This window comes from Mytilus californianus, unplaced genomic scaffold (assembly GCF_021869535.1).
Source record: "Mytilus californianus isolate M0D057914Y unplaced genomic scaffold, xbMytCali1.0.p SCAF_5, whole genome shotgun sequence".
NCBI classification, from domain to species: Eukaryota; Metazoa; Mollusca; class Bivalvia; order Mytilida; family Mytilidae; genus Mytilus; species Mytilus californianus.
The window spans coordinates 6,207,159-6,416,578 of NW_026262701.1; the positions used below are offsets into that span (position 1 = coordinate 6,207,159).

The 209,420-nt window shown below is 31.9% G+C and overlaps 1 protein-coding gene across 1 annotated transcript; it reads right to left on the reverse strand.

Moving 5' to 3' along the window:
* Nucleotides 1-546: 546 nt before the first annotated feature.
* On the reverse strand, nt 547-196,133 carry LOC127701800 (E3 ubiquitin-protein ligase RNF213-like). The gene is made up of 43 exons (XM_052205765.1): nt 196,068-196,133; nt 142,030-142,183; nt 141,186-141,406; nt 139,293-139,445; nt 137,717-137,881; nt 134,756-135,260; nt 131,928-132,060; nt 120,295-120,463; nt 118,835-118,962; nt 117,191-117,388; nt 116,233-116,355; nt 114,787-114,907; nt 112,703-112,941; nt 111,896-111,978; nt 108,966-109,099; nt 104,239-104,331; nt 102,816-102,995; nt 102,155-102,312; nt 100,942-101,164; nt 97,400-97,570; nt 94,275-94,337; nt 93,392-93,501; nt 92,751-92,888; nt 87,488-87,644; nt 84,307-84,383; nt 83,952-84,084; nt 83,178-83,285; nt 82,880-82,965; nt 82,379-82,576; nt 81,476-81,602; nt 75,563-75,928; nt 14,303-14,395; nt 13,518-13,575; nt 12,898-13,088; nt 12,400-12,541; nt 10,960-11,043; nt 9,840-10,035; nt 5,687-5,906; nt 4,810-4,884; nt 4,301-4,498; nt 3,751-3,840; nt 2,858-3,057; nt 547-2,089 (listed from the first exon to the last, which is right to left on the reverse strand). Exons 1-43 carry the CDS (start codon nt 196,131-196,133, stop codon nt 1,900-1,902), a joined length of 6,717 nt encoding a protein of 2,238 aa, XP_052061725.1. The 3' UTR covers nt 547-1,899.
* Between the last annotated feature and the right edge of the window lie 13,287 nt (nt 196,134-209,420).

Consider the following 209,420-nt stretch of genomic DNA (forward strand, 5'->3'; position numbering starts at 1 on the left):
GCCCAATCCACTATCAATAAATATGTTTTAAATAAATATATTTCTCCCCAAGTACAGACAAATTGAAAATCTAATTTACAGTGCCGAGATCCATGAACAGCGCCTTCTTTCCGTGGTACTGGAACAGCACATTTGACGTAGTTAAAATCCTTTTTTCAAAATACTCATCTCTATTCATTTTGATAAATGTTTATGATTGTCAAGAATTTCAATTCAAATCACCATGTGTTCATATGATAGTTGATTGAGATTTCTCCTCGATATTTGTCTTTATATTTTGAACAAAATTAATTCTTTCAATTTGCATTATATCTTGTACATTGTTATTCTATGTTATTTTATATGGAGAAAATCGCTTTCTGAATAGAAACTGAACGCATACTTCAGACCAAAACACATGAAGTGAGGCAGCGAGTAAATAAATCAAACAAATAATGTGAAACAAAAACCAACAAATATCTTTTGATGGTATAATTAGTTTGAAAATTGTTTAAATACTAAATATCTCAATACAAAAAAGACTTGAATAAAATATTTATAGGCAAAACATATATTAATTTAAAACAGATATACAAAAATATGTTCCTAGTGAATGAAAAAGAACAAAAAAGTAAAATCACAAAAATACTGAACTCACAGGAAAATTCAAAACGGAAAGTCCCTAACAAATTGGCAAAATCAAAAGCTCAAACACATCAAACGAATGGATAACAACTGTCATATTCCTGACTTAGGTTCAGGCATTTTCTTATATAGAAACTGGTGGATTAAACCTGGTTTTATAGCTAGCTAAACCTCTCACTTGTATGACAGTCGCATCAAATTCCATTATATTGACAACCATGTGTGAACAAAACAAATAGACACAATAGGCAAAAATGTCAAAAATAGAGGTACAGCAGCCAACACTGTGTTATAATCCCAATCACTATATAAAAAAACAAAAATGTAACAAAGAAGCACAAAAAGGCATACAGACAAAGCACATTAGCAAAAATTAAAGACAAGAATACAAAAATGTTCCATAGCACAATAACACAATGGCGGGATGTATAAGTACAGAGCCACGTCATATGTAACAAAGAAACAGAAAAAGGCATATAGACAAACAAAAAGCAAAATTAAAGACAGGAGTACAAAATGTTTTACAATACCACAATAACACAATGATGGGATATACAGAGTACAGAGCCACGTCATATGTATCAAAGAATCAAACACAATCACAGATTTTAATTGTAAAAAAAAATTTCTCAAAATGTGTTAATTCAATTTTTAAAAAAAGGCATCACATCAGGATAGCAGCAGAATACTCACAAACATTTCATTTCAATGTGTTATATGATAGGCATGATGTTTTCATTTAACGTTTTCCCAGTTTTAAAAATAAAAATATATTTGAATGAAATATGGAATAATAACAAAATCGAGAGGAGAACATAATCAGAGATAAGAATATATGCATGACTTTTAAGACGTTGTAGTTGAATATTTGCTTTAACTTCACAATTTGTTTTAATTGTTTTGATTGATTAGTTGTCAGGCATCAGACCAACCTCGATCTATGCAAAAGGTGAATTACATGTAAATAAATGTTCTTATCATCGCACATGCTTCTTTGCCTTAATTATAGCTTCTCGTTTTTGGTAAATTTATTTTTAAAAGAATTATTCAAAAGTATATTTAAAAACTAAACATATTTGTTTCTTCTTAAAAAAAGGTTTTAATGAAATGAACTATTAACTAAAAAAAACAAATTTTTAAATTATTTACAAAAAGTCCGATATAAACATTCAACTATATAATTGGACAATTAAAGAAGGAATCTAGTTATACTTCTGTTAAATTTTATGCGCACTATACAGTACTTTCCCAATACACACTTGAATAATAACCGAATTAACGCATTTTCTTCTGTCTACATCTGTTGACCACATGCCAAAAATCAACTGACTGTGCTGTAAGAATCCTTAGTTGGTCATCCATGTCTGATGGCATTTGACCAATTACTACCATTAATGAATCATCAATCTGTAAGTCTTCTTCAAACGGTGATGTATCAATATATCCACATAACTGATCACGGAAACTGAAAAATTAGAAATATTGGTCTATACCTTTAGGGTAAAAATAATTCAACAACTCATGGAGAAGAGCTTATCCGTTACAAAGTTTGAAAGTTCTCATTGACCTAACAAATAGCCAATGTAAATGTCGGAATTTCGTTTCACACTGTAGATATGCGAATCATATTAATATATTTTACGTACCCGTTATTCTGCAATGTGAAATAGAGAAAAAGTTCCAATCAGAGCTTAAGATAACTTAATTATAGCGATCTCTTTTGTTAGTGTATCTTGATTTTTTCAGCAATCATATTGTCTGAGTACATCAAACATGCGTTCCGTATACAAAAGACTAATCAGTAAAGCCCGAATAAAAAAAATATAAAAACACACAAAAAAAGTACGAAGTTAAAGAGAACAAGAGATTAGTCTCCGTTTACAAACTGCTATGACTACACATACATTTATCAAATGATATGAAAACGAAATGATAAGGGGTTGCAGTCGAAGTTACCTATGCTTACAACAGTTATAAATCATAAATAAATGGACTAAGACAGTCATTTAAAATGCACCATGCATATGTAATGGGCCAAACCTTCATAATTACAATGTTATATGCCAAAAAAGAAGTTATTTTCAATAACTAGATATACAACATCTATTTCTATATAACACTTGTTGGACTTTCTAGTTAAAAACACACATATAAAACAAATTATAGCCCTTTGAGTATGGTACTGCTCTATAGTCATATGAAAAGAAAGGAACATAGTTCTGAAAACATTTACCTTATTTGTGAAATATCAATGTAATCTTCATCATTGATATTCTGGGGTACATCTATCTTGAATACGATACATTCAAATATTAGCTCTAGCAATGTATTAATCTGTTCTGCTGGTGATCTTGCTAACATTTCTTCAACTTCGTGTATTTGTTCCATTGTTAAATCCATTTTGAAGGACTCCGAAACTCCTTCGAAAGCTTTCTAAAAAAAGATGATAAAAAAATCATATTTTTTTTGTTCATGAAATTTGAAGTATGACAATTTACACTTATATTCATTTCATGTTCACCAATCGTGCTGAGATAGCTAGAATTAGGAAGATTTTACTGTTCTCAAAGGGAGGTGAAAATGTAAAACAAAGTACAAAAATATCTAAAGTAATCTAAAAGTAACTTCTAACTTAAATCCAGTATATTGAAACAAATGTAAAAAATATTCTTAACAGCCTGGAAGTGACCATAGAATACTTCATTTCAATAATGACAAAGTCTTATGCAGGCGAGAAAAGATAATATCTTCAATTAAACACAACATAAGATAAAGGAATTAGTAATATACAGCTGCTCAATAGTCACAAATAGATTCAACTGAAACAAATCCGGGTCACAAACTAAAACAGAGTGAAACACATCAACTATAAGAGAAAAACAACGGAACAACAGAAACACTGAACTACTTCAAAAAAAAAAAAACAAACTCCGACATATATAGAAACGGACTATTTGATAAAAACTGCTATATTCTTGACTTGGTACTGGACATTGTAAGGCAAAATGGTGGGTTGAACCTGGTTTTATGGCTATCCAAACCTCCCGCTTATAAAGCATGGTTAGAAATGCCATAAAATAACAACATTACGGGATAGGAGTACATTTAGTAAAAAAAAATACCTACTCTGTCATACTTAGCTAGCTGTTTAGCTCTTTCCAGTGCAAACGATATCCACAGGGACATGGCATGTTTACATTTGCTAGCAGTTTTTGCCTGAAATAGTTTCATGATCATTCAGATTGTGAGAAAACATTAAGTTGTACATTTTTTTAATGGATAAGAAATTCCTTGTATTACACAATTCCGTACTTCCTTTATGAAAGATAAAAGAAGTAATTTTGGCTTTGTAGAAAGTAATACGGCTTGCATTATTTAGATAAACAACATAGAACACAGGCACATTTCCTGAAATTCGGATTTCATAGTGACATAATACTGCTAAATAATACGAATATGCTTGTTATTGTGTTTTTACTGTTTAAAGATTAGTTCAGATAAAATATTAAATCAAGTTTAAAAAATATTAAGTTGTGTCATCCATCAAGGCCTTTGCACATCATTTTGTCGATTTATTGTTAATACTTTAGAAATTCTACGATTTGCGTTTTTTTCCTCTCAACATCATAACTAATGAACAAATGTTGGTATGTAGCCTTCCAATATAATACTATACCTTTGTACTTATTAAAGGCTTGTCTATCTTTAAAGTGTTCTCCATGAAATCACTAAGTGACATGTTCGGGTTCGATCCAACAGACTTGAGAAAACTGATGGTTATATCTAAATTATCTAGACTATCACATAGTTCAGGCAAGTTTCTCATGTGTACCTCTCCACAGATTTGACTTCGTACGGCCGGATTTAATCTTTCCTTTAAAGAAAAATTGAAGTGAAAATTAAAGGTAGGTCAATGTAAAATGATCAAACAGCATAATGACTTGCTGATCAAGGTACAAATTTAAAAATGCACTTTGCAATGGTCCATCAACGTAGATATTTATTCCAGGTTAAAATGCAGTACAATTTCTTGTCCAATCAGAGTTTGGAATTTGTGCTTAGGACTGAAATATGAAAACAATTGGAAGTTTAATTTTAACAAATTAAGGATACATTAAGGCCGCAAATGTTGGTCTCCTTTTTAAATCGGAAATTCATAGGTTTAATTTAAATTAGTTTTCTCACCTGTTTGACTTTTTCACAGAGTTCCAAGAAAACTACAGCATTTGTGGATTCCGATCTGTAAGTGATGGTTTCAATCTAAAGTTCAAGTTAAATAAATTTGTGAAGTAATATTATCCGAATTTGGAAATTTCCATGCTAGTAAAAAGAATAAGTCAAGGCCTGTTTACAAGGGAACGAAGTTTTTAATAACAGTCAAATAAATCAGTCAAATAAAAAAATCAATAAAACTAAAAATCGTTATTTTTTTTTCTAACGTTTTTTTTCAGTTTTCCGCATTTGCGCAGAAATTCTTTCGGGTACCGTTTCTCTCTTCTGGTATCGTTTGTTTCTGGATTTTGCATTAAATATATATATAAAAAAAAAGAAACTTCACATGATTTCCTGATAATTTGTTGTATCTGATTACCAAATGAATATTGACTTTTAAACAATGAAAACAAAACTCTATATCATTTTAATATAAGTCTATAATTGTAGTGCTATTTTATAGCAAACAAAATGAGTTACAATGTATCTGTAGAAACTCACATGATCAATATTGTTCAGTCCTTTTTGAAACCAATGATGAGGCCTATGATAATCCAAAATTTACGGATTTTTTTTAGATGATAGTGATTTGTGGTATTTTGTTATTGTATTAAATTGTCAACTACAAAACTTATTGATGGCCTTGGTACATTTGATTGTAGTTTACAAAAATCAGTTTTTGATGAATAATGTATACGCACTCGTCTTCTCTCATATGTAACACCTACCTATATTATTATTTATTTTTGTTCCACTAGCTTTGAAAAAAATCTTTCATCAATGGCATTAAAGTCATATAAAAACTTACAAAATAAATAATATAGTGCTCAATGAAGAAGATGACATATACCTCTTCTAAACCTGTTACAATTGACTTTGAGAAAAGGAATCTGTCCGTCAACTGCCTCTCCAGGTTAGTAAAATTGTATTCTATTCTGGTTCCCTGTCCCACTTCAAATGAATAGTTACAATTAGCAAACACCATGGGTAACAGATCTTTGTCTGGATGGTAACTGATCAAATGTGCTGATGATATGTCTTTCACATTGACAGTGGGAAGACGGTCTATTCTGCAAAATTGACCCAAGCTATATTTTAAAAAGAACCATTACACAAATGGCAAAACTTCATTTAGCAGAGTATTCATTGATATAACATTTATATTCAGATTTTTTTATTCGATCTTAATGTTTGTGATTGTTTCTGTCATATATGCGTATATGAAACAGTTGTCATTTCGGAATATGTCAAAAAAGAATTGAGTGTTATAGAAAATCGTTCTGCAAACACTTGTTCACTCTTTGTTACGTTGAAGGGACGTGTTTTTCATCCTACGATCGGAGTTCCAATTAACTACTTCCTTTGCTTGGCGACTTTTATTGGGAGGAAAAGGGGCTTTTCTAGGAAAATGAAAAGAAGCATCACAGATACAAGTATTATAATTTTGCGCGCGTTTCAAACCATAATTGATACCAATTTAGCAATTGTGAACTTTTTATTTCTTTGAAGCACCCTTTACAGCAGCGCATGCGAATGGAGTAAAAGAGGGACTAAAGATACCAGAGGGACAGTCAAACTCATAAATCGAAAACAAACTGACAACGACATGGCCAAAAATAAAAAGACAAACAGACAAATAATAGTACAGATGACACAACATAGAAAACTAAAAACTAAGCAACACGAACCCCACCAAAAACTGGGGGTGATCTCAGGTGCTCCGGAAGGGTAAGCAAATCGTGCTCCACATGTGGCACCCGTCGTGTTGCTTATGTTATTACAAATCCGGTAAATAGTCTAATTCGGTAGATCACATTCGTGAAAAGGAGTAAACTTGTCCTTATGATACGATATTCCACGGCTTACGTTTCCTACTATGATTTCCTTGACTAACTCCTTACCAGTAAAAAAATACATCAAAGGTTCAAAACTATAAAACTGAAGACATTTATATGGAAGATTCAAGGACGCTATCAAGTTTTGATGGGACTATATGAAAGATTGTTTGTCTAAGATGACCACATTAACAACAAAAAGTTATGTTATGTTACTGTTAATAGTCTTTTTATATGTTTTTGGCCATATTTTGTCTGTTCCTTTTTTACTACTAATTTGAACATCAGTACTTCTGTTGCCTTTAATCTAGATGACTTCAATAAAAACCGAACTCCGAGGAAAATTCAAAACGGAAAGTCCCTAAACAAATGGCGAAATCGAAAGCTCATACACATCAAACGAATGGGTAACAACTGTCATATTCCTGAATCTGGTTTTATAGCACAATTACGTGGTATGTCTACGACTGCTTAGGGGGTCGGTCGTAAAAACAAAAAGCATAAGGTTGAAACGTCGTAAATGCATGAAAGGTGAAAGAGGCATAATCATAATCACTAAAAAAACAAACAAATATGTAACAAAGAAGCACAAAATGGCATATAGACCAAGCATATTAGCAACTGTCATATTCATGATAGAGACATTTTCTCATATGGGAAAAAGTACATTAAAATATTCAACTCTGCAGGATATATATAAGTGATGGCATTTAAGGCAAACAAATTGACAAGGGTATTTATCACCACAACTCTGCGCGAACTTGATGGTGTAGAAATTTTATTTAATAGCCGGAGTGAGACCTTTCCAATATGCTCACACCACAATTACTATTCATGCTTTATAACAATCTGTTTAATTTGACTCCTTCATAGATGTCAAACACATTATATGTTTGCATTGGTCTTTTATCAACTAAATCCCCAAAATGCTTCGAACGCATTATATATAGTTGAACCACCTCCACTATGTGTTTTTGTTAGATGTATTTCTATTTGCATCAATCTGATGATTTAAGGATGTTCGCTTGTCATGTTTTGGAATTTTTGTCAGATTTTCGGAATCCTGAGGTTTTATCCATTTGAATGCCTGAAAAAAATTTGCCCATTGACCCCCATTTTTATTTTTATAAATCTTTTACCTGTATAATTATAAGCCATCTGTAAAAGTCTTATAAAATTTTTGTTTTTTTTTTAATAGTTTTTTAGAACTTAAACTCGTCAATGATAAACTATGAAAAATCAAGAGAGAACATTTTCCCGCCAAAATTTCAATGGCAAATATCTCGAAAACAAACACATTAACCTATATTTTATTTTTGCTCTTTTGGTTTCTTTATTAATCCCCTATCAATATATACCATATGTTCTCTCACTAAATAATACAAAATTTGGTGACTATGTTGAACTATCCCATCGAACTAGAGATAAAGGATACTACATATACAGTTAAGTCTGCCTCATATCTTGACTTACGTCTAGAAATTGACAATGAGGGTCGGTTGAAAACAAAACTTTACGACAAAAGAGATGATTTCAGCTTCCCAATTGTGAACTGTGAACTTTCCATTTCTGTGTAGCAACATTCCAGAAGCGCCAACATACGGAGTATATATCTTCACATTGATACGATATTCCCGGGCTTGTATTTCCTAACATGATTTCCTTGATAGTGGATTGCTGCTCACAAGGAAACTATTAAACCAAGAGTTCCAAATGGTGAAGTTGAAATCATCCCTTCGTAAATTTTACGGACGCCATCACGAGTTGGTTGACCGTTATGCAATAACCGTTTCACAGATGATATCGGATATCTTCCTTATGTCGTAACTACAATACCTTTCCCTTTTCAGGAATGTGACCTACCGAATTAGACAATTTGCCGGATTTGTAATAACATAAGCAACACGACGGGTGCCACATGTGGAGCAGGATCTGCTTACCCTTCCGGAGCACCTGAGATCACCCCCAGTTTTTGGTGGGGTTCGTGTTGCTTAGTCTTTAGTTTTCTATGTTTTGTCATCTGTACTATTATTTGTTTATTTGTCTTTTTATTTTTGGCCATGACGTTGTCAGTTTGTTTTCGATCTATGAATTTGACTGTCCCTCTGGTATCTTTTGTCCCTCTTTCATATACTAGTGTCATAAAAAGCTTGTAATTTTGAAACAGAGTAGCGAACTTCCTTAATCCTTTTCCAACTGAATTTTATAGTTTGTTCTGATGTTGTACTGTAACACAACTATCAGGTATTAATGGGAGGGTTGAGCGCTAACAAACATGTTTAACCCCCCCCCCCCCCCCTTTTCCCACATTCTTCAGTGACTTGTTTCATAATTTTTAAAGCGGTTCCTTTTATAGCCGACCATACGCAGTGGGTTTTCTCATTGTTGGAGCCCGTACGGTTGCCTATAATTGCTTATATCCAGTTCATTTAAACTCATACCACATCTTCCTTTTTTTATAAGATTTAATTTATTTTTTTATTTTTTCATCCATTTTTTATCCAATGTAACAAAGGAGTAGAGCCAGGAACCGCAAAAGACGGCCCTGTAGAAGTTTATTTCAATAAACTTTCATTAATAATGTTTCTCTAATATGTATTTATTGCTAAATGTAAGATACTTGAAAGTATAGTAAAACACTTATTGTATATCTGCTTCATATTTATATAGAAATTTTCAACTTTTTCAACCTTGTTTAATGAATATATGTAGTACCACCTCTCACCCATTGAAGTTTTTATTGCAAAATGAAGAGTATGGTATAAAAAGAATATTTCATCAAAAGAAATTGTGGGCGAAGGGTGGCGCAGTAAACTGTCATATATTTTGCAGAATTCAGCAAAAAATCAATATTTTACGAATTCACCTACATAATGACGTCACATATAAGTCGCTAATGTCGACATAATTTATGAGAATCGTTTTTATCTGCAAAACTATTGGGCATTTTAGCATATGTTTTTATCAAATTTTCAATACATTTCCGTAGTTAAAAAAAATCAGATTTTTAGGGCCATATTATTCATATAGCTCCTACAGCATTCAAGTCTTTACTCATTATTGTTGTGTTCCTTGCGAATGTACACAAAAATGCACCAAATTTTCATTTTCAAAAACCATTAAAAAAAACCAGATGGTTATAGACATACTTGTTTAGTTCATACTTACGGAATGTTGGTTCTTGAGGAAATGTTTTGTAAGAACAAGTTATGATGCTTTATTAGGAAAAATAATAAGATGTAAGAACAAAGGCCAGCATCTCTATATGATGGTATGAGATAGGAAACTTTAGTTGCGTTATCAGCAATCTCTGATCTAAGATAAGTTTCGTCGACAACCACTAGTTTTCCGTCTACAGGACAAACTGCATAAAAGAAACAAAAAGTTGAATAATTAAAATTGGTGCATGTCATTCATATAAAAAAAAAAAAAAAGACCGGCATGAATATTTAACATAAATTTATTTTCATATACTAGATGTATCAAAAAAGTGAAAACAAGCTTAACTCAAAAAAGGAGACGCCCATAAAAAACTAAATCAAACGGTAAACTTTATTAAACAAAGATATTTATGTAAAGATAAGTACACATCTAATCCTTCTGTAATCTTTGACATACAATCAAACTTGCTGTCATCCTATCTATACATATTATCAAATTTAAATTGGAAATATGTCTACTTATCATAGGAAAATGATCTTTAATTAAATATATCCAATAAAAATAAATGCCGACTTATGCATATGGCAGAACGGTAAATTGTAATGTCCTTGTCGATGACGATGCCGAATTATCACTTGCAAAAGAGATTGGTTTTATGCACAACCATTGTCATTAATGAATATCTATATATGCGAAATAAAAAACGGGAAATTATCTAACGTCATTTAATATGTATTACAGGAATGTTTATTCAACAATTGTAAGGCATGTTAAACAGAAATATGAATTATGTTTTCGATTTTGAGTAGAAGTCGTTTGTAAAACTATATTAGTATTTCTGACATAGCCTGTTTACTGTGCTGAAATCCTCAAGTTGACAACAAGAATCTTATTTTCAATACGATTCCATGTCAGGAGATGTCATCAAATCGTATTCCCGACATATCTATCGAAAATTATCTAATGACAAGGATAGGAATGGCATTCAAATGTTTGACACTCTGTACAACGTATAATATAATTTGTATTTGTAGAATATTTTTCATCCGTTATCAATGATCATTTGAAAAGGATATACATATAACCATTTAAGATACTTACTCACTGGTACTTAAATATAACCTACCCCAATTCTTCAGTAAATCTTTAACACACGTCCACGCCATTTCAAATTCTTTCAAAAGTTGCTCAAAATCTTCACATCTTCCATCTGTTCATATAAAACAGTTCTATTTTGTATATGTTAAGAGTTCGCCAATGCCAATAAAATGAAAACAAGTTACTGTGTGCATTTACTTAGAAAAAAAACATACTTGAGATTTTCCGCCATTTTGATAGCAAATAAACGTTTAACTTATTCTAATTTGTAAATCCTCCTTCCATCATTAGTTAATTGGTTGAATTATTGCAGTTCTATCATCAATCGTTAAGAAGCCGCCTCGGTGGTTATCTCTGGGCACTCCGGCTTCCTCCACCATTAAATCTGACCACCACAAAATAGTCTCACTAGTGTTCAAAGCGGCGTTCAACACCTATCAGTCATTCAATCAAAAATAATTTGTTTAATTTAGAATATCGCCTGATATGTAAGAAATTGAAAATCATATTCAAAAAGTTTTGTTTATTGCTTTTAACAAAAATTTAAGGAAAAAAAACATTCAATGTGGGATTTGTCGCAGATTTTTGTAAATTTTGCTTACAACTAAATTTGGGACTGAAATTCAAAAACAATAATTTAAAGTTTGAAAAAAATCCTAATCTATTTCTTGGCCTATTCACTGTAACTAGACTTTAAAATATTTGTGTCTTTTCTTGGAAGGAGTTTGCTATTTATAAATGTTTGTTAATTTCGCATTAATAAGATTTTTAATTCGAAGTATTCCTACAACCGCTATTGCGTATCGGATTAAACTCTAAATTTGTCAACTATAAGGGAGTTTTTGACTCTTTTTTTATATCTGATTTCGAATATTTGAAAAATTTAGTTTTGAAAACCAATTTACCAATCAAAAAGAAGCGGATGATACAAAAAAGATTTTGTTCATCAGTTGCTTGCAGTCGTTTTGACGTCTATCACACATTTTTGTATAATTCCATAAATGTTTTAATAGGTAAAATCACAAAAATACCAAACTCCAAGGAACATTCAAGACGGAATATGCTTAATCATTTGGCAAAATCAAATATAGCACATTATTTATATGCCTTGTTTTCATATCTCAAAAATAAAATCTTGCATCGGTGGATAACAATGATGGGAAAATAAAACAAACATTTAATTCACAGACCAATTGATATTTGACTACCCCTTGTTCGATACCATTGAAAATCACAAATAGTAATATAAGTTTTTTTCTGATACCTCTCTAACAAAATAAAATAAAAAGAATTGCCCTCCCCAACCATTACGCTGTGCACGATTACGCTAGGTCAATTTTTCAACTTTTACATTATACGGAACTTAACTTAAACAATATCCTAGAGAATGGTACCACTAGTATCTGACAATCTGTTATCAAGAAATATATATTATAATAGACAAATGTTTTGATAGTATTTACTTCACCTTCTTTCATTTCTCTTTTGACATCGCGGATAGTTAAAGCGGCTATCTCAGTTCTGTCAAGTTTTCTGTTGTATTTCTGTATTAGCATTCTCTGTAACCTCATTATACTTGGTATAAATCTTATAGCTCTTAAATGATAATCCTACAAAGGTTTATATAAGATGTACTTTCAAAGACCGACATGTGGAAATTTTTCGGTCGTTATAATGTCTCGTTGCCAGTATAATAATTAAGGATAATAGTGATAATAATGTTAATACATTTTTTTTATTTCTAGAGGTGACTCAATAACAAATGCTCTCTACTTGTATTTTAATACATGCAATGACTTCACGTCTACTTATGCTGTTTTTTTTATTCAAACAAAATGTTATAACAACGCTAATAAATTGTATTGTCGAACAGGCAATGTAACTCCAATCGGGTATATTTTTTTAATTTTTGGATGAACGTATTTCCTTCTGTTCTCATCATTTACAATATCTGAATAATATATACCTCCTGCAGAAAGAGTCGGAGTACAGGTACTGGCATTGTTCTTTCTGTTCCTTCTAGATTCTGCATGAGATGTTTGATTGTTATCAGTTCTCTATAACGCCACATTGCAGGTATTTCCTGCAAATTTTGAATGTCCTTTCTATGCGGATACTTGTCTGTTTCATAAAGTATCTGCATAAGGATATCTGTACCTAAAAATAAAGATCAAAATAAACACAAGAGGATGTGAAAATAAAAAAATCCAAATTTGCTTTCTAAACTAGATAACAAATCAATCGGTTGAACAAATGTGAGACTGAGACTAGTGAAAGTCATCAGATATGTGTTAACGATTCACTATAAAATTGAAGCCAGAATGAAATTTACTAAACATATATTCTTGCACATTTTTTTTTATTGCAGGATGAAAATTTTAAAATTTGCAGATAAAGTAATTCACATAAATAGACCGTAGATAACAACTCCAATTTCGATTTATGACTTTTGAACACCGGTATACGACTGTTACCTTTATATTCATGGCTTGGCACAGGAAATTTTAAAAAAAATGGAGGTTAAATACACCGGCAGATATATTTTACCTCATCAAGTCGCTAAAAGAAAGTGGTCAATCAACTTACCAAGTCTTTGATCATCTAATAACATTTGGTTGCAGGCACTTAATTTTGGTTTTACATCCTATAAAAAACATAAATGAATTAAAAGCAATTACGAAATATTTATTAGTGCAGAGGTTCATAATATTCAACACAGCAAAATATTTTTGGGGTAAATATAACAGCTTTTGTCTTTTTCGGGATAGAAAAAATAAATTAAAAACGATTTGGTTAAATTGCATTTTGTATGTGCATCATCAGTATTGAAAACAATGTTTGGAAAATATAATAATGAATTGGTTTTATAGCAAAGAAAAATCATTCTGACACATCTTCCTTTTTGTTCATAAGTTATGCTGCTTCAACATTCTGCTATATTGGGAGCAGGGTTGTAAACATGTTTAAACTCGTCATATATTTTATGCGTCTAATAGAGTCGTGAAAACTGATATTATGTGTTGTCATTTGCTACTTTGTGCAATATTGTTCTTTGAATTTATTGTATAACCATTGAAACAACAAATAAGAGGGGTACAGTAAACAAGCTGCAAGAGATTCATCATATAATAAGAAAATGAACTTTAACAAAATGTGTTTTTCCGAGAAGATATTTCTGATAATTGGTTCTCGAACAAATATTAAAAACTCAAAAATATCAAGCGTTAATGAGAAAATGAAATGAAAAAAAAAACGTTTACCAAAAGCAATCCTACTTTGTTAGGTTAAATAGTAAAAAGGTTCATATCGTATACACCTCATACATTTAAAGTCAGAAAGCTTTTTTGGAACAAAATGCACACATTTAATACCTGTAGAAAAGGTTCAATGTATCTCTTTGCAAACTGCTCCTCCCATTTAGATCGAGATTCTTTGCTCAATAATCCACTAATATCTCGTGGCAGCGTTTATTCTAAAAAAAAATTCAATCAAACGACAACACTTTTATTCATACTGGTGCATGAAACATACCATAGAGTTGAAGATCCTGATACAGATAAACGAGAGATAATACCAAAGTTATGTTTAACAAAAGTCAATAAAAGTAACTAATAAATTGAACAATAATTAGAAAGAATTTGTGCCATTTAAACCAAGTTCTAAAAATAACAAAAAACTTTACATCTTTTAACTTTTTTTGTATTCGCACGTCACTGTTGAGTCTTTTATAAACGAAACTCGCGTTTAGCTCAAATAAAATGTTTCAAACCTGGTATCTATGATAAGTTTATTACATTTGACGACTGATTGCGAGGTTTTGGGATCGGTCCTTATAAAAATATGACTTGAGACAACTGTCCGCCAAAGTTGAAATGAGGTCGAAGTAACGATTATTAGCAACCATAAGGCCTTCAACAATGAGATATATCAATACCGTACGATCGGCTTCAAAAAAGTTCAAACATGAAATTCATGAAACAATTCGATTGAGAAAACTGACGGCCTAATTTTAAACGAATTAATTTACAAAAACAAATATGACAGACATCAACCAATGACAACAACTGGACTACAGACCCCTGACTTGGGACAGGCAAATAAAAATAGCACATGAACATTCAATTAAAATTTAAAATAATTAACACAAAGAAAAGGTATAATAAATAAAAATTTCAAAATCGCAAGGTAGAAAAATATTTTATATGCTATATATATAAGAATTTAAACACCATGGCAAAAACAAACGTACAAAAAAACCACAGTTGACCAATTACCACAAAATGTTACTGAGGAGCACAAATTCTACAAAATTTGTGGCAAACTAAAGGGATAAGCATTTCCTTCGAATCTGGTAACTCATTGTTTTCAACTTGAATTACCATTCTTATGCAGGTAAAACGATTATACGCATATCTTTTTGATATATAACAAGATATCAAACAAACCTTTCTATCTATATTTAACATGTTTTTACTGGATTATATGACAATCGGCAGTTTTTGAAGGTATTTTGATAGATAACTGATTAGCGTTTATCCAAAAATCACACAAGAATCTGAAGCATTATTTATTGTTTGTTTTGTGAAGTTTTGTAGTTCGGACATACGTTTTAGCATGTTACAAATCAGGTATAAAAATTGGAGTCAAAACGTTTGGACATGCATTTTACAGCTAATGCCCCTTTGAAACATCAACAAGGAAAGTAGCTGATACTGTCTCGTGGACGTGTTTAGCTATTGTTTAACCATGAAGAATAAAAAGAAGTACATCTATTGTTATTGCGCTATTATACACATCTACTCTCCTATACTGTCTGAACTGAATTGTTTAAACAGCATAGGCAGTTTCATTTTTAACTTCCTAAATTTTAAGCCTATTCTGAAAAAGAAAAGAAAAAATTTGACTACATGTGCCTTTACTACTCATTGTAATATAGAGGTTTTCTGTATGTCTGTCAATCCATCAAACGTGTCAAGATTAAACATAGATCACTAGAGTCACGGATTAAGTGTGAAGACATTATGCGCAGTTAAAAAAAAACATAAAAGTATCGACAGGTGATAGAACAAAACGTGTTTTAACTACATTGATATAATCTAATTAAACGCTTAATAAACTTTAAAGAGTAATTTCAATGTTAATACTGATAAGGACACTATTAACAGAACTAGTTTGAAAATGCTACATTGTTCACAACAATCAGTTTGGTCAATTAAATATTCAGTATTAGATTCATATTTTATTAAAAGGGTTTTAAGGCATGGACCGTTTGAATGTCGGGGAGGCAATTTTATTTTTGTCATGCAAACCGAGCAAGAGTATTTTTTTCAGTCAATCCAACTGTTTTTTGCAAAGTTTTTGGAATATAAGACATGTGTTCTCTGATTTTAAAGTCTCAATGTATTGAATTTATTCTGGTATTCAATGTCAATGTCCTATGTGGACATGTAAGAGGTACTGAGTTTTTTTTCCATTTACATGTTTGTTCAAACCATTCCTCTTAATAAGACAAGTAATACATATATATCATTAATGTATAGAATGGGGTATGGTGAATAAGATCCTGACACAAAGTCAAACATGTACACTCTTTTTTGCTGTTCTTCATCTTGAAAATTACAGTGAAATCATTCTAGTCTAAATGTGTAACAAAACATTTATTTTATTAAGACAAGTACATGTAATGCATACATATCCATTTTGAGTAGAAAGGGATATGGTGAACAAGATCCTGACAAAAAATCAAAGCATGTACATAATGCATTTGCAGCAATGAAACAGCGCATTTGTTGCTGTTCTTCATCATGAAAATTACAGTGAGATCTTCAACACAGAGAAATCATTCTCGCCTCAATGAAAGTTTCAAGACAGCCTCTAGCACCGGTTTGAGCAGATTTCTTTGCTAAAGTCAATATTGTCATAAGTGTACCATTGAAGATGCACAGATGCGAGGCAATATGAACAATTTAATATGAATAGCTGGCAAAAAAATCTTAACAAATACTGTCATAGATTCCCCGACAATTTTACTTATTCATTAATATAAAACGAGACAAATATAAAGTGAAACACAGGGTAAGTTACTAAATTTGGTACATATAAACAGTGAAGGTATAATTTGTACCCCTCACAAATGAAGTTATAGGGGGGGGGGGGTATATCGGATTAACTAAGTTTGTCCTGTCCTGTCTGTCGGTTTGTCCATAGATCTTGAAAGTGAGGTACTAGTACACTACAAAGTGTGGATAATCTTTTTAGCGAGCGAAGCGTGCGAAGAATCAAAATACATCATACATGTCATACTTGGTGAAGATGAAGCCAGAATATATTTTAAGCAACTGAATAGGACAGATTATTGTCAAAATAAAGAGCATTATTTAAAAAAAAACCTTTCACCAGGTGATATCAAAGTTATCAAATTTACCAAACTTATAATTTGATACGCATGACGCGCGTTTCTTCTACATAAGACTCATCAGTGACGCTCAGATCAAAATAATTTTACACCCAAACAAGTTTAAAGTTGAAGAGCATAGATGACTCAAAATTCCAAAACGTTGTGTCAAATACGGCTAGGTAATCTATGCCTGGGATAAGAAAATCCTTATTATTTCGAATGTTTCATACTTTTGCAAACAATTAATTTATAAAAATGACCAAATAACTGATATTCATGTCAACACCGAAGTGCTAAATACTAGGCTGGTGATACCTTCGGGGATAAAACGTCCACCAGCAGTCAGTGATAGATATTATATTATCATTATAATTTGTATACACATACCTTTTAGTGTATCCATTATTTTTACAAGGAGGAAGTGTAGAAATAAGACAGCATCATCTCTGTTTATGCCAAGAATGGTTTGAATTGAGGTCAGATCTAGGTTGAGGTGTAGAAGTAAATACTCATAAACATCACCTGGTTCAATTGCTGGCTTAATTGTCTGACAAATTGCCTGTAAAAATGGAAATATGTAGTATGGACACTTTAAGACACAATAAAAACTAAATGAAGAAAAAACTGAATATATGAATATAGATAAAAAAAAAGATAATTTCCTTACATTTGGTTATAACCTCACTTAAAATACACCTGTGACGTAAATATATTGTTCATATTCTCCATTATATTTTTCAGGAATGGGGAGTTATTTTCTGTTGTTCGTCTTCATTCATCCGGACGTTTTGCCCTTAGGATATTTCCATGGGCACTTTCTGAAAATGTATTTACCCATTAAAATAAAGGACGTAACGCGATATTGAATGAAGATGAAACCTTACTAAAGCGACTGATACTGGATTTTTAAAAATTGGGATCATAGTAATACAATGAACACTAAATATCTCATTATTAACAAACAGCTGTTATTTGCGAGTCGTAATTCCATCGTGTAAACTATAGTATCGTATTCACTAAAATTCAACAATATAATCCACAATTTGTTTTCTGATGCAAATCTTGGCAGAATTTTGTCACGGATAGTATCCAAGTGGGTAAAAACGAATATTTTCCATTGAATCCCATTCCTCTTCTGTGCATCTACAAAATATCAAATGTGTTAACTGTGGTATGAGTTAGTGAATTCTATTGTTATATTGAGCACAATAACAGTATTCAATAACGAAAGTAAAGAGAATAAACTGTTAACACAGAGATTTGTCTCGCCTTTTTGTAGTTTTGATAATGCAAATATTGAAATTAAAATAGCAATACTTTAACATGTAAGTTATGAAAATATTCAAAGTCAATGAACCATGACAGAAGGTACATGGCTAAACAATCTAAATAGAAATGGAATGTGCCAATGCTAATACAACTGCATACCAAATACCATTGACTTATCATAAGTCGTTCCCTTTAAACAAACCTAAACATAAACATTAACTTGTAAACTATGTAAAAGTTTCAAAGTCAATGAGCCATGATGAGGGAGTGGGACTATATAATCTCAATGGAAACGAGACATGTACAACAGCATACAAAATATCATTGACTTATCACTAGTGGTTCCCCATAAACTGACCTAATCACAAACTAATACATGAAAACTAAGCAAAAGTTTCAAAGTCAATAGACCATGACTGAGACGGCGGGACCAAATAATCTCCTTGGAAATGAGATATACCGATGCTTATACAACTGTATAACAAATATCATTAACTTACCACTAGTGGTTCCCCATAAACTGTCCTAATCACAAACTAATACATGTAAACTAAGCAAAGTTTCAAAGTCATTAGACCATAACTGAGGGGGGCGGGGCCAAATAATTTCCATGGTAATGAGATGTGCCAATGCTAATACAACTGCATACCAAATAGCATTGACCTACCACTAGTTGTTCACCATAAACTAGACCTAATCACAAACTAATACATTGTTGACGCTGCCGCCGACGCCGGTAACAGCATACCTATATCTCGCTTTTTGACTCCGTCAAGGCGAGACAAAAATATATTGCACATAAAGATTTGATTTTAATATTACCGTTTAAGATATCAATTCCTTGAAATATTATGATTTTGTACAGCAAAAATCGTTTGTTGCATTTATATATATATATATAAGTTAAAAACACAAAAATTGCTCGGATAGTTTCTACAATAATATTAATGTGGTTTAATAGAATAAATAGTCCAAGAAACTGAAATGGTCAAAATGGCGTATTCGGTATTTTATTTGATTGTTCGTTGTTATGATTTAAATGTTGTACTAATGAATACAATTTGAAGGGGTATGTATAACATTTGAATAAAGCTTGTGTTAAATATTGGGTGGGGTTTTTATTCAATTTTCAACAGAAACACGTAACATAATCGAATTCATTCACTGTTGTTATATGTCCAGTGGCAAATTAGTTATATCGGCAGTGCAAATAAACGGCGTTAATCTTTTAATAATTAATTAAATGAAATTAAAAGGTAGTTGTCCATGCGGATTTTTTTTTCTAAAACTTTTTTGCCTCCTTTCAGATAATAGGGAAGAATGAAAAATACTTTCATTGTATTGATATTTAAAAAAAATGCATAAAAGTTTTGTTCGTTGTAATTAGCAAATGGAAAGACAAAATGTTGGATTGGGCATGAAATACTGTTTTCTTGTTTCATTTTATTTCATCGAATAAAATGGTTTGAAATATAGAATCACATTTTGTTTTCGATATGACGTAAACTCGAATACATCGTTATTAGTTAAATAACCTATACTAGAGTGTAACATACCTGGAAATTCATTCTAGTTGTACCATTTCATTTTTCACACACGATTCTACATCCAATATTTATTAAACGAAAAACACACATAAACCCTTAACATATATGCATAAATACTAGTTTTTTACTCCCCGAAATACTACTTAAAGACACAAATAAATATCCTTTCAATCCCACTACAAAAAAAAGACGTGCGTATCCAATGACTTCAAACATAAATCTGAATGAACTTTATTCAAGATCTTTTTATAGTTCTTATTCTACTGTTCATAAATACTTCGTAAATTGAGTAGATAGTCAGCTTGATCTTAAATTTTGCTTGCGGGTACAACACGGGGAAAATGAAAAGAAAACCATTACAAAATTAAAATAAAATTCTTTAAAATGTTATCATGGTTATAATCTAAAGATTCTTTTCTAATATTTAAGGTGTATTTTAAGTTAGCGAAAGTCCAAATAACTGTCCATTCCTGGGAAATAATGGGCGTCGGCCCTACGGGCCTCCGCTCCATTACTTCCCATGAATGGACAGTTGTTTGGACTTTCTCTATAACATCATGTACATATATACAACAGAGGCTGCGTGTTTAAACATACAAAATGAGTAGCAGTTTGATTATAGCAGGGCTCTATTCATTTATGATGTACAAGTACACAGTCACGTTTTATGACTTAACCTTTTCGAACAAAAAACATTAAAACCATTATCAAACCGCTGTTCTAATACGCGGCTTTTGTTGTAATTACTTTCTTTATCGTTGTCAAATGTTAGTGCTGTTCATTAGGAATGAATTTCCATGCAGTCGTTGTTGTAACTGACCTTTCAAATTTTAAAGTTGTAATAGTTTATACGTGTTATATTGTTCTTTCATTTGTCTTTGTTCTATTATTAATATTACTTTTACTGTTTGGTTTGATTTCTGTGATATCCATTTGACGTGGCTAGGTACTTATACATCCCGTTAATGTGTTTGTATTATCTTTCATTTTTGCTGGTGTGTTTTGTATATGCGTCTTTTTGTGTTTCTGTGGTTCTTATAACGTGACTCTGTACTTTAAAAGATCCCGTCATTATGTTATTATTCTATTATGTGTCATTATGTTATTGTTCTATTATAAATTTGAAAATACTTTGAACGACAAATTTATTTTACTCGCGTATTGGTAATAACCATATGTGGATTCTTAAAAATTCTAAAGAACTTCTGGACAATTTTAAATCTCGGTCTATTTCTGAAATTAATTCTAACATAACTTTTGATTTTTTAACCCTGTATACCAACATTCCCCATGTGAAATTATAAAATTGTTTTGAATAAACATTGAATGACAAAATTTCTTCTTATGTGACGTTTACATTTTCTGACGTCAGACACGCTAAGCAATGAATGTGGTTTTTAATTTGATAGATGCTTTTGTGCTTTTTTGTAAATAATTGTTTGTTTTGATATTTTAACACAGTGATGACTGCTGTACCCATATTTTGACTATTTTATTTATAATGTCTGTTTTGTTCACGCATCGTTGTAAATATAACGGAATTTGATGAGACTGTCGTACAAGTAAGAGGTTTAGCGCTATAAAACCAGATTCAATCCACCATTTTCTACATTTGAAAATGCCTGTACCAAGTCAGGAATATGACAGTTGTTGTCAATTCGTTTGATGCGTTTTGTCATTTGATTTTGCCATATGATTAAGGACTTTCCGATTGAATTTTCCTCGGAGTTCAGTATTTTTGTGATTTTACTTTTTATATCGCACATTACTATATTTATTTGAAGCATATCTATGCATTCTTTGTTGTAAATAGCTATACTGTAACGTTTTCTTAAGTTACGACTTGATAGAGTTTCTTAACTATTTTTATCTGACGATAGACACAAGTAAGGTACAAGACGTATCTCTTAAATCCTTCAAATTCAATGAAGGTATAAATGACATTAAAGCGTTATGAAAATGAACTATTTATTTTAACAGTAAAAATTTAATTTATGTAACAAATATTCAATAGACAATACTTTTAAACAATCTTACGCAAGCAAATAATACAGTAGAGATAACTCGATTTCGATTGTGAATTTTAATATTTGGTATTACATCTATCCTGGTGAGGGAAAATGAACAATAAAAAGTTGAGACACATTTACAGAGATTTAAAAGACTTTAATATACCTGTATATTGGTGTTTGTTCCTATGTACATGGACATGTGTGTTAACAATCTTAGAATAGCAACTGAAGCTTTGCTTAATTTTCTATAAAGCGCATCTACAGGTTTCAGATTAATCGCACTTCCTAGAACATGCCCTTTCTGGGTTCCGTCTTCACTACAACATATCAAATGTTATCTATTAATCCATTACAAAATAACACCAAAACAGATACATTGTAAGAGTTTTGTTTGCATTTTGTATTCACGTACATTTATAAATTAAACATGCCGGTCTTCTTAATTAAAAAATCTTTTATTGCCCTGAGTGTGAACTTTTACATCTATATGCAGTACTTGTTTATGGACTCATGTCCCATCAATACGATATTCAAAAGGCTACATTTCTTACATAAATGCTTGATAGAGGAATTTGTACTTAGTAACATGTACGATAGGTTTTGTATGTGGAGCATGTTCTGATAAATGTATTTTAGCACTCGAGATCATCCAAGGGTTTCGTGTTGCCTACATGTTCCCAGTCCTTAGGTTTCGATGTAGTGTTTTGTTGAATGTTATTTGTCTTCGGTTGTTTTCGCCTTTTTTGCCATGTTGTTGTCTGTTTAACTTATGAATATTGATTGTCACTTTGATATCTTTAGCCTCTTTTTTTATAAAACTGTATTGTGAACTTTAACTAAATTTTGCTAATGACAAACCAACGTATGACTATTTATATATAAAGCATCAAAACTCTGAAAATAATTCAAAAAAAGATTGCAACGAAATAGTCATTTCTCTAGACTGACTCATTATCAACGTTATGTTCGATGTTGCTAATGTTAATTTAAGTGTTGTGTTTCTGTTGTGTCGTTGTTCTCCTCTTATATTTTTGATGTGTTCCCTCAGTTTTAGTTTGTAACCCGGATTTGTTTTTTTCTCAATCGATTTATGAATTTCGAAGAGCGGTATACTACCGATGCCTTTATTTAACAAAAAAATCGATTTGCCCTTCACAGAAATGCAATAACGACAGCAGTTTTATTGCGGACTTTCCTGGTAACATACATCTTCACGGAGGAATAATGAGTTATTTTATTGTTTGTAAATATATTTTATAAATGTGTAGGCTTTATTTAAACATCTATGTCGTTTGTCTGCTAAGTACCAAATTAAACATCTTTGTCGTCTGTCTGCTAAGTACCAAATTAATCATCTATGTCGTCTGTCTGGTATGTACCGGATGTGACCTATTACCGAATATGACTGTTATACCGATTGTGAATTTGCATTGCTATGTGACGTGTCTCGGTATTTTGTACATTCAACATTGATGTATATATCTTTTATGTTTCTGTTATGGTTTCGGTTGAATAATGTGTTATGTATTATTGTTTGTGCTCTATTTCTGTCAAGTAGTTTTTTCATTTTAGCGATACATTTTTGAACATTGTCATAAAGCAGGAGGTTCGGCTAGCAATTAAACTAGGTTCAACCCACCATTTTTTCTTGAAAGATCCTGTACCAAGTTAGGAATATGGCAGTTGCTATTAAATAGTTCGTTTCTATGTATTTTGACGTTTTGGTTTTCTGTTACACTTCAGTGTTCCTGTTGTTCCTTTGTTTTCCTCTTATAGTTGAAGTGTTTCCCTCGATTTAAGCTTGCAATCCGGATTTGTTTTCTCTCAATAAATTTATGACTTTTAAACACCGGTATACTTCTGTTGCCTTTTTTTAAAGGTAAAAGATTAATATTTACAAATATACTTTTGACATTCTAACACCATATATAAAATGGAATCAAATTTTAACCAAACCCTGTATCGTTTATATTGTCAGCATTTAGTCGATGGCACTGGCCACCTATCTCTGCGCCACATTCTTGACAGGTACCAAGAGTATAAGCCCTTCCACACTAAAAATATAAGCAGTACTTTTCTTGCACTGAGGAATGCAGAAAAAACGTATCATGTTTTGATACATTCTAACATCAAAGTTATTCAGAAAGACATTTACACAAAAACAAGTAAACAAACACTGAACGAATAAGTTTGATTTATGACACAATACAAATGCAATTATAATAAAAAAAGATGTAGGACAGTGTCAAAAGGACAACTCTAACCTGGGACAAAATAGCATTAAATCGTTTACTCACACAGGTAGATTTAAATATGAGAACTTTGTTGTAAGAATACTGAAGTAAACATTTTTTTTTATGAAAAAAAATAAATGTGTTGTTCACGGTACAAAAACATTTGTTGTCAAACTAAATAATCATCAAAGGTGGTATATAGTATATATAGTGAGACGAGATATAACACAAAATAAGTAAACATTGATTTACAGAAATGTTATACAAATTGTGTCAACAGATCAAATTAATAAGAAAGTACGAATTGAGAGTACTTGCAGTTACTGAAAGCTAGTTAAAAGCAAACAAAAATAAAAAAAATAGGCATCAGAGACTAAAATCAACAAAAACCCATCCCAGGGATGTATTATTGTCACGTCATGGACAGTCAAAGAAGACATGACTTGTGCAATGCCAGCAGGATCGTTAGGATTTAGCCTCATAATACATATGTATCAGGTTATGAATAGATAAAGCAATGTTTAAATAGAAAAAAAAACGTTGGTGTTTATTTATACATCCAAAAAACTATTCGAAAAGAATACAAATTCAATCCACCATTTTCTACATAAGAAAATACATTTACAAAGTCAGGAATATGACAGTTTTTCTACATCAGAAAATACCTGTACAAAGTCAAGAATATGACAGTTTTTCTACATTAGAAAATACCTGTACAAAGTCAGGAATATGACGGTTTTTCTACATAAGAAATACCTGTACAAAGTCAGGAATATAACAGTTTTTGTACATCAGAAAATACCTGTACAAAGTCAGGAATATGACAGTTTTTCTACATCAGAAAATACCTGTACAAAGTCAGGAATATGACAGTTGATTTCCATTCGTTTGATGTGTTTCAGCTTTTGCATTTGCCTTTTGATTAGAGACTTTCCGTTTTCAATTTTCCTCGGAGGTCGTTTTTTTGTTATTTTTCGTTATAGTTATTTTTTATTTCCTTTATAACAAAACCCAATGAAACAATATTCAAAGATCTTATAACAATATTGAGTTTCCGGGAATCACATTTTTACAGGAACAGCCAAATTAAACAGTTAAATCTTTATCTATGAAAGAATTTGGAAAATGTTTTCATAAATTTATGGCAACGAAATCCCTGACGTAACAATGCAACAGTAATGGATTGATTACGTTCTTTAAAATCTTTGACACCACTATACACAAGGGCATACCATACGAGCTAGGATACTTCTGATAACTTATATAAACTCAAGTACAATAGTAACAATATTTCTTTACTTGGGAATAAACAGTGCACACATTTACAACACATGTATTCAAACACACAAAGTTAAAAAGCTTTAAAAACGTTTCTTTGTTTTCTCTATTCTTTATATCAAGATCAAACAAGAGGCTCTCAAGAGCCTGAGTCGCTCACCTGTATTTCAGAGGAGAAGATTTTTAAATGTAAGCAAACTTGCTGAATAAATTGTGTAAAATTGTCTTTAAAGGGCAATAACTCCTTAAGGGGTCAATTGACAATTTTGGTCATATTAACTTTTTTGTAGATCTTACTTTGCTAAACATTATTGCTGCTTACAGTTTATATATATCTATAATACTATTCAAAATAATAACAAAAAAATGCAAAATTTTGTTAAAACTACCAATTCGGTGGCAGCAACCCAACAATGGGTTGTTTAATTCGTCTGAAAATTTCATGGCCGATAGATCTTAACCAATTAAACAATTTTACCCCACGTCACATTTGCTCTAAAAGATTTAGTTTTTGAGATATAAGCCAAAAACTGCATTTGACCCTTATGTTCTATTTTTAGCCATGGCGGCCATGTTTGTCGATGGATACAAACTTCGGATACTATTTATAAACAAGATACCCTAAGAAACATTTGGTTAAAGTTTGAAGGTAATTGGCTCAGTAGTTTCAGAGGAGAAGATTTTTAAATGTTAGCAAACTTGATGAACAAATTGTGTAAAATTGTCTTTAAAGGGCAATTACTCCTTCAGGGGTCAATTGACAATTATGGTCGTATTAACTTTTTTGTAGATCTTACTATGCTGAACATTATTGCTGCTTACAGTTTATATATATCTATAATAATATTCAAAATAATAACAAAAAACTGCAAAATTTTGTTATAACTACCAATTTGGTGGCAGCAACCAAACAATGGGTTGTTTGATTCGTCTGAAAATTTCAGAGCTGATAGATCTTGACCAATTGAACAATTTTACACCAGTCAGATTTGCTCTAAAAGCTTTAGTTTTTGAGAAATAAGCCAAAAACTGCATTTGACCCCTATGTTCTATTTTTAGCCATGGCGGCCATGTTTGTCGATGGATCAAAACTTCGGATACAATTTATAAACTAGATACCCTAAGGAACATTAAGTTAACGTTTGAAGGTATTTGGCCCAGTAGTTTCAGAGGAGAAGTTTTTTGAAATAGTTTACGACGACAGACGACGACAGACGACGACGACGACAGACGACGACGACAGACGACGGACGACGACGGACGCCAAGTGATGGCATAAGCTCACATGGGGCCCTTCGGTCCCCGGTGAGCTAAAAAGTAAATATTTTTCTTTGATGCAGATATAAAGTTTTTCAATATGGAGATGTTATGAAAAAAATAGTAAAACAAAACGTATTCATCAGATTTTGATATAAAATTTTATGCATGTCTTGAATACATTTACAACATACTAGTCTTTATTCAAACATAGCATTTTGTTAGGGTCATACAATAGAAACCAGCTTGAACCCACTGATTCCCTGTTTTTAAGTCCATCAGCTGTATCAATTGACAATTTCATATCTGTTCGATAAGCAGTTAAACAGTATTCCATTTGTGATGGACAAGGTTTGTTTTAAATATGAATGTTCTGGAAAAAGTCTATGTGAACAAAATAAGTGTGTCTGTCGAAGAGCACAGCAAGTGTGTAACAGTTGATGCATGTCACCCAAATTTATCATGCAAATATAAGTAAATTGTAGTCTTAATATCAGTTCATATTCCTATTACTTATAATCAATGTACAATAGTTTTAACTAGTATTTTTTATTAAAAAAAATCATTTCACAATCATTGGTTTGTTTATTTTGAATTGAGAAAAACACATTTCTAATATCAAGTTTAAACTTGTAATCAGCGATTTTGTAAAATCCCTGGCAATATTTCCAGTGATTTTGTAAAATCCCCGGCAATATTTCCAGTGATTTTGTAAAATCCCTGAATTCAATGTTTTAAAAATCACTGAAACTGTTAGTGATTTTACAAAATCACTAATTATTCCAGGGATTTTATAAAATCCCTGATTTTACAAATTCACTGTAACATGAAAACACATGTACAGTTAAAGGAACATCGCCGTTTAAAAAAAAAATTGAAAAGAGAATGAAAAATCGTCTGTGTAAGATTTATTTAAAGTAAGTTCCTTTTGATAGATTTCGGAAGTTTATTTTGAGAACTCTAGATTATATAGCTAACAAATATAATCAAGATATTGTTCACATATTCATAGCATTTACACCACACTTCCCTATTGTATATTGGGGACCTGAAGCATGTATGATCATGAACACAGATTTCAATGATTATTAGTGGCATTTAAATATACTGTTCTTATAAAACAGTACAACCAGCATTATGTTGGTATTGCATATGCAATACAATGTCTCCCGTCACCAGTTACAGTGGATATTTTGAAAGCATCCGGTTGTTGTAAGAAAGGTCTTATTATTTAACAATTAACATTATAGTTAAGTGATTGATGTTGTTGCAAATTCCCGTATTACTAGTATACTAATATGGTTAGAATATTAATCTTAAATATAATTGTTTTTTACAACTGTCTGCCCATTCTATCAAAGAAATTATTTTCCTGAAAACTGATATCATCATAAAATCTAAAAACAAAAATACTGAACGGTCACATTGATGACATTGAACAGGCCCTTTCCAACGAAAATGGTGGAGTTATCCAGGTCTTGTAGCTAAATTTACCTAATGTAAGACAGCTGTGTATACTTCCGATATATTGGAACATTTGTGTGAACAACACAACTAAAAAATACTCAAGAAATTGTGTATGTCCAAAGACAAATAGCTCCCCGAAATTGAACTCAATTAGAATATACATTCAATTTTAACAGAAATAATTGTCTTTCAGTAAAATATACGGTATCTGATGCTGTCAGCTTTATATTCAATTTACAAATATTTAAAACACACATGGGAATAATTTTTGAAATATTGATCGTGAAGCTTTTGATTACTTCCATTGTTTTATAATATCTTTATCTTTTTTATATATTTTCCAATATCAACAAAGGACTTAGATATAAGTATATATATATGACTTAAGAATTCAAATCACTTAAAATAAGCCGAATCTGTTTTCTTCATGCTTAAATATTTACGCATTATTTTTATTAAAACGTAAAAGTGTGCTCTACAACCTTTTTTTTCTCTCTCTTAAATTATTGATTGTGAAAATTGCATATCAGACTTTTTCCCATAGTGATTTGTTTTAGTAGCATATCATTAAAACTTAACGCATTCAATCAAGATTTTTCATTTGAAGGATTTTACACTAATCACACTGTTTTTTTGTTTCCTATTCTGACATCGGACTCGGACTTCTCTTAAACTGAGTTTTACTGTGCGTACTGTTGTACGTTTGTTTTTTCTGCATTGGCTAGAGGTATAGGGGGAGGGTTGGGATCTCAAAAAACATGTTTAACCCCGCCGCATTTTTGCGCCTGTCCCAAGTCAGGAGCCTCTGGCCTTTGTAAGTCTTGTATCATTTTTAATTTTAGTTTCTTGTGTATAATTTGGAGTTTAGTATGACGTCCATTATCACTGAACTAGTATACATATGTGTTTAGGGGCCAGCTGAAGGACGCCTCCGGGTGCGGGAGTTTCTCGCTGCATTGAAGACCTATTGGTGGCCTTCGGCTGTTGTCTGCTCTATGGTCTGGTTGTTGTCTCTTTGACACATTCTCCATTTCCATTCTCAATTTTATGTTTAATGTTACTTTTAAATTTTGTGACGGATGATGCCTACAAAACAGAACATGCTTACCTTTTCGATGTAGTAGCCGATCCCGCTAAGGATTCTTGCGTTTTCAAATATTTTCATTTGAATGTAAGACGGTTTCATATATAACAATATAGAATACGTACGTATAATCAATACGTGGTATTAGAGGTTTCTCAACATCTTAAGAACGGACGGAACTCTACGAACGTATCGTTAGGGAGCAGTAATTTTGTTCAGTAACAAATTTCTACCGATATTGCAGTGTGTTTAAAGGCAACAGTAAGCAGTTTGATATTTGTTTGCAACCTTGTATTTCATAATTGTGGTTTAATAAACATTAGTGTTCCAATGTATTTTGTGTTGTTGAATGTTGCGTAATCTTACGTTGAGGTCCGTTTGTTTACATGTCGTATACATGGTATATGCGTTCGATTTATCTCCCTTATCCATTAAAAAAAGAACATTGTTTTTGTAATGTCGTTGTTAAAATAAAATTCCGCGCATCTGGTTTGCATTTGATTGATTGGTTGATGGATGTTTAACGTTCAGTGGCAAGTATTCCATGCATATCACGACGAGGTTAGCATTTGATAAAGGATTGAAAAGTAATTGAGATGACACAACTTTGATATGTTTCATTTATTATATCCACACGTCATTTTGATAACCCAGCACAAAAGTTCTACAACACAAGAAAATTGCCATCTTGGGTGACGGTACAACGAACCAATGACTCTAAATGTTTTCAATTCTTTTATTACATGTTCTACGTACACACGCCTGCTCTTGTGCAGTCTGTTAATTTTTTCCATGCGCCTTTTTTCCTTTGCATCTGCCCGAAAATCTCGGCGGCCTTAAATGGAACGATTAGAGGAAGAGTGTTTGGGTAAATGATTTTTCGGGCAGAAGCACTATACATCTCCAGCGCTTGACTTTAAATCTACAGCGCTAGACTTTACATCCCAGCGCGCATGACTTTAAAAAAACACAACTCTATATTTGCATGAGACCATCAGGACTCTGCATTAAAGAGATATAGACTAAGTATTCTGTCAGTGAACACAACTTTGAGAGTGAGGTAGATCATGAAAAGTTATTTTATGTTAGTATTATTAAAGATAAAAATCTCAGTAAAATATAAGTCACAGCTATGAGTTTAAGGATGTTCCATTTAAAGTTGTTAACTACATTTATTCAAGTATTACTGCAAAGGTAATGCGTGAATTTATAGGCCAAGCAAGACTAATATATCAGCAGTGCACATGATATTAGCTAGTTCTGAAAGTTCAAACAAAGTAGAGTAATCTTATCCTATCCGATTTTGTGGACGAATAACAAAAATTAAATTTTGAAAGTCACAAATAAATGACATTTTGTAACTTCATAACCAAAGGTAGTAAGAACGGTCTAATACAAACACTCGTTAACCATAACAATTTTTTCATATTTACTGATTCAGGTTAATACATGTATAAGTGTAAGCAAAGCAACTTTGATAAAAAAAATATATTAATAAAAACGGGTAAAGAGATAAGATGTCGTTTAAGACATTTTAATTTCTTTATTCATCCCCACATTTATTCGATAGTATTCAATAATAAATTTTAGGAACCACTCCTAACAGTAAGATAAGACGGCATGTTTTATGCTTTCTTGGATATACATATGTCGTTAACACCGCTATTTATTTATTTTTTTTTTGAATATTTTTTGGGAATCAGTTACAGAAATATAAAGGTGCACTCGATCTATCGTAAAGTAGTAGAGTTTTGTGTATTCTAATTAAAAGTATTAGTGCCACAGCACCAACAAAAAACACTGATAATCACGTAGTCATTAAAAGGTACATTTATTAAAAAATCATATGCCTAAAATAGATAGAAACAAATAGGAAATGTAAAAACAGAAAAAAATATAAACAATATGCCATAAAAGCTCAACGAAAACAATGAACAAGAAAACAAATCAAATTATATTTATACTAATATGTGTACGATAATAAAAGCATACACAAAAAGAATAAGAAAGGCAATGAAAACAAAACAAACCAAATACTGTACTTACATGTAGTCTAAATATTTCATATTCTTCGGCAAAACTCATTGTTAAATTAGATTTACTACTGTTTTGGTTGAATCGTTAATTGTATATTATATATTATATATATCAAGTTAATATAATATGTCTACAACTCAAAATGGTTTAAAAAAACCTGCATGTATATTTTTATGTAAAAGACATTTCTATGGGAAGTGCATAGCCGATAGTCCAATAGTATTAAATAAATGAATGTTCCCTCTTTTCTCGTGACGGCAAGTTACGTCAAGTTAGGGCGATTTTTGTTCGTTCGTAAGATGTTGAGAAACCTCTATTAAAGCGGATTAATAACTTGTATTGCTATCAATCTTTCTCCTTTAGAATATAACCCAATAGAGAGGAAAAATATCACGGATTGACTGAAAAAAAGTTTCAACAAAAGCTCATAAACATGTACTGCTTTCCTATATTGCAGTATGATCTCTATGTAAGAATACTCACATCACCAATGACATATGGATGGCCATTAGGACACCCTAAAACACACAAAAAATGCATAGTTTGAAGGCAGTAAATAGTTTCTACTTTCTTGAGATGTGTAGTCTATTCTTATAATCATACTGTAATTATTCTCTTCATAACTTTGCATGTGTCTACCTTTTGAATACCTTTTTTATATTTGAAGAAAAGCGAATAAATCTTGATCAATGACATTGGTTAACACAACAAAATATCTTTTATGCGTTTCCCTCAGTTTTAGTTTGTAACCCGGATTTGTTTTTATCTCTATCAATTTATGAGTTTCGAACAGCGGTATACTACTGTTGGCTTTACTTTTAACAAATCAAACCATTAAAACAATCTATTAGAATAATTTTCTCAAATGTTACAATTCTTGTACTGTCATTGGATGACAAATATTCGGCTTTGAGCGTCCCTGGTCAATTTTAAGGAAAGAGCAGAGGACGCATAAAACTTTAAAGTGTTGTTTTCATTAATGAAAGAAGACAAGTAATAACAATCAGTAAATGCAATGTAAAATTCACTCACTATAAAAGACAGGATATTCAGCAGTTCGGCCGGATTGCAGTGCCTTTATAACCATTACCTTTACATCCTGTAAATCGTCTTGTGGCATTGTCGGAAAGAATGAGTCCTTAAATGTGGTAAGAAATTAAATTTTGAATGAATTGATTGATTGAAAGCTGTTGCAATTTCCTAAATTACATATATATTCAAGGGGAAACATGCGTAGGACATTGGGTATATCCAACTCCATTCTGAGCCGTCCGACAGGTTGTGTAACATTTGGAACTAGATAGATACCAAATTTAAATTCCACAGGAAATCATGCTTTCTAATCAGCATTTGTCTCTAAATGCTTACTGCATTTGTCTCCTCAATGTGATCGTAGAAGTTTTTGAATAGGGGCTATTTTTATTATGTAGCGATCACGTTAAATACTCATCTATATCGTTCTCGCATCAACATATATAGATTAAGTATACAAAGCAACATAGTTTCTGTATATAAACCTTGAATATGACAACTTGGGGAAAAATCCACGTATAACTGCTCTGATAGATTTATAACGAAAAACAACTAAAATCGAGAACATGAGTTTCACGTTTACTACGTCTCAAATCACAAGGGAATATTTTCCCAATCTTAAATCTTAAGATTAAAGTTAAGAATCTAATCTATGATCTATCATTTACCAATTGCGACACTTGTACATGTACCAAGTGATGTCTGTCGTTGTTGCGTCGTTTGGTATGTGTTGTCTCTGTTTGTAAATCTGGAGACACATTTGTTAGACCATACATATTTCGTCGATTTCAGTCTCATTTGGGACTTTCGGCTGTACTTTCAAATTAAAGATGATAGATCTACTTTCAATCACCTACTTTGTTGGTCTAAGATATGTGAACTTTGAAAGATATAGTTATCAGAAAAAATGGGAATATGCGTAGATTGGAGGTATTGTGTTTCTTTGTTTATATGTCTTTCTTTGGTTGATGTAGCCTTTTGTTATGTGTTGTATTTGTGTTGACTTCTGTTATTCGTTTAAAGTATAAAGCCGGTGCCATAATGTGCTGATATAAAAAAGAAGATGTGGTATGATTGCCAATGAGACAACTCTCCACAAGAGACCAAATGACACAGAAATTAACAACTATAGGTCACCGTACGGCAATCAACAATGAGCAAAACCCATATCGCATAGTCAGCAATAAAAGGCCCCGAAATGACAATGTAAAACAATTCCTTAGTTTTCTTCAATATATCCCACCCAAACTCGATCTCAACTGTCCTAATAACTTTATACTTTGTTTATAATTTTTCTAATTGCTTAACTTTCACTTTACAACAGTGACTTAATAACGTTGATATTAGCAAATCACCGAACAGCATTGAACAACGAGAGAAAAAAAAACACCACATAAAATTCTATTGAAATCCATGTGTCTGATTTAATAATTAACTATGTTGTTTTTCATTTTTTTATTTGCCATGGCATTGCCACTTTATAAACGACTTGTATGTTTAGATTTACTTTGGTATATATTGTTTTGTTTCATTAATGCTAAACGACTATTAACAAAAATTGTTTTAGACGCAGGTTACATCATTTTACTTTGTTTTAATGTCTTACTTGTTTTCGGATTTACTTACCAACATACTATGTGGATTAAGTGCTATTTTGTGGAGTGGTGTAAGTAGACTAGATTTCCCCGGAATCTCTAACATCAATATCATGTAATGCGTTAGGAGACAAAACATGCTTTGTTCAGCAAGAGTCATTCCGTTGGTAATGTTCCCCCTTGATATCCATATTGAATTGCCAAATAATTTGTTAACTAAACTCTGAAATTTAGAATAATGTATTGTACGATTCCCATCTAAATAGAAACAGTTCTGAACATATGAATAGATGAAATCCATTCTTTTAATCTTTTTATCTAATTTATAAGATATATGTTGTGTACTTAGCTTTTATTGTTTTTTAATAACTTTTTAATATTCGTTAATTGGGATGTTTGGTAAAATTATTTTTTTGCGCTAATGCAATGCTAAAATTTTGGTTTGTCATAATTTTTAACTCTGTATCTCCATTTGAGTTTTTTTATATAGTCCGATATAACGAAAGAATTTGTATGAATTTCATATTTTTTTAATTTGAATTAATGCTGACGACTGCATAATCAATTATCACTGAACTTTACGTATTAGTTTTTACATTTCGCATTTGTGTACAAGATTTTAATATGGGATTTTGCTTTTGCTTTGTATTAATACCTTGACGTACTATACCTTATTCTTTATTATGGCATGATTTTTCAAATATCCTCTTAAATATGATGTGCCCTGAAAATATATGAGTAAAGGTAAAAATAAATTTTCTTTGTTCAGATATATAACAACTGACAAAGTAATAACTGTGAATTGCTCTCTGTAGATTATGACGAATTAAATAATATACTATTGCCAGAAACACCCGAAGGCGTTTTGTGAGCTTTAAATAATTTATTGATGTTATGATGAAGAAGGTGGAAAGGACGGCCGACTTTTTGGTTTTGGTATAATGTTTTAGTTTGTTGACTAATTGAATGTAGTTTACAACGACTGCTTTCAGGGCCAGGTTGGTCAACTGTAAAGCTACGATGATGAAGTACTGGTCGAAGAGCCTCGGACACAGTATTGATACTCATCGGAAGAACAATCAGGACCAATCTCGTGAGACAGTGAAATATAGGTTCATTATCTAACACCTCGGATACAGGCCCACAGATGTCAGTCGGCATAACACCCCCGTCGATAATGGGTTTTTAGAGTGTATACTGACACGAACATTTACACCAAGTAAATTGTAGACTGAAGATAGTTGGATTGGTTTCTGTCAATTGTTTGTTATCACAAGTTGTGGAACTGTTAACAAAAAAAAATTTACTTATAAAATAAACAAGAAGCTCTCAAGAGCCTAAATCGCTCACCTGTTAGTTTTTTTGCTTAAATCTTTCATCAATGATTATTTTTTTCGTTTCAATATATATAAATAGGTGGCTTGAAAATGCCATTTAAATGTTCATTGTATCTCTCATATTTTCTTCAAAAGCAAATAAATGCATTTAACCCATATGTTCCATTTTAGCCGTAGTGTCTATATTTCTTGACGTACAAGAAAATAAAATACAAATTTTATAGATTCATTTGAGAAGATTTTTGAAGTTAAAAAACATAAACAACTTGTGTAAAATTGTCCTTAAAGGGAAATAACTCCTTAAGACGTCAATTGACTTTTTTGTAGATCTTACTTTGCTGAACAATTTTGCTATTTACAGTTTATCTTTATCTTTTATAATATTCAAGATAATAACCAAAAACTACAAAATTTCCTTAAAATAACCAATTTAGTGGCAGCAACCCAATAATTCAGGGCTGATAGATCTTGACCTTTTGAACATTTTTACCACATTTCAGATTTGGTCTAAATACTTCAATCCTGAGATTTAACTGCATTTAACCCCTATGTTCTATTTTTAGCCATGGCGGCCATGTTTGTCGATTGATCAAAACTTCGGATACAATTTATAAACTAGATACCCTAAAGAACATTAACTTAAAGTTTGAAGATATTTGGCTTAGAAGTTTCAGAGGAGAAGATTTTTGAAATAGTTTACGACAACAGACGACGACAGAACACGGACGACGACGGACGCCAAGTGATGGTATAAGCTCACATGGGGCCCTTCGGGCCCCGGTGAGCTAAAAATTGGAAAATGGTGTTAGCAAAAAATCATGTCTTAATCTGTATACTTTTAAACAGTTTAAACCAACTCGACTAGTGAAGTGTAAACATTTTCAAATGATAATTATAATTATTATATAGAATTTCGCCCTTTTTAATGTGTAATACCACAAAAATGTATGAGTTAAGTTTATATGACTGTAAAAGAATAATTGGTGAAGAAATAAAATCTTATAGTGGTGCACTTCTTTTTTTGCTACTGCCCTTAGAAAGAACAACATTTTGATGATTTTCCCATTTTTCATTATTTTTTTACCTATTTATGGACTATTATCTTGAAGAAAAAAAATCACAGTCCAAATAAAGGCAACAGTAGTATACCGCTGTTCGAAACTCATAAATCGATCGAGATAAAAACAAATCCGGGTTATAAACTAAAACTGAGGGAAACGCATCAAATATAAGAGGAGAACAACGACACAACAAAAACACAACATTAAAATGTAACACACACAGAAACGAACTATAATATAACAATGGCCATTTTTCCTGACTTGGTACAGGACATTTTAACTTCAACTGTTTCGGTACTTATACATCCCTCGGATTTCAAATGTTTGGCTTTTAGCGTTCCTGATGAAGGTAAATCCAGAAAAGCGCTTCGGACGCATGAAATTATTTAACGTGTTGTTTTCAATTTTTTACATCACTGGGTCGATACCTCTGCTGATGGATTATCAGTCCCCGAGGGTATCATCTGCTCAGTAGTCAGTACTTCGGTACTGACATGATTTATAACAAACCTTTCTAAAATTGTCCGTTGTTAAATTTTAAAATTATAAAGAAACTAAGGTTTCAACTCCCTCAGGCAAAGTTGAACTTAGATGAATTTGGCTATTTGTTTTAGGTATTTTTGTCATATAGCTCTTCAACTGTTTCGGTACTTATACATCCCTCGCATTTCAAATGTTTGGCTTTGAGCGTTCCTGATGAAGGTAAATCCAGAAAAGCGCTTCGGACGCATGAAATTATTAAACGTGTTGTTTTCAATTTTTTACATCACTGGGTCGATACCTCTGCTGGTGGACTATCAGCCCCCGAGGGTATCATCTGCTCAGTAGTCAGTACTTCGGTACTGACATGATTTATAACAAACCTTTCTAAAATTGTCCGTTGTCAAATTTTAAAATTATAAAGAAACTAAGGTTTCAACTCCCTCAGGCAAATTTGACCTTAGATGAATTTGGCTATTTGTTTTAGGTATTTTTGTCATATAGCTCTTCAACTGTTTCGGTACTTATACATCCCTCGCATTTCAAATATTTGGCTTTGAGCGTTCCTGATGAAGGTAAATCCAGAAAAGCGCTTCGGACGCATGAAATTATTAAACGTGTTGTTTTCAATTTTTTACATCACTGGGTCGATACCTCTGCTGGTGGACTATCAGCCCCCGAGGGTATCATCTGCTCAGTAGTCAGTACTTCGGTACTGACATGATTTATAACAAACCTTTCTAAAATTGTCCGTTGTTAAATTTTAAAATTATAAAGAAACTAAGGTTTCAACTCCCTCAGGCAAAGTTGACCTTAGATGAATTTGGCTATTTGTTTTAGGTATTTTTGTCATATAGCTCTTCAACTGTTTCGGTACTTATACATCCCTCGCATTTCAAATGTTTGGCTTTGAGCGTTCCTGATGAAGGTAAATCCAGAAAAGCGCTTCGGACGCATGAAATTATTAAACGTGTTGTTTTCAATTTTTTACATCACTGGGTCGATACCTCTGCTGGTGGACTATCAGTCCCCGAGGGTATCATCTGCTCAGTAGTCAGTACTTCGGTACTGACATGATTTATAACAAACCTTTCTAAAATTGTCCGTTGTTAAATTTTAAAATTATAAAGAAACTAAGGTTTCAACTCCCTCAGGCAAAGTTGACCTTAGATGAATTTGGCTATTTGTTTTAGGTATTTTTGTCATATAGCTCTTCAACTGTTTCGGTACTTATACATCCCTCGGATTTCAAATATTTGGCTTTGAGCGTTCCTGATGAAGGTAAATCCAGAAAAGCGCTTCGGACGCATGAAATTATTAAACGTGTTGTTTTCAATTTTTTAAGAAACAAATGGTGGGTCGAGCTGGTTTTGTGGCATGCCAAACCTCCCGCTTTTATGGCAACGTCAAACACAACACCAAAACGACAACATCACATGCCAGGACCACAATACAAATAAATGGGAGAACATATAGGACAAAGAAACACACGAAGAAAAGCTAACAAAAGGTACTAGGCTTAAAATTCAATACGCCAGACGTGCGTCTCGTCCACACAAGACCAACCAGTGACGCTCAGATGAAAAAAGTTTGAAAGCCAAAACAAGTACAAAGCTGAAGAGCAAAACCAAAACTTCCAAAAAGTTGCGCCTAACACGGCCAGGGTTTTCTGCCAGGGACAAGAACATCCTTATTACTTAGAATAATTTATAATTTTGCAAACAGTAAATTTTATAAAATGACTATATAATATATATGCATGATAAAACCGAAGTGGTGACTAACTTCAGAATAAAAACGGATACATTACATAAAACAACTTAATCCAACACATAAAAATACACAGCCGAGTTAGCCAAAGCCTCAACACACAAAGTGACGTTACATTTGAAATTCTAAAAAAACACACAAACTGACGTCACATTTAAATTTGTAAAAAAATTCCCAAAAAAAGATAAGATTAGGATTGATTCAAGATTAGATTTGTAATACTGACATGACATGTATTAATAACAATGAAAATTACAATACTTATTAATATCAAATTGTGGTAGTAATTAGATAATTAATTTTATTATCTAGCTATGTCGGTGTTTCTTCTGAATCAAACTGTAAACCAAATATATCGTATAAATTTCGTTGAACCAAAGTAAAATCTAATAAATGAAGGGGGTGATTAATTGTCTTTACCATAACACACGAATATAACAGAAAAGATGTTAAGACATTTGACAAAATCCGAAGAGAATAACAAATATAAAATCAAAATTAAATACATGAATTTGGGATAGAAAAGTACCGTGACACGTCTTATAGCAATGCGGTTTCACACTCAGCAAAACAGTCACAATCGGGAATAAGTCACGTTTGGTAATTAAAAGATCAGACGACGTAATGACAAACCACAATCTAACACGTGGTAAAAATGTCCTTAGTTAGTTTGGACAAAGCCATATCGTATGGATCAACCAATTCGTGATGGTGTCTGTAAAATTTACGGAGTGTCATTTTTAATCTGTCCTCCTCATAACTTTGTTGGAGCAGTTTCTGCGTAAGGAGCACACTCCTGTTTATGAAGTCCGTATAGTGTGAACAAGCACGAGAATAACGTATCAATTGAGATATGTAAACACCATACGAAGGGGCAGAGGGTATGTTACTGCTGAGAAATGGGAAATTGATAATTGGGAAGTTGATATCGTCCCGTTTATCATAGATTTTCGTGTGAAGTCGTCCATCTGTGTCAATATTGAGGAAAAGATCAAGGTATGAAGCAGTCCTTCTAGTATCAGTAGTATCCTTAATTTCAAGTTCACTGGGATATATGAGATGTAAGTATTGGCTGAAATATGGGGTATTCAATGATAGAACATCATCAATATATCGGAAAAAGTAAAATTAAAGAATTTCGCAAGGTGCTTTTTCTTTTTGTCTTTTAGAAGGTTGTGAATTAATTCTGCTTCATACGAGTACAAAAACAAATCGGCTTGTAGGGGTGCACAATTAGTTCCCATTGGAATACCGACTGTCTGTTGAAATATAAATCCTCCAAACTCAACAAATATATTGTCGATCAAAAAATCCAGCATTTTGATAATATCATCTTCGGTATATTTTCTGGTAGATTCAGTGTGGTTTTTCACAAAATATGAATTATTGTAACCCAAAACAAGAAATTTGTATCTACGATTCCATATTTATAGAAAAAGCTCTGTTTAATGAGATGGTGAAGTCGATCTTTCAACTGAGCATGGGGAATAGTAGTGTAAAGCGTAGAAAAATCAAAAGTCTTTATGTTGCTGCAAAATTGCAAAGATTGTGATCGAAGATTAAGCAGTAGATCTTTCGAATTTTTGAGAATCAACATCTGGTTAACACCACTGGTAGAATATATCTCATCACACTATTTTTGAAGCCCATCTTTAACTGTAGAAAGAATAGTAGTCAGTACTTTAGAAAGATGTTTAGTCAAACATGTTGATGACCCAGCTATGTATCGTTCTTTATATGGAGATTTGTGTAGTTTTGGTATCCAGTATAATGATGGTAAATTTTTCCTCGTTTTCTTTGATGTTGATACCAAAAGAAAGAAGGACAGATTTGTGATTTTGTAAAATTTCGTCCTTGGTAAATGATGTTAAAGAATATGTAGGGTTACCAGTAGTTTTATTTATTCCAAGCTCTGTTGTGAGACATTGCAAATAATGGTTTTTACATATGAAGACAATATTATTGGAGGCTTTATCTGCTGGAACAACGACATATTTGTCATGCAAAGAGGATAAAGCATCCACAACATCCTGATTTTTGAAAGGGTTAGTAACTCTTGTGCTCATATTGCATCGTAGTTTTTGAATGCGCTTCTGAATGCATGATCGAATAGCTTTGATCCATTCAGACAAAGTGTCCAGTTCTGGTTCGTCTGGTTCGCGCTTTACCCATTTTCTTGCATAGTCCTCTACTGCATCCATCAGTAACTTGAAATTCTTTTTCCAGTTGATGGATTGGGGAATTCTATATTTTGGTCCCTTGGCTAACAACTCTCTTAGTTGTTCATTGGTAACGATGCCAAGGTCACCAGTAATAACATGACCAGCTGAACTATACTTGTATTGTGACGATGCACATGAGCAATCCGGAGGCTTGGATTTCACATCTTTGAGGTTAAAGGCCTCCAAAACTCTCTTGTGGTTGAAAATCTTGGATGCAATAGACTTGGTGTAAGTATAAGAAATAACAGGTGTAGCTTTATTTTTGAAGTAATCAGGTATAGTTTTTTGTACAGATTTCTGATGGAAAATATTGCTAATATTTACAGCATCTAAACCTTTATTGGCGAATTCTACCTTAAAAAAATTACGTTTTTCCTCATTTTTGGATGTAGTCGATACGGGTTTGAATAGTCTATGGTTAGCAATGTCCATGATTATTGCAACTAATCTATACAAAACAGAACGAGAATCAGTAACGGAAGTATTTTGGGCCTCTTGAAATAGTAAAACAAGTTTTGACAATGGAATGGAGTATAATTTAGTTCTGATATGATGAATTCCTAAAGGTTTTTCCAACATATTTTCAATAAAGATGAAGTGGATCAATCTGAATAAATATAATATAGGTTGGTGTTAAAATAAGAAAGTTTTATCATACTTAAGTCTTTTTGTGTCAAATTGACCATGCTGTCAATTTTATAAATTAGTGATTTTCACTGTTTTAAGAACAAAATGTTTATTATTTCAACTGCTTTATCATAAATGATTGAAAAAATAAATATCTAAGAAATTCGAAAAGAAAAAAAGTGATACGGTATGAACATTTGTACAATGTCATGTTTCTGGTAAAAAAAAGTGTTTACCCCTCATTTTCTCATTTTTGGCTAAGAAGATTGACTTGATTGATAATAACATTTAAAAAAATATATTACTCAAAAACTTCTTTGTAAATTCACATTGTTTCATTGAGCTAAGTTTTTTTTAACATTTTTTAAATTCATTGATATTTTCCACTTGCATCACATGTTTTGGAACTGATTCCAGAACGACATTTTCACGAAACTGAAACGTCGTGCAGAAAAATACATCCTTAATTCTGTTTTTTAACTGCGAAAATTACTCAATAAACTTATTAGAATTTGAAGTTCTGTCAAATGAATGTATAATAATACATGTAAAATAAGGAGTAACTAAGAAACTAATTTATATCAAGAATAAATCACCAAATAGACATAAATTCCAGAGCTCACTTATTGTCTAAAGTTATGTTTGGCAATAGGTTGAATAATCATCATCAGATTTCAGGAAATAAGCTTAATGTCTGAAAATTTTAGGCAATTACTTAATGTCTATGCGTTAGATTATTGCCTAGGATTTTAGTTAAATGCCTTATTTCACTTATTGCCGCTAACAGAAATACCAATTAATCTTATCAAGAATTGTGCAAAACTGGAAATGATTATTTCAACCAAATGACTTTGAAAATACAGAATTTAATTTGCAGTGGAAGTAAAACACATTTCTATTTACCACACATTAAAGAAAAAAATCATATTTTCAACAACTGTATGTCCAGTACATCATAAGTAATAAATGTTTTAATCTAATACTGTCGATTGTCTCTGCTTAAATTAGGTTGCAAATTAAACACTCCAATACCAGCACACTTGTTATTTTGAATTATAACATTTATTAATTCAGAACACCTTTTGAAACGGATGACCAACAGTTTCAATGTTCACACACAAGATGGAGGTTTAGCTAGCTTTAAAACCAGGTTTAATCCACCATTTTCTTTTCTACATAAGAAAATGCCTGTACCAATTCAGGAATATGACAGTTGTTATCTAATCGCTTGATGTGTTTGGGCTTTTGATTTTGATAAGGGACTTTCCTTTTTGAGTTTTCCTCGGAGTTCAGTATTTTGATTTTTAATTTTTAACTGGGCCTTAACCATGTCACTTTATTTCAATGGTAAATTTAAAAAGAATTAATTCTTATTGATTCAAAACTCAGGCTTAATGTGATATGTTTTATGTGGAGCAGGATCTGCTTCCCCTTCCGGAGCACCTGAGATCACCCCCAGTTTTTGGTGGGGTTCGTGTTGCTTAGTCTTTGGTTTTCTATGTTGTGTCATCTGCACTATTATTTGTCTGTTTGTCTTTTTATTTTTGGCCATGGCGTTGTCAGTTTGTTTTCGATCTATGAGTTTGACTGTCCCTCTGGTATCTTTCGTCCCTCTTTTTTTGAATAGGTAAACTTATGAGGAGATAGAATGAACACTTTACACATAAAAAATTATCACTTGTAATCAAAAGAAGCACGATTTTTGTTGAATAATACAATATGCTCATATCTAACTATGAGAGCTATATGGGAATCTTTCCATGTCTTGGACACCAACTGGTATATTTTGTTTTGATAATACAACTGTATTTATCTTAGGAGTGAAAACATCATTAAGTAGTGTTTCATATGGTTTCAACTATTTGAATTCGTTTTTAATGCTGCAATTATAAATACAGAATATTCTTTTGACTATGTTTACTAATGCAAGTTACCATAGCCTTTGGTCTGGAAGTCAAAAACAAATTCTGCTAAGGTAAAAGCAAGTTACTTATCAATATGATGACTATATTTGTACTAAAACTAACCTTTTCAGAAAAAACCTGTTGACTTTTAATATTCTTCAGGCAAATCTCTCTATGCAATGCAAGTAGTAATTGTACTCTTTTTTGCCATCCACAGTTTCCTTTCTGCAAATTTAATGGAAATTAATTTCATTTGTTTAATCATTTTCGAATAGAAAAATTAAATAGACAACACTTTTTAAAAAAAACATTAAACACCCAACGCGCTTTTCTGGATTTATCTTCATCAAGAAGTCCAATATTTCAAAGGCAAGGATGTGTAACAACCGAAACAGTTGGAGAGAAACATTTGTATATGACCAGAATACAATAAAAGCCATGTCTATCTAAGGTCAGCTTTGCTTGACATGATGATTAGATATAATGAAAAAACATAGATATAAGAAGATGTGGTATGAGTGCCAATGCAATGAGACAACCCTCCATCCAAGTCATGCTTTGTAAAAGTTAACCAGTATAGGTCAAAGTACGGTCTTTAACACAAAGCCTTGGCTCACACCAAACAGCAAACTTTAAAGGGCCCAAAAATGACTAGTGTAAAACCATTCAAACGGGAAAACCAACGGTCTATATTATATAAAAAACGAGAAAAACATTGAAATACAGAAAAGCGCTTCGGACGCATTAAATTAATATACGTGTTGTTTTCAATTTTTTATGAACCATATCAACAAACGACAACCACTTAACATCAAGTTTCTGACTCAAGACAGGTGCAAATAAATGCAGCGGGTTTAAACGTTTTAATAGGTACCATTAACTACAACAATAGTGTAACATCACAAAATAGAAAAACACACTATAAAAGAGGGGCAAAAGATACCAGAGGGACAGTCATACTCATAGATCAAAAACATAAACTGACAACACCACGACTAAAGAATAAAAAGACAAACAAACAAACAATAGTACAAAAGAAACAACATAGAAAACCAAAGACTAAGAACCACGAACCCCACCAACAACTGGGGGTAATCTAAAATATAAATTGAAATGGCTTAACTCAATCAAAAGACACATGAAAACAAACAAGTGAATATACACAGAAGGAATAAATTTGATCTATGACACAATGTAAATACACAATTAATAAAATAAGGGGGAGATAAAAAAAACAATTTTAGAAATTCAACCATATCCTTGATTAAAAAAGCTGCCATATACCAGATAAAACGATGTAAACCTTAATTAAATGCCGCATAATAATAGTGTATACAGGTAAATGAAAATAATTTTGTAGAGTACTGGAGAACGGAAATATTTTTTACAAAATAAATAATGTTGTTGTTCATAGTACGAGTGCAGGAGTGAAAAGTTATACCAAACAATTATCAAAGCTGGTATAATTAAATTACAAAAAGAGAGAGGAGATGTAACTTTAAAAAAAGTAAATAATCAACGACAAAAAGCATTACAATTGTATCAACAGGTCAACTTAACACGAAAGTAGGATTTGAGATTACTCGCAGTTACTGAAAGCTAGTTGAAAGCCAAAAACAATTAATAATTAAAAATATCATGCATCAAAGACTAAAATCAACTAAATTACATCATCAGGGATTTAGTATGTTAACGTCATGGACAGTGAAAGAAGACAAAACTTGTGTAATGCCAAAAATAAAGTATCGACAGGCTGTATATAAAAAAAGAATGTGAGTGTATAACCCGGATTTGTTTTCTCTCAAACGATTTATTACTTTTGAACTGCGGCAAACTACTGTTGCCTTTATATATTTATGCCGTTTGAAAAAAAAAGAAAATTTGCTAATGACAAAATCGATATTTTTGTCATTAACCATATTGAAAGAACTAATTACAACATTGGTAAGATAACCGTTACTTATAAGTTTGTTTAAAGGTTCGACGAGTTTACACAGATCACGTAGTGATTTCTGCGCTTTAAGTACAAATACCGTTTTTAATAAGTTTTGATAAGTTTAATACAGCCAAATCTACTAATCAAATCTTTGTATCGATGAAAGAATTTTGCAAAAGTTTTAAGAAATTTATGGTAATGAAATCCCTGACTTAATAATTTACCAGTGATGCATTGATTACGTTCGTTAAAATCTATGACATCACTACAAACATGGGCATGACGAACGAGTTAGGATATATAAATACCGTATGATGAAGCAAAAGGAACATCGCTGTCTTAAAAGGGAAATTTACAATAGGTAATTAAAAGTCATCTCTTTTCTCGTAAATCTTAGTTTGGAGTTTCCCTTTAGAAACTGAAATATCTTAATCTAGAAAAGTACAACTGCTGCTGTTTATGTTAGATTTAGTTAGAGTTAGTTCCTTTGGGTAAATTTCGGTAGTATTTAACCAAACATTTCAACAATAAACGGTAGGTATTGTTGAATGAATCGACCAAATGTAACAATGACATGTTTTACTTAGTTTGGGTATACAGTGAGATTCAAAGCATTCCTTATTTTAGACTTTTTTATACTTCTGATATACGTTTCAGTATATTATAAATCAATTTGAGTCAAATCGGCGAACACGAATTTGACTTCAACATACATAATATTGATCTGTTCATTTATTTACACAATTTTTATTATTTTGAAAGGCTAGAATAAGTTTAAAATATTGCAATATATAGGCCAAATGATGGCTTTTATCACCTTCTCGTGATTTATCCCCGTAAGAAATAACGTGGCATATTTCTACAAATCTCCATCCAGATGAATAGACGACTTTAGAATTCGTGCACTTTCCTGTAAATTTCAAATGTCACAATGCTGATGTTATAAAGTCAAAGTAAGAAATGATTGTTATATGACGTCGTTGACGCTGATTGAACTCGGGAAAGCCTTGTAACTCATACATAAAATACACCTCGAGATTTGTGAATGGTGCCCATTTCTGACCAACCATCCGATGTCTAGTTTTGATAAGTGGAAAAGAGATATTCAAACTCATGAGTCGAAAATAGACTGTGAAAAAAGTTGAAAAACCGAAAAACGACGAAACATTTCACAAAACACTTTAAGGAAAAATAAAGACTGAGCAACAAGAACCATACAGAAAAACCAGGGGTGATCTCAGGTGCTCCGGAAATGTATGCAGATGACTTAAATGACATACTCGTAGCATCTGTTCTAATATATCACTATTTTCAGTCAAAATTGTTTCAACAACAGTGTCTCTAAGCTCCTTGTAGTCTTCGCCAAATACTATGTATCTGTCATTGCATTCTTTTATCTGAAAAAATCCACAAATATACTCGTGTTAACTTTTTAAATTCCGTATTCTACTACTAGATATAATCAATCACTAATGTGTAATGTCATATCACTTGGAATGGCTCATCAATGCGCTTTAACAGCAGAAACATGGTTGACCCTTCAAAGACATCCAAGTGTACCTCAATTTTTGTTGGTTCGTATTTCTCAATCGTTAAGTGTTCTGTGTAGGGTTTTTTGGACAATTGTTTCTCTATTTCGTATGTTTTGTTTGGCCATTGTTTTGTTTGATGTAGGAGTTACCTCACACAATTAATGGTAAGAACACATGTTAGCTAGTGGCCTAAGCTTTGGATATTTATGTTTTTCAAAGTTAAAATATCCTATCATTAATTCAAAAACAAGCTAACAAAAAAATCGGCATTTCAAACCTAAATAATTATTGTACATACAGCTTGTGACAACGGTACATTCAGTTTAATGATGCTTCCAGTAACGTCATTTACTAATTGAATTTAAAAATTAATTTCGGGTCCATTGGAAAATTGTTGTTTATATACATTTCATATAAATAAATTCCAAAAAATTAAGATGATAGATACTTATACAAATCTAACATCAAAAGGTTAACCTAAATCTATGAATACCTGAAGATAGTTTTCTCTAAGTTCTGGTAGACAAATCCAGTGGAATGAAGTATCATCACTGTTCACAATTGCATGATACATATCAATGCCATGACATCTGCATAACTGTTTTACCAGGAATTTTCTTGATAAATTAAAATCAAACGAAAAACAAATCTATTAAATTATTCAGCTATTAAGTGATATATCAATAAAAGACGTTCGAACTACTGGTTTGTTATTAATAATTAAAAACATATGGTGGTTGACTAAAAATAACAAAGTGAATATGTAAAAAAAAAACAAATTTAAAAAGCTTATAAAAACAAAATATGACAGGAGACGTATTGTTATTAGTAAATGCATGTGCGATCTTTTATATTTTCCTATTTCTCTATTTCAATAATATATTTCTATCTCAAATTTTGGATTCATCCTAATGTCATTTATCATTTATACTTGATTTGTGTCAGTATTTTTTTTATTAAAATTCCCCTCTTATAACATTTGAATATAAAGATGATATTCATATTGTAACATTACTTGGTCTTCAAATAGAATAACACAAAATGCTAAATAAATTTAGCTCTTATGGTATCATTGTGACCACGACAGGAAGACAACTAAAAAATGTCATACCTGTAGCTTTTGTCTGTCTATTTTATTTATGAATGTGTCTTAATTACATAGCGACAAGTTTTTTCAGTCTTAGAACTGTAGATACAGGAATAGTTGTCTGATCTGGGTATTTTCTTATAGAAGTATACCTTTCAACTTTAATAATTAACTATCAAATGTTTTTAAAAGATGAAAGACTGGTTTAATCTTTTTCAAGTTATTTGGTCGCAATCACGAAATTAGTTGATTGTAGCAATATCTCAATTTCTCAATTCATCATAGGTAGTTAAAATCTTAAATAGATTTGTGAGATCTGGATGCTAATAAAGAATTGTGTGAATAACTTTAACGGTACCTCTTTTACTGCGCTAGAGGCGCGTTTGGGCATTAATTTATCAATCAAAAATCAAGGTATGATCTAAATTTAATTAATTGTAATAAACTAAAAAGGACAAAATACAGCCTAGGCCAGACCTATGAAGCAGGGCATTTTGTGAGGAAGAACTAATCCTTAATCTGTAATGATTTCAAAAATTTTGTTACAGCTTATTTTGTTAATAAACTATCCGTATTTTCATGCCAGTACCGAAGATTGGTACATTCGAAAACTAACAAAAACATCAGAGTTATCGAATGTGATATATCAAATTATTAGCTTTAGGTCTTTGATTAATATAGAGAATGTAAATGGGGAATGTGCCAAAGAAATAACAACCCGACCAAAGAGCTGAAAAAGCCCAAAGCCACTTATAGGTTTTTAAAGTGCATGTTTTCGTGTGCCTCTTTTCGTTTTCCCTTAATTTTGTTTATATGCATCACAGTATATTGAACAAGTTCTGTCAACATCGGTGAACGAAATACATTTTCAACAGCTGTTACCTTGGCCATTGTGATTCACTTTCTTCACATATGCATGAGGCTGCTTCTAACAGTCGTTTCTTCCCCTCATCAAGGGTTTTAAAATGTGACGTTGTGGAATTCATTTCATGTATCAGTTTGGCGACCAAGACTAATGCAAACTTAACATTTGCAATACACTTAATCTTTTCTAAAATATTAATATCCATGCTTATATTTGGCAGCGCGTCTGTCAACATCTGAGTTGCAATGTCAATCTTGCCATTGCCTGTATGCCGTTGGTGTAACGAATCCTAGAATAATTCAGTTATATGTGCAATAAAGAGATTTATACATTTTTTTAATTGACAGTATTACACATTTCTACTAAAAAGTCAAAACGCTGCTTCGTCATATTACAAACCGTCGCACCGTCAAATTTCCAAGTTTATCTTTTAATCTTCCAATATAAACTCCGTTTGAAAATTATTTTGTAATAAATTATCAGTTTCTATACTTAAAGTTTAACATCAATGACTACAACTTATGAATATAGTCACTTAACCGAAAATGTCTTCACTTTCTGTGAACACTAATGTCAGGTTTTGCATTGTCATTTGTTGCGATATTTTTTAATTGCCATATAAGCGAAAGGTTTGGATACCAAATTTGGAATATGGCATTTGTTATCAAATAGTCCGTTTCTATTAATGTTAGCGTTTGTTTTTGTTGCACCTCAGAGGTTCCTGATGATACTTCGTTTTCCTATTACAGTTGATGTGTTTCCCTCGGTTTTAGTTTGTAACCCGGATATGTTTTCTCTCAATCGATTTATGACTTTTTAACAGCGGTATACCACTGTTGCCTTTATTTGAATTTGCGTAACAGGAATAGAATGAATAATTACAAATAAGCTAATACTTCTACATAGCGCATATAAATTTGGGAGCAACTCCCCTTCAAGCGCTGTTTACTAGATTGAGTAGATTGGTCTAAAACGGAAAATACAAAATATACCGAACTCCAAGAAAAATTCAAAATGTAAAGCCTCTTATTAAATGGAAAAATCAATCAATTCACAACAAATGTAGCACGCCACAGACAATTGTCAAATTTGGCATACAGGTAAAGTTTAACAGAAATTAAAAAAAAAACATTTTTGTTTTATTTTCTGAATTATTATTGATAACATAAACGATACCAATTTTTCTGCACCAGATGCGCATTTCGACAATCAATGTCTCTTCAGTGATGTCAAAATATTTGAAAATCCAAAGCTGATTAAAAAGATGAAGAGCTATAAGCCAAAAAGGACAAAAAAGTATAGCCAAAGCCGGGCAGGGAATCAGAGCTTTACATGAGGGAGATACATTCCTTAATTTTAAATAATTACAAACATTTTGTAACAGGAAATTTAAATAACACTATATCCGTATTTTCATGCCGGTACCGAAGTACTGGCTACTAGGCTGGTGATACCCTCGGGGACTATAAATACTACTGAAATAGTCAAAAGGCTCAAATCTCGTTTTTGACTTTTAACTAATCTGTAATCTAGGTAGTAGAATTAAGCCAAAAATCTATTGACGTATACCGAGAAAAAGGATTCGCTGCCCCTTTTATTATTTCACATCATGAAAAGAGAATTTTATGACTCGCCAACTTATCAATTTTAAGAAAAGACATCTGCATTGGTTATTTGTGATTTCAAAATAAATTTAGGAATGTTTTTCGTTGTTTTAATATCTTTAATGTTCTTTATACGAATGTTCATTAATTTTGATTCATTCGATTATATTTCTATTTTATATTTTTTTCTTCACGAATATACAGGTATTAAACTAACTTTTTTCTTCTTGATGCACAATAATCAACCACTTGAAATAAAAATGCATAATAAACATCCTACAGAATAACAGTATGAAATGAATAGATTATTTACAATAATTATATTTTCATTTATAAAATAAAAGTAGTAATTATATAGTGCAAGAACATATATGTACATACATATGGTATAACAGTATACATATCATATTCTAAGTGACCTTAACTCAGAGGGTAATTATTGCCATTTAATATTACACAAAATAAAAAGATATATATATATATATATATATGCAAATTCCGATTTTTAATTGATGTTAAAAGCCGTAAAGGTGGATGCAAATACAAACAGGAATATCCATGACATTGCAAAGAGGTTGCAAGCATCTGTGCAAACTTCAACTTAGCCTATCTTAAAAAGAAACAAGAGGCTGTCAGATTGACAGCAAACGGGATTGTCCTGCATACAAATTATATTTGCAAATCTGGACCTCCCATACAGGACCAGGTAAAAAAGTGATTAATTTGTAGGATTCAGAAATGGAAAAGCGTAAATCAATTTAAGTTACACGTTTCGCGACGTAAGGTCTATAACTGAAAAACGATAAATCTATAATCGTGAAAATCGAACTTGGCCTTCATGCAGTCACAGCAAACAACATATCTTAATATGAAAATATTTCGTTAAAGCGTTTTCAAGATATTGCATTCACACTATTTTGCAACCACCCGCCCGACCTCCCGTCTTGTCTCCCGCCTTACATCACCAAATTATTATCTGAACATGTTCCTTTGTTAATCCGGTGAATAAAAGATATGCAGTGTAAAAAATTAACTTACTTCAAAACACTGAAGAACAAGAATGCATAGCTCGATATACTGGTCAGGTTTTTTAGCCGTATTTAACAGGTCTTTAGCATGTGTGAAATATGCAGACAAATGGTGCTGCACGTCCTGATCACTGCTGTTAAACAAAAAATATTATCTGTAGATAATAAAAAAAACACCAGAATTGGTTTCAATTGGATAATCTGTTATGTCTTTCGTTGGTAGTCCAAATAATTATAAAATTGCTTTTCCATACCATTATTTTTGTGAAAATTGTTTGGATGAATATTGTAAAATAATTATATAAAGTTTGAGATTGCATGTTAGTTACGTAAGCGCGTCACTGCTTTTGATATCATGTGGTGTTGATGATATATGTTCGTTGTTCTGCGGTTTGCATCTTTTGTCAACTATTATATTATTTGTTTGTGGGTTACTCTGTTATGAATGTTCTTGTGTGTGTTTGTGCTGTATCACTGTCATGTAGTGTTTTATATCGAACAGCGGTATACTACTGTTGCCTTTATTTAGCGATATGTTTTAACATTGTCATAAACGGGAGGTTTGGCATGCCATAAAACCAGGTTCAACCCACCATTTATCTTAAAATATCCTGCATCAAGTCAGGAATATGGCAGTTGTTATCAAAAGTTCCTTTCTATGAGTGTTGTCGTTTGTTTTTGTTTTTCTTGTGTTTTCCTCTTATAGTTGACGCGTTTCCCTTGATTTCGGTTTGTAACCCGGATTTGTTTTTTCTCTATCGATATATGACTTTTGAACACCGGTATTCTACAGTTGTCTTTATTTAAGCTCTACCAACACTGATCACAAATCAAAGTTTTAAAGGATAAATAAAAGTAAGTATCTTCTATTCTTACCATGTAGCTATTAGTTTTTGCAACAGAAATGACCGTATAACCGGTGCTTGATCCGTAGACGCATCAAATATTGACAACTTTTTTGATCCGACTTTTTTGACTGATTCCGATTGACTCGGGCCTGTTATGTATGTTAGTAGTTTATCAATAACTTCCACAGAAGGCGGTGTTCCAGCTCCAAAACAGAGCACAGATACAACTTCCATAAAGAAACTGTTACATCTTCCTCTAAATTCTTGTGTTTCTTCCTGGTCTTTTCTATTAAACGGAAACAATTAACTTATTAATGATCATCCTGTTGTATTATAGCTATATATAAATGGAAATCAATTGAATATTATAAAATAAAAACGTAATACTTTGCTTTTGAAACACATTAATTTTTATTTATCGTAGAATTGTTCGGGGAAAAATTGTGTTACTTCTACTAGTGCTATCAGTTCAATTATCTTAATTTTACTAGTAATTACCCCTTTTTAAAACGAAATACAAAAGATTTCAGTACTTACCCAGAACATTGAGCAATTATATCTTGGTTGCAGTCTTTTAAATATTTTTCAATTTTTTCCAGGGATTTCACCTCGGTCATATTTGGGTCGTCTGATAAAGCCTGAAAAATAATTTCATTTAAGATATCCGCTGCATGCACTATATTTTGAGATTTGATTTACTAAAATTTATTTATCAATGCAGTAAAATTAACCCTAGGTAAGGCTATCGAACACAGTTTTGTTTCTTGTTATGTATAATTGTTTGTTTGTCTGTTTTGGATATCAGTCATCATGTGTTGGTCGTTGGGGAGGTCTGATGAACCAATTCCGATATTTGATAATTCTTTTTATTCATTTTATGAATCACCAAATGATGTTTTTAAGAAATAAATTTGTTAAATAAAATACAAACGAAAGCTGTTAAGTAGAAATTTTGACGTTCTTTTCGCGATATCTGTCTTTTTATCAAGATGTTAAAATTTTGTCGGTCAAACACGTATTTAATTAAAAAACCCGCACCATTTTCATACATATAACACTGTAGTGATCTAATTATAGACGAATGACATTAACCATCAAATTTGATTTTAATGAAACACATCTTACATACGACTTAATCATAAACCATTCAAAAGCACATCATCTGTACTATCGTTTTTGTCCGGTATTCATATATTCGTATTGTGCAGTTTCATCACAATGAAAGGTCAAGGACAGACAATTTCTAATTTAGCCACATGTTTGCATTTTTGCAAACTCTGACTTCTGAATCATTACATATTTTATGGAAATATAAAAATATGTTAGCCCAGATGCTAATAGTTATTTATCAAAAGCACTCTGAAATAATAATGTATGATTTTCAAAAAAGAGCACCGATTTTCAGAAATTCCAGTAAAAATAATCAAAAAACGTGAAAACCAAAATTTGAGTCTGTGGTTCAATTTTTATTTACTATAAAACCAAATAAAATATCTTATTTACTGCTAAGGTTGTTTTTGACATCATCAAATTACGCTTCTTGTTAATTAAACAGCCAATTATAACAACCCTTGCTGTTGCCCAAAATACCGTCATCTGCAAATAGATACCTTTTTTATCTGTTCTATGTTAAAACAATATGTTTGAAGTCAATGTTAGGTTGAAAAACACTAATCTCAAAACTGCAAAAATGTTAAAGGATATAATACACATGGAATTCATGCTTCTAGGGTAAATTTTTGGGAGCGAAACTTTGGTATTTCAATATTTGTATGTTTTCTTGGTTGCTTATACTGCATCGTGCATTGACTACGGAAGTGTTAATTATTATAAGCTACCACTGAAGATGTTCTTCATACCAGGCCGAGTAATTTAATCCTATCAAACTGCGTAAAATTTCTTGTAAATAAATTGAGACATGTTATAATTTTAGCAATTCACAATAGCAATACAAACATTTCCTGAATAGTTTATATAAAAATACATTGTAATACCAAGATGATTGATTGATTGTTGGTTTTTCATTTTCAACTCTTTTTGCTACTAAACCATTATCTGGCGATCAGTTTTAATGGTTTTTGCCTATAGAGTAGCAAAAGAACCACCGACCTTCGGCGGGAAAACTGTCAATCCCTGTCAACAATACATTACTTATATTTATTAGTATCTATTAATATCAAGGACGAATTTCTCTGTAGGTGTCACAACAAAAACTTACCAATCAGTATCAATCGCCTTTTGCAAAAGAAGGCAACCACTTACCAAAAAAGTAGTATTACTTAAGCTATATGTTATAAATATACTTGCTTAAATGAAACAGAAATGTAAATGCATTTGAACCACTTTTATTTCAAATTAAATTGGCCATGAAGTTGCATAAAGATTTCAATGTAGATGTACCAAATAACATTTTCATTCAAGGCATCTAGAAAAACAGAGCACTATATTTAGTAGATCGTCTGTTCAGCATTGATTGATAATTGGCATATTAAAATAGTACATATACATTAAGAATATACATGATTAAAATGAAGTTATTTTATTCTAAAATATCTTCACAAATTGTGGTTGAATTTAATTGTTTTTTTAATTGTTTTTTTGTCATCTAAATTTATATTATGTTTGTTGATATTTATTTTGCACTAAGCCCTCTGTTGTTGATCTGACAGGGAGTTTTGGTGATTTTTTCTCTCAATTTTCATATTTTTTTCGTTTGGATTTCAAACGGTGCAAAGATCTCACAACAATAATAAATGATATAAAGGAATGGACGAAGATACCATAGTGACAGTCAAACTCATAGATCGAAAATAAACCGACAACGCCATGGCTAAAAAGAAAAAGACAAACAGACAAATAAAATTACACAACACACACCATAGAAAACTAAAAGACTAATAAAGGCAACAGTAGTATACCGCTGTTCGAAATTCATAAATCGATTGAGAAAAAACTAATCGGGGTTACAAACTAAAACTGAGGGAAACTCATTAAATATAAGAGGAGAGCTACGACACAACAGAAACACAACATTAAAATGTAACACACACAGAAACGAACTATAATATAACAATGGCCATTTTCCTGACTTGGTACAGGACAATTTAGGAAAAAAATGGTGGGTTGAACCTGGTTTTGTGGCTAAACAAACCTCCCGCTTTTATGGCAATGTTAAATATAACATTAAAATGACAACATTACATGACAGGACTACAATACAAATAAATAGGAGAACATATAGGACAGAGAAACATACGAATAATAGCTAACAAAAGGTACCAGGTTTAAAATTCAATATGCAAGACGCACGTTTCGTCCACACAAGACTAACCAGTGACGCTCAGATCGAAAAAGTTCGAAAGCCAAAACAAGTACAAAGTTGAAGAGCATTGAGGACCAAAAGTTCCCAAAAGTTGTGACAAATACGGCTAAGGTTATATGTCTGGGATAAGAAAATCCTTAGTATTTAGAATAATTCATACTTTTGTAAACAGTAAATTTATAAAAAAAATGACTATATAATAGATATACATGATAACACCGAAGTGATGACTAACTACAGAATAAAAACGGATACATAAAACAACATAAACCAGCACATAAAAATTCACAGCCGAGTTAGCCAAAGAGATCAACGCAAAAAAAAAAAAAAAAAAAAAGGTGACGTCACATTTGAATTTCTGAAATTTCCCCAAAATAGGATAGAATTAGGATAGAATTCAAGATTTGGTTTAAAATACTCATATAACATTTATTTATCACAATGAAATTTACAATACTCATTAATATAAAATGTGGAAGTAATTAGATAATTAATAGTATTATCTAGCTATGTCGGTGTTTCTTCTAAATCAAACTGTAAACAAAATATATCGTATAAATTTAGTTGACCCATACTAAAATCTAATTAATAAACTGGGTGATTAATTATCTTTACCATAACACACGAATATAACAGAAACAAATAAGATTTACAACTACAAACGATATGACATTTGATAAAATCCGATGAGAATAACAAATATAACATTAAAACTAAATACATGAATTTTGGATAGAAAAGTACCGTGACACGTTCTATAGCAATGCAAATTCACACTTTGTAAAACAGTCACGATCGGGAATAAGTCACGTTCGGTAATTTAAAGATCAAACGACGTAATGTCAAACCACAATCTAACACGTGGTAAAAATGTCCTTAGTTAGTTTGGACAAAGACACATCATATGGATCGACCAATTCGTGATGGTGTCCGTAAAATTTACGGAGTGTTTTTTTAATCTGTCCTCCTCATAACTTTGTTGGAGCAATTTCTGCGTTATTAGCACACTCCTGTATATGAAGTCCGTATAGTGTGAACACGCACGAGCATAACGTATCAACTGAGATATGTAAACACCATACAAAGGGGCAGAGGGTATGTTACTGCTGAGAAATGGGAAATTGATAATTGGGAATTGAAATCGTCCCGTTTATCATAGATTTTCGTGTGAAGTCGTTCTAGTATCAGTAGTATCCTTAATTTCAAGTTCACTGGGATATATGAGATGTAAGTATTGGCTGAAATATGGGGTATTCAATGATAGGACATCATCAATATATCGGAAAGTAAAATTAAAGAATTTCGCAAGGTGCTTTTTCTGTTTGTCTTTTAGAAAGTTCTGAATGAATTCTGCTTCATACGGGTACAAAAACAAATCGGCTAGTAGGGGTGCACAATTAGTACCCATTAGAATACCGACTGTCCGTTGAAATATAAATCCTCCAAACTCAACAAATATATTGTTGATCAAAAAGTCCAGCATTTTGATAATATCATCTTTAGTATATTTTCTGGTAGATTCAGTGTGGTTCTTCACAAAATATGAATTATTGTAACCCAAAACAAGAAATTTGTATCTACGATTCCCATTTTTATAGAAAAAGCTCTGTTTAATGAGATGGTGAAGTCGATCTTTCAACTGAGCATGGGAAATAGTAGTGTAAAGCGTAGAAAAATCAAAAGTCTTTATGTTGCTGCAAAATTGCAAAGATTGTAATCGAAGATTAAGCAGTAGATCTTTCGAATTTTTGAGAATCCACATCTGGTTAACACCACTGGTAGAATATATCTCATCACAAAATTTTTGAAGCCCTGTAATACCGTGTTAACACTATTAAATCTGCCCCGGATCAAACCCGGGATAATTAATCCGAATTAATTACCCCAGTTCACACTTAATGAAAAATTAATCCGTTTGGGATTTTCCCTCTCAACAAAAATAGAAATGTAAGCGCCAAAATTGTAACCCCGCATCTGTCCACTGTATATGTTTACATTCTTTTTAATCACAGTTGCATTATTTCAAAGTCTGAAATTCTTAAACTGCACTTCAGATCGACTACTTCAGATGAATTCCACATCAACCACTTTCCGTGTTTTCAAAGAACGTCATTTTATCTAATATTGCATCCATTTTGCCCAAAAGAAGCGACGGAAATCTGAAAGGTTTTGAACGAGCTATTCTCATCATTTGTGATTATGCAGGTCTTTCAACATAGCTAAATACACTTATCCCTCTTGCTGTGGCTAATTTAATATGGTTATATTTCGTGTGCTAGAAAATACGAGAGCTGGACGTCTGTGACGTAAAATGTCAAAATATAAGGTCATTCAATATGTGACGTCATCCAATAATTACGTTATATTGAAGACCTAAACTACATGTGTCACCATAGCAACAACCTCGCATTAACTCCACTTTGCGTTCACATATAGAAGCGAGGTAATTAACTTGGGTTCGCCCCACATTAACTCCACCTAAAATAAGGGGTAATTCTAATCCGGGTTCTCCCGGTTTAAGGCGTTCACACTACCTAGATTTAACCCGGATTAACTAATTCGGGTCGAACCCGGTTTAAAAAGGCATAGTGTGAACGGGGTATAAGCAACACGATTCCAACAAAAAAACTGGGGGTAATTTGACATGAAAAAAACGTACAAAATGGTAAGCATGAGTGTTAAGCCTGTGATTTAGTGGTTGTCGTTTGTTGTTGTGTTACATATTTTTTTCCGTTCATTTTATTAGTACTTTAATTAGGCCGTTAGTTTTCTCGTTTGAATTGTTTTACGTTTGTGATTGTTTGGCCTTTTATAGCCGGCTATGCGGTATGGGCATTGTACGATGATCTGTAGCTGGTTACTATTATGTCATTTAGTCTCTTGTGGAGAGTTGTCTCAATGCCAATCATCTTCTTTTTTATATAAAAACATAAGTTAAAACAATTTGACTAAAATTCAGATCTATTACGACTCGCATGCTCATATATCGTGAGGATAATGAAATCAGAGATCTACTTTTTAATTAGATTAGGGTTTACTTTATGAGATAGCTTAAAAGTTTGTATGTTATGATAAATTTAAAGCGCTTACTATTTTTAACTCTTGAATATGTCTATTATCATATGTCACAAATCCCTTCATGTGCAACCTCCATATGTGCACTTTTATCTTCACTGAAATCTACCAAGCAATGTAGGAGGAATATTGCTCATTACAAATTGTTTTAAACTAACAGATGAATATATGAATGGAAGGACAAACAAAAAAGGACATAGGGAAAAATGATTCCGTCGTTACCGCTATATCACATAAAAAGAGAGGAGAACGAGGTTTATAATTTTTGTTTGCCGTCTGGTGTGTTTCAGCTTTTTGTTTTTGTCATTCGATGAGAGACTTTTGAATTTTCACTTCGGTATTTTTGTTGTTTTACTTTGTTATATTTTGCATTGATATCTGCGTTTTAAATTATGGTGTCTTTTATTTGTTCAGCTTTGAGCCTCAAGGATTTCTTTTCTTTGATTAAAAGAAGGAAGAAAATAATCAGGAGGCAGTATCAAAATATAGTCGAAGAAAAACAAAATGACAGTATGAACAAAGCGAAAAAGTATGACTGGCAAACTATACTCCTTAAAACACTTCACCGAAATGTGAGAACACTGCCTAAATCCGTATGGTGTTTACAGCTACTCAGGAAGGGTATTCAATCGTTATTAATCTTTATCATTAATTTTCAGTCATATTCGATAAAACAACAGATATAATAATGATATAACATTAAGAGGAATTCGTCAGATACGTCATTTAAACGCGCATGGTACAAACGGTTTTCATTCAAATATTCAACGAGAATGATCTTCGTAACATATCCTCCCAAGTCTGAAAGCTAATTTCCACTTAATATAGATATAGGAAGATGTGGTATGAGTGCCAATGAGACAACTCTCCATCCAAGTAACAATTTATGAAAGTAACCATTATAGGTCAAGGTACGGCTTCAACACGGAGGCTTGGCTCACACCGAACAGTAAGCTATAAAGGGCCCCAAAACGTCACTAGTGTAAAAACCATTTAAACGGAAAAACCAACGGTCTAATCTATATAAAAACGAGAAATGTTCCTTTAATGGTGAAGTTGAAATCATCCCTTCGTAAATTTTACGGACGCCATCACGAGTTGGTTGACCGTTATGCAATAACCGTTTCACTGATGATATCGGATATGTTCCTTATGTCGTAACTACAATACCCTTCCCTTTTCACGAATGTGACTTACCGAATTAGACTATTTACCGGATTTGTAATAACATAAGCAACACGAGGGGTGCCACATGTGGATCAGGATCTGCTTACCCTTCCGGAGCACCTGAGATCTCCCCAAGTTTTTGGTGGGGTTCGTGTTGCTTAGTCTTTAGTTTTATGTTGTGTCATCTGTACAAATATTTGTCTGTTTGTCTTTTTATTTTTGGCCATGGCGTTGTCAGTTTGTTTTCGATCTATGAGTTTGACTGTCCCTCTGGTATCTTTCGTCCCTTTTTTATAACCACTGGGTCGATGTCTCTGCTGGTGGACATTTTGTCCCCGAGGACATCATCCGCCCAGTAGCAAAATTGCATGAATGTACGAAGTTCTAACAGGATACTGGCTCGGACGTCGCCCAGTATAAAAAGGTCCGAAACAGACGTCACCATGGACACGGTGTCGTCTGATAAGGCAGGTGTCCCCTCATCACCAGACATGACAAATATCCCAAACATGACTCATTCAGATCATCATACTAGTGACAATAGCAATAGTACACATACACAGCCATGTTCAGTTCTCCTTACAGACATTTTGGATTTTGATGACTCTGAACAACACTGTCTCATTTCGAAATGTGGAACTAATGGCTGCAAAACTTGTGAAACTTTAATAACAGACGCTCAATTCACTAGCAATTTAACTAAAAAGTCTTACTTTACTAGAAGTTACGATGATCTGAATTGTAAATCTATAAATGTCGTCTACGGATTAGAGTGTAACCTTTGTGGATTGGTTTACGTCGGTGAAACGAAAGGAAGGCTAAACAAACGTATGTGCGGCCATAGATCAGATATCAACCTCAATGCAAACGACATTCTGTTCCAGCATTTTAATCAGCCTGATCATTCCATCGTTTCTATGACAGTTCGTATAATCGAAAAAATATACCACAAGACTAACAATCCTCAACTTGCAACGCCTCTCCGTAGACAAAAAGAGGACTACTGTATTCGACAATTGGGAACTGCGACACCATATGGTTGCAATGACAAAATTGATGGTATAGGTATTCTATCTAGTCCTTCCTGTAGCTCGGTGAATGTGATGAATATTTTCAACTCTACTCCTCGACGTAGACGCAGTCATGGTCATCGTCATTATACATCACCTACTTTGCATGATGTCTCTATTAATGACTTACTGCCATTTATACAAAAGCCGTTAGGTATTCATCACATTCGCACGAAACTGTATTCATTACCCCTTCAAAACTTCATTCTCTGTTCAATTAATGTTTGGAAACCACTGTTACAAACCCTCATTCAAACCAATACATACTTACAGCTATCATTTCGGATATTGCAAGTCACAGACTTTTCAAACCAGTTCGCATTGGAAAAGATGAAAAAGAGAAAAGATATTTTCTTAAACTTTCCTTTGCCAACAAAGGTCTCGATGGCGTCAACTTAGGCAATATCCTTCATCATAAATTGGTTCAGTCGAAAATACCTCCTTATTTTAAAGATCAGTCTGTACCAATAATTTCTTATACCTATACCAAACCAATTGCAACTAAAATTTTCAATTACAAACACGTTTTGAAGGATCTCAACATTGACCACTTCAAGTCTAAACTTCCTGATTGCACCTGTGCTAGTTCCCAATTCACATATAATCCGGCTGGCCACGTTATTACCGGAGACCTCAACATTGTCAATAACACTTCCCTGCGAAATTTGTTATCCAAAGGTCCGAAATATCGTGAGCCTAAATCCATCAATTGGAAATACAACTTCAAAATACTGATGGATTCAGTCGAGGATTATGCCAGGCAATTGGCTAAACGCGAGAAAGAAGACGTAGATACTCTTTCCGAATGGATTAAGGCTGTGAGGTCGTTGATACAAATCCGAATTAAGAAACTAAATGGGCATATCAATACCCACGCTACATCAATTTTTAAAGACCCAAATGTTGCAAAACACTTGTCCTACCTCCATGACAATTATGTTGTTGTCCCTTTGTTTTGATTTGGAATTATGATAGTTAGTTTTATAAGAATTAGATTATTTATAGAAAAACTAGAGGCTCTCAAGAGCCTGTGTCGCTCACCTGTATTTACTGATGCTTTGGAAATCATGTAAAATAAGGTTAAAACATAATTTATAGTATTAGATATTAGATATTATTAGATACTATAATGATATCTAAGATGATAACAAAAAAACTGCAAAATTTCCGTAAAATTACTTACTCAGTGGCAGCAACCTAACAACGGGTTATCGGATTGGTCTAAAAATTTCAGGGCAGATAAATCTAAATCTGATGAACTTTTTTGTCACCCGTCAGATTTGCTCTAAATGCGTTAGTTTCAGAGATATAAACCCAAAACTACATTTTACCCCTATGTTCTATTTTTAGCCATGTCAGCCGTGTTGGTTGGAAGGTAGGGTCATTGGACACATTTTTTAAACTAGATACCTTAATGATGATTATGGCAAAGTTTGGTTAAATTTGTCTCAGTAGTTTCAGAGAAGAAAATTTTTGTAAAAGATTACAAAAATTTACGAAAAATTGTTAAAAAAATTGACTATAAAAGGCAAGAAAGGGGTATACTAACAATTTTGGTCATGTTGACTTATTTGTAGATCTTACTTTGCTGAACATTATTGCTGTTTACAGTTTATCTCTGTCTATATTAATATTCCAGATAATAACCAAACACTGCAAAATTTCCTTAAAATTACCAATTCAGGGGCAGCAACCAAACAACGGGTTGTCGGATTAGTCTGCAAATTTAAGAGCGGATACATCTTAATCTGATGAAAATTTGTACCCTATTTCAGATTTGCTCTAAATGCTGTAGTTTCAGAGATATAAGCCAAAAACTGCATTTTATCCCTATGTTCTATTTTTAGCCATGTCGGCAATGTTGGTTGGCAAGCGGGATCATCGGACACATTTTTTAAAACTAGATACCCTAGTGATCATTGTGGCCAAGTTTGGTTAAATTTGGTCAAGTAGTTTCAGAGGAGTAGATTTTTGTAAAAGTTAACAGACGACAACGACGGACGACGGACGACGGACGCCAAGTGATGAGAAAAGCTCACTTGACCTTTCAGGTCAGGTGAGCTAAAAATACCATGAAATGGCAATATGTTTAATTCTAGCAAAATTTAGGAATGTTCAGTTTTGACCTTTGACTATGATTTCGTGAAAATTGCATCGTACGAATTATTGACGACCAAAAATAACAGAAAGTACAGTTAATAAGCATTCCAATGATATATAATATAGTCGTATGTTAGGTGGGTGCACTAAAGTCGTTAACTAAGCGTCTTTTTGAAAATTGTAACTCACCTATAAATGCACAGGCTACAAAATTCTGTTGATTTGGGAAACATGTTTACCAAAACATCATGTTATTGTGGAAAACCGGCAGCTTTGACAAATTTGGACAAAAAAGATATTGTAGAAATGTTTAAGTGGGTTATGCCTTGACCAAGATAACTATAGAGAAACAGTGGTAACAGTCGTCGAGTTAAAGGTTTCAATCAACTGAATTAGAAAACACCTAACCTTAATGTTCGCAACGAATTTATGAGAAGCACAAAGTTACAATTATTTTTCATTTTAGAGTTACGATAAGATTAAAAGGGATTGTGTGTCTATTAGTAAAAGTCATATTCATGATTTAAAGGGGCACTAGCTACGAGATATATAAAAAATCTGAAATATGATTTTTTTGGTTTAATCATTAATGAAAGTGAAATAGTGAAATAATTATTCGCCTTTAGCAGTCAGTATACTTCAACTTTGTCAAAATAAGCCAAGAAACATTGATGTTGAATTATTCACTTGCAAGTGAATAATTCGACCTCATTGAATCCGTATTCACGTGAACTTCAATTTAACACCTTAACTAAAGATGGATAACACGTGAATTGTATGTGTAAGGTTATTTAAAGGAAAAGAATGTCAACATTGAAAGTAAAACAAAGGTAAATCATTTCATTGACTGATTCGATCCACAAAAAATCATTCTTATACAGGTAAAAACGATAATAAACATATATTTTTAATCTATAAAATGAAATTGAAAAGAAATAGAAAAAAACCAATTGCACGAGTTTGCTTAATCTATTTATATCTATAATAATGTTCACATCGCTTATATGGTCATCGGATGACTTTGGAGGTCAATTCGATAGTTAATATGATGACGTCTAGACTAAAATACACACGAAACGAAGCTTCGTATAATCATGCCCATGTCTTGTTAATTGTTTATTTAAGACTTTTAATAGTTTTGATAAATGTTCAACAGTGTTATAAATCAAATATGAGAAGTTGAGTCGAATCAGTGAACGTGAATTTGACAGCTAGTGCCCCTTTAAGCAATTTTGTTAATCAAAACATAAGATGAGTGAGGAAAAAAAGATTTTGAGATAATTCCGTTTAAACACATTGGGTCAACCAATGAAAGTTACACAACAGAATTAAAAGTAGAAACTAAATAATATAAATAAAACACACAAGAAACTACTTGAAGTATCCACAATTGCATACATTTAATTACCTATTGTTATCGATATTGATCAATTATTAATTCAGTTTATAATGAGATTTCAGTCGATAGAATTCTAGAACTCTGCATACTTGGTGCAGGATAATCTACTTGGTTCACTGCATTCAAATACTCAGCATACTCAGTGCATGGTTGGCGATTAACCCGAGCAAACAATCATGATCATAATTGCATAATCAATTAACGGGTTTTGTGGAACAAAGAATATGTTTCTTTTACGAAATAAGAAATAGGAAAGCTTGTCATAGATCAAAGTCAACTATTTTGTGTTGTTAGTTGTTGTTGGTATTGGTCGTTTGTGTTTGTGGATGATGCGAGCTTACGTAGTGTCTAGACATTTTGGTTGTGAAGTCATACTTACAGTCCGTAGCAGCATAACATTAGTTTGAAAATTTGAATTCGTGCAGACATGGTCCAGAAACATCTTCACTATGAAGGCTCTATTCCACTTGAATCTAAAATTAAATACACAGGAATATGAGTAGCAAAATGAACTTAAAAGATAAAATTGAGAATGGAAATGGGGAATGCGCCAAAGAGACAACAACCCGACCATAAAACAGACAACAGCAGAAGGTCACCAACAGGTCTTCAATGCAGCGAGAAATTCCCGCACCCGGAGGCGTCCTTCAGCTGGCCCCTAAACAAATATATATACTAGTTCAGTGATAATGAACGCCATACTAAACTCCAAATTGTACACAAGAAACTAAAATTAAAAATAATACAAGACTGACAAAGGCTAGAGGCTCCTGACTTGGGACAGGCGCAAAAATGCGGAAGGGTAAAACATGTTTATGAGATCTCAACCCTCCCCCTATACCTCTAGCCAATGTAGAAAAGTAAACGCATAACAATACGCACATTAAAATTCAGTTCAAGAGAAGTCCGAGTCTGATGTCAGAAGATGTAACCAAAGAAAATAAACAAAATGACAATAATACATAAATAACAACAGACTACTAGCAGTTAACTGACATGCCAGCTCCAGACTTCAATTAAACTGATTGAAAGATTATGTCTTCATCATATGAATATCAGGCACAATCCTTCCCGTTAGTGGTTTAGTATCATACCATCATAACATATATGAGAAGAACATAACCCGTGTCATGCCAACAACTGGTTTTTAAATAGTTTACTCAAATCGAAAAACTAGGAATCAAATAATAAGAATTAAAGAGAAGGCAGACAGGCATAATTAATAGTTATTGATTTATGATTCAATATTCATCTCATGTAGTCCAAAATGAAATTTTCAAGTATTTTCTATCAAAGTCATACATTACAGTCAGTTTAAATTGAGCTGTGAAATTTGTAATATAAGTCGCATTATGTTCAGATAGGCTTTTTTTAACTACAAATTGACTAAGGATTAAGAATAAAGCAAAACATAAGATTTCTGATCAACTTTTTTGTCTCTTTAGGTGTCAGACCACCAATTACTCCCTCTAATTTAGAACGTATGTAAAAGTAGCCCTACTCTGACACAAAATAGTGCTTTTGATGTCCTTGTGTACTTAAAATAACCAACAAATTTGCAGAAATGAAACTTTTGGTTAAAGAGAAATATATTTAGACCATTTTGAGCTAAAATTTACTTGTCTATGAGTTTGCATAAAAAAACTGAGGATTAACGCGCTCCAAAGTATACTAATTTGAGATTTCCAGAAAACCAGGGGTTATTTTTGGAGTACCTCTTTTTGAAGGGCAGTTTTTTTCTTAAAAGGCTTTAAATGTATGTTGAAAATTGGCATCAGAAAGCTGATACATGTACAATTCAGGATATACCTGGTTTCTATGAAGTTAAACTTAAGGTAAAATATTTAGAAAGCTGTGAAAATTGCAAACTTTGGTTGAACAGAGAGGGATATCTAATTGGTGGTCAGACACCTAATGTTTTCAGTATAAAAGAGAGATAATTAACCCCTGCTGCACTGGTGGCATATGTCTTTAAAAGTACAAATAATGTGACGAGTCTTATTAGCTGTTTTTTTCAAAATGATAAAACCTTTAAATAACTAGGGGTCTTGTGACATCATCTGTTTTGGTATGAAATGGACATGCATTCATTATTCCAGTGATTACAAAGTGATGAAAGAAAATGTGAGAGGATAACAGATAATAGTATAAAACAATGGCAACAGTTCATTATTTACTTGATTCGAGAATTTTGTATATTTTCCTGATAATTAGATGTTTTGGTTTGACTTCGTTTACAAATGTTATTTAATAAGAAAAGTACAACCATTACAAATTGAAACAGAAATTCTCATAATTCAAAAACATATTTGATATAATATTATGAAAGCATTATCAGACTGTGTTTATGCTTTCTGACGTTCCTTTCTACTGGTAAATTTAAACAGTTGTTTTTGTTATAATATATACCTAATTTCTTCTATTCCTTTCTGACTCAGGGGACTATAATTTTTGTCTTTCCTCATAAAATCCTGATGAAAATGTCCGAATATCCTTTCAACGACCGGTCTGTACTCACATACCTCTCGCAGCCATATCATTCTATTTTCTAGGTCATCGAAGGTTCTTTTGCCTGGATCTAATTGTCCAACCAACATATGTAACGCAAAAATGTCTAATGTCTGCAAAAATATTACAGATGAAATTAAAAAAAAACTTCGATAAATTCATTTTTTATCATAATGCTATTGATCAGCTATAACAAAAGTATCCGTCTTACTGCGAAAAATGTTGTTACATCATATTTTTTATATATAAGACATTCAGATTGTTAAGTAGAGGAATGCTCATTGGTGACATTTCTTGTCAAATGGTCGATTAATTCTCTTTTCAATAGCTATTGTATGATTTATTCAAACCGGGCATTAGAGTTACCCTAAAACTACCTACTCTAGAAGCGATTTGATTTAGATGTGAATTTCAAAAAAATTTCGAAGGTTTGTTCAAGTCAACAACCCAATTAACCAATAAAACTGATACGTACAAAATCATAAAACCATTGCATTTTCATTGGAGGAGGTACCCGTCATGCGTATTAACATTCAGTCGAAAAATATCGATTTACAATATTTTAGTATCAAAAGTAAAATTATTAAGAATACAAGGCTTATAGTTTTGTACACTAGACGAGCATTTGGTTTACTTAACAACCAAATAGTGCCAGAAACAAAGAAGTTTAAAGGTCAACTTTAATGTCAAAACAAAGACTTTAGAAGTAAAACCGAAAAATTGTTAAAAAAAAATTAAAATATCTATGCATTGCGGTAGAAAACCTAAGTGTCTCAATGGTATTTTACGTCAACACAAGAAGGCAGATTAATAGCAGGTGACAAGCTTACAATATTAATATATACATAAAAAAGACCGCTGGTATTCTCGTATGAATTTCTTCATGTTTTGTCAATCTTAGTCATATTATAGCATAGTATATGGTATGGGTTATGTTCTTTGTTGAAGGTTATATGGTGAAATGAAGTTATTCATATTCATTATCTTTGTCTTTGTTGGAAAGAAGTGTCATTGGCATTATACATCTCCTTATTCTGATTAAAATTCCATATTTTTTACAATTTTTAAGTCAAAATATGGTATATTAACTAATCCTAGATACCCGGTGGTATGACACACTTACAATTTCTTCATCAGTGATTAAATGAGAACTTGAATAATTCTGTTGCATATTCAATATTTCCTGTCCACGTTCTTGCCGTATACGAATAATGTGTGAAAAATGTTTGAACCGCACAGCATGCCGAATGAAAGTCATGAGACATCCAAACATTGAAGGAACCAATTGTCTGAATTCTGCCTGAATTAGAGTTCTGCATCCGTTCATCACCTGTTCACTTATGAGCTACAATAATTTAATAATTTTTAAAATATAATTTCATACTTTGTGTTCATCTGACTATCTAGTCATAACTTATAAAAAAAGCTACCAAAGTCTTTGCACCGTGCAGGATCTTTACCAAAAATTAAAAAAATTTAAAACACATGTGTTTATTAAATTTCGAAACTGAGAGTAAACGAAATTAACTATAATGATACTTTATAAACCATAAATAAAATTTTATTTTTTATTTTTTTTTTTCTTCTTAATAAAGCTTTAAATTTTATCCTGATACGACATTTGAATAACATAGCTAAATTTCATTTTGTTTGATTAATAGAGTGCATATATTCATATTTTGTATGTTCAATGGCAGCCATGCTTTTTCATGCATATAAACACAGACAAGACAGATGTTAAACTAATTTCTAAAGGTATGTATATCATAATAATGATACAATCATCTTAATTAGAATACTTTACTTTGCATTCTGTATCTGACTTCACAGGATGGACCATGTAAACCAAATCGTTAATGAAAGCTTGAAGTACTTCTTTGCGATATTTTTCATTGTAGGTTGTCAAAAGTTCGCCCAATGGTAGAGACTGGAATATTTCCGAAGACTTCATTACTATGTCAAAGTCATTGTCTGTAAAAAAAACATAAACTAAGGATAATGAAACCGTTTATTGAGAAAATTTTAGGCGTTATGTGAACAAAAGTAAATCAAACATCTATGTCGTTTTTGTTTCCTATTCGCCGTGGCGTTGTCAGTGTGTTATCAACTTATGAGTTTGAATATCCCTGTAGAATCTTTGGCTTCTATTAAATTTCTATTCAATGTTTACATTCAATCATAGAAAGGGGTCGCAATTGTAGGGTTGAAGGATACCAGAGGGACAATCAAACTCATAGATAAAAAATAAACTGACAACGTCACGGCTAAAAAAGAAAAAAACAAACAGAAAAACAATAGTACACAAACATAACCATAAACTGGGAGTGATAAGCCATCTCATCAAAACTATATATGGATTTTAACTTTAATCAAAATCAACTTTTATTTTATATTTCAAAGCATGTGTTGTAGGTAAATAGTCCACACAACAATATGCATGTCAAACATCAGAAATGTTTGTCCGGTGGTGTAAATATTCGATTTTATGTTTTCTATTTCCCCTTTATGATTCAGTTACTATATATTAAGGGGGCTCGGGTGTCTTCCTCCATCTTGGATTTCGAAGTAGCAGATAACGTTGGTTAAGATATTTCATGAAATGAGCAAATTTTGAGAGTAGTATGTAACTTAAATATAAGACTTTTGATGTAGATATAGAAAATTGTGTTTTTTATCATAATTACGGCTGTAATTTCTCAAAAACACCTTATTTGTGTTTGATTAGATTTTTTTTCAACTTTGCCAAATAAGGGGAGATAACTCAGATAAAGTAATTTTTTATAATAGAAAGTGTTGCGAATTTACTTATTTTGACATGTAGCAAGAAAACAAGTTCGGTGACACCATTTTTTCTTTTTCTTATCTGAAAGCATCTGATAAGAGCTATCTTCTCACATTTTATCTTAAAGTTCTATCAAGTAGTTTTCTTTTTATCACACAAAATTTGATTTTCCTTGCATAATCTATACAAAATCTGACAATTTTGCACAACCTCTAGCGTGAAAAAAAATTCGGTGACCCATACTTTTTATTATATTTTTGAAAAAAGCATGATAAAAACTTCATTTTGACAAATTATCAAAAAATTCTATCAATCTTAATTAAGACGCCCAAGCCACCTTAAGAGGAAATTAAATGTTGGCGATACTGATGTTGACCGATTACGTCAATAAGAAATGGAACTCATCAGGATGAGTTTCCAATTTTTCCTCATGAGTTAACAAAAGATTATATTTTTAATGTCGTCGTATATATAAATTTAATTTTACTTACTATGTCAATGTTACGTAATTTGGTTGTAAAATATTTGTATTGAAGAACCTCAAATCTAACGACTATATCCGTGCATACATTATTACAAAAAGAGATCATTCCTTTGTAAAGATTAGAAGATAAATAATGGCACTGGATTGCTGAAAACTAAATGTATATAGTGGTAATGGCAGAGTGTTTTAGTTAGGTATCTTGCAATAAAGTTGCGTATGAAGACCAATTTGATTAACACTATTTGGTTAACAAATGGAATTATAAAAAACATCACTGGTGCAACTTCAAGAAGGTGTTGTAGATATCAATAACTTAAAACTTTGCAATATGAATATTTTCGTCTGTTTCGTTGATACTTAATGAAACAAAACAACACATTATTAACAACATTTATGTTTTCTACCGTGTAATTAATTTTCACACATCTTTCTTAATTTAATCAATCATTTTGCAAATTAAAACATCGTAGTTTTCAGAGAGAATGTTTTTTTTACTATTCATTCTGACGAGAAGTATCAGGGTTTGTATAGCATTGGTTAACGAAAGGCAAGGACAAAGAGAAAAGACACTTGCGTTTATTTGGATACTTTAACCACTGTAAACTCTTACCCTAGATATTAGCTCTAAAGACATTTAAAGTTACCTTCTGCTTGACTTCTGTCAATAGTTTTTCGTAGAATGTCATCTACCTGCCGGAAAATCAACCAGGAAAAGGGCATACAAGCTGAAAACATTTTTCCATCCAACGCCGTAGATTTGACAGGAATCTCACCCATTTCCTGCTTCAAATTTGACGAGGCAATTGCAGAATATTTGAGTTGCGTCAAAAATGGATTATTCATTATTCTTAACCAGAGGTCCGTCTTCCAGGTCTTATCATGAGACAACAAACCAAGATTATTATTTGTGTCTATAAAAGCGATGATACCAGCTAATACAGGAACAATCTTTGCCTCTAAACATCGAACAGCAAACTTTCTGTATGAAATGGATTTAGATGTTACTTATAGGCAATCATGTTCAATTAATAACATTAAAAACTTTACTTTGTTCTTTTTAAAAACAGAATAATTGTAATGACATGTCTGATTTACCCGGTAATGGAATTCCTTACGTTTCGAATTTCCATTATTATAAGTAAACCATAATAGGAATAAAAGATTTCATTCACATGACGTCATGTAGTGTCATGAAATAAAAACACCATAATTATGTACACAATCGTTAGAAACTTGTTTGATTTTTAACCATGTGAAAGGTCAATAGATTGTTTAACATAATGCAACAACAAAAATCAGTATTGCATTCTTTTAGTTGTCAACGTAAACACACTGGACACGTTTTTTCTACAATAGTCTAATCAGGAACGCCCGAATTTAATACGAAGTTTAAGATCTTTGAGACTCACAAATTCCAAAAGGTTTGTCAAATATAGCTCAGGAAAACTATTCCTGGGATAGGAGATCTTAAGTTTTTGGAACAATATATAGAAACGAAATAAGCTCAAAATATTGATAGGTTATGGCTTCTTTTTTGATTGCGGTAAAAGGCTGACACTGACCTGACTCTGGCTTTTAACTAATATTTTTAACATTGTCATTATTTTGGGTTTCAAATCGTAAGAAAAGAAATCTATACTCTGTTTAAATGTTGGTAAATGACCCTTAATGCCCATTGAAGTCTTTTATGAAAAAAAGTGGAATATATGGGGCAAAATGTTTTACCCTGTATCGTAGGAAATCCCAATGAGTCCGAACATCTTACAAAAATTCTTCAATCTGACCTGACTACATCCTTTAAAAATCGACAACACCATGATAAAAAGATTACAAAGCAATTCACAGTAAAAATGACGATTAAACTAAACAACCCCCGCCATAAACCGTAAAAAACTCTTTGTCTAAGGAAGATAATCAATTAATGCTATACTATTGGCGGCCGTCGTGTTACATGTAGCATAAAACACGTGATAATTAGCATCTGATATTGTACATATAACCATTTGTTATAGAGAAGGAAATTGTACGGTGGAAAATATAGTTTGTCGTAACACATCAATGGTGGTTGAAACTTAATACCAAAAATATTATGATAAAAAGTTTTCAGCCATTAACTGAAAATACACTGCAACACAATACACAAGATGGCACCAAAACACTTACGAAACAACAAATTAACTCTACACTTCAAACTATCTTTTCTAATACATTATTATTGATGAGATATTTAATATAATTTAAATTATTTTCAACTTTTGAATGAATTATAGCTTTTTTCTAATTATTTGATTCTAAAACTCTGAAGTAGTCATCCACATAATGTTTTCGAAACGTATGAATTATTCTAAATACAAAGAATTTTCTTATCCCAGGCAGATAACCTTAGCTATATTTGGCACAATTTTTTGGAATTTTTGGTCCTCGGTGCCCTTCAACTTTGTTCTTGTTTTGGCTTTCAAACATTTTTGATCTGAGCGTCACTGATGAGTCTTATGAAGACGAAACGCGCGTCTGGTGTATTAAATTATAGGTCTGGTACCTTTTGATAGCTATTTTTTGTGTGTTTCTCTGTCCTGTATGTTCTCCCATTTATTGCATTGTAGTCCTGTCATGTAATGTTGTCATTTTAATGTTATATTTAACATTGCCATAAAAGCGGGAGGTTTGGCATGCCTCAAAACCAGGTTCAGCCCACCATTTTTTTTCTTAAAATGTCCTGTACCAAGTCAGGATAATTGCCGTTGTTCGTTTCTGTGTGTGTTGCATTTTAGTGTTGTGTTTCTTTTGTGTCGTTGTTTTCCTCTTATAATTGATGTGTTTCCCTCAGTTTTGGTTTGTAAACCGGATTTGTTTTTTTTTTCAATCGATTTATGAATTTCGAACAGCGGTATACTACTGTTGTCTTTATTCGAAAGTATACAAACCTAAAGGTCCCAGGTCTGTTAACGTTCTGAGGTTTAATAGCTTCCTGTGCCAACCAGTTTGTACTTAATGTACCAGATATTTGTTCTCTCTGCTTTAAGAGAATGGACAAATGTTTGTTTATTCCGGATAAAAGTGTTAAGTCATCTGAAAAATGGGAATAATTAATCTCATGGAAATTAAAAGTAAATCGATATAGTATGATGGTAGTATGTATTGCACAGGCGCAGTTATAACGGCAATTTTATTATGCATTAAAGTAAGTGCAGTGATGTTCACGTAAAAAAAATATAAAAGAGTATGACCGGAAAAACTCATGAAAAGAACCATTTGAAAATTTGTTAAGCTAGACGCTCAATTTTTAAGTCAAAATAATTACAATTTGGACCCTATAAAAACCAAAGCATTACAAAACGTAGTTGATTATGCCATGCGGTTGATTAATCTTAGTTATTCAACGATATACAAGTCAGCATTGTCATGATGTCATATAAACATGTGTATTTCCTATGAGGTTTTATTGGAAATTTCGTTTTCTTCAAAAAGAGGTATAAACTGATTTTAGTAAGTTTTCGTTTCAAAAAGATTTAAACAAAACATTGCAGAACATTAGAAAATAATCTCTAATAAATAATAATAAAAAAAACCTCAATTATGCAACATTTTTGAAGTATTTAAAAATTGTTCAATAAACAACTCATCAAAGATACTTGCAATTCATGTTGTACTCAAGCCGCTCATTCCGTCTACAAAATACTCATCAGTGATGCTCGAATGAAACATTCAAAGGCTATATGAAATACGAAATAGAAGGTCATTGCTGACTAAAAATTACGGATGGTTTTGCGAATACATCTAAGGCAATTTATTCCTTATTATTTCGAAGAATGTCGAATTTTGTAAACAGTTCATTTATTGATAATTCATGTAAAAAATTAAGATATCATTTCAGAAATACCTTCTTTTTTCTGTAGCCAATTCATAAGAATCTTTAATCTGTATAAAGCCTTAGGAGGATTAGATTGGGTGTCTTTCACAAAGCGCAGAGCAGGTTGAATACAGTTTTTTATAAGATTATCCATTTTGAAATGTTTCTTTAGGTTTTGAATCTTATCTCTGGCATTCTCGATTTGTACTGAATTTTGACCCTTCCGTTTTGGTTTTTCAGTAATCTTTGTTGGTCTGTCAGTCAATGAAGGCTCTACAGTATGATTGTTTCCCTCTTGCAGTAAAATATCGGTGGTATCCCTCCTATAATCAACAGGCATTACCACTGAATGCTTTCTGACGCCTTCGTGTTCATCCAACGTGTTATAACCGTGATAACTCAGATCAAGAAAAACTCTATTTTGCTTTACAGATCGACTACAGCACCACTGAAAATGTGTAAAAACATATATATAGAGTATCCTTAAAAGCTATATAATAAGCTGTGACACGGAGATATGTCTCGACTGTCGGCATAAAATTCAGAAATGAACAATCTGATAGACAGCAACATTTCTAATTAATCCAGAAGTCTCTGGGTCTTAAAGTAGTGTTGAGAGTCTCGAAAAGGTTAAAACACTGAAGTGTACAGACCACAATAGTGATAGAGAAATTATCGTTGTCTGTTGTGAGCATTTCAAACTTTCAAACTAATTTAAGTAGAAAACTAAACATTCAAAATTGCTAATTCATTCAAAGTCACTAAACCATGGTCTTGGAAACAGGGCCTCAAAATAGTCAAACTGATACGTACTGATAGTAATGCAACTACATACTTCAACTTCTAACTTCATACAAAATGGAATTTATCGTTCACAAGTAGTTCCTATCAAACTAACTAAAGTTTCGCTTTCCACGACTTTCATCGCAGTCGAGACCAAAATTGAATGCTTCAATTCGCCGCATACTATCCCTTTTTTATCATGGAGCTTTTTATTTGTGTTTACCCTTTCTAATTTTTCCATCCATCCATCCATCCATACATACGACAATTATGAATTAATCCATCCATCCATCCATCCATCCATTCATCCATCCATCCATCCATCCATCCATACATACATCCATCCATCCATCCATACATACATACATACGACAATTATGAATTAATCAGATCGTTGGTTTTTGTTCAATACCTTTGTTAATTGGTCTCGTTTGTGGAAATACTACCACATCGCTTTATTTTATAACAATAGACAAGTTGCTATAACCATACCGTCTGATAATCGTGTAGAAAGCACTTTACTCAAATAATAATTTTATATAAGTTAAGCTCAACTAAATAAAACAGCTACATATTCGTACCAGAAGTCCGTTCCAGCTCCCAGGAGCCTCTGTTTTAGGTTCTGCTTCTGTCTGTGTATCTCGATCTGCAATGAAATCATTTAATCTTTCCAATTCAAGCGCATTACTACTATTTTCACTTTTAAATTGGTCTGTCTCTTGCTCTTCTGTGATGAAAGGCTCTTCCTCATCTTTCAAACTTTTACTGGACAATCCCTCATCAGCCGGAATTTCTACATCTTCTGTTTTGTCTGATTTATCCTGCGATTCATTTATGACAGGATATAATAGATCACCGACTGATTGTACATACATTTCTGCCACTGTAGGTATATCCTCGTCTTCAGGATGAACATCGTCAATATGGACAGAATGCCAAGCCCCACACTAGAATAAACAATGACAAATATACGAAACAAATGCTTGTTAATTTCAACTGTTTTTATATTTTTTTCTGAATTATTCTGAATAACAGACGTTTTTAAGTATGTTAGCGCGAATTAAGGTAGATTCATGGTATACCACCATCTTGGATTGTACAATCCCAGTACAAAATCGGTCTAGTTATTTGCCAAAATCTGCAAATTTGGAGATAGATTTACAATTTATTGGTTAGACTGTTAATTTACGTAAATAAAAATTGGTGATTTATTGTATAAGTCAAAATATTTAAACAAATATCAAATTTTATGTTTTTTTAATCAATTTTTTCAAATAAGCCATTTCAGGGAAGATAACTCTTATAGTAAAAAATATATACTGGACTGAGAAATTTTTAATTTTTACTTGTAGCAAGAAAACAAGTTCGGTGACACCATTTTTTCTTTTTATTTTCTTAAAACATATTATAAATCCTATCTTCTCACAATTTATTTCAAAATTCTATCTCATAGATATTTTTTTATGCACACAAATGTGAACAATCTAACCAAATTTAGGCAATTTTCAACGACTCATAGCTTGGAAAATAGCACGGTGACCCATACTTTTTATTATATTTTTTAAAAAACCATAGTAAAATCTTCATTTTGGCAAAGTATAAGAAAATTCTATCTCAAGAAATATATACCTATGATCTACCTTAATATCAAATTTCTTTACCCTTTATCTTGAAAAACGTTGTGTGAAAAGATGTGTAATTAAATTCTGAACACTAAGGTAAATTTAAAAAGGGAAAGTCCATAAAAATAAAGGCAACAGTAGTATACTGCTGTTCGAAACTCATAAATCGATAGAGATAAAAACAAATCCGGGTTACAAACTAAAACTGAGGTAAACGCATCAAATATAAGAGGAGAACAACGACACAACAAAAACACAACATTAAAATGTAACACACACAGAAACGAACTATAATATAACAATGGCCATTTTCCTGACTTGGTACAGGACATTTTAAGAAAAACATGGTGGGTTGAACCTGGTTTTGTGGCATGCCAAACCTCCCGCTTTTATGGCAATGTTAAATATAACATTAAAATGACAATATTACATGACATGACTACAATACAAATAAATGGGAGAACATATAGGACAAAGAAACACACGAATAATAGCTAACAAAAGGTACAAGGTTTAGAATTTAATACGCCAGACGTGCGTCTCGTCCACACAAAACTAACCAGTGACGCTCAGATGAAAAAAGTTTAGAAGCCAAAACAAGTACAAAGCTGAAGAGCACCGAGGACCAAAACTTCCAAAAAAGTTGCGCCTAACACGGCCAGGGTTTTCTGCCTGGGACAAGAACATCCTTATTATTTCGAATAATATATACTTTTGCAAACAGTAAATTTTATTAAATGACTATATAATAGATATACATGATAAAACCAAAGTGGGGACTTACTACAGAATAAAAACGGATACATTACATAAAACAACTTAATCCAACACATAAAAATACACAGCCGAGTAAGCCAAAATCTGACACAAATCAAACATTAAACTACTTTTTCAAACGAAACGTTTGAGTATTACCTTTTGGATATGAATTCCTCAACCAATTTCTATTATATTTAAAAACAAAAAAGGTTTTATCGTTTTGATATAAGCCAATGCCTTTTAACACTTTATTTCACTAAATAAGCCGAAGAACATTATACATTTCTAATCTAAATGCCAAATTTAAAAACAAATTACTCTTGTGTTTTGGTAAGTTTTATTTCTATTTGTATCCATCTGATGAGTTAAGCCTCTTTCAACTGATTTTTATAGTTCGTTGTTATGTTGTACTGTTACACCACTGTTCCAGGTTAGGAGAGGGTTTGAATCTTGCTTACATGATTAACCCCGCCACATTCTGTATGTATGTGCCTGTCAAAAGTCAGGAGCCTGTAATTCAGTGGTTGTCGTTTGTTTGTGTGTTACATATTTGTTTTTCATTCATTTTTTTTTATCATAAACTAGGCCGTTAGTTTTCTCGTTTGAATTGTTTTACATTTGTCATTTCGAGCCTTTAATAGCTGACTATGCGGTATGGGCTTTGTTCATTGTTAAAGGCCGTACGGCGACCTATAGTTGTTGATTTCTGCGTCATTTAGTCTCTTGTGGAGAGTTGTCTCATTGGCAATCATACGAGATCTTCTTTTTTATATAGACTCAAATAATTCCTTGTTCTGTCTAGATTTCTCTCAATTGATTTATGACTTTTGAACAGCGGTGTACTACTATTGCCTTTTTTTTTTTTATCTGTGATCTATTAATAAAATATCAAATTTTTGTGTCAACTCTTGATATATATAGCCTTATACTAATGGGATAAGAAAACATAATAGACATTCCAGTTTTGCATCAAAATGCTTTGTTCAAGATATATATGCCAAAATCTACATTTAACCTATCTGCTCTATTTTAAGCCATTGCAACCATGTTGGTCGGTAAGCAGGGTCGTCGGACAATTTTTTTAAACTAGATACCCCAATAATGATAGTGGCCAAGTTTGGTTGAATTCGTTCATGTAAATGAACGTAGTTTCAGAAGAGAAGATTTTTGTAAAAGATAGAATCCATCTAAACTTTCCAACAATGCATTGGATAATTCTATAATACTTGTTTTTTAATCATCTTACCTGAAATCCAGTGAATCGTCCACATGCTATGCCAGGTACTTGAATCAGTAAAACGACATGAATATTTGATGTCTTTTCAGACGCCTGTTGCAGTTCTCCTTTAATTGCGTACCTTGCACAAGCAATCAACTTTTCGTTGTCATCACCAGAATCACATTGGACTATCAGCAGAAGATCTGAAGTGTTTGAATGTTGAAAAAAGGACCTGAAAATAATGTTTAACTTATGGGAACGGAATTAAATAAAGGTAACAGTGGTCTACCGAGTTTAAAATCTCATAAATCAATTATAAATATACAAATCATGGTAACAACAAAAAGAGAAAGGGTTCGTCAACGGAATAATTTTCTCATGCCTTGTTCAAATTCAAACAATGATGCCTTTGTCTGTATTAGATTTTTCTATTTTTTATTAAAGTTTCTTTCCAAAACACACTGCACCATCCCATATAAAACAGGTAACGAGTAATAATAAACTTCTATGTTCAAGTTCAATATGTATGCTATATTGGAACATAATCAAAGACTTACCGGCTGATGGTTTCTTTTTTATATATACTTTTACATTAACAGCAACAGTATTGATTTTTATTAACAAGATTTTTAAGAGTGAGATACAAGCTAAAATTAGTAAATTGAGGATATCATCTTCGCCAGCGTAGGGTAAGGATCCAGCCTCCTCCTATTCACACTGTACAGATTAGGAAATAGGTGTGCATACAGGATTATACAGTGTTGTGGCGTCAACGAACATAAAAAGTCATGCTCACACCTTCAACGTCAGTCTTAACAAATGACTTCAATGGTACCATATAATGTGCGTATGTTTAAAAATTGCTTTGTAACGGGTTTAACAATTTTCTGCATCAGAATCAGTATATATGCATTAACATTCCAACTTTTTCACACTGTCAGGGGTGAATTAAATTACATCACAGTATACAGCTGATAAGTTTTTTGTATCCTATAAAGTGAGATTGGCGAATCAAAAGCATTATCCAATCGAGAAATAGTTAGTAGAATGGTCTAATTTATAAAACTTAAATAAACACAATGGTTTTTCTTGAAATTAATTTCTATTTCTATTGAAGTTCCTGATAGAATATATATCTAACGTTTTACAAAGACCTATTTATAAAAGCAATAGGTAAATCATATTCTATTTTCTTTTCCTTAATAAAAAAAATACATAAAAAATCAAGTTTTGTTTGTCGCACAATTCAAATTCAAATTTTTTCTAAATAGAATTTATCAAATAATTATTTGCAAAATTAGAATTACCTTATTTGACTCCTAAATTGTTGTTCTGTATCAAATGACTGCAATGTCACCAATAACACATCGTCTCTTCGTAAACTTGTCATGGATTTACAAAGCATGTATATGTCAGCATTTGAGAGCAATTTAGAATGAGTTGTTATCTAAAGTAAATGCAATGATTATTAAAACATTTCAATATTTACTTTATATTCGAAAAGATCAGCAACGTAACTAAAGGAAAGGGGAATTCCATGAGATTTAATATTTCATAAAGTTTGTTTTAATCAGTGGACATATAATTAAACTTATGAAACTATAATTTTATTTTTACATAACTGATAAATAAAAATGTTTTCATTGCAAGCACGGAATAATATATATTTTTAGTTTGGAGTTTACTTCCGTATTTGAAGAAAAGAAAAGAAATCAACATCTTAATTCAACCTTCGTTTGGACTATTTTGAATATGTCCAAAGTACCTTATCTCTCTTTTTAAACCAATAGAACGTATAATACTAACCAGTAAAACATCTCAATCTTTTATACCTTGCATGACAGAGTTCAATTTATTCCCTTGATTGAATAATCGTCGCTGTATAAATTTGATGATTGACTCATTAATATTACCATTGTCAAATCATTCATACCAATCGATAAAGATAAGTGTACAACTCTTATGTGGAAAATAATGAACACTGAATGTCGGGATGGTAAACAGAATTAGGACACTTAAAAATAGTACAAGTAAGTATATATAGATTGAAAATGCATTTCCATTTTTTTTCAAGAACCAACTTTTAAACGCCTTACCTGAACAGTAAGATTTGGTTCCTTCAGATCATCTAACTTAAAATGTAGATAATCGAACAGGTTTTCGTGATGTTGGTCGAGAAAATATTTTGCAAATATGATTTTATCTTCCTTCAATAGTACTGCCGAAGGAGATGCACACCACAATAGAATTTCTTTGGAAAAATCTAGTACCTTGAATTAAAAAGACCTACGTGAAGAACCGATGAACACATATACGAAAGGTGAAATTGAATTTCAAAGTAATATTGCGTAAGTATTTAAAGCAAAATGCAAAATGTTCGTTTGCAATTTGTCACTTGAAAAAATTTTCGTCCATGTAGGGTTATACTAGCAGCATCTAGAATGTACTATGCTGATGTTTAAAAAGATATGATAAAGGTAAGTTTAACAACAATATAATTTGATATATCTTTCAAGATATCTATTTATAACTGAAGACTAAATTTCTCTTGAATTTCTGTGCCATTGCTTTGGTGCTATTGTTATGTCGATCCAACATCTTTATGTATTCAATAACATAGCTTAAGAGTGAAAAGAGGTAAGCTTTTTCGGCAATGTATGTGCCTTCCGTCACGTGGTCCATAGTCAAGCTGTCAACTATTAATTCCGACAAAACAGATTTAAATGCAGGATTAACATAAAGCGGACCTATGACATTCTTATAATATCTTGCCTTCTGAGACTGTGATACACGACAATAAATTATTTTAAAAATCTACATAAAATAGTCATGGGAAATAAAACAAGTTCAACGCTTATCAAAACGCGCTTTTGATAGCAAACGGTGTTCAATACCTCTTCTTCTAACTCGACAATATTTTCATCAGTGCAATTCTTTTCTTGACAAGCATGAAGTATAATTGCTGCACAAGCATCGGCATGATATCCAATAAAAGCTTCATTAATCTTTTTGGCATCTTGCCTAAAATGATATTTATTTGTACACTGGTAAATTAATAAAAATACAGTTTAAAATGCACTGCAAGTACTTTAATTTATGACATTTTTTTCAATCCGTTTAACAATTCATTGATAATCAAAAATAAAACAACGTGTATAAGGTTTACGATAACGTACCGTCATGATAGTCCAAGTAATAAATTAAATGTGACAAAATTTGCAGCAGAAAAATGATGCTTAAATCTACTTGTATCGTGAAGTAAAGTTTTCACTATAGTATTGTAACAATCAACGTTTCGCACACATTTGACCTCTGGTTAACACTGCGTATTGTGCAAACTTAAATAATGCATTATTATATAGCTAATTGTCTCATTTGAAGTTTTAGATGTACTATCAATGTAATTTAAACTGATGTCTGGCGTCATAAAATTTAGTCATGTCTTTTATACTGTCTAGATTGCAAGGGATTTGACTTTATGAACATGGTAATTTGTTAAACTAACATTTCAAAAATGATTTCAAAAAGTGTATCAATGTGAATCAATAAAGATTTGATTTTTCTAGTTTAAATCTTGAATTGATAAAGATTCTGTTACGCTTGTGTATTATACCTTAGCCATCTTATGTCTGAAGATAATTGTTTTTGTGAAAAAATACTGGTTAATTGAATAAACAAACCGCGAGATACCTAAGTTGCAATAAAACTTTCAAATGTTAAAAAGTTCGAAAACAATAACAAACCATCATTCGTAGGATATATAATAACCATTAACGCTTGTCGTTATACTAACAAACCTTGGTCTAAGATGTCTCATATGCAATGGTACTTTCACCTCACAAAATTTGTGTGCCCATTCCTGTAATTTAACTGTCAGTTGTAGCTGAGCTGCTGTAAGCATGGTCTTCAATGACAAGAAATGTTTCTCCAGACGATTGATCAGTGGTATTGGAAACTTGTCGTATACAATCTGTTTCTCTGCTACCACAATTAGTCTGATATAGAAAGTTAGCATGAATGAAAAGCAATCAAAGATCAGAATGAAAGTTGAAGACATAAGACGAACGTTTTGTTTAATACAAATTAACCCTGTCTGTGAAAGGCCAATTGATAGAGATAAAAAAAAAAACATATGAAAATACAAATTAAAAAAATCTTATTAGACTGATCCGATATTTGTGTCACTTGTCATGAGAGGAAATCTTCGATCTGAAGAAAACGAAACTCTATCTGGTTTGTAAATTTAAGAGAGAATTCTCAAAATTACCATATTATGATGAGTATTTGTATATGAATACCTGAACTTTTTATGGACTCGACATTTTACCCTGTGTGTACCAAGACCAAGATCAACGTATCGCTCGCCACCAAATTCTACATAATACTGAAATATAGTTTTTTTTAAATGGTAATTAGCACACACATATAAAAAATTAAATTTAAAAATCTAACTAAAATATAATATTCTAAATTTCGTCTTTTTTCACCTTTTAAAAAAATAAAACCGTTTTCTAACATTTTCGCTTGCTTGACATTTTTTTTACATATATATTGCTGTAAATAGACCAGTTTGTTGTTCTTATTGTGTGAAAATACCTGATTCAATGCATCGTAGAGACTTTCATACAGGTTTTCCAGATTGAGCAAGATAACTGTGCTACCTGTCTCCATACAAACTTTGACGCTATTGATATTTCTACATATCTGTTGACATGAATCAAAAATAGAAAAATAAGATATCTGTACCATAACAGACCTTGTATATAATTTACAAAAGCAATTGCAAGACAAATGTGAGATGGATTGTTATTTTTCCCAATTTGGAATAAGTAATGAAAGAAAATTATCAAGTTTTTACAGATAGTTTATGTTTTGAAAAATATTTTGATGACCTTTACTTTAAAGTCACCAATTTATTAGCAATAATCGTAATTTTAATAGTCGGATTTTATCATGTATACATACTGTGTGAGATTGTGATCCGAGATGAGATCATAATAGCTTGACTATAACATATATATTTCGTGTCTCGATAACGCATTTCTTATTACCTCAAGTGATCTATTTACTCATTGCTCTCAATCAGAGCAACCAAATATATGTGTTGTTTACCATTTGGTTTAATTCCGACTAAGCAAGAAGTATTTAATACTATACCGGCTTGAACATAGGTAAACTACAGTGATATTAATTTATTGCTAATAGATGAAATATGTATTGAACTATGAATATTTACAGACAGTGGTATTTAACCTTGATTTTTCTTACAATGATTAGCTTGTGTTCAATCAATGGGGAAATTATATTCTTTTCTTCTTTTCTACTATATATTTTTACTACAAAAACTGTATAGATATAGATATAATGAACCTGTGTGTATTCCTGGTCGCTAGGAAAGCTACTACCAAAAATAACCATTACATTTTCCATGGCAAAGATTTTCTGCTGTAATATTGTCAGAGCACCATAATTCTCTGTCAATAGTAACAGGTATCTAGTCTCACTAAAATAAAATCAATAGACTACAAATCTTACGTTTAATATTTGATCTAAGAATATGTTATTTAGTGCTTTCTAAGATACTTATAATAACAATATACAGAAAATATGATAACATCTTTTTATTGTTTTGTCCTACTCTTTGAAAAATAAATGTCTTATGGTTATCTAATGTATCGTAATAAGCAAATTGGAAAATGTATGTCTATCTTATAATTATAAATACCTATTGGAAATTTTGTCTCCTATTAGACAAGCCTGGATCAGTCCTGGTGGCGAATTGTCAGGATCATCATCTTTTGGCTATATATAAAAATATAAATATTCTAAAAGCAGATAATACAATGCTGATGAATTTTTTCAATGGAAAGTCATGATCGACACATTTTTAATGTGATGACTATTTATTACAATTTTAGCAATATAAAGCCAAATTCAGCTGCACATTATACATGAATAAAATGTCTGAAAGAACCTGTAAAAAACGTCGAGTAAGAATGACGTTTAAGAATGGCTAACTACACAAGAGTACTTTTTGAATAAGGATATCAAGAGGAGTTGCGTTCACAAGGTGGAAATTTGTTACTTAAGTTTGTTAAATTGTCTTATTGCCATTAAACGTGTAACAATTTTCAAATCAAATTAATGGTATTGTGTGGTCAAAATAATGCGATGATAAATAATCCTACCATGTATGCATTTTTTCAGTATAATTGTCTATAAGTATTTAAAAAGTGTCGAGATGGACATCTATAATTGTATCTCTCTCTGGTGCGCGGGTGGTGAGGGGCTATCATCAGACTCCGAGAGAGGAGAAGAAATTAAACATTTTAAGAAAACCACATAATGAAAACATACATCAAAATGTTACAACAATCCGAAAGGAAAAATAGCAGATATAAACAAATTGAAATTGATAAAACAATATTGTTTCAGTAAAAGCTTCTTTTTTTTAACTTCGCAGCCCAAAGTCTTTAGCTACAGAACATTTTTAATAAAGTTTCATCATTGCATGTCCTTTATGAAAAGATAGAAAATCAGAAGATATCATTACAAACGCATCGATTTAAAGTCAAGTGGGAGTTTTCACTGTTCATCTTTGTCTAAATGTATAGTTTTGTAATAAATTAATCCAATATGAAAAAGCAGTGCAATATTGATGTTGATTAAAAAGTAGATGAAGAGATACCAAGGATATAATAAAACAGACCAACAGTATTATGTTCCACAAAGCTATTCACAAAACACTAAAAATTAAGCAACATAAACCCCACCATAAAACAGGTTTAATCTAAATTGCACCTGACGTTTGAATAGATCCTGCTCCATATGTTTCACCCGTAATGTTGCTCATGTAAGTACAAATTCGGTGATAAATCTTATGCGATAGGTCACATTTGAGGAAAAGATGACGAGATAGAGGTCATTCGTGTAATAACACCAAATCATAGTACGTCATATCCAGTTACATCCGAAAAAAGGTAAAAACATATTCCCTTAAAATTGACATTTGATGGAAATAAGCCTTGCATGTCATTGCAGAAAAAAATTTCTGAGTCACAAACATATATATTGGGTGTTTTGAAGCACTATTCTTTTTTTATTTGGTATTTCTATTAGATATTTTTGAAAATCTGAGGTGACATGGTTACTTAAGCTTGTACATAGGATAAAAAGGCGTGAACATTTGATTGGTTCACTTCCATTGATGTTTTATTATCTTGTATGCAAGGAGGTTGTATGTGAAACTTTCAAATACAAATAGAAGCAATATACCAACTACACCTGCATATGGGATATACATTTTCAAATTTATTCGGTATTCAAGAGCTTGCAGCTCCTACTCAGACTTTGTAAAACGTCACCAGTGTCTGGGCAGAAAGTTGATGAACCAGGGGTATGTCAAAGAACGTCTCGTCCTTTTTATAAAAAAAAGTTCATCGGAAGGTACCAAGACCTTGTTGATAAATATTCCGTATCAACTTCACAAATAATACACGATGGTCTTGAAGTACAGATTCTGCGTATTAACGTTGTTTATCATCTTAATAACGTGTTATAGTATTCTTTTATTTGTCTTTATTAATATTACTTCCACTGTTAAGTCTATTTTTTGTGATATCCATTTGACGTGACTCTGTACTTATGCATCCCGTCATACTTTGAACGACAAAATTATTTTAAAGCTACCTGTGTGACGTCAAACGCGCGATTCTATGTGAGATTTAAAGTTACTCCAACCATGTATCTGTCAGGGTAAGGATTCGGTCCTAGTACTTAAAATCTGTCAATCCTTTAATTTATAGGTGGATTTTACATAGATAAATAAAATCGTATAATAAAAAAAGCAAAATGATGTTGTTAAATTTGATGTATGCTTATGTGCTTCTTTGTTACATTTGTTTGTTTTTATAGTGATTAATTTGATAACGCCATGTTGACTGCGGTACCCCTTTTTGACATTTTTATATATCTCCAACCTTTTAATCATTCATATCATTTAAACGGATATTTATGTTTCAATAACATTAAGTTTTTAAGAAAAATCTATTTGAAATTTGATGAAATTATGAAATCATAAATGTGGTTATGCATTATGGTACAATTGTCAGATAAAGTTCAACAAGGAAAAGTATGTAAAATTTAACCGACATCGGTCAATCTATTCTACGGGAAAATGACAAAGTTATATTAGATAGATGCATCAGTGATCTGAATTTTTAATTTTGACAATCACATCTTAAAATAAATTATAGAAGTGTGCTTAAAAGTAGTTAGTTGTGTACACCTTTTATAATTTTGCGTGTTTCAAACTCCTGCTTTAACCTTATAACTAATAATTAAAAAATAAAAATATCGTCTCGCTTTAGATTTCATCATTTATTTTTTCATACAAAATTTGGATTTTGTAGTTAAAAGAATTCACCCTTTAAAAAATGCATACATAGGTCAAGTGAAAAAGAAATGATCGGTGCAATTGATTAACAATAACTGGATAAATCATTTTTATAAAAGGTTGTTGTCGATACAATGATCCCGACTTTAAAAACAAAACTTTTAAGAATTAAATTAGTAGATTGGTTTAATTATTAAATATACACTTTCAACAAATATTTGTATTCAATGAGCGAAAAATTCGTGCTCTGTCACATTTCAATGCTTAAGGCCAAGATACGTTCAGATAGGTTGGTTACGTGGAGTAAGGTCATTTTATAGGAAATTATAATAAGAGAAAAACGATAGTGGAATTACTCCTAATAACAATTGTTACTCACCGGTCTCAATATAAGATTGATAAACCAACTGTCATTTATTTCTCTTCGTGTATGAGGACATCTAAACAGTCATTTTGACCCCTCAACCATAACCAGTTGAACAGAAAATTTTGTTATTTATTTTTTCTATACCTGATCATATCTTTCTACAATAACTTTTCTACAAAAAATATCCACAGGTTTGATAGTATCCAAACCACCAAAATTTCGCAATATACAATGTTGTAACTGTAGCCATGTTGGTTTCTGTTCCGATTTTGATGCAAAAGCATACAACATCTTGATTAAACTGAAAGATATATTTGAAGCATTAAGTTTACTGCTTAAAACTATTCTATATGCCCATTTCTTAAAATTCTGCTGTCACGCAAACAAGCTACTTTTTATTATGTCAGGTATGGCGAGTGATGTAAGGAAAGAAAGTGATGCTTAGTATATCGACGCTTATTTTGAAATTCGCTAGTTTTTTTTGTTTTTTTTTTATTTAAAATCTGATTTATTGCACTATTGCTGTTATAATGAATACCATGTCTTCGGTATTTGACAGGGCACCCCTGTAGAATTAGTTTTACTGAACAAACAGGGAGATTGTTCAGTAAATTAATGATAACAAATTGTTACATTTACATTCTATGTATCAATACAACAGATTACTACCGAAATTAATTTCCGGAAAAATTACATTCGTGGACCGCTTTGACTCTGTTAGTTGACCTGGTCATGACCTGTTGATCAACGATCACACGATGGAGGCAAGTTAACTGGCGAAGCTGTTTGTACTTGTTAATTATGAAGGTATACATACTTGGTTGCGAATTGAAGTGTTTATATTAGTTTAATTATTTATGAATATGTGATTTAAATTAAGGAAGGATGCTTTAAGGATAATTGGGGTTTAATGTTTTATCACTGATCATGATCATGACGAAGTCCACAACACGTGGTCTAAAGATTAAATAATGGTGAGACACATGTATTGTTTAATAAATATAGCATATAACATATATGCATAAAATAATAATTATATGTACAAGATTATTTCTTTCAAAATTTTACCATGTTTACCACCTGTTAGTGTTGAAATATTTAAATAGTTCAAAAAGTCTTTATTGAACAGGGTATTTACATCAAGATTTGTAGTTTTATAATTTGAAATGTGAGTGCACTTGTGGATGGAAAATGTATTGAGTGTTACCAAAAGATTTATATCAAAATAATTGATGTCACAGATTTTATATCCTACAATGAGATTTCTGTAGTTTAGGATATGATGACCAATTTTAACTTTATTTAATAGTATTTTGATCTTTTCCCAAAACGCTTTAAAGTATTGACATTCCAGAAAAAAATGTTTACAATCTTTTGATTCATTACATAAGTCGCATTTACTGTCTTCTTTTATCTTCCATTGAAAGAGCAGTTGTTTACAAGGAAGGATATGATGCAACAATTTCCATTTAAATATTTTTAATCTCTTATCTTTTAAATAAGTAAATACAAATTTTACCATTGATTTAATTGGGATTAAAGAATCTAAATTAAGTACACGTTTCCATTTTAAGAAACCTGGAGGCATGTCTTCATTTCTATTATTAATGTGTGTATATCTGTTTTGTTTCCATTGCTTGTAAACTTGTTATCTTATTTTTTTCTTTTTTCTTAATGCAAAGGTTAAGTTTATTTTTTACTTTTGATTTTATTGATTTATCTGATTACAGTTCCTTGAGACATTCATTTGGTATAGCATATTTAATTTTTGAAATTTCAAACATTAAATTGGATTTTCATGATATTTTATTAGATATTATATCTTGAGAGATGTTACCATTCTGGTTAATAATATCATTAATATATATAATACCTTCTTTTATCCATTTTATAAAAACTAAACACTTTCCTTGAAACTTTATCATTTTGTTTCCCCATAAGATTTGTTGTCTAATATTTTTAAAATTCATAGCGAGTTTGGTGTTATTTGAATTTTGTACTTTAAACCAGGACTTTACAATTTCTAAGTAGAATTTTGGTAAAGTTTTATGTAGGTTTTGTATGGAGTAAATGTTGTCTGGATTCATGTAAAGTAACATGAAATTAGCACCAAATTTATTAAAGTAAAATGTCGGAATCATTCAAATTATTTGAAGTTAGTCTATTTGTAGTGCAGTTATATAATTGTCTACATGTATATCTGTCATCTTAAGACCTCCATCAGTAGTATCTTTGCTTTATATAGTTCGATTTACTTTTTCTTGTTTACCATCCCATATAAAATTATAAGTAAGAGTTTTAAACTGTTGAACAAGTTCATGTTGTAGGTTTGTGACTGAAGCTAAATATGTAAGGTTTGGTATAAGAAGAAAATTTACAATTGTTATTTTACCTATCATTGTAAGATTTCTTTTTTTCCAATTACTTATTAATTTGTCACATTTTTGTATTATTTTTTCAGTATTAAGCTTATCACATTCAGCTCGATTTGTTCCAAAATAAACTCCTAGACTTTTTATTGGTCCTTTCTTCCATTTTATGTTTTCAAACTTATCTTTACAATGTTTTAGTTTTCCTAACCAAATGCCCTCTGTTTTTGATCTGTTTAGTTTTAAACCTGACAGGGTTCCAAAGACTTCAATAATATCAGGCGTGTGACGTAATTCATTTTTTGATTTTAGAAAAAAGTGTTGTGTCGTCAGTTAATTGTGAGATCTTTAAACTATGTGTTTTAGTATCTAGCTTAATTTGAAAACCTTTGATGTTGGAGTCTTGTCTTATTCTGCAGGACAAAATGTCTACAGCAATAACAATTAATGGGCAGCCTTGCCTAATACCGCGCTTAATGTTGTATGACGATGAGACCCACCCATTGTTGAACATACAACCTTTTATATCTTTATACAGAGTTTTAACCCATTTTATAAAACGATTTGGAAGTCCAAATTGGTCACTATGGATAAATTTATTTAGTATTGGTTTAAAACGTAATGCTAAAGAATATGCCATAAGTTGTGTGTCAACATTGAGTGAAGTAATTGGTCTAGAGTTGTCCAAAAGAAGAGGGTTTTCTTTTTTATATAATAAAGAAACTACCCCTATTTTTTGTAATGTTCTCATTTCTTCTTTTTGATAGCATACGTTAAATACTTTAACAACAATTAGTTTTTAGCTTGATATGTATCTTCTTAATGTGGTATTGAAGTATAAATTTAAAATGATAAAATTTGTTCATACTTTGCCAAAACTTAGGATATATTGTTCAAAAATATAATAAAAATGATAGGTTACCGTGCAATCTCTCAAGCTTCAGGTTGTGACAAAATGACACATTTTGTATGGATTATATAAGAAAAAACATCATTATGTTATTAGAAGCTAAACTAAATGATAGAATTGTAAAATAAAATACGAGAGGATAACTTTTAGAAAAAGCTTTGAGAATATCAAAAGAAAAGATAGGGTAACCGTGCGATTTTTCTGGATAAAATACAAAATAGCAAAATTGCTAGTAGATTCCTCTAGAAAATGCACTATTTCAGAGTTACCTCAAAACAGAAAAAAAACCAGAGAAAACAAGCAAAGAGGGGCGAAAGTTACCAGAGGAACACTCAAACTCATAAATCGAAAATAAACTGACAACGTCATGGCTAAAAATAAAAAAGACAAACAGACAAATAATAGTACACAAAAAACAACATAGAAAAATAAAGAATGAGCAACACGAACCCCACCAAAAACTGGGGGTGATCTCAGGTGCTTCGGAAGGGTAATCTTCGTTTGTAAAAATGTTTATATTTAATGTTAAAATCTTATAAACTCATATTAGTTATCTGCATTCCTCATGAAATTTTATTAATTTGATTGAAAATCTGGACCTTTCTATGTTAATTACAATCCAAGATGGTGAAAGACAACCATACCATCTTAATATATACACAACTATCAGTGAACAACATTCGTCTTTAATCTACGTGAAACTCCATATATTTTGAATATGTTGCATACATGGTGGAGCAGTTATTTGGTTTATAGGTGAACACTGATATTTCCACGTTATACATTAACTGATTCGTTTAATGTGTTTAACTTTTGATTTTGTCATTTGATTAGAGACTTTCCGTTCAAAACCCGCATCAGATGGACTGAACTTTCAGTCTGGTAACTTTGATAACATTGTTTGATATTTTTAGAATATGTTTCAATATGAATGTTTGGTTACGGGTGTGAAACAGATTTACTTATATAAAGAGAGAGAGAGAGAGAGAGAGAGAGAGAGAGAGAGAGAGAGAGAGAGAGGGATGCTCCTCGTTACGCCCACCTTATTTATACGACCAGGGAAACTCAATTTGCAACAGTAACTGAAAACACACGTTTTATGTAGGCCAAATTTGAAATATACTACGTTTATCTCTATTATAATGCAAAATTAGCAAATCAGTCCAGTTTGATCTACAAATTTTTACAACGTTTATAGGCTGTGATTTTTTAGATCCTTCCTTTGAAGTTATGCAAAAACAAGTAAAACTGGTAACTTCATTTAAACAACCGTTGCAAAAATGGCTTTGTTTAAACACTTCTAGCTTATTAGCCAATTTATATTGGGTATTTGGTTATAGAGGATAAGGTTGTAACAAAATTTTAAACTGACCAATTAGGCAAACAATGCTATAAAGATAAATGAACATATACCTGAGACAGTGGCACGATTGAATACTTTATATAATGTTGTAATGTTGAATGCTAGAAGGATTGATTATAAAACTTTATATTTATTGTATTCTCAAATGGTTTCAATTTGTTATCAAGTTCTATGCATTTCATTTCAAAAAGAAGAAAAAAGCATAACACCTATTTAGATAAATGTAAGCAAAGGTTGCTGTTTGCAAATGCAGCTGATTCGCAAACAACGCCTATTTTTGGTAGATAAATACAATATATATAACTTTTTGTTTATTTTACCTACTGGTTCCCAGCTATGATCTCCATGTTTCATATCATTGAGATACAACTTGTAATTTTACATGTAAAACAACTATAGGATAGCGGGCAAATTGGATTCTCAGGAAGACCTAAAATTAAGGGAAGGGCAGTACAGAATTTAAGTATAAGATCAAACTCTTAGAAGTACGAGGCATATATATGTTGAAAATATGCCGCACGACCCTTTTGACTTTTGCAAAAAAATATCCTTTTCTGAGTAGAGTTGTTTGCGAATAGTTTGAGCCGAAAATGAAGTCCTATGGGAAATTGCATTGTCTATATTTAAAGAAGTACAACATAAAGGCCGTCATATTATAATGTTATATAAATTTCCCGTCATTCGCAACAATAAAAACAGCTGGTCTGGTGCATAACTTTTATATTTGGTTCCTATAAATCATCTTAAAAATGATAATTGTTTTACCTATAAAAATCTCTGAGTCCGAAAAATTCTCTCATTTCTGCTGAGGCCAGCTGAAACAGATCTAAATACGACTCTGCCAGAGGCTGTATAAGTGGTTTTATACAGTTCAATACGTTTCTGTTTGTGCAACAAATCCCCCTGTCAATGTCAAAAATGCATATAGAAAGATGATGCTGATTTTTTTCGTTTTCTTTTTTCCTATCCAACAACTTGTCCTTTATATCACAAATTTATACATTTTTTGCATTTACATGAAACAAAAACCATTTAGAGATTTCAAATAAATAATATGAGGGTAAAACAATCAATTCCAGGGGAAATAATCCTTTTTTTCTATTCATTAACAACTTCTTCCTGAGGTTCGAGGACAAGTTGAATATCATTCGATATTCCCTTATTTCGGCATTAGTAATTCTTTATTCACATTGCCTAATGAAAATATAGAAGAAAACACAAAGAACTTCACATTTTACTCGAGTTTTCTCATTTCGTTTTGATGTGATGTCATTGACAAAAAACTTCGTTTTAATGAAGTCAGAGGTTCTACTGTGAATATGGAGGTAAATATTTGCATTTGATTTCATAGCTAATGCTATAAGTACACAATTTCATATCATAAAAACAACAATAATACACCTTACTCTGCACTTTCAATCAATTCTGTAATATCAGGAACGTCACGCTGTACAAGGATACCACGATTCATTTTAGCTGGATCCAGTGACCAGTTTGATATGCCGATGAAGGCAACCTATAGGATAAATATAATTCTAAAGTTTTATTTTGCATGAACGAAGTTATACTATACAGGCTCAGTTGTGTCTGCTTAAAACCAATATATAAGACTTTAGATCATATGTTTCTTTTAGTGACAATCCAGTGCAAAAATGTGATATGACTGTTGAAGACCTACATCATGATGAAAGAAGTTGTAACACTTGTGTATTCTTCCTCAAAACTCAATTTGTGATCACATTAAAGGAAAAAAAGGTATTGTTGTTGGTTTGCGTTTTGGTCGTTTTCCAAAAAATTTTCAAAAACCGATAGCAACAGCGGAAATTACATTATACGAATCAAAACACTAGCTGAAACATCTTTTTGCAGAGAAACTTAGATTGATTCACCTCCTGTTTCTATTAAGTTTCACAAATTATTGGCAGTATCGTCCTCTTTGTCCCAACATCAATATAAGCAACACTTTTCAGTGCAGCTATATGATGATATAGTATAATCACAAATAAAGCCTAATAATGGAATAAATTAATTCAATAGTAGCTACACGTATCTATGAGACATCCAAACATATCAAAATGTTACAAAATAACACCAAATCAAATACAAATAACATTTACAAATAGTGTATTAAAAAGACTGACTTTTAAATGTTATATGTTGATGACACATATACATAATAAAAATTTGATTAAACATGAATTCGTGTATGCTCCATTTAAACTAAATGAACACTTTTGACTTCCGATCAACAGAAAGCAAATGTAAAAAATTTTAATCAAAATGTTATACCTTTTTATATTTTTCTTGATTTTCGTCATCGATGCATCCATCCTCTAAAAGTGGGTGTAAAGTCTGCAGAACAAAAAACAAATTTGATCATTAGCAATGACATAGTGCATGTAATGAAATGGTTACCTAATAACTTGTTTGTATATACAAATATTAAAAATTCCGATATTCTATCAATAATCTGTTATATCTCGGTAAGACAAATGGTACAAGTTCTGATATATTTTCTTTATTGACTGTTCATTTGTAACGATTTGTTGATAAACAATGTTTAAGGTATCGTTTATCCAGAAACATCCACTACAAAAGTCAAAAAGTCCGAAAAGACCAGTTTTTGTCTGATTTTGCATTAATTTTTACTCGACATTCTTTCTTTGCCTGAATAATTTTGAAAAATTCTTAACATAGTATGAATTTGTCTAATAAGGTTTTTGATTTTTCTTGACAAGTATTAACATTGTCTTAAAATTTCTCGACCCTTTCTGTATCATCTGATAAGAGTCTTGATTAGTCTCGACCAGTTCTTTATTGTCTTAAATTTGTCTCGATCAGTCTTGACATATTCTTGACATTCTTAATAATGTCTGAATATATCTTGACACATTTTTGACAGTCTTAAAGCTGTCTGAATATATCTCGACACAGTCTCTACTGTCTGAAAGATGTCTTGACACTATCTCATAAGTATAACTTTCGCCTGAATTGTGTACAGACACATTCCGAACTGTTTAAACACTTTCTTTTGCTGTTATGTACTCATTTTAAGTATCGCTAAACTAAACTTAGAAGAATCAAGGATTTGTATAAGAAAATACCCTTTGGATGCTTCTGATTGGGAGTACCCCAAATGACGCCATGTAGTTTATTTTAATTTATTCTTTATTAAACGTTTAATTAAATTGTTTTCACTTGGAATATATGTATTAGTTACTGACAAACAGCATTTGCCGGTTGAAAAACTGCCAGTCAAATTGTCTTTACTAAAATGGGTGACCTGAGGCAGTTTAAAAATGTGACCGTGTGACTTTTTTGAACCACACCATTCCTCTTGTGCGTGTGTGGCTTAATTCAAAAACTTATTAATTTTTTGAGGACAACAAAAACTTTTTTTATTCAAAATTGAGTGTTGTATATCATAATTTTATATCAAAACTGAAAATGTGTTATACTTCCCTCTTGATTTTTTTTCTCAAGAAATCATAGAACAAAAAAAATGTTTAGATCTTAATTATGCATGTCTGTGTGAGATCCATTTCATAAGACCAATTATTTCATAGGTTGGATCCTTTATAAATACAGATTTTTATTATTCCCGGAGAGATAATAATTTTCTTTTAATATTTCAGATCTGTTTTTATGTTAAATTATTTCACTTCATTATTTTGACGAAGAGAATCCATTTTAGTTCTAAACATTTTATTTAAAATGAAGATTTTCATTTTGATCTAACGACAAACTTTTAAAATTGTAGTGGCATGGTCAGTCAACTGAGAAGTTGCATGGCTGATTACAGGTAAAGCTGTAATTTTCCATTTGACAATTGTGTATACTCTGGGGTGTGTATAAATTATTTGGAATACCTGATTATTCTGGGGAACATCCTGTCCACATAGTAATACTAAATATATATTGCAACAAATGACATTACACAAATTTTCTTCTGTTAAATCAAGACTATACAAATCCTTAGAAGAATTAGGATATAATAATACTTTGCTATTAATAAAAAAATACATTTTGGAACAAATTGTTTATTTACCATATTAACATTGAATATTATGCATGTAGAATGAAATATGTCTACAGTTGCATTGGTTTTAATCATTTAAGCAATTATTTATAAGATTTAGGTATCAACATTTTTAATTATTTACAAACCACATTTAAAATGGTTTATATCAATATACCCACATTTGTATTGTTCACACTTAAAATTTCATAGCCGTATTTGTATTTATAAAAATATTTATATACCCAAATTTTTTATTATTTCATATTTACATGCCCAACTTTGGTTTTTGTTGTAATAAGTTTAACTTGAAACAACAGTATATTATACGAAGAGAAATAGATATGAAAGTTATTATAGGTATATTGGTCATTATTTGTAAAACTCAGAATTGTCAAGTAAATTTAAGACACAATTCAAAATGTTCAGAATAAGTCAAGCCATACTGAGAAAAAATAAGAATGTCAAGAATATGTCGAGAAATTTCAAGACAGTATTCAAATGTCAAGAATTTGTCAAGAAATTTTAAGACCATATTCAGAATGTCGAGAATTTGTCGAGTAAATTTCATACAAATTTGATATAAATCAGAATTTGTCAAGAAAAATGAAGACACAAGTCATCCTTTTGGAGAATGTCGAGTAGTTGTTCATGCAAATTAAGACAAAAATTGATCTTTTCAGACTTTTGGACTTTTGTAATGATCTCTTCTGAAATCTAAGGAGATGTTTAGCTTTGACATTTCTTCCTTGTTTCATTCTGTAAATGCGGTTGCATCATTAAAAAAATCACCTTACAAAAAGAATTTGTCTACCAAAGAGACAAGAAGTCAAATTAACAGATTCAGACCTTTAATAACAATGGAAAGAAATCGGTTGGTATAAGTGAGTTTTACAAAGTTTAGACTTTCTGTGTTGTTATTTTACACTTCTGTTTCAGGTCAGGGTGCAGGTTGGTACCAGTTAAATCATTTGGTTACACCTATCCTAAGTCAGGAGTCCATTGTTCAATGGTTGTCGTTTGTTGATGTGATTCATAAGTATTTCTCGTTTCTCGTTTTTGATATAGATTAAACGTTTGCTTTCCTGTTTCAATTGTGTTACACTAGTTATTTTTGGGGGGTCCTTTATAACTTGGTGTTTGGTGTGAACAAAGGCCTATTAATGTTTACTTTTACATATTGTGACTTGGATAGAGAGATGTTGCATTAGCACTCAATCACATTTTCTTAATTCTATTTTGACAAAATACGGCGAACGACTGGTGTGAACAAAAGCAAACAATGCTATAAACGTCCATGTTCCTAAGATATTTTAAGAGCGTTTTACAGACACTTGAATGTAAAAACATGTACAATTAATTATAAGTCAATAATTTGATTCAATATATTGTTAACCTTCAATGGCATTCTTGGAGAGTCCTCAGCAAGACCAACTTCATCTAATACAACTACTGACACATATCTGTCAAGGTCTTTATCTCTTTGGTAAGAGGCACACTGTCGAAATGCACCAATAATTCCCTCTGGTACTGATAAAGGACTGCATTGGTAAGATACCATCTGAACCTGAAAACAAACAAAATCTTATACCGAGTTTATAATTAAATAGATTCAATAAAGCAAAAGAAAATGGTTATTTGATGGACGCTTTTTCGTTTTACATGTTAAGAAATATTTATTATTATCTTTATTTTCATGTCTTTGGAATAAAAATAAAAAAATTATAAATCACTCGAATGAATGTTCAATGCATAAATCTAGCTAATTATGTTTTTACCATAGCTTTTGATAACAGACACATCCTTCCACTTACAAGATATTTGTGTCCACATATTTTTATTACTTTTTATGATAAAAACTTACCTTGATTTAGAGAATACAAAAGTAAAATGTATGTCTATGACTTATTTTGACATGAACTTTTATCCATCTTATAGTATTAAATGTTGGATTTTTACTTGAAGAAAAAAACCCCATGACTTATTACTTGATAAAGCTTATTTACAAGGCTTACAGGAGTAACACGCATGGTCTCCATGTGGAAAAGGATCTGCTTACCCTTTCGTAGCACCTGAGATCACACTTGTGTTGCGCAGTCTTCTTTTGTTATGTTTTGTGTACTGTTTATCTTTTTGTCGTTTTTCGTGTTTTGACATAGCATTGTTGTCGACTGAGTTTGAATATCCGTTAAATATCTTTCGCCGCTCTTTTAACAACGACCATGTATGAATGATAAAAGCAAAACATAACTGTTATAGTGGATTTTAAAGTCATACCATTGTGATTGTATTTTCATAATACCATCATCTCCACTATTTAAAATAAATCAAACCTTTTTTGTCCCTAACGTTTGTGTTTATTACTCACACATTCGGTGTTCGAAAATGTGTGTCTTAATATTTTCTTAGTTTATCGACAGAAAAATTTGTGAAAAGTATGTTTATAATCCAGCAAATACCCTTTCAATGATTACTGCACTGCAGTCTGGCATCAGTGTTATCGACCCAGTAAAAATTAATGAGTAAATTGAGAGCTACTCTCGGGTAAATTAACACTATACGGACTTCATTAACAGAAATGTGATCTTTGCACAAAAACTTCTATAACAGTGTTAATGGGGAAAAAGAAAAAAAAATAACATTCCTCATGTTTTAGAGTCACCATCACAGGCTGGTTAACCGATACCATGTGTCGGTGTCTCGACTCTCTAGTGATTTTTTTCGCGGTCTAAGATCTTAAATTACCACAACATATGTCTTAATTAAAACAATCGTTTCCTTCTCGAAATTTTGACAGGTAAAAGATAAAAACGTTTGGGCGTAACACATGAATTGCAGAAGACTCTACCCCCTTCTGGCTCATTTTTGTGTTGGTGTTATTCCATTGGATTCTATTTGTTACCTTGTTTTGTGTTTCCTTTATTATTAACGATTTGGAAATTTGTAAACTACTACCGTCTCAATTAAGGTCCTTATTTTTTATGTAACGAAAGACCTCACTATATTTCTATTGATTATTATTATTCTTTCCGCAAAACCTTAACGATATTTCTCAGAAATATATGTGGTAATGATATCAGTTGACCAAAAGTTATCTTTTGGTAAGAGCACAACGCCGTAACATTTCCTTTCTAGCGGTTATTACTCTGATCACCTAAAACCTTGTTATCATTCAAACACCGTAACAACGTGTCTAACTGTGTCTTATTAACAATCCCGTCCAATTTTCACGAATGCAACTTAACTAAATAGGTTTTTTACAGGGTTTGTACTGACACGATCAACACGACGGGTGCCACATGTGGAGCAGGATATACTTACCTTTCCGGACCACTTGAGATTACCCCATGTGCTTGTCGGTGTTCGTGTTGTTAAGTCTTTAGTTTTATAGTGTTGAAAGTACTGTTGTTTGTCTGTTGGTCTTTTTCTATTTTAGCCATGGCGTTGTCAGTTTATTTTCAACTTATGAGTTTGAATGTCCATGTGGTATCTTTTGCCTCTCTTTTCGTGTCCCAGAAAGAAATAATGTATTTTTGACCTTATTATGTGTTTTCGACCTTATTGAAAGTGTTTAAACTGTGTTTTAAATCTTTTTAAGATTAACCTTGACCTATGACCTTACATTTTTTATTAGATATCTCAAAAACCATTATCATGATTATACTTACGGAAATCGTGTACAAAGAAAAAAGAAAGTGTTTTTAGGACGCAATTTTTTAACATTTGACTAAAGATATTTGACCTTTCCTTAAAGGGCTTAACCTTCAATTTTGAAAACACAAAATTAGTTTTAACTCTGGAACCAAAGGTTCTAGACCCATTGGGTCTTTTGCAATGATATCATAGACAAATGACCATATTGTAAGGATTAATGTGTGTTTTATGGCTTTTAAATACATCTTTCGCCCCTCTTTTATTCAAACATTTTTTTTACATAACGAAAAAAGGAAAGACCACTGAATTGTTCACGAACAATTAAAATTTTAATTATTTACTCGTTTTTATAAGCTGGTATTTTCGTCAAATCCTATTGGTAATGTGTTCTAATAAATTTTTGGGTGTTAAATGTTCAGCAAAGAATAAATTATTTGTTCAAGTCATGGCTTTCATATAAAAAAAAAAAGAAGATGTGGTATGATTGCCAATGAGACAACTCTACACAAGAGAACAAATGACACAGAAATTAACAACTATAGGTAACTGTACGGCCTTCAACAATGAGCAAAGCTCATACCGCAAAGTCAGCTATAAAAGGCCCCGAAATGACAAACGTAAAACAATTCATACAAGAAAACTAATGGCCTAATTTAAGTACAAAAAATGAACACAAAAAAACAAATATGTAACACAACAACAAACGACTACCACTGAATTACAGGCTCCTGACTTGGGACAGACATATACAAATAGAATGTGGCGGGGTAAAACATGTAAGCGAGATCCCCCTAAGCTGGGACAGTGGTGAACAGTACAACATATGAACGAGCTATAAAATTCAGTTGAAAAAGGATTGACTCATCATATAAATACAAATAGAAATACATCTAACAAAATCACATAGTGGACGTGCCCGGGTACTTGTATATCCCAACAACAAAAAATACTGATCTTAGAATACTTGCAGTTACTGACAGCTAGTTCAAAGCCACTAACAACTAATAAAAAAATCATGCATCTTAGACAAAATTGTCAATCAGTACACATCCAACATCCAATGAATTTAGTATAACGACGTCATAAACAGTCAGAGAAAAACATGACCACGTGCAATGCCAAGATACAGGTATCGACAGATGTATGTTAATGTATGTTCAAAATGTATACTTATTTATAATTGATCAAGCCAATGATTCATATACAAAAATGTATGACAAGGCAAGCTTAAGAGATAAGCTGAATCGATTTTGTTTATTAATTGATTCAAAAGCTATTACATACCTGTTTGTAGGTTTTGAAAATGTCATCCTGAGCAGCATTTCCCTGCATGGAATCAGAAACTATAGTCTTTGCTAAAGATTTAGAACTTCCAGGTTTACCAACTAAAAACATTGGTATTCTCATTTCAATGCACACTATCATCATAAACACATTCTCCTTTAAAGCTTGATTTTTGGCAATGTTCGGGGCAAGCTTTACACTGTCTAAAAATACAGATTGGCACCTATAAAAAAATGCAGAAATATAAGAAACACTGAGATAGATATAGGAAGATGTGGTATGAGTGCCAATGAGACAACTTTCCATCCAAGTTACAATTTATAAAAGTAAACCATTATAGGTCAAGGTACGGCCTTCAACACGGAGCATTGGCTCACACCGAACAGCAAGCTATAAAGGGCCCCAAGTTCATTTAGGTATCGATTAGATCTGAAATATTGATTGCCTTTTAGTACATCTTTCACTCCAATACATTCATTTCATTTATAATCATTAACCGAAATACGACGCGAGATTACCCAAACTTGAATGTCCTTTTATAAATAAGATGCAAGAAATGAAATTAGAATCTTATAAAACAAATTTTTTTGTATGCAATTGAAAAAGAGGATTTTTTTACTTAAAAAGGCTGATTTTTGCACTTTGGTCAGATTGTTGTCTCTTTGACACATTCCCATTTTCCATTTCCAATTTTATGTATTCATATTAATGACTTGTATAACACGTATGTCAAAGCAGATAAAAAAAAAACAGACAGTGTTCAAATTCGTCTGAACTGTTCTAGACACACCAGATAGATGTTTCACTGTGAACAATACTATGACTAAAAAAATGATAAATAACTAACAGCTGTTGTCCTAATCATTGTTATTGCCAAACAGATATGTACACTCTACAAAACAATTCGAAAAATGCATTGTATAAAATCAAACTATAAAAATGTATCAAATTCATATCAATATATACTTTTAATAGATTTTTTTTATTTTCTAGGGAAGATAAAAACCCATTAGACAATAATTAAACTAAGGCAAACAAAAAAGATATAAAAGAGCTAAAAAAAATAACAGTTTCGACAAAACAATAAAAGAAAACCATAATTAAAAAACCGAACTTTGAGAGGAAAATTCAAAACGGCAAGATCTCGTCTTGCAACTCTGGTTAAATCACATCTACACGTTAATCAAAGCCCATATAAATACATCTTTATTACTTTGAAATTTCCTGCTCTATTTCATCTGCTCCCCGCTTCAATTTAAGTGGAGATTTAAAATACTTTGCCACTGTTTTTCGATAGCCATTTCTGTTCTTCAAACAAGCGTGGTAACTCACTCCGATCGCAAGAATGAATGCTCTAGTTACATCATCAACCTATAAAAAAAACAACAGCTGTAATATAATTGATTTTCGTGTTAATGTTGGGTAAATAGAGAAATGATAGATAGCTAAAAAAAACCCAACAAAATCAAAGTTAAAGTTCATTGACATATAAATTCTTGGTCAACTAAAATAGAGGCGAAAGATACCAAAAAATATTCAAACTCATAAGTCGAAAACAAACTGACAGTGCCATGGCAAAAAAAAAACGAAAACCACGAAATGTCAAACGAAAAACCATAAAACACGCATATAGAAAAAAGACAGACAGCACGAATCCCACACCGAATCAAGTTGGATCTCAAGCGCCCAAGAAGAGTATGCAGTTCCTGTCCCAAATACTGCATTCGTCGTGTTGCGCGTATATGTACAAATCAAGTGATAAGTAATTTACATTTGAGGAAAAATGTACGTGATTGTGATACAAAAATTGGGACATATCCGTCGTCATCTGTAAATCAAACCTACAATCTAACAAATATGATAATAAAGATTACCTCCTGCTGCTGTTTGATTTCTGGTATCTCATCATCCGAATCTGATTCAGGATCAATATTTCCGCGTTGTTGTGTCATCTTTCTAAACAGTAAGTTTTGTGTTTGACTTTGTTTTTTGAACCAACTCATCACCTGCAAAGTCCTTTCTACGTCTCGTAGACTAACAAAACTACACTCATCCTAAAATGTAGCCATATTATATTTGAAATATATGTTATTGTTACAAAAATAAATCTTGAATGTGTTGAACGCAAAAACATTTACTATGTGATGTTATCTAAGTGATATATTTTGAATGTCACTTCTAAATGCATGCAAAATATAATTTGTGTTTTCTTGAACCAAAAAAAACAATTATGTAAATAATATAAAAAGTAATATAACAAAAATACCGAACTCAAAGAAAAACTCAAACTGAAAAGTCCCTTATATAATGGCAAAATTAAATAAACGCTGAAACCTATCAAACGATTGGAAAACCACCGTTATATTCCTGAATTAAATGTTTTCTAAAATTGTACATTAAAATTATGTCCAGGAAAAACATTGGTGCGTGTTGAATAAGCGAAAGTATAAGTGTAACCTGATAGTGTTAATTTTGATTCGAGCCAATGATGAGTCTTTTGAAACAAAAAAGTTTCAGCTCCCTCAGGCAAAGTTGAACTTAGATGAATTTAGATGGATTTAGTTATTTTTGCATGTACTTTTTTGGGGGTCATATGCATTTACAACCGTTTCGGTTTTAATACATCATTGGCTTTAAAATATCCGGCTATGTTCCCTTTCACTGAAAGAAAATCCAGGGAAAAAACGCATGAAATTCATAACTTGTCGTTCTTTTTTACAGTGGTGGGTCTATACTTTAGATGGATTTAGATGGATTTAGCTATTTTTGCATGTACTTTTTTGGGGGTCATATGCATTTACAACCGTTTCGGTTTTAATACATCATTGGCTTTAAAATATTCGGCTATGTTCCGTTTCACTGAAAGAAAATCCAGGGAAAAAACGCATGAAATACATAACTTTTTGTTTTTTTTTTACAGTGGTGGGTAAATACTTTGGCTCGAGGACTATTAGCAGTCCCTGATAGTCAGAACAGTAGTCAGTAGGTTGGTACTGCCATGATTCACAACAAACCTTTCTTAAAGTGTCCGTTTATACTTAAATTGCAGATTTCACCTTCCTCATGCAAAGTTAAAACTAGATGAGTTTGGCTATTTGGTATGTCGTTTTTTTGTAATAAAGGTCTTCAACGTCATCCATTGCTTTCAAATATTCAGATTGGAGCGTTCTGGATGAAGATTAATGAAGAAAAGATATCTTTAGTTTATAGATATTTTGTTGATTTAATAACAAATTACGTCTTTATAAAAAAATATGAAAAATACTTTTTCCCATAAATCATCATAACAGTTCTTACTTTTTGATTTCTCATATAATCTTGTGATGCAGTTAATATGTCACTCAAAACTCCATCAAGGTTTCGTAATGATGGCAACTCTCCGTTCTTGATCTGTAATTCAAATTTACATGAAGAAAGTACTTTTGTTATGTTGGTTAGTGAGGAAGCAATACAGACTGTATTTTTCTACTGGTGAATACATTTATACTGATGAAGATACATCAAAGGATGTTGTATTAAAACACATTGCAGTATTGAAATTAGAAACATTACTGTTCTAGCTTATGAGGTGTTGCTTGAGTTATCCAAAAAAAGAAACACATTGTAAATAAAGGCAACAGTAGTATACCGTCGTTCGAAATTCATAAATCGATTGAGAAAAAAACAAATCAGGGTTACAAACTAAAACTGAGGGAAACACATCAAATATAAAAGGAGAACTACGACACAACAGAAACACAACACTAAAATGTAGCACACACAGAAACGAACTATAACATAACAATGGCAATTTTTCTGACTTGGTACAGGACATTTTAAGAAAAAAATGGTGGGTTGAACCTGGTTTTGCGGCTAGGTAATGGAAAGAGTAGTATATAAACATATCTATAATTATATATTAGAGCACTCATTATTATATGCATACCAGTCAGGGTTTCTTAAAGGCCATTCGACTATTTACCAACTCTTGGAAATCTATCATAGGGTTTGTCAAAACCTAGACAAAAAGTTATCTACCATTATAGTATTTTGTGATATATCAAAAGCCTTTGATAGAGTCTGGCATGTGGGCCTTATTCAAAAACTACTTTCGTATGGAATATCTGGTAAACTATTAGACTGGGTTAAGGACTATATCAGCAACAGACAGCAAATTGTTTTTATAAACAATGAAACTTCAAATCAGGGAAAAATCAAGGCAGGAGTTCCGCAGGGATCTGTATTGGGTCCTCTACTATTTCTTTTATATATTAATGACATTACAGATAATCTCCATAACCTAGCCCGTTTATTTGCAGACGACACCTCTCTCTCATATTCTGGTAGCAACTTTCAAACAATTGAAAGTGATATTAATAAAGACCCTTTTAGTTTAAATGAATGGGCCAAAAAATGGTTGGTAGATTTTAATCCAAAGAAAACCAAAGCATTGGTGATTGCAAATGTTAAACCACCAGTAATGAATATTTTATTTAATGGTGAAAACGTTGAAACTGTTAAATTTCACAAGCATTTAGGTGTCACACTTTCATCAGATGGAAACTGGACCAGCCATATAGATAATATTACAAAGTCTGCATTAAAACAAGTAAATGTACTAAGGAAACTAAAATTTACACTTTCCAAAAAAAGCTTATCCAATATCTATGTCACATTTATAAGACCACTATTGGAATATGGATGCGAAGTACGGGATGGGTGTTTTGAATATGAATCTAATAAACTAGAAAAAATACAATTGGAAGCTGCAAGGATAGTAACAGGGCTAACAAAATTTTCAAGTTTAGAATCCTTATATTTTGAAACGGGCTGGGAAACTTTAGCAGAAAGGCGTAGACAACGAAAATTAACAATTTTTTATCATATGCATAATAAATTTTGTACCGAATATTTAATCGACTGTCTACCTCTACAACCGAAGAAATAATGATAATTATATACCCCCAAGATGTAGACTACGAATAACTGAAAAGTCATTCGTACCATCTACTGTCAGAATATGGAATAATTTAAATCCAACAATAAGAAACGCACCAACTATCCCACAATTTAAACGAAAAATAAAGGATGAACTATTTAGACCTCCAACATATTATGGTGAAGGGCCTAGAAAATTTAATATACTGCATACAAGACTAAGGCACCAGTGCAGTTCATTAAATGCAGACTTAAATAAGATAAATGTAGTGAATGATTCTAATTGCTCCTGCGGTTCTCCTGTTGAAGATGCCATCCATTACTTTCTAGAATGTCAATTATGTTATAACCAAAGAATATCTCTGATTAATGATCTTATAAATATGAACATACACATTGATATTGAAACGCTTTCGTTTGGAAAAGATGAATATAATTACGAAACTAACTCTAAAATTTTTGGTAAAGTTCGTTATTTCATTAAACAGTAAAAAAGATTCTAACGTTCTAAGTCAGCAGCTTTCTTTTTTCTTTCTGTCCTATTTGCTTTTTTTGTTGCTATCCAATGTGTGACTCCTTCCTTTATTTTCTATAACTGTCGCTATATTATGTATGTGTTTGCTGTCATCATATATGTGTATTATATATATGTAAGGAGAGGACTTACTATAAGTTGTTATAACTTGTGTCCAATCCTATTGCTTGATTATTGCAATAAAATATTATTAAATTAAATTCTTTTGCTGTTATTCTTTGTATTGCATTTCCTCATATATTCTATGACATATTTTAAATCATCAAGAGATAAGAGAAAATTTCGATGGCAAACAAATACCACTTATTGAAGCACAGACGCATCATGGTAAAAGGAAAACAATAGACAAACACGAAAAATCAGATTCTACAGATTAAGCAACACGAACTATTCAAAACCTGGTTATGCTGGACAGTAGTAATTCTTATTCCATTAGTGTCATCCGTGGTTTTGCTCACGAATTGGTTGATCCATACGATGTGTTTTTGTCATAACTAATTAAGGACATTTTTACCACGTCTTAGATTATGGTTTACCATTTAGGTCGTCTGGTCTTTTAAGTACCGAACATGACCTATTCCCGAATATAACTGTTTTGCTGAGTGTGAATTCGCATTGCTATAAGACGTGTCACGGTATTTGTTATCCAACATTCGTGTATTTGGTTATGATGTTGTATTTGTAATTCTGATCGGATATTGTTAAATGTCTTATCGTTTGTAGTTGTAATTCTATTTTTTTTTCTGTTCGTATTCAAAAGTAAAGATAATTAATCACCCAGATTATTTGTAAGATTTTAGTTTTAAGCAACTAAACGTACACAATTTATTTGTTTTACAGTTTGATTCAGAAGAAAAACCGACAAAGCTAGATAAAACAATTAATTTTCTAATTACTTACACAATTCTATATTATTAGTCTTGTAATTGTTATAAAATACATCAAATACGATTAATTTCCCACCTAATCTTGAACTGCATTTTATATATCAAATTTTTAGAAATTTACCTGAGACGTCATTTTGTAGCGTCAATCCAGTCGTGTGATAGATAATGCGTGGTTATGTTTTGCAGTTTTTATGTGATGCCCTAGGTTGTTTTAAGTGTTCGTTTTCATTCTGTGGTTAGTCAGCACTTCGGTGTTCACATCAATATCAATTATATGGTATTTTTTTTTTATAAATTAACTGTTTGCAAAAGTATGAATTATTTCTCTGTCCTGAATGTTCTTGCATTTATTTGTACTTTAGTTCTGTCATGTAACGTATCCTTTTAGTGTTATATTTAACATTGCCATAAAAGCGCGAGGTTTGGCTAGCCTCAAAACCAGGTTCAACCCACCATTTTTCTTAAAATGTCCTGTACCAAGTCAGGAAAATGGCAGTTGTTATCTTATAGTTCGTTTCTGTGTGTTTTACATTGTCGTTAGGTTTTTTATTGCACTTTAGTGTTTCTGTTGTTTCGTTGTTTTCCTCTTATAGTTTATGTGTTTCTCTCGATTTTAGTTTGTAACCCAGATTTGTTTTCCCTCAATCGATTTATGACTTTTGAACAGCGGTATACTACTGTTGCCTTTATTTGCTGTGTGATATACCACATTCACATCCGGGGATTTAATTAATTGGTGAGATTTCTAACAAAAGAGAACACTGCAGATAGGGGTTATATTAAAAAAGGAGGTTCATGTGTGATCATCGTGTGACATAAGATTGAATCACGACGAATCTGTTAAATGTTCAAAGATTTTATAGGATTAAATGCCTTTTTAAAGGCATTTATTGGTGTATTAACTCAACCAATTCACTCACAATCAAATAAAAGTCCAAAGGACTTTTGTGATATGTTTGTGAGTGACTTGGTCCAGTTTGCACACCAATAAATTCCTTTAAAAAAGCGTTTAATCCTTATAGTTGTTTAAAATTGGAGATAAGAAATTAAATTTCCACATTCTTAGCTCTATCACATGTAAATTGTATATTTATGTCATTGAATTGGCCCGGCGCATGAATGTACTTTTTGGTAAACGCCAAAAAAGAACTCCATGAAATTTCCTATCTAATAAAAAATAAAACTGCAAAACTATCTTATTATCATTCAAATGAATGATTTTGTTATTATTATTAAATTAAATGATGCACGCAAAGTGAAAATAAATATTTTTAAAGTCGCCGCCATCTTGTTTACATTGGTTACAAAAAGTAGTTCGGTGAACGTCGTCTATCGAAAAATAGACAACGTAAAGAGCCTTTGCACGAAGTCCTCTCAACCAATCATATAAACGTATTCCTTCATATGCAATTCCTATAAGAGTTTTACCGAAATATTCAATATTAACAACAAAAACCATAAAGAAGGAAGGACATGGCTTTAAAAGAGAGACGAAAGATACCAGAGGGACAGTCAAACTCATAGATCGAAAAAAAAACTGACAACGCCATGGCCAAAAATAAAAAGACAAACCAAACAGACTTAATTGGTAAGAAAAACGATATTGTTGTCTCTATTTTTTACAATGCATCCATTGTGAAAGGTTATTGCCTCTAAGATATACAAAAACAAATTTCAACACCTACATATCTCAGTACCATCTGGCGTATATACATTTTCTCAACATCAGCTGTTAATTGACCGAAATCCCAGACCAATGGGAGCATGCTTTGTGGGAGTGGCTGAACTCGATAAACAAGTCTTCTCATTGGAACACGACCTGCAAAGATTTCAATGCTATATATTTATATTTTTGGAACAGAATAATTGTGAATTAAATTGGAAAATGGTAACTGCAAATAAAAGGTAATAACCAACAGGCCCCCTGAAACATTTTTGGTTCTGCAGAGGTATGTTTTCTATTTTGATTTCAAAAATTAATAAAGCTGAAAGATAAAATCTAAAACAGTATTCAATGCTTATAAAGTAAGTCATTTAAATCTAGAATCAGCAGGAATTGCATGGCTTGAATTGGACATAATCGTTACTTTTTCAGTTAAGACAACTATAATGATGTCTCAAATAAAAACAAGTATGTATGACTTACACAAAATGTGAGTAGTTTAACTACCGAATAACTTGTGTAAATTATAAAAAAAAAATGTTTTCTATTTCTATTTTCTTTTGATATCTTATCGATTTTTTTAAATTTTTTAAATATAGCAAAAGGCAAAACATATATTGAATAAAAAAGAAAAAGAATGACTGCTCGTCGTCCCTTTTCTAAATTTACTTGAATTATTATTAGTCATACGCAAACATTTCCGTTTTAAATCGGTTCCCTTCTTAATTACTAATTCTTATGAACTTATAATCCTAATTGTCATCGCATCGTTCCATAAAAACTTCTTTAAGATATATAAGTCTATCGTGGTTAGCTATAAAGTGATTTATATAACTGCTGTTTTTCTTTTCGATTTTCTGACTTTATTGCAAGAGAAGATCCAAGTTTGAAATATTCGATAAGATTATATTCACCTTTTTATTAATTTTAATAATCGAGAAAAAATCTCTCGTAAAAATTAGTTTGTTTACAGCTTTATTAATCTTAGTGTAGTTGCGCTTGTTTTGAGTACTAATATGAAATAATAATAGGAAGTATAACAATTATCCACAAGACACCAACGGACAATAATATTGGTAACCGTACGACCATAACTTATAAAATACCATGATTCTATAAAAAAAAAATGGTCTTATGTATGCTACAAGTGTTAACTAGAAATAATATTATAGAGAGCAACAAACTAAAATCCATAAATTAAAGGCTCCTGGCTTGCATCGTGCACTTAAGACATGAGAGGGATTGATCCATCAGATAAATAAATGCACCAGTAGTATAACGCTTTTTTTTTTTAAAGTCATCAAAAGAAAAATACTGAAATTCAAAAAGGAAATTCCATAATCAAATGGCAAAATCAAAAGCTCAAACACATCAAACGAATGGATAACAACTGTCATATTCCTGACTCGGTACAGGCATTTTCTTATGTAGAAGTGGTGGATTAAATCTAGTTTAAAAGCTAGCTAAACTTCTCAATTGTATAACAGTCGCGTTAAATTCCATTTAATAATATATTGACAAAATAGGGGTACAGCAGTCAACATTTCATGTGTCTTAAGTTTGACGATGATGTCAAAAATAAGTTTTTTGTCGTTGAATGTACATACCATATATAGACAAGTCTAAATTGAAAACAACGTTCAAACCTATGATTGCGTTGGATAAAAACCGCAATTTTTATGCGTGTGCATGTAAAACAAATTTCTTGGTAGAGGGGTCTAAATACAGCACAAACAACATTTTCCAAAAGACCAAAAAAGTGAAAAAGTATATTTTAACAAAATGCATTAGACTAACAGGTCGAACAACTGATGTTCTTAAACCCTGCTGACTGCCATTGACGATTGCCAAATAAATTGATCACGAGATGTAACATGGATCTAAATTATTAATTTCATACCAAACAGAAAACAATAAACTTGCGGAGAAGATTGTAAACCGCAAACATGAGGTGCAAAAGTTTGTACACCATATCCGGATTTCGACAACTAATGTCTCTTAAGTGATGTTGGGGATCGAAACGGTATTTGGAAGGCCATATAATTTACCTCAATTTAGGATAGACTCTTGAATTTTAAAGAGTCGAAATATGATGAACGGATCATAAACCCGAAGGAAAATATAATACTAGCCCAAACGAAAAAATATAAGTCTAAATTGACAACGTTCAAATCTATGATTGCGTTGGATAAAAACCGCATTTACCATATATAGTATACACTGTTTCGGTTAAGAAAAGTTTACGTATATATAAATACAAGGGTAAACAATTTTGAAAAAAAACATTTAAAAACCCTTGGGTCTGAATCGCACCTCAGGACCCCCCTGCTCTAGGAAAGACGAACGTTAAACAGTAAAAAAGTCCATGGCAGTATACTTAAATACCGAGTCACGCCAAAAGTTATATAAACCAAAACAAACATTAAATCAATTAAGTCATGTTCTGGCTAAACGTGAAGACATAGCAAAATGTCATGAGAGAAATCTTTTCAGCGAGATATTTCTATAAATGGATGAATATTTCTTTATCTAAATATTTGAATAAACATTTCATCTCAATATACTCTTGGTTATAAACCCTCAAATTGAATTGACAATTTTCTTTTCGCATTTAAGATAATGCCTTAATTAATTTCGTTTCTATATAATTTACTATTATCAAATTAAATTTGCATCTGAAAATAACTTTGATATGTGTGTATATTCTTTTTTATTTGTCACATATGTTTATATGATTGATATATGGAAATATCTAATGTCAGTTTAATAGAAAAGTAAAATAATTTTTTTTAAGAAAAAAATCAAAGATTCAAAATGTGGTACGCTAGACGCACAATAATTCTACATAATACTCAATGGTTCAAATCGAATCAAAGATAATAATGTTATGAAATAGCACATTTTTTTTGAAATAAGTAATATATAGATTTGCATTTCTAACATATACTTTACCAATTGTATCAGTAGTTTTGTCAGAAGCAACATGATATCCAAGTCCTGCCTGTTCTAATCTCTGAATTAACTCGTCAGAATGTCTGAAATATATCAGATATCACAACTGAATAAATATTTTTATTTATATGTATTCTAGTGGTTTAAAAGTGAGATAACAATATTTTCATGATTGGTTTAACCTGGTTTTATTGTTGGTTAAACATATAATGTATATTATGGACAATTAACATTGCCTCAAAATATGCCTTAAATATTAAGGACTTTTAAAAATACATCATACGTTTTTCATTTATACAACGAAATTCATTCATTAACTATTTGATATTAAGTCTTTGTTCAGCGTTATTTCATTTCATTCACTAATGTGATGGAAAAGAACGAAAATGAAATCTTTTTGTAAAAACACGGGACTGCATCACACTTCAACTTTGACGATCTTTGAATTGCAATACTTTTAATCAGTAGAATTTGTCTATTATACACATACTAACTAAGATTTAAATAAATGCCTTTAGAATTTTCATCAAAATGAGCACTTCATTTTAAGCATGCAACACCCGTTGTTCCAAATTAAACATTTTCCATAATATTTTATTTATTCAAGGTTTACAATATTCAATAATTTCTTAAAAAACAAACACTACACAGGCGTTGTTTATCTGTTACGTGGTTACACAGGGAGGAATGAAATGGAAGAAGCTGGTGTTGAAGAAGATATCGAATTCAAAATGATCAATAGATTTTAAAGATTAATTCAAAGGTAATTTGTAATTTTGTATGGTATAAGTATAAAGGACGTATTACTTTCTGTATGGGTTACAAGCTGCAACTATTTTCAAACTTTGATTTAATTTCATTGGTTTTCCATCCAAAGACTTATCACACATCATTTCTTTAATCACACCAATAGCTTCCGTTGTGTTTGCCTCATCAAAAAATAATACAGTAAACATATTTGGATACATGTCTGTATTTCTGCTTGCAATGTCTTCAGCATCTCGAACTTTTCTTATAATGTCCGATGATTTTGTACCGCCGTGAACCTACAACATAAATGAGATAAAATATTACATTTTTACTTCATTACTTTAAAACACAATTTCTTGTGCTATAGTTGGTAATATATATATATATATATATATGTTGTTTGTGCTGTATTTAGACCCCTCTAACAAGAAATTTGTTTTGCATGCACACGTATAAAAATTGCGCTTTTTATCCAACGCAATCATAGGTTTGAACGTTGTTTTCAATTTAGACTTGTTTATATTTTTTCGTTTGGGCTTGTATTATATTTGCCTTCGGGTTTATATGATCCGTTCATCCTATTTTGACTCCTCAAAATTCAGGAGTCTATCCTAAATTGAGGTAAATTGTATGGCTTTCCAAATACCGTTTCGATTCCTAACATCACTGAAGAGACATTAAGTGTCGAAATCCGGATATGGTGTACAAAAACCTTTGCACCTTTTGTTTGCGGTATAACATCTTTTCCGCAAGTTTATTGTTTTCTGTTTAGTATTAAATTTATATTCAAGATCCATTTATTACATCGGTGATCCGTTTATTTGGCAATCGCCAATGGCAGTCAGCAGGGTTTAAGAACATTTGTTGTTCGACCTGTTAGTCAAATGCGTTTTGTTAAAATATACTTTTTCACTTTTTTGGTCTTTTGGAAAATGTTGTTTGTGCTGTATTTAGACCCCTCTAACAAGAAATTTGTTTTGCATGCACACGTATAAAAATTGCGATTTTTATCCAACGCAATCATAGGTTTGAACGTTGTTTTCAATTTAGACTTGTATATATATATATATATATATCATTTTGGTGAAGTTTGACAGAAAATGAAGAAATTGGACTTTGATAGATAAAAAAGACATCATTACCCCAAAATCCATAATTAAAAAGTTAATATTTCTTTGTAAACTTAAACATTTCAAGTGTTGAATGGTTTTATTACTTTTGACACATACTAATTTTCATATGGAAATTTGAGGCAACAGAATATAGAAATAGATTGATGTGATATAAGTGCCAATAAGACAACTCTCGATCCAAGACACAATGTGTTAAAAGCAATCAATTATAGGTCAAAGTACGGTCTCATATATATTCAAAACGGGAATCCAACAACACTTGGACCACATAAATAAACGCCAACCAGTGATAACAGTCTCCTGACTTAGGACATTGTTTACCGATGTTTAAATCAGCGCCCGTCATGTTTTTACAATTTTTCAAAATTGAAAAGCACTTTACAGTAAAGCAAATATTACCAACTTGTGCATGTTTTTAACAATTTCATTTCTTTGTTTGAAGATGTCATTGAGACACATTTTTTTCTGTATCAAACTTGTACCGTATTGACCGTATTGTTAAAGAACATGTTACGATAACTAAATATACATAACTAGTTGGTCACTATGAACACATAAAGTCTTTTAACTAACAAATTCAAAAATTGAAAGGGATTATTAAATCGAACCTGCCGACTGAAAAAAGAAAATTCATGAACCAACAGTATTCCTGCTTAATTTTGATGTACAAACCAAGTCGATACAACTGAGTCATCACATGTCTAATCAGAACAAGACAGTGTTTACAACGTAGGATCTTCGATACTTCATGGCAAAAACTTTTATTTAATACAATCGATTTAGTCGTAATTTAGAAAAAGTAAACACATTTTTATCATTATCGGTGAGTCTATATTCCCCCAAAAAATTGAAGCAACATTTATGCGATCTCTTTCATTTCAAATACAAGAAATGTTTTAAATCGGTGAACAGGTTGTCTCCTACTTAATCGTGTTTACCTCGTTATAAAGAACCTGCCGTATTGATGCACTATGACTGATTTGCTATTTATTAGGGTATTACTCTTACCTTCATAAGGATCATATTTTCTACATCAACACCGGGAGGTTGTTGCAAGGAGCACATAAATTTTACAAGTCGAGTTTTTCCACATCCGGTTTCTCCCATGATTATTACTGGTATGCCGCATCTATATTTTCAAAAAGCAAACAAACATCATACAGTAGAGGATATGTTTTCCCATTGATACATCGGTCCTCGGAGATTCATAGCTTTTTGAGATTTTAGAATTGTTTTTAAATTATGTATAATAAGCTAAATTAAGAAAGATATTGAGCAGACATGTTTTGATAACAACACCAAAATATAAAATTTTAACAGCTTAAAACTTACTACATTTACAAGTGCCTCATTCCGTTAGCTCCTGGTGATTAATCGATAAAAACTAATCACGGTGCTAAATGAAGGCGACATAGTTTATCTATGTTCAAATTTCATTAATAGGAAAAGAAAAAAAACACACAAAAATTTAAGGAATCGTATACATTCGAAAGGAAGGGACCGGGAGCATCCACAAGGTAAGCGTTTCCTGCTTTACTTTCTAATCAAAAATAATAAAATCGAAAAGCATTCATAAATAATTTCCATGTGAAGGTCTACGCGAAAACAACACACTTAAATTCCTGCTAATTTTCTCGGACCCCATGGTTAACGTCGGTTCCGCTAAGAGGAATGTATTATTATGCAGCCAAGTTTGGTTGGAAATAAAACGTTAAGTCTGAAGCCTCGTTTGTGGATATTGCACCAATCTCTGCACGTAGAAGATCTATTGCAGAATCCCCTTTTCGTCCTATCGACCTAACTGGCAGAACCTATATACAATATATGTAAATTGTCGGAAAATATAAAATTTATTTGAATGAGCTTTAGCAACAGGACGAAAAGCGAGGCTCGCCGAGCTTTTCTCCTGTTTCGTAGCGAGTACAAAAAAATTATATTTTCCGACAATTTACATATATTGTTTATATCTTGAAATTTACACCCAACACTTGAAACTCTTAGTTGTTTTAAAATCTAAATTGTTCAAAGAAATCGACATAGTTTGAACGCGGACCGCAAAAAGGGCCCCAAATTGAACTGTTACCTAAAAAGAAATATCCACATTACCGCATGCTCCACATGGAAGCGCGGTAACAGGAGACTTTTTTTTTACAGGTAGAGACAAATATATTCCTTAATTTTAGTTTCCAGAACTTTATTATACCAAATTTGAATCAAACAATATCCGTAGTTTCATGTCAGTACTCAAATAGTAGGCCCTTGGATGGTGTGACCCGCGAGGACTAAAATTGGACCAGCAGAGCCACTGGTAATAATAACGCAAACGGAACCAATTTTTATGCATCAGATGCGACTTCCAGCAATAACTTTCTCATCAGTGATGATCAAGGCCAAAACAAATATGAATATCCAAATATAATAGTGTTTCATAGGTGTACAACACAACAAACTTACCTAAACCTCATGTATATTGCAAGGATCTTTTTCACGTTGTCCGTAGTCAACTCGTATGTTTCATCTGGGTCATACACTGTCTCTAGTCCCATAACTTGACAAAGTTTTGCAATTTTTTGTGGCCTGATAAAAGTTCAATTATTTATTTTACTTGTAAACTAATGTAAGATTTAAGATTAAGTGCATTGCGAATCAAGAAAAAAATATACAAAATGTAAGTCTTATCTGAATCAAGTGACGTTGTGTCAGATTTTTCCCGTTAGCATTATTAACTATACAATAAAACAAATCCTAATTTACCTTACAACACAACAAATATTGTCATTTTAAGACAATAAAACTAGATAAACCACAAAAGAAGGACGAAAGATACCAGAGGGACAGTCAAACTCATAGATCGAAAACAAACTGACAACGGCATGGCCAAAAATAAAAAGACAAACAGACAAATAATAGTACAGATGACACAACATAGAAAACCAAAGACTAAGCAACACGAACCCCACCAAAAGCTGGGGGTGATCTCACATTCGTGAAAAGGGAGGGTATTGTAGTTACAACATAAGGAACATATCCGATATCATCTGTGAAACGGTTATTCCATAACGGTCAACCAACTCGTGATGGTGTCCGTAAAATTTACGAAGGGATAACTTCAACTTCACCATTTGGAGACGAATTCAACTTTGCCACATCATACTCTGAACAACTTCTTATGTCATGTACATTTCTGAATTCATCAGATTGGCTAGAATATTTTCAAATGAGCCTGACGATAATGAAATTGACTTGCATTACCATAAAATTTTATTTTACAGGGTTTAAAGAAACCACAGACGTTTAAGTAATTTGTAACTTTTTTATAGTCGATATCAGTATCTTTCATTGATTAGAAGTTTCTGTGATATCTACAACGTACTGATATAAATATATACAATTTTTTTTACTTTTATATTACCTTTGTAAAATATCAAAGTTCTCAGCTAAATTGACATCATTTTTTTCAAGTGCATCAAACAAATCTGGAGTCATGATCTGTTGCTCTAAGACTTTCCTGGTTTGATGATCTACCAAGTTTCCAGATCGTCGTTCGATGTTAAATCCTAAAAATGTCATACTGTGATGATCCGGATTGAAAAACAGGTATGGATGAGGACTGAAACATAAAACTAATATCTAATTCAATAATCTTCTTTTAGTTCCATATCAATAATTAAAATAGTGCATCAATGAAAGTCAGACATAACTGAAACACATTTGAAAAATTACTAAGAATTGATAATAATACTTTATCTATAGGGTCTTTTTCAAAGAATTTATTGTTTTTTAAAAGCATTTTAATAAAGGCAACAGTAGTATACCGCTGTTCGAAACTCATAAATCGATAGAGATAAAAACTAATCCGGGTTACAAACTAAAACTGAGGGAAACGCATCAAATATAAGAGGAGAACAACGACACAACAAAAACACAACATTAAAATGTAACACACACAGAAACGAGCCATAATATAACAATGGCCATTTTCCTGACTTGGTACAGGACATTTTAAGAAAAAAATGGTGGGTTGAACCTGGTTTTGTGGCATGCCAAACCTCCCGCTTTTATGGCAACGTCAAACACAACACCAAAACGACAACATCAAATGACAGGACAACAATACAAATAAATGGGAGAACATATAGGACAAATTAAACAGATACTATATTGTTTGAATAATGGATAAATATATGTAGGTTTGATTACAACAGTTGAATCGTGTGGGAACTTTAAAATTTCCACTGTAAAAAAAAAGGAAAACTTATAACTAAACGTTAAAAAAAACTCAATGTCAGTACGGAAGCCTAATTATAATTAGAATGTAAATGTTAAGATCATAACACAAATAAAGCATCGGACAAATACTCTTACTTGTAACCATAATCAAAACGATAAAATACCAATAAAACTGTAATCCTTCAATACACCAACACAAAAAAACATAAAACAGCGTAAGGGATGGACGCATATATCAAGATCTTGTACATACAAGGTAAGTTTTGCTTAAAAAAAATCAGTTAATTCTGCTTTGAACTGTTAGTCCCAAAGGGTATCATCAGCTCGTACGAAAAATAAAACGATATCATTTGATTGAAATTTGGTGTTATTAAAGTTTTTAAATAATTTTCCGTTAAACAATACTCCCTATTGCACAGCTCTGAATTTATGTCCGGATTTATCTATATTTTAGCTGTTATCACTTCTTCAACATAGTTAGTATATTTTGGATTCTGCTTGTATTTTGACCCCGAGCATCGAAGAAGAGACATTTATTGTCGAAAAGCGCATATCGTGCAGTACAATTGGTACCGTTCGTGTTATTAACGGCAAATATGAAACATTACTTCCGAAAATATCAATGTTATAGAAAAACCAAATTCTACCCGGTGCATCTAATTGTTCGCCCTTGTTTAATAATTTATGTTGCTATATGTTAATTTTATTCTTTTTGTATTAAGGGATTGTTTGATTTCTTTGGTGTGGCCTTCGTCATATGTGTTTGAATTTGCCACATCATTACATTTTCTTTTTTTTTTGTTATAAAATTATAAATCAAAATAACCTTGTCTCCCATGTGCGTCTCATTTGATACTGTTGTATGATGTCAATACCATTTTCATTCTTTTTATGTCGCTGCATCATCTGCATTGGAGTCTCTTCACTGACTACTAGAGATCTGGTTGCAAAATCCTGTGAAATAATTTAAATATCTAAGACAATGTCAGGCATTCTTTCTTAAGCGGACAGCTTTCACCAAATGGTGAAGTTGAAATCTTCCCTTCGTAAATTTTACGGACGCCATCACGAGTTTGTTGACCGTTATGGAATAACCGATTCACAGATATGTTCCTCATGTCGTAACTACAAAATCCATTTCCCTTTTCACCACGAATGTGTCCAACCGAATTAGACTATTTACCGGGTTTGTAAAAACATGAGCAACACGACGGATGTCACATGTGGAGCAGGATCTGCTTACCCTTCCGGAGCACCTGATATCACCCCCAGCTTTTGGTGGAGTTCGTGTTGCTTAATCTTTAGTTTTCTATGTTGTGTCTTGTGTACTATTATTTGTCTGTTTGTCTTTATATTTTTTAGCCATGGCGTTGTCAGTTTATTTTCGATCTATGAGTTTGACTATCCCTCTTATATCTTTAGCCCCTCTTTCTAGTAAAGATATTGTATTTTTCAGTACAATAAACAATAACAATTATTTGCATCGTAAAATTAATTCCTGATTAACCTATATGACACATAAGTATCAGTATAACAACACTGCAAACGGGAAAGTCTGATGTCCTTAGTAATTTATCCATGTTTTTCTGGAACAACAACAAAAATCGTCAAGCTCCGTTAATATTATGATTGTGAATGTTAATGTTCATATTATTTATTATGTAATTGAACAAAAAATAGGTAACTTATCAAGCAATGTCACCAAAAAGACTAATTAAATGAAAGTTTTCGGAACAATGATGGCAAAGGTAAATCTAATAACTTCCTATCGTTAGTTTTACATCATCATTTGATATACAATTATCAAATATCAGTGTCAATGATGACGACAGATACATTCCTTTTTTTTTGTAACAGTTGCAGAATTCCTTCCTCCTAAGTTTTTCTTTTTAAATCTTGTATTTACTTGTTAGGTAACAACTATATGTCAAACAAATACAACGTATGGAACATGTGATTGACTGTGCTTTTTGTATCTTTGCGCCTAATCGAAATTGACAACCACTTAGGTTCTACCAAAACTAGTTTAGTGTGCGGCCCACTTTCGCTGAACTAAAAAAAAAGGTTGTGTTAAGGGGCCATCTGATGCCCGTCTCTGGGTGCGAGATTTTATAACTGTGTTGAAGACCTTTAGGTGGTATTGTGTTGTTGTTTGTTTTTTTGGTCGGGTCGTTTCTCTTTGACACATTCCCAGTTTCCAGTTTCAATTTTTTTAAGAATATCCAGATATACATGTATGTCATCACTATCTAATTTGAGGAAATAATTAACATCGTGATAACATACCCTAGACATTTGCAAAAGACAGGTAAGAACAAAATCAGAAAACCCTGGTAAATCTTCCTGTGCTGCTTTACCACAAAAAGCTGAAGCCTCAAAATCTTCCAACTGTCTGTTGAGAAAGCTCACAAAATGGTAAATTTCTGACCATGACGGATCTTTAATACCACAATGACTGAAGAAACAGTTTCATAATTATATTCATATTATGGATAAATAAACTATAAATCATCATGAATAATATTATCTGAATACTCAAATGCAGAATTATCAGTGGTTATGATAAACCTGTGGTTTTTGGTAAACAATTATTTGTCTTTATACCAATCACTGAAGAGTAATTAGGGTACTTTGTATATTGTTAATTCCTTAATTGATTATACGTAGACTTTGATCAAATTCAAAACATACACGAGTAAAATAAATCTATACGCAAAAACATGACAGTAAGTACTATGCTTAATGTTTTATTGAAAGTTGTACATTGTTATTTGATGTTTAATATGAATATATACACACTAATGGCTTGTTTAACTGAAGTAATTGTCCAATTAATTCTGCGAGTTTTCGATAAAATCAGACAGGAGCTTTACATTACTTCAAAAACAAATCAACTACCTTAGTAATATTTCTAAACAGTTCGTATTGTCATCTGCATGGTTTAAAGCTGTTTTTACAGGGGCACTGGATAAGGTAGAGTTTTCTGGTTCGATATTTGTCTCTAATCTTCTTTGATATCTAGATGAACGTAGACCAAAGCGTGTCAATGAGGCTTCATTGATAGGCTTTGAACTGGTCATCAATTTCCTGAGATATCTATAGGGTCTCTGAATTGTTTCACTACTAAATATTTCTGAATCAAACAGTATATCATGTTCAGTAAAATCATCTTCCTTGTTTTGAGGGTTTGATATCATATCCAAACATTCTCTCGGTGACCTACATGTCACAGATGGCAAAATATCTAAGCAGCTATGGATATATTTCAGTTGTCCTCCCTGAAAGAAGTACTGAAAATCATGGTATAGACTTCATGGAATTGATTTTACTACAATCCCGTCTTCTTTACTAAATGATCAATTGTGAATGATTACAAAATTTATAAATTCCATGAGCAACACAATTGGCTCCCGTTGTTCTCAGGTTTTTGTTGCTGAGTCTTAATTTTCGTTAAAGTGTTTTCGAAATTTGTGATTACCGTTTTGTCTCTTTCGTATTTTTGCAATGGTGTTGGCATTTTTGCTTCGACTTATGCATTTAAAACGCCCCTTTAGAATTTTACGTCTCATAGTTTCCTCATAGATATATGCAGGTTAGTAAATGTATTGTGTTTGAAATCAAAGATTTACTACCCAAATGTATAGAATTAAAAGTTTCTGAAAATTCCATTCAAGGTGCGAGTTCGGTTTAAAGAGCTTAGCAATTTCACACAATTTGTTAACCAATGATTAAAGGATTAATGAAGGAACACAGGCACATGCTTATAATTAGTGTTCATCTGCTTTATATATCAAAGAGGTTTGATATAAGTTTACTTTTTTTTTAAATTCAGCTATACATCAATACACAATTATCCAATGGGAATTTTTATCTGATTTACATAAATTGTCAATGGAAAGTTCTACCAAATCGTGCAATAAACAACCTTTCTTTGTCCAGAATGGTCCATATCTAGGAGTGGCATAGATTCAATTATATAATAGTCCATGTCAGATCTTCTCCAAAGATATCCGGAACTGTGACGATGACATCCCAATACCAATAACTGGAAAAGGAAAGTGTCAACGCCTTCTTGCACCTAAATAATAACCATATAAAATTAAAAGAGAATGGAAGTATATGAATGCTCTATGTGTATACTTGTTGTGGCATATCCTAGTTTCAAACGCAGATTTTTCTCTTTGGAAAATTCCTGGGTATAAAACAAATATCTTAGTTATATCTATTGGTCCTTAATGCTCTGCATCTTCGTTACTTGGCCTTTTTTGATTTTTGTGATTCGAGAGTTACTGATGAGTCTTTTTTATAGACGAAACACGCATTGGCGTACACATTTTAATCCTTATGTCAATTGATGAGAACATGTCTTAATGAAAGAGAACGAATATATTTTAGTAGCAAAACAAAATCAATAATTCATAGAATAGAAAATGTTTTTGCAAGGAAAAACAATCCTAAGACCAACCTTAGTCCACACATAGCACAGACAAATAAATGAAGAATGTAGAACACACATTTTTACTTGCGTTCTTTTTTCAAATATATGCAGTTGTCTAATTGGCAATCATACCACATTTTCATTTTTGTATGTAACCAAAAAGTTATTCTCAGTTAACACTAAATAAGGAATAAAGTAAATATATTTAATAACCTCATGAGAAATATCTATATGAAATATTCTCTGACTTTGCTTCTTTTCAGTTAAAATTTCCTTTTTGAAAATCTCCATGATTTCATCACTGTTCAAGATCTTGTGATGTACAGGAATGCTTGTGCTTTTAATCTCACCACCGACCATCTGTGACAAACCTTCAATCATTCGATTTTTAAATAGCGTTTTACCTATTCCTGCTCTCCATGATTTCACAACGCGGACACTGCATCTGTATAATTAGAAGATAATATATCCAAATTAATTATGTTATTTAGTAATATGTTATATAATGAATTTTTTAAAGGGTAACAGAAAAACGCAAATCTATCAAATCATTGATGAACATATATTGTACTAATGAGCATTATTTGATTAAATTAATAAAAGAATTGAAATTATATCACCCTCTTAAACTAACATTTGCAAAAGCGGTAACCTTTAGTTGAGCTTATTTCAGTTGGAAAAGCAAACTACACAGCATCATTAAACACTTTTGAAACTATAGATACCTAATAATCTTGTTGATTATGGTAGATCTTTATAAATTTAAGCTTGTTGTTAAGATTTAGACGATGGACTTTATTTGCAGATATTTTGTGCCTAAATAGGGAAATTATTCTTACATTCCAGAACATTTTTATCTGTCCTTCCATGATATATTAATTAAGATTTTTTAAGTGTTTTTTTTTTTGTTTAACTTGAAAATTTGTCCTGAAAAAAAGCATAGAAGTACAATAAATATAAAAAGAAGATGTGGTTGTATTGTCAATAAGACAACTCTGCACAAGAGACCAAATGACACAGTTATATAAAAAATATATGTCTCCGTACGGTCATCAATGAGCAAAGCCCATACCGCTTGTCAGCTATAAAAGGCCTCGAAATGTCAAATGTAAAAAATAACAGTACAACATAAGAACGAACTATAAAAATCAGTTGAAAAAGGTTTAACTAATCAGATGGATTCAAATAGAACTACATCTAAGAAAACACAGAGTTGACGTGGCCTGGTACTTGTATAACCCAACAAAAAAACACTAATCACAGATCTGAGAGTACTCGCAGGTAATGACAGCTAGTTCAAAGCCAATAACAACCTAAAAAAAACATGCATCTAAGACAAAAGTATCAAACAGTACACATTTAACATCTAATGTTTTTAGTGTAAAGACGTCATAAACAGTCAGAGAAAAACATGACCTTGTACAATGCCAAGAGACAGGTATCGACAGATTGCAGATCCATGAAAGTGAACATGTATATAACAATTATATTTAGTTTGCTTTTAATTGATAACAAAATCAATACTGAAGTATGCCCAATAGCTATTAGATACATGTCTTTAAAATATAACTGTCATATAAGGGTCGTAATGATTAGCCTTACAATGGCTACCCTTGTCACGATTAAAAGAATAAAGTGGCGTAACAGGGAGATAGTATTGTCGAAGTAATTTTTGTATTGCATTCAATGACTTGAGTCTCGGTTTTTAGAATGAAAGATACAGGCTTGTACTGTATGACGCAAAAATAATCCATATACCGCATTTCGTTGTGCTAAATTTTTTACATGATCCCTATGTCATTTATATTAATTTTTTCAGATCGATCTAATTCGTCTTTTAGCTAGATGCAACAGATGTTTTCCAATGTTCAAATCTTGAACTTGAAAGGAGTAGGAACAGGTGCTAATGTGCGTTCATCGCTCGACATCGTATTCAACCTTTTTTCAAAATGTCACAATAGTGAATGGGACAAAGTATGTACTAAAAGTAAATCTAAAGATATCAGACTAGATCTCTAAAACCTGCCGTAAGATTTTGAACGACTGTGCACCAAGTTCATTGCAGAAAAACATTGTCTGATTATGTTGGTTCAGGAAAATTCCAATGTACTTTAAAAAACAACTCTCATATTGAAATAGTCTATCAAATAGGTGAAAATTTCATATCTATTCAACCAACACAAAATACCTTGTATTCAACACCAAATAATAAATTACATGCATGTTCAACGAGATTACTTTAGTTTGATTGGCTAACAACAATTGGTGTCATTCAAAAATAAACCTTCCAAACATTTTTATTTCTACAAAATGTGCTTCGAACAATACTTTTACACCCCAATAATATTACAAAATGATAATACGACACAACATGTAGCATCATACCTATCGAAATCAACAGCACATGCAGGTGTTCTTTTACTTTCTGACTCTACTTGAAACTTGGTAAAAAGGTATGTTCTTATAAAACAAACATCTGTATACAATGCCAGCCTATGATATTTATCTAAAGCAGCAACTATCCTGGATTTGTATTCGTTTTCACTACTACATATAACTACTAGTCTGTATTTAATATCTAACAAAGAAACGTTCACAGTAAATTATAGCGTAGAGAGAAAATAATATAACGTTATACATGTTATCTTTTAATTCAATTTTATTTCACTCAAAGTTGTATCCGTAAATCATCAAATTGAATGTATTGTAGATTAAGATGGCATAATTTTTTGTAAAAGTGTAAACTTATTCATTACTTATAATAGACTCTGTATCAAGTAATGCATAAACACTTAGATTGTGCTATTTAAACTTTTCGTGTTAGTCGTTGGCTGCTGTTTCATAACGTATGTATATACCTCTTAGTGTTAGTGTCTTCATTAATACCAACAATAATCTGTCGTGATTCTCTTACATATAAGACACGTGACTTAATCAACAGTCATATAATTTACCATTTTAATTAGATATTAAAATTCCTGACGTAGAAAGAGTCAAACATTAGCCGGTATTATTTTTTATCCCTCAATCAAATTATAAAAATATGTTGAATATTATTTTCGTTTGAAACTGTTTTAAAAATGCATATGTACGGTACTGATTTAAAATTGGGATACATAAAACAAAGCATTCGCTCACAAAACACATAAAATCTTATGACCTGATTATTTAGTTTTGTCCTTTCTCATTTCCTTGTTGGTGTACGTTCGTTTCTGGCAAACTGTACACCTTTATTGCGGTGACAGATCTACGATGTCGCGGTTATCAAACTATGCTTCGATATCATTTGATATAATACTTCTATGAAAAAGCAACATAATTATCAAACTACTTTGAAATAAGACGATGAAGAAAATATCAAAATTATAAATTTTACATAGTTTGACATAAACATTTATAGAAATCTCGACTTATGCTCACACTTTATTCCATTTATCGTAAACTCTGTAAAGCGTATTTAAAAATGCATTGATATATATGCATGTTATTATGGTTTATCAAAGATTAACTCTTTGCAGCGTGGTAAAGTAAAGCATACTTTGAACTAATTGTAAGTAAATTATCACATTTATCATGTGCAAAAAAAATTGCATGTTCGCCGATGTCGTTCTTAAATATAATGTTTACCTTTGCTATCAGCCACAGTCATGTGCTTCTGTAAAGAGTTCTCTGCCTTATCACTCACGTCATAGTCTAACAAATCAGCATTGATCAGACAGAAAATTTTACCTCCCTCTGAATGAAACACCCTTTTCCAAAATATATGAACCTACAAAAATCCTCAAGAATTCAGAAAAAGCCTCATTAAATTGTTTTGCTATGTGTTTTTATTTATATTACTTTCAAGTTAACCAGTTAATCTCAATTATTTCATTGAGCATTACCATTACAATAATTCTGATGGGCTCTTAGATTTGTCATTAATTTAAAAGCAATTCAACATTCCCCATAACATAAGACAGTACGGCATGCGCACGATATTAAAACAAACTGTATAACTCAGCAGGAATTTACTAGATTCATCAGATTAGAGGAACCCGTTATAAATTATGCTCCAGCAGCTACTGAGGTATAAAAACTATATATATGTCTTGCATAAAAAATGTATAACAAGGATTGGCAGAATTAAAGTACGAACCATATCTAGAGTAGTACTTGAAGTACAAATAAGAACTTCATCCGCCTGTGGTAATGGACTGTGTTCATCGTTACTGTACACAGATAGTGTTGTTTTATATATTTCGCCTGTAATTAGATTTATTTGAACATATTACTACATTATAATATTGTCTGTGTTTCATCTAGTTAGTTCTCCAATCACATGAATTCCCATTTACTTTCTGATTTATTTGTTTCTCTTGATTTTTATTTTCAATTCGAAGGACGATCACTCTGAATAAAGTATAAATCTTGAATCTGAGTTTTGTGAGAATTACTTTAATTATTTGTAATTATTACAAAATCCAATGTCTTTTCAGCCTTTAAAATTTCGATAATGTTTATTTATTCGTCAAAACCAGAGAATCGCGAAAGGACTTAAAAACAGGAAGTAGAATGAAGATACGATAAAATTGAAATTTAACAAGCTTTTGTCATTCTATTTCTCACATTGTAAATCTTTAATAACTTACTTTGTGGACAAATTAATAAATTAGGCTCTCCACTTGAGAAACAGTTTGCAAAAACTCTTTGAATATTGACATTTTCTAAAAAATAAAAATAAATTATATTTCAAGTTTTAAATTGAAGACATTCTATTAAAAAAATTCACGTTATTTATGTCGAGGTCTTTTATAGTTTATTACACGATATGGATTTTTCTAACTGTTAAAGGTCTTTCGGTGTCTTGTAATAGCTTTCATCTTCGTCATATGATATCTTGTGGATAGTTGTCACATTGACGATGTTACAAAAGATTCGTTATATAATCATTATTATATTTCAAAAACCCGTGTCATCTCCGTTAACTCATTTTGGAGGTTTTGGTTTTTCAGTGCCTTCAGACAGATTTATATTTGAGCGTTGGTGATGAGTTTTGTTCAAACAAAAAGTACGGCTTGTCAATTGAATAAAATACTTGGAACATTTGATGAAAAAAAGTTCAAAACGGACAGACCCTTATCAAATAGCAAAATAAAAATATATGGTACAGACATTTCCTAATTTAGAAAATGGAGGAATAAACCTGGTTTAATAGCTAGCTTAACCTCTCACTTTGACACTCGCATAACAACAATATATGTTGACCGATTTTCAATTATAATGAATTTAGTAAGAAACAAAACTGAGGAATCGCACGAATTCCAAAGACCAGGTTAGTCGACAGCGTTGGCGTCTACTGCTATATGCATGCATCAGTTACATTTTTGCGCTACGGTTGACAAAACAATAGCATTTGCAAACGTCAAATCTGCAACTGACAACGGCGCCGTATACAACACAGGTTAGTTATTTCATGATATCAAAATCAAAATGTTATTTATAGTCTATGTTGATTTGTGGTCTTGTATACATTCATCAATGATAAGAAAATCCATGTATGCAACAAGGAGGAAACAAGTAAGTTATGAATTGGATCTAGTTATGTGTAACACCGCGAATCTTACAAATAGGATGCTTGGTAGAAAAACCCGCAAAACTCTGCTGCATAGTTGCTCGTACAAATGCGATTCATCAATTAAAGAATCTGCAAGTATAAGGCACACAGGAATTATATAATTGATGGAAAGGCAAAAGATACCAGTGGGACATTCAGTCGAAAATAATCTGACAACGCCAAGGCTTAAAAAGACCAACAGACAAACAATATTATACAAAACACAACATATAAAAAAATTAAGATTGAGCAACACAAACCCACCAAAAACCAGGGGCGTGTCGTGTCGACTTAAAAAAGGGCAGAAAGATACCAGAGGGACAGTCAAACTCATAGATCAAAAATAAACTGACAACGCCATGGCTAAAAAATAAAAGACAAACAGACAAATAATAGTACACAAAACACAACATAGAAAACTAAAACTAAGCAACACGAACCCTACCAAAAAGGGTTGATCTCAGGTGCTCCGGAAGGGTAAGCAGATCCTGCGCCACATGTGGCACCCGTCGTGTTGCTCATGTTGTTACAAATCCGGTATATAGTCTAATTCGGTAGGTCACATTCGTGGTGAAAAGGGAAGTGGAATGTAGTAACGACATAAGGAACATATCCGATATCATCTGTGAAACGGTTATTCCATAACGGGCAATCAACTCGTGATGGCGTCCGTAAAATGTACGAAGGGATGATTTCAACTTCACCATTTGGAACTCTTGGTATAATAGCTTCCTTGTGATCAGCAACCCTCTATCAAGGAAATCATTATAGGAAATACATGCACGGGTATATCGTATAGATTGGGAGATATATACTCCATATGCAGGCGCTGCTTGAATGTTGCTACATAGAATTGGAAAGTTTACAATTGGAAAGCTGAAATCATCTCTTTTGTCGTAGAATTTTATTTTCAACCGACCCTCATTATCAATTTCTAGATGCAAGTCAAGATATGAGGCAGACTTAACTGTATCTGTTGTATCCTTTATCTCTAGTTCCATGGGATAGATGCGTTCAACATAGTCCCCGAATCTTTATTATTTAGTGAGAGAACATAATCTTTATAGCGGAAAGTAAAGTTAAAGGATATTGCTAACTTCTTATCTTTCTTCCTAAGAAGTTCATGTATGAAGTCAGCCTCATAATAATAAAGAAACAAGTCGGCAAGAAGAGGGGCACAATGGTTTCCCATTGGAATGCCGACAGTCTGTTGAAAAACACGTCCTCCAAATGTAACAAATATGTTGTCAATCAAGAAATCAAGCATCTTGATAATGTAAGTTTCAGAGAATTTTTTGTTTGAATCAGAGTGCTTCTTTACAAAGTAGGATTTATTCCTCCCAAAGACAAGATACTTGTATCTACGTTCACCATTCTGTTTTATGAAACAAAGCAATACCAACTCTTTCAATTTGTCTTTTAGTTTGGAATGGGGAATTCTTGTGTAAAGTGTAGAAAAGTCAAATGTTTTAATACTATTGCAAGATGAGAGAGTCTTAGATTGTATTTACTCTAAAAGATCTTTGGAATTATTTAGTATCCACATTTGATTTTACACGATCTCTAGAATAGTTAGTTTCACAACTTTAAAGCCCGGCTTTGATAGATGATAAAATGCATGTTGATGATAAAGATAGAGGTTTCGTGGAGCACTCGGAAGAGCCAGCAATATACCGTTGTTTGTAAAGACATTTATGTAGTTTAGGTATCCAATATAGTGATGCAAGATGCAGTTTCTTGTCTTTGGTTGAAATTCCAAAGGAACATAGACAGACATGTGATTTTAAAGGATTTCCTTTATTGTAAGTGTCTCGTGGGGGTATATGTTGAGTTTCCAAGTGAATTTTCAATACCTAATTCGCTTATCAAGCAGTTAAAATGATTCGAAAAATGATTCTTGTGGTAGAATTTTATATTTTAAACATTAATCTGAAAAAAAATCAAAATTTATACGATAATCATCAAACCTTGTTCAGCAAGATTGTTCAAAATAATCCCCAGGTGTTCGATACTTAGGTAGTCAGATACACCAACTGAAAAAGTTGTTAGAAATGTTTCCCATACTTGTTCGAATATTTTCACTACGTTCGTGGCTTCAGCTTCTCTGAAAAAAATATTTCATCTTTAAATCAATAAGCTTAATCAGAAATATTGATCTTATAGTTATTTATTTCACATTAAAAATATTGCCCGACAGTATGAAGATTTTACAAATAAATGAAAAACATAAACCACTCGCTTTGTGCTGTAAGTTTAATCATGACGCTTTTATGTACAAATACTTACTTGCATTTCTGTAATTTAAGGCTCATTTTCCTTGTTATTCGTAAAAAGTAAAAACACAAAAATACTGAACTCCGATGAAAATTCAAAACGGAAAGTCCCTAATCAAATGGCAAAATCAAAAGATAAACAAATCAAACGAATGGACAACAACTGTCATATTCCTGACTTGGTACAGGCATTTTCTTATGTAGAAAATTGTGGATTGAACTTGGTTTTATAGCGCTAAACCTCTCACTTGTATGACACTCGCATCAAATTCCATTATATTGACAACGGTGCGTGAACAAAACAGACATAATAGGTAAAATGTCAAAATAGGGATACAATAGTCATCACCGTGTCACAATCTCAATCAGAACAATAACAAACAAATATTTAACAAATAAGCACAAAAAAGCATATATTAAATTCAACAACCACGTTCATTGCTTACTAATTTTTGTATTTCATTTATGTAGGTTTAATCAACCCATAAAGGATTGAAATATTTTAAGTCCTGTGACCAAATGGCTAGGTTTACATCAACTCTGGTGTAGAATCGCGTGTTGCCGTCAGATTTCAAACGTCACACAGGTAGAGATGTAAAATAATTTTGTCGTTCAAGATATGCAAAAATTATAATAGACAATAACATAATGGCGGGATGTTTGAAGTACAGAGACACGTCATATGTATCAAAGAAACACAAAAAGTCACACGGGCAAAGCACACTAGCAAAAATGAATATAATACAAACAACACATTGACGGGATGCATAAGTACCGAGCCACGTCAAATGGATATCACCAAAAACAGACCAAATAGTAAAAGTAATATTAATAAATACAAATAAATGAACAATTTAACACGTTATTACTATGATAAACATGTTAGAATGCAGAATCTATACACCAAGACCATCATGTATAATTTGTGAAGTTGATACGGAATATTTATCAACAAGGTCTTGGTACCTTCCTCTGAACTTTTTTAGAAAAAGGACGAGACGTTCTTTGACATACCCCTGGTTCATCAACTTTCTACTCAGACACTGGTGACGTTTTACAAAGTCTGAGTAGGAGCTGCAAGCTCTTGAATATCGAATAAGTTGGGAAATGTATATTTCATATGCAGCTGAAGTTGGTATAATGCTACTAAGGTGGGGGAAATTGATAATTTCAAAATTAAAATCGTCTCGTTTCTCATAGATTCTGGTACTGAGATGACTGTGTTTGTCAAATTCGAGGTATAAGTTTCTGTAAATAACCTGTAAAAAATTGCTTTCTGTTGCTAAACTAACTTGCATGACGACACAGTCGAATTGTGTCGTTACATCTTTGCGTATGTGTACATTAGTATTAAAGAATATGTTAATCATATTTTCATTTACAGTTACTTGAACGCTTCACTGTGACTTATAAATATAAAATCGGTTTTCCGTTGTGTGTATATGAGAGAATTTTTTACATAATATTCTTCTCTCTTTCCGACGGGTATATGGACAGCGGTATGCTACTATTGCCTTTATATATGTATCAGTATTTCCATGTAAGGTCGATATCTATTTCAAAATTACTCCTCTGACAATGATAAAAACATTGGATCGTTTCATCTTTTTACCTGGACTTAATGTCAAGTCTTCTAAAAATATTTTCTGTGATAGAAACTAAAGTGTCGTCTGTCTGTTTCTGAGTCATTTCCTTATGTGTTGGCTTCTTGAGATAATCTTCATTTTCCTTACACCATGCTTTTCCTAATCAATATGAAACAAAACATCTTTATGCGACATTTTACTACACTGGTTTGTTCATCTAAAGTTTATCAAAGCGGCATTAGATTTTAAGGGAGAGAGAAAAATCAGACGTTTTAGACATGTTACGTGCATTTATTGTCCTTCCAAAACCAGTTCAACACATTCTTGTCATATATTGTTTTTTTTTTATTATTAAATCAAATTATCGTTCGACAAACATTGTTACTCATACTGTTTTACAGCCCATGTTAAAGTAAAGTAACAAAAATACCGAACTCCAAGGAAAAATTCAAAATAAAAGTCCTCTGTATTAAAACAAGATGCTGTACCCTGTGTCATTGGCTTGGATCTTTCCTAAAATTTTCACAGTAGCCGCTCTAATACTTTAAAGACTATATTATTCATGACTTACATATCGTTTTCTGTTTATCTTGTAATGCAGATAAAATACACTCTATCTCTAAATTTTTTGCCCATAAAGGACAAAAATCGTCTTTTAACAATTATAAGAGGTCAACTGACAATTGCGCTAATGTTGACTTATTTGTAGATCTTGTTTGGCTCCTTATATATGTTGTTTACAGTTTTTCTTTATCTTTTACAAGTTTTGCATAATATGCATAGATTGGAAATGAATTATCATTACAAGACAATAACTCCGTTATGTATTATACGATATGTTTCTTATGTCTAACCTACACTCCCGTTCCCTTTTTCCGAATCCGATTACACTTATAATCGGGTTTATACTAACACGAGCAACAATATGTCACATGTGGAGCAGGATCTGCTTACCTTTCCGAAGCACCTGCGATCGCCCACAGTTTTTGGTCGGGTTCGCGTTCCCCAAATTTTAGTTTTCTATGTTGTATTTTGTGTACTATTATTTTTCTTTTTTTTTCATTTTTTAGTCATGACGTTGTCAGTGTATTTCCGAAAAATGAGTTCGAATATCACTCTGGTATAATTTGCCATTAATATTGTATTTGTGCCAGACGCGCGTTTCGTCTACAAATGACTCATCAGTGACGCTCGAAAAAAAAAAAGTTAAAAAGGCCAAATATTGTACAAAGTTGAAGAGCATTGTGGATCAAAAATTCTTAAAGGTTTGCCAAATACAGCTAAGGTAATCTGTTCAATGAGGGTCGGTTGGAAACACAACTTTACGACAAAAGAGATGATTTCAGCTTCCCAATTGTGAACTTTTTATTTCTATGTAGCAACATTCCAGCAGCGCATGCAAACGGAGTATATATCTCTCAATTGATACAATATTCCCGGACTTGTATTTCCTATCATGATTTCCTTGATAGAGGGTAGCTGCTCACAAGGAAGCTATTAGACCAAGAGTTCCAAATGGTGAAGTTGAACTCATCCCTTCGTAAATTTTACGGACGCCATCTCGAGTTGGTTGACCTTTATGAAAAAACCGTTTCACAAATGATATCGGATATGTTTTTCTAATGTCGTAACTACAATCTCCTTCCCTTTTCACAAATGTGACCTACCGAATTAGACAATTTACTGGATTTGTAATAACATAATCAACGGGTGCCACATGTGGAGCAGGATCTGCGTACTCTTCCGGAGCACTTGAGATCACCGCCGTTTTTTTGTGAGGTTCGTGTTGCCTAGTCTTAAGTTTTCTATGTTGTGTCTTGTGTACTAGTACTTGTCTGTTTGGTTTTTTTTTCTTTTTTAGCCATGACGTCGTCAGTTTATTTTCGATCCATGACTTTGACTCTCTCTCTGGTATCTTTGGCCCCTCTTTTCCAGAGTTAGAAAAGCCTTACTATTCCAAAAATCTTTCGAATTTTTCCTGTCGATCTAGTTTTCTGTTGAAGTTTATCTTTACTATACTTTTGACCAAAAATTTGTAAAAATCGTCAGTTAGGAGCAATATCTCATTTACGGTTCAGCCATTGATAAATGTTTTGATCTTTCCTGGAAATCATTTTCTTATTTCCTATTTATAATATGATTCAAAATGCTAAGCTTAATTTCAATACATGATACAAATATTAATTTCGGGGCAATAAGAAATCACACGACGATTTCGGCAATGGTGAATTTGTAGATCTTGTCTTGCTGATAATTTCATCTCTCTCTCTTTATCGAGTACCTTGATTTGAATGTTCTCTCAAATAAGTTTTGATGGTGATGTTCTTAAGAGAGTGATTTTGTTGATTAAGATACTTTGGTTATTTAAATGTATTAACGCTATTATCGCTTGAAAATGAAAAACACCACAATTAATCTTCTACAAAACAATGTACATGTCGTCATAAACGAATTTTAACCCTATTCAGGTTGTAAATTAATGTAACTTTCCAAAATGAAATCTATGTGTAAAAATAGTTTAAAATTCAGAGTCCTAAATATAAAATATATTCTACAAATTTAATTCAAATCTATTTCTTAGGTTGTGTTTTGTATTTTGATTTTTGTTTGCATGGCGATGTCAGTTTATTTGCGACTGATGAGTTTGAATGTCCCTATTGTTTTTATCGCCTCCCTTTTACAGAGCATTGATGTCAATGCATTATCCTTTGAAATACTGTTAATTAATCAGAGTGTATACTGTAATCCAAAACAGATATAGCCCGACTGAAGTGTATCTTTCACTTAGTGATGCTTGTAGAAATTATGTTTTCTATTGATTTTGCGTCATATTATACTCGATGTATTAACTCACCTCCTTGAATATCATTGTGTCTTGATTTCGCCCCTTTTGTTACAGTTTTGATGGCAGTTGTCTTTGCAGACGATATCGCTTTTGTCAAATCATCTTTTGTACAACCTCGTTTTACAGCAGAAAGTAATGAATAAACTAGAGGGGATGGTCTTGCTTCAAATCCTACTTTAACTAGCTCTTTTTGAAGAATTACCATCTGGTCTACTGTGAAATAATTCAAGCCGAAATATTTGTCTCTTGTTTGGTCAATATAGTCTAACCATTTGTTATGGCATTGTTCAAAAAATCTTGCTAGCTCTTGGATCAGTAAACTAACGTCATCAATTTTCTCATCAATACGTGTTCTAATTGCTTGGCTTTCTTCGTCGGAACCAAATAATATGAATGCACAAACAGTGCTGCCAGGATCACAGACAATTCTTATTCGCCAATGTGAGAAAAGTATACACCCATCAGATATTAGTTTTACATAAATACTGCCAAGCCTCACTATGGAATCTAATGTCTGAAAAAATAATATAACAGTGTATTATAGGACGTCTCCTAAATAATAGATACCAGGATTAAATTTTGTATTTACGCCAGACGCGCGTTTAGTCTACAAAAGACTCATCAGAGACGCTCAAATCAATAAAAGTTAAAGAGGCCAAATAAAGTACGATGTTGAAGAGCATTGAGGACCAAAATTCCTAAAAGTTTTGCCAAATACAGCTAAGGTTATCTATTCCTGAGGTAGAAAAGCCTTAGTATTTCAAAAATTCAAAAGTTTTGTAAACAGTTAATTTATAAATATGACCATACCAATGCTAATTCATGTCAGCACAGAAGTGTTGACTACTGGGCTGATGATACCCTCGGGAAATTAAAACTCCACCAGCAGTGGCATCGACTCAGTGGTTGTAAATAAACTTATCATAGATACCAGGATTAAATTTTATATTTACCGGTACGCCAGACGCGCGTTTCGTCTACAAAAGACTCATCAGTGACGCTCGAATCCAAAAAAGTTAAAAAGGCCAAATAAAGTACGATGTTGAAGAGCATTGAGGAGCTTTCCGAAATTATTGCAATCTTTTACAAGTAGATTAAAATCAAAACAGATACCCTAATAATGATTGAGGCCAAATGTAATATAGACCCCGTAATCTAGCCGTCTTGAATGATGGATTGGCTTCAAAGTAATAACACTTTGTCAGCACCTCATAGAGAGCATTCATGCCATATTTGGTTTTAAAGTAACAACAGCGTAAGGAATATTCATACAATGAGTTGTTTCATTCAATTCAGTGGTTCTCTAAAAGAGGGGCGAACGATACCAGAGGGACAGTCAAACTCATAGATCGAAAATAAACTGACAACGCCATGGCTAAAAATGAAAAGAAGTTCAAAGTGTAAAAATATAACGACGACGACGGACGACGACGTATTCTTTTATTTGTCTTTATGAATATTACTTTTACTGTTTACTTTGATGATATCCATTTGATGTGGCCCTGAACTTATACATCCCGTCATCGTGTTATTGTGCTATGGTAAATTTTTGTATTTTTGACTTTCATTTTTCTAATGTATTTTGTATATATGTCTTTTTGTATTTCTTTTTTACATATGACGTGGCTTTGTTCATATATATCCCGCCATTGTGTTATTGTGATATGATAAAATTTTTGATTTGTTGTCTTTCATTTTTGCTTATGTGCTTTGTCTATATTCTTTTTTGTGTATCTTTACGGACGCAATCAAGAGTTTCCTTCCCTTTTCATGAATGTGACCTACCCAATTAGACTATTTACCAGGTTTGTAATAACATTAGCAACACGACGGGTGCCACATGTGGAGCAGGATCCGAAGCACCTGAGATCACCCCCAGTTTTGGTGGGGTTCGTGTTGCTTAGTCTCTAGTTTTCTATGTTGTGTCTTGTGTACTATTTTTTGTCTGTTTGTCTTTTTCCTTTTTAGCCATGACTTTGTCAGTTTATTTTCGATCTATGAGTTTGACTGTCCCTCTGGTATCTTTCGCCCGTCTTTTGTTACATATTTGTTGGTTTTAATAGTTATTAAGATTATAACACAATGTTGACGGCTGAACCCTATTTTTTGACATTTTTGCCAATTATGACTATGATTTGTATCTTTCGACCCTCTTTCATACAAGTTAGATGTTTAGCTAGTTATATAACCAGGTTTAATCGAAACCTTTTCTACATGAGAAAATACCTGTGCCAAGTCAGGAGCATGACAATTGTTATCCATTCGTTTGATGTATTTTAATTTTGCCATTTTATTACGGAATTTCCATTTTGAATTTTCCTCGGAGTTCGGTATTTTTGTTATTTTAACAATGGTCAGAAAATATATTCATATGTCGCGACCACTTTGACACACCCTACTCTTTTCACCTCACAAACGAACCGATAAAATTAATGAAGATTGAAAACTAATTTAATGTATGCTGTTAAAAAAAACCGCATGGGTGTATGATAGGGACTTTTGAGACCCCGAACAAATTTCCATTGTACTAATGATTTTAATATATTACCCACTTATTATAAATATGCAACAAGTCATTACTTTGATTGCCTCCAATCCCTTTACCGTTCCTTGGCTACTTCTTTTAGTGCGTAATTGATTAATTGTTCTCGATTTTGAAGTTAATTAGCTATCATTAAATGCAATTTAAAATTGTAAATTGTGGTGCATCAAATTAAATCCTGTACCGTGTACTTTATTTGGTAAGGTCTTTTTTTCAAAACTGGTCATACTGGGAACTTCTATTACACATATTTTGGGTCACTTAGAATCTTAAAACTTACAATATAACTGCCTATTGCATTGTATTGTATGTTTGTTTGATGTGTTGTATTTGTTGTAATTCTTGAAAATAATGAAAAATTTAAAAAAGTATAACTGCCTACTGTACGATGAAACACTGACGGTTTGACAATTTTTCATTCAACTTACCAACATAAATCTTTCAACATCATCTTTGCCCTGTTCAGCTTTTCCTGCTACTAACATAAGTCGTGATTGCAGATCATGTAGCTGTTCATACCTGTAATACTTATCCTTCTTTGACGACCTGCCTTCTTTGTGACGAACTTGTAAATCTATCACATCCGACAATGCCTATATTGATATATAAATAATTTAATAAATATTTAGTTATTTAATTTCGAGAATATTTATTATTTTACTACTGTTGCCTTAATTTTAGTGTATCTTATTTAGTTGCTTTTGACAAATTCTTCAAACCAGCATATAGGAGTATACGAGCTGTTGAACTTCAGATTTCAATTTACCTTTTCTTAAAGAAGTTGACAAAAACTAGTTACCCGAAATAAAACAAAGTCAACAATAAATCATGACAGTCTTCAAAATTCATCTTTTTGAAAACTTATGGTCCTTATATAAAAGAGGAATTCATAAATCATGAGTAAAGAAAAATGAGACGAAGCCATGACCAGGATCTTGTTTTCAATGTGTGCTTTTTTTTTTTTTTTTTTTTATTCTGATGCTGTTCCTTCAATGCATTCTCCACATGTTCTTACTGACTGTTTTGTTCGAGTAGAAATGATAAGTGTGATGTGATGAAACGTGGGTCTGCTGAACTTAATTCAAATATAAAAAAAGACGATGTGGTATGATTGACAATGAGACAACTCTCCACAAGAGACCAAATGACACAACTCTCCACAAAAGACCAAATGACACAGAAATTAACAATTACAGGTCACCGTACGGCCGTCAACAATGAGCAAAGCCCATACTGCATAGTCAGCTATAAAAGGCCCCGACATCACAATGTAGAACAATTTAAACGATAAAACTAACGGCCTAATTTATGCATCAAAGCCTGGTATCATTGATTATAAGAAAGTTTAATCTGACCTTTCAATAGACTTGCTGTATAATTAATTATACGTTATGTATTCTACATCATGGCAAATTAATATTCCAAAGCGTCATGACCTGACAAATATATCTATTTCGGTCATATGATGTCGATTTAAGTGCTCTTGATAAAACCGTAAAATGATTTAAGTCCAAGCAAATACATGTCATCTTTACGTTAGTGTGAAGAATAATTGAATAGATTAGTATTCAATCAAAAATGTGGTATATCACCAATACATCTCAAATATCCACTGTACATTTTTTCTACTCAAATAGTATTTTTGACCCTATAAAAAATGTTATTGATTTTAAAGGTAGTTACCGTGTACTGTTTGTATTTTCATAATTTTCATAAATAGTTTTTCTAATCATGAAACTGAAACACATATTTATGGATAAAGGGTAGACAAGACTGTTGCCTGTAGAAAAACATACACTTTTAAACAGCAAAAAGACCAACTAAAGCAAGAGCAATCCTTTTTATACCAAACAAGCAAGGATTTCATTTGCTCTAGGAGGGTAAGCAGGTTTTGCTCTATATGTGACACTTGTCAAAAAACATAAACTTGCATCTAAGAATTGCTTGTGTTTAAGTATGTTTCTGTTATTTTTTATAAGGGCACTTAAATTAAAAATCACCTACTGGATTTTCTACAAATGGAGTCCTAGTCAGGTTTCCAATTTGGTACACACCCCTCTTATTTATAGCTTCAGCCTGTGAAAGTGTTGTAACTTCAGCAGCTCCGTGGAACTCCTCCACAGATTTAAGCCACCTAATTTGTCTTGATGTATCCCGCTTAAAAAATGCAAGTTGATATTGAATTGAAAGTATAACTTTAGATGATGCAAATATAATATAGGGTACAGTAATTGTTTGAAATTCGTTAGTCTATGAAAAATATACAACCAAGACAAATGCATCCCCTTGGGAAACTGTTGTCGATATATATATATATATATATATATATATATATATATATATTTCGACTCTTTCAAAATTAAAAAGTCTGTCCTAAATTGAGGTAAATTGTATGGCCTTCCAAATACCGTTTCGATTCCTAACATCACTGAAGAGACATTAATTGTCGAAATCCGGATATGGTGTACAAATTTTTGCACCTCATGTTTGCGGTATACCATCTTTTCCGCAAGTTTATTGTTTTCTGTTTGGTAACAAATTAATAATAAGATCCATTTTGTAACATCTGGTGATCCATTTATTTGGCGATCGCCAATGGCAGTCAACAGGTTTAAGAACATCAGTTGTTCGCCCTGCTAGTCAAATGCGTTTTGTTAAAATATACTTTTTCACTCCTTTGGGCTTTTAGAAAATGTTGTTTGTGCTGTATTTAGACCCCTCTACCAAGAATTTTGTTTTGCATGCACACGTATAAAAATTGCGGTTTTTATCAAACGCAATCATAGGTTTGAACGTTGTTTTTAATTTAGACTTGTTTATATTTTTTTCGTTTGGGCTTGAATTATATTTGCCTTCGGGTTTATATGATCCGTTCATCCTATTTCGACTCTTTCAAAATTCAAGAGTCTATCCTAAATTGAGGTAAATTATATGGCCTTCCAAATACCGTTTCGATTCCTAACATCACTGAAGAGACATTAATTGTCGAAATCCAGATATGGTGTACAAATTTTTGCACCTCATGTTTGCGGTATACCATCTTCAGTGATGTTAGGAATCGAAACGGTATTTGGAAAGCCATACAATTTACCTCAATTTAGGCTAGACTCTTGAATTTTGAGGAGTCAAAATAGGATGAACGGATCATATAAACCCGAAGGTAAATATAATACAAGCCAAAACGAAAAAATATAAACAAGTTTAAATTGAAAACAACGTTTTTCAAACCTATGATATATATATATATATATATATAAATGTATGTATTAACTGTCATGTAATATTTTGTGCTATATCTAGTCTCGCTATTTTTGATATATCCCACTAAGTATTTAGTATCACAATAAATTTTCAATTTTGTTCACATACTATGAACAACAAAATTATTTATGTTGTAAAAAAAACTGTATTCCATGTACTCCATACAATGAAATTTTCATATTTACTTGTGAACGTTATTTTATTTAACGCCAATTTTTTATCAAAATTGTATTCTTATTGTGTCATAAATCAAATATATTCGTTCAGCGTATGTTTTATACTTGTTTTTGTTAATATGTGTTTTTCATTTATTTTCATTGATATTTTATATCGTGTCTTTCTATAATGTAATGTTACACCACTACTTCAGGAAGCGTTTTTCGTTTCTCGTTTTTTATATAAATTGGAACAATAATCGAACAAATATTACTTTCCATGATCCGATGTGTAACAAAATAATGACATTGGTATATTATTTAATTATTTGTATGGGTTTTTTTCTATTGGAACCTTTTCTGAGTTATCAAAAGCGTAAAACTTGGTATCATGTCGTGCATTAATCTATCTTTATGGTGAACTAAGAATGCTCAAACCAAATAGCTCTAAATACTCTTTATCTGACATAAACACACTCACCAGCTTCTGAGGAAGTTGGGGATTTGAGTCTAAATCATTCCAGACATCCTGACATTTGTTTAAGAATTCTTCAGTGTCACACTCTTGTCTTAAATTGAAAATCAATGGTGCATATCCAGTTGTAGCGGAATGTAAACAATTGACCTTGGCAATCTCCATGTCACCTTCACCTGCCGATATACTGGCCAAGTCTACAAAAACTTGGAGTTCTTTTAATCCACCTGGAATAAATGTCAAACTAATTATATAGATATCACTAACATCAGATTCAATTGTGATCAACATGCAATGAATATAACAAATATCATTATTAATTATTAATAGAATAACACGGATATATCAAGGAAAACAGTTATCTTTCAATTCTGCATATTATCCTTTATATTCACAATGGCATTCACGCTCTTTCAAAGAAACTTATAAAACTTGTATATTGATAAAGGATACCGATTGTAGAATTAAATATCTTTATTCATTACGTCATAGTTTATTATTTTCATTTTCAAAAAAGAATAAATGGGGAAAAAATAGAACATTATGCATGCTATTTGAAATAGAGCTGAGTAGTTGATAGAGCAGACTGTTTTCTCTCGAAAACACTCTTTTTCAGTAATAATCTTGTATATCACTCTTTCAGTTATGTGTTATTTATAAATTGTAACCTTGGTGGTGGAAAATACATTCTAATCTCAAAGCTTCATAAATCTAGAAGAGCGTTGCACACGCATCACATTTATTATGTGTTATCTTAATTTTCTTCATAACACATCCTATTCTATGACATGCACAACATATCAAACAAGAAAGAGGTGATATCTGAATGATTGCATAATTATATAAATACCCTTCATTGTTTTTTGCAGCCATTGTACTAATGCTTTACAACTGATTAACTCCTTCAAACAGTCAGCTCTTTCTTTTGTGATCTCTCTTAGAATCGAACATGTATTCAATAAACCTCTATCCAGCCTTTTCATTGACGTTTCTTCAACATTTGTCTGAAGGATTACAAACTAGTGCATACATTTCCATCTTCATAATATTGCATCACATGTATGTTTCAACAGAATCCATTAGTTCCATTGGCTAGCAAGAATCGGGCGTCATTTAAAAAATAACCTTCATACCAAAATGGTCTTACAAGCATGACAATGTAATTATAAGAAATGAATGCTTCTTTTTTTAATTCCGTTGGAGTTTAAAATTGTTGATCATGCACATTTTTCAGGAAAGAGCTTCATATGCTTCGTCAATACTTTTAAATCCCAAAAAAATTACAGAAAGAAGCATTCAAATATTGAGTAACTTTGAATACAGTATCTTCTTTTCTTGGTTAATATTCTTAAATTGGACTCAAAGTAAAAGATTTGACAGTAATGTTTGGAATGATCTGGATATGCGGAATTCATATTTAACGAATATCACCAGTGATGGAGTTTTTAACAGCAGGGTCCTTATTTTAATGAATATGATGTTGAGACATTAACGATTGCTCTGTGTTTGTATTTTTTTACAAACTAATAAATATTCACAATCCAATCCTCGTTTATTACATTAGCGATGCCATTTATATCACTTTAAACTGTTATTTACCTGTCCTGTAAAACACGACAAATGCCATCAAGCAATCCAATTTTGTTGTTTAGCTGTTGGGTTTTTTAGCCATGGTATTGTCAGTTTATGTTCACCTTATGAGTTTGAATGTCCCTTAGGTATCTTTGCCTCGCTTTAATCTAATCAAGAAAAGCGCTTGGGACGCATGAAACTTACAAAGACTTAAGAGATAACTATATTGTATTTGAAGTTTGCGGACGTCCATCGGTAGTTTAACTGTTAACCTGGCGACGCGTAGCGGAGACAACTAAACAGGTATTTGCGACAGTAAAACTACCGATGGACGTCCGCAAAGCTTCAAATACAATACAGTTATCTCTATTCTAATGCAAAACAAGAACAGAATTCAATTTCAATTAACATTTCAGTGTTAAATTTAGGTTAAAGAAAATTCTGCAAAAATATGTTATCTTCATTGGCTCCTAAACAAGAAGACGTCAAAGGTTTGCTTTCCGTGTCAAACGTAAACACCGGGCATTTTCTGGCTTCTTGGCCGCTTCAGAATGTAATACAATTTGATAAAAAGAAGATTTCTAGTTGCAACAAGTAAGTTTTTTTGCTTATTATTGTAGAAATTACATGATAATACATTCCGCAATTCAAAATGTCGGCTCCCTTAGTCACAGACAAGGAAATAGAGAATTTTACGCTTACTGTCATCCAATCAGAACCATTGATACAAAATTATTGCATTAGAATTTTGGGTCTATTATTGTCTCTTGATTTATTTAATGTATTGTAAGTGTTAAACAAATACCGGTATATAATTCAAACGTTCATAAGAAGCACCGTCAAAAGTTAAATTCCGCTTTGGGTTAGAATGTTATCATGGTTAATGATGCAGGTATCACTTGGGGTACTGAAGCTATACAATATCCCGGGTTTTTTTTTTTGTAAAGCTTGTATTCATTTATTTGTATGTGCACAATTTAAAATACGATATTACTGAAAACAGATATCTCTAAAAACAAATCCAATTATACTTTTAGTGCTAACAAATGAAAAATAAATCCTTATAAAAAATATCAACAGTGTGGAAAAAAGGACGCATGCAATTTTATGAGCCTAGTCTCCAAATTTTCTGTCTTTCTCCACTATAAACATATTTTTTTCTTGCGTTTGCCGTTTTGTTACTTGTTTGAATGATAATTAAAATAAAGATTTACAGCTCAAATGACTATGGTGATAAGGAATGACTCTCCTAGTTTCGATATTGGAATTCTTTTCTTGATATGGCAGGTCAATCGGATACTCTAATGTTTTCATTATGCATTTTTGTTTTTATCAAAATATTAAACAATAAAAAAAAAATCATCAAATTAAACTTTCTGTACATTTGTGGACTAACCACTTTCTGCTAAATGACTATATCTCCGAATTGTATAGTTTGATGAAGGATGTTAGTATCAATATTGCAATAGCGCTATATTGTGAAAATTAAAAAAAAACATATCTTACCACTCTAGAAATGTCAAAGATTTGACTAAAATTTTCTTCTTTCAAATCAAATTCATTAATGACTTCAATTATGACTTTAGCTCCATAAATGCAGTTTTCTAAAATTTCGAAGTTTTTAACCTGATAAAGTCTTTCGTCAATCCATTGTGTACTTTTATGATTGCCAAGAAACATAAGTTCTTTTCTCAATTCATCGGGATCTCTAGTCTTCAACCACTTATTGAACTCAGTGAAGGTCAAATCGCCAGATACAAACTTTTTGCAAAGTATTTGCCAGTCTTGTAGAGCTTGGCGCCAAACACAGTTGAAGACCTCATTAATAGATAACTTCCGATTTAAATTTTTCTTCATTTCCTTTCCTTTCTTTTTCCAGATTTTCATAAACAATGAACTTTTGCAGCAATTGACAATGTCTGGTACCACTTGCATATTTTGAGGACTGAGAAGATTGAATGCGATTATTATAGGTTGGTAGTTTTCCAGGTCTCTCTGTTGGTGTAGAATGCTTGTATCTACCAGTGTATCCAGGCTAACTGCGTTTATATCACCTGTGCTCACAGTCTTTAGCTGAGATTTAAGAGGTTCAGTATCCGCTATATAAGTAATAAAGAGAAAATAATATTTAAAAAAGATCAACAAACTTAGAAATCATTTTTAAACTGACAAAACAAATCAGAATGGGGTTAATCCTTTAAACTGCGACGTACACAGGAAATGATTTAAGATAATACTAGCCAGGAAGATCAATAAGTCAACTAACTGTCTTTACATGGAACGTAAACTCTATTTTTCCAAATTTTAAAAATCATATAGGCTACTCGTATTCTACTTGTTTTGCAATGAAACATGCACATCACAGAGATACCAGGCTAAACCTTTTGTATGCCAGACAAGCGTTTCGTCTAAAAATTAATCTCATAAGTAACACTCGAATAAAAAAGGTCAAATAAAGAAAGAAATTGAAGAGTGGTGAGGACTGGAATTTCCGAAAAGTCAGAAAATGTAATATACAGTCAAAAGCTTTGAATAGTTAAAGTTTAGCTTTCACTTTTACCTTTACATTTTGTACACAAATGTGTGAACTCTTGTACAATCTCGTATGTGTTTTCAAAGGCCTGCAGCTCTAAATGTCTTCCATCTAGGGTTTTTAAAATGGTGTCTGGTTTAGAAATTTTAATTACAGGAACAATCTTTTGAAATGGCTTTTTTCTAGACATTAACATTCTCAATGATCCAACGCAAATACTGCCTTGTAACAAATCTTCAATTAAATCCTTTGTGATACCATGAAATTTTGCCATGATTCTTTGACAATTTAAATTCACTGACTCCGGGCTCTCACCTAAACAAATGAAAACAGTAATATTGTAAGTCAAAACGCTCTTAATAACTTTCTTCGCTAGAAGTGTCCTGTTAAATATTTAAGGCTGGGTGAATATAAACTAGTTATTCGGTCGACATTATGCTTATAACTCGTAACTCCTAGTTCGGACTTTTTGCTCTTTGTAACTTTAATATTCCATATTGATAAGTCATAAGTCATACGGATACCTTTGTACTTAGATAGATCTCCATTGACAATCATGCCAAGTTTCCTTTTTTTTTTTCTTAAATTGTATTTGTTATTCAGGATCATCTAACTTCGCACAATAAAAATAAAAACTTGTTAAATATCCTTGCCAAATTAACTTTTATTCTAGAAAACATTAATTTAAACATATTTTATTGTTCAAAAATGACAAATGGATTAGACACAAGTTTTTCAACTTAGTAACGTCTTCTCCAATACATACATAAATATACACATTCTCAATTTTACATATATCTGACTTTAACAAATTATTATTTTAGCATGAAGATAACAAAATAAATTACATAAAAATTTGAAGAATCGGATCAATTGATATTTTCCACTTTAAATAACTAATCGAGTGCGTCTATTTTCAGAATAAATAAATACAAGCACACCGAGCTGTGTAAATAAAATATGTAAGTGTACATGACAAGTGATGTGTGTGAATTGGTTTAACTGTAAATTTTACACTCATAGTTTATGATGTCGCTTGTTACGGATTAATATGAAAAACGGAATAAATCTACACGTAATTGTTAGTATCAATTTTGTTTTTAATTAAATCCATTGAAACGTTTCAAAATACAATAGTCAATCATTAAGATCATTCGATTATCGTGACCCGAAGAGCATAATTTGATCATGCTCAAGTTAGATCTGTTACAGAATAAAGTTGTCAAAGTTGAGAAAAACGCTTGGTACTTTTTATATACTTTTATACAGATAGAAAACAATATCATTTTCGTCAGAACTCGAAGACTCATCACCAGAGAGCAATAACTCAATTGTAAAAATGACAGCAAAAACATTGATTTCATTTATCATTATAAGCCTTTGTGATGAAAAATTATTACAACATAATAAATAATGTTTAGCATCTTCATTGATAAAGCCACATAAACAATTTGCCTAACGTTGAAGTAAATAGCCTACATATTGCAGTATGGTTTAGCATGAAAGCTATCAATGTAGTCTAAAAATTATCCTCGTTTCCTAGAACTTACAGAACAGTTCCATATAGATATGAAAAGGCTCCCACATTAATGCATGTTCTAGATCTTGTACAGGATTATCAAGACTCTTTGAACCCCATTCTTTTTCAAATACTTTAGACAAAAGCTCCGACAGACGCAAGTTTGACTTTCCATCTTTATTTTTCCTCCAGTCAAAACTGCTACAACTTTCTATCGCCTAAGTAATAAAGCATACTATTGTTTTGAAGATTTACTTTCAACCAATAAGAGAAAACAAGGAAGTGAGAATTTGACTAAAATAAATTTGGCAAATGAATCTTCAATTTAAAAATAATGTAAATGAATTGATACTAAGATTGTTATTCATGGAGGATATTTACCGAAAAACTTGGATTTTTGCGTGTTATTTTTATGTCTGCGTTATGTTTTCCGTCACGTATTCGATAAAAATACATTTATTAAAAAGTTTGAAAAATCTTTTCAAGAAGCAACATTACACAATTACAATTATTCAAACAAAACTTTTGACTAAATCTAGAAAAACTTTCATATACTTAAGTCATTGTCTATAACATTTTCTTTTGAAAAATATGGATAAGCATTTAGAAAAAAAGTAGAGTGGTAAAGAATATATAAATCTGTTTACAAACCTCCAAAACAGCTTTACTTAGAATTTCTTGTACCGTTTCTTCAAAAGTGTCTGCATGTGAACAATATATATGAACCAATTTCTCCGGTGAAATCTGAAAATTTGTTTTGAGTCATTTGTTAATATACCAATGATAAAATTCAATCTTGTGTATTCGCTATCTTTTATATGTTATTGATTGAATGAAAGATCGTGTCATTCAAGAAAAAAGAGAAAAGATCTTTTCTTAAACTTTCCTTTGCCAACAAAGGTCTCGATGGCGTCAACTTAGGCAATATCCTTCATTCTAAATTAGTTCAGTCGAAAATACCTCCTTATTTTAAAGATCAGTCTGTACCAATAATTTCTTATACCTATACCAAACCAATTGCAACTAAAATTTTCAATTACAAACACGTTTTGCAGGATCTCAACATTGACGACGTCAAGTCTAAACCTCCTGATTGCACCTGTGCTAGTTCCCAATTCACATATAATCCGGCTGGCCACGTTATTACCGGAGACCTCAACATTGTCAATAACACTTCCCTGCGAAATTTGTTATCCAAAGGTCCGAAATATCGTGAGCCTAAATCCATCAATTGGAAATACAACTTCAAAATACTGATGGATTCAGTCGAGGATTATGCCAGGCAATGGGATAAACGCGAGAAAGAAGACGTAGATACTCTTTCCGAATGGATTAAGGCTGTGAGGTCGTTGATACAAATCCGAATTAAGAAACTAAATGGGCATATCAATACCCACGCTACATCAATTTTTAAAGACCCAAATGTTGCAAAACACTTGTCCTACCTCCATGACAAATATGTTGTTAATCCCGCAGATAAAGCCCCAAACAACATCGTTTTTGTGTGTAAATATCATTACATAAACTGCTTGATAAATGAATTAGGTATTGACAATTCACTTGGAAACTCAACATATACCCTCACGACACTTACCAAAGAGGAAATCCTAGATAATCATAGGTCTGTTCTATGTTCCTTTGGAATTTCAACCAAAGACGAAGAACTGGATCTTCCATCACTGTATTGGATACCTAAACTACATAAGTGTCCCTACAAACAACGGTATATTGCTGGGTCTTCCAAGTGCTCCACGAAACCTCTTTCTAAATTATTAACATCTATTTTATCAGCAATCAAAGCCGGGCTCCAAAGTTATTGTGAAACTGCCTATTCTAGAGGTGGCGTGAATCAGATGTGGATACTAAAAAATTCCAAAAATCTTTTAGAGTTCATACAATCTAAGACTCTCTCATCTTGCAATAGTATTAAAACATTTGACTTTTCTACACTTTACACAAGTATTCCCCATTCCAAACTAAAAGACAAATTGAAAGAGTTGGTATTACATTGTTTCATTAAAAAGAATGGCGAACGTAGATACAAGTATCTTGTCTTGGGGAGGGATAAATCCTACTTTGTAAAGAATCACTCTGATTCAAACAAAAAATTCTCTGAAACTGACATTATCAAGATGCTTGATTTCTTGATTGACAACATATTTGTTACGTTTGGAGGACGTGTTTTTCAACAGACTGTCGGAATTCCAATGGGAACCAATTGAGCCCCTCTTCTTGCCGACTTGTTTCTTTATTATTATGAGGCTGACTTCATACAGGAGCTTCTTAGGAAGAGAGATAAGAAGTTAGCAATATCCTTTAACTTTACGTTCCGCTATATAGATGATGTTCACTCACTAAATAATACAAAATTTGGTGACTATGTTGAACGAATCTATCCCATCGAACTAGAGATAAAGGATACTACAGATACAGTTAAGTCTGCCTCATATCTTGACTTACATCTAGAAATTGACAATGAGGGTCGGTTGAAAACAAAACTTTACGACAAAAGAGATGATTTCAGCTTCCCAATTGTGAACTTTCCATTTCTATGTAGCAACATTCCAGCAGCGCCTGCATACGGAGTATATATCTCCCAATTGATACGATATTCCCGGGCTTGTGTTTCCTATCATGCATCATATATTCCTTGATAGAGGATTGCTGCTCACAAAGAAGCTATTAAACCAAGAGTTCCAAATGGTGAAGTTGAAGTCATCCCTTCGTAAATTTTACGGACGCCATCACGAGTTGGTTGACCGTTATGGAATAACCGTTTCACAGATGATATCGGATATGTTCCTTATGTCGTAATTACAATACCCTTCCCTTTTCACGAATGTGACTTACCGTATTAGACTATTTATCGGATTTGTAATAACATAAGCAACACGACGGGTGCCACATGTGGAGCAGGATCTGCTTACCCTTCCGGAGCACCTGAGATCACCCCCAGTTTTTGGTGGGGTTCGTGTTGCTTAGTCTTTAGTATTCTATGTTGTGTCATCTGTACTATTATTTGTCTGTTTGTCTTTTTATTTTTGGCCATGACGTTGTCAGTTTGTTTTCGATCTATGAGTTTGACTGTCCCTCTGGTATCTTTCGTCCCTCTTTCAAGGAAAAGTTGAAAAGTCTTCATTGTACAAAAACGGACGAAAGATCACTTACATAAAAAATAAGAATATATCAAAACGAACCCTACCAACAACCGGGGTTTATATCGTGTTCTGCGGAAGGAGAAGATTTTGACTACATGAAATAGTATACTTTCATAAAAAAATGTAAAAAGGAAATAACTAGAAAATATTCCACAAAAAGTTTCACAGAAAAGATTGGACAATGCAAAACCATTAAAGTAAAATAACAAAAATTCCGAACTCCAAGGAAAATTCAAAGCGGGCAATATCTTAACAAATGACAAAATCAAAAGCCCAAACACATGACACGCATGGAAAACAACTGTCATATTCCTGTTTTGGTACAGGCATATCCTTATGTAGAAAATGCCGGATTAAACCTGGTTGTATAGCCAGTGTAATCTCTCACTTGATGGACAGTCGCATAAAATTCCATGATATTGACAACGATGTGTGAACACAAAAAAAACAGACAATAGCTGTTTATTTCTGTGTTATTTGGTCTCTTTCTGGTGGAGAGTTGTCTCATTGCAATCATACCACATCTATTCTATATAGACATAATAGGTAAAATTATCAAAAACTTGGGGTTGACCACTATACAAACAAACACGTTGAAGGCCGTACCTTGACCTATAATGGTTTACTTTTATAAATTGTTACTTGGATAGAGAGTTGTCTCATTGGCACTCATACTACATCTTCCTATATCTATCTATGTTAACAAAGAAAAACAAAAGTGCTTGTACACACTCTATAGACAGAGCACATAAGCAAGAATGAGAGACAAGAATACAAAAAAATGCACAATTGCACAATAACATAATGGCAGGATGTATAAATACCTATCCAAGCCAAAAAGGTATTTATACCAAAAATTAAATAAACAGCATAGGTTTTCAAAATATACAATATACAAATAAAAATAAAGATAACACTTTAACACTAGAGCATAAGTGAATATTTAAAAAAAATACGTTTATATGTCTATAATATCTGAAGTGTGAATAATGTGTTATTTTGTCACAGAAGTTCTAACACATCAAATAATTACAAAACAGGTTGATGACATGAATTCTTGTCTAAGTGGTCACTTTCACATTACATGGTATAAAGCTGAATTACAGACACGACAATCGTTATTACATTTTTCATACTTCACTATTGGTGTATTGATTTCGGAATTTGAAAAAATAAAATCTAAAAACATTTTTTTTATTTTAAATAAAAACTTGTTCTCTACCTTTCCTTGGACAGTTTGACGAAATCTGAATTTTAAAAAGTCTGTAAAAGAAGACTTTATTCCTCCTTCTGGAAGATTCAACTGAAAGGCTGCATTCCAGAGCTACAAAACAAATATCGATTATAAAGACATCTCTGTATTCTTGTCCGCTGGTCTTTGGATTATAGTTGATGCATTCGTTATAATACGCAATTTTTTTCCTGTGTTTAAATTAATTCGCTATGCATGTTCATTTTTCTTTGAGAAAGCAGAAATGATTGAAACAAGATTTTAGAAAAGCATAGTGAATATAATGAAAGTGATTCTGAAAGTATCACAGCCCCTTAAAATCACCAATAACCCATGTAAATGAGTTGAAGTATTGATGAACCGTGCATGGTACAGGCATTTCCTTTGTATAAAATGGTATATTAAACCTGGTTTTATAGCTTACTAAATCTCTTACTTGTATGACTGTTGCATAATATTTCAATATATTGGCAAAAATGTGTGGACAGAACAAACCGACATAATAGGTAAAAATGTCAAAAATAAAGGTACAGCAGTCAATATTGTCCTATAATCATAATCACTATAAAAACTCACAAATATATCAACAAAGAAAATGAATGGCATATAGGCAAAGCAGATAAGAAAAAATGAAAGACAACAATACACAAAGGGACAAAAAAACAACAACAACACATTGGCGGGAGTCATAAGTACCGAGCCACGCCAGAAGAGTATTATCAAAAAGTGGACTCAACAGAGAGGGTTTTTTATTTTCACAGATAAAAAAGAGCACTATAACACGTAATTAAGATGATAAACAACGTCGAGTTTCTACCTCAAGACCATCATGTAATATTTGTGAAGTTGATACGGAATTCACGTTCTTTGACATAACCTTGGTTCATCAACTTCCTGTTTACACACTAGTAACGTTTCATAAAATCAGGAGTAGCAGCTGCGAGCTCTTTAATACCGAGTGAGTTGGAAAATGTATTACCCATATGCAGGTGAGGTAGGATATTGCTCCTAAGGGGGGGGGGGGGGTGAATATAGATTACCAGAAATATGACCGCCTTACTTTGAATTCTTTGTTGTCGAACAGATCATTTTCAAGCCAGTGAACAATTCTTTCTCTGTAGAGTTTATATTCCTTCCACAGATCATCATGTTTGTAATTGTGATTTTCTGGTTTTTCTAGTTGATCGGACATTTTTTGAAAATTGTGTAAGCTAGTTAGATAAATTTCAATAGCTAGAAATAGAACTTTTGTTTCTTTGATCTGTATCACATTATTCAGAAGGTCAGTTGCAATTTTGTACGTTCTAAATGCACTGTTAAAACTAGAGAGTGACCTGAAATTGAAAAGATGATATTAAAACATTAACATTTTCTCCATCAATTACATTATTAATCACGAATCCTGTCAAATTATGAAGTTTCGATAGGAAAATTACTTTTAGACCTTTTACTTTCTTGTCAATCATTTCCAAATAACTGAAGGAATGTCGTTGTTTGAAATTTCCCCAATTGAAAAATATATCTGACACTTACAAAATTTAATTAAATTGTAATCTTATATATTAAAAAGAAATCTTCAAGGCTAAAAGTTGACCGCGAAGAGACACAATAAATATATTATTATGTGAAAAGTAACTATTCCGTTTGCCCACGATGGAAGCATCGTAGAAGGAGGCTTTAATTGTAAAAGTACAAGTAAAGCAAACATTTGTTCGTTTATCTGTTATTTGTACAACAGTTAACTCATAACAGGATGAAAATAAATAACCATTGGACTGAAAACAAGATAGATAAAACATAAAATATTGGATGCAGAATATTAAATTTCATACGCAACAGTTTTTCCGATAACTTTTTATACTCAATGTTTTGGCAGTATCGCCAATGAAGAATAACGATATTGAATTAAAATTTTACGGTATTAACTTTTAAAAAATCTTACATGTCCAGGTCACTCCCAATGATCTGTGAAGCCACATGTTCCAACACATTTTTCAAAAGATCCTACAATACATCTTATTGTTGTGAATAATTAGACTGTGACATGATAGGTTTGTAAAATATCAGCTATTTTTCATGTTAGAACCAAGTAATAATATGTCAACCAGTTCTTTTTTCTTTTTTTTTTATAAAATTAAACCAAACATTTGCAGTCATAGATTTGACTGTCCCTCTGCTATCTTTCGTCCCTCTTTTAGATGCAAATACCTCTATTTCGATTAGCTGGAATTGCAAGTGTAACTCATGTTTTAATAGATTGAGTGTGATCGAAATCAGCATTCACTTTTTAATATTCTACTTTTTTTGTTGCTTATTCATGTTCATATTTTAAACATTCGATTTCGACATTTCATGTTATAAATCGAATGCTAGAAATTTGAATCTTGAAATCAAATGTAAAAACAGGATAATTCAAGAATATAAAAACAAAAAACAAAAAACAAACAGTGGCACATATTGAATATTAAACCAACTTAACATCCGTTTTCAAACCTATGACATATACAATATCCGTTTTGAACAATTTGATTCCAAGACAACTTTGTTTCGATCGGTTTTGTGTTTGTTACCTTGATCTGTCTTTTCCGAATTAATTTGAACATCGATAAAGTACTGCTGTCTTATTCTTATTTCAAACCAAGAATTGAAATATGTGTGCAACTGTCTCTAAACATAATATTGCACCTCTTTCCTAACCAGCGTAAAATCTTACTTTTAAACCAAATGTATAGAAACTCATGGCTTTACAAGTTCTGTACAGTAGTTAATCGATTATTGCAACAGTGTGTGTTGTTAAATCGGCTAAAAATTCATAAACACAGTTTGAAACATCCTACAGTCGTCTGAATATACCCAAAAAAAATCAAAAACCTTGTGGTATTTTTTTCGACCATTTAAAGCTGGTATATTTATTTTGTTTTCCTCACTCTATCTTTCATATCCAGAAAACGTTACCCCCTGATCCACCATAAATTATACACCAGCCCCAAACCCTGCATTTTTGTCATTTTGTATAATATCTCAATTATCCCGAATTTCAACTATAAAAGATTTATGGTTTAAAATTTGCACGTGCTCGATTATTTTTTAGCAATAAATCGGCCGATTCTAAATCACCTCGCTTTTTATGCAAAAAGGCCTTTATTGCGCATCTCTGTGGACCTCAACCTGAAAAAAATAGGATATGTCCGAGAAAGACAGAACTGTGTTTTGTATTAACCCACCAACAAACTTCTTAAACAATTTTTGCATTAGTTTTTTCTAACGTACAAAGATCGCCTCTCTCCTGGATATATCGGCTTGAGCTTTACTGTCGAATGGGAGTGGACCAGTTAACTAGTTTTTCTGATCGTCTATCATTATTCATGCCATTGTAAAATTATGAACTGTCAAGATTCTGTCATTCTCATTGTGAATGATTGTTGAAAATATGATCAATTGGTTTGTTTTCTTATAACTGCAATCAATTTGACTTTCTTTGTATACTTCTATTCCAAACATCATACAAGAAAAATTAAAAGCCTGTCAAAATTTAATATTGCACTAATTAATTGTGTTCACTTGATTTTGTAACGGCTGATTTATTCAGAATGTGCATTCTATTTAAAACTTACTAATTCTTTGCTGTCTCGTAAATCACAAAAGTGAGAATAAGATGCAGCTAATGTTATGTCAACTGGAAACATGTTGATCATTATAACTTCATGAAACATCTGTAAACTCAGTGATGCCAAAAGAGTCCGTGGTAAAAGGTAATCTACTTCGAAGTACGGGGTCAGAATTTTCACAATTTCATCAGAAGGTCTGTAAATTATTAATTTTACCTTGATAATAAATGCATGCCTTTGGGACAAATGATAATGAGTTATGTTAAATAATTAGTTTTTCTGCTGGTCAGAGTATGACATAAAACGATCTTTTTTTATAAATTAAAGCGTTATTTCAAAATGCTATTAAACAAAGTAGTGCATGGCTTTTTGCATGCATTTTGAATAAATTCATCAATATTTCTGATTTTACCAACGAAAACATGAATTTAAAATAATTATTTCACAGACTTACCTTCACAATTTTAAAGGATTTGTATCAATTGAGAAACATTATGCAGAATTAACTGAATAATAAAAAAAAAAACACCTCAAACTACTGTTCAGAGAGACATGCCTAAGCTTTGTTCATTTGAATAATACCTGCTCCATTCTAAGCATTTCTTGAATTTTCTGGAAGCCTCTCGAATGTTAACAGTTCCCCACCATTTGTACTTTTGTTCAGCTTCATTGTGGTTTACTTCAAGAGGTACATCTTGAAATGGTTTGCTGTACTTTAACATGAAATGAATCAATGGAACACAAAAAAGCCAACTTGGATTATCTGACTTTCCAGCAATCTCTCTTGCAAGTGTTATTATTGACACTGTAACTTCCCTATAAGTACAATAGCACAAAAGTGTTTACTCTTTATTTTGCTTTGAACACGATTGACATATGTAGCTCTTGTGTTGTTGTGTTGTTGTCTTTTGTAGCTCTTGTGTTGTTGTGTTGTTGTCTTTTGTAGCTCTTGTGTTGTTGACATTTTGGTTTAAACATTTCTATTTATTAACTACACTTTTCAATGAGAACAAAAATTGAAATTTTGGTCAAAGTGATAGTTTCATTACCATATCTACTAGAAGGAGTCAACATGCATATATAAGTTATGTTTTATTTGTTTTTTGCTCTAAATGATCATCTTTGCTCGTTATTTTTATTTTTAGTTTTTATTACTTTAATTTTTAAGACAATAGCTAACACACAAAAAAGAGCAATAACTCAAATCAAATGTTTACTTTTCGGTCTATGTATCATAGTCTTAAGATATTATGGCAAAAATGCTAAAACTAGTTAAATATATGTTCTTCAAGTTCAATATTCCGTTGAGAAGTATATATATATATATGTGATACAACTTTGTTCTAGGTTGGCCCGGTGGTTCAAATGGGAAAAAGATTGAGGGAAATGACGAAAAAGGACGACGTAGGTTGTTTATTTTGCAAAAACTAATTCATAATTATGCATATTGTGATTGTGTTTCGATAAATGTGAAAGTAAGATAGACAATAAATGGCTTTGAAATGTCCTTTCAATTATACCGACAACTTAGCAAAGCTTCAACTAAGCATTTCAATATAGAAATATGTATAATACATAAAAAAAAACCACGGAAAATAAAACTTTAAACGAAAAACTGTGAATACTAATTGAAAAGATAATCATCTAGAATATATTACTTCAATATCAAAGGCATGACTTTTTTTATCTGATCAACATTTGGGCAAGTACTGGTGACATAGTCTGGCCCAGGTAAAAGAGCTTCACATAACATATCTTTCTCTGTTTTGTCTATTTTAAGGTCATATGAAACAACAAAATACACTGCAATGGCTGCTTTTGCTATATGTAACAGGTCATTGTCATTTATACCCAGTCGCTCTTTGTTTACTCCGTCTAAATGATCTATCATCTTTTTCATGTGAAGCGATAAAACCTACAAAATGTAATGTATCCCATCATACATAGATTATACATGTAAATATATATTATGCATAGGACAAAGGGCTGGTGTTGTGTCGTTAATGTCTAAACAGCTTGATTTCGAATAAGGCCGCAGGAACGATATAAATGCAAGTGCATAAAATGTTTACATCGGTGCAGCAAGCTTTTTGGGCTGAATTAACATGTTACATGTCAAAAATCAGTACTAGGTTTGTTTAAACATATTTTATTTGCTTGAATATACAAAAAGGGTGAGACACAAGTTAATCAAACTTATGCAGTCTTCTCCCATGAACAATTTATAATAATAGAATATTTACAAAGCATACATGCAACAATACAACAAAAGTTGATGTGAGTGGTTGTACACAATATACATGTATTTGCACTTTAATGTGATGTATTACACAATTAGAAACCGCTTTGACTCTTTAATGAATTCATATACATTCTTGAAAATTCCTTCATTTTCAACTTTAATTAATGACGAATCACCGGCCAAAATATTACTGCAAGTTTAAAAGTTATCATTCATATTCTTAAATAACAGAAAACTTGACTAAGGTACAAGGTATTCCGAAAATATAAACAAATTTCACATTCAACGAGTAACCATGGCAACAAATCATTACTAAATTTGCAAACTTTGTAAAATTTCTTGATTTTCCTTGTTTTTCATCAAATCAGTATATTTTAGATTGGAAAAAGCATGTGCGCACCCAAGAAACAACTTTATATTTTGTGAAATTTTGTCAAAAGTTATAATAAAGCTTCTGTTAAATTATTTTGTTGTTTCTTCGCTGCGCACGATGTTTCCAAAACGGCAATAAAGATGGAAAACTGCATACATTCTGTATTCTTCATCGTTTTTGTGAAAACAGTACATATTATGACGTAATTGTGATGTCATCAGAGTAACATCTATATGTTTTTCATTTATGTATTGACCCTATGCATTTCTCAACATTATGTGCCAATTTGAAATAGTTATCAAACATTTTCTTAGGCCAAAACCAGTCATTAATGCCCTTTCTCCTTTAGTGTAGAACTCTCTGGTAACCAGCTCAGAGTATTGGATAGTTTCATTCTTATATTGCATAATTACGACATTAAAAAAAGAAGTAATATGAATCTTCAAGCGTAGCATCACAGCTACAAGACGGATCTGAAATAATATTGACACTGTTAAGATCATTATGCAAAATAGAGGCTGACCATCTAAGTTGAGTTAAAATGACGATGAGTATACGATTGCCAAATTCATAATATTAAGATCAATGTTGTGCTTTGACGTAACAATAAATATATACATCCAGCAATGATAGATCTGGAAATTTGAAATGACAATATGTTTACTGGATTTGAAAATTTGCTTCTATGACATCATGCCAACTTTGTCAACATAGTGTTCGACGCATATTCCAACTAGTATACTATGCTTCTATATATATCATAGATAATAAACAACACCATTGATGTACAGCTTCTTCGCTTTCATTTTAAAGTTTAAAAAAAAATATTAGAGCGTACACTGAAAATGCTTCTGAAGATTCTTGAAAATTTATTTTATAGAGGCACCATTGACTAGAAATATTTATTACATAAAAAGCAAGCCTCTCGAAATGTACATGTGCATTACTATATTATAATAACAGACATACTTACATTTGCAAATAGAGTGTCAAAAGACGTTCCAATGAACCTGCATATTCCATGATATAGTTGTTTGAGTGAACCATTCATTTGATCTAAAACCATAACAGCTTCTTCAAAATTACTGTCTCTGTCGCTAAAATAACCCAGAAGCTGCTTTGGTAGAAATGCTGACACTGCAAGCTCAATATCTTCTTTAAGAAATTTCTTATACTCGTCTTCTCCGCCAAACATTTTTTTCACGTTGTTCCACCAGTTTTTATACTTTCCTATCAGTTCCTCTTTTCCCCGAACAATACCATCGTAATAATGGTAGATATCTATTCCAAAAGTATAAGCGATAATCAGTATTAAATAAATGAAGCTTTTCATGTGTACATTTATCGATATCACCGAAATTTAAAACATTCAATACGTCCTTTACTGGGTACAAATTAACAGATTTGAATTTTAATTCTCCATTGGGTAAAGGTGTTTTGTTTATTTTCGGATTATTTATTTTGCTTTGGTTTGCTTGACTGTTTGATTAACTATTCGTTTAGTAATTCTGTGAACTATGGTTTTGGGTTTTATTGGAAATAATGCCTCAAATCTTTCACAATAGTTCTTATTCGTTTCTAGAACATCAACAAGGAAGAAAATATACCTTTAGACGAGGATTTGTGGTGTACTGGAAGTATTCTCACAGATCCCTTTTCCTTCCATTCTCCCGAAGAAACAAAATACTCAAAGGTACAACTGGAATCATCATGTAAAACGACATAGTTGTAGCACAGTCTAATTGATACTGGCACCTTAACTCTTACTGATCCAACAACATACCCATCTGGTCTTGGCCTAAAATGTGTGTTTGCTTATTTTACATTGCCAACGAATTCTAAAAGTAAGTAGATGATGACACCACCGTTTTAATCGCCTCCCTAATAACATGTACATCTTTGGGGTTTTTTTTTTCAATCAATCTTTCATTTCTAAATAAATCTTTTATGAGGAGTTATATTGAGTGGAGAAAGTTATGATACTTATATGGCGCGGAATTAAGGTCATAATTATCGCTTTTAGCATATGCTAAATCCATTTAAGCTTATGCTGAAATGATTTTAGCATAAGCTAAACTCATTTTAGCATAAGCTAAATTCATTTTAGCATAAGCTAAATTCATTTTAGCATAAGCTAAAATCAATTTAGCATATGCTGTAATGTTCAGCTTACACAGAAATGTTGGCGCGGAAACAAGGTCATAAATATTAAACTTCGCATATATGTTAAAATGAATTTAGCTTATGCTAAAATGAATTTAGCTTATGCTAAAATGATTTTAGCTTATGCTAAAATGAATTTAGCTTATGCTAAATTAATTTAGCTTATGCTAAAATGATTTTAGCTTATGCTAAAATGATTTTAGCTTATGCTAAAATGATTTTAGCTTATGCTAAAATGATTTTAGCTTATGCTTAAATGAATTTAGCTTATGCTAAAATGATTTTAGCTTATGCTAAAATGATTTTAGCTTATGCTAAAATGATTTTTGCTAATGCTAAAATGAATTCAGCTTATGCTTAATTAATTGTGTTATCCAATGAAAATCTCGCTTTCTTAACCACTTTTATGCTTTACTCTGGCATAAATACATAACCACTTTTCTCAAATTAATAAATTTCTATTTTTCACAACACATGTACATCTATGGTAACAATAAATCAAGAGAACAAATCAAACTAATATACAATTCAATTACGGACTGCAATCCGCATATACACATAACCCAATAATTGGTAAAGGAGAGATAACTCTCTTAAAAGTATGCCAACTTGACCAAACGTCTTGACCATACCAAACTGACATATAAAATTCCCCTGAACAAATAAACACACCCCGCTTGTTTTCAATGGTCAAGGCGTTTAGGTCATTTAAAATAAATCAAAAATTCAATAATGTCATAAACAAATATGCCTTTTTACGCCTTCAATCTATTATTCAATCAATATCAAATCTTTGTATACTATACTAAAAAATCACTATCTACTGCATATTCCACTATAAAATTGGTTATACAGAGCAAATTTTAATAAATGATGACACCAGCAGAGACCTTGGCTCTTATTAAATGGAATTATATTAAAGCAACACACTAGCCATATACGCTGCCTCAACAAATACAACCATTAAAATAGGTTATTTCTGGTATTCTACACACAGTCCGTCATTACAAATGACAACACTTTAAATGCAGTATTTTTTCTCTTAATTGCCTAAATGCAATATTTGCTATTTATCAAACTTTAAAAAATGAAAGCAATCTCTAATGTTAATATATGATTTCATATTCAACAAAATGAATTACTAAAATTTAAAACTTTTACTACTAAATTAACTTCTCTTCACTCAAATCGTAAGCCTGAAAAAATATACATTGAAGAATAAAACTTCAATAAAAATTCAAGAACAGTAAATTTGAAATAAAAATCTTTTGAAAACTGCTATCATAGCAATACTGAAGCAAATATTCTCTCGATATTTTAATAATAAAACAAATCTATTCAAAACACCTTTCCATTAACTGACACCCATTACATTGTCAATTACTTCCTTTTTCTCACAAAATTATCACTTTCTATTTATACACATATAATTACTTTTAGACAAATTTTATAAAACCAGAATCATTGTTCTTTTAAAGAATTCATTACTTCAAATATGTCTTGTCACAAAATAACATCTGCGTATTACGATAAACAAATCAACATTGTCATAAAACGTCACAAAACATAATTCAATAATGTTCATAATAAAATACACTACTAGTCTGCACATGGCGGTTGTTTTGTTTGTACTATCTTTTGTGTGTGTGAATTAATCTGTTCGAATGGTATCCATAATGCATTCTGTGTCGGTTCGCCTTTAAATTGCACACGGTATTCTGTTTTTCCATTTCTTTTCCGTTGAAATAAAATTCGCTTCATTTTATAATAAGTGTCTGATTGGGTCGTAAACTCATCGGAAGAATTTGTATTGTATCCAAAGATAAAATTTGAAAATGAACAGGATGTTTGCGAGATCGTGTTGAACGACGCACAACCACCATGACTGCCTTATGTTGATGATCATCATTATATGCTGTGGTCACAACATTATTATGCAGTAATCACAACATTATATGCAGTCGTGCCAACATTATATGCATTTGTCGGAACATTATATGCAGTGGTCACAACATTTAGTATATGCAGTCGTGATAGCATTATATGCAGTTGTCGGAACATTATATGCAGTGGTCACAACATTATATGCAGTTGTCACAACATTATACGTGTTTTGTTGATTAAGGTGATGGTCAGTGATGGTGATGATGATAATTGATGTATGTGATGGTAAACTTCGGACAAATTTTATCGGAAATTACCGAATCCTTTCACAATAAATAATGCCCCGCAAACAAATTGAAAAATTATTGAAATCATGTTATCATTTAGGCAATTCGATTGAAACTTTATCAGAAAAAAATAACGCCTGCTATTGTCTGCAAATTGGACAGACATCATTTTATAAATATAGGGGAGGTTCATTCTGACTGAAGAAATGATGAAACTAAGAGTTGAATGGATTAACCATAGTTTCTGTTCGTCCTAAGAAATACGCATGGCCTAATTGATGTAAAATAATAATGAAATATCGTTATAATGTATCTTAACGGAGAACTATTGTTTTACTATGAACTCTTCTCGTTGTTGTTATTTGTGTTCTAATTCTTCTCACAAACAAGCGTGTCTATAGTCTGGATATTTCTGTTATTTTTTATAACAAAATGTTTTCCATATCCCATGTTAGGATCATGTCAGAGGTTGAAAATCTCATATCTGAATATTTTTCGTTATCTGGAAATTTACTTTTTATGGTGGTTCTGTGTTCTTGTTTCTGTGGGGCTTCTTTCTCTTAGATGAGAAAATTATCTAAAAACCATGAATTTGCATCTGTAGTACTTTGACCACCCACTTTACTACAGGTTAACCAGTTAATAGGTCGAACGATGGTCCAAGTAACCTGGTAGGCAAACATTTAAGGAAATTTAGGAAAGACTTTAAACAAAACAAAGTGGCTGCTCGTGTCTAGTTCCATCCATTGATTTGTTTGGTATCAAAGATAGGGAAGGCTATCAACATTTTTTTCGTTTTTCTGGTTTTACAGGAATTGATAATCATTACAAAAATGTAAATATTTCAGGGCCTTTTATAGCTGAATATGCGATATGGGCTTTGCTCATTGTTGAAGGCCGTACGATGACCTATAGTTGTTAATTTCTGTGTCATTTGGTCTCTTGTGGAGAGTTGTCTTATTGGCAATCATGCCACATCTCTTTTTTTATATATATAGAATGAACATTAAAATTTAATAAATTACATGAAATTCTGTACAACATATATACATATCTTAATATTATTAAACTAGAGGATCATGTGATCTTAAGCTTTTATCGTTCACTTGATCTAAATATGATCATTGTTGGTTTTAAGGAGCACATAATTGAAGCTTTTTCTATTGAAGCGTATTTTATACTTTGGACCTATAGTGCTTGGTCCCCAAGGGCATGAATTTCTTCAAACTAAAATCTTCACGGCCACCCTACTGAAGCTTCTTGGGAAAATCTAACATCTTACATAGATTACATTATCAACCAGGTCATGTACTTAACTTGACTTTCCACCGTACAGTAGTGGCTTCGATACACTACAAACTGCTCAGAGTCTGAAAAGACCAGTTTTTGTGCTCGACCAGTAAAATATAATTAAATCAAATATTGATCTTACAAAATTCCAGGTTATTTGGTAGTTGGTTCGTTGCTGGGAAATTAAAGAAGTAAATTAATAGGTAAAAAAAAGCAAGAATTTTCAGTTTTGATTAAATTCAGATAGTCATCTTTCATTATTTCTGTAACTTTTTCAAATCAACTTGGATTTTTAGAAAACTATACAGCTATCTCAATTATACATTGATCTTACTGAATCCCAGGTCGTTATGTAGTTTGGTGCATTGCTGTCAATTTAAGGATTTAATTAATAGGTAAAAAAAGCTAGAATTTTCAGTGGGACTGAATTCAGCTAGTCAACTTTAAATTTGTTTATTATTTTTTTAAATTAACTTGGATTTTCATAAAAACTATACAGCTTTCTCAGTTGTATATTGATCTTACTGAATTCCAGGTTGTTATGTTGTTTGGCATATTGCTGTCATATTTAAAGATTTAATTAATCAAGGTAAAAAAACTAGAATTTTCAGTTTGGACTAAATTCAGATAGTCATCTTTAAATTTTTTTATAACTTGTTCAAAGCAACTTGGATTTTCATCAAAATCTACAGCTATCTCCATTATATATTTATCTTACAAAATACCAGGTTATCTGTTAATTTGGTTTATTGCTGTCAAATTAAAATATTTCAACCTTTTCACCCTTTACCTAAGTCATTAAATTTGACAGCAACACACCAACATACAAAACAATCTGGCATTTTGTAAGATAAATATATAGTTAAGATTTGAAAAAAGTTTTAAAATTTTTAAAATGCCACCTTTGTTTTGTTAAAACAAGAATTTAATATAATCATCACAGGAATCCTTGATAACCTTTTAAAATAATTTTTGTCAGAATAAAAGACATGGCATACAAGAAGCACTTTAATAAGGTTTAATTACATCAGTATATGTGTGTTTTACAGGTAAAAAGAAAGCCCTATTTTTCTTAAACTCGTGTATCACTTATCTAGTGAATGCAAAAGGCCTTGCGATTTAAGTTAAACAGGATGTTGCAATTTTGAATGAACGTTATTTAGAATTTAATACTCTCTGACCAGGTTGTGATCTTTTTAATGAGTTTGTTCCAAGCAGGAGGTATTACTTTATACTTCACCACTAATCAGAAGAACAATTTTATTAATTTCTTTAATTTTTTATCCGCTTTTGATATATGTTATATATACTATATCCCAAATTATAATAATAGATATATTTCTAATATAAGGTTACGGGTGCAGGATTTTCTCGCTGTGTTGAAGACCCTTTGGTGGCCTTCATGTGTTGTTTGCTCTTTGGTCAGGTTGCTGTTTCTTTGATAAATATTCCCCATTTCCATTCTCAACTTTATTAAACAATTTCATTGTTTTTGTTGGCTGTTGTTACCTCATTAAAAAGATAATTAATTATATAACTATTGTGTATAATCATGAAACCTATGTAGTTTAATTTATTTGACAGTAATAAACCAAATTAACAAATAACCTGGTATTTTTAAGATAATTATATAATGGAGATAGCTGTAGATTTTGATGAAAACCCAATTTGCTTTGAAATATTTATAAAAAAATTTAAAGATGACTATCTGAATTTAATCAAAACTGAAAATTCTTGCTTTTTTTACCTATTACTAGTAATTAAATCCTTATATTTGACAGCAATACACCAAACTACATAACGACCTGGGATTCAGTAAGATCAATGTATTAATAGTTGAGATAGCTGTATAGTTTTATGAAAATCCAAGTTGATTTGAAAAAGTTATAGAAATAATTAAAGATGACTATCTGAATTTAATCAAAACTGAAAACTCTTGCTTTGTTTACCTATTGTTAATTTCTTTAATTTCACAGCAATGAACCAACTACCAAATAACCTGGAATTTTGTAAGATCAATATTTAATTTAGTTAGATAGGCTGATTCAGACCAGTCAAGACTAAATTTGAAGGTCAAGAATAGTTGAGACAGGTCGAGACTGGTCGAGACTGAGTCAAGACTGGTCGAGACATGTCGAGACAGGGTAAGACTGGTCGAGACTGGTCGAGCCTTGGTCGAGACCATTTCAGACTACACCAAGATCATCAAGTACTGAATCAGACTCATTAAGTAAAGTCGAGACCAAAGTCGAGTACAGTTAAGTACTGTCGAGACAATGTCGAGTCTAGTCGAGTAAAATCTGTGCTCGACTTTACTGGTCGAGCACAAAAACTGGTCTTTTGGTTGTAGACACCAGGGAAAAATATCACTCCCCTACGGCACAACAGTTCAGAATGCATTTAAATATAGCTAGAGGATTATGTTCTCAAATTGGTGATAGCGTATATCTTTTTGTAAAATAAGTTTGGAAAACTCTTTTAAAGCACAGAAATCCAATGTAAACGAGCGATTTCCATGAAAACCTCGACATCATTACCGAAAACCAAGCACAAAGTCATTGTCACAACAATGTTTAAAAAAACTGTTCTATAAAGAACTAATCAATATTGAGTAAAACTGTGCAAAACATTTCATCTAGTCAGAAAATGTAACATGCCTCCTAATCGATAACATTTGAACGACATTCATTCGGACTTCAATCTCATTTATAGCATCAAACAAAATCAAAGTACTGAAGTACTGAACATCGGATGACCGCAAGTTCTTGTGGATGGTCCGACAAGCACTAGTACTTGTCTCAGAAAAAAAAATCACATCTCTTTACCTGAAAGTGAGGTTAATGTACAGATATAATAAAAAGTAAAATCACAAAAATACTGAATTCCGAGGAAAATTCAATCGGAAAGTCCCTTATCACATGGCAAAATCAAATGACAAAACAAATCAAACGAATGGACAACAACTGTCATATTCCTGACTTGGTACAGGCATTTTCAAATGTAGAAAATGGTGGATTGAACCTGGTTTTATAGCGCTAAACCTCTCATTTGTTCGACAGTCTCATCAAATTCCGTTATATTTACAACGATGCGTGAACAAAACAGACATAATAAATAAAATAGTCAAAATATGGGTACAGCAGTCATCACTGTGTTACAATATCAAAACAAACAATCATTTACAAAAAAGCACAAAAGCATCTATCAAATTAAAAACCACATTCATTGCTTCGCGTGTCTGACGTCAGAAAATGTAAACGTCACATAAGAAGAAATTTTGTCGTTCAATGTTCAATAATTTTCTGGGACAAGTTCGTGCGTGAATGATAAATTAATGACAGGGAATTCAACCTTGCCGTAATTACCATTATATTGTAGTGATACAAATCAATATACCCTGGTTTATTGTTATATATTATATTAGTACTTGTATATTACAGTTACATGTTTATATAATTTTCATGCATTTGTATATCATTCTATTCTACTATATTAATAATAGTGCAGTGCAAGTGCATGGTGGACACTCTTCTGTAATAATTCGATTTTTCTAATAATATGGATTTGAGTAGGCATTCATATTTTCCCGCAAAAAATGTTTAATCATCCATGCAGAGTTATTGTTCCTTGAGATTGCAAACGTTCTTGAGATATTCTTCCGCATGCGTGTGCATAGATATTAATGATTTGTATATATATACAACAAAACATTTTAATATTATTAGTTTATCTTCTTTAAAAAGTATTTGATGAGTATTCATTGAAGAAATGAATGTGTAACAAGCGATAAGGAATGTTAGTTTGAACTTGATAATGTCTACGTATTCATCATGTTTACAGATCGGCTAAAACCCAGAACGAATAATACGTAATGGAAATCTAGGCGATAGCAATACACTGGAATGCCCTCACGATCATCCGCTGTAAAATACGAAGTATATGAATCTCCAAAGGTCTTCCGTCACAAAACTTTATACCAACGTTTTACGTTAGTAATTCCGGAGTTGGTAATAGAAAACATTGAAAAATAATATGATTTGCATTTTTGAACGGAGAAATTAAGCCAGTATGATAAATTCCAAATATAAAAGAAAATATTCTACGCTTTCAATTTTAATCGATTAGTATCGAATATCGAAGCATTAAAAGGGTGTCTACCAAAATGTCACAATGTTAGCGTCCTCTTTTTTTCTTTGAATTATTAGGCACAAGTTGTTACAAATCATCAAAATGACTGAAAACAACAGTTGTTCGAAAAAAAACACTTTTATATCAAAATTCCTTTGCAAGACGAACATTTCGATATATATATATGATAAAGAGTAATGTACAAATCATCAAAATAAAGTGGTCACATGGTGGTCTACCAAAACGTCACACCATCGCTAATTTGATGTTTTTGACGTTCAATGTGTAGGTAACGTATGTATGCGTTTTTGTGTTTTTGAACCGTACCTGTTTCGTTAAAGGAATACCAAAATATTAATTTACAATAATTGTTTTATTTGACCTCGTTGAAATGCATTCCTCTTTTCAATATAACATTATTTGTAAAAAATCCTGATTTGAGTACATTTCAATCAAACAGCAACTCAACAATAACAAAAAATACATATTTACACAAATCGTCTGAAGACCAAAGTGGAAGTTCAAATATTGCTTGCATCATACATGTATAATAATTGTATATTTCAGTTAGAATGTTGATCATTATTGACTAATGATAAATTAACCCAAACTTGGCCACATCTGCAAGAAATCAAATTGGGAGAATTGCAATTAGTTACAGTTAAATTACAACAACAAAAAAATCGTTATAAATGATATACTCCATACGTTGCCATATTCTTTATTGAACGTTATACTTTCTTGATTGATATTAGTATAAATATAGACTTACAGTACATACACAGTAAACATCGGTAAAATGCGTTTGAAAATACTTCTGCTCATTATATAATTTTAAATCAAGACGCAATGTTTTATGAGTTAAACGAATAACAGAATTATGTGAGACAACACCAAACTTTGCCCCTAACTTGTCAGATGATTGTCTGACATATCGACCTAAAAATCTACAAAGTTGACTTAAATATTTGAAAAGAAAAATACTGACAAGTTTTCTTAAAAAGAGACAAATTGAATTTACATGAAGAAGAAAGTGATACTATTTTGGAATGTGCGAATGTATGTGTTATACTGTTTAAACACTGTTCCCGGGTAGGGAGAGGGTTTGGCGCCATCAAACATGTTTAACCTCGCCACATTCTGTATGTGCCTGTCCAAAGTCAGGAGCTTATAATTAAGCGGTTGTCTTTTCTTGCTGTGTATTCTGTTTATTGTTTTATACATAAATCAGGCCGTGATGTTCTCGTTTGAATTGTTTTTACATTTTTCATTTCGGTGCCTTTTATAGCTTACTGTGCGGTATGTGTTTTTCTCATTGCTGAGGGCCGTACGATGACCTATAATTTTTAACTTTTATGTCATTTGGTCTCTGGTAGAGATTTGTCTCAATCATACCATATCTTTTTTTTTTTTTTTTTATTATTTAAAGAAATGCCTAGGCCTTTTTGCCGAGTGATCTAAGAGTTTATCTGCATGCAGTAATTACTATATTATGTCAAGGTTGTGAATTAGACCCCGCTCGTAGCAAGGGCGTTCAACTACGATCCCTATTTTCTAGGATTGCCATAATCAGTTACCTACATGGCGATCATCGTTGCTTTCTCTATCTACTCCGGCTTATAGTAGGGTGCCCAATCAACAAATTTGATCGATTTGGGTTAACGGAATAACACACGGCTATATTTTATATCATTGGAAAGAGGAGAACAAGCCTCATCGAAATATTCATGTCGTCGTTGTCTGCAGTGGTCACGTTTTTTTTTTATCAGGGTCAAAGGTCAAAGCAAAAATTCCAGGAAAATGCAGAGTCACATTTAGAAAGCTTGTTTCTCCTACACATATGTGTTTGGAGCAAAATAACTATAACTAATTTAAAGAAAAATATCTTTCGTTTTTACATTTAGAACTTATTTTATATTTTTGTCGCCAAAAATGACTTTAAATTGAAATTTTCAAACATCTGTTAAATACCAGTGACCTTGACCCTTTTTAATTTCAAAATTTGGAATTTTTATATTCAATTCGTTACAAGTAAGATCTAAAGATGTTTTTTAGATCTTAACTTTAATAATTTGTCAAAAACGAAATGTGTTTTTCACGTCTTTTGATAGTAAGGAGTTCGTCAATTTCTAGATAAATATCAAATTTCTGTTGTTGAGTGTGAAAGCGTATATATTATTGGTTTATTTCGAAATTTGTGTAACATAAACGTCGAATTGGTTGAATATAAAGATCTTTGTATAGTTTTGCTTTAAAGAAGTAAATATTACTGCAGACGGAGGGGGTAAAGTTATGAAAACAAAACGTCTGTTAGAAACAGGTAAAACAATCCCATTCTATATATACAGATGACTATGATGAGAATGTAAGGGTAGTTTTGCTATATAGGGAAAACATCCAAACGTATGTTTTGAGTGATGCTCTTATTACATGTTGTTTAAAGGTAGATTCACAAGGAGGAATTTTGACAAAGGAGAAATTTTTAATTATAGCCAATTTTACCCTCAATTTGTTTAGGTCACTATGATCTGTTATGAGTTCTGACTTGAGATCATACAACCTAACAACAAGATTTCGAGCTGCATCTATAGATTCATCGATGTCACAATTCGAAAGGTGAAAAGGTCCGGGTACACAGTTATCGTCCTTTGATTTTCGTTGTCCACGAATATAGTCCCTAGTGTGGACAGTGTGTTACTTGTCGATTTTTTTTATACCCCTTCCAAATTTATTTCTCCATGTTTTATGACTCAAATAGTAAGTAGGGGGGTAAAATGACACTGTAAAAAAATTTGGGTCATGAATTTTAAAGTAAAGTAGTGATTTGGTCCAGCTGAAAAATGTTAAAAATTAGCACTTCGGAAGCTGTCAAAAGATTTGAAGACCCCCTTAACATGAAATTGTCCATATTTTGAGTTAGAGCCGATGAAGTTTTCTATAATTTTGATATAATTTGTCCCAAAAGTAGTACAACACACTGTAAAAATATTATTGAGAAAGCGCAGGTGGGATTTTTTTAATTTTCATTTATTGTCTAAAAGAAATGCACTACGAAATAACTGTGTACTCGGACCTAAGAGGTGAAATCAGGAAATATAGAATCTGTACTTTGGCAACTTCCCTGAATGATTTGATGGTGTCAATTTATCAAATAGCATAAAACTAAAGGATTTAAACTTTTATTTGATAGAATTTCTGCAAAAAAAACCAATTTTGACATTTTATGGTCAAAATAAGCATTTAATAGCTTTTTCAATTTTGATGCATAAGTGGCATTCTGACTTTCTATCTGACAGGTTTTTATGTGTCAATATTTGTGTTTCTATGCTTCAATCCAGTTGTATTACTCATTTGTGAACTCTGAATCTACAGAAAAGAAGATTATCTCAGACAATATGTGCAAAATGTGTTGTATCTATGATCCTCGTCTAACGCCCTGTTTGGATCAAGTTAAATGTGAGGAGCTTGGAACATGAAAGTTGAAGTCTATTATAAAGACCTCACTAAATTTGTATAAAAAGCACTTAACAATGTCTTTTGTACCTGTTTTATGCCACATAATATCTTTCTTTTCTTCTGTAGGATAGCAAGTGGTTCAAATATAAGCCTGTTGAGACTAAAATTGCATGCATGTTTTTCACTAAAAAGTGAAAAATCTTTGTATCAGACCATACTGTCTGCAAAAAAAGTTGAATGCAAGAGTCTTTTTGTGCTCAGATTTATTGTATCATGTCACCTGAGTATAGAAATGATAGAAAAGACACAAAATTTTATTTCCTATAGCTTCAATATGCATTTGTAAATGTAAAAATGTGATACGGCCTAAATTGACCCTAAATTATTTTCAGTCTTACTTGGCCTAAGACCCTTTTAAACTAATGTGATATGTTATTTGTAAGTTTTCTTTCCATTTAAAGTACATTAAATACATATGTAAGGATTATTTATAACCAAAAAGCTTTACAAATTTAAAATTGCTGGAAAATATTACATCTTCATGTAAGGCCCCCCTTCATTGGAAAACCTCCATTTTTAGCCACATGCTCATATAAATTTGACTTTTTAATAATTATGATAAGTCTGATAAATCAAATGAGTACTCTGTTGCTTTTAATACATAATATATTATATATTAAGGCATTTCAAAAGTATTTTTTTGCAATATTTTAATTTTTTAAGCCCCAAATGTTGATAGTTGAAAATTTTCAATTTTAACGTCTAAATTTAACACCCAAAGTCGAATATAGAACTAGTCATATTGTCTATAATATATATCCTATTGCCATGAAACTTTGTAAGCAGTCTTATAATTTAATAAGCTTTGGTCATACCAAGTTTCATTAAGATTGGTCAATTTTTTCTACCCTATTAGGTCCGGGTACACAGTTATCGTCCTTTGATTTTCGTTGTCCACGAATATAGTCCCTAGTGTGGACAGTGTGTTACTTGTCGATTTTTTTTATACCCCTTCCAAATTTATTTCTCCATGTTTTATGACTCAAATAGTAAGTAGGGGGGTAAAATGACACTGTAAAAAAATTTGGGTCATGAATTTTAAAGTAAAGTAGTGATTTGGTCCAGCTGAAAAATGTTAAAAATTAGCACTTCGGAAGCTGTCAAAAGATTTGAAGACCCCCTTAACATGAAATTGTCCATATTTTGAGTTAGAGCCGATGAAGTTTTCTATAATTTTGATATAATTTGTCCCAAAAGTAGTACAACACACTGTAAAAATATTATTGAGAAAGCGCAGGTGGGATTTTTTTAATTTTCATTTATTGTCTAAAAGAAATGCACTACGAAATAACTGTGTACTCGGACCTAAGAGGTGAAATCAGGAAATATAGAATCTGTACTTTGGCAACTTCCCTGAATGATTTGATGGTGTCAATTTATCAAATAGCATAAAACTAAAGGATTTAAACTTTTATTTGATAGAATTTCTGCAAAAAAAACCAATTTTGACATTTTATGGTCAAAATAAGCATTTAATAGCTTTTTCAATTTTGATGCATAAGTGGCATTCTGACTTTCTATCTGACAGGTTTTTATGTGTCAATATTTGTGTTTCTATGCTTCAATCCAGTTGTATTACTCATTTGTGAACTCTGAATCTACAGAAAAGAAGATTATCTCAGACAATATGTGCAAAATGTGTTGTATCTATGATCCTCGTCTAACGCCCTGTTTGGATCAAGTTAAATGTGAGGAGCTTGGAACATGAAAGTTGAAGTCTATTATAAAGACCTCACTAAATTTGTATAAAAAGCACTTAACAATGTCTTTTGTACCTGTTTTATGCCACATAATATCTTTCTTTTCTTCTGTAGGATAGCAAGTGGTTCAAATATAAGCCTGTTGAGACTAAAATTGCATGCATGTTTTTCACTAAAAAGTGAAAAATCTTTGTATCAGACCATACTGTCTGCAAAAAAAGTTGAATGCAAGAGTCTTTTTGTGCTCAGATTTATTGTATCATGTCACCTGAGTATAGAAATGATAGAAAAGACACAAAATTTTATTTCCTATAGCTTCAATATGCATTTGTAAATGTAAAAATGTGATACGGCCTAAATTGACCCTAAATTATTTTCAGTCTTACTTGGCCTAAGACCCTTTTAAACTAATGTGATATGTTATTTGTAAGTTTTCTTTCCATTTAAAGTACATTAAATACATATGTAAGGATTATTTATAACCAAAAAGCTTTACAAATTTAAAATTGCTGGAAAATATTACATCTTCATGTAAGGCCCCCCTTCATTGGAAAACCTCCATTTTTAGCCACATGCTCATATAAATTTGACTTTTTAATAATTATGATAAGTCTGATAAATCAAATGAGTACTCTGTTGCTTTTAATACATAATATATTATATATTAAGGCATTTCAAAAGTATTTTTTTGCAATATTTTAATTTTTTAAGCCCCAAATGTTGATAGTTGAAAATTTTCAATTTTAACGTCTAAATTTAACACCCAAAGTCGAATATAGAACTAGTCATATTGTCTATAATATATATCCTATTGCCATGAAACTTTGTAAGCAGTCTTATAATTTAATAAGCTTTGGTCATACCAAGTTTCATTAAGATTGGTCAATTTTTTCTACCCTATTAGGTCCGGGTACACAGTTATCGTCCTTTGATTTTCGTTGTCCACGAATATAGTCCCTAGTGTGGACAGTGTGTTACTTGTCGATTTTTTTTATACCCCTTCCAAATTTATTTCTCCATGTTTTATGACTCAAATAGTAAGTAGGGGGGTAAAATGACACTGTAAAAAAATTTGGGTCATGAATTTTAAAGTAAAGTAGTGATTTGGTCCAGCTGAAAAATGTTAAAAATTAGCACTTCGGAAGCTGTCAAAAGATTTGAAGACCCCCTTAACATGAAATTGTCCATATTTTGAGTTAGAGCCGATGAAGTTTTCTATAATTTTGATATAATTTGTCCCAAAAGTAGTACAACACACTGTAAAAATATTATTGAGAAAGCGCAGGTGGGATTTTTTTAATTTTCATTTATTGTCTAAAAGAAATGCACTACGAAATAACTGTGTACTCGGACCTAAGAGGTGAAATCAGGAAATATAGAATCTGTACTTTGGCAACTTCCCTGAATGATTTGATGGTGTCAATTTATCAAATAGCATAAAACTAAAGGATTTAAACTTTTATTTGATAGAATTTCTGCAAAAAAAACCAATTTTGACATTTTATGGTCAAAATAAGCATTTAATAGCTTTTTCAATTTTGATGCATAAGTGGCATTCTGACTTTCTATCTGACAGGTTTTTATGTGTCAATATTTGTGTTTCTATGCTTCAATCCAGTTGTATTACTCATTTGTGAACTCTGAATCTACAGAAAAGAAGATTATCTCAGACAATATGTGCAAAATGTGTTGTATCTATGATCCTCGTCTAACGCCCTGTTTGGATCAAGTTAAATGTGAGGAGCTTGGAACATGAAAGTTGAAGTCTATTATAAAGACCTCACTAAATTTGTATAAAAAGCACTTAACAATGTCTTTTGTACCTGTTTTATGCCACATAATATCTTTCTTTTCTTCTGTAGGATAGCAAGTGGTTCAAATATAAGCCTGTTGAGACTAAAATTGCATGCATGTTTTTCACTAAAAAGTGAAAAATCTTTGTATCAGACCATACTGTCTGCAAAAAAAGTTGAATGCAAGAGTCTTTTTGTGCTCAGATTTATTGTATCATGTCACCTGAGTATAGAAATGATAGAAAAGACACAAAATTTTATTTCCTATAGCTTCAATATGCATTTGTAAATGTAAAAATGTGATACGGCCTAAATTGACCCTAAATTATTTTCAGTCTTACTTGGCCTAAGACCCTTTTAAACTAATGTGATATGTTATTTGTAAGTTTTCTTTCCATTTAAAGTACATTAAATACATATGTAAGGATTATTTATAACCAAAAAGCTTTACAAATTTAAAATTGCTGGAAAATATTACATCTTCATGTAAGGCCCCCCTTCATTGGAAAACCTCCATTTTTAGCCACATGCTCATATAAATTTGACTTTTTAATAATTATGATAAGTCTGATAAATCAAATGAGTACTCTGTTGCTTTTAATACATAATATATTATATATTAAGGCATTTCAAAAGTATTTTTTTGCAATATTTTAATTTTTTAAGCCCCAAATGTTGATAGTTGAAAATTTTCAATTTTAACGTCTAAATTTAACACCCAAAGTCGAATATAGAACTAGTCATATTGTCTATAATATATATCCTATTGCCATGAAACTTTGTAAGCAGTCTTATAATTTAATAAGCTTTGGTCATACCAAGTTTCATTAAGATTGGTCAATTTTTTCTACCCTATTAGGTCCGGGTACACAGTTATCGTCCTTTGATTTTCGTTGTCCACGAATATAGTCCCTAGTGTGGACAGTGTGTTACTTGTCGATTTTTTTTATACCCCTTCCAAATTTATTTCTCCATGTTTTATGACTCAAATAGTAAGTAGGGGGGTAAAATGACACTGTAAAAAAATTTGGGTCATGAATTTTAAAGTAAAGTAGTGATTTGGTCCAGCTGAAAAATGTTAAAAATTAGCACTTCGGAAGCTGTCAAAAGATTTGAAGACCCCCTTAACATGAAATTGTCCATATTTTGAGTTAGAGCCGATGAAGTTTTCTATAATTTTGATATAATTTGTCCCAAAAGTAGTACAACACACTGTAAAAATATTATTGAGAAAGCGCAGGTGGGATTTTTTTAATTTTCATTTATTGTCTAAAAGAAATGCACTACGAAATAACTGTGTACTCGGACCTAAGAGGTGAAATCAGGAAATATAGAATCTGTACTTTGGCAACTTCCCTGAATGATTTGATGGTGTCAATTTATCAAATAGCATAAAACTAAAGGATTTAAACTTTTATTTGATAGAATTTCTGCAAAAAAAACCAATTTTGACATTTTATGGTCAAAATAAGCATTTAATAGCTTTTTCAATTTTGATGCATAAGTGGCATTCTGACTTTCTATCTGACAGGTTTTTATGTGTCAATATTTGTGTTTCTATGCTTCAATCCAGTTGTATTACTCATTTGTGAACTCTGAATCTACAGAAAAGAAGATTATCTCAGACAATATGTGCAAAATGTGTTGTATCTATGATCCTCGTCTAACGCCCTGTTTGGATCAAGTTAAATGTGAGGAGCTTGGAACATGAAAGTTGAAGTCTATTATAAAGACCTCACTAAATTTGTATAAAAAGCACTTAACAATGTCTTTTGTACCTGTTTTATGCCACATAATATCTTTCTTTTCTTCTGTAGGATAGCAAGTGGTTCAAATATAAGCCTGTTGAGACTAAAATTGCATGCATGTTTTTCACTAAAAAGTGAAAAATCTTTGTATCAGACCATACTGTCTGCAAAAAAAGTTGAATGCAAGAGTCTTTTTGTGCTCAGATTTATTGTATCATGTCACCTGAGTATAGAAATGATAGAAAAGACACAAAATTTTATTTCCTATAGCTTCAATATGCATTTGTAAATGTAAAAATGTGATACGGCCTAAATTGACCCTAAATTATTTTCAGTCTTACTTGGCCTAAGACCCTTTTAAACTAATGTGATATGTTATTTGTAAGTTTTCTTTCCATTTAAAGTACATTAAATACATATGTAAGGATTATTTATAACCAAAAAGCTTTACAAATTTAAAATTGCTGGAAAATATTACATCTTCATGTAAGGCCCCCCTTCATTGGAAAACCTCCATTTTTAGCCACATGCTCATATAAATTTGACTTTTTAATAATTATGATAAGTCTGATAAATCAAATGAGTACTCTGTTGCTTTTAATACATAATATATTATATATTAAGGCATTTCAAAAGTATTTTTTTGCAATATTTTAATTTTTTAAGCCCCAAATGTTGATAGTTGAAAATTTTCAATTTTAACGTCTAAATTTAACACCCAAAGTCGAATATAGAACTAGTCATATTGTCTATAATATATATCCTATTGCCATGAAACTTTGTAAGCAGTCTTATAATTTAATAAGCTTTGGTCATACCAAGTTTCATTAAGATTGGTCAATTTTTTCTACCCTATTAGGTCCGGGTACACAGTTATCGTCCTTTGATTTTCGTTGTCCACGAATATAGTCCCTAGTGTGGACAGTGTGTTACTTGTCGATTTTTTTTATACCCCTTCCAAATTTATTTCTCCATGTTTTATGACTCAAATAGTAAGTAGGGGGGTAAAATGACACTGTAAAAAAATTTGGGTCATGAATTTTAAAGTAAAGTAGTGATTTGGTCCAGCTGAAAAATGTTAAAAATTAGCACTTCGGAAGCTGTCAAAAGATTTGAAGACCCCCTTAACATGAAATTGTCCATATTTTGAGTTAGAGCCGATGAAGTTTTCTATAATTTTGATATAATTTGTCCCAAAAGTAGTACAACACACTGTAAAAATATTATTGAGAAAGCGCAGGTGGGATTTTTTTAATTTTCATTTATTGTCTAAAAGAAATGCACTACGAAATAACTGTGTACTCGGACCTAAGAGGTGAAATCAGGAAATATAGAATCTGTACTTTGGCAACTTCCCTGAATGATTTGATGGTGTCAATTTATCAAATAGCATAAAACTAAAGGATTTAAACTTTTATTTGATAGAATTTCTGCAAAAAAAACCAATTTTGACATTTTATGGTCAAAATAAGCATTTAATAGCTTTTTCAATTTTGATGCATAAGTGGCATTCTGACTTTCTATCTGACAGGTTTTTATGTGTCAATATTTGTGTTTCTATGCTTCAATCCAGTTGTATTACTCATTTGTGAACTCTGAATCTACAGAAAAGAAGATTATCTCAGACAATATGTGCAAAATGTGTTGTATCTATGATCCTCGTCTAACGCCCTGTTTGGATCAAGTTAAATGTGAGGAGCTTGGAACATGAAAGTTGAAGTCTATTATAAAGACCTCACTAAATTTGTATAAAAAGCACTTAACAATGTCTTTTGTACCTGTTTTATGCCACATAATATCTTTCTTTTCTTCTGTAGGATAGCAAGTGGTTCAAATATAAGCCTGTTGAGACTAAAATTGCATGCATGTTTTTCACTAAAAAGTGAAAAATCTTTGTATCAGACCATACTGTCTGCAAAAAAAGTTGAATGCAAGAGTCTTTTTGTGCTCAGATTTATTGTATCATGTCACCTGAGTATAGAAATGATAGAAAAGACACAAAATTTTATTTCCTATAGCTTCAATATGCATTTGTAAATGTAAAAATGTGATACGGCCTAAATTGACCCTAAATTATTTTCAGTCTTACTTGGCCTAAGACCCTTTTAAACTAATGTGATATGTTATTTGTAAGTTTTCTTTCCATTTAAAGTACATTAAATACATATGTAAGGATTATTTATAACCAAAAAGCTTTACAAATTTAAAATTGCTGGAAAATATTACATCTTCATGTAAGGCCCCCCTTCATTGGAAAACCTCCATTTTTAGCCACATGCTCATATAAATTTGACTTTTTAATAATTATGATAAGTCTGATAAATCAAATGAGTACTCTGTTGCTTTTAATACATAATATATTATATATTAAGGCATTTCAAAAGTATTTTTTTGCAATATTTTAATTTTTTAAGCCCCAAATGTTGATAGTTGAAAATTTTCAATTTTAACGTCTAAATTTAACACCCAAAGTCGAATATAGAACTAGTCATATTGTCTATAATATATATCCTATTGCCATGAAACTTTGTAAGCAGTCTTATAATTTAATAAGCTTTGGTCATACCAAGTTTCATTAAGATTGGTCAATTTTTTCTACCCTATTAGGTCCGGGTACACAGTTATCGTCCTTTGATTTTCGTTGTCCACGAATATAGTCCCTAGTGTGGACAGTGTGTTACTTGTCGATTTTTTTTATACCCCTTCCAAATTTATTTCTCCATGTTTTATGACTCAAATAGTAAGTAGGGGGGTAAAATGACACTGTAAAAAAATTTGGGTCATGAATTTTAAAGTAAAGTAGTGATTTGGTCCAGCTGAAAAATGTTAAAAATTAGCACTTCGGAAGCTGTCAAAAGATTTGAAGACCCCCTTAACATGAAATTGTCCATATTTTGAGTTAGAGCCGATGAAGTTTTCTATAATTTTGATATAATTTGTCCCAAAAGTAGTACAACACACTGTAAAAATATTATTGAGAAAGCGCAGGTGGGATTTTTTTAATTTTCATTTATTGTCTAAAAGAAATGCACTACGAAATAACTGTGTACTCGGACCTAAGAGGTGAAATCAGGAAATATAGAATCTGTACTTTGGCAACTTCCCTGAATGATTTGATGGTGTCAATTTATCAAATAGCATAAAACTAAAGGATTTAAACTTTTATTTGATAGAATTTCTGCAAAAAAAACCAATTTTGACATTTTATGGTCAAAATAAGCATTTAATAGCTTTTTCAATTTTGATGCATAAGTGGCATTCTGACTTTCTATCTGACAGGTTTTTATGTGTCAATATTTGTGTTTCTATGCTTCAATCCAGTTGTATTACTCATTTGTGAACTCTGAATCTACAGAAAAGAAGATTATCTCAGACAATATGTGCAAAATGTGTTGTATCTATGATCCTCGTCTAACGCCCTGTTTGGATCAAGTTAAATGTGAGGAGCTTGGAACATGAAAGTTGAAGTCTATTATAAAGACCTCACTAAATTTGTATAAAAAGCACTTAACAATGTCTTTTGTACCTGTTTTATGCCACATAATATCTTTCTTTTCTTCTGTAGGATAGCAAGTGGTTCAAATATAAGCCTGTTGAGACTAAAATTGCATGCATGTTTTTCACTAAAAAGTGAAAAATCTTTGTATCAGACCATACTGTCTGCAAAAAAAGTTGAATGCAAGAGTCTTTTTGTGCTCAGATTTATTGTATCATGTCACCTGAGTATAGAAATGATAGAAAAGACACAAAATTTTATTTCCTATAGCTTCAATATGCATTTGTAAATGTAAAAATGTGATACGGCCTAAATTGACCCTAAATTATTTTCAGTCTTACTTGGCCTAAGACCCTTTTAAACTAATGTGATATGTTATTTGTAAGTTTTCTTTCCATTTAAAGTACATTAAATACATATGTAAGGATTATTTATAACCAAAAAGCTTTACAAATTTAAAATTGCTGGAAAATATTACATCTTCATGTAAGGCCCCCCTTCATTGGAAAACCTCCATTTTTAGCCACATGCTCATATAAATTTGACTTTTTAATAATTATGATAAGTCTGATAAATCAAATGAGTACTCTGTTGCTTTTAATACATAATATATTATATATTAAGGCATTTCAAAAGTATTTTTTTGCAATATTTTAATTTTTTAAGCCCCAAATGTTGATAGTTGAAAATTTTCAATTTTAACGTCTAAATTTAACACCCAAAGTCGAATATAGAACTAGTCATATTGTCTATAATATATATCCTATTGCCATGAAACTTTGTAAGCAGTCTTATAATTTAATAAGCTTTGGTCATACCAAGTTTCATTAAGATTGGTCAATTTTTTCTACCCTATTAGGTCCGGGTACACAGTTATCGTCCTTTGATTTTCGTTGTCCACGAATATAGTCCCTAGTGTGGACAGTGTGTTACTTGTCGATTTTTTTTATACCCCTTCCAAATTTATTTCTCCATGTTTTATGACTCAAATAGTAAGTAGGGGGGTAAAATGACACTGTAAAAAAATTTGGGTCATGAATTTTAAAGTAAAGTAGTGATTTGGTCCAGCTGAAAAATGTTAAAAATTAGCACTTCGGAAGCTGTCAAAAGATTTGAAGACCCCCTTAACATGAAATTGTCCATATTTTGAGTTAGAGCCGATGAAGTTTTCTATAATTTTGATATAATTTGTCCCAAAAGTAGTACAACACACTGTAAAAATATTATTGAGAAAGCGCAGGTGGGATTTTTTTAATTTTCATTTATTGTCTAAAAGAAATGCACTACGAAATAACTGTGTACTCGGACCTAAGAGGTGAAATCAGGAAATATAGAATCTGTACTTTGGCAACTTCCCTGAATGATTTGATGGTGTCAATTTATCAAATAGCATAAAACTAAAGGATTTAAACTTTTATTTGATAGAATTTCTGCAAAAAAAACCAATTTTGACATTTTATGGTCAAAATAAGCATTTAATAGCTTTTTCAATTTTGATGCATAAGTGGCATTCTGACTTTCTATCTGACAGGTTTTTATGTGTCAATATTTGTGTTTCTATGCTTCAATCCAGTTGTATTACTCATTTGTGAACTCTGAATCTACAGAAAAGAAGATTATCTCAGACAATATGTGCAAAATGTGTTGTATCTATGATCCTCGTCTAACGCCCTGTTTGGATCAAGTTAAATGTGAGGAGCTTGGAACATGAAAGTTGAAGTCTATTATAAAGACCTCACTAAATTTGTATAAAAAGCACTTAACAATGTCTTTTGTACCTGTTTTATGCCACATAATATCTTTCTTTTCTTCTGTAGGATAGCAAGTGGTTCAAATATAAGCCTGTTGAGACTAAAATTGCATGCATGTTTTTCACTAAAAAGTGAAAAATCTTTGTATCAGACCATACTGTCTGCAAAAAAAGTTGAATGCAAGAGTCTTTTTGTGCTCAGATTTATTGTATCATGTCACCTGAGTATAGAAATGATAGAAAAGACACAAAATTTTATTTCCTATAGCTTCAATATGCATTTGTAAATGTAAAAATGTGATACGGCCTAAATTGACCCTAAATTATTTTCAGTCTTACTTGGCCTAAGACCCTTTTAAACTAATGTGATATGTTATTTGTAAGTTTTCTTTCCATTTAAAGTACATTAAATACATATGTAAGGATTATTTATAACCAAAAAGCTTTACAAATTTAAAATTGCTGGAAAATATTACATCTTCATGTAAGGCCCCCCTTCATTGGAAAACCTCCATTTTTAGCCACATGCTCATATAAATTTGACTTTTTAATAATTATGATAAGTCTGATAAATCAAATGAGTACTCTGTTGCTTTTAATACATAATATATTATATATTAAGGCATTTCAAAAGTATTTTTTTGCAATATTTTAATTTTTTAAGCCCCAAATGTTGATAGTTGAAAATTTTCAATTTTAACGTCTAAATTTAACACCCAAAGTCGAATATAGAACTAGTCATATTGTCTATAATATATATCCTATTGCCATGAAACTTTGTAAGCAGTCTTATAATTTAATAAGCTTTGGTCATACCAAGTTTCATTAAGATTGGTCAATTTTTTCTACCCTATTAGGTCCGGGTACACAGTTATCGTCCTTTGATTTTCGTTGTCCACGAATATAGTCCCTAGTGTGGACAGTGTGTTACTTGTCGATTTTTTTTATACCCCTTCCAAATTTATTTCTCCATGTTTTATGACTCAAATAGTAAGTAGGGGGGTAAAATGACACTGTAAAAAAATTTGGGTCATGAATTTTAAAGTAAAGTAGTGATTTGGTCCAGCTGAAAAATGTTAAAAATTAGCACTTCGGAAGCTGTCAAAAGATTTGAAGACCCCCTTAACATGAAATTGTCCATATTTTGAGTTAGAGCCGATGAAGTTTTCTATAATTTTGATATAATTTGTCCCAAAAGTAGTACAACACACTGTAAAAATATTATTGAGAAAGCGCAGGTGGGATTTTTTTAATTTTCATTTATTGTCTAAAAGAAATGCACTACGAAATAACTGTGTACTCGGACCTAAGAGGTGAAATCAGGAAATATAGAATCTGTACTTTGGCAACTTCCCTGAATGATTTGATGGTGTCAATTTATCAAATAGCATAAAACTAAAGGATTTAAACTTTTATTTGATAGAATTTCTGCAAAAAAAACCAATTTTGACATTTTATGGTCAAAATAAGCATTTAATAGCTTTTTCAATTTTGATGCATAAGTGGCATTCTGACTTTCTATCTGACAGGTTTTTATGTGTCAATATTTGTGTTTCTATGCTTCAATCCAGTTGTATTACTCATTTGTGAACTCTGAATCTACAGAAAAGAAGATTATCTCAGACAATATGTGCAAAATGTGTTGTATCTATGATCCTCGTCTAACGCCCTGTTTGGATCAAGTTAAATGTGAGGAGCTTGGAACATGAAAGTTGAAGTCTATTATAAAGACCTCACTAAATTTGTATAAAAAGCACTTAACAATGTCTTTTGTACCTGTTTTATGCCACATAATATCTTTCTTTTCTTCTGTAGGATAGCAAGTGGTTCAAATATAAGCCTGTTGAGACTAAAATTGCATGCATGTTTTTCACTAAAAAGTGAAAAATCTTTGTATCAGACCATACTGTCTGCAAAAAAAGTTGAATGCAAGAGTCTTTTTGTGCTCAGATTTATTGTATCATGTCACCTGAGTATAGAAATGATAGAAAAGACACAAAATTTTATTTCCTATAGCTTCAATATGCATTTGTAAATGTAAAAATGTGATACGGCCTAAATTGACCCTAAATTATTTTCAGTCTTACTTGGCCTAAGACCCTTTTAAACTAATGTGATATGTTATTTGTAAGTTTTCTTTCCATTTAAAGTACATTAAATACATATGTAAGGATTATTTATAACCAAAAAGCTTTACAAATTTAAAATTGCTGGAAAATATTACATCTTCATGTAAGGCCCCCCTTCATTGGAAAACCTCCATTTTTAGCCACATGCTCATATAAATTTGACTTTTTAATAATTATGATAAGTCTGATAAATCAAATGAGTACTCTGTTGCTTTTAATACATAATATATTATATATTAAGGCATTTCAAAAGTATTTTTTTGCAATATTTTAATTTTTTAAGCCCCAAATGTTGATAGTTGAAAATTTTCAATTTTAACGTCTAAATTTAACACCCAAAGTCGAATATAGAACTAGTCATATTGTCTATAATATATATCCTATTGCCATGAAACTTTGTAAGCAGTCTTATAATTTAATAAGCTTTGGTCATACCAAGTTTCATTAAGATTGGTCAATTTTTTCTACCCTATTAGGTCCGGGTACACAGTTATCGTCCTTTGATTTTCGTTGTCCACGAATATAGTCCCTAGTGTGGACAGTGTGTTACTTGTCGATTTTTTTTATACCCCTTCCAAATTTATTTCTCCATGTTTTATGACTCAAATAGTAAGTAGGGGGGTAAAATGACACTGTAAAAAAATTTGGGTCATGAATTTTAAAGTAAAGTAGTGATTTGGTCCAGCTGAAAAATGTTAAAAATTAGCACTTCGGAAGCTGTCAAAAGATTTGAAGACCCCCTTAACATGAAATTGTCCATATTTTGAGTTAGAGCCGATGAAGTTTTCTATAATTTTGATATAATTTGTCCCAAAAGTAGTACAACACACTGTAAAAATATTATTGAGAAAGCGCAGGTGGGATTTTTTTAATTTTCATTTATTGTCTAAAAGAAATGCACTACGAAATAACTGTGTACTCGGACCTAAGAGGTGAAATCAGGAAATATAGAATCTGTACTTTGGCAACTTCCCTGAATGATTTGATGGTGTCAATTTATCAAATAGCATAAAACTAAAGGATTTAAACTTTTATTTGATAGAATTTCTGCAAAAAAAACCAATTTTGACATTTTATGGTCAAAATAAGCATTTAATAGCTTTTTCAATTTTGATGCATAAGTGGCATTCTGACTTTCTATCTGACAGGTTTTTATGTGTCAATATTTGTGTTTCTATGCTTCAATCCAGTTGTATTACTCATTTGTGAACTCTGAATCTACAGAAAAGAAGATTATCTCAGACAATATGTGCAAAATGTGTTGTATCTATGATCCTCGTCTAACGCCCTGTTTGGATCAAGTTAAATGTGAGGAGCTTGGAACATGAAAGTTGAAGTCTATTATAAAGACCTCACTAAATTTGTATAAAAAGCACTTAACAATGTCTTTTGTACCTGTTTTATGCCACATAATATCTTTCTTTTCTTCTGTAGGATAGCAAGTGGTTCAAATATAAGCCTGTTGAGACTAAAATTGCATGCATGTTTTTCACTAAAAAGTGAAAAATCTTTGTATCAGACCATACTGTCTGCAAAAAAAGTTGAATGCAAGAGTCTTTTTGTGCTCAGATTTATTGTATCATGTCACCTGAGTATAGAAATGATAGAAAAGACACAAAATTTTATTTCCTATAGCTTCAATATGCATTTGTAAATGTAAAAATGTGATACGGCCTAAATTGACCCTAAATTATTTTCAGTCTTACTTGGCCTAAGACCCTTTTAAACTAATGTGATATGTTATTTGTAAGTTTTCTTTCCATTTAAAGTACATTAAATACATATGTAAGGATTATTTATAACCAAAAAGCTTTACAAATTTAAAATTGCTGGAAAATATTACATCTTCATGTAAGGCCCCCCTTCATTGGAAAACCTCCATTTTTAGCCACATGCTCATATAAATTTGACTTTTTAATAATTATGATAAGTCTGATAAATCAAATGAGTACTCTGTTGCTTTTAATACATAATATATTATATATTAAGGCATTTCAAAAGTATTTTTTTGCAATATTTTAATTTTTTAAGCCCCAAATGTTGATAGTTGAAAATTTTCAATTTTAACGTCTAAATTTAACACCCAAAGTCGAATATAGAACTAGTCATATTGTCTATAATATATATCCTATTGCCATGAAACTTTGTAAGCAGTCTTATAATTTAATAAGCTTTGGTCATACCAAGTTTCATTAAGATTGGTCAATTTTTTCTACCCTATTAGGTCCGGGTACACAGTTATCGTCCTTTGATTTTCGTTGTCCACGAATATAGTCCCTAGTGTGGACAGTGTGTTACTTGTCGATTTTTTTTATACCCCTTCCAAATTTATTTCTCCATGTTTTATGACTCAAATAGTAAGTAGGGGGGTAAAATGACACTGTAAAAAAATTTGGGTCATGAATTTTAAAGTAAAGTAGTGATTTGGTCCAGCTGAAAAATGTTAAAAATTAGCACTTCGGAAGCTGTCAAAAGATTTGAAGACCCCCTTAACATGAAATTGTCCATATTTTGAGTTAGAGCCGATGAAGTTTTCTATAATTTTGATATAATTTGTCCCAAAAGTAGTACAACACACTGTAAAAATATTATTGAGAAAGCGCAGGTGGGATTTTTTTAATTTTCATTTATTGTCTAAAAGAAATGCACTACGAAATAACTGTGTACTCGGACCAAATCTTCTTGGTTGTCCTGCAAGACTTTAAAAACAGAGCGCTTACCGATCCCAAACAGGGATGACGTTGTATAGCATCCTGTTACAGCATGTGCGGCTGGTAGAATGTTACAGATGACAGACCCGAGACTTTTACATATCTCGTGGACAGGTATATAGCGGCGCAAACCTTGTGTGCAAGTTGTAGTGCCAGTTTAAAACCATAGCTTATGCGTATGCTACATGGAGGGGAAGTAATGAACGTATAAGATCAGTAAATTTGTATTTTGTGACTTTATTATTATCCTACCCTTGATTCCTTTCATACCGAACTTTTTGTTTACATGAATAGCATGTAAAATCATGCGAGTATCTGATACCCTAAGAAACCACAAGATTTTGAAAAACGTGACCACGGAAGCTTACGACGACATTCATGATTGGAAAATATAATGCCGGATTTTCCAATAGTTTGCATATAGATATAGCCGTGTGTTATCCCTTAACTTAAACTCGTTAACTAGACGACTTTTTCGGTACTGGGCACCCTACTAATAATAATAATAATTCATAATCGGTGTTTTTGCTTATTTTGAAAAAATTAAACCATGATACTTGCTGCTAATACCGAATTATTATTATTTCACTATCTCACTTTCATTAATGATTGAACAAAAATAATTCATAAGGGTTCCGCGGAACCCAGTGTCTCGCCTACTTTTGCTGTTAGTCGCAGGCTCAACAAAAATGGGGAAAAAAGTATTAAAAATTTTTCCTCTAGATACTATCTTTTGACTGTAAGGAGTTCTGTTCAAGTTTGGTAAAAATCCCAGAAGGTTTATGAATCTAATAAATGTTTTAAAAACTTTAACTGCAGACTGTACGGAATGTTAACTGGAATAAAACTAAGTCCATCTATAAGCAATATACGGAAAAACAGGTAATAAATTTTTACCAAATTTCCTTCTAGATACTAGTTTTTTGATCATAAAGAAGCTTCTGTCCAAGTGTGATACAAATCCAGGATAGTTCAAGAAAGTAATTAAATTTGAAAGCTTTAACCACAGAGTGAATGTAATGTTAACTGGCAGAAAAAATAAGACCATTTATAAGTGAAATACGGATACACAGGATTTTTTTAAACATAATTTACTTTTGAATACTATCTTATGATCACAAACAATCTTCTGTCCAAGTGTGGTACAAATCTAGGATAGTTTAAGAAAGTTATTAAAATTTGAAAAACTTTAACCACAGAGTGAATGTAATGTTAACTGGCAGGAAAACTAAGTCCATATATGAGTAAAATACGGATAAACAGGATTTTTTTTTTACAAAATTTTCTTCTGGATACTCTCTTATGATTATAAACAATCTTCTGACTTAGTGTGGTACAAATCTAGGATAGTTTAAGAAAGTTATTAAAATTTGAAAAACTTTAACCACAGAGTGAATGTAATGTTAACTGGCAGAAAAACTAAGTCCATTTATGAGTAAAATACGGAAAAACAGGATTTTTTTTTACACAATTTTCTTCTGGATACTATCTTATGACCATAAACAAGCTTCTGTGCAAGTTTGATTGAAATGCAGGATAGTTTAAGTCTCGCTTTTGCGACAAAAGTCGCAGGCTCGACAAAAATCATAATCTAAATTTTTGTATTTATCTCGTAGCTAGTGCTCCTCTAAGCAATTATATTTTTATTACATTAATTTGGTGCATGGAATAAAATGATACGGCCATGAAAAGATTTATCTCACCTTGACATTATGTTTATTGATCATTGAATTGTTAATTTAATGTAATGCTTGTAGTAGAAATAAATTCAATATTATAAACACTAAAACAGGGAAGACGTTTCAGTGTGTCCAGACAGTCTTGGTATAATAATTATATATACAATGTAGATATAAAAAAGATTGCCAATGAGACAGCTCTCCACAAGAGACCAAATGACACAGAAATTAACAACCATAAATCATCGTACGGCCTTTAACAATGAGCAAAGTCCATACCGCATAGTCAGCTATAAAAGGCCCCGAAATGACAAATGTAAAACAATTCTTCTTCAAAACCGTGAAAAAAATCGCTGTGTTTTCAAAACGCGGAACAAAAAATATGTCTGTCAAAATAATTCAACTTTCTAAACAATACTGTGCATTAAGATAAAGAAAATATGCAGTACTTTATGAGAAAACACAAAAGTCGCAATACATGTCTATGGGATTCATTAAAAAATCCACGTTTTTTGTACCTATACATGTACTGGTCACATTCCAATATATCATGATATATTTGAAACTTAATCTTTGGTGTGTCCGATAGTACAGTAAAATAAAAGTATGTTCTTCCCATGAAATCCGTCATTTGCTTATGAAAACCTTGAATTTTGTTGATTTTTCATCAAACTTGATTGTGAAAGATCAGGCAACGCATTATTTTGATCGTGAAAGGTAAAGCGTGACAAGACTTAATAATCAGAAAAAAATTCTTTTACCAATTGGTATACTTGCAACTGACGGAAGCGTGTAACTATTTTGATAGGAACGAACATTAAAGCTTTCATTTTTACAGTTCAAGAATTATGTACCTTTATTTTCTTAAACATCAAATACTGCAAGCGTGGGTATATGCCTTTATTATATTATCTATTTCAAATACTCAATCACGCAAATGCTCATTATAATTTCGTAATCTATCGACCAATCTTCCTTATTTCTTTTCCCTGTAGGTCCATATACCTTGATTTTTTTTCTTACTGCGTCTTCTTAAATCTGTGTTGCTGAGATACTATATCGAGAGCTATTGAAGAAATTCTCCAAGATATAACACAGTATAGGTTGTGCTATCAGCTAAAGGTGATGAAATTCTGCTACTTTAGTTCTAATACATTAACCAAGCTTGCATCACCTGTTCCCACGAAGGCCAATATCCTGTTCTTAATATTGAACGAACATTAAAAAGTTTATTAAGATTTCTTATTTAAAAAAATACATTTTTTGATATATTTCGATTGCAGGCTTATTACATGTCGAACTATTGGATGTCGGACTATTGGGTGTCGGACTAATGGCGTGTCGGACTGCTGGGGTGTCGGACTAATGGGGTGTCGAAATATCGGGGCTGCCCATAATGATTTACTTTTACAAACTGTGACTTGGATGAAAGATTTGTCTCATTAGCACTCATACCACATCTATTATATCTATTTCAACGCTATTTTTTCGGTTTGTCGGTTTATGCCTTAAAAATAATGCCGATGATTTTCACGTTTTTGATTGTCTATGAGGTGAAGATTTCTGCTCCGCGTTGAGTGTCGTATGGTGTCATGCAGTCTCTATTACTAAAGACATTTGGTCTCTTGTAGAGAGTAGCTTCATTGGCAATCTTACCAATTATTCTTAGTTCCATATTTTTTTAATCGACCGTCACTGATGAATCCTTTGTAGGAAAACACGAGTTTGGAGAATACAGTTATACATCTGCATGGTATCTTTCATGAATGTTTTAATTTATTATCCGATATTCAGACCTTTAATCACCAATACTTAAAATTGGCCAATAAACTATGAAACTGAGGTCAAGGTCAGATTGCCACTTCTTGTCGGATATGTAAATCATACATAAATTACATCTAGATTATGTCGAGAACTCGGACCTTTGGTGAAGACAAACCATGAGTTGTCCCACCTGGGCCTTTTGGCCCATCGGACTTTTGACTATTACCTATCATATTCACTTAGAAGGTAAAAAAGTATCGCCGTAGGGAATTTTTGACACTCTTTCAAAAATTCGGTGTAGGCATGTTAGACCCTTTAGACCCAAGTTCGGATCTATTGAAGACAAACCATGAGTTGTCCCACCTGGGACTTTTGGCCCACTGGACCTTAGACCATTACCCATAAATTGCACCTTGTGGGTAAAAAAGTATTGTCGTAGGGAAAATTTGACACATTTTCAAAAATTGGGGCTAGGCATTTTTAAAAATATCTATCTTTGGACCTATGGTTAGACAAACCATGAATTGTCCCACCTGGGTCTTTAGGCCCATTGAACCTTAGACAATTACCTATCATTTATACCTAGTGGGTAACAATGATTTACCGTTAGGATTTTTTGTCAGACTCTTAAAAAAATAGAGGTAGGCATGTTAGACCCTGTAGACACAAGTTCGTACCTGAAGATGGTGAAGACAAACCATGAGTTGTACCACCTGGGCCTTTTGGCCCATTGGAACTGTGCTCTGTTTTTGGCATTTGATGTAATTATACAATAAATGTGAAAACAAAGTCAATTGGTTGGAAGAAATCGCTGTGTTTGTGACTTTTTTTCTAACTGCTTTCCTAACTAAATTTTGCTTAACCAATCGGACTTAAAGCCTAGACCATTTTATTTTCAGGAATAATCTTAAACTATTCAATAATTTGTCGACTTTTGTCTTGTATATGATATGTAGATGATGGTGGCCCTTAAAGAAAATCTGCTAGTCCTAACTTTTATTTCTATTGCAAAATTTCGATGGTCAAAAACCTTCGGATCACAGCTTTTCGAAAATCTGAATTGTAGAATACAAGGTCATGGCGTTTCTCAGACTGTTTATGACTTAATCTGTTGGTTGTGTAGTGATTGATACTTGAGTCTGAGAGAACAAGATTTATTTCAGTCTTAGTGTAATACGCTTTGGACAAACTTTCAGTAATTGTACATACTCTTATTTCGATGCTTTGTGTCTTTAGCTATTGTCTAAAAGCTCATCAAATGGTTTGTTTTTAAGTTTTTTCATGTTGAAGGTAATAGGTAAGCTCGAAGTAGGAAATCCAGTCACTGTCTAATGCCTCGATCGTTCACACGTAAAAAAAATGTACATTTAATTCGAATTGAATTCGACTCGATTTATCCCCCCATCTATCGTTAAAAAAGGGGCCCGGAATGCATAAATTGAAAACAGCATAACTCGATCTACGACTACAAATGCAATAATCTGAAAATCTAACTTGGCCTCACAGGCACTTGTGTCAGAAAAAATATCTCTATACGTTAGATTAAGGTATCAGTTATATTGTTTTCTGAGACAAGTTCCTGTGCTTTACCTATTTTTTTTAAAGCACTACGAAATTGTGCAAAATTTTTAGTCAAATCAATTGATCAGTGCGGTTTGATTCAAAGAGAGAAATTATTGCTACTCTCAATTCAATAGGAACGTTTTTGGCCATTTACCCAGTTGAACAACGGTATCCGAAGTTTTTCGTGATTGGCCGAGAAGGTCGATTTTCCTAATTTTTGAAATGTTCTTTTTTGGAGATTTTCTTTAGTCACTATGTTTTACTTGATTTTGGTACATTGTTACTTTGAAAATTGATTCATGTCTTTCTTCAGACTTAATCTGATATTAATATACAGATGCTCGTTGGTAGCATATGCTAAATTATAATATAGCATATGCTAAAATGATTTAAGCATATGCTAAATTCGATATTTATGATCCTAATTCCGCGTCATATACTTATATGCATTATAATACAATTTATCTGCAATGACTTTTCCATAAGTCTACACATCATTAAAAAATAACTTGAAAATTTGAGTTTTTGCATATAGACATATCTAGTGTCTTACATTAGTATATAAGAATACTAAGAATACAAATATTTATTGAATCCAATTAAAGGGCCCGTTTCCGAGCATATACATATGTATTTGATATTAATTATACAGTAATTTTATAGATATATTATATTAAATATAAATGATTAAGTAACTATACTCCATACTAGATGGTGTTTGAAAATAAATAAAATAGAAACTGTTTCATCTTAAAAAAATCGAACTTTGATTAACTTGATTAAATTGTCGAAATCAAAAGCTTTGCAACTTCTTCCAATATATTTCATTTTCTATATTTTTAAAATTATTTACCTTTCAATTTTCACCTCAAAGTTGTCTGTCAAACCAAAACGGCTATCAAAAACAACAGCTACACGGTCTGTGTGAAAATTTGTGAAGAAGGTCGGTGAAATGACCGAATGAAAACATGCATCGATATAGTCATCGTGTGGTACTTGTGGGAATCCATTTCTACCAAAAAATAATATTCTCTGTAAAAGTATTTACTATTATAATGTGTCCGACACTTGAGCATGACACATTATACCATTAAAAACAAACGTCATGTTTTACTGAAACCAAGGATTAAATATACAAATCAATTTCTTAAAAAGTGACATTTTAACGAAATATATGTGCCAGAGTTGAAAAATGTAATATTAAAAAGCAGCTACTCACTACCCTAGCTCTTAATGACCACGTCGTGGACTTTCAACCGATGAGTGATGTATCAATCCATTGATACTGAGCTCAACACTGTCAAATATGAAGACGAGCATGCATACCTCCATAAATTATATTTCAAACTGTGAATAGATTCTAATTTATGTTTAGTTCTTATGAATGAGATTGCAAACAATGAAAAATTCAAATGTGACAAGAAAATTTCAATTATTTCTTGTATGTATTGTTTTCTAAATGTTATAAAACGTTAATGATTGATTCTAAAACGTTAAAATACTTACTCTGCAATTCTGTTTTCCGTTGCAGGATTAAGATTCCACTGAAAATGCATTTTATTTTATTGATTATAATTATGTTATCGAGAATAATTTGATTTCTACAGAACAAATCAAAAATTGGTGACCCCTAATATCTACACATCATTACAACAGAAATGTTTACAGCGATAAAACAGTGGCGAAAGAAAAAATATCATTTTTGAATAAAAAAAAATCATGCTGGAAATTGTTTCCAGAAAACGCAATTGAAGGAAAATACGTCGCTTTTTCTGTATATTCAATGATTTGATGCATTTAAAGACATATTATTACACTAGTAGTCAGTTTTTTCTCTTGTCTCACTGGAAACTATTTATTTTATTCATTACATTCTATCCTATTTACTTGAAATTGATCGGGTCGTTCATTAGTTTAAACATATTGTATTGTCCAAATAAACAATAGGATGGGATACAAGTTATAACATCTTAACACAATCCTCTCAAAATAAGTACAATGTACAAAATTTCAAGATGACAACAATTATATTATTTAGAACAACATGAAAAATATATACAATAAACATATTCTGTTTAAACAGTAACAGTTGGGTACGAATACATTTAAGAAACAACAAAATTAATCAAAGAATCATTTTGTATGGCGTATATAAGTATATTTCTGAAAAAGATTGTAAAATTGAGGATGGAAATGGGAAATGTGTCAAAGAAACAACAACCCGACCAAAGAGCAGAAAACAGCCGAAGGCCACCAATGGGTCTTCAATACAGCGAGAAAATCCCGCACCCGGATGCTTGCTTCATCTGGCCCCTAAACAAAAATGTGTACTAGTTCAGTGATAATTGACGTCATACTAAACTCCGCAATATATAAAAGAAACTAATATTAAAAATCATACAAGACTAACAAAGGCCAGAGGCTCCTGACTTGGGGCAGGCGCAATAATGCGGAGGGGTTAAACATGTTTTTTGAGGTCTCAACCCTCCCCCTATACCTCTAGCAAATGTAGAATACAAACACACAGCAATACGCACAGTAAAACTCAGTTTAAAAGAAGTCCGAATCCGATGTCAGAATAGGTAACAAAAGAAACTAAAAAAAATGACAATGATACATAAATTAACAAAGTACTACTAGCAGTTACTGACATGCCAGTTCCAGACCTCAAGTAAACTGATTGAAAGATTATGTCTTCATCATATGAATATCAAGCACAATCCCTCCCGTTAGGAGTTTAGTATCATACCATCATAAAATATATGAGAAGAACATAACCCGTATCATGCCAACAACTGCTTATGGAATAAATGTGTTTATTTCCGATGCAAAGACCCTATAAGTGAATCAATATAAATATGTTTTGTTCAACACTAATTTCGCCTGTTCCAAATAGAATATGTTCTATGGAAATAGCAATTAAGTGTTGGATTTTTTTAAAGAGCCTCCTTAAACATTTGTTTCTCCTATATTACATTTTAAGTATGTCGCAACCACGTATAATGAATTCATTATGAAAATTATGATATGACAGCAATTAGAACATTTGTAGGTAGTTGGTTTTCTCTGATTTAACACTAAACAGTACTGTACCAAAGGTTAAACTAGAGAATCTGAAGAGTTTGTCCTAGGCATATGTGCTTCTTCAACAATGGACACTCTGTAATATTGTGATTAGAATATTGTTCATGACAAAATCCTTATTCTTATGATCTTATATTTCTGATCGTTTCTGTTTCGCCTTGACGGAGTCAAAAAGCGAGATAAAGGTATGCTGTTTCCGGCGTCGGCGGCGGCTGCGTCGGCGACAATGTATTAGTTTGTGATTAGGTCTAGTTCATAGTGAACCACTAGTGGTAGGTCAATGATATTTGGTATGCATCTGTATTAGCATTGGCACGTCTCATTACCATGGAGATTATTTGGCCCCGCCCCCTCAGTCAAGGTCTATTGACTTTGAAACTTTTCATAGTTTACATGTATTAGTTTGTGATTAGGTCAATTTATGGGGAACCACTAGTGGTAGGTCAATGATATTTGGTATGCAGTTGTATAAGCATTAGCACATCTCATTTCCATGGAGAATATTTGGCCCCGCCCCCTCAGTCATAGTCTATTTACTTTGAATTATATCAGTTTAAGATGAACTGATAATGTTAAGTCAATGATATTTGGTATGCAAATTTATTGGCATTTGCAAGTATCGTTTCCATGGTGATTATATAGCCCCACCCCTGATCATGGTTCATTGACTTTGAAACTTTTACATAGTTTACAAGTTAATGTTTGTGTTTAGGTTTGTTTAAAGGGAACGACTTATGATAAGTCAATGGTATTTGGTATGCAGTTGTATTAGCATTGGCACATCTCATTCCATGGAGATTTTTTAGCCATGTACCTTCAGTCATGGTTCATCGACTTTGAATATTTGCATAACTTACATGTTAAAGTATTGCTATTTTAATTTCAACATTTGCATTATCAAAATTACAAAAAGGCGAGACATATCTCTGTGATAACAGTTTATTGTCTATAGTTTCCCTCTATCTTCTTCAGATTTTGGCCAAACAACAAAAAGGGCAATTAGTCAAAATTTTAGTTATTTTTATATCTTGCTGATTGGACTATTAAAAGGGTTTCTCTATCTTTTATAGTTATCTAGATCATAGATGAAAGCACTAAAATATTGGTAGAATCCGTCATTACAGAGCACGAACTCCAACAAGAAGTCGTCTGACGACTTTGACTTATGTGCAGATCTTATCTTTGTGATCATGTTTGCTTATTAACTTTCTATCTATCTTTTATAGGTTTTTTTTTCAGATATTTGGCAAATACACAAAAATAGGATAAAAATCGTCAATCAATAGTAATGATTTCAATAAGGAGTCGTCTGACGTTTCTAAAATGTTGACGTATTTGTAGATCTTGTCTTGTTGATAATTTTTGTTATTAAAAACTCTATATATCATAATTTGAAAGGTGAAAGGCAAAATTGAAAGAAATTGTAAAATTCGTCATTCAAGGGCATTCATTGTTTTTTAAGTCGTCCATGTTGGTTGGCAGGCGGGGTCAACCGTCACATTTTTAAACTAGAATAAGATACCCTAATAATAACGTTGGCTAATATAAAAAAAGAAGATGTGGTATGATTGCTAATGAGACAAGTCTCCACAAGAGACCAAATGACACAGAAATTATAAACTATTGGTCACCGTGCGGCCTTCAACAATGAGCAAAGCACGTATAAAAGGCCCCGAAATGACAATGTAAAACAATTCAAGCGAGAAAACTAACGGCCTAATAAGTTTGGTTTTTGGCCAAGTGGTTTCACATGAGATTTTTATAAAAGTTATTTTTATTTCTACGACGGACGACAGACGCCAGGCGATGAGAAAAGCTCGCTTGGCCCTTTGTGATAGGTGAGCTTAAAAAGGAAGTTTCAAACTTTTTGATAAAACACTGGAAGCGACTTGAAATCGAAAAATGGAGAAACTTTAGTCCAAAGGTTAAATTGTGCTTGCGAACACCGGAAACAATTTCACACTTACTAAATTTTCAATGCTTTCAGTATCATCCCATTCATTGTCTTCAGATAAAGTTGTTGACTGCCACATGTTATTCTCAACTTTTATGTCCATGGGAGATAACACTACTTCTGAGTTGGTGTCATTTTCCTTCTGATCATTTTACCCTTTAATTCAAGAGGTTCAGAAAAAAACTGAAAAATAAAACTGATTTTTATTGTATAATTTATTGTTCTGGATAAACAATAAATATACCTTAGTAAAGAAGCAATCGAAGTTAATAGATAATTAGATTAACAACTTTGTGCTGATAGTTTATTATGAACTATCACGGATTCTTGAAATTTTATGATTCTCTTAACCTATACAGATATTAACTGAGAAACAACATTGTTCTGTCTATTTTCACTGGGATTTTCAGCACCTCCATTTCAAATTTGGCGCTTAGATTTTCGAGGTCAAAAGTAATCAAAATTTAAACATTCGGTAACATAAAAAAAATGATAGTAATAGTTAAAAGGCAACGTGACAGCAACAAATTAAAATTATAGACATCTGTAGAAAGATTTCCAAACAATCACACAGACACATAAATGCAAGTATACTGATAGTCTCTCTTGATACAATAGTTCAATAATCAAACCCGTCAAACGAAACAGTACAAAAAGTGTTCCTTTTGAACAACATTTCTAAGACTCTCTCATCTTGCAATAGTGTTAAAACATTTGACTTTTCTACACTTTACACAAGTATTCCCCATTCCAAACTAAAAGACAAATTGAAAGAGTTGGTGTTACTTAGTTTCATTAAAAAGAATGGCGAACGTAGATACAAGTATCTTGTCTTGGGGAGGGATAAATCCTACTTTGTAAAGAATCACTTTGATTCAAACAAAAAATTCACTGAAACTGACATTATCAAGATGCTGGATTTCTTGATTGACAACATATTTGTTACGTTTGGAGGACGTGTTTTTCAACAGACTGTCGGAATTCCAATGGGAACCTCTTCTTGCTGACTTGTTTCTTTATTATTATGAGGCTGACTTCATACAGAAACTTCTTAGGAAGAAAGATAAGAAGTTAGCAATATCCTTTAACTTTACGTTCCGCTATATAGATGATGATCTCTCACTAAATAATACAAAATTTGGTGACTATGTTGAACGAATCTATCCCATCGAACTAGAGATAAAGGATACTACAGATACAGTTAAGTCTGCCTCATATCTTGACTTACATCTAGAAGTTGACAATGAGGGTCGGTTGAAAACAAAACTTTACGACAAGAGAGATGATTTCAGCTTCCCAATTGTGAACTTTCCATTTCTATGTAGCAACATTCCAGCAGCGCCTGCATACTGAGTATATATCTCCCAATTGATACGATATTCCCGGGCTTGTATTTCCTATCATGATTTCCTTAATAGAGGATTGCTGCTGACAAGGAAGCTATTAAACCAAGAGTTCCAAATGGTGAAGTTGAAATCATCCCTTCGTTAATTTTACGGACGCCATCACGAGTTGGTTGACCGTTATGGAATAACCGTTTCACAGATGATATCGGATATGTTCCTTATGTCGTAACTACAATACCCGTCCCTTTTCACGAATGTGACCTACCTAATTAGACTATTTACCGGATTTGTAATAACATAAGCAATACAACGGGTGCCACATGTGGAGCAGGATCTGCTTACCCTTCCGGAGCACCTGAGATCACCCCCAGTTTTTTGTAGGGTTCGTGTTGCTTAGACTTTAGTTTTCTATGTTGTGTCATCTGTACTATTATTTGTCTGTTTGTCTTTTTATTTTTGGCCATGGCGTTGTCAGTTTGTTTTCGATCTATGAGTTTGACTGTCCCTCTGGTATCATTCGTCCCTCTTCTCTAGCTTAATTCGCAGGATAAAAACAACATACTTATCCTAAAAAAATGTTCTGCTTACCTGTTTCTGAATATCTTTCAAACAATTTTATATTTTCCAAAAAAGAACGTCAATTCACCACAGAGGCAAATCAAATGAAATACGCACAATTAATATATATATAACTTACACCACTCAAGACAACGCATGGTATTTAAACTATCGATGATTAAAACTTTCATCACATAACAAATTCAAGATATATTGGTGCCTTTACTAATAAATAATATGAACATGATGATCTACAATATATGTAACTTTTTTCCGCATTTTACAGTGTTTGTAATTTGTTTCCAAGGGTCGAGTCATTTTTTTTCCTTTTTTTCCAAAACCTCGTAACCTCTATGGATGGCACAGTTGAACGTCAAACAAATTTGTTGTCCTATTTTACGGTCAATATCTTCTTACCTGATTGTAAACATGTAGGTCTCACAAAGTATGAAGTAGACAAAATTTTACGTGATCTAACTTTTATATCCGAAATAGTTTCTATCATGAACCGATCACGTGGTTACCCTTACCAATTTCATTGGCTAGCTCCTTTTTGCAGGGTGCTGACAATAATTTCTATATATTGATCTGAAATTTAAAGATAGGTATATATATAAATTTCATAATGGTACTTCAAACGTGGTAAATTGAAATAGACCAACGCATTTAATGTTTGGTGTTTATATCATTTTCTTCAGACACTTGTCAAAAACAAGAAGATCAAAGAAGCCAAGTTATTTAATTTCACTTTCAGATATATTGATGATGTTCTTCCCATTAACAATCCGAACTTTCCTGATTGGGTTCCATTAATATATCCCCCAGAACTAGAAATTAAAAAAACAACAGACACGCCTTCCTCCGCCTCATTTTTAGACTTATACCTCGAATTTGACATACACAGTCATCTCAGTGCCAGAATCTATGACAAACGAGACGATTTAAATTTTGAAATTATCAATTTCCCCCACCTTAGTAGCAATATACCAACTTTGCCTGCATATGGGATATACATTTCTAAACTTATTCGATATTCAAGAGCTTGCAGCTCCTACTCAGACTTTGTAAAACGTCACCAGTGTCTGAGCAGAAAGTTGATGAACCAGGGATATGTCAAAGAACGGCTCATCCTTTTCTAAAAAAGTTCATCGGAAGGTACCAAGACCTTGTTGATAAATATTCCGTATCAACCTCACAAATAATACACGATGGTCTTGAAGTATAGATTCTGCGTACTGACGTTGTTTATCATCTTAATAACGTGTTATAGTATTCTTTTATTTGTCTTTATTAATATTACTTTTACTGTTAAGTCTGTTTTTTGTGACATCCATTTGACGTGACTCTGTACTTATGTATCCCGTCATACTTTGAACGACAAAATTATTTTATTTTATTAATATTACTTTTACTCTGTTTTTTGTGATATCCATTTGACGTGACTGTGTACTTATGTATCCCGTCATACTTTGAACGACAAAATTATTTTATATCTACCTGTATGACGTCAAACGCGCGATTCTACGCCAGTACTTAAAACCTTCCATCTTTTATGGGTGAATTTAACATAGATAAATAAAATCGTATAATAACAAAGCAAAATGAGGATGTTAAATTTGATGTATGCCTTTTTGTGCTTCTTGGTTACATTTGTTTGTTTTTGTGGTGGTTGAGATGATGACACAATGTTGACTGCTGTACCCCTATTTTTGACATTTTTCCTGTTGTGTCTGTTTGTTTTGTTCACGCATCGTTGTCGTTATACTTGAATTTGATGCGACTGTCATACAAGTGAGAGGTTTGGCTAGCTATAAAACCAGGTTCAATCCACCGTTTTTTACATAAGAAAATGTCTGTACCAAGTCAGGAATATGACAGTTGTTATCCATTCGTTTGATGTGTTTGAGCTTTTGATTTTGCCATTTGATTAGGGACTTTCCTTTTTGAATTTTCCTCGAAGTTCAGTATTTTTGTGATTTTACTTTTTTCAAATTCGTTAAATATACAACTGTCCTTAAATTTGTCATAACCTTTTTCTTATATTTATTTTTGTGTATTTGTTAAATGTAAGTTTACAAATTTGGATCAGGTAATTTTACATTAAAAATGTAGGTCTCTTCAACCTATGATTTTCACGCAAAAATGTTATGCACCATTTTTAACCACCTTACTATTACAGAATTAAACAAATATAGTAATGAAACAGGACAATAAAATGGAGAATGGAAATGGGGAATGTGTCAAAGAGACAACAACCCGACCATAGAGCAGACAACAGCTAGAATAACTACTTCCAAATGATATTGCACTAAACGTGGTATTGATGACAATTTTTTTTAATATAGATGTAGATAATTTGAATAAGAAAAAAGATAAGAAAAAATATTCCATTCATAATGAAAACGTTTCTCAATGCTTATAGATGAATTTTATGCGTATAGCGTACCGATATCTAGTAATTGCGGACTAAAATAAAAATTCAAAAAAACAACATATTAGTATGTCTTTATGTGTGTGTGTGTTGTGAGGTGGGTGTTTTTTTTTTTATAGATTATCAATTTATAAGTGCAATTGAATTTTAAATCATGACTCTAAAAACGGAAACTAATGGGAGGATGGATGCATCCAAGACAATAATAAATTTGGTAAAACAACACTTTGTTCGAGGATCGAAAAATACAAGCAAGAAAAGGTATTGTGTAAAGAGTTTTGGGATTCTTAAATCCTTTTGCATGTAGACTTATACTACAAATACAAATGTATAATAAATCAAAGTGTCTGGTTTACTTCAAAGTGTAATTAAGTTTCAGTTACTTGGTGTGGATCCTCAGTTTGATCCCAGGTTTCTGACCAGGCCAAAGACTTGAAAATTGTAATTTGTAGCTTTTCTGCTATTCGCGCAGGTCGGTTCAGAGTCAGAAAGATATATTTTGGTACGTTGTCATGTCTTTTTTTTTGCGCACTGCTACCTTGTGATTTCGCTCGTTTAAAACCACTCCTAGTGACGGTCTTCTACAAAGCTAAGTGTCGTTATATAACAAATATATATACTCCTGATTAGTCAGGGGAATAGTAAATGCAGAAATGTTTTTTTTTCCTTTAGTCTTTTTTCTTAAGGAAATAAATTATGAATTGCTAGTTGACTGTCCCTCTGGTATCTTTCGTCCCTCTTCTAGAATGCTTAGGTGATTCCAATTTTGGCTCTTATTTTTACTTCCGGCCATGCTATCTTGTACAACGTGTTGTTACTCGGAATCCCGATATTTTTAGACCTCTAAAAAGCTTTATTGTTGATATTTTCTTCCTGTTACCAATAGCATTGTAAATCCAGAGATAACATATATCTATTCTATTTGGCACGTTAACAATCTTGATGATTTGACAAATTTATTGCCTTTTAACAAACACTGTATTTCTAAATTATATGTTCATACGTAATAGTCTTTTTAATCGATATATGTATTTTGATCTTTGACTTTTTAATGGATTTGTTTGATATTATTCATATAACCATCCTATATCGAACATCTTGATTTCTTTTGTACATCGTCCCTATACAAATATACTCCCGCTGGTCATGTCATAAATTGAGACCTTTTTGACATGTTAAAAAATTAACAACTAAGTAAGAGAGATTTGTTAGCCAGATTCTCGAAACACCAAATTCCCGAGACCATGTAGGGTATTGACCCTTTGAAGAAGATGTTAAATCCTCTCTTTACGACAGATATGGTGTTGTTCCAGCAAACCAAGCCTCGAACGTTGTTGTTGTTATGTGCAAAAATCATTATTTGAAATTTCTCACTTCAGAACAAGGAGATCGCAGCAAAACTGGGAATCCTACATATAATTTTACATCATTAACAAAAGATGAGATTTAGAAAAATCGGAAATCTATTATTCTCTACTTTGAGATGAAAATCTCCCATCTTTATACTGGATACCTTAAATTCACAAAAATCCTTGTAAAGAACGATGTGTAGCCGGGGATATAATTTGTTCGACTTAATATATTTCTAAAGTTCTTACCACCTTTCGTTCTACAGTAAAAGATCGCCTTCGGAAACATAATGATTTATATGCAACCAGCTGTATCAATCAAATTCAACTTCTTAAAAATTGTACAGATCTACTTCGAAAAATCACAATCTTTACAATATTGCAGTAAACCTTTGATTTTTCTATGTTTTACACTGTAATTACCCATTCTCAATTAAAAGATAGGATACATATTTTCATTAAACAAAGATTTTTCCACAAATATGAGAAACTAGATTACAAAATTCTTTGTTTTGGTTGACGAAAAATCTTGTTCTGTGAAGAAACTCCCTGATTCCCACGACAACTATACCAAAGATGATATCATCAAAATGCAGGACTTTTTAATCGACAATAAATATTTTTTGGGAGATGGATATTTCAGCAGACAATCGGAATTCATATGGGTACTAATTGGTCACCACGACTGGCCGATTTGTTTTTGTACTCACATGAAGCAGAATTCAAAGAACCTTCCCCAATACAAAAAGAAAAAGCATATTGTAAAGTTCTGTAATTCACTTTCAGAAAAAAAGTAATGTTGTCAAGTCACTAAATTATCAACATTTCAATAATGCTTACATTTCAAATAACCCAATGGACTTGATTTTTAGGATACAACCGAAAGAAGAAGTTCATCTTTCCTCGATGTTAAAACAAGTGGACGACTTCTATCTAGAATCTTCGACAAACGTGATGATTTCCGATTGTCAACGTCCCATTTCTCAATAGTAACATACCCTCTGCTTCGTCATATGGCGTTTACAGCGTATCTCAGTTTTGGTTTTTCCTCTGAGTTCGGTATTTTTGTGATTTACTTTTTGATAATTTATGCTAGTGCATTTTCGCAGTGTACAGAATTACTATTATTGAGTGGTTGTATTTTTTGCTGTTTTTCATTTTTTTTTTTTCGTTTATTGTTTTGCATAGTTTGTTCTTATGGTGTAGCGTTACACATCACTGTCCAAGGTTGGGTGGAGGGGGGGTTGAGTTTGGCTAAAACAAAATAGTTAAAACCCGCTACATTTATATGCACCTGTCTTAAGTCACGAGCCTGTTGTACTGTGGTTGTCGTTTGTTGGCGTGGTTCATAAGTGTTTCTTGTTTTCTCGTTGTTCATATAGATAAGTCCGTTGGTTTTCCTGTTTGAATTGTTTTACACTAGTTATTTTGGGGCATTTATAGCTTGCTGTTTAATGTGAGCCAATACTCCGTGTTGAAGGCCGTACTTTGACCTATAATTGTTTATTTTTTATACATTGTGATTTGGATGGAGGGTTGTCTCATTGTGCACCTTACACAAAAACTGCTCAAATGGAGTTATGAGGAAGAACGACCCAAATCAACACAACATAAGGTATACGGTCACCATCACAAATAGGTTGACGGATACGATATATCAGTGTTTCAATTCTCTAGCGACATGTTTTGCAGTCTTTAGTCTTTAGATACCGTATAGTTAATCGTTTTATGTGCAATTTACCCGCTTGTGATAATTTGACTGAGCGTGGATCCGTATATGGCGGATATGTATTCATAGCAAGAGACACTAACCCTTTCAACGCATCCCGTCTCGTTTCTATAGAAGTTTATGTGATTCCCTCAATTTGTGTCTGTTACCTTAATTTGCTTCGTCTTAATCGATTGGGTAAACAACTGTCGCCTTAATTATGTATGCAGAACTTTCTAAATTAGTTTTTCAATTAAACATGCATTCCAAACAAATTGTTAACTGTTGTACAAATTTTCAGCTGTCATTTTTAAGGAAATAACTTAATCAAGATATTTATTTTCTCAATATCTATTTGTTGTCCAAAATGTCAACATTTTTATCTACATATCTTTAAGGATACTTGACTTAAGTTCCTCCATTTACTGGTTTACACCCTATTACTGGCTATCACTACAGCATCTCTGTTCCAAATTGCTATTCATGGCATGTTTTTTTGTAATTGCGAACAGCAAAGTGTGTCTGCCGATCCGTTTGCCATGATGTACAACAGATTTTGATCTGCCGATTGCATCTGTATTACCAAAAATCTTATTTTCAAGTGGTAGCCAAAATTTCCAAAAATCAGACGTAGGCTCAGCGAACCACTTTGCATATCCTTCCTTTTAAATGTATTATTAATTTGATTTCGCCATGAATATGCATGAACTATTTGTCACCAGACGTTAGCAAGCATCTATAAATAATGCGATAAAGTAACACCCAGACAAATCAATAAAAACAACAGTAGTATACGGCTGTTTAATATTTATAACACCATTAAGCGAAAACACTTCAAAAGACTAATGTGCACATTCTTCTGTTTCACGGTCGTCTTGGATATCAATATCACAAAGTTTGACAGATATATGATTGTCTACCTCTATCGAAACGTGCAGAATAACATAGATGTAATCTTCAGTTATCTTGTGGATTTTCAATACTATTGGTAACAGGAGATAACAACAAACCGTAAGCTGTCTTAAAATTTTAGAATTCTGCGTACCAACATATTGGCTTGAAAAAACACTTAAAAATGAGATAGTGTTAAACTAGTAAGCGGAACCCCTAAAAAACAAAGATTGTTGCTTTTATTAAAAAATACTCATATTCCGGTATAAGTTACTTATATCATTTCCAAAGGATATATGACATTTTATTGTGGATCAGGATGTTGAAACGATAAATCAAATAATCGTGTTGCTAATGACGAGATAAATGAAAATAAACTTTTTTATATAAATGCAATGCGTCCGAAGCCCTTTTCTAGAATTGTCTTCATCAATTTCATCAGGAACACTCAAATTCAAACATTCGAAAGCCAAAAGATGTGTTCGTACTGAAACATATGAAGAGCAAATGACCAAAAGGGACCCTAAAAAATAACCAATTTCAACTAAATAAACTCATCATAGATACCAGGATTAATGATTGTGTACGCCAGACATGCGTTACATCTACAAAAGACTCATCAGTGATGCTCAAATAAAAAAATATAATGGCCAAATAAAGTACAAAGTTGGAGAGCATTGAGGACCCAAAATTCCAGAAAAGTTGCCAAATACAGCTAAGGAAATCTTTTCCTGGGGTAGAAAATCATTAGTATTTCAAAAAATTCAAAATTCAGCAGTTAATTTATAAGTATTGCCATATCAATGATACTTCATGTCAACACAGATGTGCTGACTACTGTGCTGAGGTCAGCTTTTTCTGAGGGACTTTAGACCTTGGTTTCTTATAATTTTTTAACATATCCACGGAGAATTCAGAAAAATATATTAATTCATGTCATTACCGGAATTGACAATAGAGTTTACCCCTAGGTTAATGACATTACCGGTACAAATTGTTCTTCGCAGAACGGGTAAACGTAGAATACTTTTACAAATTCATCTTTAGCTTCTTTTTTTTTTCTTTGGCGGAATAACTCTTCATAAAATGCAGGATATATCCTGATATACACCAGATATCCACCAGCTTCTTTTTTTTTTCTTTGGCGGAATAACTCTTCATAAAATGCAGGATATATCCTGATATACACCAGATATCCACCAGAGCCTAAATGACGCGGATTAAAGCATCTTTATGTTATCGTACTTCACTACAGACACTGGAGTTAGCGAATAAAATTTACACAATAAGAAGGAACGAAAGGAACATACAGTCCAAAAAAGAAAAGAAATAACAATAGTGAGCGAAACATTCTTTTGTCGTAAAACCCATTTAAAATTTTAACCAATCACTAATCAAACCAGAGCATTTCATGCATACAGCATCGTCCCGTACATCTGAAGCAGGTTAACGCTGAAAGTGAATTTGCAAATAATATATTCCTTGTCCCATAGTTATGAACAACATCAGACACACCAATACCCTATTGCTTCGAATATTTACCACCAGAACAGACCAGACTACTACGCACTCAGTTTTTTTTATATTCTTTTTGTGGAACCCACTTCCTTAAAATATCTCTACCCAATTTTAACAGTTTAAAACCCTGATCGAAAGCTGGGATTACTCAATCAAAGATCATTACATCTAGACAGCTAGACCAATTTGTAAAATAAATTGTGTTTTTTTTTAATTTTATATCTGCAGAAAATTAATTTGTTGGTTGCACATTTAAAGTTTTTAAATTTCTATAGTGTCTGGTTGCGATGCATCCACGTCTAGTAATCAATGAGTGGATGTATCGCCGTCCGGTGATGTAGATGTATTGTCACAGTGTCATGTAGAAATCACATTTAATGGTACTAATCTTACTGAAACCAGATGTGCATTTTCATAATTAAATCAATGTCTCTTCAGTGATGTTTGAAGCAAAAATATTCGACAGTCCGAAACCTAATATAAATATTCGAAATCGGGCGGTCTTGGTGAAGGTAAATTCAGAAAAGCGCTTCGGATGCATGAAATTTATGAAGTTTTGTTTTTATTTTTGTAAACTCTGTAGACCTGCATATATAATTGCTCGATTTTCGATTTTTAAGGATGCGAATTTAAGCATGTAAGCAATTTGAGTACTCCTCATTACAGAATCATGGATCGTTTGGAGGTCGATTCAAACCCATTTTCTATGATTCAATGCGGATTGAAAATTAAATTGGTGGAACTATATAGTCAATTAGGATACATCTACAAAAGAAACACAGAATGGAAACTTTTGTATGGATCATAAATTAAAAAAAACTGTCAAAATAGGTGCAATTTTTGGGTACCGTCTATGTAATAAATTTTAATATGAGATAATCATTATACATTAAGGAATGTAGCTCCGATGGATCTTTCATAAGTGATGCTTTCTTCGTTAAGAACCAGGGTGTTTTCTTTGACAAGACATTAAGCAAGGAAAAACAAGCTAGTGCATTGTCCAAATAATGCTAACATTCGCAATATAGGACGCATTCGGTCATTCGTGTAGAATGTTAATCAGTTCACCTGTTACCTCTCGCTTGGTCAATGGGAAAACCTTACTTTAATCAACAAATGCAGCTATATTATCTAAGGTGCAACGTGTTTATAATACAGCTAGACTGATAACTCAACATAAAATATACCACCATATAAAATGTATAACACATCTGTTCTTGTATCACTCTTTTGGATTCAATTAAGCATCGTTGTCAATATAAAAAAGCCAAGGGCAGTTATAGTATCAAGCAGGTCCAATTGACATAGTTCTTTTGTTTGTTGTTACTATAAAATGACTTAAAAGAGTTTAAAAATATATATATTTGCATTCTGACTTTTTAAATGCCCATTTAATTAGGTGTTTGAACTTTTTCTTAATAGGAATATGATGCTAAGTGGTATATAGGGTAGAAAAATCAAAACTTTGAACAGATTAAAAATCACCAATATAAGCATGCAATTTATCGTACTTACAACGAATTCTTTACACTCCAAAAGTGATTAATTTCACTCTTTTCAAAGGCCTTATTTGAACAATTTATTATTGAAGGTTTTTTATTGTACCAAGTGTACTAGTAATTAGAATAGACAGCTAAGTAGTGGAACAATGGCTTGAAGACGAAATAAATCTATATTTGTAAGGTGTTTTGTGCAGCTTCGGATGCCAGTACATAGTTGGAACTTTCATTGTATTTGGTTCTGCTTGTAAAGAAGTGGCTAAAAGTTTATGTGTGTTACAGATGTCATTTTCCGAAAATGGAGTCAGTTGGAATGTTGGTGAATTCGTGATTTCTTTTTGCAGAACATCAGTGTAAAATTTACGTCAAACAATAATGATATTATTAGCAGCTTTATCAGCCGGGACAAAAACAAATTCCTTGGCGAGTTCTTTTAGTTTATGTTTTGATACGAGAAATAGGTTATATATCTCATTTTGTTCGATTCGCTTGTGTATGTGACAACGTATTTGATTTTAACCAAAGAGATCTCTGTATTACTGAAAAATTATTACACCAGGGTTCTCGATATCACAAACCATTCAAAACATTTACTAAATTGGGTCATCGGTACAAGGACATCATTCGTAAATAATTACATTAGATGTATGTTTCATTATTATACGTTATTTTGATTGGCTAACAGCAATCTCGCGTCATTCTTCATTTCAAAAAATGAATTTCATGAATTGTAACATACATGATGTCACACGTTTCCACAATAAAGTGCACAGGTATATAAAAGGAAAAAATGATAGTAATCGTGTTTTCATGATCATAGGGAAAAAATGTAATTATAAGTATTGAATGCTTCTTTTAGTAATTTCATAGGATTGTAAAAGCGTTGACCGTGCGTACATTTTTAGAATGAAGCGCTTCCGCGCTTCATACAAAATGTACTTTGGTCAACGCTTTTACAACCCAATGAAATTACAAAAAGAAGCATTCAATTCTTAAATATAAATCAACATGCAGACATTTATACGTTCAGGTATTTCACATCCAATCTTCTATGGTAATATTCTTTACAAAGCACAAAAATGTCGGCAGTCACCTCAAAAGCTAACCAAACCTTTAAACAGACTTATTCAGAAGGGATATATATAGTTATGATACTGTTGTCAGGTCATTAAGAATGGCATATTTTGGTACTAATATTGATTCACTCATAGGGTCTTTGCATCGGCAATAAACACATTTATTCTAAAACCAGTTGTTGGTATGATACGGGTTATGTTCTTCTCATATATTTTATGATGGTATGCTACTAACCCCCTAAGGGAGGAGCGTGCTTGATTTTCATATGATGAAGACATAATCTTCCAATCAGTTTAATTGAGGTCGGGAGCTGGCATGTTAGTAACTGCTAGTAGTCCTTTGTTTATTTATGTATCATTGTCATTTTCCTTAGTTTCTTTTGTTACCTTTTCTGGCATCGGACTCGGACTCAGTCTTTTTAACTGAGTTTTACTTTGCGTATCGCTGTGTGTTTCTTTATTCTACATTGGCTAGAGGTATAGGGGAGGGTTGAGATCTCACAAAACATGTTTAACCCCGCTGCATTTTTGCCCCTGTCCCAAGTCAGGAGCCACTGGCCTTTGTTCGTCTTGTATGTTTTTTTTAATTTTAGTTCATTTATATGTTTTGGAGTTTAGTATGACGTCGATTTTCACTGAACTAGTATACATATTTGTTTAGGGGTCAGGTGAGGGCCACCTCCGGGTGTGGGATTTTCTCGCTGCATTGAAGACCCATTAGTGGCCTTCGGTTGTTATCTGCTCTTTGGTCGGATTGTTGTCTCTTTGACATTTTCCACATTTCCATTCTCAATTTTATGTTGATATACAGATTTACCTAAAAGAACTTGGCAATGTATACCAGAAATCACGATAATTGCGGTAAGACAATTTGACAAAGCGGTTGCAACTCTCTGGAACAGCAAATTCTGTAATCTGCAGAAGCTTGAAACTTTTAAGAAAAATATGAAAACTTATCCTTTTAGATCTACCTATCATAATTTTAGAACT

What these genes read in the sequence shown, in the direction of transcription:
- LOC127701800 (XM_052205765.1), bottom strand. Translation starts at nt 196,133, where the DNA reads ATGTGGCAGTCAACAACTTTATCTGAAGACAATGAATGGGATGATACT. An exon ending in CTGAAAGCATTGAAAATTTA is followed by an intron (nt 142,184 to 196,067) that starts GTAAGTGTGAAA and finishes GTAATCCTTCAG; the next exon opens with ACAAATGTTGAAGAAACGTC. An exon ending in TTGTAGAAAGATATGATCAG is followed by an intron (nt 84,384 to 87,487) that starts GTATAGAAAAAA and finishes TTTTATATATAG; the next exon opens with CCAAAAGATGATGATCCTGA.